Here is a 288,358-nt window from a genome sequence, read left to right on the forward strand (position 1 = left end):
ACAATCAACAGCCTGATCAACTCTATGGGAAGGAGATGTGTCACGCTGCATGAGGCAAATGGTGGTCACACCAGATAATGGCTGGTTTTCTGATCTATGCCCCTACCTTTTTTTTAAAGGTATTTGTGGCCAACAGATGCATATCTGTATTCCCAGTCATGTGAAATCCATAGATTAGGGCCTAAGAATCTATTTCAATTGACTGATTTGCTTATATGAACGGTTACTCAGTAAAATAGTTGAAATTGTTGCATGTTGCATTTACATTTTTGTTCAGGATACATGCACTATATTTTGTGTTCTTGTTGACTCAGATAACATAGTTATTTATGGAAAAGACATACTGTAATAAAAAAAAGACAAGGTACAGTGGGGAAAAAAAGTATTTAGTCAGCCACCAATTGTGCAAGTTCTCCCACTTAAAAAGATGAGAGAGGCCTTCATCATATGTACACGTCAACTATGACAGACAAAATGAGATTTTTTTTCTCCAGAAAATCACATTGTAGGATTTTTAATGAATTTATTTGCAAATTATGGTGGAAAATAAGTATTTGGTCAATAACAAAAGTTTCTCAATACTTTGTTATATACCCTTTGTTGGCAATGATACAGGTCAAACGTTTTCTGTAAGTCTTCACAAGGTTTTCACACACTGTTGCTGGTATTTTGGCCCATTCCTCCTTGCAGATCTCCTCTAGAGCAGTGATGTTATGGGGCTGTCGCTGGGCAACACAGACTTTCAACTCCCTCCAAAGATTTTCTATGGGGTTGAGATCTGGAGACTGGCTAGGCCACTCCAGGACCTTGAAATGCTTCTTACGAAGCCACTCCTTCATTGCCCGGGTGGTGTGTTTGGGATCATTGTCATGCTGAAAGACCCAGCCACGTTTCATCTTCAATGCCCTTGCTGATGGAAGGAGGTTTTCACTCAAAATCTCATGATACATGGCCCCATTCATTCTTTCCTTTACACGGATCAGTCGTCCTGGTCCCTTTGCAGAAAAACAGCCCCAAAGCATGATGTTTCCACCCCCATGCTTCACAGTAGGTATGGTGTTCTTTAGATGCAACTCAGCATTCTTTGTCCTCCAAACACGACGAGTTGAGTTTTTACCAAAAAGTTACATTTTGGTTTCATCTGACCATATGACATTCTCCCAATCCTCTTCTGGATCATCCAAATGCACTCTAGCAAACTTCAGACGGGCCTGGACATGTACTGGCTTAAGCAGGGGGACACGTCTGGCACTGCAGGATTTGAGTCCCTGGCGGCGTAGTGTGTTACTGATGGTAGGCTTTGTTACTTTGGTCCCAGTTCTCTGCAGGTCATTCACTAGGTCCCCCCGTGTGGTTCTGGGATTTTTGCTCACCGTTCTTGTGATCATTTTGACCCCACGGGGTGAGATCTTGCGTGGAGCCCCAGATCGAGGGAGATTATCAGTGGTCTTGTATGTCTTCCATTTCCTAATAATTGCTCCCACAGTTGATTTCTTCAAACCAAGCTGCGTACCTATTGCAGATTCAGTCTTCCCAGCCTGGTGCAGGTCTACAATTTTGTTTCTGGTGTCCTTTGACAGCTCTTTGGTCTTGGCCATAGTGGAGTTTGGAGTGTGACTGTTTGAGGTTGTGGACAGGTGTATTTTATACTGATAACAAGTTCAAACAGGTGCCATTAATACAGGTAACGAGTTGAGGACAGAGGAGCCTCTTAAAGAAGAAGTTACAGGTCTGTGAGAGCCAGAAATCTTGCTTTTTTGTAGGTGACCAAATACTTATTTTCCACCATAATTTACAAATAAATTCATAAAAAATCCTACAATGTGATTTTCTGGATTTTTTTTTCTCAATTTGTCTGTCATAGTTGACGTGTACCTATGATGAAAATTACAGGCCTCTCATCTTTTTAAGTGGGAGAACTTGCACAATTGGTGGCTGACTAAATACTTTTTTTCCCCACTGTATATACAGTTATACACAAAAGAGAATTAAGTAGAAAAGGAAACTCAAATGTTTTTCTTGTCTTTTATTTAATGATTAATATTCACATCACTAGTTAACAATTAATCACAATGAACATCTCTTTCATACCAAATTACATCTCAAATCGAAGGGGAAACAGTGAACACCTTTCTATGACAGATGTCTACAATCCATTGTCTTCTGCATGCTCTTATGGTGTGCACTATGGAGAATAATACACACTACAGGTGTGCTCTAAGAAGAAGCACAGCTATGGGCTTCTTGATGCTTTACAGAAGCACACTACATAACACATGCCAAAAGACAGTTATTGTTAGTCTGGACAACATTCAAGGGCTGTGTGTGTCAGGTGCCGCATGTGGGAGCATGACCTTCAACCTATCCTCACAATGCCTGGTTCCTGATTACAGTTGGGCACTCGGTCAGCTCACCAGTGACACAAAACATTTGGAAGAATAAGCATGACATCGGATTATTCTTCGTTCCTTGTAGATTTCTAACATATAGTGAGTATAGGCCTAAGTGTAAGAGGCATATAAAAGTGTTAGTTTATTCAAGCAAATATCAGTAAATGTTTTCCTCTACAGAGTTGGAGTTAGTAATAGCACACCTAGACCAACCATTGAGATGCTAACCATCGCTGAATACTGAAACTATTCAGTCTGCTGCTGTCCCCATACTAGACTCGACACACACTTCCTACTGTCAAATCAAATTTAGATTTAGGGCTCTATTCAATCAGATGCGCTTTAGCGGACATCCGCATAGCGTCGGAGGTGGAACTGCGTTAGAGCAGTCAAATCCACAAGTGGCTCCCGGCATTATACCTAAGGCGGACATTGCCATTGGCTGCACAGTCACATTATTAACAGAAATCCCATGCAGTTTACAAGTTCAAACACTGGAATGTGATGTAATCTACACCTCGATTAGGATGATGGAAATCCTCATTTCGTTGAAAGATTTTTTATTTGAGCGTAATTATTTATATATATATAGCCTACACATCCCCTCTCTGAACTTCTAATATGAGTGGGGGGGCAGGTGTGGCGTCGTGATAATGATCGCAAGAGCAGCTTCAACGCAGTTCCACCTCCGACACCACCAAAACATCCGCTATGCAGGTGTCTGCTATCGCCGGTTAACGCTTGATCTGATTGAATCTAGGCCTTAGTATGTGTCCTATTGTGATTTTTAAAACAAAACAAAAAGTTCATACATATGATATTCATATCTTGCATCTTTAATACATTTCATTTTAAAAACATTCTTGTACTTCAGCCCTTTCTGAAAAAAGGCAGACTCCAGAAAGAAAACACTCTCTGAAAATGGGTTCATGAATGTGAAAGACATTTCTCAACATCCATAAAGACCCTAATATCAATAACTATTTTTTCCCCCTGTGGTGATAAAAACATGTGGATGTCTATTTACAAACGACTGTGTGAGGTGAAAGGATGGAGTTGCAAGCAGTGGTTAAGCGTTGGAAAGGTGAGTGTTAATAAACGTGACGTCTAACAGGCACAAGGAGAACAGACAGAGTGAGTGACCATCGTCCCAAAGCACGACACCAAAGTCCACTAACATGACCAGTGAGCAAGGTTACCACCAAGGAGACTAAAATACAAATCTGTTCATCCAATCATGCCAACAGTTCAAACATACTGTAGAGCTCAAACATAAAATGTACATACCAATGTGCATTCAAAGTGCTTTCATCAGTGTAAGACTTATTCTTCTGGAAGAATTCAATTCATTCCAGTTGTTTAACTAACCATGGGAATGTTGGGGGGAAAGAATACTTTGTAAATATCATAAGGTGCTTTTTCTTTCATTCTCAATAATTTGATCACTTGCTCTTTGATTATCTCTGCCATTGATGATCACTATTATTTCCTCCACTGCAGTGCACACACTCAAATAAATTCAAATTACGCCTTACCGACATTAAGCAGCATCATATCATTACAGTACATAAAAATAAATCAAAGTAAAAGTGTTTTAGGGTGGGACACAAAGATCACTTTTTGGGAACTGTACACCAGTTACAGTTTCGCCAAAACATTTTTATAACTAACCCAAGATATACCACCGGTGTTGTTTCCAATGGGAGCAAATGAAGCATATTGAGTAGAACAAGCAAAGAGGTGGGCAGAGCCAAGCACGAGCTAGCGAGATCCTATTGGTGCATTCTAGCATGTATTTGCATATTTTCATTAGAGAATTCCTACTGTGTGAAGTTGCGCTTGTGCAATTACTCAATTTGCCGTTGCAATCCTTCTAAACAATGCCATTTTTTAGAAAGGGTCATGTCTAAAAAACGTAGTCTACTCTGTTCTTAACAGATTTTAGTTTGGGAGATTTTGGTGGAGATCGAATGTTTAATCTATGAGACAATTAGCAGAAATTTAATCTAGCTCCACCTTCTCCCACCTCCCGCCACTGGACTTCCTCTCATCACAATATTTGGTGGTGAGAAGTTCTACAGGGATGCTTCAGATTTATATATCCTTTGAGAGATCTGGTTCAGCCTTGAGAATCTACAAGGCACAATTACACATTAATATCTGGGGCCATTATCCTTCTTATTGGAGTAGTGTGTCCCCAAAAGAAGGTGCCATTTTTCTACTCTAAGAGCCAAACTACCAGTATTTTAAAGGCAATGGGGTGCCCTCGACCTTCATTCAGCAACATACCACAAATCTGACAAACTCCACAGACATGCCTAAATGTTGATCACAAAATGAGCCCATCCCAAAGATCGTTCAAGTAATGTTATACAATTCCGCCAACCTCTTTACAAAACCGACAGCAAGTTAATCAGAGTAATTAGCTTCTTTGTTAAGCAATTGTGCCCCATTGTTACACAATAATGTCACTTTTTACAGTGGAACCAATAGCATAAGCAGCCATTCAAACTGATTCATATTTAACAGTGGAGTAGTTGAGAAGACTGAAAATACACAATTGTTACATTGGAGATGTTTGTTCTTCACAAACTTCTCTTGATATTGACTTTTGTGATAAAATTGTGATAATATTGTTAAATCTATCTATCTAAATCTTGCTTTCCTTCAACATGGCTTTCTATTCGTCTTCCCTGTCCCAACGATTTGGCCAACACTACAGAGACTTGATCAGTGGGGGACAACACAAACGGCACTGGAGTATCTTCACTCCCCTGGTGCAATCATAGGCCTTTCCTCACTCTCTTTGCTGCCTCCTGCATACTATTTTGTCCTGTCCCAGGCATCCAGTCTCTGTGCACAGACCCTGAGTGGGTTTGTCTCTCTCTCTCTCTGACTGTACCGTACCGTAGTTCACATGTGCAGGGACGGGTGTGTATGAGGAAGTTGTATTCTCAGCAAAGACCACTCACTGTATTGCTTTCAGAGAGATGCAACAGTAAAAGGAAAAAGGGTATATTATGAAGAAACAACATAACAACACATCAGCTCATTGTTACAATAATTTACGAAAACACAATACAGTTTTTTTAAAGAGATGTTAAATATCCTACTGTTTGTAACAGCCTACTAGTTTCTTATTGTTGAGAGTGCTGTGGGGGAATCACAAGTTTACAAAGGGTTATCTAGACATACTGTATTGGTTAAGAGAGGGGGTGGCATATTAGCCCCTGTTCATTGGGATGACATGACAATCCCACATGCTCACAATAAGGGGTGCTTCACTAATCGCCATAGTATAATGTACTGTATACAACTCAAGTGAAATCTGGGGTCCCTACAGTACAAGGGAGTTATGCTCATCCAGAGAAATAGGTACAGTAAGGAAGGTGTTACGTCTAGGGTAAGGCCTGTCACATAGATAGCATTGGCTCATTGTGATGGTCTCTGACGTAAAATACGTACTAATATACAGTGTGACACTGTAGGTGTTTGTGATTTTGATCGAGGTGGCACTACGTATAAGAACAGTGCTTATAGGCTGGAACAAAAGAAGCAGGCAGTATAATAAGTTTCACTCTGCGCTGACATAACTATAACAGAACACTGAGGGTCTAGATTCTAGAAGGTTCACTCTGAGGTCATACTACTCCCCTTTTATCACAGCAAGTTAAGCCAGGGCAATCCAGAAGAGACCAAATCCCACTGTACAGTAAGAGCTTGCTCTATCTGTTTGAACTCTGGTCTTTATACTTTAATACTGGCTCCTCTGAGACCAGAAGACTAGGACAGATATTCCACAAGGATAGAGAGTAGTGATGAGATACTGTATGGTAAAAGGAGAGGTAAAAGGTAAAAGGAAGGTGCTGAAGTAAGTTGGAATGTGCTAAATAAGTCCTTGTCTTGCTAGCATTCAGTAGTTTTCCCCCTGGCCCATGGCTGGGTGACAAGGGGCTGGGTTGGAGCTGGAGGGTGTGGAGGAGAAAGCTGGCGGACCCCAGAGAAACACTGAGAGAGGTGCTGCGATGAGGGTGAGGGGTGGCTGCCAATCGGGGTGGGCCGGGAGATGATGTCGGCGCCGTGGTTCGTGCGAGCCCGTGCACTCTTGCGAAAGCTCAGCTTGCAAGACTCAATCTGCAGGCAGATAAACAGAGTGGGACACAGGAAGCAGTGGAGAAAAGGGGAGGAGAAAGAGTAGAGGAGGGAGTTAACTGGTTAGACTAATGGCATAAAATAACATACACATTTTTTGAATACAGTATTTGCAGGAGGCAAAAAACTAGCCTACTTCACAACAATCAGTTATCTATCATCTGAGCACTCAGCAGTGACATGAAACCCAATAAGCAACGTGAGACAGGCAACGGAGGTCATCTCAAAGTTAATGCTCTGAGATTGCATGACAGTGAAAGTGAGATTTGAGAAAGACCACAGGGTGTTTGTTGGGGCAAGAGGCACCTACTTGTCTCTGGGATACGTTTGTCCATGCCCAAGCCTATCGGGTCCCGCAGCCCATCACCCGCAAAGGGATTTGGATGAGGCGTGGCCTCCTTATGTCCGTTCTCCTTAGCCATGCTTCCTGCACCTGTGGTTGGAGCTCCACCAGGGGGAGATGTTTTCCCCTCAGCTTTCTCCTGCATCCCTCCAGCCTGGAAACACGTTAGCAGCAGGGTTTTAGACATGAGAATCTGATACACACTGAGGTTAATTTAAACAGTGTGTATAAATTCCTATAAATTCAATGATCTTTTCTTTATAGGTTGTGTTGCTATGAAAGGCTGGGTAATCATTAATGCCATCTAGTGGAAAAACAGGTTAGAGCATGATGACACGGCTTGTTTTAACAGGATGAAATTGCTCTCTGTATGTAGGCAACCATCATGTTCAAATAAAATGTTTCCACCACCACAACCTCAAACAGACCAAATCCTGGTTAGGTAAAAAATGTAAATGGCTATGTGACTACAAGAGAATGGTCCCATGTAGCTCAGTTGGTAGAGCATGGTGCTTGCAACACCAGGGTTGTGGGTTCGATTCCCACGGGGAGCCAGTATGAAAATGTATGCACTAACTGTAAGTCGCTCTGGATAAGAGCGTCTGCTAAATGACAAAAAATGTGACCTTACCTTGTTTTGTCCACCATCTGCCTCAAGGCCAATATTGTCCATTGACCCCACCTTGGGCTTGCCATTGGCCTTAGCCTCAATCTTCAAATCTCCACCCCCTGTAGTGGGAACACCTTAGTTACAAGTGGCGTAAGAAGAGAATTCATTTGGTATAGGATGCTTCCCAAATGGAACCCTATTCCCTATACAGTCCACTCTTTTTTTGAGCAGGGCCAATGACGCTCTGGTCAAAAGTACTGCACTATGTAGGGAATAGGGTGCCATTTAGGATGCAAGCATTATTTCCTAAATCATAAGACGTCTACCTGGCTTGTGCTTGATGTTGTCCTTAGAGCCACACTTGGAGGTCACTTTGCTCAAGTCCACCTTCTTATGCTGAATCTGGACCTGAATGCACCCAAACAAACAACACAAACGTTGAAGTATGAATGGCAAAGATGAAACAACACCCACTCTGAAATTCTCACACAATGCCTTGAATCATTCTCACCCATCAGTATAACACTGATTATGACATTTGGAAAAAGAAAAAGCTGAGTACTCTAGTGTAAAGTGGAGAAGTGGGCATTTTAAGTATCCATTTAAATAGATTTCGTTGTCACTTAATAAGGAAATGTCATACTTGTTGCAATGTAAAAGAGAGTGAAAGAGGCAGATAGAAAGCTAGTATCTCTTAAGCTGGTTAGTTGGGTGAGACAGTTTGCACAAACAGCACAGCACTCGGACCTAACATTATATCTAGGCTGGCCAATGGGGCTGACCATAGAATTAGAATGACGAGAACGTTAGTACTTTACTCTATTACAAATGGGGCTGACTTCCTTTCAGTCCAATCGAGCATGTCAGTGGGATATGGGGAAAGAGTCAGCAGCCATATGGGAGCCCCATGTGTTGTACTTACATTCCCTCCACCAGGGACATGCTTGATATTATCCTTGGAGCCACAGCGGGAGGTGATATGGCTGAAGTCCAGTTTTTTGTGGACTATCATAACCTACAAAGAAGCACAGTAGCAGAGGGAACGGTTCACTATGGTGAGTCTAGAATTAGTGGAGGGTGGTGGAGGAGCAGCCAGGATGAAAAGTGAAAGCAATCTAAAGAGCATACAGTATGTTGTTAACTCATTCTTACACATAGTAAGTAAAGTCAGTCACACAACAGTCAGAATGCTGCAAATTACCTCAAATATCATCCAATTCTAGATGTGGCTGATCAAAGTAGATAACTATAGCAGTGTTTATGAACAAAAAGAATACACACACACGCACATGCACGCTAGCCAGCCATCTCTTCCCTGATATCAAATGCTGATTTCAAAACATCGTCACTCTGCGAAGGAACGGAACTGCTGTTCAAAAACCTTGAATGAAAAGCACTAATCTGTTTTCTCCATTTCCTTTTTGCTTTGTATACTGAGATGCCTGGTGTTTAGATTAGTTTGAGGCTCTGTGACGCAGTTAGCAGCGCAGACAGGCTGAGTCACCCTCTAAAACACAAGGCCACAGCCAAGGTCTGTTATTTCCAACTGCTTGCTCACACTGCCTCCAGCTCATTTCTTACTGAACTCAACTCACAGGTGTTGGATAACCAGAGGCTTCTCTGCTATTTCACTCAGCTGATGAGAAGACAGCAGCAAGTGCTTCCCACAGGACAAAAACTGGTTGCATCAACGTTGTTTCCACGTCATTTCAACCAAAAAATAACATCTGATGACGTTGAATCAACGTGGAGAACTGATTGAATTTGCAAAAAAAGTTTCATATTTGAACCTAAATCCAATGACATGGTGACATTTTTTGTTGATTTCACATTGAAATTCACATTACTTGACATCTCAACCAAATGTAAATCAAAACTAGATGTTGAAATTATGTCTGTGCCCAGTGGGTTGTTTCTGAATTGCTTATCTTACCATTATAATCCTTAATTGAATCATACTAATAGGACTGTAAAATAGGTTTAGGGTAAATTACGTAAAAGTAAACCCAGATTAATAATAATTAATTAATAATAACACCCTGTCGTTCTCCGCTAACATCAAGGCGGTAACCCGATCCTGTAGGTTCATGCTCTACAACATTCGGAGAGTACGACCCTGCCTTACACAGCAAGTGGCACAGGTCCTAATCCAGGCACTTGTCATCTCCCGTCTGGATTACTGCAACTCGCTGTTGGCTGGGCTCCCTACCTGTGCCATTAAACCCCTACAACTCATCCAGAATGCCGCAGCCCGTCTGGTGTTCAACCTTCCCAAGTTCTCTCACGTCACCCCGCTCCTCCACACACTCCACTGGCTTCCAGTTGAAGCTCGCATCTGCTACAAGACCATGGTACTTGCCTACGGAGCTGTGAGGGGAACGGCACCTCCGTACCTTCAGGCTCTGATCAGTCCCTACACCCAAACGAGGGCATTGCGTTCATCCACCACTGGCCTGCTGGCCCCCCTACCTCTGCGGAAGCACAGTTCCCGCTCAGCCCAGTCAAAACTGTTCGTTGCTCTGGCTCCCCAATGGTGGAACAAGCTCCCTCACAACGCCAGGACAGCGGAGTCACTCACCACCTTCCGGAGACACTTGAAACCTCACCTCTTTAAGGAATCCCTGGGATAGGATAAAGTAATCCTTCTACCCCCCCTTACCCCACCCCAAAGAAAGACAAAAAAATACATATTGTAAAGTGGTTATCCCACTGGCTATTAGGTGAATGCACCAATTTGTAAGTCGCTCTGGATAAGAGCGTCTGCTAAATGACGTAAATGTAAATGTAAATGTAAACACAACACACTCTCAAATACTCAAGCTCAGGGCTCTTCTAAATGTACCAGGTGGGAGGACAAGCGCAGGACAATGGTCACTGTGGTGTTATTTCATGAGGAGGTTCATGAGGTTTCTGTGCCAAATAACTGGGATGGGTAGTGCCATGGTTGTGGAGGTCAGGTGGATGATGGCAAGGTCATCTCCTCTCTGTCTGTTTTTCTTTCTGTCTGTCAGTTAAGCTGTGCATTTCAGGGGAGACAGAGACTTGGAGTACACTGTCCACAACCATTCACATTTTATACCGGAAAGCAACAGTCTATCATGAAGAGGAAGAAAAGGTGAGGATGTGCATGACTGTGAGTATGTTAGAGTGGGAGTGTGTGATGTGTCTGTATGTGTTTCTGCATGTACAGATAGGTTCAAATAGTCAGTGGACAAAAAAGCTCCACTTATGTAATTTCCTTCAGTGTGATATCGGAGGAGAGAGAGTGGTTGAGCACATGGGTGAGAATGAGCAAGGGGTGTGTGATGATGCCGATGGTAGGGACTCACTTTGCCCTGGCCGTCTTTGGATTGGGAACCCCCCGCCGAGGAGACCTGAGGGGAGACAACCACCCCTGGGTCAATACCAGGAGACAGGGCTGCCCTGGGCCCTGGGTCAGTACTACCAGTCAGGGCTCAGGAGAATGTGGTGTGGTGGGGTGTATGGATGGATGGAGGGAACTGCTCTGCTTTGAGGCTACACCACTGGTCTGTGTGACTGACAGGTTTCAAACCTAGGTCTCCTGCATGCCAGAATAATTCATTGGCTCGATAAGCCAAAGTCTAGGCATTGGCTCAGGCAAGATTAGTGCAGGTGTGTGCAGGGCTGTTTCTGAAACAATGTGTTGAGAATTTGTTTCTGTGGAGTCTCCCTTTTGCATACATCACTGTGACAGGTAACCTTTTGTGGATGGACACAGTCACAACCTATGCCAGAATGCAAACATACAATTCTAGGTTAGCTATGCCATCAGTAAAGACTGAATATGATGGCTATTTTCCAAGACGATCATCTGTATGAAAGCATTTCTCTTTTCAGAGTGATCTTACGAATACAGGTGACAGTATCAGTCAGCCAAATGAGTGAAGGCAGCTGTCAATTGTAATGTAGAGAGATGAGAGAGAGAAAAGAGAGCGAGATAAGAGAGAAAACCAAAAGCTACAGAGAGGAAAAGAGAGAAACAAAGGGGAGATAACAGAGAGAGAAACAGAAAGGCATAAGTAGACAGACAGATACCCTACATGACAAAAAGTATGTGGACACCTGCTTGTTGAACACCTCATTCCAACATCATGGACATTAATATGGAGTTGGTCCCCCCTTTGCTGCTATAACAGCCTCCACTCTTCTGGGAATGCTTTCCACTACATGTTGGAACATTGCTGCAGGGACATGCTTCCATTCAGCCACAAGAGCATTAGTCAGGTCGGGCACTGATGTTGGGCGATTAGGTCTGGCTCGCAGTCGGCATTCCAATTCATCCCAAAGGTGTTTGATGGTGTTGAGGTCAAGGCTCTGTGCAGGCCAGTCAAGTTCTTCCACATCGATCTCGACAAATCATTTATGTATAGACCTCGCTTTGTGCACAGGGACATTGTCATGCTGAAACATGAAAGGGCCTTCACCAAACTGTTGCCACAAAGTTGGAAGCACAGAATCGTCTAGAATGTCATTGTATGCTGTAGCGTTAAGATTTCCATTCACTGGAACTAAGGGGCCTAGCACGAACCATGAAAAACAACCCCAGACCATTATTCCTCCTCCACCAAATTTTACAGTTGGCACTATGCATTCGGGCAGGTAGTGTTCTCCTGGCATCCGCCAAACCCAGATTAGTCCGTCGGACTGCCAGATGGTGAAGCGTGATTCATTACTCCAGAGAACGCGTTTCCACTTCTCCAGATTCCAATGGCGGCAATATTTACACCACTCCAGCCGACGCTTGGCAATGCGCATGGTGATCTTAGGCTTGTGTGCGCCTGCTCGGCCATGGAAACCCATTTCATGATGAACAGTTCTTGTGCTGATGTTGCTTCCAGAGACAGTTTGGAACTCTGTAGTGAGTGTTGCAACTGAGGACAGACGATTTTTACGCGTTACGCACTTCAGCACTCAGCGGTCCCGTTCTGTGAGCTTGTGTGGCCTACCACTTTGCGGCTGAGCCGTTGTTGCTCCTAGACTTTTCCACTTCACAATAACAGCACTTATAGTTAACCGGGGCAGCTCTAGCAGGGCTGACTTGTTGGAAAGGTGGCCTCCTATGACGGTGCCACGTTAAAAGTCACTGAACTCTTCAGTAAGGCCATTCTACTGCCAATGTTTGTCTATGGAGATTGCATGGCGGTGTGCTCGATTTTACACACCTGTCAGCAACAGGTGTAGCTGAAATAGCAGAATCCACTAATGTGAAGGGGTGTCCACATACTTTTGTATATATAGTGTCGTTTTCTCCACGGTTAGCATGCATTGTGTCCCTATTTAGTTGAGGAAGCCATAAATGTCGGTAATGACTAATGAGATGGTGGTATAAGACCTTTTATATGGTAGCAGTGGAGAGGTGAGGAGGTTTTTGATAATATGGAATTTGTATGATGTGTAATGAGAATTTGCTTGTGACAAAACCCCTGCTTTGAATGGCATTTGACAGCATCGAAGGCATGATAGACCTGTCAATACACAAATGTCTATGACTCATGTTGGTCCTCTTAAATAGACCTATTTCCCAAAGCTTTCATGTACAGTACATCTCTATCCCATGTTACCGCACCTTGCCGCCGGTAGACTGATACTTCATGTTGTCTGTGGAGCCGATCTTGGAGCGCACATTCTTCAGGTCTGGCAGGGGTGCGTTGATGGGCCTGGGAGTCCTAGGAGCTCTGGGTACAGGTGGCTTCCTCTCCATAGCCGTCTGCTTGGGCACCGGGGGTTTGGTGATGCGTCTGCGAGGCTGCTCCCCGTTGGTTGCAGGAGTGCTTGGAGCAGTAGCAGAAGTGTGAGGTACCTTGGGCTTGGCTGGGGCAGTGATAGAAATAGACAAAGGGCATGAGGAACCATTGAACCATACCCTCTAAGGGCTGGAGCTGAGCCCACACACAAACAATAACAACAATGATTCACTAGGAAACAATGGGCTGGAAGATAACTAGTCCCCATGGGAGAGGATAAGGAACAACACTACTGCTACCTACACATAGTAGATACTGTGGTCTCTGGTAGTGGGTTTTCCAAGGCTGTGTCAGCGGCCTCTGATTCAATGGCTAATGAATATCTCAGAGGAGGACATGACAGGCCTGAGGTGTTAGTCAGTGTTTTCAGGAACTGGAGCTACTGTTGAGACTAAGTGTCTGTCTCCCTCTACATCCCTGTCTGTCTCCTAGCATCACTTACGCACTGTGCTTGTCTCTCTCTGTGTAGTCATAATGACACTGTCAGGAGAGATTATAACAGACTACATTTGTCTGTCCTTCCAATTTCAAAGAACACATTCAACTCCAGGGTATTTTAGTTGTATACTGAGATACTTGGGTTAGATTGTGCATGTTGGTTCGTTGTTACCTGGTGTTGTCTTCAGTGTACTAGGCTTCTTCACGTCACCTGGCTTGATATCAGTCTTGGGAACTGTAGGGTATAGAACATAACCAACCTCACCTTACATGATTAAGACTAGTGGACATTGTATTAATTTAGGGATAACCATGGAATTCTGACTTTGGCTTTTTGAATATCACCATCATCAAGAATAAAGCACCTTAAAGCATGTAAGCTTGCACTGTACAGAGTTAGTGCTCACCTGTGTTGCGGCGCAGAGAGGGGGCACTAGCAGAGGGGCGTGGACCTGCAGGTTTAGTAGTGGCGGTAGTAGAGGAACTATTCTTATTGGCCGTGCCGTTGGCCTTTGGCACAGGAGGACGTCTGTCAGAAGTGCCGTTTTCCGGAGTCTGAGTAAGCAAACAGGAAATCAGAGAAGGGTGTGGTGTGGAAGAGAGCGCTGGACAAAGAGAGGGTTGGTTGGGAGAGGCAACTAGAGGTGTAAGGGAGATGGAGAAGGCTGAGGGAAAAGATAGATCGGTGCCTGATAAAACAAAACACACTAAATGGAAATTGATTAAGAAATGAAGGGAGTAAAGATTACAAACAGAAAGGAGATATTGGAAATGCATGCTGGGATCTTCAGGGAGGTGATAGAAAATATTCAGTTGGTAGGACTATATGGTGACGAGACGAGACAAAGGTTATAGTGCAGGGAGTTGGTGGTCCACAAACTGTGAGTGAGAGTCAGGTGGTGGACACTGGACAGTTATATAGCAGAGCCAAACAGAGGGAACGGGGACAAGGTGCCAACCACAAGAGGGAAGGCCAGTGAGCACTGACACGAGTGAGGGAAGTGGGAGTGGGAGGGGACTCACCTTGGACTTGGTGGCTGTAGGGGTTTGACTGGCAGCGGCAGTTGGCCGCTTGGTGCCAGCAGTGGGAGTGGTTGCCTTGGTAACAGGACTTTTTTTATTGGCAGAGCTGGAGGTGGGGGAGGAACGTTTTGGGGGGGCAGCTGCATTCCCAGTGGACAGAGTGGTGGGCCGTGTTTTGGCAGAGTTTGGTTTGGTTGACCCAACAGCTGGCTGTACAACAACGTCACATGATAAAGGAGAAAATAAGAAAACCAAAGCATACAAGAGATGGCAATGACAGCATGGTAAAGCAGCAGAGGCAGCATTCACTATAAACCACAAATCATATAATCAAACCAGGAGCATCAGCAGAGCAAGTTCTAGCAGCAGGCTAGATAACTCTTTTAAATTTGAAATAGCACATAAGCGTGTGCATACAAACACACACTAACACACACACACACACACACACACAACCACACGAGATAGCATTGAAAGTTGCAGAAGCAGCTTGCACTGAAATGAATGGTAACATTGTCCCAGCCTTTCCCTGACCTACCTTGGCCTTACTGTCTGGGCTGGTGAGGTCCTGCTTGCTTCCAATGGTTGTTGGAGACTTTGCAGTACCTTTCCCAGCCTTTTCATTCTTCTCAACTTTAACCATCTTGTCCGTTTTCTCTCCATTTTCTTTCTTCTCCATCTTCTCATCTTTGTTGGTCTTCTCTGGCTTGTCCACTTTTTCATTTTTAACATTTTTCTCTGTCTTATCTATCTTCTCTTCATCTTTGAGGATCTTCTCAGATTTTTTTGTCTTGTCGACATTGTCGACTTTCTTAGATTGATCTTCTTTCTCCATCTTCTCCGTCTTCTCTGTCTTCTTCATCTTCTCTGTCTTCTCTGTCTTCTCAAACATGTTCAAGTTATCCATCTTGGGGAAGAAATCGGCCTTCTCTTGTTTGTCCTTATTTTCTGCTTTCACTGTAGAGAGACAAAAACAGACATACATTAGAAAACCCACAATACCGTATGTCATGAAAAAATACCAGAATTTATCTGAGGATCAAATACAGGTAGAGAAACCTTTCATAGTGCCAGTGTTGCTTTCAGCCATGAGCGAGAGCATATCTGTTTCAAATCATGGGAAACTGTGCTCAGATGGAAGCTGACAACATGATTCATGGCTTTCAAATATCCACAACACTAAATTACCATATGTTCCTTGACATTTGCAACTCCCAGTTACTAAAGACCAGTGTTGTCGTTGAGGAGGGGATGAAGGTCCTGAAACCGTCAATGATCTGACATATCAGTTCACTTTATGTTCCACTGACAAACAGCATTGTGTGTTATTAACCGAACCACAGACTCAGACTGGCTTTAGCTTCAAAATCTAGCTACAACAATGCATCCAAATAATGTAATTTTCACTTTCAAATGTCAGACTTGATTTGCCCTAACGGAAAATTTATCAACGCCTACAAAAATGTCCATTAATTATAATCCACATAATAATTCCCATTTCCTGTTCCTGCAGGACTATTTTCCTACTGTGAGAAGCAGGGTCAAATTAAGAAGTGCATCTGTATATATCACTGCTATTCAAATAGGCAGCTAAATGTAAATCCTCTAAAATCCTTTGATGGATCTTTATCACAACAGAACACTGTGAATATCTGTGATAATATTTTGTACTATACCCCAGAGCATCTCGTTGGTGAGGAAATGAGAGTTAGTAGACTACAGTGACCATGGCATGCTGGTGTGGAGTCTGGGCAGGACCACAGAGTCACAGAGCCCAGGGCCGAGCTGGACAGACAGAACAGCACATTGTTGGCATGGGCTCCTTATGTAACCCAGCTTCAGTGACCTCTACAGAGAGAGTGTTCATCCCAAATGGCACTCTATTCCCTATGTATGGCACGACTTTTGACCAAGTCAAAAGTAGTGCCCTACATAGGGAATAGGGTGCCATTTGGGATACAGCTTGAGAGAGGAAAACCAATGTGCCAAAGGGATGAGGAAATGTAGGACAGATTAAGCTGGTTCAAAAGAAGACCCACTGCCACAATTAATGAATCCGCTTTTCAATGAAAATTCAGACCAATTAGTTGACTAGAGCATCCATTTTTCAAAAGAGAGTGAGCGCAAATGGATTATACATTTTTGACAGATAGATACCATTTGAACTCGTCAAACCGGATCATATCTGTCACAATGATACAGAAACATGAGCCAATCGCAAAATCTATCAAATCAGTAAGACTAAACCAGACTGGCCTTGTTGTTCCAATGGCTAGCTTTAGGTTCTTGGTTCCAGTAACTGTCATACACTCCATCTGACCCCCCTGTATATATAGCCTCCCTACTGTTATTTTATTTTACTTCTGCTCTTTTTTTCTCAACACTTTTTTTGTTGTTGTTTTATAAAAAATAAAAAAAAAGAATTAAAAATAAATGCACTGTTGGTTAAGGGCTGTAAGTAAGCATTTCACTGTAATGTCTACACCTGTTGTATTCGGCGCATGTGGCAAATGATTTGACGCTAGTATAGAGCTGTCTGTTTGTTTTATTTATTTTATTTTATTTCACCTTTATTTCACCAGGTAAGCCAGTTGAGAACAAGTTCTCATTTACAACTGCAACCTGGCCAAGATAAAGCAAAGCAGTGCGATAAAAACAACAACACAGAGTTACATATGGGGTAAAAAACATAAAGTCAAAAAATACAACAGAAAATATATATACAGTGTGTGCAAATGTAGCAAGTTATGGAGGTAAGGCAATAAATAGGCTATAGTGCAAAATAATTACAATTAGTATTAACACTGGAATGCTAGATGTGCAAGAGATTATGTGCAAATAGAGATACTGGGGTGCAAAAGAGCAAAATAAATAACAATATAGGGATGAGGTAGTTGGGTGGGCTAATTTCAGATGGGCTGTGTATAGGTGCAGTGATCGGTAAGGTGCTCTGACAACTGATGCTTAAAGTTAGTGAGGGTGATAAGAGTCTCCAGCTTCAGAGATTTTTGCAATTCGTTCCAGTGGTGGCCAGTGGTGTAAACATACACTATAGACTCTAGTATAGAGCTGTTCAGTATGTCTGGCCAGTGATGTAAACATACATTATAAACTCTAGTATAGAGCTGTTCTGTTTGTCTGGCCAGTAGTGTAAACATACATTATAGACTATAATATAGAGCCGGTCTGTATGCCTGGCCAGTGGTGTAATCACAGTGTCACATAAATTAGAGCATGATTAACACACAGGGACATGATGGAGCTGGTGCTCATATTTCACTGCAGGCGACCAGCCTCACACACCAGACACCCACATGCTTATACAAGCCTACGCATGCACCCGCCCACCCACCCACCCACCCACACACACACACACACACACACACACACACACGAACACACACACACCCACACATTCTATGAAGTGATGATGCATATCTGTCACCAGAATTAGTCATATGTGCAACTGTACAGTTTGTCTTTGAATGACCATGAGTTGGAGAGAAACACACAGGCACGCAAGCAGAGGGATTATTTTCCGATGACCTTCATACATGGGGTAGAAACAACCCTTGTTACAGCAGGATGATGCTGCCAGGCAGCTACACTACATGACCAAAAGTCATGTGGTACTCGTCGAACATCTCATTCCAAAATCATGGGCATTAATATGGAGTTGGTCCCCCCTTTGCTGCTATAACAGCCTCCACTCTTCTGGGAAGGATTTCCACTAGATGTTGGAACATTGCTGCGGGGACTTGCTTCCATTCAGCCACAAGAGCATTAGTCAGGTCGGGCACTGATGTTGGGCGATTAGGCCTGGCTCGCAGTTGGCGTTCCAATTCATCCAAAAGGTGTTCAATGGGGTTGAGGTCAGGGCTCTGTGCAGGCCAGTTAAGTTCTTCCACACCGATCTCGACAAACCATTTCTGTATGGACCTCACTTTGTGCACGGGGACATTGTCATGCTGAAACAGGAAAGGGCCTTCCCCAAACTGTTGCCACAAAGTTGGAAGCACAGAATCATCTAGAATGTCATTGTATGCTGTAGCGTTAAGATTTCCCTTCACTTGAACTAAGGGGCCTAGCCCGAACCATGAAAAACAGCCCCAGACCATTATTCCTCCTCCACCAAACTTTACAGTTGGCGCTATGCATTGGGGCAGGTAGCGTTCTCCTGGCATCCGCCAAATCCAGATTTGTCCGTCGGACTGCCAGATGGGGAAGTGTGATTCATCACTCCTGAGAACGCGTTTCCACTGCTCCAGAGTCCAATGGCAGCGAGCTTTACACCACTCCAGCCAATGCTTGGCATTGCGCATGGTGATCTTAGGCTTGTGTGCGGCTGCTCGGCCATGGAAGTGAGTGTTGCAACCGAGGACAGACGATTTTTACACGCTATGCTCTTCAGCACTCGCCGGTCCCGTTCTGTGAGCTTGTGTGGCCTACCACTTCGCGGCTGTGCCGTTGTTGCTCCTAGACTTTTCCACTTCACAATACCAGCACTTATAGTTAACCAGGGCAGAAATTTGACGAACTGACTTGTTGGAAAGGTGTCAGCCTATGACGGTGCCACGTTGAAAGTCACTGAGCTCTTCAGTAAGGCCATTCTACTGCCAATGTTTGTCTATGGAGATTGCATGGCTGTGTGCTCAATTTTATATACCTGTCAGCAACGGGTGCGGCTGAAATAGCCAAATCCACTAATTTGAAGGGCTGTCCACATACTTTTGTATATATCGTGTATTTCTGTTGCTAATTGAAGGATGCAGACATATATAGTCTTTTCATGATGGTGTCTTTGGGAGATACATAGTGATAGGCTAGCTGTAGGTGAAAGAGAGCTCTAATACAGTGTTCTCTTGTCACAAATAATTTTCCTGATGCATCAGGAAATTCAAATGAGCCTCATGAGTGGCTCAAAATGAGCCGTTCTCTTTCTCTCCAGTCATTGGGATCAGGATTTGCTATCAAAATAATGTTCCCTCTCACTCGCTCAAACGCTAGGTCCTATTACTGCTATATTCAACTGTACAAAAAAATATCAAAAATGCAGTTATACACATCAACAACCGTCGTTTTATATAGCTTAATAGCACATAGTGTAAAAAAAAAAAAAAAAAAATACATATTGTAAAGTGCTTATCCCACTGGCTATAGGGTGAATGCACCAATTTGTAAGTCGCTCTGGATAAGAGCGTCTGCTAAATGACGTAAATGTAAATGTAAATGTAGTGTCTAGTATATCCTAAGGTTACGAATGAACTGTCAGAATTGAGTTCAATCGTGGCCTGGGTGGTCTAGCGGTTAGGGCCACCCAGTGTGCTTATACAGGCCTATCGTGTCGGTGTGGGGTTGATTCTGGCCCATGCCCTTCTGGCACAAATAACTAACCCCTGATTGACTTGATGTATATAGTTAAACATTTCCAGTAGATGATGTCTGTGTCCTGCTTGCAACCAAAGTCTTTCATGACTACATTTGCCCTCATGTACTGAATAAGCTTATGAATGTTGGAGGTTAATCTCCTTGAAATGTCCCTCACTTGGGAATGACTTACTTTGTAAAATGGACTGTGTTTTAAGGACTCATGCACAGATACAGGAAAACAAAACTTAAAAAAAAACATTTATTCAAAATTACAAGTGTTGATGTCTCCACATGTTTCTGGTTTTGGGGTTTGGGTATCTGGTGACTGCAGTTCATCTGTCTAATCCCCTGCAAGGAGAGAGAAAGGAATCAATATTCTGCATTACTTTCATTGATATATTCCTGTTTGATATGCATTTATATAATTATACTGAACAAAAATATAAATACAACATGCAATAATTACAAAGATTTTACTGAGTTACAGTTCATATAAGGAGATCAGCCAATTTAAATAACTAAATTAGGCCCTAATCTATGGATTTCACATGACTGGGCATAGGCCCACCCACTTCGGAGCCAGGCCCACCCACTGGGGAGAAAAGCCCAGCCAATCAAAATTCATTTTTCCCCACAAAAGGGATTTATTACAGACAGGAATACTCCCCAGTTTCATCAGCTGTCCAGTTGACTGGTCTCAGACGATCCCGCAGGTGAAGATGCCGGATGTGTAGGTCCTGGGCTGGCGTGGTTACACGTGGTCTGCGGTTGTGAGGCCGGTTGGACGTACTGCCAAATTCTCTAAAATGACGTTGGAGAAGGCTTATGGTAGAGAAATGAACATTTAATTCTCTGGCAACAGCTCTGGGGGATATTTCTGCAGTCAGCATGCCAATTGCACGCTCCCTCAAAACTGCACATTTTAAAGTGGCCTTTATAATGATCATCCTGTTTAATCAGCTTCTTGATATGCCACAACTGTCAGGTGGATGGATTATCTTGGAAAAGGAGAAATGCTCACTAACAGGGATGTAAACAAATTTGTGCACATAATTTGAGAGAAATACGCTTTTTGTGCATATGGAACATTTCTGGGATCTTTTATTTCAGCTCATGAAATATGGGACCAACACTTAACATGTTGCATTTATATATTTTTTGTTCAGTACACACTACCAGTCAAAAGTTTGGACACACCTACTCATTCAAGGGTTTTTCTTTGCATCAACATTGTGAAATAACACATATGGAATCATGTAGTAACCAAAAAAGTGTTAAACAAATCAAAATATATTTTATATTTGAGATTCTTCAAATAGCCACCCTTTGCCTTGATGACAGCTTTGCACACTCTTGGCATTCTCTCAACCAGCTTCATGAGGTAGTAAGCTGGAATGCATTTCAATTCAAAGGTGTGCCTTCTTAAAAGTTAATTTGTGGAATTTATTTCCTTCTTAATGTGTTTGAGCCAATCAGTTGTGTTGTGACAAGGTGTGTGTGTGTGTGTGTGTGTGTGTGTGGGGGGGGGGGGGGGGGGGGGTATACAGAAGATAGCCCTGTTTGGTAGAAGACCAAGTCCATATTATGGCAATAACAGCTCAAATAAGCAAAGAGAAACAACAGTCCATCATTACTTTAAGACATGAAGGTCAGTGAAAACGAAACATTTCAAGAACTTTTAAAGCTTCTTCAAGTGCAGTCGCAAAATCCATCAAGTGCTATGATGAAACTGGCTCTCATGAGGACCGCCACTGGAATGGAAGACCCAGTGTTACCTCTGCTGCAGAGGATAAGTTCATTAGAGTTACCAGCCTCAGAAATTGCAGCCCAAATAAATGTTTCACAGAGTTCAAGTAACAGTTCAGTTCATCAACTGTTCAGGCCTTCATGGTCAAATTGCTGCAAAGAAACCTTTACTAAAGGACACCAATAAGAAGAAGAGACTTGCTTGGGCCAAGAAACACAAGCAATGGACATTAGACCGGTGGAAATGTGTCCTTTGGTCTGGAGTCCAAATTTGAGATTTTTGGCTCCAACCACGTGGCTTTGTGAGACGCGGTATGGGTGAACGGATGATCTCCGCATGTGTATTTCCCACCGTAAAGCATGGAGGAGGAGGTGTTATGGTGTGGGGGTGCTTTGTTGGTGACACTGTCTGTGATTTATTTAGAATTCAAGAACACACTTAACAAGCATGGTTACCACAGCATTCTGTAATGATACGCCATCCCATCTGGTTTGGGCTTAGTGGGACTATCATTTGATTTTCAACAGGACAATGACCCAACACACCTCCAGACTGTGTAAGGGCTATTTTACCAAGAAGGAGAGTGATGGAGTGCTGCATCAGATGACCTGGCCTCCACAATCCCCTGACCTCAACCCAATTGAGATGGTTTGGGATGAGTCGGACCGCAGAGTGAAGGGAAAGCAGCCAACAATTGCTCAGCATATGTGGGAACTCCTTCAAGACTGTTGGAAAAGCATTCCAGGTGAAGCTTGTTGAGAGAATGCCAAGAGTGTGCAAAGCTGTCATCAAGGCAAAGGGTGGCTATTTGTTTAACACTTTTTTGCTTACTACATGATTCCATTTGTGTTATTTCATTGTTTGGATGTCTTCACTATTATTCTACAATGTAGAAAATAGTAAAAATAAAGAAAAACCCTGGAATGAGTAGGTGTGTCCAAACTTTTGACTGGTACTGTATATTGGCCATGTTATCCTTAATCACATGCCAGTATTTGTTTTGTATCCAATGCATTTAGGCCTTCTAATCTAGTTATATTTCATCATATCACCTTTGAATATTAGTAATCAATTAATATAAAACCATGTTATCTTGAACAATGGTGTAATTTTATAATATGCACTGGTGTGATAGTTGTATGAATTAATCACAATGCAGGCCTACTCATTAGAAAAAAAACATCAGCTCTAATGCAATATTAGCTTCACAGTGAAACACCACTATTCTGGCTATTAATCATTCTTAAACAGTCAGTACATAGCTTATTTAGCTATCTCAAAAAATCATAGGCTGTATGTTATCATGCATGCAAGCTTACCTGTCATGTTCACAATGATGGAGCAGCAGACCAAGCAATATGCGAGAGGAGGACTCTATACCGTAGGATAATTATTGTCGTCGGTGTCAACTTCATTCATTAACAGGTAATGATGAGATTGATTCTGTTGCTTGTTTACTTATTATTCGTGTCATATATTTCCATTTTGGGATAGTTATTCACTGAATTGCTAGCACTAGTTGCTCACGCTGCTACAGTGGCTACAAATGTCTTGCGCTCGGTGGAATGTGAATGCGTTCTCACATGATGCTGCCTTCAAATCTCATCCCAAATGGCAGAAACCTACTGGAGAAGTGCTACCTACTAAGGCAGCTGCCTTTGGATTTGTTAAATAATCACAGTGGGCTACACCAACATTAGTTTCCATGTCAAAATAATTGCCCAGCACTGGGCGTGAACTCATGATGCTCGGAGCTGAAGTGTGCTGCTCAGACCACAACGCCATGGCAGTTCACAATGCTTTATCAAGCCGTGAGAATACTTAATGATACTTGATGGTATGAGGTGAGCTGATTTGCAGAGCCTTCCCCAAACCATAGTCTCCTAGGTATGGTACTGCATTGTATAGTCTACAAACACCGTTTCCAGCTGCCACCTGGCGGCGATTGTAAATATTAAATTTTCATTCAAATCCTCCTGCTGCAGGATTATATTCCTCCTGCGATTAAATGGGTCATATTAAGATCCGACATCTGTATATACTGCAAGCAAAATGGCCTCAGGCTCCAGACTGCCTGCTTGTCTAGTGTTACTGAATCTAAGTGTGTATATGAATAACATAGAGTAGTCATGCAATCTGAAAGCATCCCCAGGAGTCCCCACATGGTACCACCAGAAATTACTACTCTCTGTTTAAATGAATACCCAGACTCAATTTCAAATCAATCACACACCCTTCCCTTCGTGCTAGCCAATCGATGGAGTGCCACTTGATGTTATGTATCACTAAACAACACAGTCATTTGAAGATGGGGGTTTGAGAGGGTAAATGAACCTCAGCATTTCAATAGACATTCATATATTCAGAGGAACTTGACTCTTCAATGACGGTATTCAGGTGCCTTTGACATTTTGTCAAAACAAAAGGCTAGACAAAACAATGGATGTACAAATTTCATTTATATAATTATTTCTGAATTTTAAATTGTGCTGCTATCTTCAAACCAGAAGCAAATCATCCTAGTGTAAATATACCCAAAAACACTATTTAATGCTGTTATATATGTATATATATATATATATATATATATATATATATATATTAAATCCATTCTTCTTTTGGCTCCCTCCATTTTGTCTTTCAGCACTCAATCATGGTCGATGAAACAAACAACTATTCCAGCCTAGACAAATACCACTGCCCACTGATCTATATCATCAGACATCACAAATAAACCTCAACTCCCAAATCTATGTACTTAAATGACTGTAGAACTGTAGATAAATTATCAATGAGAGAAAGGGGAACTAAGTCAATGATGAGCAACATTTTATTTAAAAAATAATGAGAGCAGTTCCAAACACAGAGGAATAGGCCTCAAATCACAGTCACCTACCCTCCATGGAGCTTTTGGTATTGATGCTGTTGAAGGTTTTTCCACTGAGGGGAACCGGCAGTAGGACACTCTCACTCTGGCTCTGTGACATCCCATTACCAGTACCTCTCCTGGGTGGAGGGGAGTTGGGGGCCCTGACAGGGCTCAGTGGGGACAGAGGAGAAAGTGTGGGTGACACGGTCTTTCTCTCCTCCCCCACTGTCAGAGAGCGTTGAACTGCTGAATGTGGACACTTGGACCCCATAACGTTACTTCCAGGTGAGGGCAGGTCGTCCACCAGTCTGCCAGGCTGCCCTGGGTACTGGGAAAAGTCCAAGCTACCTGGCACAGACAGGTGGGAGCAGTCAGACATAGCGCGCCTCATGGCTTTGTGTTGTTGCTCGGTACCTCCTCCTCGAGGTAAAGTAGGCCCCATGTCCTCGTCACTGTCCTCTGAGAATCCTGACACAGTGCAGTCTCCACCCTTAGAGTAGTTGTCGTTGACAACACCAATGACACAGTAGTTGGCTGCAGGTACAGGTGCAGCAGGAACAGTCTGAACAGCAGGCTTGAGGCCTGTTTGGGGCAACCCAGAGAAGGAGGGATTCCATACGCAGTTGTCCACCTTCTGTGTGTTAGGGAATGGTGAGGCATCCTGCTGCATAGCAGGGGACCCTAGTGGGGCTGTGGCTCCATTGGCCCTGTGTTTTTGTCCTGGGGTGGGGAGGAGTTTCCCGGGTGAGGCTGGAGAGGACGAGGAGGAGAGGGGACTTGTGGGGCTCTCCCCGGCGCTGCCCAGACCCAAAGACGGGCCGAGTCCGACACCCATCCTCCCTGGCACCTTGAGGTCAGACGACTCCACCTTGAACCCTGATCCAGATGGTCCATCAAAGAGGCTTGAGAGCTTGTCCTCGTCGGTTAGCCTGGGTGCCCCTGGGCTGCCCCCGAAACCCTGTGGTCCTATCTGGTCCTGCTGCCGGTCCCAGCCCTGAAGGGCCTGCTGAGGAGACGCCATAGAGACAGAGGGCACCTTGCCCAGCTCAGTGTACTCACAGCGCTGTCCACCACCACCACCACCCTGCTGCTGATTGGAGAGAGAAGACATCCTCACCTCTCTCTCTCTCTCTCTGCTGCTTCCTTTTGATGGATATTCTATATTCTTCTAGACAGCAAAATAAATGAATCTTCCCTTGGCGGTAAGGAAGGCTGGTAATGTACTATATCTGTGTTATATGGTGCGTCTGTGAAGCGCAGTCTATGTGTGCGAGTGTAGTAATTGTGTGTTTCTCTCTGTGTCTGTGCTCTGAACTGATCAGATGAGGCTCTGAGGCTGAACTGAATGCTGCTCCCTCTCTCTCCCTCTCCTTCTCTCTCTCCATTTCTCCCTCTCTCTGACATCACAGCCCTAACAGAGCTTTGGTCACATGACTCCACTGAACATATCCCTATTCGCTAGAGCAGATTCTCGACTCATGCCTCCCACCAGTAAGCTCAGTCCCACACACACACCCACACGCACACAAATGAACGTCACGCACACACAAATGTACGTCACTGACACACAAAAACTAATACACACACCCTCCCTTGGTGTCCTATAAACCGCAGCTCTGACTCGTCATTTACAGGCAGCTTGGCATTACAGTAGAAACATAGAAAACAGAGAGAGTAGCTCTGGGGGGTACAGTGCCTCAGTTTCCACTGCCATTCTACTTGAATGAATCTGTCCTCTCTATAACAGCATCCATTACTGCTACACATCTCTCCACGGTTCTGGTGGTATAATGTGCTTTTCGATACTCTTCTGTCATCTCCCATTCCTCCCCCTATCACCCTGCTCCATGCCCACTACTGTACCCACTGCCCCTCTCATCCGCCCTGCCCTCCTGCCCCCATCAGGGGCCCTGGGTGTACATCTCTGGCTCCTGGCTCTGGACCATTTGGCTCTTTTGTTTATTGTGTTTTGTTTGTGCACTTGGTTGCGGACACTGTGTTCCTCCCCTATGCTGTAGCCACATGCTGTGGGCTACTCTGTTAGGAAGGTATTGAATGACTGGCCTCGAAAAGAGTGTGTGATAACTCTCCATTGACATAGCGGTTAGAGCGTTGGGCCAGTAACTGAAAGGTCGCTGATTTGAATACCTTTTACTGACTAGGTAAAAAATCTGGCGATGTGCCCTTGAGCAAGGCACTTAACCCTAATTTGCTCCAGGGTTGCTGTACTACTATGGATGACCTTGTAAAACAACAAATTTCACCTATCCGATGTATGTGACAAAAAAAATAAAAAAAATATCTTTACCCTTTACCCTAAATCTAAATCATCCAGACTTCATCAAACCTCTCTGAACTGAATTCACACCCGCCCACTTTCTTCACACAAACACTGTGTCCAAACGTTCACTCCAACGTCACTGATTCAGTCCTGGACTAGATACTAGAACCCCTCCCTCTTGGCAATTGTCGTGGAAGGCAGGCAGTGATTATTCAATCCCTGATGACACCCCCTTGCCCCCATCCCACCTCCAGCCCCATGAGGACTGGGGCCAAATAAAACCTAATTAAATATAAATGAATGAAGATTAGATAATCCCCCCAAAACAGTCCCCCATTTACTGTAGGAGGGGATAACAAGGGGAATGAGTACAGTACAGTGAGGTTGATGGAGAACAAGACAAATACAGAGAAAATGCTAAACATATTGGAATCAGACAGGACATTGTCAACTTCTGAGATCATGTCCCGCTAGCGTAAGCAATATTATATTTCAATAATATCACATTCGAATTCACACAATCACTGCAAAATAATAATGCCCTTTTTTTTGTTGAGCACATAATTTTACTCATGCACTGACTCAATACTGTTCAGATAAGTATCCACATGCACTGTACTGAAGCCTCACTGGTCAACGTAGTTATTTTTTATTTGTTTAGTGGGTAGATCATCTATAATATTGCAGATACAGTGGCTTGCGAAAGTATTCACCCCCTTTGGCATTTTTCCTATTTTGTTGCCTTACAACCTGGAATTAAAATGGATTTTTTTGGAGGTTTGTATCATTTGATTTACACAACATGCCTACCACTTTGAAGATGCAAAATATTTTGTATTGTGAAACAAACAAGAAAAAATACAATAAAACTGAAAACTTGAGCCTGCATAACTATTCACCACCCCAAAGTCAATACTTTGTAGAGCCACCTTTTGCAGCAATTACAGCTGCAAGTCTCTTGGGGTATGTCTCTATAAGCTTGGCACATCTAGCCACTGGTATTTTTGCCCATTCTTCAAGGCAAAACTGCTCCAGCTCCTTCAAGTCGAATGGGTTCTGCTGGTGTACAGCAATCTTTAAGTCATACCACAGATTCTCAATTGGATTGAGGTCTGGGCTTTGACTAGGCCATTCCAAGACATTTAAATGTTTCCCCTTAAACCACTCAGGTGTTGCTTTAGCAGTATGCTTAGGGTCATTGTTCTGCTGGAAGGTGAACCTCCATCCCAGTCTCAAATCTCTGGAAGACTGAAACAGGTTTCCCTCAAGAATTTCCATGTATTTAGCGCCATCCATCATTCCTTCAATTCTGACCAGTTTCCCAGTCCCTGCCGATGTTCTCGGGGTGATGAGAGGTGTTGGGTTTGCGCCAGACATAGTGTTTTCCTTGATGGCCAAAAAGCTCCATTTTAATTTCATCTGACCAGAGTACCTTCTTCCATATGTTTGGGGAGTCTCCCACATGCCTTTTGGCGAACACCAAACATGTTTGCCTATTTTTTTCTTTAAGCAATGGCTTTTTTTCTGGCCATGCTTCCGTAAAGCCCAGCTCTGTGGAGTGTGCGGCTTAAAGTGGTCCTATGGACAGATACTCCAATCTCCGCTGTGGAGGTTTGCAGCTCCTTCAGGGTTATCTTTGGTGTCTTTGTTGCCTCTCTGATTAATGCCCTCCTTGTCTGGTCCGTGGGTTTTGGTGGGCTTGTTGTGGTGCCATATTCTTTCCATTTTTTTATAATGGATTTAATGGTGCTCCGTGGGATGTTCAAAGTTTCAGATATTTTTTTATGACCCAACCCTGATCTGTACTTCTCCACAACTTTGTCCCAGACCTGTTTGGAGAGCTCCTTGGTCTTCATGGTGCAGCTTGCTTGGTGGTGCCCCTTGCTTAGTGTTGTTGCAGACTCTGGGGCCTTTCAGAACAAGTGTATATATACTGAGATCATGTGACAGATCATGTGACACTTAGATTGCACACAGGTGGACTTTATTTAACTAATTATGTGACTTCTGAAGGTAATTGGTTGCACCAGATCTTATTTAGGGGCTTCATAGCAAAGGGGGTGAATACATATGCACGCACCACTTTTCCGTTATTTATTTTTTAGAATTTTTGGAAACAAGTTATTTTTTTCATTTCACTTAACCAAGATGGACTATTTTGTGTATGTCCATTACATGAAATCCAAATAAATATCCATTTAAATTACAGGTTGTAATGCAACAAAATAGGAAAAACGCCAAGGGGGATAAATACTTTTGCAAGGCACTGTAGATTGTGGCTTCTATCAATGTAATTATCTGCATCATTTCCAATCTCCCATATATTTTTCCAGTTTATACATACTATATAAATTTTACGGACACAGTATATTTTACATCAGTTATCTTGTTTTTTGGTTATTTTTAGTCCCACCCTTCAGCTGGTCAACGTATATAGTTACCAAACAGCAGTGTTTTCTACAGCCCGATACAGACACAGTTAGGGAAAACTCACACAACACAATGCAACAGTCAACAACAGCCACAGTCAGCCAATGACAGCAACAGTTAGCCACATTCCCAAAACAGAGCTTTTCTCTCTGTTCATTACACCATGGTAATGGGACTGCGTCTCATGAATGGACATTGTTATGCAAGACCCATGTCCAACATATTCTGTCTGTTTATGCTTACATCTCTCACAGAAATATTACTCAAGCTTTAAGAACACTCATAATCCATGTTAAACATAATCCACGTTGTTTTCTTCTCCTAATCATACAGACACATACAGAGGTATGTCCAAATAAACATTGCACAAATCATTTCAGTTCAAGGCAAAGTACAATGCTTCACTGCAGGGAACGAAAAATGGTCTTACAGGAAATGGACCCCAATTATAATAGCCACTGATGCCACTATGAAGCCATCTTCTATATGTTCCAGTGTACCACTCTCTATGTGATATGTCTGTGTCCAGTGTGAGCAAATATTGCTTTGTTGAATGTTAGCATACCAGTATAAGAAACAATTATACTGAGCACAATCACCCAACCTGGTTTCAGAGCATTTTGTATTATTCTGTACATAAATCCAAGACAGTCCATTTAGTATGATATATTACGTTTCGTAAGGGTATGTATTAATTTGTGGATGTCCATCACCCAGTTTCGTATGATATGTTACGAATTAAAATGTGTATTATATGTTACGAATTTGCAAAATATACTATATGTTATGAATTTGCAAAACGTATGATATGTTACGAATTCTAGCTAGCTGGCTAGCTGGCTAACTTTAGCTAGGCTAGGGGTTAGGGTCAGGGGTTAGGGTTAAGGTTTGGGTTAAATTTAGGAGCTACGTTAAAGTTTTAAAGTTAGGGTTGAGGTTAAAGGAAGGGTTAGCTAAAAGGGTTAGGGTTAGGTGAAGGGTTAGCTGAAAGGTTTAAGGTTAGGCGAAGGGTTAGCTAACATGCTAAGTAGTTGCAAAGTAGCAAAAAAATAGTAAGTAGTTGAAAAGTTGCTAATGAGCTAAAATGCTATAGTTTTCCGTGATGAGATTCGATCGCGCCACCTTTGGGTTGCTAGACGTTTGCGTTATACACCCGACCAACCACCCTACTTTCGTTTTTGCCTTAAGCAAACATCTGTCTTATGTAACCATACCAAACGTAACATATCATACTAATTTGAGTGTCCCGAATTTACATTTACTATGTTACGTCTAGTCTATGAGACCAGGCTCAATCACCTCAGACTATAACAGCCTTTGGTGTGACAATACTTTTTACAAGGTGAACATTCAAAACCAACAGAAAGTCATTGTTTGAGAAAAGGAAATGAGGAGGGTGGTGGCTGGTGGGCCATGTGCAGTAGCAATCCTCAGCCATCTACAATATGCCATGGATGTTTTGGGAGGGCCTCAGAACTCAGAAAAGGAGGGGAGAGTGATAATATACAGCTTACAGTCCGTGGTCTTGCGGGGGATAGAGCAAAGAGGAAGTCTGTCAGAGAATTCTATTTCTGGCATCCAACCTCCTGACTGTCACACCCCATTTTTTCCCTGGCAGTCTTGAGTAGTTCCATCTCCACGGAAACCACCTCCCATATCCATGGCAACAAGCTCCCAGTCAGAAATAGGCTGCTATGATTACGGTACACGTCGTCTCAGCGACCCAGGGAGTCTGGGAAAAGGGGTTGGAACGTAACGTCTGAGGATGAGAGAGAAAAGGCAAAGGAAGTATGGAGAGATTGAGAGGAGGAGGAAGATTGATGAACACAAATAATGAAGAAGGAAAGAGAAGAAGCAAAGGTAGGGATGTGGAGAGGATGCAAAATTATGGAGAGAAAGGACAATAGAAAAGATGGAGACTCATTTCACTACACTCATCCCCTCCCACGTCTTCATTGGTAGCTTACAATCTATCTTGTGGAATGGCAACAAAATTGGGTTAGATTAAGCCAAATACAGTGTCACATCTAATGAAGCCACAGAGTCATTAATACACACATCTGATGGTGCAGCGGACTGAAGCGGACACACTAATTAAACAAAATCCAATCATTCTGCCGAATTATGCCCCCAAACGAAAATAGGGTAAAAAAAGGGAAACGCTTGAAACATGGAAAAAGACCACAGTGGCTGTGAAGGGTTTATCTTGGCTTTGTAAACATAATGTGTCTGGCTGAGAAATCAGAACAAATACAATTAGATATCTTTCAATTGATTCCCCTAATAGCCAATGATTGCCACCAGAAATTTGAGGAAGCTGTTTTCTAATCAAAATGCTCAGAATGGTGAATAGCCTCATATTTGCAGTACATATAGTATGTTTTGATCATACAAACAACGTTTCAGCTAGTAGCTATCATACCACAGTATGTTACCTCACTGTGGGAGCAACGTAATGTAAAGCAATGTCTAGTGTCTACAACAAGAATGCCGTCCATATGGGCATAGTGACCTGGTAAAGTGGCTGAACCCTTTTTAAGGGAAAAAGCTCATACAAATGTTTAGCATTTTAGATGAATTCTATTGTTTTTCAAGTGCCCTAGTTCTGATCCTCCTATCATTCAATATTTATGTCCAGCTTCAGGCCTATTGTGGATTAGATTAGATGAGTTTATTACAGCGTCAGAGGGAATGTCCATAGGGGAGCAGCAGGAGGGGAATGAAACAATAATAAATAATTTTGCCATGATGCTCCTATACTGCGTGATGGAAGTGATGGAAGCGGGGAGAACAGGCCGTGGCTTGGGTGGCTGAGGTCCTTGATGATCTTCTTTGCCTTCCTATGACTTCTGGTGTTGTAGGTGTCCTGGAGGGCAGGCAGTGTGCACCCAATGGTGCGTTCGGCTGAGCGAACCACCCTCTGTAGAGCCTTGCGGTCAGCGGAGGTGGAGTTGCCGTACCAGGCTGTGATGCAGCCTAACAGTATGCTCTCGATGGTGCTCCTGTAGAACACTATGAGGGCCCTCAGGGACAGGCCAAATTTCTTCAGCCTCCTGAGGTTGAAGCGTCGCTGTCGTGCCTTCTTCACCACAGTGTCTGTGTGGTTTGACCATTTCAGCTCCTCTGATGTGTACGGCGAGGAACTTGAAGTGTTTGACCGTCTCCACGGCGACCCCGTTGATGAGGATGGGGGTGTGCCCATCCTGGTTCCTCCTAAAGTCCACAATCAGCTCCTTTGTTTTGCTGACGTTGAGGGAGAGGTTGTTTATCTGGCACCACGCCGTCAGAGTGCCTACCTCCTCTCTGTAGGCCATCATTGTTGGTTGTCAGGCCTATTATTGGGGCCGGCCCATCAGGAAGTCCAGGACTCAGTTGCATAGGGAGGAGTTCAGTCCCAGGGCCATGAGCTTTGTGGTGAGCTTAGAGGGCACTATGGTATTGAAGAACACGCTGTAGTCAATGAACAGCATCCTCACATATGCATTCATTTTGTCCAGGTGGGTGAGGACAGTGTGCAATGCAGTGTGCAGTATAATCCGTGATCGTTAGAAGCCCCTGCCACATACGCCTCGTGTTCGACCCACTGAATTGCTCCTCCACTTTGTCCCTATACTTGTGTCAAGCATTTCGCTACACCCACAATAACATCTGCTAAATATGTGTATGTGATCAATAACATTTTATTTTATTTGATCAATCTGCATAGATCGTATTTGTACTGTTTAACCATACAATTTTCCCCGGTCACCTTGCCGTGTTTATAAGCAGCCTCTCTCTTCTTCAGTTTCCCTACAAGGCTCGCCGGTTTTTGATTCGGGTAAGTTTTGAAAGACACCATCAGTATCACATCCTCTATGCATTTTTTTTTTAATCCAGTGACTGAGTCAGCGTATTCATTGATGTTATCCCCAGAGGCGCCCCGGAACATATTCCAGTCCACGTGATCAAAACAGGCTTGGAGCATGGATTCTAATTGGTCAGACCAGCGTTGTACAGACCGGACTACCGGAACTTCCCTCTTGAGTCTTTGTTTGTAGGTTGAGAGGAGCAAAATGGAGTCGTGGTCAGATTTGCCGAAAAGAGGACGGGAGAGGACCTTATACCCATGTCGAAAAGGCGTATAGCGGTGGTCAAGAGTGGAATTTCCGCTAGTTGGACAGTCAATGTGTTGATAGTAATTTGGGAGCACGGACCTCAAACTTTTGTTAAAGTCCCCCGTGACAATGAACGCTGCCTCCGGGTACGAGGTCTCCAGTTTGTTCTGGGTCCAATGAAGATCTTTGAGAGCTTTTTTGGTGTCGGCTTGGGGTGGGATGTACACAGCCGTGGCGATAATCCATGAGAACTCTCTCGGAAGGTAAAAAGGGCGACATTTGATGACCAATTATTTCCAAGTCGGGAGAGCAGAAGCTTGCAAGTTTCCCCCATCGCACCACTTGTTACTGGTCATGAAGCAGACACCACCACCTTTCTTCTTGCCAGAGAGAGCTCGCTTCCTGTCCGCTCGATAAACTGTAAAAACCGCTGGTTGTATATAATCCATTTGGATGTCGAAGGAAAACAAAGTACGTTGAAGAATCTGATGTCCTTCTGAAAGGAGATGCTTGCTCTGAGTTTGTCAAGTTTATTCGCAAACGATTGTACTGCCAACATGAGATCTTATTCTCAATCCAAGATCCAAGAACTTGTTTCCACAAGTGAAAAGTGATTACATTGATATTCTCTGGATTGAAGCTTAAAATCAATTCATCAAGAGAGTCTCTTTCTATTCAGGTTATTATTATGACAACTTATCTAGTTTTCATTATAATGAAACGTTATCCAGTGACTAAAAATAACCAGTAATGCTATCTCAAGCAGAATCTTCACAGGTGTGTTCTCTGATTACCGCAGCGCTATCAGTCTGGAAAGGATACCATTGAAGCTGTTTTGCCCGAGGGGCGTTGCACAAAATATATTCTAAAGCGATTGGATCATCTTCAACCAGTCACAGCGCCGCATTTTGCGAAAGTAAAACAAGCACTTGCCTTCTTTCCAGAGAAAGTTATATCGAGCACCAGCCCTGCCCATCTCAATCAGTACTATAGTGGTGATGCTTTGCCAGGCTGGGCTGGCTCTTATGGATGGTCTCTTTGTTTGGCTGGATGGTCTGTGCTCGGCTGACCAGAATAATGACTATGCAGCAGAGCAGAGCAATGTAGCACAGAGTAGAGCAGAGTAGAGCAGGGCAGAGCAGAGCAGAACAGAGTAGGGCAGAGTAGAGCAGAGTAGAGCAGGGCAGAGCAGAACAGATTAGGGCAGAGTAGAGCAGTACCAGTACACAGACCAGCGGTGGCGTGGTGGGATAACCCTGACTGCAGCATCGCACAGCCACCAAGCCTCTGTCTCCCTCTGCCTACTGCACACACACAGATCACCGGCTATAAAAAGACAAGGGCTGCATGCCTTACGTAACTGCAAAAAAGTCCCAGCCATCAATATTGCATTAGGGAGAGGAGGATGGAGAGGGAGGGAGGGAGATAGGGGGGTGGAGGGAGGGTGGGAGGGAGGGAGAGAGGGAGAAGAGAGAGAGAGATAGGGAGAGATGGAGAGAGAGAAAGAGAGGGAGAGGCAGCAAAACAGAGAGTCTGGTAGGGGGAGAGAGGGAGGGATGAAAAACAAAGATGGTGATTGAGGGAGAAGGTTGTGCGATGAGGATACAGAGGCCAGTAGAGGCCAGTCCCTCACTGTACTGTCCCTCCACACACCAACCCGCCTGCCCGGTCATCTGTAAATAACCCATTAACAGACTTCTGAATGGGGATGTATGGGTTGAGTAAGGGAATGTGAGGGGTGCAGACAGACAAGCAGTATACTAACGACTTCCACCATTTGTCAACCAAAAACACCTGTGTTATCAAGGAAGGAGGAACAGTGTCTCTACAACAACCTTACACTGCAGGGTGGCAACTTAGCTAGCAGTCCTTGGAATCTCCAACCGAGAAACCAAAGTAAGAAGGACCAACACAGAACAGTACAGTCTCTGAACTAGGCCAAACTAACTCTCAACTGAATGAGCAAACTAGCCAGAAAACGTGCCAACTTTTTCCTGACATGGACAATATCTCAACAACTGTGAGAGGCAAAGTAAAATAAATCTTGAACATTACAAAAACCTGTGGCAAACATTTGTACCAAATGAGGAAATAAATAAATACTGGATTTCACGTCATATTATTCCACTGAGGTGAAATCTAAATATGCAATAATGGAAATGTGACTCACCTATTTAGCATCATCATCATCAGAGCCATCATCAGGAGATGCAGTACATGTGGGTGAGAGAAAAGACAAAACATAGCTGTCAGTCATTTCAGTTCGCTTAATCATGCAAACATTTACATGACAACTTGCACATCGAGCAATTTTTTATTTTATTTTTTATCTCCAATGAAAAATTGCCTTAAAGTAAAATGTGCGTGTGTTTTAAAAAGGTCAAATTGCATAACTAAGAATTCCAGCCAGGAACATTTTGAGATGTTCAAAATGGTTCTGAAAGTGAATTCACATACACAAGTAGAAAGAGAATGTGAAAGAAAAGCAGTTAGTGACTCCTCAGTCAGCTCATGGCTATTTGAGGAATTAAAAGCATAATTTAGTCAGGGAGAAAGCAGTCTCTTGAAAGAAAGAGAGAGAATCACACTACAAACCAACATCCCTTTGATTAGAGAAGAAAGGTTGAGTCAATGTCAAAGAGTTAGGGTGTATAATTACTCATTGCAATTTAGGATAATGCCATTCAGGGGGGAGAAAGCTAGCTAATTCTATCCCAAGGAGAGTGGAGTCACTCAAGAGTCACACACACAGTAATCTACAGAGCAAGTAGAGTAATTAGTATATGATTACAGTGTTAGAAAGGAGAGAGATAGGAGGTAAAACGAGCTGGGCTGGGCAGCTGACACAATCAGGTAAGTAGACAGACACATAGCAATGAATGTGTTATTATCATGATCATCATCATCATAACAGCACTACAGAGACAGGCCAGACAGTCAGTCAGGATAGAGGGACTCAAGGCCCAGCCATTAGGGACTCAGTCAGACGCAGTCAGATTAAAGAATAGTGGTAATTAGTTAGCATGTTACTAATAGTGCTATTAAACACATAATGGCCGAGCAACAGCAGGCCCAGTCCACAGAGAGAGCCATGCACTATAATGTCATCATTCACCCGCATACTGATAGATAGATATGTCCCCTCTTCAGTGTCACCAACCTTCCAGCAGGGGGGACTCTGGCAGCGGTGGCTCCTGGTGCTCTGTGAGTGGCAGTGCGGTGGGGATAAAGGGCAGGGCTGCAGGGTTGAGGCCTGAGCCCACTGCAGGGCGGGGACTGGGAGTGTCGTGATCAGGCTGGGAGGAGTGGCTAAACAGTGGAGGAGGAGTGCTCTGGAAAGAAGAGGTGGTGGTGTTTGGAGGAGGGCCCTGGGGTGTGGTGGTCTGAGACTGGGCCTGTGGCTGTGAAGCAGGAGTGCTGGCTGGGGGGGTCTGCAGGACAGAGTCTAGGAAAGAGAAGGTCTGTGAGACCTGGGGGCTGAAGCCTGGGGAGCTCTGAGTGCCCAGCTGCCTCTGGTCAGTAATAGATGCGTTGGCCTCAGGACGGCCATGATCAGAGGAGGCTTTGTCAGTAAAGGACAGAGCTGCCTCCTCCTTCTTGGGGGCTAGGACATCTTTAGTGGCTAAGGGAGGGGGCATTTTAAAGTCATCAATACACATGGGTTCATAATGGAGGGGAACAGAGGCAGTGTTTTTAATGGGAGCCTCAGCCTCCCAGTCTACATTGAGCTTGGCTGGAGAAGGTTGCTCAAACATGTTCAAGTTACTAGTGGAAGTGTCTGTAAGGGCAGGGTCCTTGTTGAGGATGTGACTGGGCTTGGGGTTCTCAGTGAGGGGTGGGGCAGTGGAGGTGAGAGAGAGTTTGGTGTCCTCTATAAAACTGCTAAAGGGGTTAGTCTGGGGGTCGGCTATGAGGGAGGAGATGTTCTCTAGGGTTGAACTTAAGGGACCAGAGGCCATCACCATTGCAGACACCGAGGCTGGGGTGGCATGGGGTGTCATGGGCTCCTGGGGTGTTGGCCCCCACTCCTCTGGCAGCTTCATCCTGCTCTTATTCTTCCTGCCCCTAACCCCACCCCTCCCTCGGATCTCACACTCCCAGCTCTCCTCCTTGCTCGGGGAGGACGGGCTCAGAGGGCAGTCCGAGGCTCCGCTCTCTGTCTCGCCTTGCTCCTCCTTCGAGTCCGGAGCCTGCTGCCTGTCCATGAAGTCATACACCTCCTCCCTGGACCTCCTTTTCTTTTTCTTCCTCTTCTGCTGCTTGCTGCTGCTGTTGACCCCCTCGGTCCCACTCTCGTCCCCAAGGCCAGTCTGCTGGCTGTGGGAGCCGTGGGGGCTGAGGGGGTCGGAGTTGGGGCTCTCCTCCACTGAGTCGCTGGGGGAGAGGGTGAGACCCTCTGAGGCTTGTAGCCCAGACTCACCACCTGCCCAGGGGTTTGGGTTTGTCCAAACTTTTTGATGAGCAGAGAGGAGGAAGGAATGTCACTACTCATTGTAAAGAAGACCAACAACCAATTGGCAATCATCTCCCAAACAATCTGGGTATATCTTATCTGCTCATAGAAATTCATACCTACATTTATGAAACTCAACGACTGAGTAGAAAATTATATTTTAAACTACAAATAAAAACTATTCAATAAATCAAATTGTGACTTGAGCTTTGAATTTCTGTAAGTTACTTGAAACGGTGCCTGAGGAAGGCCCATAGCATCATCAAGGACCCCACACACCCCAACCACGAGCTGTTCACTCCCTTACTGTTGGGCAGACAGTATTGTCATGACTGTCCTGTTGTGGTGTAAATGGGCAGATCAGGTTTACAATGGATAAACTTCTACCAGACCCCTCTCACCCGCAGAGGGGAGGAGGGAACTGATGTGGGGTCTTTGACACCTCACGCCCTGTCGGAAGTTTAAGCAGGAGAGGACTCTCTCTTTACCCTCTAGTATTGGTGAAAGGAATGTTCCTTTGTCTAACAGACTTTTCCCGCCTAAATTCTAATGTTCAAATTATGAATACTGAAACAATATTTATAACATATGAACGTGGGGAATGGTCAGAGGAGGTCTATAGAACAATATTGTCAATTGGGTTCCTATTTTGTGATGTCATTAAAAATGGTATGAAGGAAATACTGTAACTTGAAAAGTATACACACTATATATGTCAAGTTTTCATCCTTTACGTTGTTTATGAAATATGAAGACTGATGAAAGTGTTTTTGTTAAGATAGGAATGTGATTTATAGTTTTTGATAATACTTTGCACAAGTAAGTAGCCACGCCCCGAGGGAGATCAGTGAGCGTGTCAGCATGACAGTTACGACCCCTTTAACCAGAGTGTATAAAGGGATGGGTTAAGAATTAACATATCAGACCAGAAAGCATGAAGCGGTCGCTACACACTTGAAATGGTTGGAACTTTGAACCTCAACACGAGGTAAAGAAGATAACCTCACCTCCCAGACTCGAACATTGCCAGGCTGCAGCTGTGCGTGTAAAGTGGTTCAAACTCTGACTATCAACACGAGGTGGAGAGAGGAGAAAACTCCCCTCTCAGACAATCACTTGTACAGCTAAGAAGAAGGACATTGTGACCTCTTGTGGACAATCAGAGCCTTACATTCGAGGAGACACAGCCAAACCCTTTCCAAGAAGGCTTGGTGTCGACAGAGATAAACTGAGAACTAAGGCATTCACACGTAATTACATTCATGATTTCTTACTCCAAACGGGCGGTGGTTCGTGTGCAAAGTATTATGATTACTGTGAGAGTAATTTCCAAATGTATCCAAGTGTTGTGTCTCTCTTTGTCTCTCTCTTTCTCTCTACCCCACCCTCTTTTGTAACAAGCCGTCGTGTTGTTGTTAGTCCGCTGGGACCTTTCTCTCATGTATTAAGTGTGTATGTTTATTCTGTGTTATTATTTAGTTAACTAGTAAATAAATACTTAAACACATTTGTGTAGTACTGAATAATGAGTAAGGCTGGGGTTTTTGCAGATCTAAGAAGTTTACGACTGTTCAGAATGATGATATGATAAGAGGAAATTATTAATAAGTGACTGTTATCGATGTAATAGATATATATACCTTCTAGAGTTTAATTCAGTTGATGGTAACTCTTTAAACAACCTCTTCCGTGGTGCCCCAAATCCTAATGAGTTAATTGTTACATGATTCATTTAATCGAGTAACAATTAAACATAGTTAGTTGGTCCTCTGTAGCTCAATTGGTAGAGCATGGCGCTTGTAACGCCAGGGTAGTGGGTTTGATCCCCGGGACCACCCATACGTAAAAATGTATGCACACATGATTGCTTTGGATAAAAGTGTCTGCTAAATGGCATATTATTATTATTGATTTGATAAATAACAGTCATCAGATTAATGAAAGTCACGTCACGACAGTATCGCAGCATGAGGTCAGATAACAATGAACAGTTTCTATCTACAAGCCATCAGACTGCTGAACACTTGAACTGGACTGACCACCTGCACTGACTCTCCGCACCTTAGCGCGCGCACACACACACACACACACACACACACACACACACACACACACACACACAATTGCTGCTACCACTCTTATTTACTATTGCTAATACTGCACAATTGAAACAGTTGCCCCCAAGCCCACCTTTCTCTAATACATGTGTAAATAATGTACTATAAATTGTACTTTCCTGTATTATACCTATGCTAAAATGTTTATTTTCTACTGAGCCATTTACTTTATGTTCGTATTCTTATATTTTATTATTTCTTATAGTTATTGCATTGTCGAGAAAGAACCTGCAAGTAAGCATCCTAATTAATCTTGAAACTTAAATAATATTGACACAACCGCCACTATCCTTTATTTACGGCCTGGCCAGTAGGCTTATAGAATGTGACTTTTAGGCTTATGGATTACATGTTAGCCTTAAGAGAGACAGTTTTTTTGTTTGCAATGCTCTGAGCTTGCAGCTGATTGGGTGTGATTCTCTCTGGCAGGGCAGGGGGAGAATGGAGATTGGCTGAGACTGAGCAGTGTGGTGTGTACTGTATACTTGACAGCACATCGCATAAGCAGATGAGCATATGAATGAATGTACAAGTAACAGACATGCTGCAGAACAACAACAGAGGCAGGTCACATAGACAAACACAGACAAACAATGAACCCAGAGGAAGGGGTCATGTGACATGGAGAACCTAGTACAAACACACTGAGGAGGAGAATGTTAGTAGTAGACCATATTAATGCAAGAAAATCTAATCATAAAATCATAGTTCATACACACTTTAAAAACATACATACATGAATAAATGAAAGATACTGTACACACAAAAACATACATCGCATGCACTTTTTTAATTTTGTGATAAAGACATTACAGTGGGCAATCCTCTCTCCGTCCATGTTTTTCTGTTAATACTGATGGGTAGTACCACCCCAATACTTGTCATGACAGGGCAGAGAGAAATGAAAAAGAATAATACCCTCCCCTCCCCAATCGTTAATGATAATGGCTTTTTCTAAATTGAGTATCCTTGCTCTCCTCTCTAATTGATTGATGTGCTATTTTCCTCAACGTCCTTTATTGATTATGTTGCCATAAAAAACACCTTTGTGCAGGAGATCCGGTAGCATTATCATCTTTGTTTCATGCAATATTGGTATTTAAAAAGTAAAGAGTACATCATAGTCCAAAGCCTCAGCCTGGCCTCCTGCCTGAAGGCACATTACTCCTAGTCTATGTGGTTGCCTCACTCAGAGAGCAGTATCAAAGGTGAGGAAGGAGCTCATGATAAATCTTTTAAGAAAAATCCTCTATTCCAAATATAACTGAGCGCTTAAATTAGGCCTCAGGGAGATTATCTAAGGAAATATTTTTTATAAAGAGGGTTAGGTATCTGTCACGCCCTGGCTCTGGGGACTCTAGTATGTTGAGCCAGGGTGTGAGTTTTCATTTGTTTATGTTCTAGTTGTTGTATATCTATGTTGGCCAGGGTGGCTCCCAATCAGAGACGGCTGTAGCTCGTTGTCTCTGATTGGGAGTCATACTTAGGTAGCCGTTAGGCATTCATTATTTGTGGTTTCTTGTTCTTATTTGGTTTGTGTTAAACCGTAGACATCACGTTATCGTCTGTTGTTTTGATCGTGTGATCATTCTCTAAATAAATATGTTCACCCTCAACGCTGCGCCTTGGTCCTCCTCCTTAGACGATCGTGACAGAAGAAACCACCAAGATGTGACCAAGCAGCGTGTCCAGGAGCCATCGCCAGGGAGATCCCTAACAGATCTCCTTCGCCTCCTCGACTGGGTCAAGCCGAGTGAGGAAGAGAAGGGCTTGACATTGTGGCAGAAGGGCGAAAGGCTGGCGAGGGACATGGAGACCTGGTCCAGGGGTAGGGGAGACGCCCAGAATTTTTTTAGGGGGGGGCTAACGCCGTGGACGACGGGCCAGCAGGAGACCGCGGCAGAGCGGCCCAGCGGATTGGCAGAGGAGGCCGCCAGGTTACGGGGGCCACTGGTCGAAGAGGGGGTGGAAGATGTAGAGGCACGGCGAGAGGTACTGGCGTGTGTTGCCAGTCCGGTCCGGCCTGTTCCTGATCCCCACGTAGGGCCAGTGGTGTGTGTTCCCAGTACGGTCCGGCCTGTTCCTGCCACTCGCACCAAGTCTACGGTGCGCATCGCCAGCTCGGCCCGGCCCATTCCTGCTCCCCGCACCAAGTCAGTGGTGCGTTTCGTCAGCCCTGTCCGGCCCGTTCCTGCTCTCCGCACCAAGTCTGTGGTGCGCGTCGCCAGCCCAGTCCGGCCCATTCCTGCTCCCCGCACCAAGTCAGTGGTGCGTTTCGTCAGCCCTGTCCGGCCCGTTCCTGCTCTCCGCACCAAGTCTGTGGTGCGCGTCGCCAGCCCAGTCCGGCCCATTCCTGCTCCCCGCACCAAGTCAGTGGTGCGTTTCGTCAGCCCTGTCCGGCCCGTTCCTGCTCCCCGCACCAAGTCAGTGGTGCGCGTCGTCAGCCCGGTCCGGCCCGCTCCTGCTCCCCGCACCAAGTCAGTGGTGCGTTTCGCCGGAGCTAGAGCAATCCGCTCCACCAGTGTTCAGTTCAGCTCCGGTCAGCAGGGCCAGACCGGACCAGGGGTACTTTGGGGGGTTAGAGAAGGAGTGGGGGTCATGTCCGGAGCCGGATCCGCCGCCGAGGCGGAGTGCCCACCCGGTCCCTCCCCTGTTGTATTTGGTTGGCGCGGTCGGAGTCCGCGCCTTTAGGGGGGGGTACTGTCACGCCCTGGCTCTGGGGACTCTAGTATGTTGAGCCAGGGTGTGAGTTTTCATTTGTTTATGTTCTAGTTGTTGTATATCTATGTTGGCCAGGGTGGCTCACAATCAGAGACGGCTGTAGCTCGTTGTCTCTGATTGCGAGTCATACTTAGGTAGCCGTTAGGCATTCATTATTTGTGGTTTCTTGTTCTTATTTGGTTTGTGTTAAACCGTAGACATCACGTTATCGTCTGTTGTTTTGATCGTGTGATCATTCTCTAAATAAATATGTTCACCCTCAACGCTGCGCCTTGGTCCTCCTCCTTAGACGATCGTGACAGTATCTCATCACATAATTATTCTTGCTTCTCAAACAAATTTGATAAAGTCTCATAAAGGTCTGAGGTATTGCATAATAAACCAAAGAAGAGATGGCCGAGGGCTGGAAAGGTCCAGAAGGTTGTACCCTGGTTGTCTGAGAGTGAAACATAATTTAAGCCGGAGCAATACTGGATTTCTGCTCCGATGGCCGCCCCACTAAGAAACAACTAATACCACTAGCTGGCTTTTAACTACAAGCTCTGCATTTAGTTTGAAAAATAAAACAGAGGTAATATACAGTATCTAAAACCTTCCCTTTGGATGAAGATGACTGAAGTCTGGCACTTTGAGGAAAAAGTGACGGCTACAGTTGACCCTGTTCACGGTCAAATTGAAGCTCTATCATCATCCAAACTTATTTGATTTCCTAACATTTGATACCGTGTTTTAACTGGTGACTGGACCTCTGGACATCCCACGCCAGGCCCCCCACCTAGCTGCTCTGTGTGAGACAACCTCTTACCTGCAGAGTTGTCTTGGGACTGGGTGTTGTGGCCTGGGGCAGAGGGGTACGGGTCATTGGGCTTAAAGGGGGCCTGGGACTGCTTGTGGGGCTCAGAGTCAAACAGAGGAGCGGCTTTCTTAGAGTTGCCCATAGGAGGCATGCCTGTCTGGAATGGAGCCATGCCCCCCATACCTCCTGAACCCATGTTCATATTCATCATCCCTGGCTGGGAGAAACCTGGGAGTGGAATTAAGACACCCAGGTTAATACTACATATCATGTTATAACTACTCTATTACACAGGTTATTACTACTCTATTGTGCTATAAGACACAGTAATAAGCACTACATGCTGGTGTTACATAAACACTGTACAGTATTGCTAAGCAGTACCCATGAGAGAGTCTGGTATGTTGCTGTCCTTCATTCCTTTGTTCTGGTTCCCCCACTGATCACCAGGCATCCCCATCATACTAGACACTGGGCCTGGAGATGAAATAGGGGGAGAGAGAGAAAGAGAGAGGGGGGAGTGAGAGAAAGAGAGAGAGAGAGAGAGAGAGAGAGAGAGAGAGAGAGAGAGAGAGAGAGAGAGAGAGAGAGAGAGAGAGAGAGAGAGAGAGAGAGAGAGAGAGAATATCAGGGGATATCAGATGTCAGTTACCAATGACAGATGAGTACACCACAGACACAAATCAATAGCCAGGCTAAAAACCCCAAAGGAGATGGTAATCACATTCACAGTCACATAACTCAGTTAACTCTCAGTCAGCCATGAAATATTAATGTCCAGATGGTCAGAGAAGACAACAACAAGAAGACAACAACAACAGCCTCACTTTAACTAGGTGTCCTGCAACACTGTAATGCCCAGTTTACACTGCTAAGAGTGCCCAGGCTGTGCCAGGGATACTTGGAAAGGAAAGGGAAAGGGGGATACCTAGTCAGTTGTACAACTGAATGCATTCAACTGAAATGTGTCTTCTGTATTTAACCCAACCCCTCTGAATCAAGGGAGCTCTAGGTGCCTAGAAAGCTTAGTAGGCTATGCCACAGAGGGATCTTTAGCATCTTAGGCTATTGATGATGACAGAATCGAAAAACACTAATGGCAGTAAAATATGTTCAGATATAGAAACAGTGGAAACCTGTCCTTCCACAAAATGCCTTTTCACTGCCTTTTTGACTTGTTGAGCATGCATAAAACACTAGAGGAATAGAAAAGGGGAAAAAGGACTCACCTGAAAGGTAGTCAGCATTGAAGGCAGACTGTTGTCCAGTTGGACAGGGACGTTTTTCTCCCATTGGTTCCTGCCACTGCATCCCCGTCCCCATCTGTCCTCCTGGCATCATACTGGAGCCTGCAATGAAGAGAGGCAAAAAACTGAACATCAACATCAGGACTGAAAATCAAATGTCAAACACAGGACCATATGACCATGTCATGTGACCATGTTAGCCTAAAGCACCTAGCTCTGTTGCCCCCTGCCTTAAAGTTAAAGTGACACATTTGAGCAAAGGCGATGGCGCTTTGGGGGCCTTTGCACCCTGTCCGGAAATTAAAGGGGAAAGAAAGTTTCAAAAGTTTCACAGGTATGATATACTATCTTTGGTGGATACAGTATCACAAGTATCCACCAAAGACAGTATAGATAGGAATTCTAGTTCTAATCAGCCTCTCAGTCGGTCCGTCATTTTTCTCGGTGGGGGTACGCCATTTTGCCTGGGACCAGCTCCTGCTAGTGCAAACTGGTGTAGATCGCCTGTCTGGCGTCCTAGAAGAAAACTAAAAACGTCTACTTGGAAGTAGAGTCTACTCTCTATGTTTACATCAAACATTTTCAGTTTCATGACAGTAGTTTAAATTAATGGGAAACGTAATGGTAAGTTTCTCATTCCTCTACAGTTTGACTAGATAACATTACATGCTGCTGTTTACATCCTACATTTTTTGCCAGCTAGCTATGCGGTGGTTACACAAGAGACAGTTGTGAAGTGACAACAAGCATATCATTACTAGGAACAATCGGTATTGACAAAGTAAATGAAAAATACAGCCAGGCCTACATACTGCTAGCCAGCTAACTCAACCAGTCTGCCTAGCCTGCTTCATTAGCTAGCTAACTACCCTTGTATTGCTAAATTGGTGACTGACCAAACGGGCAAAATGACCCTCCTTGTTTCAATGTAGGCTACAGTGCCTTCCATAATAAGTATTTGAACACACCCACATAAAACAATACTATAGTATACTATGATATAAATACTATAGTATTCACTGTAGTGTTTTTGCAGACTTGACTGTAGTATACTGTAGTATTTACAGTTAACTATAGTATAAATACTGTAGTAAAAGAAAACTATAGTATATACTATAGTAATTAATGTAGTGTTTTTTGCTGATTGTAGTATACTGTAGTATTTACTGTAGTGTTTTTGCGGACTGCACTATACTGTAGTGTTTTTGCAGACATTACTGTGTTTGTGTTTTATTCTCTTTTACATAGAAGTGGAAACCTTCCAGAAGTGGAAAATTTTCCATAACTTATTTTCTATAACCTGTAAGGAACACAATATATCGTCTATACCTGGCATGTAGGTTTCTCACATGGGTGGCACAAATTGTGATATGGGGGAGGGGAATGGGCAGGGTATATGCAAATTAAATACTATAGTTTTTACTATAGTAAAATAAAAGGGTTGTGTTTTTGCGGACTGTAGTGTTTTTACGGACATTACTGTAGTATTTACTACAGTGTTGTTTTTGCGGATAATACTGTAGTATTTACTATAGTATTCTACAGTATACTATAACATTCTATAGTAAGTACTACACATGATCGAGGGATAATACAGTGTGTAGTATAGTATTCTACTGTATACTACAGTTTACTATAGAATTCTATAGTAAGTACTGTTGTATTCCATAGTAAACTGTAGTATTTTTTCATGTCGACAGTAAGATCAAAGTTGGGACTCCACCTCCAACACCTGACAAACTCCACCTCCAACACCTGACAAACACATTGAATACAGCCCACATGGTCTAAAGTGTCAGTTGATGTCTGGCCTAGACTAGGCTATACTGTAATGTGTCTCAGGGTGCTGTCCCTAAAAACAGCCCTCTCTAGAACATAGCAGAGGGGTGACAGTGACGAAAGGGGACAATACGGCACCGTGGGTCGTTACTACGGTTACGCAACCGACCAACCAGATGAAAGCATCTGAGGTTCCGGCGGCAACCCATCTGTGACATAAATGATTGACATCCTCAGCTCAAGCTTAAATTCCAGCCTAGGGGAACTCACTGTACTTTCTGGTGTTTAGTCCTGTAGGGCTCTGCTGCTTTACCAGCTACAGTGCCTTGCAAAAGTATTCAGCCCCCTTGGCGTTTTTCATATATTGTTGCATTACAACCTGTAATTTAAATGGATTTTTATTTGGATTTCATGTAATGGACATACACAAAATAGTCCAAATTGGTGAAGTGAAATGAAAAAAATAAATTGTTTCAAAGAATTCTAAAAAATAAATAACGGAAAAGTGGTGTGTGCATATGTATTCACCACCTTTGCTATGAAGCCCCTAAATAAGATCTGGTGCAACCAATTACCTTCAGAAGTCACATAATAAGTTAAATAAAGTCCACCTGTGTGCAATTTAAGTGTACCATGATCTGTCCCATGATCTCAGTATATAAACACCTGTTCTGAAAGGCCCCAGAGTCTGCAACACCACTAAGCAAGCGGCACCATTAAGACCAAGGAGCTCTCCAAAAAGGTCAGGGATAAAGTTGTGGAGAAGTACAGATCAGGGTTGGGTTATAAAAAAATATCAAAAACTTTGAACATCCCACGGAGCACCATTAAATCCATTATTAAAAAATGGAAAGAATATGGCACCACAACAAACCTGCCAAGAGAGGGCCGTCCACCAAAACTCACGGACCAGGCAAGGAAGGCATTAATCAGACAGGACACAAAGACGCCAAAGATAACCCTGAAGGAGCTGCAAAGCTCCACAGCGGAGATTGGAGTATCTGTCCATAGGACCACTTTAAGCCGTACACTCCACAGAGCTGGGCTTTACAGAAGAGTGGCCAGAAAAAAGCCATTGCTTAAAGAAAAAAAATAAGCAAACACATTTGGTGTTCGCCAAAAGGCATGTGGAAGACTCCCCAAACATATGGAAGAAGGTACTCTGGTCAGATGAGACTAAAATGTAGATTTTTGGCCATCAAGGAAAACGCTATGTCTGGCGCAAACCCAACACCTCTCATCACCCCAAGAACACCATCCCCACAGTGAAGCATGGTGGTGGCAGCATCATGCTGTGGGGATGTTTTTCATCGGCAGGGACTGGGAAACTGGTCAGAATTGAAGGAATGATGGATGGCGCTAAATACAGGGACATTCTTGAGGGAAACCTGTTTCATCTTCCAGAGATTTGAGACTGGGACGGAGGTTCACCTTCCAGCAGGACAATGACCCTAAGCATACTGCTAAAGCAACACTCGAGTGGTTTAAGGGGAAACATTTAAATGTCTTGGAATGGCCTTGTCTAAGCCCAGACCTCAATCCAACTGAGAATCTGTGGTATGACTTAAAGATTGCTATACACCAGCAGAACCCATCCAACTTGAAGGAGCTGGAGCAGTTTTGCCAAAATGGCCAAAATCCCAGTGGCTAGATGTGCCAAGCTTATAGAGACATACCCCAAGAGACTTTCAGCTGTAATTGCTCCAAAATGTGGCTCTACAAAGTATTGACTATGGGGGGGTGAATAGTTATGCACGCTCAAGTTTTCTGTTTTTTTGTCTTATTGTTTGTTTCACAATAAAAAATATTTTGCATCTTCAAAGTGGTAGGCATGTTGTGTAAATGAAATGATGCAAACCCCCCAAAAATCCATTTTAATTCCAGGTTGGAAAAATGCCAAGGGGGGTGAATACTTTTGCAAGCCACTGTAGATCCAACCATTCAGCCCCCCCCCCCCCCCCCCCCCCCTAGTGGATAGACCTTATGGTTCAAGAGAAAATAGCCTAATTAATGAAAAAAGCATCTAATCAATAAGGGAATTATTTTCTATTAACTCTGCAACTATTCCAACTATTGACTTTTCTTCATAACTGCCACCAGTTTGACGCCAAAACATTGACAACAAATACTTGACATAGTTAAATAAATAAAAGTGTGTGTAAAAAAAAAAAGAAGATATTTAATTATGAAATCCTTATATTAAACAACAATGGTATTCACTAAGTGGATGGTTTATATTTAGGATAATATTTTACAGCTTTGTCATTCCATTTTTATTTGAAAACCATTTAATTATTTAATATATTTCATATATATGTGATAAGGCCACACAGAGGGTCAGAGATAATTACAGACACCTGTGATAATCTGAAGTACCCAAAGGGTCTTTCGATAGATTACATAAAATCCTTGAAAGATACCAATATTCTGGTAGTTTACTGGTGAACATCGAATGTTTCAAGTAATATACCCTCCCTTTGCAACCCTATCCATTATATCAGTGTGTAGAGTCAGATACTGTGTGATATGTCCTGAAATGAGACATACAAAATTCCAAACAGGGAGAAATACACACAACTAGTCCTAATGTCAAATATTTGCACAACTTTCATGATAAAATAAGCATATTCGAAATAGTCAGGGAATTAAGATGTAAGTCCCAGTACATTGGGTTGCTCAGCAATAGCAGCCTCTGGGGACCATCAAGGTGTTGGTCCTCTTGGTACGTTCCATGCAGCACGTCCGCCTCTCCTCAGAACCCTTTAAGTGGAATTGTGCCAACACATTCCAAAAGCCACACACGCATCCCCACTGCCCCAGCAACCCCCTGGCCGAGCTGGCACGGTGTCTGACCTGACATCAGTCCTGACACGCAGAGCATGGCAGAGACTTCCCTGGCATAGGAGCCCAGAGTTTTCTATGCCCCAGAGGATGGCACGGAACCAATTAAACCTGGGCTAACAATAATACACTGGTCTTAGAATACACCAAAACATCTGATCAGACAACACATACAGTAGACTGCAGTCAGAGTCACAGCTAACTATAAATTGTTTTGCTTTGCATGAGTTGTAGGCAATGATGTATATAAACCCTAGATTGAATGATGCTATGTATTCGGCAATGAGAGGCTTTGAAGCCACCGGTCGGCCATATTGGCACTCCCCAGGAGAAGCAATTCCTCCATAGAAATGAATGGAATTCTACACTATTTCAATTAAATGTTTCAAGACCAAAATTACATGTATTTAAGTATTTTTGTTGTTGTAGTGGTTACAGTAACATAAAAAATATATATATATATATGTATATTTTTATGTTTAGCGCACATAAAAGTATGAAGGTGTCTATTTAAGTAATAATGCCCAAGAAGCCGGTGTCTGGAGGATATATTGGCACGGGTGTCGTTATATATCCTCCAAACACCGGCTTCGAGGGCATTATCACTTTTATACAACGGGTTACCAACATATTCAAATAATGATTGACATATTTTCATTAAAAACGTTATTTTGATTAATTTATTCATACTATGTCATCCTTCCACAAGATATAGTCCCGACACAAATCTAGGGTTGCTACCCAAGCTGGCTGGTCGTTCGTTCTATTGGTTCGGTTGCTAGAGACGCGACCCAGTTGTTCAGTCTTTTTGTTCTGTGTCAATGGACACGACCCAGCCGTTCGTTCTAAATGTTCCATTGCCATACTGGCTGGCAATGTTCTTATGCCTTGCTTGCTAGCTAGCCAACTAGGCTAATTTACAGTCATGTCAAAAAGTGCAGCCCAAATAACAGCAAAGTAGCTGCATTTGCATTAGTTTAAGCTGTTTTCTAGTGACATTTATTTGGATACATCCATAACAATGAGCTAATAAGGCGCGATTTCGCATGGCATAGAAAATGTGCTCACTCGTGAGGACACTGTTGTTCAGAGGAGCTAGCCAACAACACAGCTAACACAATCACTTCAAACTGAAGCTGGAAAGACTGCAAACTAGCTGCACCTTTTTTCAATTGACAGTTCTTTGTATATATCCATAAAAATGATGCCAGCTGATTCATGATTTCGACTAGTTGAGAAACACTGCCTGCCTGTCTGTCTTGTCCCGACTCCCGACACGTTCATTACTATGGGACAGCTGGAGATCGATTTTGAATATTGAATCAATGTTGCAAATGTCGGAGAGACAGACAGAAAGGTTTATGCAAACCTCCGCTGTTGAAAATTAAATGTTAGTCTAAAAGAAATGTGAGATAATGTCTATAAATTGCTTGGCTGGGCTGATGAGACAGTGGATTGCGCAGTCAGATGGAACAGAGTAAATAAGCATTTTGACGTCATAGATTTAGCCGGTGGTAACTTGTGGAATAGACACCAGCTCGAATGCACTTTTAACAAATCAGCATTCAGGATTAGACTCACCCGTTGTATAAAATAGAATAAATGTGGCAAAAACAAATGTAGACATTAATAAATGCATTTCTATAGCTTCCAAAATATTTTTTACACTGGTGGGGGAGTGCCAAGATAGAGGTGTGGTGGCTTCAAAACAGCACTCCCTGTCAGCTCCAACTGTCATTACGGTCCAGGCTATTCTCAAATTGAATTTAAAGAGTGTGTTTGGTGTGTTTGAACTCTCCGGTTTCAGATGTGAACTACAGTGGATGCCCTGAGATCACTGAGGGAGCCAAGCACCACAGGCTACTTGTCTTGAATATGCATATCTCTGAAAGTGGAGGAATTAGGAACCCAAACTGCAGGCAGGGAGATAAAATAAAAACATATTGTGTCACAACCCAGGAGCAATAATAACAATAAAGGAATAAAAATCATAAAAAGCCTACGCGCCGTGCGGCAGTTAGTGTTCAGACTAGACAGACTGCAGAGTCATGCTGGGTGCGATGGCTCCCTCTGTACTCTGCCGGAGGAGTCACAATGACCTTCCTTCCCTCTCACTCCATCAGCACAGCAGCCTGTCTGCTAGCCTGGCACTTACGCAAGGACCCCCCCCCCCCCCCCCCACCACACACACAAAACAGTGGGGCCAAAAGGAGAGGGGGGGTGGGGGGTTAATCTGCAGAATGGAGGTGAAGCAGGGGTTTGATGATTTCTGTGTTTAAACGGTAAATAAATAAGGCTGTGGTTGTGAAGTGTAACATACGTTGTACGTGACTGAAATTTATGAGCATGTTAAATGAATGGGGTTGTGCTGTGTGTGTGTAGGAGGGATGGTTCACGCTCCATGGACTGCTAATGGACCACTGATACAGTATGGTGTATGTAAATACACACAATGTTTTATTGTCACATACACCAGATAGGTGCAGTGAGATGTGTTGTTTTACAGGGTCAGCCATAGTAGTACGGCACCCCTGGAGCAAATTAGGGTTAAGTGCCTTGCTCAAGGGCACATTGGCAGATTTCTGACATTGTCAGCTCGGGTATTTGAACCAAAAAACCTTTCAATTACTGGCCCAATGCTCTGACCACTAGGCTACCTACTGCCCGTTCTGTGACTAATGAGTTAACACCCACACTGAATGCACAAGTAATTAGCTAATACTAGTTGTTATGGTATAGGCCCTATAGGCTGTAGGTAAATAACACATACACTACCAGTCAAAAGGCTGGGGCTGATTTTTGACTGGTACTGTATGTCTTACGCTAATTTCTAAGACCTTGTTCGAGGGCTATTTCTCATTTCTAAGACATTGTTCGAGAGCTATTTTCATTTCTAAGACATTGTTCGAAGGCTATTTCAAATTTCTAAGACATTGTCCGAGGGCTATTTCTCATTTCTAAGAATTTGTTCGAGGGCTATTTCTAAGAGGCCAGAGAGCTGATAAAGTTAATAATCCTCTATCGCCTGACAGGGAATCAGCCCCAGCCTCAGCCAGTCCCTGTGGGGTTTATATGCACTCAGCTTGTCAAACCTCTCCAGTGCCACGCCACCATTTGGCAGGCCCACCCAGCTTCAGCCTCCTCCTCCATGATAGGCGTCTTTCAGCTGCATAAAAATCTGTTCACCGCTTACGGGATTATTAATTTTGCTAAAAGAGAAAACAGCATAATTTCCCAGAAAAAATATTAATACTGTACAGTGAGATTAGCTGTTTCGTATTCTCTCCTGTACATGTATGGGTTTCTCTCATTTTGGGTTGCTATTCAACATGATGAGTGTCAATAATCCTTTATTCTTTACTACAAACAGACAAAGGGAAAATCAAAGTATCCAATTCTATATGACAAACCAATAACTTTGGGATTGAAGGACATTGGGGGATGGGAGAAGTGAGGGAGGGGAAGATTCTATTCTGGGAAGGCTTTTAATGATTGATGAATATAGCAATGCATTTGTGTAGGTCAAGGAGAGTTCAGTGTAAGATACATTTGATAGCACTGCATAATAACAACATGGGTTGAATCCCTTGAATCATGCAACGACAGTAAAAAGGAGCACAGGTGCTGTAAGAGGCTCCACAGCCATATCCAGCAGTATACTTCTGAACACTGCAGACAAGATGGAGTGACAGAGCACTTCCTGACATGATAGGATGATAGACTGATATAATAACTTCTATTACTGTGTGTATTTTCCACTGACATTTTACATACAAAATACGTTTTCCTACTTCAATGTCAAGGTAGTGTGGCTTCAGCTCAGGGAAGAAGGCATGTTGAATTGTCACTCCACAAATCAGACAACCTAAGAATTGTGACTACATCAAACAGAAGCTAAATCAGTTAGAAAAAGTACAGTATTGAACGAACGAATGAATGAAATCAGCACACACACACACACACACACACACACACACGGATCTGCACTGCCAACACTGGTGTTGTGTGTACAAGTATTTTTGATGAGCTCACCAGCACTGTTTCCTCCTTCTGCTATTGATGTTCCAGCATACTGCAGTCACATGCTCTGCACTGAGCCCCTATCATGCAGCACACTGCTGGCACTAGTCAACATGCTGCACTGTACACAGTGTTCTGTATGCCCTCCTGAAATAAACCCCATACTGTAGCGTAGCCTAAGGATGTCAGTTGATCTTAATAAGACATCATTAAATCAAGCATTGTGGTCCTCTGTAGCTCAATTGGTAGAGCATGGCGCTTGTAACGCCAGGGTAGTGGGTTCGATCCCAGGGACCACCCATACGTAAAAATGTATGCGCACATGACTGTAAGTCGCTTTGGATAAAAGCGTCTGCTAAATGGCTATTATTATTATTATTATTATTATTATTATTATTATTATTATTATTATTATATTATATTATTATTATTATAAGCAGCTGTGTGGAAAAGCTGACGTCATCTGTATCAATCAACTACATTTTATCAAAGAAATCAATGTGTCCATTTCAGATTGACATAGAGGTCATAAAGCCTCAGAGGTCAAAGAATACCTCCTCTAATCCATCCCTAATCCTAATCCTTTGTTTTGACTGAATATGCATGTACATGTTGACAGTTTGAGAGCAGGACAACTAACATGCAACCGATGTTGCCAAGATGTCAGAGAGAAGACTGGGTGTTAATGGCCTGGGTGTTAATGGCCTGGGTGTTAATGACCTGGGTGTTAATGACCTGGGTGTTAATGGCCTGGGTGTTAATGACCTGGGTGTTAATGACCTGGGTGTTAATGACCTGGGTGTTAATGACCTGGGTGTTAATGACCTGGGTGTTAATGGCCTGGGTGTTAATGGCCTGGGTGTTAATTGACGTTGCGGTGTCCTGACTTGTACACGGCTGAGTCTGTAATGTTGCTCCAGTCAGGGCTATGCTAATGCTGCCCTGTCTCCAGGCTGACACTTCTGGAAGTGACAGGATGCGAGGGGAGACAAAGAGAGAGAGGGAGTGAGAGAGAGGGAGTGTGGTAGAGATGGACAAAGACTGGGATAGACAGCTAGATGGGAAGAGGGAGAAAGAGAGAGAATGAGAAAGGGAGAGAGGGGGAGACAGAGAGAGGTACAGAGTGAGAGCGTTTTTGGTGCAGTCTGAGGTATAATGAGACCGTGTCTGTGGTTAGAGGGCTGGATCTGAAGGAACTGCCTGGGAGAAAGGATACTATCTGGAGTGGAGGAGACTAATCGCTGTACATATGAGCTTTATCATATTATGTCATATTTGGTGCTTCTACTGTTACTGTGAGAAGCAGCGTTGTCCAATGGTAGAGCTATAATAATAATAATATGCCATTTAGCAGACGCTTTTATCCAAAGCGACTTACAGTCATGCGTGCATACATTTTTGTGTATGGGTGGTCCCGGGGATCGAACCCACTACCCTGGCGTTACAAGCGCCGTGCTCTACCAGCTGAGCTACAGAGGACCTACAAAATAGAATCTTCATTCTCTCACTTTCTCTGTTGTTATTTCTATGCAAATTATCATCATTTTTATAGTGCATTCGGAAAGTATTCAGACCTCTTGACTTTTTCCACATTTTGTTAAGTTAAAGCCTTATTCTAAAATTGATTAATCTACACAAAATAGCCCATGATGACAAAGCAAAAACAGGTTTAGAAATTTTAGCAAATGTATTAAAAACAAAAAACAGAAATATCACATTTACATAAGTATTCAGACCCTTTACTCAGTACAAACTTCCATTTAAGAATGATGGAGGCCACTGTGTTCTTGGGGACCTTCAATGCTGCAGACATTTTTGGTCCCCTTCCCCAGATCTGTGCCTCGACACAATCCTGTCTCGGAGCTCTTCGGACAATTCCTTCGACCTCATGGCTTGGTTTTTTCTCTGACATGCACTGTCAACTGTGGGACCTTATATAGACTGGTGTGTGCCTTTCCAAATCATGTCCAATCAATAGAATTTACCACAGGTGGACTCCAATCAAGTTGTAGAAACAGGTCAAGGATGATCAATGGAAACAGGATGCACCTGAGCTCAATTTTGAGTCTCATAACAAATGGTCTGAATACTTATGTAAATAAGGTATTTCTGTTTTTATTTTTAATACATTTGCAATAATTTCTAAAAACCTGTTTTCGCGTTGTCATTATGGGGTATTGTGTGTAGATTGATGAGGGATTTTATTCATTTAATCCATTTTAGAATAAGGCTGTAAAGTAACAACATTTGCTGCCATTCAGGTATACATCACAATGTTTGCCTTTACTGAGTAAAACAATCAGAAATATCCTCTCACTGGAGTGTCTCTGCTGCCCCAATTCTCTATGGGTTTTCCCAATACTACAAAGTTTGCATCCTGCACCCCAGCTTACCTTTCCCATCCTTCCCGTCCAGCAGAGGGCGGTAGTCAGTCTTTCCTACAGTCTCACCCACTTTGTCATCAAAGGTCTCTTTCTCAAGGGAGGCCATGAAGTCCCGCCTCACCAGGCTGTCCGGTCCTGACTTAGGCGCCCCGTCCGTGAGAGCGTCATGCAAGCTCAGGTCCATTGTCCTGGGAGGGAGAGACCACAGAGGTCACAGGTCATCATCATCATCATACACATCATTATCATCATCAGTACAAGATTTGGTGCTAACCAAATACTGCATTCCTCCACAGCTGTATACTGTTTTTCCGGCCCACCAGTCAAAGCTCATATTGATGGCTGATCTTGGCTAATGGATGCCACCATATGTGCACCCTACTAAATCCAGCAGCAGACAAACCACTGCCTCTTTACCATGGGGGAGGGGGGGGGGGGGGGGGGGGGGGGGTATTTAGGCCAAAAGGTCATCTCCCAGTGGGGGGGGGGTTTGAAGCCGAGGGGATATAACCTAGCTGACAGAGACCGTCCCCCAGCCCACAATAAGAACAGGGTTTGACAAAAGACTGGGTTATTGCTAGCCGAAACTCATGGGTCTACATTGTGTTGTTAAACTAGACACAGTGGCTCTGGGAAGAGACCAGCACAGGGTCCATGTAAAATCAAAAAAAGTCTGGAACCGTAAAAGATGGGAATGACTGAAGTCACCATCATCGGGGCCAGTCTCCTCCTGCAGTCTTGTCTCTCACACATCCTCATTCCCCCACTGCAGCTAGCTGTCCTGTCCTCACCCTACACTAGTACACACCACCACTGCAGAACACATTATCAACTAGGCCTTTTCATGCCAACAGACCATTTGTCGTGCTGTGGTTTTTGCATTGCTCTCATTTCTCACGGGGCACTATCTGCCTGTTAAGTAAAGACCCCCGTAGTGAACAGCGACTGACAGAGTCATCCTCTGCTTTCTCCTCTCACATCTAGTATTACCTCCTTCATGTGCCAGTATTATGAAAGTTTGTGTGTGTTTTATCGTCGGCCACCTGGTCCTACCAATAAACCACCACAATATTTGGCCTTTTCATGGTTTGAGACATATTTTATCTTCATTATGTTACAGTAACAACAATTATGCAATACCAAAAGTGTTGCATTATTGGTGTTGCATTATTGCATAGTTGCAAAGATATTACACAGATATTAGTTGATGCTGACATAAATTGGGTAGTCATATTTCCACTGGTGTTACAGCATATAACGTCATTCATTGATGACCCATTTTTCCCTCGGTCACCACACTGTAGTTAGTGGGTCAATTATAAACGCTTGAGGTGAGTAACAGCATCAAACCACTACATCCTGAGCATGGAAGAGTGTTCCTAGTTTGATATAAAAGGGGTGTTAGTGTGCTGATGAACCTGGAAATATATCTACTACTTATGGGGTTTAGACTTCCTGGATGAGAGTGTTGTAATTGTAATGAAATCAACATGGTAGAGGTGGATGTGTGAGAGCAGACACACACCTGAGACTAATTAGACATGTTCAGTTGTTAACCTGCAGGTGTCATTCCAGAGCGCCCCCCTTTGAGAGAGGTGGTTCTGACCACCAGCTGTGTAATCAAAGCCAGTTACTGGCTTTTTTGGTGCTGCGCATGTCAGAAGACTGCAATAGGCTATCAATAGGCTGTTAGATCTGATAGCCTGAGCAGTGCAATAAAGATGACTTGGAACCCCACCATTGTGTCCCAAAAGGCAGAGAAGCCATTCGGGAGTACTGAACACATACAGTACAGTAACCAATGAATGGAGAGTACTCACTACATCAAACTGTCTATGCAAAGAACCTGAATGGTTTACTGTCTAAACCGTGGAAGTTATTCATTTAATGAAATACCCTGGATTATAATTTCAAATTATTGTAAAAGAGGGTAGCTATTGCTACTTTGTTGCAAAACCTTTGCCTTAAGCGATCCAGCCCTGCTTGCTACAGAGCAGTAGGGGATAGAAGCATCCAAGCTTTAGTAAGAGGGAGGACATTCTCCTCCCTTCACAGTGCACCATTTACTCCTTATAATGAGTTTATCTTTGTGAGAGAGACAGCGAAACTAATACATACGTTGAGGGCTGCTCTACACAAATGGTCTATCAGTGGAACTCTTAACACTCACAGGCACACAGATAGACACACACACACACACACACACACACACCTTCATCCTTTTTTCCTCCATCCCCTCCACTCCTCCACTCATCACACTCTCTTCCTTCACACATGAACAAGAGATCATTGTCTGGACACTACACAAACACACACATCCATGAACACACAGGCACACACACACACACACACACACACACACACACACACACTCAAACAAATATCTCCATGCTGCTATTGTGCACCACCAGCCTGCAGATCCGAGTACGTACAGTGTTTGTTGGCCATGGTTGGAACTGTGCCACACTAAGTACAGTAGGAATATTCAGATTACTACATTGACACACTTTGTAGCAGCCCCTATGAGAGAGAAAATACTGCGTGACACACAGAAAACTCATCAAAATTCACAGTAAAAAAGCGGCAAACAAGCACGCATTCAGGCAGGACCACAGCAGTTAATAAAATAGCTAAATCATAGCTCAGCTTTTGTGTATCCATCCAATGTAGGAAAGACGTTAATGTGATTATTATACAAGGGCATGCAAACATCAGATTAATGTTCCTGGGTCGCTCCACCAATTGAGTACCTTTTGGGTAGTGTAACTTTGAAAAATAAAACTTTTATTTCACCTAATTTTTACATTCTGTAATAAAGAGCAAATTATTATTTTGTATTATTATCTCAAGAGGTTAAATAAAGAAGTCAGTAAGCGCCTACTAAGTGCCAAATAAAGTAACAGGGTTGACAGTAACAGGGTTGACAGTAACAGGGTTGACAGTAACAGGTTAGACAGTAACAGGGTTGACAGTAAAAGGGTGGACAGTAAGAGGGTTGACGATTTCATCTTAAATCAGCCATACATGCCCTTGTGACAGGGAGAATGGAAGCTAGTTGTTTGCAACAGGGAGGGGATTCACAAAACAAATTAAATTGTTCAAACATTTCTAGCCTGTCTATCTATGGGTAACAGAATTGACATTTAATGCTCAATCCGCTCAGTTTTCCACCACAAAACACCAGAAAATTGCCAAAAAGAGTAGAACCAGCTCACCTGCTTTTACACTATGATTTGACTATTGGATTAGATAACTTAGATAACTTTTGAAAAGGAATAGTTTCATCATATTAAAAGTTCAGTTCAGTTCACATAACAGGGTTGACCTTAAAATGAGGGACAGACATAAATGAATCACTAGATGTATTGAATTTTACATGTGGTCTATATTAAAGTTCATTTCATTTAATATAACAGGCTTTTAAAATTCGATATTGGTGCACAATTTCTACCTAAAATATCAAAGGGCCAGTCTTTTCCTAGAACGACCCCCCTCTGTCTGAACTCAATCTCAGCCTCTGTCCAAATCTTAATCTACTCTGCTGTATTTGATTTTATACACCTCTTCCTTTAAAAGTTCTGCTTACCATATCAGTCTTTATTCTCTTCAATCCTTTATGTTCTCTGATCCCCATTCAGTCATTTAGGCTGTCTACTTCTCTTTCTTCTAATGAACCCTGCATTTAGACTGTTTCAGAAGCTCTTTCCCTTCTATACATTTTTTTCATTCAAAGAGAGTTCTCTCTATCTCTAACCTCTCTTTGACGGTAACTCCATTCATCCACCCCCTCATGTTCTTTAAAAATATATATTTGTATTACAGTATTAGAATCATTCCGCCACAATAACAGTAATTCATAATAAAGGAACTATCTTTTCATGCCCACCAACCCACTTCATCACATGCTAAGGTTCTGTACTGCTACATCCCCCAGTCTGACTGCTACATGTAGATCTCCCCAGTTTTGAGTGCAACTTTGAGTACAATTTCCTATTTAATGTAAAGGAGCATAATTCTGCTTTATGCTAAGATTGAGTGTAAAAGCCTGAGAGACCCAGCTGGTACTGCTGCATGGGGCTTAGTGCTAGCTAGAGTCACCCCTAGTCCCCACTTCCACATGCATTATATTATATTCACTCAATCCCTCCCTCCATCTGTCACGCAATCACAGTGACAGCACAGAGTAACACACAGAGTGGGCCTAGGCCCGCAGCTTGGCAGGGAATCCCCGGCTTTATCCTGCCATCCAAAATAAGAGCATCATTCGGGGGGGGGGGGGGGTTTACACAAAATGCCCTCAGTAAGCCTATTTCCCCCTCATATCGCCATATTGTATTTCCCCCATATAACTGCAAAATGCATATTGATCCAATAGTTCTAAATCTCACACAGCAATTTAAGTACTGTACTCACCAACTTTCAGTCACTATATTGACAGATACTGTATGTATCATCTAACCTCTGACTGCCAACACTAGATGACTGACTAACATAACTACACCCACCTACAGACCTTTGATCCGCTGCACTACGTTTGTTCACAGGTGTTTCCAGACTGATTTGAATTGAGGAAGTTATTACAGTAGTATGAGTCACCTGATTACAGTACTATAGGCCACTCAGCATTAATTATGTCTACATCACAGAAGGTTGGTGGCACCTTAATTGGGGGGGACAGGCACGTGGTAATGGCTGGAGCGGTATTAGTGGAATGGTATCAAAAACATCAAACACATGTGTTTGATGCCATTCCATTTGCTCCGTTCCAGACATTATTATGAGCCGTCCTCCCCTCAGCAGTCTCCATTGGTCTACATCTATATTATAAACACTGAAACTGAACCGACCTCAAAAAGCACTAATCACTCAGCACTAAGTGGCGGCCATGATTTATATAGGGGAAAAACTGTAGACTCAGTGGGCCATAATAGTGGACCATAACAGTGGACCATAACAGTGATAAATATAATCAATGACAAAGCACAGAGTAACAGATCAGCACAGGTTCACTAGTCACTATCTCCCTGGTCAAAGGGCCTTTTTAATATGAGTTTCCACCTTTTTTTAACCTTGTGGGTTATTTAATTTGGAAAACAGGTGAGAACCTGTAGTTCAAGCACAATATTCAACATCTCATTCTTTCTATAGTCTATTTTATCAATAAAGCTCAATAGAATAGAATTCAACATGTGACAATATACTGAATGATTTGATCGTATCTGATTATCAGTAGCTAACATCTGAGCTATTTCTAAAGATAGGCCGTGGCGTGCATGAGGTAATTATCATTTTATTCTGCAGGCTCAGAGTTCAAATCTAGTCCATGGTTTTGGTCTGTGTTAAAGAAATGTTTAATGAGAAGTTGGCACCACTCTGAATGCCACTCTGTTCTCTGTATTGAAATAATTTATATCTTGGCCTTTGAACTCTCAAAGCAATATGTAACTTTTTGGGGACCTGACTAAATTCACATAGAAATGTGTGTTATAGATCTGTAATTCTTGTTGAATGCAAGTCTAAGAAGCAGCAGATATGTTCTATGTGCGCTATTTCTATGCTTCCCGTTCCTAAATTTACTTTTACTTTTGGTTTTGTACACCAGCTTCAAACAGCTGTAAATACAATATTTCTGGTTATGGAAAATACATTTTAGCAACCAGGAAATGGCGGAGCGATTTCCGCATTGTGCATCTTTAATCGAGGGGGCTGGCTCCCTGACCCATAGGCAGTTTAATGTCAGTGCATAAACAATAGTCAGCCAGTCAGCCAGTTATGGTTAATCAATCTCTTCTTTTGTGCTGGTTAATCTCAGATGTCCCTTAATGCAGGGTTTCCCAAACTCGGTCCTGGGGCCCCCGCTGGGTGCACGTTTTGGTTTTTGCCCTAGCACTAAACAGCTGATTCAAATAACCAACTCATCATCAAGCTTTGATTATTTTAATCAGCTGTGTAGTGCTAGGGCAAAAACCAAAATGTGCACACAGGGGGGCCCCAGGACCGAGTTTGGGGAACCCTGCCTTAATGTGTTAAAAGTGTTGCCAGGTCTCCTAGAGTTCATAATGAGTCTGTGTTTTTATGTCTCTCTCATGCATGATGGCCACCAGCTGGTTACTGTTGATATAATGCTTTGTTGCCCTGTCTCGTCCTCTCAGGGGAGACACACACAGTCCCTGGAAACAGTCAGTCAGTCACTCAGTCAGAGCACAGTGGTAAGGTCTGTATTTACCCCCAGTTTGTGAACACTCATCTAAATCAACAGGTGTGTGTGTGTGTGTGTTAGAGAGCGAGTGTGTGGGCTTGTGTATCAGAGCTGCACAGGAAGACAGGGGTCTCTGTTCGAACACAGTGAATACAAGGGGCATTTGCTTTTTGAACATAGCAGGACATTTAGGTTGCTATGTTAACTCTCAACAATCGTAAATTCCTTTGTAAGTACTCTGAAACATAGGTTGTGCACCTGAATCTGTGCATTGTCCCTGACCCTGGGGTTACTGACCTGGTCCTTTACGCATAGTGATGGATTTTACTTTCTCATTCACACTCACATGTGGCTCCTCTTGGCAATTACCCTTCCCAGTCTAGCTTTCACGTTAAAAACTCACAATCTTACATAACACTCAGCATGACAAGGTACAGTATCTCAAAATGTATTGCAATGTTACAACTACTCTATTATTTACTGTGACACTAGCAATGAGTAACAAGTGTGTAAACCACCTAACTAAACAAGTCCTCGACATTAGTCATCTAGGAAATATTTCTCCAAAGAACCCATTTTCAAACTGAGCCATAGTGACATCCAATGGGGATGACATCACATTCTACTCCTTTGGATTCTTCTCAAAGGACCTGGCTCCCAGCCCTCCTCATACTGGCAGGGGGCCAGTAAAAACATGTTGGCCAGTGGATCTCATCTGTCATTTTTGCATTCCAGTTCAACATTTATCTACCTCACATTGCCTCTTTTGTTAAGCTCTCTGGTGATGGGAGGCCAAGGCCAATGTGAAAAAGAGGAGGGCTGGTGTTCTCATGGATCACAGTGGACAGCATCTCACATTGGAGATGATGAGGATGGTTTATGACAGGAAAGCTAGACATCACAACAGACCAGCAGATCTTGACCTGACACCAAGACCATGTAGTGGACAAGGAAGCCACACGCCAATGCATCCTGAGTTTCCCCCCACAACAAACATATAGTGTCACTTGGGATTTACCTCACTGTGCTCTTACAATGGGGGATCGTTTTTACTGAAAATAGAAAGTTCCATCCATTTCGTGCGAAGCAAAGCCAACTTCAATGAATATGCCATTTAGCAGACGCTTTTATCCAAAGCAACTTACAGTCATGTGTGCATACATTTCATATCACTTGAGTGCTTTTCCCTGTACCACACATCTCTACTCATATTACCATAGCAATCTGTAAGGAATGACTGACTGGCAGTTCTTTGGGATTTGCCTCTGCATTGCTTTGTGAACCTTGATCGACAGACGGTGCTGTGCTGTCCAAGTCCCTCTGGCTCTGTCTCCCATAATCTGTGGAGGATTGCACTATAATCCCACCATTCCAGAATACTGAGAGAGAGAGAGATTTTCATGTATGGCATGAATTAGGCCAGGGATGCCGCAAGGCCCCCCTTTTGAAGGCCCTCAGATTAATTTACCCCACAAAAATGTGGCTGTGCATCAGCAGTTTTACTCTTGTTATGTCAGTCACTGATAGTCAGTCAATTACCCAATGTCAGCTAAAAAGTTTTAGATCGCAAAATTAGTTTAGCGGCCAGCTATCTAAACTTGTTATCTTGGTCAGCTATCTAAACTTGTTATCTTGGTCAAATTACGGGCCAGGGGGCCCCCATTGATTTTGATAGTCAGTCTCACTGAGATATCATATTAAAAACTACAACCATTTCACTCCATCCTACAGCAAAATGTGTATAATTGCAGGAAATATGCTGTAAAACTGCCAATTTTCCTCTCCACCCCATGGCAAAATGAGTAGAATTGCATGAAATGTCTTATAAAATTTCTAAATCTTCTCTCCGCCCAATGGCAAAGCGTGTACAATTGCAGCAAACTTGCTTTAAAACTGCAACATTTGCTCTACACCCCATGGCAAAATGTGTAGAATTGCACAAAATTAACTCTAAAACGTAAAAAAAGTTATTATTGTCTGTCTATCAAGGCCTACTTATCTACAGTATCTATCTAAGAATTTGTCTTTGTCTGTCAGTCTTGTGTGACAAGACCAGTGTTTTCCACTAGCGCCAGCTGTCCGCTATACAGGCGATTACAGACTCATTTTCATCCGGGTACTTTTTCCACTTCAATTAACTAAGCTACTTTTCAATTTGCCAGTCAGAAAAAAGTATGCCGAGGCCTCTCCCACTAGAATAAACAATATGCATCTTCTAGCGATCTATTGATAGGGCAGGCGCCTGTCAATCACAAAGTGAGCGATGACAGGGAAACACTGCTGGTTGGACAGTCTGCTGACTGTCCCACCTCTCGGTACCTGGGTGTGTGTGTTGTGTGCGCTGTGGTTGCAGTCACATTTTTTTTACATTGAGGGAGAGATCATGAATTTGCAAGTCCCAAATAATGTGGTAACGATGAGTCAAAATCCACTTAGCCTATTGTTTAATGGCACATTCATGGTATGGTAGGATATTAACGATGGCCCGCTGGCAGGGGGGCAGTAAAAACGTGTTGGGCCAGTGGATATCATCTGTCATTTTTGCATTCCAGTTCAACATTTATCTACTGTGTCGCAGTCTCCATTGCAGACTACATGCTATTTGTATTTGAGCAATATGATTGATCGTTCATTCAAGCATCACCACGCTCCTGCTAATCACAATTTATCGTACATGAGTTGATGCCTTCACACAGCACACACGAGCTGTCCAAAGCAAAAAGAAGCACCCAATCAATGTACTCGCTGAGCTTATTTATTTTAGGGAAAGTGATTTACAAAAGTAAACCTTCAATAGTGAACATACTAAGAATATGCTGGCTACTGCTGACAGTATGCAAAAAAAAAGCTACAAAAATACATTTAGCGTTCATCTTGGCTTGCCTACTGTAGCCATGTTCTATCTCTTTTGGAATGTTTGTTAAAGGGGCAGCGTCCTATTTTCAAATCTTCTCAAAATGACATACTTTAGAAACAAAAATGAATGCAATTAGTACAATGCAATTCTAAAGAATAGAGTAATGACTTGCATTGCTAAATTATATTACACACCTATTATAATAACCAAATGTAGCATATTAATAGCTGAATATATTGAGAAAGCATGCCAACCTATAGGCCCTACATGACAGGTTGGTTGTTTAGCAACAATGGGGCAAAACAGACGGGGTTGGCTTAGATATTTGACAACATATAAACTATATTTAGTCTCCAATGTTTATTGAAAACATAAATAAATGTGCACAATGAGCACTTGTTGTCTCTCAAATATTTTAACTTGCTCCATGGCTCAGGCAGAGACATAAGAGGAAGCGAGACACCCCACTCGCTGTTTTTTTCTGGTTCAATGAAAGTCAATGAACTAAGTAGACCCAGCTGCTATTGCATTGGTGTCTATGGGAGACCCACACCATTAAGTAGACCGGAACTGACACATTTTTTCAATGGTAAACAGCCTGAGTGAACTATCTTCATTTATCTATCATCTTTGCTGTAGCCAAAGACGATGTCTTATATTGCTTAGCTCAGTTGTGAAGCTCATCTTTTGCAGGTGTTTCTGATTAATATACAATGCCATGCTGGTGGGTGGTACTATTCAAATAAAACCCAGCCCTGAAACAAAACATAGGCTAAAAATAATTTACACATAATTTAATAGGAAAATATACATCATTGACACGAATTTGCACAAAGCGGGCAGGTTGGTTTTGTCACTTCAAGCCCAAATATATCATCCTTTGACTAAAACTATGAATTATTGAGTTACAGTGCCTTGCAAAAGTATTCATCCACCTTGGCGTTTTTCCTATTTTGTTGCATTACAACCTGTAATTTAAATGGATTTTTATTTGGATTTCATGTAATGGACATACACAAAATAGTCCAAATTGGTGAAGTGAAATGAAAATAATTCAAAAAAATAAATAACGGAAAAGTGGTGTGTGCATATGTATTCACCCCCTTTGCTATGAAGCCCCTAAATAAGATCTGGTGCAACCAATTACATTCAGAAGTCACATAATAAGTTCAATAAAGTCCACCTGTGTGCAATTTAAGTGTCACATGATCTGTCCCATAATCTCAGTATATAAACACCTGTTCTGAAAGGCCCAGAGTCTGAAACACCACTAAGCAAGGGGCACCCCCAAGCAAGCGGCACCATGAAGACCAAGGAGCTCGCCAAACAGGTCAGGGATAGATCAGGGATTGTTATAAAAAAATATCAGAAACTTTGAAAATCCGACGGAGCACCATTAAATCCATTATTAAAAAATGGAAAGAATATGATTTAGATTTTAGTCATTTAGCAGACGCTCTTATCCAGAGCAACTTACAGTTAGTGAGTGCATACATTTTTCATACTGGCCCCCCGTGGGAAACGAACCCACAACCCTGGCATTGCAAGTGCCATGCTCTACCAACTGAGCTACAGGGGACTACAACAATATGGCATCACAACAAACCTGCCAAAACAGGGCCGCCCACCAAAACTCACTGACCAGGCAAGGAGGGCTTTAATCAGAGAGACAACAAAGACACCAAAGATAACCCTGAAGTTGCTGCAAAGCTCCACAGCGGAGATTTGAGTATCTGTCCATAGGACCACTTTAAGCCGTACACTCCACAGAGCTGGGCTTTACAGAAGAGTGGCCAGAAAAAAAGCCATTGCTTAAAGAAAAAAATAAGCTAACATGTTTGGTGTTCGCCAAAAGCCATGTGGGAGACTCCCCAAATATATGGAAGAAGGTACTCTGGTCAGATGAGACTAAAATTGAGCTTTTTGGCCATCAAGGAAAACGCTATGTCTGGCGCAAACCCAACACCTCTCATCACCCCGTGGGGATGCTCCCTAATTTGCATACTGATAGGTTTTTTGGTGATTATCTGCAGATAAATTATGAAAACATTCGATAAAGATGGTGAATCCTCCTCACTGCAGGAACAATAGTAAACTAGAGGAGAGATAGCTTCACTTTGGTATAAAATACCTCCCCTGCCTGGATCAATAAACCTGGGAATAAAAATCCAAATGTTGACCCCAGGAAGAGTAGCTGCTGCCTTGTAAGTCGCTCTGGATAAGAGCATCTGCTAAATGAATCAAATGTAAATGTAATGGGGATCCCTAATAAATACAAATACAAAAAAACACTTGCAAAGCATGCTGGGTATTATTCTAATGAGCTCCGCCTCCAAACAAGACCAAACTTGGTGGATCAGGACCTGACCAAATCTGAACCAATGTTTGGGCCAAATCAAGTCTGGTCTGTGGACATTGAAATCAAGGCAAGTCTGAACCGGCCCAAATCTGAACCAATCATGTTTGGGCCAAATCAAGTTGGGTCCGAAATCAAGGCCAGGGCAGACAGACCAAATTTCAATGTCTTTTCAATGTCCATGGATTTCGGAGTCGGACGGTGCTCACTGGGATGTAGCATTGCATTCTTTATGCATCTATCGGGGTTATCTTAGTGATTTGTAATGTCTAAGCTGCATAATATCACATGTATGTAACGACGATCAATGTTAGCGCTGTTGGCGTGGACCCATATGCGATGCGGTGGACACCTGTCTACAGTCAGCATCCCTTAACTCAACTGCGGCACCATAACAAAGAGAATGTTCTGCATTGGTCGTAGTGGGAGTGAATCAAACACGCCCACTGTGGATATGTAAACAACATCAATTTGGGTACAGAATGTGATACAATATGAACAATAAATAGCGCGCATTGCATTAATAATCAACCAGACTGGGACTGCGTCTATTCTGCATTTTGTGCGCTTCTTGCTCCGTCATAAACGTGTAACCATTCATCAATTATTACTACATCTTTGAGGCATAGAAAAAGCAAAACACACAAATACTGCCACCCAGATAATCGCCTGAGCTGCAGTGTTCCCGTGTATTGTCATTATTCATAATTTTACTTACCCTGTTTTCTCTTTTTTATCCGTTTGTCAATTGTTGTCGTGAATGTCCCTGGTCGAAGTCTGTTCTACCTTCTCCCACAGAGCGCTTCAATGACCGCAGAAAATCAGCCCGCCTACTTCACCATGCTCAGCCTATCACAGTCGAGAAATGCTGCCGTGTTTCGTTTGATTCTCTATTTTTGACGCAGAGATTGTCAGCGCGGCACATAATTCCCACACCGTTTCTGCGTAGATGCCGCCCACATCTGCTGAAGGACAGCTCAGCTGATGTGATTGTGCAAAATGAACTATCGTCCATTTCTCCATTCTTGAGACGAAATTTGGCCAATCATTTACAGTAGACGACAGAACTGTATACTGTATGGGCACGATACGCACTGATTGGCAAAATGGAGGCAGTTCTCAACGCCGGACACACACGCGCAACGGGGGCGTGGCACCTTGCCCTAGTCTCGCTCTCAAATCTATGCAGGGATATTTTACATTCTGTAGTTTCTCTGTTCATCCTCACAATGGAAACACACCCTGACCTGTCTCGCTCATTATTATGAAATCTAATTGGTGTTACAGGCTCATGTGCAACTTTAGCCAACTCCACTCATGGATGAATGGTCTGCTGCTTTATCCTTGGGCATGTTTCCCTGACCTCAATGACACTAATAAAAGCCTGTCTCTCTCAGTTAATAAGGTAAACAAAGACAGACTAACCAGGCATTACATCTAAGACCATGACTGCCGCCATCCTGTCAATCAAATCAAATCAAATTGTATTGGCCACATGCGCCGAATACAACAGGTGTAGACATTACAGTGAAATGCTTACTTACAGCCCTTAACCAACAATGCATTAATTTTTTTATAAAAAAAATAGTAAAATAAAACAACAACAAAAAAGTGTTGAGAAAAAAAGAGCAGAAGTAAAATAAAATAACAGTAGGGAGGCTATATATACAGGGGGGTACCGGTGCAGAGTCAATGTGCGGGGGCACCGGCTAGTTGAGGTAGTTGAGGTAATATGTACATGTGGGTAGAGTTAAAGTGACTATGCATAAATAATTAACAGAGTAGCAGCAGCGTAAAAATATGGGGTGGGGGTAGGGGGGGTGGGTAGTGCAAATAGTTCGGGTAGCCGTGATTAGCTGTTCAGGAGTCTTATGGCTTGGGGGTAGAAGCTGTTGAGAAGTCTTTTGGACCTAGACTTGGCACTCCGGTACCGCTTGCCGTGCGGTAGCAGAGAGAACAGTCTATGACTAGGGTGGCTGGAGTCTTTGACAATTTTGAGGGCCTTCCTCTGACACCGCCTGGTATAGAGGTCCTGGATGGCAGGAAGCTTGGCCCCAGTGATGCACTGGGCCGTACGCACTACCCTCTGTAGTGCCTTGCGGTCGGAGGCCGAGCAGTTGCCATAGCAGGCGGTGATGCAACCAGTCAGGATGCTCTCGATGGTGCAGCTGTAGAATTTTTTGAGGATCTGAGGACCCATGCCAAATCTTTTCAGTCTCCTGAGGGGGAATAGGCTTTGTCGTGCCCTCTTCATGACTGTCTTGGTGTGTTTGGACCATGATAGTTCATTGGTGATGTGGACACCAAGGAACTTGAAGCACTCAACCTGTTCCACTACAGCCCCGTCGATGGAGTCCACAATCATCTCCTTTGTCTTGGTCACGTTGAGGGAGAGGTTGCTATCCTGGCACCACACGGCCAGGTCTCTGACCTCCTCCCTATAGGCTGTCTCATTGTTGTCGGTGATCAGGCCTACCACTGTTGTGTCATCGGCAAACTTAATGATGGCGTTGGAATCGTGGCTGGCCATGCAGTCATGGGTGAACAGGGAGTACAGGAGGGGACTGAGCACGCACCCCTGAGGGGCCCCCGTGTTGAGGATCAGTGTGGCGGATGTGTTGTTACCTACCCTTACCACCTGGGGGCGGCCCGTCAGGAAGTCCAGGATCCAGTTGCAGAGGGAGGTGTTTAGTCCCAGGATCCTTAGCTTAGTGATGAGCTTTGAGGGCACTATGGTGTTGAATGCTGAGCTGTAGTCAATGAATAGCATTCTCACGTAGGTGTTCCTCTTGTCCAGGTGGGAAAGGGCAGTGTGGAGTGCAATAGAGATTGCATCATCTGTGGATCTGTTGCGGCGGTATGCAAATTGGAGTGGGTCTAGGGTTTCTGGGATAATGGTGTTGATGTGAGCCATGACCAGCCTTTCAAAGCACTTCATGGCTACAGACGTCAGTGCTACGGGTCGGTAGTCATTTAGGCAGGTTATCTTAGTGTCCTTGGGCACGGGGACTATGGTGGTCTGCTTGAAACATGTTGGTATTACAGACTCAGTCAGGGACATGTTGAAAATGTCAGTGAAGACACTTGCCAGTTGGTCAGCACATGCTCGGAGTACACGTCCTGGTAATCCGTCTGGCCCTACAGCCTTGTGAATGTTGACCTGCTTAAAAGTCTTACTCACATTGGCTACGGAGAGCGTGATCACATAGTCATCCAGAACAGCTGGTGCTCTCATGCATGCTTCAGTGTTGCTTGCCTCGAAGCGAGCATAGAAGTGGTTTAGCTCGTCTGGAAGTCTTGTGTCACTGGGCAGCTCGCGGCTGTGCTTCCCTTTGTAGTCTGTAATAGTTTTCAAGCAATTCACTTGCTGTGCTGTAATGTAGTGCTTTCTATCAAATTAAGAGATTACGGGTCTCATTTGATTTGGTGAATATATAATCCCTGGCAGATGAACCCAGTGTTGGACCAGTCAAATCTAAAGGGCCTTTCACCTATAGGCAAACTGTTGCTGTTTATTCATAGGCTTATGCCAGTCACCCTCTGACTTTGGTTTTAGGTTTAGGACTATATGATCCATGGACTATGATCTAATATCTCTGTTTTTAAATCGCTTCATCAAATGAGGCTGGTGGTCAGAGATAGAGGACAGGCTCATTGTAATGGCTGGAATGGAATCAAACACATATCTTACCTCTGATTTCGAAAGGGAATCTCAGGACATGATAGTAACCAGACGTTTTATGAGTTACTGTAGATTTGCACAGGCCTGAGATCCAGATCAGTATAGTGCTTTTACTTGAAGTATATACATGTCATGAATTAATATGAAATATCTTTCAACTAAAAATCAGATTATTCATGTTTAGTAAAACGCATATGAACAAACATGTGATAAGACATGTGCATTGGCCTGTTCAATTGACAATGTTTGAATAGTTCCAAGGTATGACCCATATACAAAACAATGCATTTCTTGTTCATCTTTTTATTTAAGAGTAGCATCCAACTGTTAATTATCAAAGATACATCAAACTACACAGTAACTCTATTCAACTGAATCAATAAATACTGTACCCTGGCCCAAACCTGCAACAGATCAGATTTTTACATTATATTCCTACATAACAAGCTACTTTTTCTGCAGTTATCCATTTCCCAGAACCGGACAGTAACACACTATAACAGTCTAGGTAGGCTAATGGTACTATTCAGAATGACAATTAAGCAATAATCCATAATGATATGTTCTTTAAATATATACAAATACATTTCCAAGAAATCATTCAAATCTAAATATTTTATCAAACAAGAGCTACAACCTAGACTAAAATGTTGTACCACATACAGGTCCTGCTCTAAAATGTGTAAATATTGTCATTCTAACAGTGGCATTACACTTGGCGTTGCTGTTACAGTAACTGAGTGTAGTCACTGTAGTAACTGAGTAGGTGTTCTTCTGCAGTCAGAGAGAGAAGGGAGGGGAATTGAGGCCCAGGTGGCACACCTGCATCTTGGAATATTGCTGTGGTCTGACAGATACTTAATTCAGTAGATTAGATCATAATTCTGTGATCCTCTGCTGGCCTCGGATTGGATATTATGTCATTCAGCGCGCACGCCATCTCGTTCAACATCTAGACTAACTCAAGGAGTGAGGATACCACACAATTTACACCATGATAACAGAACATAAATGTTTTACAGTTTGCATATTGCTTGCTAATTCAGTTCAGTAATTTAAGAATTTGATATGGATCCCAGAATTCATTGCCGTTACCCATTGAGCCGGACAGTCGGTAGAGCAACATCAGTAGACTAAAGAAAATTAGCAGCAGCTCTCCCATCACAACTCCACAAGACAGAACAGAAAGTTATGTTAGTCAGCTTACACTCCAGTTAACCCATACATGGTGACAACAAGGACATATACAGTAGAGCCAGATATTGACTAACAAAGACAAAGATGTTTCCATATACACAACACTGCAAATGGTAGTATACATCTGTGAAAAGCGATGCTTTGAGGACTTTTATTACCATAAAATCATTTTATCCATCCCCAGGATACTGTATTTCAGGGGCAGAGAGGGAAGCAGTTTGGATAGGTTTTTGTTTGAGTACCTCTTATGACTCCATTTCCATAAGCAGTGAGACTGTTAGTGTCACACATACACTGTATGTTCCCTAACTCCCAGGGTCAGAGCTGTATCTGTGTGCAGTAGCCCAGGGGCTCTCCAGGTCCAGAGCTGTGCGTTTCCCTGGCAGCGAGAGCCTCCGTCGGCCCTCCGAGGGGTCTGACTGGGCCAATCCTGTCCCTGGCCCGGACTCTGAGAAGTTCCCATGGTTGACCAGGCTTAAGGGCTCAGGATCTGTATGGATGGACAAGCCCATGGCGTGATGATCTGGGTGGATGCTGTTGCCAAGAGGCTGAGTCTCGGGGAGAGTGTCTAGGGCTGGGGTTGGCTCCAGGACTGGGGTAGGCTCCAGAAGACATAGCTCCACTGCACTGTGGAGAGACTCACAGGACTTGGAAAGGCTGTAGTCAAAATCTGTGTTGACCAAGAACTGAGGTAGAGAACAAGAGTGAGAGGTGAGAAGAATCAGATCTACAGTACACAACTACAGAATAACCTCTGAGTGAACATGTAAAACGTCAAAGTGGGATGATTGGTTGATATACAGTAGGCTAGATAAGACAGACTGAGCAGTTGTTTCCTATGGATCCAGACTAGTGGTGACGGTCCTAACTAGCTGATTACCTAAATCCAGAGGGGGTTAGACCAGACCACCCAGTGGGCTTAGTGGACTTCCATCCAACATTCAAATGCTATTGTTATCTTTAATCCAATGCTTTCACACGAAAACAAATTCTCTCAAACAAATGTGCTGCTATCAAACTGATGACATGACCTCAACTGCACTTTGTGACATTACGATCGACAAAGAATGTCAGTAAATCAGTAAATCAACTGTGCTAAATCAATAACCAGGTTAAATCTATACTGAACAAAAATAAAAAACGCAACATGCAACAATTTCAAAGATTTTACTGAGTTACAGTTCATTTAAGGAAATCAGTCAATTGAAATAAATTAGGCCGTAATCTATGGATTTCACATGACTGGGCAATGACGCAGCCATGGGTGCGCCTACTTGGCAGCCAGGCCCACCCACTGGGGAGCCAGGCCCAACCAATTAGAATGAGTTTCCTCACGAAAGGGCATTATTACAGACAGAATACCCCCCATTTGCTTGGATGGTGTGCCCAGTTGCAAAATGTGGTATACATACAGTACCTGTGAGAGGGAGGCCAGGGTCTCTGAGTCTGCAGGTCTCGGGGTGAGGGATGGGGACGGTTCAGGGACGGAGGACACTGTGCTGTAGGCCGGGGGCACCAGCACCATCTGTCTCTGGAGCAGCTGCATGATGGCCCTGATGTCTGTGGACATCCGTGACTCCATCCTGAGGGACCACAGTAGAATAGTCAGACTACAACCATAGCTAAAGTTCCATAGGTCACAACAGTAAATGGTTATTTGGGTAATCTCATTATCCCTCAGTTAAAGGGAGACAGCCTCCCAAAACCAAAGGTTTGGGAAGTCATTGGTTGCATCCCAAATGGAACCCTACATACTGTAGGGCTCTGGTCAAATTACTGCACTATGGCCTCTGGTCAAAAGTAGTGCACTAAATATGGAATAGTGTGCCATTTGGGACACAAGCAAGAATAAAAATCAACCCAAGCGTTCACCCAACATTGACCCAACATTCTCCGACCTGTTGAGCTGTCTCTGCAGCAGGTCCAGCCTGTTCTCCAGCTCGCTGCACTGCCGTCGGCTAATGTTGCTCAGGACGGCGCGGAGAGGGGGAGGAGGAGGGGAGGGGAGGCAGTGGCAGGGCACCTCCTGATACTGCTGCTGCTCGTGGCTCTCCCCCCAGAAACGGAAGATGTTGGAGACGCCTGAGAAAGCCCCTGATCGAGAGGGAGAACAAGGGAGGTTAGACAGACAGCTAGTCCAGCTCATACAGAATCTCTATCAGAAACATTCAGTATACTGTACTGTTACGTTCCCACAAGACAAACTCAGTCGCTCACAACAAAGGGAACTAACAAAGAAAATCACTTTAACCAAAACGAAACAGGTGGGGTTCTGAAAGACACATGGGGGAGTCCACTGAAAGTTGACTAGCAACAACAACTGGAACCTAAGACACCCACCATGAGTGCCCACTAAATGTCACGACTTCCGCCGAGGCTGCCCCCCTCCTGGTTCGGGCAGGCTTCGGCGTTCGTCGTCACTGTAGTACTAGCTACTGCCGCTCCCATTCTCATCACTCCACTTGTCATGTCTTGTCAATCACACACACCTGGTGGTCATTCCCCTAATTAGTATGTGTATAAGTGTTCCCTCTGTTCCCCTTGTCTTTGTGAGTGATTGTTTTGTTGTGAGAGCGTGTAGCTCGGTTGAGCTACATTTCACTGTGTTATTGCCAAGGTGGATGTTTTCCCTTGTACCGTGGGCCAGCACAGGTGAAACGGTGTCCCTCTAACAAGATGACCAATCAGCACACGTGTAATACAGACTGTCTAACGAGGTGACACCAATCGGTGTGCCCCACGTGCTAACGTCCAACCTTGAAATATTAAATTGAAAAACCAAAGCCTGTAACAGCACTGACATGAATAGCAGCATGCTAGGCTATTATTGCGGTGCATCAAATTGAGAAAAAGAACATCACTGAGATCTAACACAAAGACAAAGGTTTAAAAAAGAGTAGTGCTGATGGAGGCATGGTCTACCTGAGAGAGGATTGCAGGTATTGCCAGTCTTCTGGTTCATCTCATCCTCCACAGCACTGCTGATATTGAGGATGGTGGTCTGACTATGGGGGATCCCCACTAGTGAAGTTGGTTGTACAGGGCTGGTTAACACTGACTCCTCATCTTCACTGGAGTAGGAAGGAGAATAGGCTGAGCTCATCAGGCCCTCAGACTCTGTGTTCTGCCCATCTCCCTGGGCTCTGGAGCTCTGGCCTCTGGCCCTGCGGACATGTCTCTGGGATGGATTGGTCTTCCCTGCATCTGTGAGGAGAGGCATAGAATGCAGAAATAGGGTTTGTCCTTCTGACCAGGGCCCATAGGGTAATGCACTATATAGGGAATAGGGTGCACTTTGGGACGCATCTATAGAGTGGATAGAACAGACTTGTCTAATTGAAGCAAGTGTGATTAATGCAAATTGAATGGCTTTACTAAAATCAAACTGAATTACACATCATGATCTAATCTAGCCATGTGCTACCCAGAGTACTTGACTAACAGGGTACCACACCTCTGTCCAAGCTGCGACTGAGGGACAGTTTTTGTCTGCGAATACGACAGCTGACTCCACAATGATCAGAGTCCTCACTGCTTATTGAGCCAGCTACCGTGGCAGCCTGAAAAAATTATTAAAGTGAGAAGAAATAGAATGATTTATTTAGTTAAATAATTTGAATTCTAATAATCAAACTCAAAGATAAGAGACAGTAAATTCCCCTGAATGTGATGTTTTTAGCAAGGCATTAGAGGCAAAATTATGTAACAAAAAGCCCACTCACATCCCGAAGGTTGAACGTGATCTCCAGGTTCCCCCAGAAATAGTCAGAGAACTCAGGATACATGTCCAGCACCTCCAGCATGTCCTCCCTGTGGATCTTATTGAGGTCACAGTAGGTCAGAGCCCTCACATCTGCATTGGACTTCCCTGGACGGGCATACAAGTTAATGGGCTCTCCAAAGATGTCATTCTTACCTGCAGGGGGGAAAGGAGAGATTGTTTACTGGATGCACAGGAGAAGATACATTGATGATACCATATCTATTTAATATATGCTCAAAATGGATACATTATATGCTTCTGATATTGTGGATATTCAGAGACAATGTGTTATTAATCAATATCTAATTTACTTTTTCTGTGTTAATTTAAAGCGATCTACAAGGTTTCTGAGTGGATGTGCTCTCTCATATTCTTGTGACTAACCCATAGCAACCACTAGATGAGGCTGTTAGACTAAACATTGCGGAGGGCTATGGAGGCATCTCTCAAGGAGTGGAGGAGATTAGAGATACTGGGTTAAAAGCCTCTGCAACAATATACAGTACAGGTTAAAAGCCACTGCAAGTCAAGTCAATTAAAATCAAGGAAATCTTTATTGTGCAATATGGAAATGCAGTTCAGATGATATCCTACCCAGGATGGCCACCACCACATCCCCTCTCAGGATCTCTATGGAGCCACGGGAGATGAAGTAGAGGGCTGAGATGACGTCACCGGCATGGACCAGGGTGTCGCCCGGCGGGGCATGGGTGGTCTTAAACCTCATGGCCAGGGCCCGCAGGCAGCCCTTAGTTGAGCCCTTGAAGGCCTTACAGTTCTGCAGCAGGGTGCGGTTGAGGTGCAGGCAGATATCAGCCTGTAAGCACTCTGGGAAGCCCTTCAGCACCTGGACGACATAGAGGAGTGGAGACACATCAGTTGGTTTGTCTTTGTGTCGACCACTGTGTGTTGCCTTTTTCCTACTTAAATGTGTCCATTTCGCCACACTTACATTACCAAAACAAGTAGCTGTGTGTGTATGCGTGTGTGTGTTCGCACAAGTGTGTGTATGACTCACAGCATTCATATCAATGCCGTTAGTGTAAGACCAGGCATGTTGGAAGTACTCCTCCAGCCGCTGCCTCAGTGGGTTGGGGATCTGGTGGAAGCGGATGAACTCTCGAACCCGCAGCATCTGGGTGTGGTAGCGAGCCGTGCCGGAGTACAGCCGCTGGATGATGGCGGACACGTTACCAAAAATGCTGGCATACATGAGAGCTGTAGACACACAGAGAGAATAGAGAGGACTGAGCATATTCCCCCCAAAATAAGCATGTAATATTATAATCCTAGAAAAACATGAAGATTTTGTGCCTGTAATCAAAATGTAGTGTTTTATATTATTAAATAAGATGCAATAAAATTGACATAATCTTCCCTGGGGAAGAATTGCCTTGGACAGTGGGCACAAGATGTGGCTGTCCAATTGGTCCAATACACATAATCCTTACATTGCACATTACCCATCCATGTGTTGTCAAATTTCCAATCATGTGTTAACAGAAGCATAACGTGTGTATTAAGCAAGACTTATTTGTGTATTGCTGGTTTATAATTGGGACTTACAGCCGATGAGCATTACACAAATAGAGAAGATCTTCTCAGAGTTGGTGTTAGGGGAGACGTTCCCAAAGCCCACGCTGGTCAGACTACTGAAGGTAAAGTAGAGTGCTGTGACATATTTGTCCCTGATGGAGGGACCTGACCCTGGTATAGTCTGATTGTAGGGCTTTCCGAGATGGTCCCCCAGAGAGTCCAACCAGCCAATCCGGGCTGCTCCTGCACGCTCCACGTTACCAATTGCGTACCAGATACAGGCCAGCCAATGAGCAATGAGGGCAAAGGTGCACATGAGGAGGAAGAGGACAGCCGCTCCGTACTCAGAGTATCTATCCAGCTTCCGAGCTACGCGCACCAATCGCAGCAGCCGAGCAGTCTTCAACAGGCCAATCAGGGTTGTTGTCTTAAAGGGTACAGGTAAGAAAGTTGTCCAAGACAGGTCATTCACACATGCAGAACACCCAGCCATACAACCAAGTTATTTTGATTATTATCACTATGTGTCAGTTTAGTTAAGAAAGAAGAAAGTAGAAAGAAGATATTGCAGAGACTCTTAAAACAGACGATCGCAGCAGCAGTTGGATAGTTACAACAATGAGACTTTTAGGGCATTAAAAACCACTACACCCAGGTCTCCTCACCTCTTCTCCAGAGCGGTATATGAGCAGGTCAAAGGGGATAGCCGCCACCATGTCTATGAGGAACCACCCTTTGAAGTAGTGCACGGCAATCCGCTGCGACTGGCTGACCACCTCATCGTTGGTGTTGACGTATGTCGTCCTGAAGTTGATGACGATGTCAACGATGAACATGATGTCCACTATGAGGTCCACCACGTTCAGTGGAGAGCAGTAACCACAGGTCTGCATGGCCGCCTCCTCCTGGTCACTGAGGAGAAAGGCCGCTGAGTAGGGGGTGAAGATGGCTGTGTAGATGACCAGGAGCAGGATGACCCAGTCCCACACCGCCTTGAAGGGGCTATAGTGCAGGATGGTCCATTTATGGATGCGGGGGGTCTGGAGCTTGTACTCTGGTAGGACATCTGGGCCTAGTGAGAGGACCTGGAGAAGGAGAGAGAGGAGATGTGTAAAGAAACTGAAGATCGAAAGGTTGATGATGACCAAGGGAGGAACCTGTCCTCTACACAGGGTGTGAACGTCATCATTTGTTTCATTTTGTGCAATTGTACTTTTTTTTTTAAACTTAAGGCACACATGAGATTCATGTTGTATGAATAGGATGGGAGCCCCCATACATAAACAGTAGATGATTGAGAGTAGCCATTAGGCTTCAACACAAACACAAACCACTTGTTCATTATAGTGCTTGAAACGGTAATGGAGCTAATGAAATTTTTTTATGAAAACTAAATTCCACAATTTGGTCATGGTCTGGTAGGATCTAATTTTCATATGGAAAAATTTATGAACTCACTAACTGTAAGTCACTCTAGATAAGAGTGTCTGCTAAATGACTAAAATGTAAAATGTAAATGTAAATATGATTGATTGTGGCCATTTTAGACTAAACTTCCTGAATATGTTTGAGTAGGAATACAGTATGTTGTGTATGTGTGACTGAGCAACCCTCTCTTTTAGAAAGTCAGTTTCGTGTGTAGTATGGTTTATAAAATCACTATTGTTACATATTAAAATCAAGATAAGAGAGTGTCAGCCCTGTGAGGGCCCTAGTCAGTGTGTAACCAGTGACTGGAGACGAGGAGCAGGTGGATCCTGCCTTTAGGCCACTTTATAAAGAGAATATGACAGATGAAGTCTAAGAACTGTACACACATGTTGACAGCTTCTTATAAATATCAAACCTCCTGCTTGCACCAAAATATGGATGGAAAGAAATTACAAAGATATGACCGTTCTGTGTGCCATACAGTGGGGAAAAAAAGTATTTAGTCAGCCACCAACTGTGCATGTTCTCCCACTTAAAAAGATGAGAGAGGCCTGTAATGCAAATTATGGTGGAAAATAAGTATTTGGTCACCTACAAACAAGCAAGATTTCTGGCTCTCACAGACCTGTAACTTCTTCTTTAAGAGGCTCCTCTGTCCTCCACTCGTTACCTGTATTAATGGCACCTGGTTGAACTTGTTATCAGTATAAAAGACACCTGTCCACAACCTCAAACAGTCACACTCCAAACTCCACTATGGCCAAGACCAAAGAGCTGTCAAAGGACACCAGAAACAAAATTGTAGACCTGCACCAGGCTGGGAAGACTGAATCTGCAATAGGTCAGCAGCTTGGTTTGAAGAAATCAACTGTGGGAGCAATTATTAGGAAATGGAAGACATACAAGACCACTGATAATCTCCCTCGATCTGGGGCTCCACGCAAGATCTCACCCCGTGGGGTCAAAATGATCACAAGAACGGTGAGCAAAAATCCCAGAACCACACGGGGGGACCTAGTGAATGACCTGCAGAGAGCTGGGACCAAAGTAACAAAGCCTACCATCAGTAACACACTACGCTGCCAGGGACTCAAATCCTGCAGTGCAAGACGTGTCCCCCTGTGTGGCTTAAGCCAGTACATGTCCAGGCCCATCTGAAGTTTGCTAGAGTGCATTTGGATGATCCAGAAGAGGATTGGGAGAATGTCATATGGTCAGCTGAAACCAAAATAGAACTTTTTGGTAAAAACTCAACTCGTCATGTTTGGAGGACAAAGAATGCTGAGTTGCATCCAAAGAACACCATACCTACTGTGAAGCATGGGGGTGGAAACATCATGCTTTGGGGCTGTTTTTCTGCAAAGGGACCAGGACGACTGATCCGTGTAAAGGAAAGAATGAATGGGGCCATGTATCGTGAGATTTTGAGTGAAAACCTCCTTCCATCAGCAAGGGCATTGAAGATGAAACATGGCTGGGTCTTTCAGCATGACAATGATCCCAAACACACCGCCCGGACAACGAAGGAGTGGCTTCGTAAGAAGCATTTCAAGGTCCTGGAGTGGCCTAGCCAGTCTCCAGATCTCAACCCCATAGAAAATCTTTGGAGGGAGTTGAAAGTCCGTGTTGCCCAGCGACAGCCCCAAAACATCACTGCTCTAGAGGAGATCTGCATGGAGGAATGGGCAAAAATACCAGCAACAGTGTGTGAAAACCTTGTGAAGACTTACAGAAAACGTTTGACCTGTGTCATTGCCAACAAAGGGTATATAACAAAGTATTGAGAAACTTTTGTTATTGACCAAATACTTATTTTTCACCATAATTTGCAAATAAATTCATAAAAAATCCTACAATGTGATTTTCTGGAAAAAAAATTCTAATTTTGTCTGTCATAGTTGACGTGTACCTATGATGAAAATTACAGGCCTCTCTCATCTTTTTAAGTGGGAGAACTTGCACAATTGGTGGCTGACTAAATACTTTTTTTCCCCACTGTACATCCTCTGCTACTCCATGTGTTCTTACTTTCACTGGGGTTTTTTCATGCATTTTCAGCTAAAGCACCTTGAATCACGTGACTGGCATTAGCCCTAAGCCTTGTGGCTCTTGTCTATTTGTGTGATGTCAAAAGCAGGTATAGAACATCACATAGTCCTCGCCTCTCCGCAACACAACATAGTGTACAGTACAGTGCATTCCTGTCTGGGCAAAATGAAACAGTGAGACAGTCAGAAAGTGCTTAATACTTCCAATCAAGCATCTGCTGTTCTGTTGTTCCTCTCACCAAACTCTCCCCGGCCTCTCATCCAATCAAGCATCTGCTGTTCTGTTGTTCCTCTCACCAAACTCTCCCCGGCCTCTCAATCACCCATCAAAACCCAATCAGAACTCACTCAAGTATAGCTGAGTGAGTTCCCTCTCTTGGGAACTGCTGGCCAAAGCTCATGATTCCACTGTCTATTACAGAACTGTAAATCCGTCAAGGACCTAACTGCCAAGTGTATTATTCCCCATGATAGAAAGTGATATCAATCATCTCTTTAAAGTATATTAATCCACTGTAGGACTACAGACTGCCTCACAAAGTGTACACATGCAAAAATACTCTGAAAGCCAGAAACACGCAAACATGATTAACTTACATTATAACTAGATATTTATCCTGCTCATTACTTACCAGTCGGATTGAGAAAGTACAGCACATCCGGAACAGGCAGCAAATAGATAGCTAGCAAATTAATTCCATTTTGGACACAGAACACATTTTGGACACATGAACACAGAACATCACATTTTCCCCACCCACAGTAATGAACATAACAGCAGCACTAAGGCTCTTGCTATCAACATTCCAGTTGAGAAGTAAGACCATTTTTTATTGATGTTTCTATTCCTGTATCTGGGCTATGATTACCATACACAACTTCACACAATTGGCGCTTCAAACGCATCCTTTCATGACTGGGAGTGTGATTTACAGGAACATGGTGAATGTTATTTTTTCTTTTACCCCTTTTTCATGATATCCAATTGGTAGTTACAGTCTTGTCCCATTGCTGCAACTCCCCTACGGACTCAGGAGAGGCAAAGGTCGAGAGCCATGCGACCTCCGAAACACGACCCTGCCTAGCCGCACTGCTTCTTGACACACTGCTCGCTTAACCCGGAGGCCAGCCGCACCAATTTGTCGGAGGAAACACCGTCCAGCTGGCGACCGAAGTCAGCTTGCAGGCGCCCAGCCCGTCAAAAGGAGTTGCTAAAGCGCGATGGCACAAGGAAATCCCAGCCGGCCAAACCCTCCCCTAACCTGGACGACGCTGGGCCAATTGTGCGCCGCCTCATGGGTCTCCCGGTCACAGCCGGCTGTGACACAGCCTGGGATCGAACCTGGGTCTGTAGTGACGCCTCAGACCACTGCGACACTCGGGAGGTCCATTGTGAACTTTTTAGGTCACCAAAGTGATGTCCATTGACACCTATTGACGCCTCTACATGTTAATTATCAGTTGTGAGAAAAAGTGAATTCCACAGGATTTTCATAAAACTCTGATATGTTATTATACAGATATTTGATCAGTTATATTTTCACTCCAGTGTCCCCCTAGCCTAAACCATAGGGCTTACCCTGTCTCCCTCATTTCACAGCCTCTCAACCAGCCACAACCTCCCTCTCTCTAAACTCCTCCCCACCTCTCTGCCCTCTCTGGAGACTGAGAGTCAAGGACTCTTTCCGTCCATGTCCCTCAGCCCAGCACCAAACCTGCATCCCTCCCAAGCCTCCTGGTCCAGTCCTCCTAACAGGACACTGATGTGATCCTCTCTTCCAGAAGTGTCACAGTTAACAAATACCCAGGTTCCTGGTGGCAGGTCTCCCTGAGATGTCTTCTTTAGCTTCACCACCCCCAGCTCTCTTCAGATCTCTGGTTACTCTCCGATGTCTTGGTGTTCATTTGAAATCAGCTCTCCCTCCTTGCATTGTTTGACTATTCTACTTTGTAATAATATAATAATATAATATGCCATTTAGCAGACACTTTTATCCAAAGCGACTTACAGTCATGCGTGCATACATTTTTGTGTATGGGTGGTCCCGGGGATCGAACCCACTACCTTGGCGTTACAAGCGCCGTGCTCTACCAGCTGAGCTACAGAGGACCACCTCCAAGGAGGACAAACGCTCCTGGGATCCTCCAGGAAATTTTGCAACTGGGACATGCACTAAATGCGTTGCAACTGGGACATGCACTAAATGCATTGCAACTGGGACAATTGATTTGTTAGTAGACTACAGGATGCGCAGTAAGTGCACTGATGTGTTTCTTACGTTAGGTCTAGATACGGTCCGATGCAGAATGGCAATGCTATGACCGCTTCTGCCTCTAAAAGAGAACCGTGGAGAGAGAGAGGGAGAAAGAGAGAGAGCGAGGGAGAGAGAGCGAGGGAGAGAGAGCGAGGGAGAGAGAGAGAGAGAGAAGGAGAAAGAAAAAGAGAGAGAGTGTCGGGGGTCACCTTCTAAAAGAAAAGAAAACTGCCCATCCTATCCATACATATTTGGCTGAGGTGAAGATGATATGATACAGAGGACTGGAAAACAGATGCAAGTGACACCATAAGTGTCGTGTGGACAGAAAAGGTGGGATTAATATAAAGGGAATAGAGGAGAAGTAGAGCATGATGTCAGAGCAAATCAAATCAAATCAAATATTTTTGGTCACATACACATATTTAGCAGATGTTATTGCAGGTGTAGCGAAATGCTTGTGTTCCTAGCTCCAACAGTGCCTTAGTATCTAACAATTCACAACAATACACACAAATCTAAAAGTAAAATAATGGAATTAAGAAATATATAAATATTAGGACGAGCAATGTCGGAGTGGCATTGACTAAAATACAGTAGAATAGAATACAGTATATACATATGAAATGAGTAAAGCAGTATGTAAACATTATTAAAGTGACTAGTGTTCCATTATTAAAGTGACCAGTGATTCCATGTCTATGTATATAGGGAAGCAGCCTCTATAGTGCAGGGTTGAGTAACCGGGTGGTAGCCGGCTAGTGATTGCTATTTAACAGTCTGATGGCCTTGAGATAGAAGCTGTTTTTCAGTCCCTCGGTCCCAGCTTTGATGCAGCAGAGGAGCAAATAACAGACTCTTATTAGTGGGTATTTAATGGGGCAGAAACGATTATCCCTCAGCTCATTACATCTGTCCAGGGTTACTGCTAAGTACTCTGCACAGCTGGAACTAATGTGGATACACGTTATACTGTCAGGCAAATGACATGGGACCCAAGTGAGCCTGTTACTAAGGATACTACTACTGCAGTATGACTAACCCCTGGTACTGTGCTACAGCATTGTAGTATTGAAGTATTGTTACTACAGCCTATTATACTATTATTAGCCTGGTCCCAGATCTGTTTGTGCTTTTGTCAACTCCATTGCTGTCATTGTCGTGCCAAAGACAATTCCATAAGCAGTTGGCAAGAGAGCAGAAACAGAGGGCCACCCTGCCTAATTTACCTACAATATACTACTGCAATGACAGTTGTAAACTACGCCTGTCCTTCTTACTGTTGTTGTACTACTAGTACTTATCATGTTGTTGATAGTAATGTTTGTGTTATTCTTCAGTAATTAGTAAGGTATAAAAACAAAGAGAGATGCACACTCCATATGTATAACCTCCTAGTAATTTATTGGGTAAAAAAACACCAACGTTTAGACAAACAGTGCAATTAGTGCAACACCAATGCCAATAGAGAGGGGTGTGTCGTAATTGCTAGGTTGATCAGAATGAATTGAGCGAAACTGTTGAAAGACAATAGCCCCAGCATATTTAATATATTATGCCATTGTTATCATTAGCATTAGCATAACATTAGCATCAACATAAATTGTTTCATTTAATTTCACCTAATTATTTAAATAGTTCCAATTTCATTAAATGTTTTTGTTACATATAATCTTTTGGTTCAACCATAATGCATAATAAGCATCATCAACGGGGGAACATATTGGGTGCATGCTGATAAGCTGTAGAAAGAATACATTCATTTACAAGACCTGTTCACAGAAAATATAATTGGTTATAAGAACGGCCTGAGATCAAAGTCAATATTCAGACCACTAGGGATCAATGTTTTTAAATAGGATATCCAGTAGGCCTCCCTCTGTAGTAGTAGGATCTCAATGTTACCTCCTCTCCTTGGTAGAGTAACATGCTCAATACCTGTGTATTTGAGGGAGGAGATGGGATGGTGAGCTTCAACAAAGTGAGCTGCTACTGGATAGTCAGTGTTCTTACACCTGATTGAGCTGCTGTGTTCAGCTATGCGTTGTTTTAATTCTATTTTCGTTTGTCCTACGTAGGCTTTCCCACATGAACAGGTGATGAGATAGATTACTCCCTTTGTCTTGCATGAGATGATACCCCTAACAGGGAGTTTTCGACCTGTATGTGGGTGTCTGAAGAAGGATGTTTTTGCACTGTGCGCATGAGCCACAGTTGTAGTTCCCATTTGGAATGGGTGTCAAGAGTGTCTGAGTGGGCTCAGGGGGCAGGTCAGATCTCACTAAGCTATCCCCAATATTGCAACCACGCTTATAGACCACCAGTGGGGATTCCTTGAAGATGTCTGATTGCAGAATATGCCAGTGCTTTTTCAGGATTGCTTTCATTTTCTCCGAACACTTGGTGTACTTAGTGCAAAACACTGTTGAGTTGTTTTTCTTCTTTGGTTTAGTTTTTAGCAATTCCTCTCTTGGTTTTGTCCTTGTAGCCTCTCATTTTGAATTGATCTGTCATTTTCTTAGCATTGCTGTCACAATCTGACTGTTGGCCACGAATTCATTTAGTTTGGAATTAATTTAGTTCCTGCTGACTTCCTTCCCAGAGCACAAAGACATAATCTACAGTGAGGGAAAAAAGTATTTGATCCCCTGCTGATTTTGTACGTTTGCCCACTGACAAAGAAATGATCAGTCTATAATTTTAATGGTAGGTTTATTTGAACAGTGGGAGACAGAATAACAACAAAACAATCCAGAAAAACGCATGTCAAAAATTTTATAAATTTATTTGCATTTTAATGAGGGAAATAAGTATTTGACCCCTCTGCAAAACATGACTTAGTACTTGGTGGCAAAACCCTTGTTGGCAATCACAGAGGTCAGACGTTTCTTGTAGTTGGCCACCAGGTTTGCACACCTCTCAGGAGGGATTTTGTCCCACTCCTCTTTGCAGATCTTCTCCAAGTCATTAAGGTTTCAAGGCTGACGTTTAGCAACTCGAACCTTCAGCTCCCTCCACAGATTTTCTATGGGATTAAGGTCTGGAGACTGGCTAGGCCACTCCAGGACCTTAATGTGCTTCTTCTTGAGTCACTCCTTTGTTGCCTTGGCCGTGTGTTTTGGGTCATTGTCATGCTGGAATACCCATCCACGACCCATTTTCAATGCCCTGGCTGAGGGAAGGAGGTTCTCACCCAAGATTTGTAGGTACATGGCCCCGTCCATCGTCCCTTTGATGCGGTGAAGTTGTCCTGTCCCCTTAGCAGAAAAACACCGCCAAAGCATAATGTTTCCACCTCCATGTTTGACGGTGGGGATGGTGTTCTTGGGGTCATAGGCATCATTCCTCCTCCTCCAAACACGGCGAGTTGAGTTGATGCCAAAGAGCTCCATTTTGGTCTCATCTGACCACAACACTTTCACCCAGTTCTCCTCTGAATCACTCAGATGTTCATTGGCAAACTTCAGACGGGCATGTATTTGTGCTTTCTTGAGCAGGGTGACCTTACGGGTGCTGCATGATTTCAGTCCTTCACGGCGTAGTGTGTTACCAATTGTTTTCTTGGTGACTATGGTCCCAGCTGCCTTGAGATCATTGACAAGATCCTCCCGTGTAGTTCTGGGCTGATTCCTCACCGTTCTCATGATCATTGCAACTCCACGAGGTGAGATCTTGCATGGAGCCCCAGGCCGAGGGAGATTGACAGTTATTTTGTGTTTCTTCCATTTGCGAATAATCGCATCAACTGTTGTCACCTTCTCACCAAGCTGCTTGGCGATGGTCTCGTAGCCCATTCCAGCCTTGTGTAGGTCTACAATCTTGTCCCTGACATCCTTGGAGAGCTCTTTGGTCTTGGCCATGGTGGAGAGTTTGGAATCTGATTGATTGATTGCTTCTGTGGACAGGTGTCTTTTATACAGGTAACAAGCTGAGATTAGGAGCACTCCCTTTAAGAGTGTGCTCCTAATCTCAGCTCGTTACTTATATAAAAGACACCTGGGAGCCAGACATTTTTCTGATTGAGAGGGGGCAAATACTTATTTCCCTCATTAAAATGCAAATCAATTTATAACATTTTTGACATGCATTTTTCTGGATTTTTGTTGTTGTTATTCTGTCTCTCACTGTTCAAATAAACCTACCATTAAAATTATGGACTGATCATTTCTTTGTCAGTGGGCAAACGTACAAAATCAGCAGGGGATCAAAAACATTTTTCCCTCACTGTATGTATCTCTTCCATAGGAGGATTTTTGAAAGTAGGGGGTGTGTCTCTGTTTTGTAAATGAGTGCTTCCACAAATTGTCCCACATACAGGTTCACATAGCAAAAGGGGAGCCCATTGCTACACCCCGAATTTGAATGAAAAAGTCTGACTCAAAGATGAAGTAGTTATTGGATAATACCTGTTCAGCGAGTTGCAAGATGCAATCATTGGATGGAGCAAAGGTAGGGTCTCTCTGCTGAAGGAAGCGTTGCTGCACCTTCATCTTTGAGTCAGACTTTTTCCTTCAAATTTGGGGTGTAGCCATGGGCTCCCCTTTTGCCCCCAACTATGTGAACCTGTATGTGGGACAATTTGAGAAAGCACTAATTTACAAAACAGAGACACACCCCCTACTTTCAAAAATCCTCCTATGGAAGAGATTCATACAGTGCCTTGCAACAGTATTCATCCCCCTTGGTGTTTTTCCTATTTTGTTGCATTCCAACCTGTAATTTAAATTGATTTTTATTTGGATTTCATGTAATGGACATTCACAAAATAGTCCAAATTGGTGAAGTGAAATGAAAAAAACAACTTGTTTCAGAAAATTCTAAAAAATAAATAACAGAAAAGTGGTGCGTGCATATGTATTCACCCCCTTTGCTATGAAGCCCCTAAATAAGATCTGGTGCAACCAATTAACTTCAGAAGTCACATAATTAGTTAAATAAAGTCCACCTGTGTGCAATCTAAGTGTCACATGATCTCAGTATATATACACATGTTCTGAAAGGCCCCAGAGTCTGCAATACCACTAAGCAAGGGGCACCAGCAAGCAAGCGGCACCATGAAGACCAAGGAGCTCTCCAAACAGGTCTGGGATAAAGTTGTGGAGAAGTACAGATCAGGGTTCGGTTATAAAAAAATATCAGAAACTTTGAACATCCCACTGAGCACCATTAAATCCATTATTAAAAAATGGAAAGAATATGGCACTACAACAAACCTGCCAAGAGAGGGCTGCCCACCAAAACTCACGGACTAGGGCAAGCAGGGCATTAATCAGAGAGGCAACAAAGACACCAAAGATAACCCTGAAGGAGCTGCAAAGCTCCACAGTGGAGATTGGAGTATCTGTCCATAGGACCACTTCAAGCCGTAAACTCCACAGAGCTGGGCTTTACGGAAGAGTGGCCAGAAAAAAGCCATTGCTTAAAGAAAAAAAGAAGCAAACACGTTTGGTGTTCGCCAAAAGGCGAAGGTACTCTGGTCAGATGAGACTAAAATTGAGCTTTTTGGCCATCAAGGAAATCAAATCAAATCAAATCAAATGTTATTGGTCACATGCGCCGAATACAACAGGTGCAGACATTACAGTGAAATGCTTACTTACAGCCCTTAACCAACAGTGCATTTATTTTTAACAAAAAAAGTAAAAATAAAACAACAACAAAAAAAGTGTTGAGAAAGAAAAGAGCAGAAGTAAAATAAAGTGACAGTAGGGAGGCTATATATACAGGGGGGTACCGTTGCAGAGTCAATGTGCGGGGGCACCGGCTAGTTGAGGTAGTTGAGGTAATATGTACATGTGGGTAGAGTTAAAGTGACTATGCATACATAATTAACAGAGTAGCAGCAGCGTAAAAAGGATGGGGTGGGGGGGCAGTGCAAATAGTCCGGGTAGCCATGATTAGCTGTTCAGGAGTCTTATGGCTTGGGGGTAGAAGCTGTTGAGAAGTCTTTTGGACCTAGACTTGGCACTCCGGTACCGCTTGCCATGTGGTAGCAGAGAGAACAGTCTATGACTAGGGTGGCTGGAGTCTTTGACTATTTTTAGGGCCTTCCACTGACACCACCTGGTATAGAGGTCCTGGATGGCAGGAAGCTTGGCCCCAGTGATGTACTGGGCCGTACGCACTACCCTCTGTAGTGCCTTGCGGTCGGAGGCCAAGCAGTTGCCATACCAGGCGGTGATGCAACCAGTCAGGATGCTCTCGATGGTGCAGCTGTAGAATTTTTTGAGGATCTGAGGACCCATGCCAAATCTTTTCAGTCTCCTGAGGGGGAATAGGCTTTGTCGTGCCCTCTTCACGACTGTCTTGGTGTGTTTGGACCATGATAGTTCGTTGGTGATGTGGACACCAAGGAACTTGAAGCTCTCAACCTGTTCCACTACAGCCCCGTCGATGAGAATGGGGGCGTGCTCAGTCCTCTTTTTTTTCCTGTAGTCCACAATCATCTCCTTTGTCTTGGTCACGTTGAGGGAGAGGTTGTTGTCCTGGCACCACACGGCCAGGTCTCTGACCTCCTCCCTATAGGCTGTCTCATCGTTGTCGGTGATCAGGCCTACCACTGTTGTGTCGTCGGCAAACTTAATGATGGTGTTGGAGTCGTGCCTGGCCATGCAGTCATGGGTGAACAGAGAGTACAGGAGGGGACTGAGCACGCACCCCTGAGGGGCCCCCGTGTAGCTCAGCTGGTAGAGCACGGCGCTTGTAACGCCAAGGTAGTGGGTTCGATCCCCGGGACCACCCATACACAAAAAAATGTATGCACGCACGACTGTAAGTCGCTTTGGATAAAAGCGTCTGCTAAATGGCATATTATATTATTATTATTATTATAGGATCAGTGTGGCAGATGTGTTGTTACCTACCCTTACCACCTGGGGGCGGCCCGTCAGGAAGTCCAGGATCCAGTTGCAGAGGGAGGTGTTTAGTCCCAGGATCCTTAGCTTAGTGATGAGCTTAGAGGGCACTATGGTGTTGAATGCTGAGCTGTAGTCAATGAATAGCATTCTCACGTAGGTGTTCCTCTTGTCCAGGTGGGAAAGGGCAGTGTGGAGTGCAATAGAGATTGCATCATCTGTGGATCTGTTGGGGCGGTATGCAAATTGGAGTGGGTCTAGGGTTTCTGGGATAATGCTGTTGATGTGAGCCATGACCAGCCTTTCAAAGCACTTCATGGCTACAGACGTCAGTGCTACGGGTCGGTAGTCATTTAGGCAGGTTATCTTAGAGTCCTTGGGCACGGGGACTATGGTGGTCTGCTTGAAACATGTTGGTATTACATATTCAGTCAGGGACATGTTGAAAATGTCAGTGAAGACACTTGCCAGTTGGTCAGCACATGCTCGGAGTACACGTCCTGGTAATCCGTCTGGCCCTGCAGCCTTGTGAATGTTGACCTGCTTAAAAGTCTTACTCACATCGGCTACGGAGAGCGTGATCACATAGTCATCCGGAACAGCTGGTGCTCTCATGCATGCTTCAGTGTTGCTTGCCTCGAAACGCTATGTCTGGCTCAAACCCAACACCTCTCATTACCCCGAGAACACCATCCCCACAGTGAAGCACGGTGGTGGCAGCATCATGCTGTGGGGATGTTTTTCATCAGCAGGGACTGGGAAACTGGTCAGAATTGAAGGAATGATGGATGGCGCTAAATACAGGGACATTCTTGAGGGAAACCTGTTTCATCTTCCAGAGATTTGAGACTGGGACGGAGGTTCACCTTCCAGCAGGACAATGACCCTAAGCATACTGTTAAAGCAACACTCGTGTGGTTTAAGGGGAAACATTTAAATGTCTTGGAATGGCCTAGTCAAAGCCCAGACCTCATTGAGAATCTGTGGTATGACTTAAAGATTGCTGTACACCAGCGGAACCCATCAAACTTGAAGGAGCTGGAGAAGTTTTGCCTTGAAGAATGGGCAAAAATATTTTGCGTCTTCAAAGTGGTAGTCATGTTGTGTAAATCAAATGATACAAACCCCCCAAAAATCAATTTTAATTCCAGGTTGTAAGGCAACAAAATAGGAAAAATGCCAAGGGGGGTGAATATTTTCGCAAGCCATTGTAGATGTCTTTTTTTAGGAAGCACTCATTTACAAAACAGAGACACACCCCCTACTTTCAAAAATCCTCCTATGGAAGAGATACATAGATGATGTCTTTGTGCTCTGGAAAGGAAGTCAGCAGGAACTAAATTAATTCCAAACTCTGTTAAACGAGAGCTCTGAATATCTCAAATTCACCATGCAGACTGATGAGAAGAAAATAAATTACCTGGACTTATGGATCCTCAAAGAGAATGATTTATTACATACAGACGTATACACAAAGCCCACAGAGCACAATACCCTGCTACATGCGGATAGTATGCATCCCCTTCCCCTCAAGAATGGTCTACCATATAGCCGCCAGTTATGCAGGGTTAAACAAATTTGTGGCCACCAGTGAGATTTTGACAGCAATGCTAAGAAAATGACAGATAAATTCAAAATGAGAGGCTACAAGGACAAAACTCTCAATGCTGCAATGATGATATCTCAAAAACCAAGAGAGGAATTGCTAAAAACTAAACCAAAGAAGAAAAACAACGCAACAGTGTTTTGCACTAAGTACACCAAGTGTTCGGAGAAAATGAAAACAATCCTGAAAAAGCACTAGCATATTCTGCAACCAGACAAAAAAATTGCACCTCTTCAAGGAACACCCACTGGTGGTCTATAAGAGTGGTCGCATTATTGGGGATAGCTTAGTGAGATCTGACCTGCCCCCTGAGCCCACTCAGACACTCTTGACACCCATTCCAAATGGGAACTACAACTGTGGCTCATGTGCACAGTGCAAAAACATCCTTCTTCAGACACCCACATACAGGTCGAAAACTCCCTGTTAGGGGTATCATCTCATGCAAGACAAAGGGAGTAATCTATCTCATCACCTGTTCATGTGGGAAAGCCTACGTAGGACAAACGAAAATAGAATTAAAACAACGCATAGCTGAACACAGCAGCTCAATCAGGTGTAAGAACACTGACTATCCAGTAGCAGCTCACTTTGTTGAAGCTCACCATCCCATCTCCTCCCTCAAATACACAGGCACTGAGCATGTTACTCTACCAAGGAGAGGAGGTAACATCGAGATCCTACTACTACAGAGGGAGGCCTACTGGATATCCTATTAAAAAACATTGATCCCTAGTGGTCTGAATATTGACTTTGATCTCAGGCCGTTCTTATAACCAATTATATTTTCTGTGAACAGGTCTTGTAAATGAATGTATTCTTTCTACAGCTTATCAGCATACACCCAATATGTTCCCCCGTTGATGATGCTTATTATGCATTATGGTTGAACCAAACGATTATATGTAACAAAAACATTTAATAAAATTGAAAATATTTTAATATATAGGTGAAATTAAATGGAACAATGTTTGTTGATGCTAATGTTATGCTAATGCTAATGATAACAATGGCATAATATATTCAATATGCTGGGGCTATTGTCTTTTAACAGTTTCGCTCAATTCATTCTGATCAACCTAGCAATTACAACACACCCCTCACTATTGTCATTGATTGATGGTTTTTTACTCAATAAATTACTGCTTACAGTATATTCACCGTTAGTCAGCACCTCTACACTAAATAATTTTGTCTGGGTGTGCGCCAGCTCATGCTTTTTATTCTTCAGTAATTACTCATAATTAGACATGTCTTCAGAGCAGAGTTCTCTTAACTTTGTTGAGTCTAGTCAAACACCTGAGTATATGACGAGATAGAACTTTAATAATATGCACATCACACTATTAGAGGAAACCATGTGTAAAGTTGCCTCCAGCAAAGTACAGCAGCCTTAAATGCTGGATGTTTGACTTTATCTTATACCACTGAGTCTCCTCTTCTCATATGTTTTTTTTTTTTTTTTTTTTTTTTTTTTTTTTTCGGGGGGAAGGATCAGCTTAATATTGCAGATAGATTGTATCTTCTATCAATGTAATTGTCTGCATCACTTCCAATCCCCCATATTTTTTTTTATTTTATATATATATATATATTCCCCTTTATTACTTTTCAACCCCACCATCCTTTCCCTACTTGGAGTAAATTAGTGAACAACAACGCCCAGGCCTCTACTTCCGGTCCATACTCACTATCTACACCTTATGGACAGAGTTAATTTTACAATAATTCTATATCTATATATATATATATATATATATACACACACATACACACACACATACATATATATATATATATATATATATATATATATATATATATATATATACATATATACATACATATACATATACACATCTATTTATTTTTTTTCTCCTGAACTTCTTCTACTCTCAACCTCTCCGATCATCTTCATGATGTCCATCCGGTTTGCCTCTAAATGCCATATCTTTCTAACTGTGCTCCTTCCCAAAAGCTCCCAACATACAACCTATATACTTATTATGGACACAGTATGCTTACATTATTAGCTATCTTTGTTATTATTTGTTGTTATTTGTTATTAGTCCCATCCTTCAACTCTATTCAATACCTCCCATCTATCTCTTAACACCATCCATATAGGATTTCTATTTGCCATATATATTTCAACCATACTGTGATGTTTTACAAAAGTTCTGAACCTTTCTATTCTCATTGCTTCTACAGATTGTGAATTAAAAATAAACATTTTTGCTAAAAGTATTATTATATTATTGATTGATTGACTATGACTTTTCAGATCACCCAGTAATGCTATCTGCAAGGTTAGTTCCAGGTAAATATTGCAATCCTTTAGCCATTCCTGGACCTGTGTCCAAAAACAAGCTACAAATGGACAGAACCAAAACAAATGATCTAATGATTCTATCTCTTCACAGCAAAATCTGCAGAGCTGGGAAGATTGTATCCCCCATATAAATAACATTCTATTGGTAGCAAGAATTTTATATAATAATTTAAATTGAAAGATTCTAATTTTTGAATCCGGTGTCGTTTTGCGTGTCAGTTCATAAACACTATGCCATGGGATCGGTACGTCAAAGATCTCTTCCCAACTATTTTGCAATCTATATGGGACTGCTGTCAATCCTTTGGTCCTTAAGTGAAACTGATATACTTTTTTATTTATCACAGTTTTCCTTAACCAATTATGTTCTTTAATGCAAGGCCGACAGACAAGTTCCTTACTTTCTCCCCCTTCAACTTTCCTCTTCCACTTTTGCGGTATGGCTGCAATTATTTGGTTGTAATTTTGGGTAGAGCATACATTTCCATATGTTTTTATTAGCTGCATGTGCGACATAACTCCACCAGTCCTACCGATGATATCATTTACGAAGATTATACCTTTTTTAAACATTCTGTCAATAAATATAGGTTTTTTGTCAATTAGTATATTTGAATTTAACCACAATATTTGTTGCATTATTTGTTCTGTCGTTTCTGGAGGATTAAATTGAAATTGTAACCAACTTTCTATGGCTTGTTTTAGAAATAGTGACATTTGGGAGATTATTTCCTTTTCAAATAACTGAAAGTGAGAGGTTGTAATCTGAATAAAGGGAAAAAGGCCTTTCTTGAACAGTGGGTGAGACAATCTTACTAATTTGCTTGAGAACCAGTTCGGATTTAAGTATAACTTTTGGATGACTGAAGATTTTAGTGATAGGTCTAATGCTTTAATATTTAATAATTTCTGTCCTCCGAATTCATATTCATTATATAAATATGCTCTTTTAATTTTGTCTGGCTTGCCGTTCCAAATAAAATTGAATATTTTTTTCTCATATAATTTAAAAAACTGTTTGCTAGGCGTAGGCAAGACCATAAGCAAATAGGTAAACTGGGATAATACTAAAGAGTTAATCAGGGTGATTTTTCCACAAATTGACAGGTATTTTCCTTTCCATGGTAGTAAGATCTTATCTATTTTTGCTAACTTTCTATTAAAATTTATTGAAGAGAGATCATTTATTTCCTTTGGGATATGTATTCTGAGTATATCCACATCACCATCAGACCATTTTATTGGTAAACTACATGGTAATGTAAAAATTGTATTTTTTAGTGATCCAATACGTAATATAGTACATTTGTCATAATTTGGTTTTAATCCAGAGAGGTTAGAAAATGTATCTAGATCCTCTATGAGGCTGTGGAGGGATTCTAGTTGTGGATCTAAAAGAAAACATGAATCATCTGCGTACAATGACACCTTTGTTTTTAAGCCCTGTATTTCTAATCCTCTGATATTATTATTGGATCTGATTTTAATAGCTAACATCTCGATGGCCACAATAAATAGATATGCCGATAGTGGACAACCTTGTTTCACTCCTCTTGACAGTTTGAAACTTTCTGAGAAATAGCCATTATTTACTATTTTACACCTAGGGTTACTATACATGATTTTGACCCATTTTATAAGAGATTCTCCAAAATTGAAATGCTCCACTTCACAAATGAGTAACAACTGGATATGTTTTCAGTATCTGGTACCTACCCTTAATTGCAATCTGAAAATAAACTTATTCAGTTCAGACTGCATCTTACTATACTTCTCCAGTGCTCTTTCTAGATTTTGATGGATTATTTTTGCTCCCTGTTGATTTCGTCCTAAATTGAAAATAAGTGATTTGGGAGATGGATTCAATCAGCATCTCTACGGAAATGTGTCATTCTGACTGATGGTTCCGAGAATGGAACCACCAGCCAATCGGATTCCTGTCACCAGGCCTTATTAATCACAGCTCAACACCTCATCTCTCGGTCCTGAATCCGCCCTGAGTCCTTGAGCATCTCCAGGCCAGATGAGTCGAACCCTGACTCTCCCCTTGAAGTAGGTCAGAGTCCTTGGAAGCCATCCAATAGCAAGAGGGATGGGGCCTTCATCTGCCTCCAACCTCATCAACACTCTAGATTAGTCCAGCCAGCTGTAACAGTGCATGACCTAATGTGCACCCAAAGTCTGTATACACTGAGTGTATCAAACATTAGGAACACTTTCCTAATATTGAGTTGCACCCTGTTTTGCCCTCAGAACAGCCTCAATTCGTAGGGGCATGGACTACAAGGTGTCGAAGACGTTCCACAGGCATGCTGGCCCATGTTGACTCCAATGCTTCCCACAGTTGTGTCAAGTTGGCTGGATGTCCTTTGGGTGGTGGACCATTCATGATACACACGGGAAACTGTTGAGTTCCTAATGTTTTGTGCACTCAGTGTAGTGCACTACTTTTGACCACAGCCTTATGGGCCCTGGTCAACAGTAGTACACTAAAGGAGTAGGGTGACATTTGGGATGCACCCTAAAACAGATGACCCCCCATTCTACTTCAACATTCTATGTCAGCAAAGACCTGACTTGGGTTCTCATGAACGGCGCTACCCTTGTGAAAATACATTCTCCCATTCTCCTTTACAAAGCGCCATATCATTATGAGTCATAATCTATGACCAGAGGGAGGCAACAGTGGACTGGGTTTATTCAGACTCACAGACCAGTATTGCTTACCACAACAGTAATACAACAAGTCATCTTTAGCCACTCTGGTATTGGGCAGAATTTCTGAGTGACTTCAGATGTGGGAGACAGATATGTTATTCTATTCTGTTCTATACTGTAAATGTTTATCATCTGCACTCTAGGTTTCTGATATGGACCGATGTTGGATACCAGCTGAAACACCAGACAAATACATAGACACTAAAGACTGCTCATTAACGGCAGTACAGATGTAGGATCTTAATTGTAGTGTATTTGAGTTTTAAAAAGACCTCTAAAGTTTTAATTTCCACTTTGAAATTTCTGACTAGATTTTTTAAAATGTATTAACTTCTACAAAAATTTCCATTAATTATAATCCACATAATAATTCACATGTCCTGTTGCTGCAGGATTATTTTCCTGCTGTAGCAAACTGGCTCAAATTAAGATCTTACATCTGTAAGCAAGACAATATAATCACTAAATGATATTATACCCAGTGCTAGGGGATTGACATAACTTTGCAAAGTATCTGACATACAGTAGACGATAAACAGGATATTGTAAATGAGGGAATACTTCCAACATCCAAACCTCTATATGTCCTTTTGTGGTAGAAACTTCTAGCCACAGTAAAAAGCGAGCACCTCTGCTTTACCGCACAGCACAGCACAGCACAGCGGAAGCCCACTTACCCAGCCTGAAATGAATCTTCCCACACAAGGGCCCCTGGGACATAGAATGCCATTTGCCATTTGCCTGATGGAGTACAGTGTTCAAGGACACTGTTTTGCCAAGATGGATGTTGGTGCCTTGACCGAGAAACTCCCTTTCAGTGCACTGTGTGCTACATATACCTAGTTAGATGAGGTCTTTGGTTATCAACACCATAACTCATCTCTGTCTCAAAGTATGGAACTTACTATGATGAACCATTACTATAACTAGTCTCATGAGACCCATTTTTCAATTTTTTGGACAGTAGGCAAAGATATATATTTTTTCACCTTTACGAAACATTGCTGGATTTGTTTTAAATTCACCAAGCTTTGCAGCAAGAGGCTTGTCTTCTTTCTGTTAACACTATAGATAGATTAATGGCATGCAGAAGATAAAACTAAACACTGACTCTCGCAGACTTACGACTCTCAATTCCAGCATGTAATGCTAGGAGTATCTGTTTACAACATCAGATTCCTCCCCATTTCTAAGGGCTGCTCAGGGGTGAAGTTTCCCCTAGGTACAGATCTAGGATCAGCTTCCCCTCCCCCAATTCTAACCTTAATGTAGTGCAGTCAAAAACTAGATTTTCCTGTGTTTTATATATATTATGAGGTTGGAATAATACTGTGAAATTGTGAAAATACTGATAATGCCCTTTTAGTGTAAGAGCTGTTTGAAATTTCTGCCTGTTTTGGTGGGATCACCAGGCGGTAAAATAGTTAATAGACCAAAAAGAAAGAGAGTTCCAAACCACTCTGAGGAAGACGTCAGCTTGACATCGAAACTTCAGTCACCTGTTCGCATCCTGTACAATGGATTCAAGTGAGCTAAAAGAAAACAATCTCTCCTTTTTTTGTTGGGTGCTCCAACTCCTTTCTACCTCAAATTAGTCATTTTGGAAGTTTTCCTTGGAAAGCCCTTCTCAGGAGTTCCAAATCTCTCTGCCAATAACTACTTTTCCCCTCCCCACACCCAGACAGTCCTCGCAAAATTATTGAATAACAATCACAGTTAAATTGGGTACTTAATTGTTACCCAGAAATGATTTGATATTGAGATAAAACCTTTTTTTTATTGGGCACAGGGGAGGGTAATCCGTTGTCATGACTCTCCCTGGGTGAGGATCAAAGGCCTCACAACAGCTTGGCAAATAGCCGACAACAACCAGACCCTCTTTACCCACAGGGGGGCTGTGCTGGTCTTGACACCTTAATACTGCCATAAATTAGAGAGGAGGATCATCTATCTCTGGCATTCTAGTATGGTGAAAGGAATGCCTTTGTTTCAGATACTTTTTGCCGGCCAAAAACTTCAACATCCAACAATGAACATTGGGACAATATATTTCAACATCCAAACGTTGGGAATGATGATAAATTGAATATGGAAAATTAATGTATATTTTGTGATGTCATTAAAAATGGTATAAAGGCGTTATAACGAAAACATTGTGACTTGAAGAGCTTTTACACTGTGTATATCAGGTTTACATCCTTTACCTTGTGTAGAAAATATCAAGGAGGAAGACAATGTTTTCGTGAAGATAGGAATCTGATTGTAGCTTTCTAACAAAATCATAGTGATGATAATACATACATACATATACAGTGGGGAGAACAAGTATTTGATACACTGCCAATTTTGCAGGTTTTCCTACTTACAAAGCATGTAGAGGTCTGTAATTTTTTATCATAGGTACACTTCAACTGTGAGAGACGGAATCTAAAACAAAAATCCAGAAAATCACATTGTATGATTTTTAAGTAATTAATTTGCATTTTCTTGCATGACATAAGTATTTGATCACCTACCAACCAGTAAGAATTCCGGCTCTCACAGACCTGTTAGTTTTTCTTTAAGAAGCCCTCCTGTTCTCCACTCATTACCTGTATTAACTGCACCTGTTTGGACTCGTTACCTGTATAAAAGACACCAGTCCACACACTCAATCAAACAGACTCCAACCTCTCCACAATGGCCAAGACCAGAGAGCTGTGTAAGGACATCAGGGATAAAATTGTAGACCTGCACAAGGCTGGGATGGGCTACAGGACAATAGGCAAGCAGCTTGGTGAGAAGGCAACAACTGTTGGCGCAATTATTAGAAAATGGAAGAAGTTCAAGATGACGGTCAATCACCCTCGGTCTGGGGCTCCATGCAAGATCTCACCTCGTGGGGCATCAATGATCATGAGGAAGGTGAGGGATCAGCCCAGAACTACACAGCAGGACCTGGTCAATGACCTGAAGAGAGCTGGGACCACAGTCTCAAAGAAAACCATTAGTAACACACTACGCCGTCATGGATTAAAATCCTGCAGCGCACGCAAGGTCCCCCTGCTCAAGCCAGCGCATGTCCAGGCCTGTCTGAAGTTTGCCAATGACCATCTGGATGATCCAGAGGAGGAATAGGAGAAGGTAATGTGGTCTGATGAGACAAAAATAGAGCTTTTTGGTCTAAACTCCACTCGCCGTGTTTGGAGGAAGAAGAAGGATGAGTACAACCCCAAGAACACCATCCCAACCGTGAAGCATGGAGGTGGAAACATCATTCTTTGGGGATGGTTTTCTGCAAAGGGGACAGGACGACTGCACCGTATTGAGGGGAAGATGGATGGGGCCATGTATCGCGAGATCTTGGCCAACAACCTCCTTCCCTCAGTAAGAGCATTGAAGATGGGTCGTGGCTGGGTCTTCCAGCATGACAACGACCTGAAACACACAGCCAGGGCAACTAAGGAGTGGCTCCGTAAGAAGCATCTCAAGGTCCTGGAGTGGCCTAGCCAGTCTCCAGACCTGAACCCAATATAAAATCTTTGGAGGGAGCTGAAAGTCCGTATTGCCCAGCGACAGCCCCGAAACCTGAAGGATCTGGAGAAGGTCTGTATGGAGGAGTGGGCCAAATTCCCTGCTGCAGTGTGTGCAAACCTGGTCAAGACCTACAGGAAACGTATGATCTCTGTAATTGCAAACAAAGGTTTCTGTACCAAATATTAAGTTCTGCTTTTCTGATGTATCAAATACTTATGTCATGCAATAAAATGCAAATTAATTACTTCAAAATCATACAATGTGATTTTCTGGATTTTTGTTTTAGATTCCGTCTCTCACAGTTGAAGTGTACCTATGATAAAAATTACAGACATCTACATGCTTTGTAAGTAGGAAAACCTGCAAAATCAGCAGTGTATCAAATACTTGTTCTCCCCACTGTAGGTGGCGATGGGGTGAGGTTGTGTTTCTCTAAGCGGGAGGTAAGCTTGGCTTCGTCTTTATATGGTGTCGAGTAAAGCTTAAACCATGTATTTAGATTGTAGGTAGGTATTGTAGTTAGGTATTGCAGGTAGTGTATCTAGGTAGTTATTGTAGGTAATTATTGTAGGTAAGTATTGTATTCGGCTGAGCCCGAGGGAAGCACGAGGCTAGCTAACCCACTACCTGGACCAATAAAGCTAGCTAGCTAGCGGGTAGCTACTGGTAACTATTAGCAACTGTGGATAGTTGTTTCCAATGATATTTCACGCTTAAGAGTACCTGTAATTATGCCAGCTAGCTACCTACCATTCAGCTGTTTTTCTAACCACATTATCTGAAGTGTTAATGTTAGGTAGTTAGTAGCTACTGTACTCGAAATGTAGCTAGCTTGTTGCTACCTGGATAGCTAACTAAACAATAGCTGGAACGACCTAGCTGTAATGTTTGGAGACGCTTTCTCTCCGTTGGGACAGATGCGAACTGGCTAAATTGATTCAGTAGCTATCTTTACACTTAACTATCTAACAGTAGCTACTACGGGTAAGTTATAACCTACATTTATTTTTATTTAATTTTTACATACTGGTGACCAGAGTCATTCAAAAGGAATTCAAGACATGGGTGACTAGTTAACGTTAGCTTGGCTCTCTGTGTGTGTTTCATACCGTGGGAGGAGGGGTTGGTTCGTTGACAGAGAGCAATGGCTAGCTAATATGCTAACTATTCTAGCTAGCTAACTAACTGGCTGAATAAGTTGACAACATACTCACTCAAACTGTCAAAACTAACCCCAAAACTTTATACAACATAAGACACGGACACGAATGACCTGTTTAGCGTGTTAACACACTATTGGTAGTTTGTTGTAACCGAGTATTGGAGCTAAACCGTGTTATTGGAAGCTAGCATGCTAGTTAGCTATGGCGTCATAGGATACGGTGCCCTGGGCGGTTTTCACGGAAGAATACTGTACCAAGTTAGCTAGCTGAATAAACTAAGTTAGAGTCTATTCCTAGAAAACATTGAACCGCTGTAGTTTACAACAATTATAATTTCTAAAGTGGAAGTTGGGAGAGTTATATTTGAGTGTTTCAGTGAAACGTAAGTGAGGGAGGCCCCGCTCTCTCGCTTCCCCAGATGTTTAGTTCATTTTATTCCGATCTCTTTTGCATTATTGTAGCCTTTTCTGTAGCCTGTCAACTATGTGTCTGTCTATCCTTGTTCTCTCCTCTCTGCACTGGCCATACAAACGCTTCACACCGCGTGGCTGCTGCCACTCTAATCTGGTGGTCCCTGCACGTACGACCCACGTGGAGTTCCAGGTCTCCGGCAGCCTCTGGAACTGCCGTTCTGCAGCCAACAAGGCAGAGTTCATCTCAGCCTATGCTACCCTCCAGTCCCTCGACTTCTTGGCGCTGACGGAAACATGGATTACCACAGAAAACACTGCTACTCCTACTGCTCTTTCCTCATCTGATCATGTGTTCTCGCATACCCGAGAGCATCTGGTCAGCGCGGCGGTGGCACAGGAATCCTCATCTCTCCCAAGTGGACATTCTCTCTTTTCCCCCTGACCCATCTGTCTATCTCCTCATTTGAATTCCGTGCTGTCACAGTCACTAGCCCATTCAAGCTTAACATCCTTATAATCAATCGCCCTCCAGGTTCCCTTGGAGAGTTCATCAATGAGCTTGACGCCTTGATAAGTTCCTTTCCTGAGGATGGCTCACCCCTCACAGTTCTGGGTGATTTAACCTCCCTACGTCTGCCTTTGACTCATTTCTCTCTGCCTCCTTCTTTCCACTCCTTTCCTCTTTTGACCTCACCCTCTCACCGTCCCCCCCTACTCACAAGGCAGGCAATACGCTTGACCTCATCTTTACTAGATGCTGTTCTTCTACTAATCTCACTGCAACTCCCCTCCAAGTCTCCGACCACTACTCTGTATCCTTTTCTCTCTCGCTCTCCTCCAACACTACTCACTCTGCCCCTACTCAGATGGTAATTGATAGATTAATTTGTATTTTAAAAATAATGACTAAAGGATTTCACCCCAAATACAGTATAAATGTGTGAACGGTGTTAGAGTTATAATGTAGTGTCAACCCACTAACAGAGGGGGAGGAGTTAGAAACTGCTGAGAAAGCATTACAGGGTGAAGGGGACTGAGAAGCTGTGTAAAGGTGGGCGGAGCAAAGTGCCTTTGTGTGTCAGGGGGTATAAAGGCTGTGTATGTATTTTTTAGCGCCAGAGCTCTCCATGATTAAAAATACAGATCATTCTTGCTGGTTTTGGACCTTGAATCATTTATGATTAAAACCAGAGCCTTACAACCCCTGGTAATGATTGAAGCTTAGGTTGAATTAGAGATAGAAATTCTCATGACAGTAATGTGCCGTCGCAACCTTCGCTCTCTCTCTCCCGCTACTCTCTCCTTTTCCATCCTGTCATCTCTTCCCTCAGCTAAATCCTTCCCCCTTCCGATCTCCTGATTCTGCCTCCTCAACCCTCCTCTCCTCCCTTTCTGCATCTTTTGACTCTCTATGTCCCCTATCCTACCGGCCGGCTCGGTCCTCCCCTCCTGCTCCGTGGCTTGACGACTCATTGCGAGCTCACAGAACAGGGCTCAGAGCAGCCGAGCAGAAATGGAGGAAAACTAGACTCCCTGCGGATGTCACGCCCTGACTCAGGGGACTCTTATTTGTTGAGTCAGGGTGTGATTTTCTATGTGGTGTATATCTATGTTTATATTCTAGTATGTGTATTTCTATGTTGGCCGGTGTGGTTCCCAATCAGAGGCAGCTGTCGCTCGTTGTCTCTGATTGGGGACCATACTTAGGCAGCCTATGGGCACTATTGAGTTGTGGGATCTTGTTCCGTGTGAGGTTTGTTGTGTGTTACCTTTGGACGTCACGTTTCGTTGGTTTATTGTTTTGTCGTTGTTTATTAAGTTTAAAATAAACATGTATGCATATCACGCTGCGCCTTGGTCTGACCCGTCTATGAACGAACGTGACAGAAGATCCCACCAAACACGGACCAAGCAGCGTGTCCAGGAGCAGACAGCCTGGACGTGGGAGGAGGGATCCTGTGGAGACAGTGGAGGCCCGGTATAGAGAGGAGCAGCGGCAACGCAGAAGGCGCCGGCCGAGGAAGAAGCTTGAGAGACAGCCCCAATAAAAAAAATTTGGGGGGCTAAAAGGGTGGTTGGCGGAGCCTAGTGTTAGAGCAGAGCCAACTCTCCATACTCACACGAGGAAGCGTGTGACTGGGCAGGCTCCGTGTTATGCGGAGCTACGTACTGTGTCGCCAGTGTGCCGGCACAGTCCTGTACGTCCTGTGCTAGCACCACACACGTGCCGTGCAAAGATGGGCATCCAGCCAGGACGGGGTGTGCCGGCTCAACGCTCCTGGTCTCCAGGACGCCTCCTCAGTCCCGCATATCCTGCGCCGGTTCTACGTAATGTATCGCAAGTGCGCGTGCACAGCCCTGTGCGTCCTGTGCTAATGCCTCACACATACTGTGCGGAAGTAGGCATCCAGCCAGGATGGGTTGTGCCAGCTCTCCGCTTCAGACCTCCAGTCCGTCTCCACAGTCCGGTACGGCCCGTTCCTGCTCCTCGCACCAAGCCAGTGGTGCGCGTCGCCAGCCCGGCCCGGCCTGTTCCTGCTCCTCGCACCAAACCAGTGGTGCGTGTTCCCAGCCCGGCCCGGCCTGTTCCTGCTCCTCACACCAAGCCAGTGGTGCGCGTCACCAGCCCGGCCCGGCCTGTTCCTGCTCCTCGCACCAAACCAGTGGTGCGTGTTCCCAGCCCGGCCCGGCCCGTTCCTGCTCCTCGCACCAAGCCAGTGGTGCGCGTCACCAGCCCGGCCCGGCCTGTTCCTGCTCCTCGCACCAAACCAGTGGTGCGTGTTCCCAGCCCGGCCCGGCCTGTTCCTGCTCCTCGCACCAAGCCAGTGGTGCGCGTCGCCAGCCCGACCCGGCCTGTTCCTGCTCCTCGCACCAACCCAGTGGTGCGCGTCGCCAGTCCGGCCCGGCCTGTTCCTGCTCCTCGCACCAAGCCAGTGGTGCATGTTCCTAGTCCGGTTCGGCCCGTGCCTGCTCCTCGCACCAGACCAGTGGTGCGTGTGTCCAGTCCGGCACGGCCCGTGCCTGTTCCACCGGTGCCTGGTCCGGCACCAGTCAGCAGCTCCAGTCCGGAGCCAGAGCAGTCCGCTCCACCGGTGCCTGATCCAGCTCCGGTCAGCTGCTCCAGTCCGGAGCCAGAGAAGTCCGCTCCACCGGTGCCTGATCCAGATCCGGTCAGCGGCTCCACTCCGGAGCCAGAGCAGTCCGCTCCACCGGGGTCCAGTCCAGATCCGGTCAGATGCTCCACTCCGGAGCCAGAGCAGTCCGCTCCACCGGTGCCCAGTCCGGCTCTGGTCAGCGGCTCCACTCCGGAGCCAGAGCAGTCCGCTCCACCGGTGCCAAGTCCAGCTCCGGTTAGCGGCTCCAGTCCGGAGCCTGAGTAGTCCGCTCCACCGGTGCCTGGTCCAGCTCCGGTCAGCGGCTCCAGTCCAGACCCAGACGTCAGCCCCTCTCCAGGTTCGGGGTCTCCCACACCAGGGTCCAGACAGGGCTTGGAGTATAGTGGAAGGAAGGAGAAGCAGCGAGCCGAGGTCCAGACCAGACCAGGGGCGCAACAGGGAGGCGGAGAATAGGTGGTCGTCACGCCCGGAGCCGGATCCGCCTCCGAGGCGGAATGCCCACCCGGCCCCTACCCTGTTAAGTAAAGGTTGTGCGGTCAGAGTCCGCACCTTTGGGGGGGGGGGGGTACTGGCACGCCCTGACTCAGGGGACTCTTATTTGTTGAGTCAGGGTGTGATTTTCTATGTGGTGTATATCTATGTTTATATTCTAGTATGTGTATTTCTATGTTGGCCGGTGTGGTTCCCAATCAGAGGCAGCTGTCGCTCGTTGTCTCTGATTGGGGACCATACTTAGGCAGCCTATGGGCACTATTGAGTTGTGGGATCTTGTTCCGTGTGAGGTTTGTTGTGTGTTACCTTTGGACGTCACGTTTCGTTGGTTTATTGTTTTGTCGTTGTTTATTAAGTTTAAAATAAACATGTATGCATATCACACTGCGCCTTGGTCTGACCCGTCTATGAACGAACGTGACAGCGGACCTGTCAACTTTACACATTTTCTTCCTCTGTTTCTGCTGCTAAAGCCACTTTCTACCACTCTAAATTTCAAGCCTCTGCCTTTAACCCTAGGAAGCTCTTTGCCACCTTCTCCTCCCTGCTGAATCCTCCTCCTCCCTCCTCCCTCTCTGTGGATGACTTCGTCAACCATCCTTGACCACTGGCTATGTCCCTTCTGTCTTCAAGAGAGCGAGAGTTGCACCCCTCCTCAAAAAACCTACACTCGATCCCTCCGATGTCAACAACTACAGACCAGTATCCCTTCTTTCTTTTCTCTCCAAAACTCTTGAGCGTGCCGTCTCTAGCCAACTCTCCTGCTATCTCTCTCAGAATGACCTTCTTGATCCAAACCAGTCAGGTTTCAAGACTGGTCATTCAACTGAGACTGCCCTTCTCTGTGTCACAGAGGCTCTCCGCACTGCTAAAGCTAACTCTATCTCCTCTGCTCTTATCCTTCTAGACCTATCTGCTGCCTTTGATACTGTGAACCATCAGATCCTCCTCTACACCCTCTCCGAGTTGGGCATCTCCGGCGCTGCTCACTCTTGGATTGCGTCCTACCTGACAGGTCGATCCTACCAGGTGGCGTGGCGAGAATCTGTCTCCGCACCACGTGCTCTCACCACTGGTGTCCCACAGGGCTCAGTTCTAGGCCCTCTCCTATTCTCTCTATACACCAAGTCACTTGGCTCTGTCATATCCTCACATGGTCTCTCCTATCATCGCTACGCAGACGACACACAAATAATCCTTTCCCCCTTCTGATAACCAGGTGGCGAATCGCATCTCTGCATGTCTGGCAGATATATCAGTGTGGATGTCGGATCACCACCTCAAGCTGAACCTCGGCAAGACGGAGCTGCTCTTCCTCCCGGGGAAGGACTGCCCGCTCCATGATCTCGCCATCATGGTTGACAACTCCATTGTGGCCTCCTCTCAGAGTGCAAAGAACCTTGGCGTGACCCTGGACAACACCCTGTCGTTCTCCGCTAACATCAAAGCAGTGACCTGATCCTGCAGGTTCATGCTTTACAACATTCGCAGAGTACGACCCTACCTTACAAAGAAAGCAGCACAGGTCCTAATCCAGACACTTGTCATCTCCCATCTGGATTACTGTAACTCGCTGTTGGCTGGGCTCCCTGCCTGTGCCATTAAACCCCTACAACTTATCCAGAATGCTGCAGCCCGTCGGGTGTTCAACCTTCCCAAGTTCTCTCATGTCATCCCGCTCCTCCGCACACTCCACTGGCTTCCAGTTGAGGCTCGCATCTACTACAAGTCCATGGTGCTTGCCTACGGAGCTGTGAGGGGAACGGCACCTTCTTACCTTCAGGCTCTGATCAGACCCTACACCCAAACGAGGGCACTACGTTCATCCACCTCTGGCCTGCTAGCCCCCCTACCTCTATGGAAGCACAGTTGCCGCTCAGCCCAGTCAAAGCTATTTGCTGCTCTGGCACCCCAATGGTGGAACAAGCTCCCCCACGACGCCAGGACAGCGGAGTCACTGACCACCTTCCGGAGACACTTGCAACCCTACCTCTTTCAGGAATACCTGGAATAGTATAAAAGTAATCCTTCTACCCCCCCCCCCCCCCCCCCCCCCCCCCCCAATAAAAAAAAAAAAGTGGTTGTCCCACTGGCTATCATAAATTGAATGCACCAATTTGTAAGTCGCTCTGGATAAGAGCGTCTGCTAAATGACGTAAATGTAAATAATACTTTTGCCTCGTAACTAGCCATGCCCGCGGGAGCTCAGAGAGCGTGTCATTATGACGGAAACGCCCCTCTTTACCAGAGTGCATAAAAGATTGAGATAAGAATTATCAGATCAGACTAGATGGACCTCAAGCTGCAGCTTTTGTCCATATTGGTCCCGAACCTGAAAATCAACATGAGGTGAAGACTACAAAGTTGCCTCCACTAACAATCAATGTTACGGCTGAGTAGCTGTTCTAAGTACTGTATCTAAGAAGGTGAATTTAAGTGGGACCATCCTGTTACTCTCTTCAAGCCATCGTCTACTACACTGCTCTCATCACCCCACAGGGGATCATCGACACGGCTGATTAGCCGTCCACAGAAGACCACTTCCAGAACGAGTGAAAGTAAACAGACAACTGAGAAGAAGGACATTGTGACCTCTTGTGGATAATCTGAGCCTTACATCTAAAAGGCCATACGAAAGAGAAGGCCCAATTGACCCTTTCCCACGAAGGCATGGGTCCAACAGAGATACACGGCGAAGACATTCAACACGTACAGTTGAAGTCGGAAGTTTACATACACTTAGGTTGGAGTCATTAAAACTTGTTTTTCAACCACTCCACACATTTCTTGTTAACAAACTATCGTTTTGGCAAGTCGGTTAGGACATCTAGTTTGTGCATGACACAAGTAATTTTTCCAACAATTGTTTACAGACAGATTATTTCACTTATAATTCACTGTATCACAATTCCAGTGGGTCAGAAGTTTACATACACTAAGTTGACTGTGCCTTTAAACAGCTTGGAAAATTCCAGAAAATGATGTCAAGGCTTTAGAAGCTTCTGATAAGCTAATTGACATCATTTGAGTCAATTGGAGGTGTACCTGTGGATGTATTTCAAGGCCTACCTTCAAACTCAGTGCCTCTTTGCTTGACATCATGGGAAAATCAAAAGCAATCAGCCAAGACCTCAGAAAAAAATGTGCAGACCTCCACAAGTCTGGTTCATTCTTGGGAGCAATTTCCAAACGCCTGAAGGTACCACGTTCATCTGTACATACAATAGTACACAAGTATAAACACCATGGGACCACATAGCCGTCATACCGCTCAGGAAGGAGACGCGTTCTGTCTCCTAGAGATGAATGTACTTTGGTGCAAAAAGTGCAAATCAATCCCAGAACAACAGCATAGGATCTTGTGAAGATGCTGGAGGAAACAGGTACAAAAGTATCTATATCCACAGTAAAACAAGTCCTATATCGACATAACCTGAAAGGCCGCTCAGCAAGGAAGAAGCCCCTGCTCCATAACTGTTTGGCCATAATGACCATCGTTATGTTTGGAGGAAAAAGGAGGTTGCTTGCAAGCCGAAGAACACCATCCCATCCGTGAAGAACGGAGGTGGCAGCATCATGCTGTGGGGGTGCTTTGCTGCAGGAGGTACTGGTGCACTTCACAAAATAGATGGCATCATGAGGAAGGAACATTATGTGGATATATTGAAGCAACATCTCAAGACATCAGTCAGGATGTTAAAGCTTGGTCGCAAATGGGTCTTCCAAATGGACAATGACCCCAAGCATACTTCCAAAGTTGTGGCAAAATGGCTTAAGGACAACAAAGTCAAGATATTGGAGTGGCCATCACAAAGCCCTGACCTCAATCCTATAGAACATTTGTGGGCAGAACTGAAACAACTTTTCCCGTGGTGCCTCAAATTCCTAATGAGTTAATTGTTACATGATTAATTTAATCTAGTAACAATTAAACATAGTAGGTAATTATTCGATAAATAATAGTCATCACAATAATGAAAGTCACGTCACAACGCCGTTTTTTCATTTGCTCTTTTGCAGGTTTGACCATATAATTTCTGCCATTCTAGCGAAGTTTCCTCATCTGCTTGCATGCGCCTTCCCTACAGTGCATTCAGAAAGTATTCAGACCCTTTGACTTTTTCCACATTTTGTTGCGTTACAGCCTTATTCTAAAATTGAAGAACTTATTTTTACCTCATCAATCTACACACAATACCCCATAATGACAAAGCAAAAACAAGTTTTTAGAAATGCTTGCAAATGTATGAAACATAAAAAACCGAAATATCACATTTACATAAGTATTCAGACCCTTTACTCAGTACTTTGTTGAAGCACCTTTGGCAGCGATTACAGCCTTGAGTCTTCTTCGGTATGCCGCTACAAGCTTGGCACACCTGTATTTGGAGGGTTTCTCCCATCCTTCTCTGCAAATCCTCTCAAGCTCTGTCAGGTTGGATGTGGAGCGTTGCTGCACAGCTATTTTCAAGTCTCTCCAGAGATGTTAGATCTGGTTCAATTACGGACTATGGCTGGTCCACACAAGGACATTCAGAGACTTGTCCCGAAGCCACTCCTGTGTTGTCTTGGCTGTAGGGTCGTTGTCCTGTTGGAAGGTGAACCTTCGCTCCAGTCAGAGGTCCTGAGCGCTCTGGAGCAGGTTTTCATCAAGGATCTCTCTGTACTTTGCTCTGTTCAACTTTCCCTCAATCCTGACTAGTCTCCCAGTCGCTGCTGCTGAAAAACATCCCCACAGCATGATGCTGCCACCACCATGCTTCAACGTAGGGATGGTGCCAGGTTTCCTCCAGAAGTGACGCTTGGCATTCAGGCCAAAGAGTTCAATCTTGGTTTCATCAGACTAGAGAATCTTGTTTCTCATGGTCTGAGAGTCTTTAGGTGCCTTTTGGCAAACTCCAAGCGGCCTGTCATACTGTTCTACTGAGGAGTGGCTTCCGTCTGGCCACTCTACCATAAAGGCCTGATTGGGGGAGTGCTGCAGAGATGGTTGTCCTTCTGGAAGGTTCTCCCATCTCCACAGAGGAAATCTGAAGCTCTGTCAGAGTGACCATCGGGTTCTTGGTCACCTCCCTGACCAAGGCCCTTCTCCCCCTGATTGCTCAGTTTGGCCGGGCGGCCAGCTCTAGGAAGAGTCTTGGTGGTTCCAAACTTCTTCCATTTAAGAATGATGGAGGCCACTGTGTTCTTGGGGACCTTCAATGCTGCAGACATTTTTTGGTACCCTTCCCCAGATCTGTGCCTTGACACAATTCTGTCTCGGAACTCTACAGACAATTCCTTCGACCTCAAGGCTTCGTTTTTGCTCTGACATGCACTGTCAACTGTGGAACCTTATATAGACAGGTGTGTACCTTTCCAAATCATGTCCAATCAATTGAATTTACCACAGGTGGACTCCAATCAAGTTGTAATTACATCTCAAGGATGATCAATGGAAACAGGATGCACCTGAGCTCAATTTCGAGTGTCATAGCAAAGGGTCTGAATACTTATGTCAATAAGGTATTTCTGTTTTTATTTTTAATACATTAGCAAACATTTCTAAAAACCTGTTTTCACTTTGTCATTCTGGGGTATTGTGTGTAGATTGATGAGGATTTTTATTTATTTAATCCATTTTAGAATAAGGCTGTAACGTAACAAAAAGGCAAGGGGTCTGCATACTTTCCGAATGCACTATATATCAAGGTGATTTGGTACTTCCCTTATGCACTACACTTTTCCGAGCGCTAACTATACCACAGGCCAATATAGTCTACCAGTCTAACTGTCTATCCTGCCCTCTATCCACCATTCATAGTGACAATAGTGGTAGGTGGATCATTTGTCCAGATCGGCAATAATATATACACATTTTTGTCATTTAGCAGACGCGCTTATCCAGAGCGACTTACAGTTAGTGAGTGCATATTATTTTTTATCATACTGGCCCCCCGTGGGAATCGAACCCACAACCCTGGCGTTGCAAACGCTATGTTCTACCAACTGAGCTACATTCCTGCCGGCCATTCCCTCCCCTACCCTGGACGATGCTTGGCCAATTGTGCGCCGCCCCATGGGTCTCCCGATTGCGGCCGGCTACGACAGAGCCTGGACCCTCAGCCTTCTGGTCCATAGCCCTGTGTGGCATCGACTGTGCCACAAAAGCATGCTGAAGTGGCAAAGTCGATATCCACGTTTATAAACACATTATTTTGAGTTAAATCTATGAGGGTCGAGGGTGTGCACCTTTTTGTACAGTATAAGGGGAGGGTCATGTTAAGATATTTTTTACATTGGGGAGGGGGTCCATTTAAAAAAAATGACAATTCGAGTTGGAGCAACACTGACTGGGGTTAGCATAACAGAAACTTTCACGGAACAAATAAACACAAAATTGCATGAATTACAGTAAAACACACCAAGGAACCACAACCTGTCTGGATTTAATCTAACCTCCACAGACTGAAGCAAACTGAATAGGCTTTATACTGATGTAAGAACAGTGTCTGGAACCATATTCATCTTCTTTCAATACGTCTCAGGTATGACACATACTGTTCAAGCACCCTGTGCAGTTGAGTAAGAGAACCAATGACCCAAACAACTCTAAAAAATAAGGTAATAGGCTATATACGCTATTAAGGTAATACACAGATAATGTAGACAAATGCACATAGCAAAATAACAGTTGTGATACTCCTTCAACAGCAATTAATTAGCCTCTGTTTAACTGAACAATAATCCTTGACAGACCAAATGTTAAAATAAAAAATTCCCTGAAAGTAAGGATTTATTTGGGTGCCCTTCATCTCTCCCAATAGTGTCCGTGGTCCCATGAAATCTAACAGCTAAGGTCTCAGTCCCACTACTCACCTCCTGAGCCACAATGCTGGAGATGCGGACAGCCCTCTTCACCTGCGTGTTCCTGCGCTCGTTACTGACCACTGGCATCCCGTACTGGGATATACTGCCCCTTCCCCTGAGGGACATGATGGCTGTGCCCTCCTCTTCCCTCTATCTCTTTCTCCTCCACGCGACTGCCTCCTATCCTCCCAGACTCATCTCCCCAACCTCACACCCCCGTCCCCTCCCCTGGGAGAGCTCACACTCACAGGCTCTCCCTGTGCTTCTCTGTGCTGTGAATCCACATAGGGCTGTTTAGGATTCTGTCAAACTGAGTTCAAAGAGAGATAAACAAAACTAATTGTCCAGCTATGTTATTCTTCTGTGGGTGAGTCCTGTCACTAATTTCAGTTTAGGTCTTGAAGCAAAATGCTAATGTTGCTTCTCTTAACGATCTGATGGGTCACGGGACAAGAGGTGCACCGGTGTGGTTCCACCTAATGAGCATCGTTGTGACTTCATCTTCATGGTCATTCCCTATTTTTTTTTGTCTCTCACGCCTCCTCATCTCCCTTCTCTGCCTTGTTCAGGATCAGATTATCAGTTATGTAATGCCCAGAGCCAGAGATCTCTCTCTCTATGAGTAGTCTCCACTCTGCTTTTTAGTTGCTTCGCTGTATCTGTGAGGTCCCACTTACCCTTCTCTCCCCCTCTCTCCTTTTCCCTCTCCATTCCCAAACTCTCTTTCTCCTTCCCCTTCCTCTCTTTCTCACCTCTGTAGAAGTGCTGGACCCCTCAGGATCAGCTGTAATTGCAGCTGGCTCTGTCTGATCCTCCTCTCCTCCTCCTCTCCTCATATCCTCCTCTTCACTCCATCCTCAGGCCAGCTGCAGGACATCATTGATTCCCCCAAATAAACACCAACAGGCTTCCATAAACCTTCTCTCCCTCCCCCTCTCCTTCCTTCTCTCCCTTAGTCACGCACAAGCCACATACTGCATGTTAATGCCCTTAAATAAATGCATGTAAACGGTGTTCATCTTTTTAAATTGAAGATATTTTGCATTACCTTATGGTTGAAGCAGCAGCAGCAGGGATAATTATGCCACTGACACCAGGTAATAGCTATCCTTTCACTGCACTGACCCTCCAGCTGCTAACGTGTGTTAAAGCTAAGCTGATGTTTTATGTTAAATCATGTTTTTTATTTTTTATTCCGATACACCACACTGTGGTGTAGATAGTAGAGACCTTCTCAACATGGCAATGACTACAGACTGATTCTCCTCTAGTATCTAAACGGGTACTGTTTGCCACATCTTGGCTAACTTAGGCAAGACCTTGGGACATACATTGTTACTCTAAACCAATCTCATATTTTATTGACGCTGACAAAACATACCACTGAGTCTGAGAAAATATATTCCACTTCAACAACTATGAATAGGAATATAGAGTATCAACACAAAGATAATCAATCAACATAACTTTGCAACATCTTTGCCCTCCAATTCTCATCAATTTTCTAATGCACTTGTGTGAAGAATAGCAGCTTGCCAAAGTATAGAGATGGCAATCAGTCCGTGGGGCATTTATTTCAGCCTAATCTCAACTGGGAAGTATAGTACTGGGATTAAACAATCAATCCAGTTGATAAAGTGAAAGAAGATCTGGTGGGTGTGTAAGGAGAACCCATGCTTCGTTATCTTTCCATCCCATGTATAACCTTCCATAAGCCGGGAGCTCACCTTGCATCTGTGTTACCACCAGTCAATTCAGCCTCACCCAAGGGCACTATCGATGGAAAGAAGCATCTATGGTTTACCAGAGAGTGACTGGGAGCCATGTCATTTATGACATTGCCCAGGGGAGTTAAGCTATTTGAGCAAAACTGATAATAGGCTGTGTTTCTCTAAAAGGCTACACAGTTAGTAGGCGTTAAAAATCAACAGGTTTGAGCTGACCCTCCGCATTCAAAGGCAAAGCTTTTGAGAGAGTGGTATAAATTAATATGCCGGTATTTGAACAGTGTTGTAAGCTCTAATATCACTGAACTTTTACTCATAAGTACTGGATATTTCAACTATTGGTCAACTATTGTGCTGAGTAACCAAATAAAGTACTAGTACTGTCAGGAAATTGAAATGAAATGTCCATGAACAAACCGACTATTGTCTATGAATCACAATAAAAGCCCCAAAAATACATACACATCACATAGCTGACATGCGGCAAGTAGCCTTGCAATTAAGAGTGTTGGGTAAACGAAAGGTCACTGGTTCGAATCCCCAAGTTGACTAGGGGAATAATCTGTTGATGTGCCCTTGAGCAAGGCACTTAACCCTAAATGCTCCTGTATGTTGCTCTGGATGAGAGTGTCTGCTAAATGACTAAAAAGTTATGTTTGTCAGAGCTGTACTTTCACAAACAAAAGATAAGCTATATCTATATGCCAAATGTGTTACAGTAAAATATTAGAGGGTGTTAAGCATCGAATCTTCAGTACACACACAGTACTCCCAATTTTGCATCTGTTTGCTAAAACTGGAACTATTATCTGAGTGATTCACTCAAGTGGATACATGATAAAATTGACCTGGGTTTAAAATGTAGCAAATCTATTGAAAATGAAATACAGAAATATCTCATTTACATACAGTTGAAGTCGGAAGTTTACATTCACTTAGGTTGGCGTCATTAAAACTTAGTTTTTCAACCACTCCACACATTTTTTGTTAACAAACTATAGTTTTGGCAAGTCGGTTACGACATCTACTTTGTGCATGACACAAGTAATTTTTCCAACAATTGTTTACAGACAGATTATTTCACTTATAATTCACTGGGTCAGAAGTTTACATACAAGTTTACATGCAAATCAATCCCAGAACAACAGCAAAGGATCTTGTGAAGATGCTGGAGGAAACAGGTACAAATGTATCTATATCCACAGTAAAACAAGTCCTATATCGACATAACCTGAAAGGCCCCTCAGCAAGGAAGAAGCCACTGCTCCAAAACCGCATAAAAAGCCAGACTACGGTTTGCAACTGCACATGGGGACAAAGATCGTACTTTTTGGAGAAATGTCCTCTGGTCTGATGAAACAAAAATAGAACTGTTTGACCATAATGACCATCGTTATGTTTGGAGGAAAAAGGGGGTTGCTTGCAAGCCGAAGAACACCATCCCAACCGTGAAGCACAGGGGTGGCAGCATCATGCTGTGGGGGTGCTTTGCTGCAGGAGGGACTGGTGCACTTCACAAAATAGATGGCATCATGAGGAAGGAAAATTATGTGGATATTCCAGTTTCAACTGTTCTGCCTGCGGCTACGAAACCCCTACCTGTCCCAGACCTGCTGTTTTCAACTCTAAATGATCGGCTATGAAAAGCCAACTGAGAGACCTGAGCCCTAGGACCATACGTCGGGACTACCGGCCGTGGTGACTCCTTGCTGTCCCCAGTCCGCCTGGCCTTGCTGCTATTCCAGTTTAAACTGTTCTGCCTGCGGTTATGGAACCCCTACCTGTCCCAGACCTGCTGTTTTAAACTCTAATGATCGGCTATGAAAAGCCAACTGAGATTTATTCCTGATTATTATTTGACCATGCTTGTCACTTATGAACATTTTTGAACATCTTGGCATGGTTCTGTTATAATCTCCACCCGGCACAGCCAGAAGAGGACTGGCCACCCCTCATAGCCTGGTTCCTCTCTAGGTTTCTTCCTAGGTTTTGCCTTTCTAGGGAGTTTTTCCTAGCCACCGTGCTTCTACACCTGCATTACTAGCTGTTTGGGGTTTTAGGCTGGGTTTCTGTACAGCACTTCGAGATATTAGCTGATGTAAGAAGGGCTATATAAAATAAAATTGATTGATTGATTGATTGATGTGGATTAGGGGTGGGCGATATGAGCTAAAATTCATATCACGATATTTTCCACTGTCCAGACGATATCGATATGATATCACGATATATGACGTAAAAAAATATGAATCACATTTTAATATCCCTTCTTGGTTAAATTATATTAGTTAAGGAAAAATATGTATTTGAACCTTATATAACCAGAAAGAGTGAGGCATTGGACCGTATGGACCTGAAAAGTTTTTATTTGTATTGTGCAAACATGCATTCCGTAAACATGAGGTAGGTAGGCCTATATATATATATATATATATATAAATTAGATATTAAGTAAAATTAAATAAAAAATAACAGGAGATAAAGAAAATAAGGTAATTACAAATTCAAATACGTGTGTTTGTTTTGGCTACGGTCCGTAGATATGTAAAAAACTAACCGTTTGAAACTAAACCTTTCAAGCCTCAACCATCAATTATCAACAATATCAACAAATCTTCACTAGAACTTTCTTCACAAGTTCCGTGCCAGGAATACCAGCATGTTGACTGTTTCTGGCTTTAGTGCTGCCCTGTGACATGTCACCACATTGCCCCCAGTGCTGAATGCCCTCTCAGAGGGGGCACTTGTGGCAGGGATGCATAAGTATTTCTTTGCCAGACAACTCACACGTGGAAAATTAGATCCGTGAAATCGCCACCACTCCAAAGGATCAGACTCGCTGTCTGCTGCCGTTGCCAGAATGTAGCTATTCAGCTCTTGCTCAATGATCTGCCTCTCTGAACATGAGGCAGGTGCACTGCTGGTCTGCTTAAAGAAGCTCCCAAGGCTCTTCTTGGGCTTCTTGCCTGATTGATGAGCAGTGGAAGCTTCTTTCTCCCTGTCAGTGTGATCCTCTGCAAGAGACGATTTTCCCAGGGCTGTGTTCTCCACCAGGAGGGCTTCGGTCTCTGAGGCAGCTCTCACCTTAAAAAATGAAAATAATTAAACTTTATTTGTATAGCACCTTTCATACATAAAATGCAGCCCAAAGTGCTTTACATTTGAAGCAATAAAACAAGAACAAATGAATAAATACCTTAATGTCCTCCAGTTTCTCAGCGGACATGTACCTGGTCTTGAACCTTGGATCTAGAAAGGTAGCCATGGAGAGCAGCTCATCTGTTGCAGGGTCAGTGTACTTGTTATTCAAGTAATCAAGAACCTTGATCTTGATCTCTTTGGTCAGTTCTGTATCGTCCTTGCTCAGATTTAGAACCTCTGCATTTAACAGATTGATGACAGGCTTCAAATAGGACACGCTCACATACGCTTCTCCTTTCAGGGCATCTGTAAAGTCCTGGAGTGGCTTCAGTGCTGCTGTGACTGATTCCAAGACCTGGATGTCTTGCCAGGTAGGTACAAGGTGCCGTGTCTTTTTGTCCCCTGCCAGGACCTGTGTAATGGCCTTTTCCTGCTCCAGGACTCTTTCCATCATTTTCAGACGAGATCCCCACCTTGTCGGAGATTCTGTGATGAGCTTGTGCAGGGGCAGGCTTAGTTCATTCTGTGCTGTCATCAGGGCCTTCTGCTTTTTCCAGCTGTATGAGAACGTGCTAACCACCTTTTTGCAAACCCCTGTGGCCCGGGAAATCGCACACCCCTGTGGCCCGGGAGCGTTTTGGACACTCCTCTCTGGAAATTGGGAATAAGAAATCAAAATAATAGGGTGAAAAATAATCGAATCACAATACAATAATAATTAATAATAATGCATTTTTATATAGAAATCACAATACAATATAACTTTTAATCTTTGTTTGAGGATTTACGGCATTTACATTCAACTGTTACACATTTTACAAATCTGATGTGCTTAGATTTAGCCTACGGTACATGGCTGATGTGAGCTGTATTTTTTCTTAATAATAAGCATCATACAGGGTAGGCCTAGGCTACAGTCCTGAAACTTACCAATAGCATTGTGCAGCCTGTGTCCGAAACATCCAAGGTTTGCCCACTTGTTCAGCTGCAATGCCTTGATCATGTTCGATCCGCTGTCGGTCGTCATACAAACTTGACGCGACTCTTTTAATCCCCAGGACGACAGTATGTCCCTCAGCCCACCTGCAATTATTTCCCCGGTGTGGTCGTCTGGGAAATAAGACGTCTGTAGGCACTTACTTTTCAGTTTCCAGTCACCGTCTATGTAATGGATTGTGAGGCTTATATAAGGTTCTGTGGTACGACTTGACCATAGATCGGCAGTAGTGGAGAAGAATGGAATGTTATTTATCTCACTGTAAACTCTGTCCCAGCATTCTGTGTAAAGCTGTGGCAGGCATTTTTGGCTAAAATATTTGCGGCTCGGGATCTCATATCTTGGGTCCAGAGTTTGAATCAACTTTCTGAACCCCTCTTTCTCCACAGTTTGAATCGGTACCATGTCCTTCGCTATGTGATTTGTAATCGCAGCTGTGATGTCTATCCATTTTTTGCTCGTCTTCTCATAGCAAGTACCGGCAGCAAATGATGATATAATTGATTGTTGAGTGCGAGTCTGGCTTGTCTTCGGGCGAGCTCCTGGGCTTACTGTCTCACGCATTCTGGTGCATTGTTCATACTCACGGACATGTATGTTTTTTAAGTGATTGAACAGGTTGGTCGTGTTTCCACCTTTTGCTAAGACAACACGACGACACAACTTGCATAGGGTAGTGTTTTGGTCGGGGTCGGAGATTTTAAAGCCAAACCAGTTCCAAACAACAGAGGTGCCCCCTTTCTTCTTAACCAATTTATCCTCCTGCTCTTGAGCAACATCAATTTCTGTGTTTTCGCTCATCCTGGATTGTAAAGTTTTCCCCCAATAGTTAACCTGCCTCCTAACTGCAGCTGCCTGCACACTTCTTTGTTGCTAGCACTACATGCGTGCAACAAGTGCATGCGACGTGCGCTCATAAAAATAGGTCAACATATTAACATACATTCTTTTATTCGTAAGAACCAAGAAAGGTTGGATAAAAAAAAAAAAAAAAAGATGTAGCTACTTAGTACTATCACTCAGTTGAAATTTGGAACAAAAAAATATTGATGCAAAATTCGAATTTATGAATTCTGAATAAATCGCGGTATCCATGATATTGCTAAATCCATATCATGGCGCGGCACAATACCGGTTTTTACTATCAAACCGGTATATCGCCCACTCCTACCCAGTAACTACAAAGATACAGGCGCCCTTCCTAACTCAGTTGCCGAGAGGAAGGAAACCGCTCAGGGATTTCACCATGAGGCCAATGGTGATTTTAAAACAGTTACACAGTTTAATGGCTGTGATAGGATATAACTGAGGAGGGATCAACAACATTGTAGTTACTCCACAATACTAACATAAATTACAGAGTGAAAAGAAGGAAACCTGTACAGAATAACAAATATTCCAAAACATGCATCCTGTTTGCAATAAGGCACTAAAGTAATACTGCAAAAAAAGTGGCAAAGAAATTAACTTTTTGTCCTGAATACAAAGCGAATTCAACACAACACATCACTAAGTACTACTCTTCATATTTTCAAGCATCGTGGTGGCTGCATCATGTTATGGGTATGCTTATCATCGGCAAGGACTAGGGAGTTTTTTAGGATAAAAAGAAACAGAATAGATGTAAGCACAGGCAAAATCCTAGAGGAAGACTTTCCAACAGACACTGGGAGACAAATTCAACTTTCAGCAGGATAATTACCTAAAACACAAGGCCAAATATACACTGGAGTTGCTTACCAAGACGACATTGAATGTTCCTGAGTGGCATAGTTACAGATTTGAATTAAATAGTCTTGGAAATCTATGGCAAGACTTGAAAATGGCTGTCTAGCAATGATCAACAACCAACTTGACAGAGCTTGAAGAATTTTTGTAATAATAATGGGCAAATATTGTACAATCCAGCAGTGCAAAGCTCTTAGAGACTTACCCAGAAAGACTCACAGCTGCAATCGCTGCCAAAGGTGATTCTAACATGTATTGACTCAGGGGGTTGAATACACATCTAATCAAGATACTGTATATTTGGGATTTATTTTCCATAAAGTAAAAAAAGAGTTAGAATTGTTATTCTACTTTTACATTACAGAGTATTTTGTGTAGATCGTTGACAGAAAATAACAGTTAAATCCATTTTCATCCCACTTTGTAACACAACAACATGTGGAAAAAGTCAAGGATTGTGAATCCTTTCTGAAGGCACTGTATCTGAAGGCACTGTATCTAGTCCCCTCATTTCTAAAAGGTAAAACAGATACAGTGGGGTCTAAAATTATTGACAACCATGATAAAGATGAGGGGAAATGACTGTATAAAATAAATAATTCAAATACCGAGCTATATTGTATGCTCCAAAAAAGGTATTAGCCATTTCTTAGTGGATTTTGATGTGTGCTTGGGGTTATTGTCTTGCTGAGTGTCCCGGATTTTTGTTTACTATGTTACGTCTAGTCTATGACACCAGCCTGGTGGCCCTTCTTAAGGTCAATGACATCATTAACTTTACCAAGTACTAGGACATTTTAGCCAAAAACCTGGTTGCCTGGCACAGGAAGCTGAAACTTGTCCGCAAGTGGATCTTCCAGCAAGACAATAACCCCAAGCACACATCGAAATCCACTAAGAAATGGTTAATTGACCACAAAATCTATATTTTGCAATGGCCATCTCAGTCTCTGGACTTTTTTTAAAATACAATATAGCACAGTATTTGTATTATTTATTTTATACAGTCATTTTTGTTCATCTTTATCAAGGGTCCCAATAATTATGGACCCCACTGTATACAGTGGGGAAAAAAAGTATTTAGTCAGCCACCAATTGTGCAAGTTCTCCCACTTAAAAATAAAAAAATAAAAAAATAAAAAAAATATAAAAAGATGAGAGAGGCCTGTAATTTTCATCATAGGTACACGTCAACTATGACAGACAAAATGAGAAAAGAAAATCCAGAAAATCACATTGTAAGATTTTAAATGAATTTATTTGCAAATTATGGTGGAAAATAAGTATTTGGTCAATAACAAAAGTTTCTCAATACTTTGTTATATACCCTTTGTTGGCAATGACACAGGTCAAACGTTTTCTGTAAGTCTTCACAAGGTTTTCACACACTGTTGCTGGTATTTTGGCCCATTCCTCCATGCAGATCTCCTCTAGAGCAGTGATGTTTTGGGGCTGTCGCTGGGCAACACAGACTTTCAACTCCCTCCAAAGATTTTCTATGGGGTTGAGATCTGGAGACTGGCTAGGCCACTCCAGGACCTTGAAATGCTTCTTACGAAGCCACTCCTTCGTTGCCCGGGCGGTGTATTTGGGATCATTGTCATGCTGAAAGACCCAGCCACGTTTCATCTTCAATGCCCTTGCTGATGGAAGGAGGTTTTCACTTAAAATCTCACGATACATGGCCCCATTCATTCTTTCCCTTACATGTATCAGTCGTCCTGGTCCCTTTGCAGAAAAACAGCCCTAAAGCATGATGTTTCCACCCCCATGCTTCACAGTAGGTATGGTGTTCTTTGGATGCAACTCAGCATTCTTTGTCCTCCAAACACGACGAGTTGAGTTTTTACCAAAAAGTTCTATTTTGGTTTCATCTGACCATATGACATTCTCCCCATCCTCTTCTGGATCATCCAAATGCACTCTAGCAAACTTCAGACGGGCCTGGACATGTACTGGCTTAAGCAGGGGGACACGTCTGGCACTGCAGGATTTGAGTCCCTTGCGGCGTAGTGTGTTACTGATGGTAGGCTTTGTTACTTTGGTCCCAGCTCTCTGCAGGTCATTCACTAGGTCCCCCCATGTGGTTCTGGGATTTTTGCTCACCGTTCTTGTAATCATTTTGACCCCACGGGGTGAGATCTTGCGTGGAGCCCCAGATCGAGGGAGATGATCAGTGGTCTTGTATGTCTTCCATTTCCTAATAATTGCTCCCACAGTTGATTTCTTCAAACCAAGCTGCTTACCTATTGCAGATTCAGTCTTCCCAGCCTGGTGCAGGTCTACAATGTTGTTTCTGGTGTCCTTTGTCAGCTCTTTGGTCTTGGCCATAGTGGAGTTTGGAGTGTGACTGTTTGAGGTTGTGGACAGGTGTCTTTTATACTGATAACAAGTTCAAACAGGTGCCATTAATACAGGTAACGAGTGGAGGACAGAGGAGCCTCTTAAAGAAGAAGTTACAGGTCTGTGAGAGCCAGAAATCTTGCTTGTTTGTAGGTGACCAAATACTTATTTTCCACCATAATTTGCAAATCAATTCATTTAAAATCTTACAATGTGATTTTCTGGATTTTTTTTCTCAATTTGTCTGTCATAGTTGACGTGTACCTATGATGAAAATTACAGGCCTCTCTAATCTTTTTAAGTGGGAGAACTTGCACAATTGGTGGCTGACTAAATACTTTTTTTCCCCACTGTATGTGCGTCCTCCATCCATTACCTGTATTCAAATGGGTCTGACCATTAGCCCTAAGCAAAACATTCCAACTTTGGGGGACACTCGAAGAGACGACAAGGTTGTCCTTTATTGTACATGATATAGTATCCAAAAACATCTTTGATAATTTGATAATTGCCTTGAGTTTTCATCAAGTAAAACAAATATTAGCCAATACTGAATTACAATCAGCTCACATTTCCGTGCTGTGTACAGTAAATCTATCCATCCACAGTAACATACCAGAGCTTTGCTGTGCACTGCAGTGTGTAAATAATTATATGCATGCATACTCCTCAGCTGACCCTAGACCTAATTAAGGTTTGCTGTAGTAAACAAGCTCCCAGCACAGCTCAGGCAGTACAGTATTACTTATCTGTATGACCATGGACTGTCTCACTGACTTATAACTCCAGCCAGGCTGTTCTGTTCTGCCTCACTGGGATAATAAGCCCCACTCTGAATATGGATGGGAGAGGAGAACTGGGTAAGCGTATGACACTAACAATTAATTGAGGATGGGTGAGGGCTGGGTTAGTGAATGATGCTAACAATTAATTGAGTATGGCCTGCATAGGTAAGCTAGATCTAGCTCAATGTTGATGTAATGGGAGAACTGTTATCCCATCCATATATGAGACTCTGGGGCTATAGGGAGGGATTCCCTGTGTTTCTGTGTCTATGCAACAGCAGTGTCACCGGCATAGTTTTACAAGCAGTGTTTCACTGCCTTTAATAGATTTACTATATGTTGAGACTAAGCATATTCTACTCCAGTCAACACTGTTCTTGTGTCTTTTATCTAGTATAGTAAAAAAAAAAGTATGATTCATGAGCTTGAGGTAAACGTGAACTACTGTCCTGCTGAAGTCCTGCTAAACATCCCTGAAGACCTGGAGGTTTCCATTTTAGTTTGCTAAGTCCTTTCTAAGTTAATTCAAACATAGAGAAGCTGTACAGTGGCTTGAGAAAGTATTCACCCCCCTTGGCATTTTTCCTATTTTGTTGCCTTACAACCTGGAATTAAAATGGATTTTTTGGGGGGTTTGTATCATTTGATTTATACAACATGCCTACCACTTTGAAGATGCAAAATATTTTTGAGCCTGCATAACTATTCACCCCCCTCCCCCCCCCCCCCCAAAAGTCAATACTTTGTAGAGCCACCTTTTGCAGCAATTACAGCTGCATGTTTCTTGGGGTATGTCTCTATAACCTTGGCACATCTAGCCACTGGGATTTTTGCCCATTCTTCAAGGCAAAACTGCTCCAGCTCCTTCAAGTTGGATGGGTTCTGCTGGTGTACAGCAATCTTTAAGTCATACCACATATTCTCAATTGGATTGAGGTCTGGGCTTTGACTAGGCCATTCCATGACATTTAAATGTTTCCCCTTAAACCACTCAGGTGTTGCTTTATCAGTATGCTTAGGGTCATTGTCCTGCTGGAAGTTGAACCTCCGTCCCAGTCTCAAATCTCTGGAAGACAGGTTTCCCTCAAGAATTTCCCTATATTTAGCACCATCCATCATTCCTTCAATTCTGACCAGTTTCCCAGTCGCTGCCGATGAGAAACATCCCCACACTCTTCAGTAAAGCCCAGATCTGTGGAGTGTACGGCTTAAAGTGGTCCTATGGACAGATATTCCAATCTCCGCTGTGGAGCTTTGCAGCTCCTTCAGGGTTATCTTTGGTGTCTTTGTTTCCTCTCTGATTAATGCCCTCCTTGCCTGGTTCGTGAGTTTTGGTTATTCTTTCAATTTTTTAATAATGGATTTAATGGTGCTCTGTGGGATGTTATTTATTTATAACCCAACCCTGATCTGTACTTCTCCACAACTTTGTCCCAGACCTGTTTGGAGAGCTCCTTGGTCTACATGGTGCTACTTGCTTGGTGGTGCCCCTTGCTTAGTGGTGTTGCAGACTCTGGGGCCTTTCAGAACAGTTCATGTGACACTTAAATTGCACACAGGTGGACTTTATTTAACTAATTATGTGACTTCTGAAGGTAATTGGTTGCACCAGATCTTATTTAGGGGCTTCATAGCAAAGGGGGTGAATACATACGCACGCACCACTTTTCCGTTATTTATTTTTTAGCATTTTTTTAAACAAGTTATTTTTTTTATTTCACTTCACCAATTTTGACTATTTTGTGTATGTCCATTACATGAAATCCAAATAAAAATCCATTAAAATTGCAGGTTGTAATGCAACAAAATAGGAAAAACGCCAAGGGGGATGAATACCTTTGCAAGGTACTGTAGTTGAGACTGAAGTTGGCAGAACAATCAGTGAACTCCAGACAGATAGGTGACTCACAGTGACTCTGATTGGAGCGCTGTGTGATTGGAGGTTGTATTTGTGTGTCCCGGGTGTCCTAACACCTCAGTTACTCATACAGCCTAGAACACTGCTCCCACGCCGAGGACACTGTGTGAAAAATAACGAGCTCCAGACAAAACAATATGGTTTTATAACATTTCCTACAGACTCATCTTAGCACCCAGAACCAAATCAGCTGCTCGGCTGTCACAAGAGACTACCTAAAGACCAACAGAACAAGCTAAAATACATACAGTGCCGTGAAAAAGTATTTGCCCCCTTTCTGATTTTCTCTATTTTTGATACTGAATGTCATCAGATCTTCAACCAAAACTTAATTAGGTAAAGGGAACCTGAGTTTGCAAATAACAACAATTTATTTTATTTTATTTAACTAACAAAGTTATGCAACACCCAATTCCCCTGTGTGAAAAAGTAATTGCCCCCTTACACTCAATAACTGGTTGTAGTTGTTGATCAGTCTCTCACATCATCACTGTGGAAGAATTTTGGCCCACTCTTGCATGCAGAACTGCTTTAACTCGGCGACATTTGTGGGTTTTCAAGTATGATGGCTCGTTTCAAATCCAGCCACAACATCTCAATTGGGATCAGGTCTGGACTTTGACTAGGCCATTCCAAAACTTCAAATATGTTGCTTTTTAACCATTTTCATGTAGACTTGATTGTGTGTTTTGGATCATTGTCTTGCTGCATGACCCAGCTACTCTTCAGCTTCAGCTCACAGATGGATGGTCTGACATTCTCCTGTAGAATTCTCTGATACAGAGCAGAATTCATGGTTCCTTCTATTAAGGCTAGTCGTCCAGGTCCTGAGGCAGAAAAGCATCCCCAAACCATCACACTACCATCACCATGCTTGACTGTTGATATGAGGTTCTTACTGTGGAATGCAGTGTTTGGTTTTCGCCAGACATAACGGGACCCATCTCGTCCATAATGGGACCCATCTCGTAAATGAAATAAGTATGTAATTGTTGTGTTATTTGTTCACTCAGGTTCCCTTTATCTAATATTAGGTTTTGGTTGAAGGTATGATAACATTCAGTATAAAAAATATGTAAAAGCAGAGAAAATTATAAAGGGGGTAAATACTTTTTCACAGCACTGTATGTGATTCGTGCTTTCTACATACACTATTCTACATACACTATAAAAATTACAACAAACAACATCCGGCATTATGAGTAATGCAGGTTCCATGTGTTTTCTTCATAGATCTGGGGCAACTTGAGTCAGTTGAGGGGGAGGTGTAAGAAGCAGGAGAGGTTTTCCATCGGGATCCTCTGTTTAACCCTGAAAGCGCCAAAAGGGGTAGAAATCCTTCTGAAATTTAAGGACATTGTCAAGCAACTAATGACCAACAATAAAAACACAATTTACCATGATTTCTGTGTTAATATGGAGGAATAAAAAATCTCTCTTTTGTATACTAGTGGTGCTGAAAATGCTAAAAGTGTTGACTCAATAGTGCTTTGTGATAAAAGCACCACATTTGGCACAGAGGTAGATGTACAGTGGGGTCTAAAATTATTGACACCCTTGATAAAGATAAGCAATAATGACTGTATGAAATACACTACATGACCAAAAGTATGTGGACACGTGTTCGTCGAACACCTCATTCCAAAACCATGGGCATTAATATGGGGTTGGTCCCCCCTTTGCTGCTATAACAGCCTCCACACTTCTGGGAAGGCTTTCCACTAGATGTTGGAACATTGCTGCGGGGACTTGCATCCATTCAGCCACAAGAGCATTAAGAGGACGGGCACTGATGTTGGGCGATTGGCCTGGCTCGCAGTCGGCATTCTAATTAATCCCAAAGGTGTTCGATGGGGTTGAGGTCAGGGCTCTGTGCAGGCCAGTCATGTTCTTCCACAACGATCTCGACAAACCATTTCTATATGGACCTCGCTTTGTGCACGTGGGCATTGTCATGCTGAAACAGGAAAGGGCCTTCCCCAAACTGTTGCCACAAAGTTGGAAGCACAGAATAGTCTACAACATAATTGTATGCTGTAGCGTTAAGATTTCCCTTCACTGGAACTAAGGGGCCTAGCCCGAACCATGAAAAACAGCCCCAGACCATTATTCCTCCTCCACCAAACTTTACAGTTGGCACTATGCATTCGGGCTAGTAGCAATCTCCTGCCATACGCCAAACCCAGATTTGTCCGTCGGACTGCCAGATGGTGAAGCATGATTCATCACTCCAGATAATGCGTTTCCACTGCTCGGTAGTTAGTGTTGCAACCGAGGACAGGCGATTTTTATGCACTACGCGCTTCAGCATTCGGCGTTCCCATTCTGTGAACTTGTGTGGCCTACCACTTCGCAGCTGAGCTGTTGTTGCTCCAAGACGTTTCCACAATAACAGCACTTATAGTTGACCGGGGCAGAAATTTGACAAACTGATTTGTTGGAAAGGTGGCATCCTATGACGGTGCCATGTTGAAAGTTACTGAGCTCTTCACTAAGGCCATTCTACTGCCACTGTTTGTCTATGGAGATTGCATGGCTGTGTGCTCGATTTTATACTCCTGTCAGCAACGGGTGTGACTGAAATAGCCGAATCCACTAATTTGAAGGGATGTCCATATACTTTTGATTATATAGTGTAAATAATTCAAATACTGAGCTATATTCTATTCAATTTTTTTGTTGAAAATTATATTATTTTATACTAATACAACTGCTCAGAAAAAAAGATTTTGTTTAACAAGGAATATTTTTTTCCTCAAAAAGGTAGGGGTCAAAATTATTGACACCCCTAAAGATTCTTATAAATAAAGTAGTCAAAAGTTTAGTATTTGGTCCCATATTCCTAGCATGCAAGGACTACATCAAGCTTGTGACTCTACAAACTTATTGGATGCATTTGCAGTTCATTTTGGTTCTGTTTTCAGATGATTTTGTGCCCAATAGAAATGAATGGTAAATAATGTATTGTGTCATTTTGGAGACACTTTTATTGTCAATAAGTTTCTAAGCACTTCTACATTAATGTCGATGCTACCATGATTATGGATAATTCTGAAAGAATCGTGAATAATTATGAAAGTTACAGAGGGTCAAAGATCATACCCCCAAGACATGCCAACCTTCCCTGTTATTGGTAATGGTGAGAGGTCAGCGTGACTTGAGTGAATATCCATGGGGCAACCATGGTAACAGTCTGATGTATTAGGCAATACGCCCAGGGCCTTTTCTCAATTGGATTGTCTCACCTCCTGCATCCTCTCTCCTCCGTACTCTCTCGCCTCCTTTTGAAAAAGATAAAGGGTAATCAGGGAGCGGCGGAAAGGAGGGAACATGGCTTGTATGAAATGAGACTCTGCTTCTCTACTCACGTGTCATCAGGCAAATGAAGTTTACAGGTGTGGATCCCCAAATAAATGTGTAAAGTGATCAAAACAAATTAAGTTAGTTGTGCACAACATTTTATAGATAAAACGATAAGTAGCATATTGTTTTTAAATGTGTGCATGCTTTCTCCTCCGACAAAACAAAAGCTGATTCAAAGGGGGTGTGGCAGATTTCAAAACACTTCCGCAAAGTACTCAGGTAGGATATACATGACTATCCTCAATGAAAAGTGGCTATCGAGGAGCGGAGGGCCTTTTCTCATTTGGTCAAGTCTGTCCTCCGCCATCTCTCCTCCGTCCTTTCTCCTCTGTGACCCGGAAAACAATAAGTGGTTGAGTGTCAATACATTAGTAGTCCTCCACTCCTCGATAGCCTCCTGTTGGCGAGGAAGTACAAGCGTATCCTACCTTAGTCCTTCGCAGAAAAGCTTTGAAATCTGCCACACACCCTTTGAATCAGCAACTGTTTTCTCAAAGCATTCAAACATTTTAAAAACGAAATGCTACTTATCCTTTTATCTATAAAATGTCTTGCACAACTAGCTAAGTTATGTTTTTATCACTTTATACATATATTTTAGGATTCCACCCTGTAAATGTCATTTGGGGTGGCAGGTAGCCTGGCGGGTAGGAGTGTTGGGCCAGGAACCGAAAAGTTGCTGGATCGAATCCCTGAGCTGACAAGGTAAAGAAATCAGTCGTTCTGCCCCTGAGCAAGGCAGTTAACCCACTGTTCCCCGATGATGTCGATTAAGGCAGCCCCCCATACCTCTCTGATTCAGAGGTTAAATGCAGAAGACACATTTCAGTTGTACAACTGACTAGGTATCTCCCTTTGCCTGAAGTGCGGTTGGAGAAGGAGAGTCTAATTTCATACAAGTGCATTTTTGTCCACTTTCCCTCTCCTTGCCGCCTCTCCTAGATTACCTTTGACCTTTTTCAAAACGAGGCCAGACAACGGAAGAGAGGGGACGAAGGAGTTGAGCAAACCAATTGAGAAAAGGCCATGGACGCTCTTCAGTTTGCCTACTAACGAATTGACATTTCCTCGACCACTCAACCACTTATCAGCTTCCGGGTCACAGGGGAGAGAGAACGGAGGAGACTTTTTCCCAAATGAGAAAAGGCCCCATGACTAGTGAACCTCCTCATGTCTCCCCCTCCATAGCTGTCCGGTCCATTAGGCAGAATTAATAAAACTCCTCTCAGGTGGCGTGGTGGGCTGCTGGCCTGCTACAGTGTGTTACTGGGCTGCTCCACTGTGTATAATATCGCTTCAGCTCTGTCCAACCGCCTGAAGTGTTTGAACAAGAAACACTAGTGTTGAAAGAAACGGAAATGCTTGCATTTCAAATTGGAGATGCTCTGAGCTGCATCTTCACTCCTAGTCCTAGAATGATGCTGGTAGATAGTGTGTGTGAGAGTTTGCAGGCCTTTTGGTTTAGACCTGAGCACTTTGTGAGGTGATTTAGTTCAGCAAAATCACTTAAATTAGTTGATAAGCTTATTGAGGCACAATACAAAAGCATTCGACTCTATATTTTGCAATATAACCATGCAGTCATTTCCGTCAAGCTCTGTACTCTACAGTGACAAGTTTACCAGCAGCGACTGAATTTAGAGCAAAACTATCTGGATAGTGTTGCCACCCTCAGGACAGATACTGCAATGGCAGACTACATAAGGAGCAAGGTGTCTGTGAAAGCCTCTCAATACTGCAGTTTGTCATGAAATAGTGTCATCCCATCAATACACATCCACTAGTAAGAGAAGAGCAGCGACTAACCTGAGTGACTTTCTTAGTGACCCCGTGTGTGCGGTCCATCAGTTTACAGGGGGCGATGATGTCAATCTCCGCAGACGAGAGGGCCACCAGGGGGTCCGGCCTGTTGTCCAGTGGGTTGAGCTGTGTCGCATGACTTAAGGTCCGGAAGCGGATGAGGTTGGGGTCAGACGTGGAGTCAGATGTAACATTACGCAGACTGGACTTCATTCCGCCTGGGAAGGAATAAATATACACTACCAGTCAAAAGTTTGGACACACCTACTCATTCAAGGGTTTTTCTTTATTTGTACTATTTTTTACATTGTAGAATAATAGTGAAGACGTCAAAACTATAAAATAACACGTATGGAATCATGTAGTAACCAAAAAAGTGTTAAATAAATCAAAATATATTTTATATTTGAGATTCTTCAAATAGCCACCCTTTGCCTTGATGACAGCTTTGCACATTCTTGGCATTCTCTCAACCAGCTTCATGAGGTAGTCACCTGGAATGCATTTCAATTAACAGGTGTGCCTTCTCAAAAGTTAATTTGTGGAATTTCTTTCCTTCTTAATGCATTTGAGCCAATCAGTTGAGTTGTGACAAGGTAGGGGTGGTATACAGAAGAAAGCCCTATTTGGTAAAAGACCAAGTCCATATTATGGCAAGAACAGCTCAAATAAGCAAAGAGAAACGTCAGTCCATCATTACTTCAAGACATGAAGGTCAGTCAATACAGAACATTTCAAGAACTTTGAAAGTTTCTTCAAGTGCAGTCGCAAAAACCATCAAGCGCTATGATGAAACTGGCTCTCATGAGGACCGCCACCGGAATGGAAGACCCAGAGTTACCTCTGCTGCAGAGGATAAGTTCATTAGAGTTACCAGCCTCAGAAATTGCAGCCCAAATAACTGCTTCACAGAGTTCAAGTCACAGACACATCTCAACTCTTCAGAGGGGACTGTGTGAATAAGGCCTTCATGGTCGAATTGCTGCAAAGCAAGCACTACTAAAGGACAGCAATAAGAAGAAGAGACCTGCTTGGGCTAAGAAACACGAGCAATAGACATTAGACCAGCGAAAATGTGTCCTTTGGTCTGGAGTCCAATTGGAGATTTTTGGTTCCAACCGCCGTGTCTTTGTGAGACACGGTGTGGGTGAACGGATGATCTCCGCATGTGTAGTTCCCGCCGTAAAGCATGGAGGAGGAGGTGTTATGGTGTGGAGGTGCTTTGCTGGTGATGCTGTCTGTGATTTATTTAGAATTCAAGGCACACTTAACCAGCATGGCTACCACAGCATTCTGCAGTGATACGCCATCCCATCTGGTTTGGGCTTAGAGGGACTATCATTTGTTTTTCAACAGGACAATGACCCAACACACCTCCAGGCTGTGTAAGGGCTATTTGACCAAGAAGGAGAGTGATGGAGTGCTGCATCAGATGACCTGGCCTCCACAATCCCCCGACCTCAACCCAATTGGGATGGTTTGGGATGAATCGGACCGCAGAGTGAAGGAAAAGCAGCCAACAAGTGCTCAGCATATGTGCGAACTCCTTCAAGACTGTTGGAAAAGCATTCCAGGTGAAGAGAATGCCAAGAGTGTGCAAAGCTGTCATCAAGGCAAAGAGTGGCTATTTGAAGAATCTAAAATATAAAATATGTTTTGATTTGTTTAACACTTTTTTGGTTACTACATGATTCCATATGTGTTATTTCATAGTTTTGATGTCTTCACTATTATTCTACAATGTAGAAAATAGTAAAAAATAAAGAACAATCCTTGAATGTAGCTCAGTTGGTAGAGCATGGTGTTTGCAACGCCAGGATTGTGGTTTCGTTTCCCACGGGGGACCAGTATGAAAAAATAAAAATAATGTATGCACTCACTAACTGTAAGTCGCTTTGGATGAGAGCGTCTGCTAAATGACTAAAATGTTTGTCCAAACTTTTGACTGGTACTGTAGATAGATATTTAATTGCCTGTGACTTAAGAGTTGAATGTACTGATTGCATGATACAGTATAAGGAGATATTGAACAGATGGAACATTAATGTAAGACAAGCATTAATCAATTACATGTTCTTTAATCCTCAGATTTCGTTATGCCACCCCGCCCTAAACCTCCTTTTTGTGTCCCATACATGTCCTCTACCTGCCCCTGTCCTTGTCCTTGCCACCACCCCCATCCTGATCTCTGTCTCCTGCCCATGACCCCTATCCCCTGTCCCCATCTTGCCCTCTACCTGTGCTGCTGGGCCGCGTCTGGAGCTTCCCGTGCCAGCTGGCCCGTCCCCTGCGAGTCTTGATGCCGTCCACAGAGGAGGCGTGCCGCGGGCTGCAGAGGCTCTCATAGGAGCGGCTGGGCATCACGCTGCAGTTGGAGCCACACTCCTCGTCCACCCAGAGGCAGTGCAGCCTGGGGGAGGACTGGGAGAATCCCAGGGCCAGGGACAGGGCTTGAGGGGCATCCGAGGGGTCCCCGGTGGGAGAGACAGGGTCACCTATAAACACATATAAAATAAACGCCATTTAGCAGACACTTTTATCCAAAGCAACTTACAGTTAGTGTATATATTTTTGTAATTGACCCTAGTGAGAATAAAACCCACAACCCTGTTGTTGCTAGCATGATGCTCTTACCAACTGAGCCACACAGGACTACTCACCTCCCAGCAAGGCCCTCTGGTCCTCATTCCAGAGTAGTACCCCAGTGCCCCGCAGCCGCTGGCGCTCTGGCAGGGACAGCAGCTTGTCCAGGGCTACAGACTCATGCCCCAGGGCAGGGAGGTCCCGCTGGTGGCCCAGCTCGGTGTCATCCTCCAGGGATTGTTTACTGCTGCTGAGGGAGCGGAGCAGGGCGGAGGGCAGGCGAAACCTATGCCGACGTGCTGCAGGTCAGAGGGGAAAGGTCAGAGGGAAAAGGGGAAAGGTTTCTGACTACATTACACACTGCACCAACATCATTAGTAAAACAATTACTTCATTACTACACTCTTAGAAAAAAAGGTACCGAATTGTACTTAAAGGGGTACAAACGCATGTGACTGTAGTGGTACCCTGTGTCCATTGTACCATTAGTTATAGGTACATAACTGTACCCAGTTCGTATCTTAAAAGTTTGTTCCTTTTAAGTGGCAAAAATGTACCTCTTCCCTATACCGAGTCCCTCAAGTGTGCACGCCTTTCCGACATCCCACTTCAAACACCAATATTGTGAGTTCTGGGGGTAGCCCTGGCCGAGAATTGAACCTGGGTTCAGTGACTGTCAAGCCAATACCTTAACCATTATGCCAAGAGGTACCTCTTGACTAGGTCTCTCAGTGTTCAGTTAAAGGAAAGATCCACTCAAAAACAATATGTTGGTATTTTTTTCATTAGTCCACTGTTAATACAGTCAAGTTTTCAAGATATTGGACTTTCAAGAAACAACTTTGGGACAGTATCAACAGTGCACTAGTGAAAAATAAATACAAAAATACCTAAATATCTTTTTTGAGTGGATTTTTATTTTAAGGTCGCTACAATATTAATTACAGCTCTTTATTGTCACATGCTCTTATGTAAGCCTTTATAAAGACTGGCAGCCGACAAGCTCAACCTTTAATTAACATAAACAGAGACCACTTAAACTGGTACAACACTTCCACTCACAGGTGGCCAAAAATAACAAACTGAAATCCATGCCCCACTAAGCCACGCCTCCAATTATTGTACAAAAATGTACCATTATACTACAGTACATTATCCACACATGTACCTTAAATGGTACCGAACAGTACCATGTGAGATCATATGTGTACCTCTGAAGGTACATTGTGTATTTCTATATTTTTGTACCTAAGGGAAAAATACTGTACCCTAAAAACTCACTCATTACCTCAATCTCTTCCTGACTTACTAGAAGTAGATTTGTTAAGGTTTTCCACACAGAGGATCTTATTTGCTTACCTAGTGGCAGCCAGGGGATGGGCAGCTTGTTGAGCTCTCTGGTCGGGGAGCTGGGAATAGGTGGATCAGTGGGCAGCTCAAAGTTGAGGATGAACATGATCACCAAGCCATCTTCATTCTTCACTGGCACCACGTCAATTTTGCAGGAGAAACACATACCTGGACACAGAGACATACACATCACCACCAAAGTGAGAAAACACCTGTATTTTAAAGCACATGAATGAATGCATACCAAAGTTCTCCTCTAGAGAGAGACACACAACAGCAGATGAAAGCTGCAGAGATCTGCCAGGGGAGTGGCCAACTGGGCAAAAACTGGTTGAATCAACGTTGTTTCCAAGTCATAAAAAAAAAAAGATCAATGTGATGGCGTTGAATCAACGTGGAAAACTGATTGGATTTGCAAAAAGTCGTCAACTTAAGGGCATTTCGTCTTTTTTTCCTCCAACTATGGTGACAATTTTTTGTTGATTTCACATTGAATTCAACAAAAATGAATTATCTGCAGTTATCATTCAATATTCAGGATAGTACTGTAATAGGCTACATAATAACGTAAACATGTTTTTTGATGTCATTTGCTGAGAGAGGCACTGACTGCTCCTTCTCGTCCACCTGTGTAAGGTGACAATTATACAGAACCAACCCTGGCAGAGAGCTACAGCTATGCCAGGAGCCAAACCAATCTGGCTTCCCCTGGGAGAATGGGAGAAGGAGAGAGGGGAGAGAGAGAAATTGGAAGAGAGAGAGAGGGGGGGGGGCATAGAGGTCACTGACTGACTGTGGAGGGATGGGGAGGAGGTAGTCAGAGAACGGGTTAGGATGAAGGACACATAGGACAGGCCTGACAGGGACAGTAGGAATATACCGCATCATCATCCCCTCCCGGATTAGAGCTCTAACATGGCCCCTTATTCTGCCTAATTCATCTCAATGATATCACACAGCCATCTACTGTACTGCAAAACCATCTGCTACTGAACACTTTGTTCCCGGACGCACCACATCCTAAATCCATACAGATTTATATGCACATTGGTTTAGTCACCTTTTACATGTGGAGCACACCTGAGAACACTTCAATAGCTAGATATAATAACAATGGTGACCCTATCAAAAACTGAGTGAAGGTATACAAAGGACTTTACTGAAATCATTGGCTGGAATTATAAGAGTCCAAGTGGAAAAAGTGACCCAAATGAATTTAAGACTACTGGTAGAAACATTTTAAATAAACATTAGCATAATGTATATAATATTTTCTGTACCTGCAGGGGATCAATAGACTATATCACAAAGAGCCAAGGACAAGGGCAGTTATCAGGGGCAATACGGAAACTGGATCATAGTTCTCATGAATACAATAAGCACCATATAAACCAAAATAAATGATAGATTATAACCCCCTTCCCTCATCTCTCTCCCTCTCAGTCTCCCCCTTCACTTTCTTTTTTCCCCCTCCTTATCTCTCTCTCATCATCACAAACTGTGAATTACTCATTGGAGATTTCTTTCTCTCTTTGTCTTCATGAAATATTTACATATTAGCCTGAGGAGAGAGCTGAACTATTGATCTGTCTGTTCCTCCACTATCTCATCTCTGTCTGCAATAACACAGGCAGGCAGGGGACAGCTGAGCTGTTCAGACCGTTTAAAACTTTGCCAAGACCAGAGATGAGAGATGCCTGACACAATGATGGATATACATGTTAGTCTCAGCCAATAATACTGCTCATCTAGCCTGCATGAATACATATCATGAAGTGATGGAGGAACAATGACAAATCAATGACAGACAGCTCGCACTCCAGCAGTGCCCAGCTCAGATAAGCAGCTGAGATTGAGTCTGTCTGATATATATTGAATATTCACAAAACCAAATAAAATCACAAGTGTGGACACTGGAGTGGATCATTGACTGGGTACTAATGATTGAGGTGTGGATACTGTTCATGAAGATGACCCTTAAAGACCTCTTCCAGTGATATATGAACCTTTCCTGTGGTAAAGCGATAAACCAAGTATAAATACAGTAAAGTACACACACTAAAGGGTAGCAAAAATACATTTTGAGCAAAATAATGTTTTTTAGACAACTGCAAACTTCAAGGAGTAGGGCATTCAAGGAGTTGGTCTGATGGTGCCCGCTGATGTCATCGGCCTCCGGCCTTGCTTGAGGAACAATAGAGGAGGAATAGAGAACAAAATAGGAACCCCTCCCCCCGTGTCATGTCATGAGGCACCTGGACCACCTACTGAGATGCCACTTGTGCCTTTTGTTAAGTAAATCAAGTGTTAAATGAGGTGAAAAGGAGACTGGAGTAGGACTTTAAGGGGTTGCCAGAATATCAGCTGGCTGTGGGCCCTGGTCAAAATAGATAGTGCACTATCTAGGGAATAGGGTGCCATTTGGGATTTAACCTATCTATTAGAGAGGAAATTAGCCTTGCAGATAATTGGACAATTAATGCAAATAAAACACTGATTCTGCTCTCAGAGGAGAATCACCTTATTATCTGTGGAAGGAAGTCATCATTGTTCTCACTGAGGAGAATTAGAGATAGAGACTAGGACCTGGGCCCTAGCGGAAATAAGAAGTCCTCATCAATGTGAAGCCCCTAAAACAACAATTACTTTGTGTGAGGTTCTCTATTGAATACCTAAGAGGAAAGGAAAACAAATCTCTGTATAAAGAATGACTCTATAACAGACTTTAAGACAGATCCACCTTTGGCCCAGCCACAAAATCCCACTGAAACACTGTTTCACTTCAACAATATCAAACATAGTGTGATTTAGGTTGGATTCCGAGGATACCTTTGACCTGCTAAAAATATAGCACCAATGACCACTGAGCCAATCCTTAATTCAGAAATATACAGTTATTTATTAAAAAATCCCACCATCGGAAGTCGGCTTTACGTGTGAACATACATCTATGAAAAGTTAGACATGAGTAATGTACACTCATAATAGCCATTCACAATGCCCTGTAAGTCATCATCACTCTACCTAATAATAACCTTAGGAGTCAGCCAATAATAGATCAGTGAGATTTACAGTGAGTGGGGTCATTCCTCACCCATAGAATATCAATCTGGTTAGTGTGAATGTCTTACATTGAGCCTCCCACAGTACCTAGCTACCTTCACACTTTCATGATCTCTGATGTTATTGATCTGCATTATATCATACTATATATTTTACTACACACAACATCAATTGTGGTCCTCTGTAGCTCAATTGGTAGAGCATGGCGCTTGAAACACCAGGGTAGTGGGTTCGATCCCCGGGACCACCCATACGTAAAAATTTATGCACACATGACTGTAAGTCGCTTTGGATAAAAGCGTCTGCTAAATGGCATATTATTATTATTATCAATTCAGGGCTGGGGATGGCACAATTACCGGATAACCATGTAACCGACAGTTATGGATGAAGACCTTCATGAAAATAAAATAACTGTCATAAATGTTTAAATCAGTGGAGGCTCCTCAGAGGCGGAAGGGGAGAACCATCCTCCTCGGTGAATTTCAGAAAAATTAAAATAGTAAAACATTTAAAAAAGTGATCCTTTTTAGATATAACTATACTTAATATATTCACGTCACCAAATAATTTATAAAAAAAGGTCTACAGTAGCCTCAGAATCACTCTGTACGGTAGCACCATAGTGTAACCGGAGGACAGCTAGCTTCTGTCCTCCTCTGGTACATTGACTTCAATACAAAACTTAGGAGGCTCATGGTTCTCACCCCCTTCCATAGACTTATACAGTAATTATGACAACTTCCGGAGGACGTCCTCCAACCTATCAGAGCTCTTGCAGCATCAACTGACATGTTGTCCACCCAATAAAAGGATCAGAGAATGAATCTAGTACTGAAAGCATAAGCTACAGCTAGCTAGCACTGCAGTATATAAAATGTATTGAGTAGTTGATTAAAAGAGAGAGAAAGACAATAGTTGAACAGTTTTGAATTAATTCATTTATTTCAAAATTGAAGAGAAGCAAAAGTGAGAGAGAGAGAGAGAGAATTCATAGTATATATTTTCTTCACTTTCACTTACTTAGCTAGCGTCGAATGCAGCTAGCTAGTTTAGCCTACTCAAACACCCGGCTCAAACAGAGAGGGATTACATGTTAACTAGCTGGCTATGGCTATCCAACACTGGAAGTCTTACAAGTTAAGGTAAGCTTTTGGTTTTATTTATTTTCAGGTCTCTCAAGAGATGTTAGATCGGGTTCACGTCCGGGCTCTGGCTGGGCCACTCAAGGACATTCAGAGCCTTGTCCTGAAGACAATCCTGCGTTGGCTTGGCTGTGTGCTTAGGGTCGTTGTCCTGTTGGAAGGTGAACCTTTGCCCCAGTCTGAGGTCCTGAGCACTCTGGAGCAGGTTTCATCAAGGATCTCTCTGTACTTTGCTCCGTTCATCTTTCCCTCGATCCTGACTAGTCTCCCAGTCCCTGTCGCTGAAAAACATCCCCACATCATAATGCTGCCACCCCCATGCTTCACTGTAGGGATGGTGCCAGGTTTCCTCCAGACGTGACGCTTGGCATTCAGGCCAAAGAGTTCAATCTTGGTTTCATCAGACCAGAGAATCTTGTTTCTCATGGTCTGAGAGTCCTTTAGGTGCCTTTTGGCAAACTCCAAGCGGGCCGTCATGTGCCTTTTACTGAGGAGTGGCTTCCGTCTGGCCACTCTACCATAAAGGCCTGATTGGTGGAGTGCTGCAGAGATGGTTGTCCTTCTGGAAGGTTCTCCCATCTCCACAGAGGAACTCTGGAGCTTTGTCAGAGTGACCATTGGGTTCTTGGTCACCTCCCTGACCAAGGCCCTTCTCCCCCGATTGCTCAGTTTGGCCCGGCAGGCAGCTCTAGGAAGAGTCTTGGTGGTTCCAAACTTCTTCCATTTAAGAATGATGGAGGCCACTGTGTTCTTGGGGACCTTCAATGCTTCAGAAATGTTTTAGTACCCTTCCCCAGATCTGGGGGGGGGGGGGGGGGGGGGGGGAGAGAGAAGGATTACTTTTATACTATTCCAGGTATTCCTTAAAGAGGTAGGGTTTCAAGTGTCTCCGGAAGGTGGTCAGTGACTCTGCTGTCCTGGCGTCGTGGGGGAGCTTGTTCCACCATTGGGGTGCCAGAGCAGCGAACAGCTTTGACTGGGCTGAGCGGGAACTGTGCTTCCGTAGAGGTAGGGGAGCTAGCAGGCCAGAGGTGGATGAACGTAGTGCCCTCGTTTGGGTGTAGGGTCTGATCAGAGCCTGAAGGTAAGGAGGTGCCGTTCCCCTCACAGCTCTGTAGGCAAGCACCATGGTCTTGTAGTAGATGCAAGCCTCAACTGGAAGCCAGTGGAGTGTGCGGAGGAGCGGGGTGACATGAGAGAACTTGGGAAGGTTGAACACCAGACGGGCTGCAGCGTTCTGGATAAGTTGTAGGGGTTTAATGGCACAGGCAGGGAGCCCAGCCAACAGTGAGTTGCAGTAATCCAGACGGGAGATGACAAGTGCCTGGATTAGGACCTGTGCCGCTTTCTGTATAAGGTAGGGTCGTACTCTGCGAATGTTGTAGAGCATGAACCTGCAGGATCGGGTCACCGCTTTGATGTTAGCGCAGAACGACAGGGTGTTGTCCAGGGTCACGCCAATGTAGAAAATAGTAAAAATAAAGAAAAACCCTTGAATGAGTAGGTGTCTCCAAACTTTTGACTGGTACTGTAGATATGAGAGCGCTAGAGAGAGAGAGATATTGGAACAAACAAGCAAGTGGAATGTATTTTTTGTAATGTCTGTTGAGTTGAATAAACAAATCACAGCACATACTGATGGGTACAATTCCTGCTTTTACTTCCTGTTTTGCTCCTATGGGTACACTCGCAATGGCCGCCAGTCCACCCATTATGCCATTATTGACTTGAATGGGGACATCCGTTCTATTCATTCTATTTCTGTGGCAGCAAATCCATTCAGAAGCGGAGGAAAGTAGAAAATGTGCGTTGTTGTTGCTGTTCGAACGGTTATTACTGAGACCGCGGTCATTTGGCTACAGTCATCCAAAATTCCATGACCATCACAGCCTAACCATATAAACATAGATATTTTCAGCACCTTTTCACCTTGATCTGATAACTACTCCCTATTAGGGATTAACATGGGTAACCGGGATTCCGGGACTGTCCCAGGAACACTGTTCACATTTCCCGGAAAATTTTAATGACAAGACCCGGGAAATTGCACATATTTTCCCCAATGTCGCACTAATGCATTTCCACAAAATACACAACATGCACAGCTACATATTAGCAAAAAAACATTAAGCACATTATCCAAAAAGTTTGTCGCATAGAAGCCTTTAGCCTAGCGTATTTACTTCACACAAAGTCGCCATAAATTCAAAGCACACGCATAATTGACACTGCCGGACTGCACACACAACCCGAATGTAGTTAATAAACCCTACAGGAAACCTCTACAGTATAGCCTATAAAATAACATGTACCTATTTGAGCTGTTATTTTGACTCTTTAGATCAGGGTTCTTCAATTCCGGTCCTGGAGGGCCGAAACACTTCTGTTTTTTATTTCTACCTGGTAGTTAATTGCACTCACCTGGTGTCCCAGGACTGAATTAGCCCCTGATTAGAAGGAGAGGATGAAAAACAGAGGTGTTTCGGCCCTCCAGGACCGGAATTGAAGAACCCTGCTTTAGATAGTCACCCAATCAAACCCAAAATCCTGACTCCTGTCTCACATGAAAATTCCTAACTTTATTCTGTAATCCATAGGTTGCATTGCATTATCAAAGCACATCTCTCGCCTATGCATGTCAAAATACAGCTATAACATCTCCCCCGCTACTCTGCGCTGTCTCCTACTTGTTGCCCATATGAGAGCTTCACTAGAGAACGTGTGATCAACAAACGGTTTGAGAGTAGATATAGATATGTTTAAAACAAAGTTGGTCCCCGTTAAGAATAAGTTACCTTCCCACTGTGCACAGACGTCAGTTCAACGTCTATTCCACGTTGGTTCAATGTAAGTTCATTGAAATGACGTGTAAACAACGTTGATTCAACCAGTGTGTGCCCAGTGGGTTGATATTTAAACTATTTCCCCTCTTAATTTCCCGTTATTCATGAGCTGATCTACAGTATCTGTATAATCATCAACTCGATTTTGCCAAATATATGAGATATTCTGTCATTCTTTGAAGGAGGTTTTCTAGCAAGCTTAGCAACTGTTTATTTTACTTTTGCTTGACTGCCGTTATAAAGTTTGTATGATTCGACAACGCTATACTCATGGTGCACTCTGTGCGTGCTCTGTGTCGAGATAAGCTACTGCTGAAATGTGCTGAATTAATAGAGGAATATGATAACGCTCCGAATGTATTAATGGACTGTCTCGCAATTCACAACAATGTCATAGGCGAGCAAAGATAGTTACTCTATCATTACTAAATATAAGTTTAATTTGCTCTGAAATCTTTACATAAGTGGCGCAGGCAAGCCGACAAGGTGGCACAGCGCCCATCTCGGGAGAGACTAAGGACAGCTGACGCTTAAACCGACTACCAAAAACCTAAAACTGACCCTTACCTTAACCCTAACCAAACCCTTAACCCTTACCCTAATGATAACCTAATTTTTATTGATTCTGAAATGAAATATCGATTTGGGCGTGCCCTTATAGCCTTTTCTGCCCCTCTCACACGTCAGCTCCGCTATACAATTTGTGTTGCTTTGCCATCAGCGTCGCGTCAATGTGATGTTCAAACTGCTACACAGAGTGCATTGTTTTGAGTGTGTAGAGAGCAGAGGGGAAGAGCGTCTTTATTCTATTTTCCCCTACTGTACTGTACCATATTCATCGATTAGGACAATAGCTTTGGTCCAGTTTTTCGCACGTATTCATTCAATTGTTGGCAGTGGTTGTACTAATTACATTACACAAGTTGCTTTAGTTTACATTGTGAACATAATAACAAGCCATTTAGCAGACGCTTTTATCCAAAGCGACTTACAGTAATGCGTGCATACATTTTTGTGCAACGTTTACTGATTTAAAAGGAAGCATTCCCTCCCTGGCTGATGACAATGCAGGACGCCCCCTGGCTGTAGTGTAGCAGGGCAGGGCCGTTATTTGGGGAGAACCCTGGCATAGTGACCATCTTGGTTTTAAACGCTTTCAATCAGCACTTATGATTTTTGCTGTATTTCCCGGGACTCTCGGGATAAATATGAATTATTCCTGGTATTGAAACTTGGTGGATTTTCTGAAAAAGATTAATCCCTACTCCCTATGTGTCTATGCAACTTTATTTAGTTTTACACAAAATGCACTCAAGCGTTAATTCCTAGAAACATCTCCCTCTTTCTTAGCAATTAAAACACCCTCCACGGCGTTCAGCGTGTTTATTATGAAGCTGAATGTCAAAATGTCAAGTGAACCAAATAGAGTAATTAAGGGGAGAGAGGCAATAATGGAGACCCAAGGGGTTAGACTGGAAAGCTGAGCTCATCATCAAACCTAAATCTAAAGAGGTCTCTCTCTCTCTCTCTCTCTCTCTCTCTCTCTCTCTCTCTCTCTCTCTCTCTCTCTCTCTCTCTCTCTCTCTCTCCCTCCCTCCCTCCCTCCCACCCACAGGGTCTTGGAATGGGAGTGAAGTTCTAGAGTCATGTTAGGGACAGGACGGGACAAACTTGACAGTCCACAGGAATGGGCAGTACAGAATATTTATAAACTGAGGGGGGCAGAGGGGTTAAAAATATGTAATGTGTGGAGCATTTCATTTTAAAAAACTGTGTGTAGGCCTAATATAGATTATTATTTCTGCATATTGCACCTTTAATAAACCACAATTTTCCACGACCATGCTAGAGTGGCTAATGCTACTTTCTGATTTTCAGCCAATCAGGTTGCAGCAGTCTTGGTACTGCAGTTTAACAGACGCCCAGCCCAGAAAGACAATATCCATACACGGCCACATAGAGGTCAGATTTGAAAATTCCTAATAAGACATAACCTTTGTGCACAAAACATCCATTCAATTATTCAAATAATTGTCGCAGAGGCTGATGTTTTTTTAATCACTCACAGCCGAAGATATTAACATTTTATATTCATCCAATGTCTGCCATGTCTTTGGATGACGTGATGACGTCGTCGCTACACGGGCTACTCCCGGTGCACACTGAGTGCTAGTGTGCATGTGATGTCGGTCCGTATAAACCGGATGCAACCCGAATATACAGTGGCTTGAGAAAGTACACTGCTCAAAAAAATAAAGGGAACACTTAAACAACACATCCTAGATCTGAATGAATGAAATAATCTTATTAAATACTTTTTTCTTTACATAGTTGAATGTGCTGACAACAAAATCACACAACAATTATCAATGGAAATCAAATTTATCAACCCATAGAGGTCTGGATTTGGAGTCACCCTCAAAATTAAAGTGGAAAACCACACTACAGGCTGATCCAACTTTGATGTAATGTCCTTAAAACAAGTCAAAATGAGGCTCAGTAGTGTGTGTGGCCTCCACGTGCCTGTATGACCTCCCTACAACGCCTGGGCATGCTCCTGATGAGGTGGCGGATGGTCTCCTGAGGGATCTCCTCCCAGACCTGGACTAAAGCATCCGCCAACTCCTGGACAGTCTGTGGTGCAACGTGGCGTTGGTGGATGGAGCGAGACATGATGTCCCAGATGTGCTCAATTGGATTCAGGTCTGGGGAACGGGCGGGCCAGTCCATAGCATCAATTCCTTCCTCTTGCAGGAACTGCTGACACACTCCAGCCACATGAGGTCTAGCATTGTCTTGCATTAGGAGGAACCCAGGGCCAACCGCACCAGCATATGGTCTCACAAGGGGTCTGAGGATCTCATCTCGGTACCTAATGGCAGTCAGGCTACCTCTGGCGAGCACATGGATGGCTGTGCGGCCCCCCAAAGAAATGCCACCCCACACCATGACTGACCCACCGCCAAACCGGTCATGCTGGAGGATGTTGCAGGCAGCAGAACGTTCTCCACGGCGTCTCCAGACTCTGTCATGTCTGTCACGTGCTCAGTGTGAACCTGCTTTCATCTGTGAAGAGCACAGGGAGCCAGTGGCGAATTTGCCAATCTTGGTGTTCTCTGGCAAATGCCAAACGTCCTGCACGGTGTTGGGCTGTAAGCACAACCCCCACCTGTGGACGTCGGGCCCTCATACCACCCTCATGGAGTCTGTTTCTGACCGTTTGAGCAGACACATGCACATTTGTGGCCTGCTGGAGGTCATTTTGCAGGGCTCTGGCAGTGCTCCTCCTGCTCCTCCTTGCACAAAGGCGGAGGTAGCAGTCCTGCTGCTGGGTTGTTGCCCTCCTACGGCCTCCTCCACGTCTCCTGATGTACTGGCCTGTCTCCTGGTAGCGCCTCCATGCTCTGGACACTACGCTGACAGACACAGCAAACCTTCTTGCCACAGCTCGCATTGATGTGCCATCCTGGATGAGCTGCACTACCTGAGCTACTTGTGTGGGTTGTAGACTCCGTCACATGCTACCACTAGAGTGAAAGCACCGCCAGCATTCAAAAGTGACCAAAACATCAGCCAGGAAGCATAGGAACTGAGAAGTGGTCTGTGGTCACCACCTGCAGAACCACTTCTTTATTGGGGGTGTCTTGCTAATTGCCTATAATTTCCACCTGTTGTCTATTCCATTTGCACAACAGCATTTGAAATGTATTGTCAATCAGTGTTGCTTCCTAAGTGGACAGCTTGATTTCACAGAAGTGTGATTGACTTAGAGTTACATTGTGTTGTTTAAGTGTTCCCTTAATTTTTTTGAGCAGTGTATTTACCCCCCTTGGCATTTTTCCTATTTTGTTGCCTTACAACCTGGAATTAAAATGGATTTTGGGGGGGTTGTATCATTTCATTTACACAACATGCCTACCACTTTGAAGATGCAAAATATTTTTTTTGGTGAAACAAACTAGAAAGAAGAAAAAACAAACAGAAAACCTGAGCGTGCATAACTATTCACCCCTCCAAAGTCAATACTTTGTAGAGCCACCTTTTGCAGCAATTACAGCTGCAAGTCTCTTGGGGTATGTCTCTATAAGCTTGGCACATCTAGCCACTGGGATATTTGCCCATTCTTCAAGGCAAAACTGCTCCAGCTCCTTCAAGTTGGATGGGTTCCGCTGGTGTACAGCAATCTTTAAATCATACCACAGATTCTCAATTGGATTGAGGTCTGGGCTTTGACTAGGCCATTCCAAGAAATTTAAATGTTTCCCCTTAAACCACTCAAGTGTTGCTTTAGCAGTATGCTTAGGGTCATTGTCCTGCTGGAAGGTGAACCTCCGTCCGAGTCTCAAATCTCTGGAAGACTGAAATAGGTTTCCCTCAAGAATAGTCCCCTGTAGCTCAGTTGGTAGAGCATGGCGCTTGCACCGCCAGGGTTATGGGTTCGTTTCCCATGGGGGGCCAGTATGAAAATGTATGTACTCACTAACTGTAAGTCGCTCTGGATAAGAGTGTCTGCTAAATGACTAAAATGTAAAGAATTTCCCTGCATTTAGTGCCATCCATCATTCTGACCAGTTGAAAAACATCCCCACAGCATGATGCTGCCACCACCATGCTTCACTGTGGAGATGGTGTTCTCGGGGTGATGAGAGGTGTTGGGTTTGTGCCAGACATAATGTTTTCCTTGATGACCAAAAAGCTCAATTTTAGTCTCATCTGACCAGAGTACCTTCTTCCATATGTTTGGAGAGTCTCCCACATGCCTTTTGGCGAACACCAAACGTTTGCTTATTTTTTTCTTTAAGCAATGGCTTTTTTCTGGCTACTTTTCGGTAAAGCCCAGCTCTGTGGAGTGTACGGCTTAAAGTGGTCCTATGGACAGATACTCCAATCTCTGCTGTGGAGCTTTGCAGCTCCTTCAGGGTTATCTTTTGGTCTCTTTGTTGCCTCTCTGATTAATGCCCTCCTTGCCTGGTCCGTGAGTTTTGGTGGGTGGCCCTCTCTTGGCAGGTTTGTTGTGGTGCCATATTCTTTCAATTTTTTAATAATGGATTTAAATGGTGCTCCGTGGGATGTTCAAAGTTTCAGATATTTTTTTATAACCCAACCCTGATCTGTACTTCTCCACAACTTTGTCCCTGACCTGTTTGGAGAGCTCCTTGGTCTTCACGGTGCTGCTTGCTTGGTGGTGCCCCTTGCTTAGTGGTGTTGCAGACTCTGGGGCCTTTCAGAACAGGTGTATATATACTGAGATCATGTGACAGATCATGTGACACTTAGATTGCACACAGGTGGACTTTATTTAACTAATTATGTGACTTCTGAAGGTAATTGGTTGCACCAGATCTTATTTAGGGGCTTCATAGCAAAGGGGGTGAATACATATGCACGCACCACTTTTCCGTTATTTATTTTTTTGAATTTTTTGAAACAATTTATGATTTATGGTGATTCTACAGGAAAAGAGTGAAATAGCCACAGTAACTAATTTCATGTAATAATTACCAGCTTGCTTTGGCCCCATCCCCCTTTAACAGGATTGAGCATTTATTCTCCACTCCTAAACCAGATTAATGTGCCATAATAATGACCCAAATAGAAATCATTCCTCTCTTCCAAGGCTTCTGCTCTAATGTTAATAATGAGAGGATGGAATCTTTCAGTTCCAGTCCCAAATCTCTGTCTCGTGGATGGAAGGCAGCCAAAAGATATGCCGTGAAATCACGCTGCTCCCAAATTGAAAAGCCAATTCCACACAAACCACAGGAGAGATAGACGACCACAGTGTAATGTTCCAGTGTGTCCTTGTGCTTCATGTGGTGCCTCACACAGAGCGCAACTAGGGAGGGATTACTACCATATCAATGTGCTGTAGCTGGGGGGTTAGTGTAGGCACTGAAACCCTACTACAGTTACACTTCAGTACAGCTAACAGGACACTAAATATTGACTCAACATAGGATGTCAAAGGAAATGATCTATCCTCTCTATTGTAGAGTTCATAATATACTATACACAGCTGTTTTGACTTTGAGCCCAGTTTGAAAGGACAATACATCCGATAATTTACTAGAAGCACAACAATGAGTGTTCACATCCATTTAATTGATTGCTGCTATTTCAAACTGGTAGTAGTAATCTAAATGCAGATTGCTTGCTTTACACACTCATCCCAGTACAGCAAGATGAGATGTCATCATATCCAAAGTTACCTTGAGCCTCAATCACCCTGGAAGTAACTTTACACTCTCATATTTCAAAGCAGATTAAATTGGGCTTGTTCTACGATCCAAAGAGATTTAGGGAGCAGGGAGATGCTAGCTGAGCTTTGTTGTGCTTGAACTGGGCCCGGTAGGCAGCATTCACAAAATCTGGATACATTTTGGCCAAATTCCCCAGTTACTCCTCCACAATGTAATTCACAAGAAAATCAACATTAAGCTTTTGCAACGTTCTTTAAATAAAAAATTATCCAATTAGGACCCCCCCCCCCCCCCAAAAAAAAAAAAAAAAAAGAAAAACGGTACATCTATCATTTACGGAGCATACACTCAGAGGGTTACCTAGGATTAAACTGAGGATGTAGTGAACACCAAGGCTATCTCCATAGCCATGAGGGTATTCCAGCTATATTCTACAGTATTATCTACACCTTTAGCGAGGTCATTACTACAATCAACTCAAGGAAAACTCAGTCACTCGGGAACTCACTAAATGGGCATTGTATTCTGATACTCAACATTATATGGCTCAAAGGTGTAAAATACATCTGTTGCCTGTAACTTTTAAATGCAAACACATTGCAGCGTTACCAGGTTTGACACTGATTTCAGGGGATTACTAATTTCTAAGATTATGTTTACTCATTTATGTTTGTCGTCAGTATATTTGAGTTCCAGGAATGAATTAATACTCTGGTGGGCAATTCACCTCAGTGCTTTAATGACCTCTCATGAGAGATGAACTTTGAGGAATGAGACAAATCAAGGAGGATTTTTTTCTTGTTTACAAAGACTATTTCAATCTAGTGGGATTTTAGGTATATCAGGAGGGTCTCTCACTGTGAATATGATGAGATCATCGAGCCACCTGCCTGCATGAGAGTTAGGCTGGCTATGAACTCCCTGCTCTTAATATATCTAAGGAATGACTGAATCCAATGCATGCTGTGCCACTTATTAAATCTACCTCAGTCTACTTTGATACAGACTGTTATGCAAAAGGAATGTATAATTATGAATGTATTAATCTCTCGTAAAAATGATCAACACCTTCTAACGGTATAAGTCTCCAGCACACAAAAAGTGAAATCTGCCCTTTACATGATACAATACTGTCTCCCGCCCCCTGCTCTGCTCCTCCTAGCCTTGAAACAGACTGTGAGGGCATTGTGTGTTTCAGACTCTTATGCAACCATTCGAAAATCCAGGGGTTACCTTTGGGATTTGAGCGGCATAGTGAGTAATCGTCCTTCAAGCCATCCCCAGCTAGCACATTTGGTTCCTTGGAAGTTTTTGGTTTCCCATTGGTTCTGGGAACAAAGCCATAAGTTTCCTGACCAGTAAAAGTGAACGTTTTTTAAATGTTCTGAGAACAGAAGTGAAAATATTGCCTATTCTGGGAACATTAATTTTTAGGTTGCAGGGAGGTTCTGATAATGTTTTACTATGGTTTCCTGAATGTTTTCATGGGAGGTTTTATTAACGTTCTGAGAATATAAATTATAGATTATTTAACGGTAATTAAATAATTTTCTGAGAACATTCTCTAAATGTTGTGAATGTTTTGAACGAAATGAAAAGGTTATTTGGATAATTTTTAATAACTTCCTTAAAACCTTCACTGAATGTTTCAATAAGACTTTTAATAACACTGCTAGCTTAATTTGGGTTAACTTTTTTGAACTCCAAGCACAGATAGGACAAATGGAAATGAATTTGCTTAAACCAGGTGTACACAATTTTGGCCCCGATTTAGCGGTCCCAGACAGGTTTTTGAGATCGGAGACAAAATCCCCATGTCGTTGCCTAGTCGGGGTGAGCGGCCGTTCCCGACGCTTGTTTAATGTGAGCGGGTCAGAGACCCAATCTGAGGGCTACCGATCCCGTCTTTGAGCAGTCCCAGACGTCCCGATATTTTCAAACGTTTGATTTTATCGGCACAAAATCTGCAATGCTCTTGTACTGTGAGATATGCAACGACAAGATTTGAGAACGGTGATCAGCAACAGCCAATGAGAGCTCTCCAGAGGAGGAGCTAGTGAGATGACGTTGTATTACATCACCCAGAATGTTTACTCTCGAGCAGGAGCGATGACCAATACTAGTATGCGTTTGTACTTGCCATAGTGTCAAATCGTTACAGCTCTGACAAGCAATGTTATTAAATTCAAAATGTATTGGCTAGATTTTCAACTCGGTATGGCAAGCGTGAATGTCTGACAAAGTGTTTATGAGGCTGCTTTGAGCCAAAGCTCGTTCTAGCTATCTAATCACATCACATCCTTGTTGTAGTGAGACAACGTGGTATCGAGAATCACCACGAGCATGTGAAGAATCTTCTAGTGTGTGACCCCCGTCTGTGCCACTACCTTGGCAAGACAAAAAATTACAGGAAAGATGGTCGTTTAATGTGAGAGGCTCAGCAATGTCAGGATTTTAAAAGTCATGTAGTGTCCACCCGGCATTAGGCATGCAAACACATTTATTTTGTCACAGCCGCAGTGAGATTTAAACCTACGATCTTCTGTTCTTTATTCATGGTATTAGTCCACTGCGCCACCAGGATGGAGCTAACATGCCATGTTTTTTAAACTCATACAAAGCTGTTCATTTTAGTCTATTCAAACAGACCCGATTTCAAAGGGAACAAGCACTCATTAAGATCAGGTGTGGCCAATTAGTGGGCATGGCCAACACACCTGAACACACTTAACAAGATGGAGGATAGAGAGAGTTTTGTTGATGCTGAGAACAGAATGTATGTTTTTAAATAACATTCTTAGAAAGTTGTTTAAACATTACTAATGTTTTCTTGTGTTTTTTATGGTAGCCTAACAGTTAAGAGCACTGGTTTGAATTCCCGAGCAGACTAGGTGAAAAATCTGTCAACGTGCCCTTGAGCAAGGCACTTAACCCTAATTGCTCCTGTATGTTGCTCTGGATAAGAGTGTCTGCTAAATGACTAAAATGTACTGTAAATATAAACATTGCTTTAAATAGAAGAACCATGAGTTAACCTGTAGGAAACATTATGCTGAAGTACTGAAATTCTCACAGAATAACTTTTTTCATAATATTCTCAGAACAATTTGAGAACATTACTTTAAATAGAACCATGAGGAAACCTGTAGGAAACACTATGCTGAAGTATTGAAATTCCCACAGAAGAACGTTGTTTCATAACATTCTTTGAACTATTTGAGAACATTCCCAATGTCAAACCAGTTGGAGAACATTCCTAGAACATTACCAAAAATGTAATTAAATGTAACCATGTTTGAACTTCTAGGAAACGTTCTGCTTAAGTAACGAATTACCAAAAAAAAAACGTTATTTTGTCAAGTTCCTTAAATGTGCTGAGAATGTCCCAAAGCCAAGCAACTATCCTGCATCATAGTTAAATGTTGTGGGAAGGTTGTATGCAAAATAACCATCGGACAACCACGCTCCCACCAAGCTCTAAGAAACATATGGTTCATAGAATGTTATGAGCTAGCTGGGTCACGACTCCTTGTCTTTTATTTCTATTGTTATGATTCCGCTATTCCCAACTGCCCTATAAAACTACATTATAGAGACAAGGTTACTCTTTAAAAACAGAATATATTGTAATAACAATTGACACGGAGACAGCACCAGTCTGATCCTACCTTGCAGTGATATTCTCTAGCCTATATGATTGATTGTGTTGGCTGTCTCAGTGACAATCAACACGATACATCAGGGCGGCAGGTAGCTTAGTGGTCTCCACGCGAGTGTTGGGTAAACGAAAGGTCGCTGGTTCTAATCCCCTAGCCGACCAGGTGAAAAATCTGTCGATGTGCCCTTGAGCAAGGCACTTAACCCAAATTGCTCCTGTAAGTCGCTCTGGATAAGAGTGTCTGCTAAATGGCTAAAAATAAATAAATAAAATAAATATATGATGGGCTTATTAATCAATCTGAAGGGATGGAGCACTAAAGTGCTCTGTGTGTGTGTGTTTTTGTTTAACTATCCTTGTGGGTACCAGAAGTCCTCACAAGGATAGTAAAACAAGGAAAATTCAGACACGTGGGGACATTTTGCCAGTCCCCACAAGGAAACATGCTATTTTAGGCTTAGGGGTTAGGTTTAGAGTTACAATTAGGGTTAGAACTAAGGTTAGGGTTTACGGTTAGGTTTAGGTACAGTTTTAACGTTAGGGTTAGGGGTTTGGGGTTAAGGTTAGGCTTACGGATAAGGTTCGAGTTATGGTTAGGTTAAGGTTAGATTTAGGGTTAGGGGAAATAGGATTTTGGATGGGAATCAATTATTTGGTCAACAAGGATAGCAATACAAAACTGTGTGTGTGTGTGTGTGTGTGTGTGTGTGTGTGTGTGTGTGTGTAGAAGGCTGTGTGTGCTGTGTTTCTGAGTGTAGAAAGCATCGTCCATTTAGAGTACAGTGGAGAGGCATGGGAGGCAGGCACTGAAGAGAGCAATCAAGATGTCATAAAAACACTATCTATAGTTCATTGCTTTCCTATCTCTTCTTGTAATTGGCACAGCTGTGTGCTGGAACCTATGACAGAAATAATAGAGTCATATAAACACATGGACCATTTAGACACAGAGAGCTAAACATGGGGGAAATGGAATGTTCATTATGCACATCTCCTTCTCCAGCTACAGTGAGCACCATAATTCATTGGACAGTGACAATTTTTTTGTTATTTTGGTTCTGTACTCTAGCACTTTTGAGTTTGAAAGGATAATCAGGGTGAAGTGCAGACTGTCAGCTTTAATTTGAGGGTATTTTCATACATATTGGATGAACCGTTTAGAAATGATAGAAGCTTTTGTACATGGTCCCCCCAATTTTGGGGCATAAAAAACATTGGACAGTTTAACATAATGTAGAATAAAGTAATCATTGTTAATATTTGGTCGCATATCCTTTGCATGCAATGACTGCTTGAAGTCTGCGATGCATTGACATCACCAGACGCTGGGTATCTTCCCTGGTGATGCTCTGCCAGGCCTGTACTGCAGCCATCTTCAGTTCCTGCTTGTTTCGGGGACTTATTGCCTTCAGTCTCCTCTTCAGCTTGTAAAATGCATGTTGAATTGGATTCAGATCTGGTGATTGACTCAGCCATTCAAGGACTTTCCACTTTTTGGCCATCAAAAACCCCTTTGTTGCTCTAGCAGTATGTTTAGGGTCATTGTCTTGTTGCATGATGAAGTGCCGTCCAATGAGTTTGGAGGCATTTGGTTTTATCTGAGCAGATAAAATATTTCTGTATACTTCAGAATTCACTGTTCTACTTCTGTCTGCAGTCACATCATCGATGAAGACAAGTGAGCCTGTTCCACTGGCAGCCATACAGGCCCAAGCCATAACACCCCCTCCACCATGTTTCAGGGATGAGGTGGTATCCTTTGGATCATGGGCATTTCTTTTTTTTCTCCACACTTTCCTCTTTCCATCACTCTGGTACATGTTAATCTTTGTCTCATCTGTCCACAATACTTTTTTCCAGAACTCTTGGGGCTCTTTTAGGTGCTTTTTAGCAAACTGTAATCTCGCTTTTCTGTTCTTCAGGCTTATCAGTGGTTTGCATCTTGTAGTGTACCCTCTGTAGTCCTGCTGGTGTAGTCTTCTACGTATGGTAGACTTTGACACATCTACACCTGCATCCAGGAGAGTGTTTTTGATCTGTTGGGCTGTTGTCAGGGGTTTTTTCTTCACCATAGAGAGTATTCTCCGGTCATCCACTACAGTGGTCTTCCTCGGTCTACCGGGTCTTTTGACATAATTGACTTCACTGGTTGTTTTTTTCTTGTTAATGATGAACCAAACTGTTGACTTGGGCATGGCCAGGGTTTTTGCAATGTTCCTGATTTATTGATTTTCATTTCTGAGCCTTATGACGGCCAGCTTCATTTGCATCAACACTGCTGTCTTCCTCATGTTGTCACACCCCAACAACAACCTCCAAAGGCAATAGCAAAGTCTATAATCAATACTATTCATCAACAGCTCTCCTGCATTCACTAACGACACAAATGAATACACCTGCCTAACGACACACATCTGTGAAGCCAATTTAACAAATACTTGTAGTACCTTAAAATGGGGGGACCATGTACAAAAGGTGCTGTCATTTCTAAACGGTTCATCCGATATGTATGAAAATACCCTCAAATGAAAGCTGACAGTCTGCACTTCACCCTCATTGTCAACTCAAAAGTGCTAGAGTACAGAACCAAAATAATGGTCACTGTCCAATGAATTATGGTGCTCACTGTATATGGTCCAAAAAACACCATCCATTTCTGTACCATCGTCAAGACAGTGTTGTGTAGTCCTTATGACACAGAGCATTCAAGTAAAGTGTTACTAAACTAGGATTACCCAATACCCAAAGCCTTTATAAGGATCTCATTCTCTCAATAAAAGCCTCTGGCATCATCCAAAATTAAAGATTAAACACTGATGAATGAAATACTTTATAACCTCTATTCCTAAGTGTGTTTTATGTTTAAAAATAAAATGAGAGCCATACTGAAGCACTGGCGGGCTGTGCCGGGTCAGGTCATACCATCTTTGGAGTAGAGGGAGATCTCCACCTTCCTCTCCTCGGAGCCTAGCAGAGCCTTGGCCATCTGGGCCATGGCAGGCCTCTTGGTGTGCGGCCCATACAGAAAGCTGCAGGTGCACGGCTTCTGCATGACCTCAGCGCGCGTGTACCCGCACATGCCACAGAAGGCGTCGTTGCAGAAGATGATGGCGCAGTTCTCCACGCGAGCATTGGCGATGATGAACTTGCGATCTGAGGAAGGAGGGAGTAATAGATCAATATTGTTCTAATCTAAAGAGTCATTGCAATTTGTCATCATATATAATACAGTTTACTACAGTTCAATCTAGTACAGACTTCAGCGAATGAGACAGAATACAATCAGTCATTTTTTAGATACTTTAGGATGATTTGGACATGAGTTGGTGCGAAAATTAAAAGACATTACATCAAAACCTCATCATAGTGAGGAAATTAATAGTGAGATGTGCAATGCCATTTTGTTTAAATATTTGATTTATTTAATTAAAATAAGACACCTAGAAAAAAGTATATTTATAAAATCGATTACTTGGGAAAAACTGCCCTTTTCTAAAATTAACATTTCATTTAAAAAAAATGTTTTAAGTGTCAACTGTAGCCATTCGGAAAGTATTCAGACCCCTTTACTTTTTCCACATTTTGTTATATTACAGCCTTATTCTAAAATGGATTAAATAGTTTTTTCCCCTCATCAACAGTTTTTAGAAATGTTTGCAAATGTATTAAAAATAAAAAACTGAAAACTCACATTTACATAAGTATTCAGACCCTTTACTTAGTACTTTGTTGAAGCACCTTTGGCAGGGATTACAGCATCGAGTCTTCTTGGGTATGACGCTACAAGCTTGGCACACCTGTATTTGGGGAGTTTCTCCCATTCTTCTCTGCAGATCCTCTCAAGCTCTGCACAGCTATTTTCAGGTCTCTCCAGAGATGTTCGATTGGGTTCAAGTCCGGGCTCTGGCTGGGCCACTCAAGGACATTCAGAGACTTGTCCCGAAGCCACTCCTGCGTTGTGTTGGCTGTGTGCTTAGGGTCGTTGTCCTGTTGGAAGGTTAACCTTCGCCCCAGTCAGAGGTCCTGAGCGCTCTGGAGCAGGTTATCATCAAGGATCTCTCTGTACTTTGCGCCATTCATCTTTCCCTCGATCCTGACTAGTCTCCCAGTCCCTGCCGCTGAAAAACTTCCCCACAGCATGATGCTGCCACCACCATGCTTCACTGTAGGGATTGTTCCAGGTTTCCTCCAGACGTGACGCTTGGCATTCAGGCCAAAGAGTTCAATCTTGGTTTCGTCAGACCAGAGAATCTTGTTTCTCATGGTCTGAGAGTCCTTTAGGTGCCTTTTGGCAAACTCCAAGTGGGCCGTCATGTGCCTTTTACTGAGGAGTGGCTTCCATCTGGCCACTCTACCATAAAGGCCTGATTGGCGGAGTGCTGCAGAGATGTTTGTTCTTCTGGAAGGTTCTCCCATCTCCACAGAGGAAATCTGGAGCTTTGTCAGAGTGACCATCAGGTTCTTGGTCACCTCCCTGACCGAGGCCCTTCTCCCCCGATTGTTCAGTTTGGCCAGGCGGCCAGCTCTAGGAAGAGTCTTGATGGTTCCAAACTTCTTCCATTTAAGAATGATGGAGGCCACTGTGTTCTTGGGGACCTTCAATGCTGCAGAAATGTTTTGGTACCCTTCCCCAGATCTGTGCCTCGACACAATCCTGTCTCGGAGCTCTACAGACAATTCCTTCGACCTCACATGGTTTGGTTTTTGCTCTGACATGCACTGTCAACTGTGGGAACTTATATAGACAGGTGTGTGCCTTTCCAAATCATGTCCAATCAATTGAATTTACCACAGGTGGACTCCAATCAAGAGTAGAAACATCTCAAGGATGATCAATGGAAACAGGATGCACCTGAGCTCAATTTCGAGTCTCATAGCAAAGGGTCTGAATACTTATGTAAACAAGGTTTAATTTTTTATAAATTTGCTAACATTTCTAAAAACCTGTTTTCGCTTTGTCATTATGGGGTATTGTGTGTAGATTGATGAGGAAAATGTTTTATTTAATACATTTTAGAGTAGGCTTTAACATAACAAAATGTGGAAAAAGTCAAGGGGTCTGAATACTTTCTGAATGCACTGTATGTCCCTTCATAGTTTGTTTGCCTAAGCATGACCATCCATCATCAACATACCTCATTTGTACCAAACTTTGCTTTTTTGTGTCAGCAATTGGACATTTTTCTTAGGGGGGGCTAGTTACCCCACATTACCCTATGCTTACTGGATCAATTTAAAGCAAGCATTCATACCAGCCTTACTGATTGAACCTTTCGTAAACTACAATACAATTTAAGATAGTTATTCTACTTGACCACACATGCCATATCAGTGATCTACACCAAGGCATGTAACCCTGCAAGATAACTAAGATGGGAGAATCTGTAAGGTGCAAGTCTGTTTCACATTCAACTACTAAACTTGTTGTTTATATAAAAACTATAAACTGTTTAGAGCCTTAGAAAAACAAGTAGATTACATTTTGGTTCAAAATATGTCCCCAGAAGGAAACATTCAGTGATTGACTTCAGTTATTGAAATGTAGCTGCTTTACTCTCTCCCATCCTGCTTAGAAATGCAGCTTGGGTTCTTCTGATCCCGCTATGATATAAACCATAGTTATGCTCTGACAGACACTGCTGCCCTATTTATGTCCACTTGAAATATTGGTCTCCCAGTAAATGTCAAGTAGAAATGTAGCCTTGCCTTTCCATCTGACTTCATCATTAGGCTATGTGTGTACAATTATAATACTAAGAAGGGAAACAGAATTACAATGGCAAATCAGACCCCTGAGATTACACAATCAAATGTGTGGCATACTGTACATGTCTTTAATCTTCACTTATATTATTTGGTTAAATATTTGAAAAGTCATATCAAGGCTAATAATTTTGCATAGACTATACGCTACTTTTTACAGGACAATCATAATACTACATAATAGAAAGTGGTAACATCTCATGAAACCTATGAACTCTAATGAACAGGCAGATTACCTAAAATAATAGCCTAGTATTTTCATTTTAATCGGGACAAATTGCATCTAAATAAGCATTTAGAAAATCGAAAGAGACGGTTTGCATTGAATTCCAAACCACAGCATGGTTCCCCAAAATGACTCAATATTGAAAAAAAGTTCTTACTCTGTCCTTCGAATTTTCGGATGATTGTATCCAGAAAAGTGTTCTGAGGAGCCACGTGTCCCCGCCGAACAGGCATGTTTTGGGCCGTATTTCCCTCGCTTTGGAAAGTTGGACAGCAGACTCTAGTTATTGCACTCTGCGCCGCTGTAGCCTGTGGTCCCTATAGAAATCACAAAGTCGCTGAAGACATGTCACAGCCACCACCAAGTCCTGCGACGTGACGTGTCAACTACTTTTTAAATCACTTTCTAAAGCAGACACTCCGACGACTTTATACATTCCCCAAACAAATAGTCTATTTGGCCGGCTATCTACCGACCTGCTTTGTTTACGGATTATGTATCCATCCTTTACTCCCCCTGCTTGGAAGTAGCACCGCCTCTTCTTCAGTGAAATCTGCAATTCCAAATCACAGGTGCCTCCAGGACTGTTGCTGCGGATGCTTAGAACATCTTTGACATGGCTGCCCTATTATGCTGTTTCACTGTCAGACCGTGGCTACTTGAAATGACGATAGTCTATCAAGTCATGGATGGAGTTGTCAGGTATATAATAATAATAATTTGGGTGAGGGTGAGTTTGGATATGCAAGAAACACATTTTCATTACACACTTGTGTAAGATGCGTCATGCCCATAAAAATGTTTATTTTTGTTCTTTCTCTGTAATACTAGCCACCTAGCAATTGTATGAAGTTGAAGGCTTTAGCTAGCCCAGATAGGTTCCCAATCTCCCAACCTCATAACTAGCTACCAAGAAGCCATTTCAGGCTATCAATAAAGTTAGAGTAGCTAGCTTGTCTAATTATCTTAGCTGGCATGCCTGCTGGCAAGGTTGGTAGATTTGAGAAAAGCAAGCAATAACTAAATGGCCTGAATAATACTCACATTCCTTAAAATCTTTTACACCATTTTTTTTGCAGAGATGCAGAGAAGCATATAAAAAAAAAAAGAACCACCAGTCATGAGGACACAGACAGCTCAAGTGGTATGCTTAGATATGTAGAAAAATATACGATGTTTTATTTTAAACATAGAATTAAGCATAATGATTATGGCTTTAGGTTGCAGGGAAAAGCTGTTTCAGGTGTTTGGAAAAGGCAAAATTCTTCAACTTTCGCCTAGCTCCCCTCCTGACCACCCCCTGTCCAATTTCATGTACTTTGTGCCCCCTAATTTCATGTACTTTGTGCCCCCTATGATTTTTGTCTCTGCCCATTGTCCAAGGTGTGTTTTTGTCTTGTTATTGTTATACAGTCAAACTTAGGTTAACAATTTCAGAAATGCCTTTATTGAACAGGAGATTACTTTTATTTTCTGTGCGTTGAAAATGGATTGTGATGTTGAAAAGGGTACAACTTCTAGATATAGGCCTAGATCCGAAATTTGCAGCAAGGCAATTTTTTTTGGTCTTTTATGAAGTTTGTGTTATTTTAATAATTTTAATGCTTTGTTAATTATTTAAAATGTATGCTATTAAATACCATACCATTTTATAGCGTAATTTACTCACCACCTGGACTATACTCATTCACCTCGGACCGTGTCATGACCGTGTCATCGTTCCAGACTGAATAATGAAGGGTGTGATTGCCATCTAGTGACACAGAAAGCACATTACTAGAGAGTTTGTGGTATGTTACAGTATGACCCTATGATCAGCAGGTGGCAACAGAAGGTTATAAATGGTCAGGTTAGAATGGAAAACATCTTATCGTTTTGTTCTCATACGCAATTGACCTCATCTGTTTATGCTCAACTGTCTGCAGCTTCTACTTTGGCATTTGATTCAGCCATTATGTTCATTACACTTAACAATGGTTATAATGGAAATATGAAACTCTACCTGTGTGCAAGCTTGTCTATCAAACCCGGGTCCGAGAGACAAGCTTAAGCTTGCACCCAGGTTGAAGTTCATATTTCCTTTATTGCCATTGTTACGTCCGCCAGGATGGGTTTTCCGACATCTTGGAATTTTGGAAAAACCCTCCAAAATCTTCATCTCATCAACCGCCTGGTCGATTGATACAACATTTGGTATAATGTACTCGTAGCAAAGATTTTCGCATGCTTCACCTGTTCCTTTCTGACTGTAGCCCTAGTCCCTGACTAAATTGTGAAGGATAAGTTTCTGTCAAAACATTGCCCATTGACAAGCCAATCAAATTTCACCAAAAATATGTTTTTAATTCCAATGCTACTTTGTTCTATCAAATTATCCAACTGGTAGGCCTACAGATGATTGACAACATGACCAATTGGCCTATACTACAGCATTTTCGCAATGGTTTGTCTGTCCTGCTGACATTTGCTTTTCATTTGAAGTGCAGTTGTTTTCGTCAATACTGTATAAGCTTTGACAATAAACTACCTGCATGAACTGCCAAAGGAGCACTTAATGATGCTCACAGTCTTACAAGGCATTTTGACCTCTTATCTTATCTTCCCATGACAAAGTTTATGGCCATACTTCTAGCACATATCCAGAACACAGTGTGATTTACAGACTTGGGGTAAGTTGAGCCAATGGTTGAGCTGATGGCAAGTTGAGCAAATGGTGAATGTGCATAAAGTTGGCAGAATTCATATATGACGTCATTGTTTTAGCACTATCCACTGAATTTTAAACTACAGCACGCAATATGGTTTAATGTGCCAATAAATCAGTACAATCTTATTTTTTTTGTATTATTTTTTGTCTTGAAGCAAAAATTGGGATCATGTATACTCTTCTAATGACCATACAAAAAAAGAGTAACGGAGAGCAATGTACAATACGGCGAACTTAGCAAAACTAGGAATTTGTGTTAAGTGCATTTGGGTCACCATCTTTATGTACCTTCGCTATTGAAGTGTTTTCTTAACAGGCATAATGCAAGGCATTATCGCTGAGGTATGAGGTAACAACAGGGCCTGGCCCGTGTTTTAAAAAATGTACAATGTGTTTCTTAGGTGTTAAGACTGAGGTAAAAGATGCTTACAATGATTAAAAGGCAAAAAGTGATTGTGATTGTGTTGAATTGTGTTTGGGAAATAAAGATAGACATGGTTTTAAAAAGATAGTGGTAATATTTCATTCATGTACAGAAATGTGTAGGCGGCGTAACTTACCCTGTCCACTTTTTTGGGACAAGCTATGTTTTCAAAACTGTAATGTTGACATGAAAGGATTACTGGGAGATGTATTTTTTAATTTCAGTTAAATCGCCCAGGAGTAGATTTGAGATTATGACTATTTTGTTGTGTTTAACGTTATTCATGTGGTTTTTCCAGAATCTTCATTGTCATTAATAGCCTTTGGTCTTTTAAATCCTTCTCTTTTCCAATTGTTCCATATGTTTGCTCTGGGGCACCCTCAGGCTGATGTGATTCACGTGTGTGACTATAGGGCCTTTTGTGTTGATTGCCGCCTTACCCCAGGGGGCCACTCTCTCTCGACTGGCATGGTAAATTACTGAAATGAAATGTAATGGTCAGTTTAGCAATCAACACCTCTGAATTACCCAGCAGGCTTTGCTCTGTGGGAAAGGAAACACCCCTTTGTTTACTTTTGCTAATATGTAGTAGTCTACTGGCCTACAAAGGGGGGTAAAATAGAGGAAAGAAGACGAAATCCTCAGTCACTGTGCCATAGATCTACACTGTACGTTACAAATAAAGGGCTATTTTCAGTAAAGGGAGAGTTGTTCAGGAAGAGGTGCCCGCTGTAACATTAGGAGTCTTGTCTATTGTAGGTGCTATAGCCTAGAGGGGGGAGAGGTTGAGTGTAGTAAGGAAGGAGGACTTTCTCTGAGGGAGGAGTTGTAGAAAACTCCTTATTTGGAGAGAGCCTGGTCACATGGGGCCAGAATCTAAGCAATAGAGGTGTGAGAGACAGAAGTAGAGAGCACTTCGAATTGTGCCTTAAGAAGGTGAGAGAGAGTAGTTGACTTTCTCAGACTAGAGCCAATGCGGTGAGGGGATAAAATGCCCATAAACTTCACTGTGGTTCCTGTAGAGGATGGCGGGGCCGGGAAGTCAACTCTCGAAGGTGTGTTTAGTGAGGAAGATGAGGAAGACATTTCTCCACGACGACCCTACTCAGGTGAGGGCCCACGCTGTTGACGTTGTCATGACAGGCTCAGACAAGCAGAGTAGCTTCAGTAGAACAGCTGAACATGTTGACTTTAACTTAGCTTTGGGACACAACATTCCTCAGGGAGTTCAACCAATACACAGACTCCCAATGTTGTGTCCCAAAGCTAACTGGCCCTTGACTTAAAGAATTCTGATATGATATATTGCTTTGTTTGTTTGTTCATTTTTCTGTGGTCTAAGGAGACCGAATATACTTTTTCCGACAAGATTGAACTTTTGAACTTTTTGTAATTCTGACAAGAAATCAACTCCTGAGATCAAAAACTAGTGAGGGCTTTCTGAGATCTTTCCTCTTGCTCTCTCTCTCTCTCTCTCTCTCTCTCTCTCTCTCTCTCTCTCTCTCTCTCTCTCTCTCTCTCTCTCTCTCTCTCTCTCTCTCTCTCTCTCTCTCTCTCTCTCTCTCTCTCTCTCTCTCTTCCCCCTCTCAATCTTTCACTCACTCAACTCATTCACACATATCTTTCTCCCTCTTAATGTGAAATCAATATGGATAGTAGTCTGTTATCTTTAGAGGTTTCTCAGCCTTACATTCCACAGTGGCAGTCACTGCCAAAATGCCTCTCCTCTGTCAAGTATTAACTTGCTGTAAACCAGTAGAACTCCATTGTTCTCTTCCTGTTGGAAGGGAGAGTGGGTTAGGGTTAGTTTATTGGAATGTCACAGGCTGACTGTCTGCTCTTTACTGCTGTAACTATACTATTTTAGTATTTGCACACAACATCATTCTTGTAAAACCGTAGTAATTTCAGATTCTGAGGTGTTTTTTCACTTGTGTAGCTTTAAAAAACAAATTTATTGAGGAAAGAGTCCTTTTTGATTGTCTCCCAATTGTTGCTGCAGCACACATGTGCTGCTGTCAGCCCTCACTGACTTTGTATGGAAAGGATATCTATTCACGGGGGATTATATAACCCAGATGTTTGTTTGTTGGAGTGTGTGGATGTGTATGTGCTTGCGTGGGTGTCTGCCTGTGTTTTTCCGACCAAACTCTTCCCACATGAAAAATACTGTAGTATTCACTGTAGTGTTTTTGCTGACTTTACTTTAGTATTTACTGTAGTGTTTGGGACATGACTGTAGTATACTGTATTATTTACTGTAGTGTTTTGCGTACATGACTGTAGTATACTGTACTTTTTACTGTTTACTATAGTATAAATACTAGTATTAAAATAGTCAATTACTATAGTATATACTCTAGTTTCTTATGTTTTTGTGGACATAACTGCCATATTTACAATAGTGTTTTTATTTGATAATTTTTGACATAGAAGTGGGGGCTTTCTCCTTGAGGAAACCTACTGGACAAATAGTAAAAGAGCACATTTTCCATAACCTGAACAGATAGTTCAAAGCTTCTGCTCTTTTCTATAACCTGTAGGGAACACGATATATGGTCTATACTTGGCATGTAGGTTTCTCACTCATGGGTGGCACAAATTAGGAGATGGGGGATGGGAATGGGTGGGGAATATGGAAAGTAAATACTGTAGTATTGCTATAGTTAAAAAGCTGTAGTGTTTTTGCGGAAACTACCTGATGCCTAACGTTGTAGAATTTAATATAGTATTCTACAGTATGCTATAACATTATATGGATAGTACTACACATGATTAAGGGATACTACAGTGTGTAGTACAGTATTCTACAGTATACTACAAAATTCTATAGTAAGTACCACACATGATCAAGGGATACTATAGTGTGGAGTATAGTATTCTACAGTATACTACAGTTTACTACATAATTCTATAGAATTCTATAGTAAGTACTATACTATTCTGTAGTAACCTGTAGTATTTTTTAATGTGGGTTATGCCTATTTATTTTAGTCCCATTGAGACCAAGGTCTCTTTTGCAAGGTAGCCCTGCATCTTACAATAACACAACAAATTACACATAGGAAATACACCAGAAAGAATACCCCAAAGAGAATGCAAAAATACAAAACACACTCAAGAAAAGCAATCACATTCATCAACAAAGAGGTCCTCAATCAACACTGAAATGCCCGAAAGGCACCAGTACATCCAATTGTAGGGAACTCTGAAGATTGTTTCATACATGGGATGGGAAGAAACTAAAAGTCTGAAGCAACAGACAGAATTTCCAGAGTTAGCCATCCCTATGATCAGGTAGCTATGGTAACTCCTACTTCTATGGGCTTTATAAATGAATGAAATGCAGTGTTTCGTTTTACGCAACGTCAAAGAGGGCCATCCTACTTTATGATTGAGCAAGCAGTGATTTGTTACTTTCCCTCTGGCCAGTTGAGTTAAGTGAGTTTAGCTTCCAGCTGCCACCACTGCTGCCTGAGTGGGGATATGAGATATTAGAATACAATCTTGGCATCACAAAATGGTAAGGAGGGTTCAGAGAGGTCAGGAGCAGTACAAAAGGTCAGAGGTCAGTGGGGAAGGTAGAACTAGTACATGTGTATTATCATTGTTGTCGTAAAATTCAATGGGGTTTACAGTACTTGGTTTTTGGCAATTGTAGTGCCCATTTGAGTAAAGTCAAACACAAACCTTTTTTAAAACTAAGAACAGGTGCCTTCATTTAGAACTGGCTGCAGATAAACATTCCCAGTGTCACTGAGAGTGGAGCTGTTAACCTTTCTGGCTGCTGTTTGTAAAGGCAGTATGAGTCACACAGGACACACATAAGGGAAGGCAATGGGCTGTGGTCACTTTTGGGCTGTAGTCAGCAGTAGGAAGGCTCCACTCAGTCCCAGATAACCAGCTCTATCTGTGTTACATCATGTGCTCTCCTCTCTGTTCTCACGCCTACAGTACCTGTACTCACACAGTGCTGGCTCCACAAAATACATCCAGTATAAACAACGTTTTCCCAAATGGGCTGCCTCAGGGTCAGGTTTCACAGCATTGTTTGTTTCTTTAACTGACATAGTTGGTCTCTCTCCCTGAAATGCACTAAATACTGTATACTGTCCATAAAGACTTTTTAGTTTTGTCATAAAACTTTACTTCACTAAAGTCATAAAACCTGTGGGCCAATTGCAACCATTGAAAGCCACCAGATTATTGCCAGCTAATCTCTCGTTAAACCATCAATACAATCTAAAATCACTCGCACAGCTGATCTCAATTGCAACCAACATTGGCCAGTAATTTACCACTCCTAACGTGGATGTCGAGGTTATCTTTTAGTCTTGATTGCAGCAAAAACATTTTTACAACTATTTCGCCCTCTGGTGGGTATTATCATCGGAACAACTTAGTCCTACTTTATGAGCAGTCTAAGGGCGATTTATCTATTTGACAATCATTCCATTCAACTGAAATTAAGTATTTCCTCATTTACTGAAGTAATTTACCCAACACATTGTATGATGGAAAACTATTGTTGATGGTGTAGCCTACTCTTATTATTTATTTGTTTTCAAGTTATGTAATCCATTAAATATAACTGTCTTTAAAAGGAAATGGTCTGATATGGTCCTTTCTTATCAAGATCGGGGGTCAGTCCATACTTGAAATGTGTAACTAAATCAACTAAATCATGATTGAGTTATATAATCTATATATTTTTATCAGATGAAAACGTAGTCTATAAAGTTATTTCGAATGGCATATATTATATTATTTTGCCATTTAAAGTGAAACGTTTTAATGAAATATAGGCCTACTACTTCTATAATCTTATACTCAAATAAGTCGTTTTTCATTCATCAGCCTTACGGTTTCCGATGCTCCTAATGGGTTGATATTTAATTGGCGGCGGGAGTAGAGAATCTAGACCAGCTGTCTGGTATCATGATCACTTGACACTGTAACAACGAGAGATCAACTGATCTGCTGGTTTATCCTTGTGGGTTTTTAGTTGCAATCATGCTTAGTTTACCCCGCAGATGCATGTAATCTCCCGTTTTAAGAAATCTAGTGGTAACCTTGCAGGAGCGTGTTAAGTTCTGCCTGTTGGTTGCAATCAAGCCTGTATTTTTAATCCAGTATGTAAATTGCCAAACATATTTCATTCTATGTTTATTTCATTCAGTGAGCCTGAGGCAGTGTGAGTGGCTTGTCTGGACAAGACAGGACAGTTAGCGCTGTAATTTATAATTGTGTTTATCAATGAGGAAGAGTTAGGCCTACTTGCTGTTTAGAAATGTAGGATGCCTGAATTTGAGCCACAGAATCATGGTAGGCTACATGCTAATCATTTTGACTTAACTTTGCTTCCTGTTCCGAAAACTACCTCCATTGACATGCCAATGAAACTTCAGACAATTTCAGACTTCCCTCCCTTGGGACTAGGATGAGATTACCATCTGTTGGGCATTTCTGTTTTTCTGTGTCGGTCTTCCTAGAGAGAAGACACAGGGGCCCCTGTGGTTACAGTCAGGCTAACCACACTGTTTGTTTACAATGTGATCCTCCAATCAATTTCTGTGAGAAATGTTGTATCTGCACTGACTTACTGTACGTTCTTATCCTACATAGAGACAAATATAAGGGCAAGGCATTCAACAGACATGAATGACTGAGGCTGTTGAAATCCTGTTCACAGGACACTGCGGGCAACACACAGTCATCCTGAAGCTCCTTAAAGGTGGCTACAAGCTCCACTCCATCGATAGATGTACATGCATGTGCAAGGGCAGAGTCAGGTTTTTGGGGCAGCGCGCACTTTTGTCCACATTGTCGTTGCGTTCCACCAAGGAAGTCTGTCTTGTGTAGCTTACCAAGCAAGAGGGTCTGAGGCACTCTGACTGTAGCTAGCGATGATATTTGAACTTCCAGATCCAGTGTTATATGCCTTTTTGTTGACAAATACTAGCTAGCTAGCTACATGTCTGGCTAGTCTAGTGTTCTATGCTTTACGACGCTACTTTTTAGCCATAGAAGCAGATGCAAACATATCTCTCTAAGAATTGCAATTGCTAAAGCTTGAACAGCGAGAGCTTGAACAGCGAGTTGAACTGCTCTTACTACTCAGGAGGAGAAGAAAATGAAAACGACTGAGAAAATGGCAAGTTTGTCCACAGAAGAGGGGACGATGGAGAATACATGTCTCTTGTCCAACCTATTTGAAACATTGTCGAGGAAAGACCTTTTCAATACTTTCGGCTGTCTGTTGCCAGATTTGACAGCTTGCTTCAGCGGCATGCCCCTCACATCTCACACGAGAAAAATTCACAGCTTGCCCTTAAGTGCTGCAGAAAGTCTGTGACCCTTCTGTTTTTGGCGAGCGGCAGCACACAGCAAAGTTTCAGATCCGAGCTCCAGCAAACTCAGACAGCGAGTACTACAACTACAAGGGCTTTTTCTCAATAGTCCTGACGGCAGTCTGCGACGCAAAGTACCGCTTCACCATGATCAACATGGTCGCGAGGGAGATGCGGGAATCTTCTCACAAAGCAAGTTCGGCTCCCAACTCATTGTAGGCCAGCTGCCGCTACCAAGGCCAAAGTGCTCGCCGGGGACCCAAACACCGAGCCCATATGTCTTTGTGGTAAACCTGATGCGACCATATCCAGGTAAGATACGCTAAATACATGTGACTATACATATGAAGTGAAAATTATACCAATACAGGCATAATAATATGCCTTACATAAAAGTGATCTGGCATCCCAGTAAGGGGATGAGGGCCTACAGTACGGTATGTCCAAAGCATAGGCTACACAGTTGTTACAGTACACATTTAATAGCTTTCCTGTTCAATACTAATGGAGTACGCTTCTTTTATTCAAAGGTTCTTCAGGCCTTGATGACGCCAAGAAGATCGACAACTACCGCCACTCAAGAGCCAGAAGAATTTCAGATAACTGTTTTGGGATCCTTGCTGGAAGATGGAGGGTCCTGGGACGAGCCCTTGAGGTTGCCTCCGAGAAAGCTGAGACCATTGTGAAGGCCTGCGTGGCCCTCCACAACTACATTTGCACCACAGGCACTACAGACACTGACAACACGGTACATCCACACCATGTTTGTTGACCACTCCACACCCACTGGGGACCTGCGTCCAGGAGAGTGGAGACAGGTGGTACAAGGGGACACCAGCTTCCTGTACCCAAGAAATATGTCGGCAGACAGGGCAACCAGTGTTGCTATAGACGTGCGCAACAACCTCGGACTACTTCCTCACACCAGCTGGTCAAGTGTCTTTCCAGGATGCTGCGATCACGCGTGGCACCCTACAGTAATTGTTGGAGTGTGGTTTGTAAAACACGTGCACATATGTTCTCTTCCTCTTGTTGATGACTGTTTTATATGTCATGTTGTGAGCTACACACTTGGTTTTTCTGTTTGGCTTATTCACACTTTACAAATCACAATAAAGTCTACCATAATGACATTCACTTTATCCTTGTGTTGTTTTAGTTTGTCATATATTTTTTGGAAGCTAGACCCTCAAGACATTGACCTAACCTTGTGTTATGTGTTGTGGCCTTTCAATGAAAGGCTGTCCAGCTGTAGATAATAAGGACAGACCCTCGAGACATGTACCTAATTAACATAATACAAGGTTGTACATGGTCATGTCCAATTGCAACATCTATGCCCACACAGAACTGTTTTTATTTTTTATTTCCCTCAAACACCAAGTTAGGAATAGGCTACCTAATTTCGGAATAGGCCATTAGATCTTCTTGAATAATTGTTTTGTATGCGAATTAGAGCAGATAAGTGTTAACAAATTATTAGCCTTGTATTTTGTTTCAATTAAAGCATATATCATGCCTAGTCGTGCTCTGTTGAGTTTTGGTACATTGTAATTTTTGGGGGACTATTCAGCTTCAGCTAAACATACTAAAATCTCATTAGAAATTAGGTATTTTTGGTGTAACAGTAATGTTATAGGCCTACTATGCTATGGTATTATATTCGCTTCTGTTATGTAAAATGCTAATGAATCATTATGTGATCTTGCGAGACATTGATTCAGCTTTGATCTAACTTTACTAAACGAGCACCATTGTGGGAAGTGATAATCTAGGCGTAGGCAACAGATCTTGATGCGATGTAATTTTAAGGGATAGGCACGCCTTTCGTTGTGCTGAAAGGACAGCGCCAGGATCACACAATGATGTTAAAGAGTTGAACCAACTTGTGGTGCTAAAGGATAGCTGAAGCATAGTTCTGCCTTTCATTCAGTTCAGGAACAAACAATAATAATTTGCGGTAGGCCTATAGCGTATCAAATCAATTGACCAAGTAGTGAACATATATAAATAGTCTACTATGTAGAATTGCAGGAAATTCGTTTTAAACAGGCATAAAATTAAGCTGAGACTCAGATTTTTTTTTACTTTAACCGTAATTCTGTTATCAAACTTAGCATCTGCACTGTGGTTTTTGTTTTCTTTTGTGGAAATTGTTAAAAGTAGTCCTTATGCATAAAGCTCTTGTGAAACGGAGACCTCTTGTGGCAAGGCTCTTCATAGCATGGCGTGTCGGATAGAGCTTTACATTTACATTGAAACATAAGTAGCACCTCATCTAACTGTGTTCTGTGTAATTTGAAATATGGCATCAGATGTGCTGGTCATCACAACGGCAGACCTTTCAATGTCACTGTCAGAGGCCCTTCAGTTCCATGTTATTTTTATGCCAGGCAACAACTCAGCAGTCTATTGACTTTGGTGGGGATTGCACTTTTCACTTCCCAGAGGATTGGGTATACATGGATGGAATATTACTTCCCAGAGGATTGGGTATACATGGATGGAATATTACTTCATGTCCTCTGTTTCAGCTCCTCCATAATTATTTTCCTTTGAGCTGTTAAATGTAAAAAGTACACAAGATTCGAGGATTACATTGCGAACTGTATACTGTGTACACACTTTTTATGCTAAGCTAATAGCTGAGGGGAATAAACGTGTTTGTGTGTATATATGTGTATATGTATAGGGACATGCACTATAAGCTCTTTGAGCTGTGTTTCAGGGCACAGGGTTACAGTAGCTAAAGCTGCACCCTCCCCCTCCCTTCCCCTCTCTACCCCTCTCCCTCCTCTACCTCTCACACCCTCCAGTGAGTGGATGAGGGGTCAGGAGCGCAGGGGCTGATGATGCTCCACTGCCTCCAGACAGGACAGGACAGTAACAGGACAGAGAAGGGATGTCCACAACTCTGGAGCAGCTGAATCCCAGGGCACGACAGACACCTGAACCAAAGCTGCTACAGAAAGCTACCTAGTGCAAAACAGATATACAGACATTCATAGAGAGCTGTGTTACACAGATTCAAGTCAACTCAGTGGATATGGGGCTAGGCAGAGCAGACTGAGGTCTGGAACTACTGAGGTTTACAGTAGCATACTGGAAGAGAGTTGTGGGACCCCAGCTGCACCTCCCTCCTAGCATGGAGCGCGAGGAGGGCTCACGACGATCAGGTGAGCTCATCTGTGTGATAAACCCTGTGAAATAATCAGCCTCGACATATTTGCATATTCATAGTCTGGTCTGTAGTAAGAATTTTGCTTTTTCTTGTTGTGGAAGCTTTGGTTAAGCCATCATCATGTATATGTGTTTGTTGCGTCTGTCCTTGAGTGTTGTAGTTGTTAATCTGTGGTACGTATATCTGTGTTTACATGAGTGCTGGGGTGGACCCAGGGTTAAATATAGGGATTTGATATCTCTCTCTGTCTCTGTGTCTGTGCGTCTTACCTTCAGGCTCAGGTGTGCTGGGCTAGGCAGCTTATGAATCTGCCACTGTGGAGGCTTAATGAGTTATAAATAGCTCTCATTGTCATTTATTATCATAGAGGCTGCAATGCTTCACTTAGTTCCTCATTAGCAAACTACCTGATGAGATTGTGTTGTTGTGTGGACGGATTTTTCAAATAGTGAAAATGTCTGTTAAATCAGCCAAATGTTTAATATTTGAGAAAGCCAGATTTTGTGAACATTGGAGTTAAATTAAGATATTCCTAGTGTCTGAGATTCTTACCTTGAAGTTATTCACTTAAGCCAATTATTCACTTTGGCAAAATGTCTTATTATCGTACAATTTGACAAGTACTTCTACTGTATGTTCTGCGCTGTTCATCTCTGTCAACGGAACAAACATACTGTAAATCAATAGGATTATCTCCCAGAATGAATGCATAAACCTGAACCTGTCCACCTCCCTAGATCTACACAATGTCAGCTCCCCTTTGTCTAAAGTATCGATGTAGCCTGATATAATTGGTTCCTATTCATTCCTTGTGTGTGGAATGAACAGAGCAGACAGCTAGTACATCGTGATGGATGGTTCTACCACTGCCCTCGTCTTCTCTTCGGAAGACTGCCTTGCTTTCCTCAGCCAGGACATTTTACAATAGGCTGGCTGTCAATTGTATTTAGTGTGCTAGTTTTGCTTTGCCAAACTCATGCTGTTAGAAACAGCGACCGTGGTAAGAGACTACCCACTGAAAACAAACAGTTTGAATCAACGTTGTTTCAACGTAATCTGTCAACGTATTGTGACGTAGAATCTACCTGAAAAAATACATTGGATTCGGAAAAAAGTAATCAACGTAAACTGTTGTCCCAACCACAGGATTATGTCATCATTGTAACCAATCTTTAGCATAGACAAACCTTTGAACCTTTGAAACAACGTCAGATATTCACAATTATATCCACTATATATATATATATATATATATATATAAAACAACTTACTGTAGAGTTGATCTATAGCTATTCATTTGGTCTCCCATCCTGTTTTTTTTTTGTAAAAAAAAAAAAAAAGATCTTGTCTCATTGCTTTACACCACTCCAGCCGACGCTTGGCATTGCGCATAGTGATCTTAGGCTTGTGTGCGGCTGCTCAGCCATGGAAACCCATGTCATAAAGCTCCCGACGAACAGTTATTGTGCTGACGTTGCTTCCAGAGGCAGTTTGGAACTCGGTAGTGATTATTGCAATCGAGGACAGGTGCCACGTTGAAAGTCACTTTGCTCTTCCGTAAGGCCATTCTACTGCCAATTTTTGTCTATGGAGATTGCATGGCTGTGTACTCGATTTTATACACCTGTCAGCAACGGGTGGGGCTGAAATAGCCGAATCCATTAATTTGAAGGGTTGTCCACATGCCTACTGTAACTATAAATGTCTTCTTATGCAATCATAGAAACCATGCATGTTGAAGATAGCATGCAAATGTCGCTGGTCTGTGGAGATCTTCACAATTGCTATAATAATATGTGCAGAATCTAAAGGGAGAGTAATCAAGGTGATGATGAGGTCCAGGAGTGCATAACGATGGGGATCAGGTGTGGGAGGACGGCCCCGACGGCAAGGAGCTGGCCGGACAGCGGAGATGGAAATCCCGGATGATGTTGGGGTCCAGGATGTCGGCCGCCGGGACCCAACAGCGCTCCTCAGGACCGTACCCCTCCCAGTCTACCAGGTACTGGAGCCAACCCCCACAACGTCGGGAGTCCAGGAGGGACCTGACGGCATAGGCGGGGGTCCCCTCGATGTCCAGGGGAGGCGGAGGGGTGTCGCAGGGATGGCACCAGCCAGGGGACCAGGAACCACTGGCCTGAGGAGGGAAAAATGAAAAGAGGGTGAGATCCGGTAGTTGTGGGGAGTTGTAATCGATATGTTACCTCGTTGACCCTCCGGAGGACCTTGAAGGGCACCACAAATCGGGGGCTGAGCTTCCAGCAGGGCAGGTGGAGCAGGAGGTTCCTGGTGGAGAGCCAGACGGGATTACCAAGATGGAACACGGACCCTCACTGCGGTGGCAGTCTGCCTGCTCCTCCTGATGGCGGACAGCGCGCTGGAGCCTCACGTGGGCAGCTTTCCAAACTACCACCGCAGGGGCTTCGGTCTGGCTCGGAGATCAGTAACAAAATCTATGGACAGATGGGACCAAGGCCGCTGAGGCACGGGAAAGGGAAGGAGTTTCCCTGCTGGAGGGTTCCAGGGAGATTTTGTTTGGGCACATATGGAGCATGAATTGACATAGCGGGCGACGGCCTGTTCCAAGGTGGGCCACCAGTACTTCATGGAAATGGTTTGAATGGTGCGGGTGATAAATGGATGTCCAGCGGCGAGGGATGTGTGCACCCAGGTCAACAGCCAATCCCTTACCCCCGTGGGGACGTAGATGTGCTCAGGAGGGCAGGTAGCAGGCATGGGTTCCCTCTCCAGAGCCTGGTGGATGTCCACATCTATGTCCCAAAACAAGGGGCCAACGATATGGGAAGAATGATGGGCTGGAGGGCACCTACAGGACTCTCAACCGACGTGGAATCACAATGTATCCTTGTGCCCAGGCGGTGATTTTCATCCTCGACCAGGAGATGGTGGGGTTATGACGTTGGAGCCACGGGAGGCCGAGGATGACTTTGTGTACGGGTGCAGTGATGATGAGGAAGAGAAGGCTTTCCTGGTGCTTGGGTCCCACGGTGAGGGAGAGTGGTGCTGTGATGCGCGTGATTGTGCCGGATCCCAATTGTTGATTATCCAGGGCTTGAACCAGAAAAGGAGAGGAGAGCGGGAATGAGGTGATGTTCAGGGAGGAGGCGAGGGCCTGGTCGATGAAATTCCCTGTGGCACTGGAGTCCACTTGAGCTGAAGAGACAACACCTGAGGGAAAGCCAGCCAGTGAAATGGAAACCAGAAAGGATTTGGCGGAAAAAAATTATGAAGGAATACTCACGACTACCCTGGGAGGGATGATTACGGGGTCGTCCCTCTTCCCCAGTGGACCTCGGGTTGGGTGGCACCAGACACAGCTGGAGCTGGTGCCCCTCCTGGCCGCAATAGGAACACAGCCCCATCTGTCTCCGGTGACGCCACTGCTGCAGAGAGGTGTGTGACCCTATCTCCATGGGTTCAGGCTCTGCCTCAGGAAGGCCAAAGGAGGAGGGTGAGGGGCGAGGGAGGTGCCGGCGCGCCTGAAGAAGGTTGTCCAGACAGATGACCATCGTGATGAGTGCGTCCAAGGAAAGGTTGTCGTCCCGGCACGACAACTCCGTCTGGACCTCCTCATGCAGTCCTCTACGATATAGGGTGCAGAGTGCCGGTTCATTACATCCACTGGAGGCTGCCACGGTCCGGAAGGTGAGGGCGTACTCCGCAGCGGTCTGGGCATCCTGCCGGAGTTGGAATAGTCTCTCACTTCCCTCTCTGCCCTCCGATGGATGGTCAAAGACCGCCCTGAACAGAGCCATGAACCTCTTGTAGGAACCCAGCTCTTCCTCTCTCCCAGACGGCTGTAGTCCTCTCCAATGCCCGCCCGGTCAGTAGGGAAATGACAGAGGCAAACTTGGACCTCTTGGTGGTGGGGGCTCCCATCTGATGGGCAAAATAGAGGGAGCACTGGAGTAGGAAACCACGGCATTTGTATGGAGTCCTGTCATACTTGTCCGGGAGGGACAGTCGGGCATCGCCTCCCTGGGAGGACTGCTGGCTGGGCTGGGGAGCTAGCTCACTGGGACGACTCATGGTAGGAGGCCCTCCGCTAGTTGTAGGTGAATCCTCTCGGGTGGTGTCGAGGCGGTGGAGGACGCGGAGGACCTCATCCATAGCCGCACCTTGTTGCGCCAGCTGATCGTGGTGTTGACGGAGTAGGTGTCCCTGTTCACCGACCGTCTGGTAGATGTCTTACTCTTCTGCTGCTTCCATAATTAGTGAGGCAGTATTCTGTAACGTATAAGCAGGGAGTCAGGAAGCAGGTGCAGAAGGTGTGTGTGCGTAATGATAGTTGCTAGGACCGGTGGTTAGTAGACCGGCGACATCGAGCGCTGGAGCGGGGGAGCGGGAGTAGGCGTGACAGTTGTGCTATTAGATGAAGCACGGTGATAACACATTAAGTCAATAATAATAATAATAATAATATGCCATTTAGCAGACGCTTTTATCCGTTTCCTAAACTCGGTCCTTGGGACCCCAAGGGGTGCACGTTTAGGTTTTTGCCCTAGCACTATACAGCTGATTCAAATAATAATCTAATCATCAAGCTTTGAATCAGCTGTGTAGTGTTAGGGCAAGAACCAAAACGTGCACCCCTTGGGGTTTGGTAAACACTGCATTAAGTTGTATAAATACAAAATATCTGACATTGTATTCCCATTTGAACTTTGCTGTGCTTTCAAATGGTTGAAAGTGCAGTGATAACACATTTGGGAATTCAACTAACTTCTGGCTGTCTTTTTGAGTGGTTGAATAAAGGTTGAAATCTCATTGATCAACATCTCAACCAAATATTACCCAATTTTCCATGTTGAAATTACGTGGTGTGCCTAGTAGATACTGTAGGGCAAGCTAATTATGTCTTGCAAAGAAACCAATGCTTGAGAAATTGTGCATTTTTCATTGAAACCCTCTTCAAATCAAATCAAATCAAATTGTATTTGTCACATACACGTGTTTAGCAGATGTTATTGTGGGTGTAGCGAAATGCTTGTGCTTCTAGCTCCGACAGCGCAGTAATATCTAACAAGTAATATCTAACAATTTCACAACATACAGGTAAAAGTCAGTAAATTAGAATATTTTGAAAAACTTGATTTATTTCAGTAATTGCATTCAAAAGGTGTAACTTGTACATTATATTTATTCATTGCACACAGACTGATGCATTCAAATGTTTATTTCATTTAATTCTGATGATTTGAAGTGGCAACAAATGAAAATCCAAAATTCCGTGTGTCACAAAATTAGAATATTGTGTAAGGGTTACATTTTGAAGACACCTGGTGCCACAAAATAATCAGCTGATTAACTCAAAACACCTGCAAAGGGCTTTAAATGGTCTCTCAGTCCAGTTCTGAAGCCTACACAAACATGGGGAAGACTTCAGATTTGACAGCTGTCCAAAAGGCGACCATCGACACATTGCACAAGGAGGGAAAGACACAAAAGGTTATTGCAGAAGAGGCTGGCTGTTCTCAGAGCTCTGTGTCCAAACACATTAATAGAGAGGCAAAGGGAAGGAAAAACTGTGGTCAGAAAAAGTGTACAAGCGATAGGGATCACCGCGCCCTAGTCAAGATTGTGAAAAAAAACCCATTCAAAAATGTGGGGGAGATTCACAAGGAGTGGACAGCTGCTGGAGTCAGGGCTTCAAGATCCACCACCAAGAGACGCTTGAAAGACATGGGTTTCAACTGCCGCATACCTCGTGTCAAGCCACTGTTGACCAAGAAACAGCGCGAAAAGCGTCTCACCTGGGCTAAGGAAAAAAAGAGCTGGACTGCTGCTGAGTGGTCTAAAGTCATGTTTTCTGACGAAAGCAAATTTTGCATTTCCTTTGGAAATCGAGGTCCCAGAGTCTGGAGGAAGACAGGAGAGGCACAGGATCCACGTTGCCTGAAGTCTAGTGTAAAGTTTCCACCATCAGTGATGGTTTGGGGTGCCATGTCATCTGCTGGTGTCGGTCCACTCTGTTTCCTGAGATCAAGGGTCAACGCAGCCGTCTACCAGCAAGTTTTAGAGCACTTCATGCTTCCTGCTGCTGACCTGCTCTATGGAGATGGAGATTTCAGGTTCCAACAGGACTTGGCGCCTGCACACAGCGCAAAATCTACCCGTGCCTGGTTTACGGACCATGGTATTTCTGTTCTAAATTGGCCAGCCAACTCCCCTGACCTTAGCCCCATAGAAAATCTGTGGGGTATTGTGAAAAGGAAGATGCAGAATGCCAGACCCAACAACGCAGAAGAGTTGAAGGCCACTATCAGAGCAACCTGGGCTCTCATAACACCTGAGCAGTGCCAGAAACTCATCGACTCCATGCCACGCCGCATTAATGCAGTAATTGAGGCAAAAGGAGCTCCAACCAAGTATTGAGTATTGTACATGCTCATATTTTTCATTTTCATACTTTTCAGTTGGCCAACATTTCTAAAAAATCCCTTTTTTGTATTAGCCTTAAGTAATATTCTAATTTTGTGACACACGGAATTTTGGATTTTCATTTGTTGCCACTTCAAATCATCAAAATTAAATGAAATAAACATTTGAATGCATCAGTCTGTGTGCAATGAATAAATATAATGTACAAGTTACACCTTTTGAATGCAATTACTGAAATAAATCAAGTTTTTCAAAATATTCTAATTTACTGACTTTTACCTGTATACCCAATACACACAAATCTAGTAAGGAATGGAATTTAAGAATATATACATATATGGACAAGCAATGACAGAGCGGCATGGACTAAGATACAGTACAATATTATAGAATAGAATACAGTATATACATATGAGATGAGTAGTGCAAGATATGTAAACATTATTAAAGTGACTAGTGTTCCATTTCTTAAAGTGGCCAGTGATTTCAATAGGCAGCAGCAGCCTCTAATGTGCTAGTGATGGCTATTTAACAGTCTGGTGGCCTTGAGATAGAAGCTGTTTTTCATTCTCTCGGTCCCAGCTTTGATGCACCTGTACTGACCTCACCTTCTAGATGATAGCGGGGTGAACAGGCAGTGGCTCGGGTGGTTGATGTCCTTGATGATCTTTTGGCCTTCCTGTGACATCGGGTGCTGTAGGTGCCTTGGACATCTCATTTACAAGGAAGTCTCTGTAATGGATGATATCTTGTGATGATTAATAGCAGCTTGGCGAAACTCCTTTTATGGAACTCTGTCTGCTGTTATAGGCCTGAATACTACACTTCATAATGAGATGATAACATTGAAATGTTCCTTACCACTGCATCTCACCTCTTATTTTACAACAGCTGGAGAGCAATCATGGGAAAATAACATTGTATTACAGTATCGCAAAGATAAAGTTTTGTTCAGGGTAGTTTGTCCTTATTCATCATACTGTACAGGAGCTCTACAGTGTCAATATCATTGACCTGAGTCATTAGCAGCCTCATCCGCTGCACACGATAGCATTGATTGCTCTCGTCACAGTATAACCCCATAGGACATTACTACGGAAATGACAATCAACATGACTTTGTCTGGACAGTAGAGGTTTTCTGTATCGGTTGCAGAGGAAAGTGGTGTTTGTGTTGTTTCCTAAGAAATGTATAACAAAAAATTTACAATATTTTGGCCAAGTGATGAAGATACCATGAAATCAATAGTGATTGGACAGACAAGTACAGTAAAGATGTTTTTCTTATCTTACGCTGTGCCTCCTTTTCTGTTGGCTCCCAGGAGATGTCACTCCCAGAGAGAGCAGCCCTTTCATCAACAACACTGACCATGACCGAGGAAACTACTACGATGGCAAGAACATGGCTCTCTTTGAGGTATACCACATGTCAAGGCGTTTGATATCATAAATCATGTCATGTAATTAATTACCACATAGGTTTTATGCCACTTTAATGTAAAGTGAGAGCTAAGTGCTTACCTGGATTATATTGGAGTATATCATCCAAACGTGTTGCTTTTGTTTGTTGTATATTTGGATGTCTTCAATGCCATGACGTCCCGATTCAATGTCATTGTGTCCTTATTGACAGGAAGAGATTGAGAGCAACCCCATGGTATCCTCCCTCCTCAACAAGCTGGCTAACTACACCAACCTCACCCAGGGGGTCACTGAGCACGAGGAGTATGAAAATGAGGAGGGGGTCACGAAGATTAGAGTCAAGGTATGGACCACATGACCGTTGTGCATTATTGAGAAGTTCTCCTGGTGGGTACTTTGTGGGAGACCTCGCTAAAGAGGTACAGTAGTAGACAGACATTGTATTAACTCTCAATCCACTTGACAAGGACATTGTTGTTCGATCACATGAACATCTATTATTATTGTGCATACCAACCTGAGTTGACTTGGTTAGTGGGGTGGCTATGCAACAGCACCTCTGAGAGCAGAGCGCGTGTGAGAATATAAGGCAGCATTCTTCTGACCAACCAACCAAAGAAATACTCCTACTGTTGCTATTCAGCGTCACAGCACCAACACGAGGCCACAGAAACCAACCATTCCCCTGTCCCCTGACAATTACCCCAGCACCTCTCCCTGCTGGAGATCTGATTGGCTCAGATCTATGGAGACAGAGTGGATAGTGAGGATGCCACTCCAGGTTGTGAACGGTCTTTGAACAAGGGCCACATTGACCCTGATAAAAAGGCGTATAGGAGAACCGACAGCAGTATTGAGAGAGTGCTGTGTTGCGTTATGGGATATATGGTATGTACTGTACTGTATTCATGCAGTGTCTTTGTGTGTGTGTGTGTGTGTGTGGGGAGGGGGGGGGGGGGTAGAGTTCTCTGATCTTGAAAGAGTGGGGTCCGTTGCACCTTTGGAGCATAACAGGGGGTGCTTGTGTCATCAGGCGGTGGATAACACACTGGAGTTGTTCATTTATCCTGTGGTGATCGGGGCATGGATTGTATGGCTGTAATGAAGTCGAACAGATCATTGTAAAGGTAGCCTGTTACTGTACACTGTATAGCATTGTGTTTGGCTGTTATATTTGGGTATTCCTGCTTTCCAAACTGTGCAAGCACACAGAGCAAACATAGTATTATTTCACTGAATAGTTCTGTTGTTAATTTCTCTGGAAAACTGCAAAGGACTTCAAATACTTTACTGTTATGACATATGAGCATGAGTTGGGCATGAGGAAAATAGACTGGGAACTGTGGAAGGATTCTCTACTGATGTTTTGTTACTGATGTTTTGCTCAAAGGACATTGCAATGTATTTGAGCAATACATCTGTCTACTCATTGTCTGAAAAGCCAATGCAAACTTTATCCTTATACCACTCTCTCCCTAGACCCTAGAAATATAATTATTTACGTTTTAAATTCTAAACTATAACACACGTTTATACTGCAAACAATTTATCTGTTGTGTTTACATAACTTTATCAGACAATATTTGTAAAACTTCATTTGCAAACACAGGAGGATGGAACAGGCTAAACCAAAGCAACTAATGTGATGAAAGTTGTTGCAGGAGGATTGGGGTGGTATGGTTTGCATGTCACAGTGTTGAGTATGTGTAGTTTCATGAGAGTAACCCAGCTAAATGATGGGGTTGCCTGAGACTGTGTTTGTAGTCATGTCCCTACAGGGCACAGTTAAGCAGCTGACTTCAGACCATTGACTTCACCATTGTTGTGTTTTTATGCTGCTGAGATGGTTTGATGGTTGCTAATGAACCAATTTTAAAATAAAATAAAATGCAAATAGTGTACGGCTCTGATAATAGTCTGTCGGCTCAAGTCTTTTTGCCAACATTACAATTGTAGACAAAAAATAATCTCAGTATTTATTGTGGCAGATTTTATTTTATTTATTAGTATCCCCACTAGTCGACACCAACAAAAAAAACATTACAGACAAAATACTTTACAATTTACATACATTTAAAAACATGAACATGTAGTGTGCATCTAGCAGTTACTCATACATATCAGTACATACACTATCTCTAAAATATTTTTGGACACCCCTTTAAATAAGTGGATTCGGCTATTTCAGCCACACCCGTTGCTAACAGGTGTATAAAATCAAGGCACACAGCCATGCAATCTCCATAGTTAAACATTGGCATTAGAATGTCCCGTACTGAATAGCTCAGTGACTTTCAACGTGGCACCGTCATAGGATGCCACCTTTCCAACAAGTTAGTTTGTCAAATTTCTGCCCTGCTAGAGCTGCCCCGGTCAACTGTAAGTGCTGTTATTGTGAAGTGGAAACGTCTAGGAGCAACAACGGCTCAGCCGCGAAGTGGTAGGCCACACAAGCTCACAGAACGGGACAGCCGAGTGCTGAACTGTTCGTCGGGAGCTTCATGAAATGGGTTTCCATGGCAGAGTAGCCGCACACAAGCCTACGATCACCGTGCGCTATGCCAAGCGTCAGTTGAAGCTCGCTACCATTGGACTCTGGAGCAGTGAAAACATGTTCTCTGTAGTCATGAACCACACTTCACAATCTGGCAGTCCGACAGACAAATCTGGGTTTGGCGGATGCCAGGAGAACGCTACCTGCCCCAATGCATAGTGCCAACTGTAAAGTTTGGTGGAGGAGGATTCTGTGCTTGCAACGTTGTGGTAACAGTTTGGGGAAGGCCTTTTCCTGTTTCAGCATGACAATGCCCCCGTGCACAAAGCGAGGTCCATACAGAATGGTTTGTCGAGATCGGTGTGGAAGAACTTGACCCCATGGAACACCCTTGGAATGAATTGGAACGCCGACTGCGAGCCAGGCCTAATTGCCCACCATCAGTGCCCGTCCTCATTAATGCTCTTGTGGATGAATGGAAGCAAGTCTCTGCAGCAATGTTCCCACATCTAGTGGAAAGCCTTCCCAGAAGAGTGGAGGCTGTTATAGCAGCAAAGGGGGGACCAACTCCATATTAATGCCCATGACGTTGGAATGAGATGTTCAACGACCAGTTGTCCACATACTTTTGGTCATGTAGTGTACACATAACAAGTAGGTCACATGGGGGAGTGGTGTTGTGCCGTGAGGTGTTGTTTTATTAGTTTTTTGAAACCAGGTTTGCTGTTCGCTTGCGCTATATAAGATGGAATGGAGTTCCAAATCAAATCAAATGCCAAGTCTGTGTGTCAGTACTGTGTGTAGGTTGACTATGCAAATAATTTGGAATTTCCAACACATTCATGTTTCTTATAAAGACAAGAAGTGATGTAGTCAGTCTTTACTCAACTTCTAGCCAAGAGAGACTGGCATACATAGTATTAATTTTAGCCCTCTGATTACAATGAAGAGCAAGACGTGCCACTCCGTTCTGGGCCAGCTGCAGCTTAACTAGGTCTTTCTTTGCAGCACTTGACCATTTGACTGGACAATAATCAAGATAAGATAAAACTAGAGCCTGCAGGACTTGCTTTGTGGAGTGTGGTGTCAAAAAGCAGAGCATCTCTTTATTACGGACAATTGACTTTGTAATCTCAGCAGTATTAAGCTGTATTGTACAGGATTGTACAATATTGTATTGTATGCTGTATTGTGGCTATTACAGTATACCTTACTGTACCATAAGCTGACTCATGGTAATCCTACCTCTCCTCTTCCCTTGCCCTCTACGTTGGCACCTCCAGAGTCCTCAAATGGGCACATTCATCGGCGTGTACCTGCCCTGCATGCAGAACATCCTGGGAGTCATCCTCTTCCTGCGTCTCACCTGGATAGTTGGCACTGCCGGCATCTTGGAGTCTTTCGCCATCGTCGTCATGTGCTGCACCTGTGTGAGTACTATGTAATGATACAAATGGAGGACCAAGGTGGGCTAAACTACTTACATACACACACTCCTCCCTTTTGGGGAGTTCAGGTACTAAACTGTGGTATTCTCTGCCAATCTTAGTTTTCTCCCTGAGGACATTGTAACCATACACCCACCAATATCTAGTCTATTGTATTTTTTCCTCTCTTACAGACCATGCTGACAGCAATATCAATGAGCGCTATTGCAACAAATGGTGTAGTGCCAGGTAATGTCAGTTCAACTTCAGCTTATTTTCCACCTTGAATAAGAAACCTCAACCTCTGTTTTTATGCTTATTTAGCACTGTTGAACTGTCATCATTTAACCATGGTTGATTATTATTACTATTGCATTGGAGCTATAGTCTGCGGCTAACTTATTTTCTAGTCGTTTTATCCGTATCTGTTCTCTTGCCCCATTCAGCCGGAGGCTCCTACTACATGATCTCCAGGTCTTTGGGACCAGAGTTTGGTGGGGCTGTGGGCTTGTGTTTTTACCTGGGAACCACATTCGCTGGCTCCATGTACATCCTGGGTACCATTGAAATCCTTCTGGTAAGGATAAAACAGAATGCCTGGTCATGATATAAGAAATACACAATGTTTAGAGGAGTTTTTCATGACCACATGGACTCTTCCAGGAGCTGGTACCTTGTCACAGCCTATAACAATGGCACAGTGTTTTTCCTGGACATGTCACATGGGCCGGAAAAACTCTTGGCCCAAACAACGTTTCATGAAGCTAGTGTCCCAGCTGACTCCTATTCTTGTCCCAGACATACATCGTGCCGAACGCTGCGGTGTTTGTGGCTGAGAAGAAGGAGGGCGAGGCGGAGGCCATGCTGAATAACATGCGTGTGTACGGGACCTGCTGCCTGGCTCTCATGGCTCTGGTGGTGTTTGTGGGAGTCAAATATGTCAACAAGCTGGCCCTGGTGTTCCTGGCCTGTGTGGTGCTCTCCATCATGGCCATCTACGCCGGAGTCATCAAGACAGTCATAGAACCACCAGACTTCCCGTGAGTTAGATAGTTACTCTATAGGCACAGGAAATGCTTGTGTCTGTGTTTGTCTGGTCAGATTAATGTGCACACTGTATAGGACCATCATCAGTCATCTGATCTTATAGAGCTGAATACTAACGTGATCACACATTGATATCAGTGAGACAGATATTTATAGACTCTTTACAGTGGTTACAGTGGCCAAAAGGAAAATATTCTTAGTTCTTTACACAATAAAATATCCTCATGAATATATGTATATGTTTCCCACAGAATCTGTCTTCTGGGGAACCGTTCCTTGCAGAACCACAACTTTGAGAAGTGTGTGAAGACAGAGGTGATCAAGAACGTGACGTATACCACTAAGCTGTGGGAGCTGTTCTGTGACAGCTCCCACCTCAATGCCACCTGCGATGAGTACTTCACCCTGAACAACGTCACTGAGATCCAGGGCATCCCAGGCCTGCTCAGTGGGGTCATCAAAGGTCAGCGGAGCACCAAGACAAATTCCTAGAAAACAATTGTTGCGTGGCAATAAAGTTATCTGATTCTGTGTCAGAGCCCACTTATTGGCACTACTACTACTTGCTTACTACTTACTCACTTAACAAATGATTATTGAGAGCAGGTGTCCTTAGTGTTTAGTCTACTATAATGTGAGTCTTCTGTGTCCCCTGTCAGACAACATGTGGGGTGACTACGGGCCCAGTGGGATGTTGGTGGAGAAGAAGAGGCAGTCGTCTGTCCCAGCCCAGGATAACTCCAGAGATATCTACATGCCTTACGTCTTCAACGACATCTCCACCTTCTTCACTCTGCTGGTGGGAATCTACTTCCCCTCCGTCACGGGTTGGTAGAGCAGCCATACTGTCACCATAGATATCATTGTGTAGCTACCACCATATGACATCATTGAGTTATTGTTTGTCACCCTCACACTGATTGTAAGGGTGTTACTGTAACTTATCCTTTGGAAGAGTTACTGTAACTTACGCTTTTGTGTTTTTAGTTTTGGTGTTGTTTTCTGCTGCAGACAACATTTAAATATGTTGGTGATTTCCTGAATTTCAGCTTCTGTATGAATCTATGTGTTTTCCATGACAGGAATCATGGCAGGCTCCAACAGATCTGGAGACCTCCGAGATGCCCAGAGGTCTATTCCTTTCGGTACCATCCTGGCCATAGCAACCACTTCTTTCATTTGTATCCTTGGAGAAACCATAGATATGATGACGTGCATGTGTGGAGTGGTGTGCATACATGCATGGAGTGCTGGCATGTGTGTTTTAGTGTGGGAGAGGGTATGTGTTCTGCATTTGTTAACTTTGACAGCACTATTTCTTTCTTAACCCCAACTCCCAGACATGACCTGTGTTGTGCTATTTGGTGCCTGTATCGAGGGTGTCGTTTTGAGAGACAAGTAACTACTATTCCACAGTTATTATTTACAACATGGCAACAGCTGTTATGCCATTATGTACAGTAGCGTTGATGCAGAAGCCATCCCTGCTGTGTATAACTTGTATATCAAAGACCTTTGTGTCATACATACAGTGCCTTCAGAAAGTATTTACACCCCTTTATGTTTTCCACATTTTGTTGTGTTACAGCCTAATTTAAAATTGATTCAATTGAGATGTTTTTGTCACTGATCTACACACGATACTCCATACTGTCAAAGTGGAAAATGTTTTCAATTAATAAAAAATTAAAAGCTGAAATATCTTTAGTCAATAAGTATTCAACACCTTTGTTATGGCAAGCCTAAATAACAGTAAAAATGTGCTTAACAAATTGCATAAGAAGTTGAATGGACCATCTCTGTACCACACACATATAATTATCTGTAATGTCTCTCAATCGAGTAGTGGATTTCAAGCCCAGATTCAACCACAAAGACCAGGGAGGTTTTGTAATGCCAGGAAGGGCACCGATTGGTAGATGTGTAAAAAATGCTGAATATGGCTTTGAGCATGGTGAAGTTATTAATTAGGCTTTGGATGGTGTATCAATATACCTTGTCATCGGCAAGGACTAGGAAGTATTTTAGGATAAAAATAATATCCTAAAACATATCCTAAAACACAAGGCCAAATCTACACTGGAGTTGCTTACCAAGACAACATTAAATGTTCCAGAGTGGCCTAGTTACAATTTTGACTTAAAAATCGGCTTGAAAATCTAAGTCAAGACTTGAAAATTGCTGTCTAGCAATGATCAACAATCAACTTGACAGAGCTTAAATATTTTTTTTAGGAATAATGGGCAAATATTGTACAATCCAGGTGTGCAAAGCTCTTAGAGACTTACTCAAAAAGACTGACAGCTGTAATCGCCGCCATAGGTGCTTCTACAAAGTATTGACTCAGGGGTGTCAATACTTATGTAAATTAGATTTCATTTTCAATCAATTTGTAAAAACATGTTTTCTCTTTGTCATTATGGGTTATTGTGTGTAGAAGGTGAGAACAATCCATTTTGAATTCAAGCTGTAATACAACAAAATGTGGAATAAGTCAATGGGTATGAATACTTTCTGAAGGCACCGTATTGATAGACCCTTGTTGTGCATCTAGAAGGACAGACCACATGTAAACGGACAGCGTTAGAAAGAGAACATTGTGTGCTAATAGAGTAAAATGTCATGACATAAAGGGTGTTAAGCTGATTGGACAGAACAGCTAAAGATTATTACGCTTGCATGGGTTTTTCATTATGTGTATGTGCTCAGATTTATGTCTCTCAATTTGCCTGTCTTTCTTTCGGTCTCGTTCTAAACAATACAGTACCTGTGTTTGTATAACATTCAACTGTGTCTGTTTCTGCTACAGATTTGGGGACTCCGTCAAGAAAAACTTGGTGATTGGAACTCTGGCATGGCCTTCTCCATGGGTGATAGTGATTGGCTCCTTCTTCTCCTGCTGTGGGGCAGGGCTGCAGAGTCTTACTGGCGCCCCTCGTCTGCTGCAGGCCATAGCACGTGACGGGATTGTCCCCTTTCTACAGGTAAGATTTTCCTAGAGACTGTGCCATACCCTTGCTATTGCATCTCAATAACATAACCACTTCAGCTAGTCTCTCTTTCTTCTCTCCCTCCCCTCCTCCAGGTGTTTGGTCATGGTAAAGCCAATGGGGAACCTACCTGGGCCCTCTTGATGACTGCTGGGATCTGTGAGATTGGAATCCTCATTGCATCACTGGATGCTGTTGCCCCCATTCTCTCAATGTGAGTGTGTTCAGTATGTGTGTAGAAGGTGATACTGCAAATCTGAGTCTTTCTCGCTATAGTAATGGGATGGGAGTGTTTTTTCCTGTCAGTTGTGTACAGTATTAGCTCATTGTCCTTTTGTAAGCCTATAAGTCACTTCTATTAATCTTCTCTGTGGGGCTGGGTTTCAGGTTTTTCCTGATGTGCTACCTGTTTGTCAACCTGGCCTGTGCCGTCCAGACACTGCTACGCACTCCCAACTGGAGGCCCAGGTTTAAGTTCTACCATTGGTGAGTTATTATTTTCCATGCCAAAAGTGTCAATTCAGGGATCTTACACCCTGGACCAATATTAAGTTACAGCCCAGCACTAAAACACCTAATTCATCCAATCAACTAATCATGAAGCACTTTGTGAAATAGGTAATGTAGATATTCAGAAGGAGGCAGAAGGTTCTGGTGCAAAGGTGTCCATATTTTTTCATAGTGATAGCCGGCGATTCATATTTACAAGACAAACGGGTGGACAATAAACGTACTACTCACACAAAATAACAAACTGCACTAAGCCTAAACCAGGTTTACCCTGTAGCTTACGTAGTTCTTACACGTTGCGCGTATACCAAACCCAATCTACCTAGAAACCCAAAACAGGGCTTATATCCGCTAAGCCCCTCCCTGGTACATACCCATGTCCAATGACAAGTAACCACATAATTGGTATAGAAATGTAACTGTCTTCCTCATAATTACCCAATTACATACATTCGTTTAAAACAGATGTGACCACTTCCATGTACACTTTAAATTGGGCGCACGTTAAACATGAATCATGAATTCTTACATGAATGGAACCGGCGAATGGCCGCAACCCAATAACATGTAGTGGTGCACAAAGGCTCGCTCGATCCTGTTGCACAATGCACAACTAAAATGACACAGACAAGACATGACACACCTTGCACCAACGCGACGTGGGAAGTATGAACAACGGAAAGCATTAACAGACTGAAACAGAGTCTCTAACTCGTGAGTGTTACGATGATTCTGTGCACCGAATCAACGTTTCACTCTCGTAGGCTAGAGAAAGGTAAATCACCGCATTTATGTTTGGAATCGATTATACGGAAATACCTTTCCATACAAACATTTTCTTACCGAACTGAGCATGAACTATAAACAATAGCTTATTGCTAACAAAGGAGCTAAATAATTATATTGTCATGCGCAGTGTTGAGTATAATGCTTCTAGAAATAAATGGCAAAATGCATAGGGGAAATAGAAAGCGCTATTTGAATATAAAGCCTAATGGTAGTGTGCGCGTTCGTGACAAGTGGGCATAAATCCACATCGTCACACACTTGATTAGTTGAATCAGGTGTGTCAGTGCTGGGCTGGAACAAAAGCCTGCACAGCTCAAAGGTGCCCAATACGAGGATGTAGTAACACTGAGCTAATGCCTATCCAAAAAATAAGCCCATTCAATAAGCTGTTGTCCCTGCAGGACGCTGTCGTTCCTGGGGATGAGTCTGTGTGTCTCCCTCATGTTCATCTCCTCTTGGTACTATGCTCTGGTAGCCATGTCCATCGCTGGATGCATCTATAAGTACATTGAGTACAGAGGGTAAGAGTTTGATTTTCCAATAACAGCTCAATAACGTTATACTACTGTAATGAAATTAGTAATGTCCCCACTCCCCACATAATTAAATAGAACACAGTATTATATCTATGTAGTGTCCCTGCCTTTCTTTAACCCATTTTCTGGACAGTGTGTTGTAATAATACAGTTTGGTTACTGTTTGGTGTATTGGCTTTGGTATCTAAATGTGAGATTTCCTGCTTTTTTAACCCTCTCTCTGGTCTCTTTCCTCTCAGGGCAGAGAAGGAGTGGGGAGATGGGATCAGAGGTCTGTCCCTGAACGCTGCCCGCTACGCTCTAATCCGCCTGGAGGAAGTGCAGCCACACACTAAGAACTGGAGGTGAGAGGCTGAGAGCAGTGTAGGGTGAGGATGACTCCTGGACTGAGGGCCAGAGTCATACTCAGTTATATTATTTTCAACTTAGACACATTGTACATGAACTTGTTAAATATGAAGAACATTTCTTTGATATTTGAGACCATTAATGTGTGCACATGAATGATATCTCCTTCCTTGGTCTAATGTTTCTGTACTTTAGGTTTGCAATATAGAGCTGTCACTCTGAAGACAGATGGATGATGACTGACATTTGATTGTCTTGCTGTCCTGCCTGATGACCAAGTTTAGTTGCTTGTCTTGATGTCTATCTATCTGAACATACACTGACTGTACTGTATCTCTCCCCCCAGGCCTCAGTTACTGGTGCTACTGAAGCTGGATTCAGACCTGGGGGTGAAACACCCTCGTCTGCTGTCCTTTACCACCCAGCTGAAGGCAGGGAAAGGTCTGACCATCGTCAGCTCTGTGTTGGAGGGCACCTACATGACCCTGGGGGCTGAGGCCAAGAGTGCAGAGCAGGTGAGAGACACTCATATCACATGACCAGGGTGGCAGAGAATCAGTGTTCAGACCAGGTGAGGTGTCCAGAACAGCCGCAGTTGGAACAGATTCACCCTTGGCTACTGATTTCTCAGACCCGTGCTCGCTGGAAGCAGGTGTAATTTAGCCACCCACTCAAAGAGTAAAGAGACTCCATCTGCAGTTTATAAAGCCAGGGGAGGATGGAGTTCTCAATTAATTATCCCATAACAGAGAACTCTGCCACCTGCTGGGAGGTCAGATGGGTGCGCTAAAATATTAGAGGCAAGTCGTTAGAGATGAATAATATACTCAGTAAGTTACAACCTTAATTTACAATCAAACTGGTGAAGAGAAATACATTATCTCTGTTCACCTCACTCTCTGTCCTCTTCCTCATCCCAGATTACAGTCTGATGAAAGCTGCCTTTCTGTTTTTGCTCTGTCATGCTACCCTCCAGCCATGGTCAATGAAACATTCTGACTGGTCTAATTCAAGCACAAAGATGTCAATAAAACGCTATGCAAGGCCAAACTCCACTGGCTCTGTAGAGATTCCTGCAGTGAGCTGTATAGATGTTTCCACTTATTAGCCACACATGTTAAAACGTGATTTTGGTCACTCACTCTTGACTTCATGTCCAAGTTTAGAAAGCATTCATAAAGCTTACATAACAACTACGAAAAAGCGATCATTGGGGATTTTCCTTCATACTTTCTGCATACTTTGCGTAGTATACTTGCATCAAAATGTTTCATCTACTATCAGTGTCTTGCAAATGTAAAAAATAGTATTTATGGAAACTATTTATTTCACTCTTTCATCCATTTTCCTCTTTCATCCTCTTTCCTCCTGGTTGTTCCTCTTTGCTTGGTGCAGAATGTCAAGTCGGCCATGCATGCAGAACGTACCAAAGGTTTCTGCCACGTGGTGGTGTCCTCTAACCTGCGGGATGGTTTCTCCCACCTGATTCAGTCGGCAGGGCTGGGGGGCATGAAACACAACACCGTCCTCATGGCCTGGCCTGGGGGCTGGAAACAGGCTGAGGACTCCTACCCCTGGAAGAACTTCATCGGTCAGTAGTACATTTCATACTCTACTATACTCTACCATACTTTACTATAATAGTCTACAGTACATTTTAGTAGTATCATCAAGTATGTCATACTAATGTAGTTTCTCCTGAAGACATTCACATACATTTGAAAAATACCTACAGTTGAAGTCGGAAGTTTACATACACCTTAGCCAAATACATTTAAACTCAGTTTTTCACAATTACTGACATTTAATCCTAGTAAAAATTCCCTGTCTTAGGTCAGTTAGGATCACCACATTATTTTAAGAATGTGAAATGTCAGAATAATAGTAGAGTGATTTCTTTCAGCTTTTATTTCTTTCATCACATTCCCAGTGGGTCAGAAGTTTACATACACTCAATTAGTATTTGGTAGCATTGCCTTTAAATTGTTTAACTTGAGTCAAACTTTTCGGGTAGCCTTCCACAAGCTTCCCACAATAAGTTGAGTCAGGTTTGTAGGCATCCTTGCTCGCACATGCTTTTTCAGTTCTTCCCACACATTTTCTATAGGATTGAGGTCAGGGCTTTGTGATGGCCACTCCAATACCTTGACTTTGTTGTCCTTAAGCCATTTTGCCACAACTTTGGAAGTACACTTGGGGTCATTGTCCATTTGGAAGACCCATTTGCGACCAAGCTTTAACTTCCTGACTGATGTCTTGAGATTCAATATATCCACATAATTTTCCTTCTTCATGATGCCATCTATTTTGTGAAGTGCACCAGTCCCTCCTGCAGCAAAGTACCCCCACAGCACGATGCTGCCACCCCCGTGCTTCACGGTTGGGATGGTGTTCTTCGGCTTGCAAGCAACCACCTTTTTCCTCCAAACATAACGATGGTCATTATGGCAAAACACTTCTATTTTTGTTTAATCAGACCAGAGGACATTTCTCCAAAACGTACGATCTTTGTTCCCACGATCTTTGTTTGCAGTTGCAAACCGTAGTCTGGCTTTTTTATGGCGGTTTTGGAGCAGTGGCTTCATCCTTGCTGAGCGGCCTTTCAGGTTATGTCGATATAGGACTCGTTTTACTGTGGATATAGATACTTTTGTACATGTTTCCATCCAGCATCTTCACAAGGTCCTTTGCTGTTGTTCTGGGATTGATTTGCACTTTTCGCACCAAAGTACGTTTATCTCTAGGAGACTGAACGCGTCTCCTTCCTGAGCGGTATGATGGCTGCGCGGTCCCATGGTGTTTATACTTGCGTACTATTGTTTGTACAGATGAATGTGGTACCTTCAGGCATTTGGAAATTGCTCCCAAGGATGAACTAGACTTGTGGCGGTCTACACATTTTTTTCTGAGGTCTTGGCTGATTTCTTTTGATTTTCCCATGATGTCAAGCAAAGAGGCACTGAGTTTGAAGGTAGGCCTTGAAATACATCCACAGGTACACCTCCAATTGACTCAAATTATGTTAAGTAGCCTATCAGAAGCTTCTAAAGCATGACATCATTTTCTGGAATTTTCCAAGCTGTTTAAAGGCACAGTTAACTTAGTGTATGTACACTTCTGACCCACTGGAATTGTGATACAGTGAATTATAAATGAAATAATCTGTCTGTAAACAATTGTTGGAAAAATTACTTGTGTCATGCACAAAGTTGATGTCCTAACCGACTTGGCAAAACTATAGTTTGTTAACAAGAAATTTGTGGAGTGGTTGAAAACGAGTTTTAATGACTCAAACCTAAGTGTATGTAAACTTCCGACTTCAACTGTATGTTGACGCTCATCTGCCAGTCAAATCTCCCCTTCAAATTGATCTCTGTCTCCGGCGGTTTAAAGGCCTTTTTCCCATCCATCACTTCCCATCCATCACCACAACCGTTAATCACAACGTCTCTCTCATTACATGGCCATAAGTAAGCCTTCAAATGAGTGGATTCAGCTATTTCAGCCACACCCGTTGCTGACAGGTGTATGAAATCGAGCACACAGCCATGCAATCTCCATAGACAAACATTGTCATTAGAATGACCCGTACTGAAGAGCTCAGTGACTTTCAACATGGCATCGTCATAGGATGCCACCTTTCCAACAAGTCAGTTCGTCAAATTTCTGCCCTGCTAGAGCTGCCCCGGTCAACTGTAAGTGCTGTTATTGTGAAGTGGAAACGCCTAGGAGCACCAACTGCTCAGGCACGAAGTGGTAGGCCACACAAGCTCACAGAACGGGACCGCCGAGTGCTGAAGCGCGTTAAAATCGTCTGTCCTCGGTTGCAACACTAACTACTGAGTTCCAAACTGCCTCCGGAAGCAACGTCAGCACAATAACTGTTAGTCGGGAGCTTCATGAAATGGGTTTTCATGGCCGAGCAGCCGCACACAAGCCTAAGATCACCGCCATTGGACTCTGGAGCGGTGGAAACGCATTCTCTGGAGTGATGAATCATGCTTCACCATCTGGCAGTCCGACGGACGAATCTGGGTTTGGCGGATACCAGGAGAACGCTACCTGCCCCAATGCATAGTGTCAACTGTAAAGTTTGGTGGAGGAGGAATAATGGTCTGGGGCTGTTTTAAATGGTTCGGGCTAGATCCCTTAGTTCCACTGAAGGAAAATCTTAACGCTACAGCATACAATGACATTCTAGATGATACTGTGCTTCCAACTTTGTGGCAACAGTTTGGGGAAGGCCCTTTCCTGTTTCAGCATGACAATGCCCCCGTGCACAAAGCGAGGTCCATACAGAAATGGTTTGTCGAGATCGGTGTGGAAGAACTTGACTGGCCTGCACAGAGCCCTGACCTCAACCCAGGCCTAATCGCCCAACATCTGTGCCCGACCTCACTAATGCTCTTGTGGCTAAATGGAAGTAAGTCCCCGCAGCAATGTTCCATCATCTAGTGGAAAGCCTTTCCAGAAGAGTGGAGGCTGTTATAGAAGCAAAGGTGGGACCAACTATATATTAATGCCATTTATTGTACCTTGAGTGAGATTTTGTTTTTTGTTCCGAGAATATCAAGCAAGTGAATGTCTTATGGTAGAGTCAAGTGTTTTTCCTGAGCAAATGACCTGACCCAGAGTCTGTCAAAACTGTGGGACCTAATTATATGGGTTTCTTGTTATGTGGGTTCCTTATCCCACAGAGACGGTGAGAGAGACTACGTCAGCCCATCAGGCCCTGCTGGTTGCTAAGAACATTGACAAGTTCCCCAGCAATCAGGACCGTCTGGAGGAGGGCACTATAGATGTGTGGTGGATTGTCCATGATGGAGGTCTTCTCATGCTGCTGCCTTTCTTACTGCGCCAACACAAGGTACTATGGCAGTGGCACCATATACCCATGGGTACTGTTGCTTTGTGAAAATGAAGTAAAAAAATAAACTAGCATTCTAATGGAGGCCAGGTTTTCAAAGTTAATTGCAGGGGGCCATTAAACAATTTCCACAACTGATATTGGACCTAAAGCACTATAGCATTTAGACCAGTTTCACAGACACACATTGTTTCTTTCCTTCTATCTACAGTGAGGGAAAAAAAAGTATTTGATCCCCTGCTGATTTTGTACGTTTGCCCACTGACAAAGAAATGATCAGTCTATAATTTTAATGGTAGGTTTATTTGAACAGTGAGAGACAGAATAACAACAACAAAATCAAGAAAAACACAAATGTTATAAATTGATTTGCATTTTAATGAGGGAAATAAGTATTTGACCCCCTCTCAATCAGAAAGATTTCTGGCTCCCAGGTGTCTTTTATACAGGTAATGAGCTGAGATTAGGAGCACACTCTTAAAGGGAGTGCTCCTAACCTGTATAAAAGACACCTGTCCACAGAAGCAATCAATCAATCAGATTCCAAACTCTCCACCATGGCCAAGACCAAAGAGCTCTCCAAGGATGTCAGGGACAAGATTGTAGACCTACACAAGGCTGGAATGGGCTACAAGACCATCGCCAAGCAGCTTGGTGAGAAGGTGACAATAGTTGGTGCGATTATTCGCAAATGGAAGAAACACAAAAGTACTGTCAATCTCCTTCGGCCTGGGGCTTCATGCAAGATCTCACCTCGTGGAGTTGCAATGATCATGAGAACGGTGAGGAATCAGCCCAGAACTACACGGGAGGATCTCAAGGCAGATGGGACCATAGTCACCAAGAAAACAATTGGTAACACACTACGCCGTGAAGGACTGAAATCCTGCAGTGCCCGCAAGGTCCCCCTGCTCAAGAAAGCACATATACATGCCTGTCTGAAGTTTGCCAATGAACATCTGCATGTTTCAGAGGAGAACTGGGTAAAAGTGTTGTGGTCAGATGAGACCAAAATCGAGCTCTTTGGCATCAACTCAACTCGCCGTGTTTGGAGGAGGAGGAATGCTGCCTATGACCCCAAGAACACCATCCCCACCGTCAAACATGGAGGTGGAAACATTATGCTTTGGGGGTGTTTTTCTGCTAAGGGGACAGGACAATTTCACCGCATCAAAGGGACGATGGACAGGGCCATGTACCGTCAAATCTTGGGTGAGAACCTCCTTCTCTCAACCAGGGCATTGAAAATGGGTCGTGGATGGGTATTCCAGCATGACAATGACCCAAAACACACGGCCAAGGCAACAAAGGAGTGGCTCAAGAAGAAGCACATTAAGGTCCTGGAGTGGCCTAGCCAGTCTCCAGACCTTAATCCCATCGAAAATCTGTGGAGGGAGCTGAAGGTTCGAGTTGCCAAACGTCAGCCTCAACCCTAATGACTTGGAGAAGATCTGCAAAGAGAAGTGGGACAAAATCCCTCCTGAGATGTGTGCAAACCTGGTGGCCAACTACAAGAAACGTCTGACCTCTGATTGCCAACAAGGGTTTTGCCACCAAGTACTAAGTCATGTTTTGCAGAGGGGTCAAATACTTATTTCCCTCATTAAAATGCAAATCAATTTATAACATTTTTGACATGCGTTTTTCTGGATTTTTGTTGTTGTTATTCTGTCTCTCACTGTTCAAATAAACCTACCATTAAAATTATAGACTGATCATTTCTTTGTCAGTGGGCAAACGTACAAAATCAGCAGGGGATCAAATACTTGTTTCCCTCACTGCTATCTCTCTTTTCCATGTCCTCCTCTGTCCCAGGTGTGGAGGAAGTGTAAGATGCGGATCTTCACCGTGGCTCAGATGGATGACAACAGTATTCAGATGAAGAAGGACCTGCAGATGTTCCTTTATCACCTCCGTCTCAATGCTGTAGTGGAGGTGGTGGAGATGGTAAGCAGCTGTAGTCACACTTACTCAATCATACTTGTTATATTGGATTAATAAGAAACCATTTGTCAGGGTTTTGCCCAAAATATTGTGCCAAATTCTTCATATTGCTTTGTATTTCTGTCCTCAGCACGATAGTGACATCGCAGCATTCACCTATGAGAAGACCCTGGTGATGGAGCAGCGCTCTCAGATGCTGAAACAGATGCAGCTGTCCAGGAATGAGAGGGAGAGAGAGGTAACGTGCTGCTTTACTCTGTCAGGTTCTGTTTAACCCGGTCATTATAACCAGGTGGTTCAGTAGTGGATAAAGCATAATTTATTTTGACAAGCAAACACATAATCACTGCTTTGAATGTTAACTGTAGGTCTATGCACTGTGTTTAAAACAAAGACAAAGATTGCAGTTCACACACGGGACAGACTATATCTGTGGTCCTTCCTGTTACAGTAGTTCTTTACTTCCTTGTTGTGGGGGGCTCGTAATATTGGCTGACTGTTGTGACATTTTGGCCTGTCCTGATTTCCTGCTGCTGTGTTGGATGTTCTGGGCTTGCATTGGGTTGGGCTTCAGATTCAGAGCATCAGAGACGAGTCGCGTAACTCCATCAAGAGGAAGAAGTCATCAGTGGTGGAGACACTACAGGCCCCAAACACACTACAGGTCCCAAGCCTGTCCATATCCAGGGACATGCGAGTGGATGAGGAGGTAGCCAAGCAGCCATGTGATGTCCCATAAACATCCCATAAGCATCTCCCTCTCCCTCGCCACCCTCTAGTCTAGCTCATACCTGTATCTGACATGGACAGAGCCACAGTTATTAAATACCAAAAAAATTGCTGTGATTTGGGAATTTTGGGAAATCTTAAGGAATGACAGAGATGTTCCAGTAGAAGCGTACTCCAATTCTGTATGTGTTTCTGGAAGCAGTGCTGGGAAGCATTGCTCTGAATGAATTTGTCTGTGACAAAATAAGTATTAAATGGAACTGAATTATAGGATCTCTATGGCTGTGGCCCTCTGTGTCATTGTCACCGCATTCCTCGATCAACTTACCTGAGAGTTATCGGCTTTGTAGCAGCTATTAGACTTAGTTCTAAAAAGATTGTTCTAAAAATATCTAAGAATTTTGAGCATTTTAGAGAACTGCCAACCCCAAACCTTTAACTAGAAATGTAGTCCCATTTTTCCTCATCTTTCCCATATGTTTCAACTTCACTACAATTTATTTGCACTATGTTTTTATTATTGTTTGCTGTAGTACACTTCATTTTGTTTCTATGTAATGCATTGTTTTTATGTCACTTTGTTATTTTCATTTTGAAGCATTGAAATGTATTTCATGACTTTTCCATGGAGGAGACAAATGAAGTAATGCAACAATGAGAATATCATCCATAATACATTGTGGATCTATTGTTAGGAGTAACATTATCATTCTTGTCGAATAATGCAAAACTAGGATAATCTCCATTCTACAGTTGTGCCAGCCTCCTGATCCTGTCTGATGGGAGGCACCACTTTGTTTAGCATCCTGCCTTGGTCTGTAGTGACACCAGTGTTATTCCCCAGGCTCAGCTGATCACTAAGCTGGGCACAAACTCCCACGCCAGCCTCAACGACAACGCTACCGCCACGCCCGACCACCGCGTCCACATGACCTGGACCAAAGACAAGCTGATCGCCGAGAGGAACCGTAACCGCGGCGAGCCCAACGTGGGCGTGAAGGACCTGTTCAATATGAAACCGTAGGTATCTCCCCCTAGAGGCTCCAGGCTCACACTGCAGCACGCTGTTAGACCAGAAGTAGCCCTTTCAAACTCCTCAGTCTAACCGAGCCATGCTGTTCTGTACTGGCCTTGTAATGGTAGTGTGAAATCCATAGATGCACCTGTCTACTGCACATATACTGAATCATAGCTACAGTAGCTACTGTTATTTGAAATAGTCTGTCATGTACCATTACTTGAACTAGTCTTTGTTCTTAGGATGTTATATAGTGAATAACCTGTCATCAGTCTGTAATCCATCATTGATGCCCAGTTGTCCCTATTTGTATATGAAAGAATGTGATTAACCTTTATGTTTTGTTTCCTCCCTTCTAGCGAGTGGGAGAGTCTGTAAGTCAAGTTTCCCTTTGTCTCAACTGTGTGATGGTGTGTTTCCCTTTGTCTCAACTGTGACAGTGTGTGCGTGCCTTCGTGTGTGTGTGATCCTTTCCATGTCATGACCTTATAGTTTTTATTGGAGAAGCGAGGGTTGTCTTTCTTCACTTCTCTCCTCCTCGCAGTTGATATGCATGGAAAGGATAACGTTCTCTCTGCATGCATGACCTTGCCTAACTTGCCTAGACTGTTTGCTATAATCATAAGTATATTATATACACTGCTCAAAAAAATAAAGGGAACACTTAAACAACACATCCTAGATCTGAATGAATGAAATAATCTTATTAAATACTTTTTTCATTACATAGTTGAATGTGCTGACAACAAAATCACACTAAAATTATCAATGGAAATCAAATGTATCAACCCATGGAGGTCTGGATTTGGAGTCACCCTCAAAATTAAAGTGGAAAACCACACTACAGGCTGATCCAACTTTGATGTAATGTCCTTAAAACAAGTCAAAATGAGGCTCAGTAGTGTGTGTGGCCTCCACGTGCCCGTATGACCTCCCTACAACGCCTGGGCATGCTCCTGATGAGTTGGCGGATGGTCTCCTGAGGGATCTCCTCCCAGACCTGGACTAAAGCATCCGCCAACTCCTGGACAGTCTGTGGTGCAACTTTTAAACCACTAGTATACTCTGAACTGGACAACTGAGTGTCCACTTAGTCAGTATCATCTTACAGTAATATAGACTGTTGGTGGATGGAGCGAGACATGATGTCCCAGATGTGCTCAATTGGATTCAGGTCTGGGGAACGGGCGGGCCAGTCCATAGCATCAATGCCTTCCTCTTGTAGGAACTGCTGTCACACTCCAGCCACATGAGGTCTAGCATTGTCTTGCATTAGGAGGAACCCAGGGCCAACCGCACCAGCATATGGTCTCACAAGGGGTCTGAGGATCTCATCTCGGTACCTAATGGCAGTCAGGCTACCTCTGGCGAGCACATGGAGGGCTGTGCGGCCCCCCAAAGAAATGCCACCCCACACCATGACTGACCCACCGCCAAACCGGTCATGCTGGAGGATGTTGCAGGCAGCAGAACGTTCTCCACGGCGTCTCCAGACTCTGTCACGTGCTCAGTGTGAACCTGCTTTCATCTGTGAAGAGCACAGGGCGCCAGTGGCGAATTTGCCAATCTTGGTGTTCTCTGGCAAATGCCAAACGTCCTGCACGGTGTTGGGCTGTAAGCACAACCCCCACCTGTGGACGTCGGGCCCTCATACCACCCTCATGGAGTCTGTTTCTGACCGTTTGAGCAGACACATGCACATTTGTGGCCTGCTGGAGGTCATTTTGCAGGGCTCTGGCAGTGCTCCTCCTGCTCCTCCTTGCACAAAGGCGGAGGTAGCGGTCCTGCTGCTGGGTTGTTGCCCTCCTACGGCCTCCTCCACGTCTCCTGATGTACTGGCCTGTCTCCTGGTAGCGCCTCCATGCTCTGGACACTATGCTGACAGACACAGCAAATCTTCTTGCCACAGCTCGCATTGATGTGCCATCCTGGATGAGCTGCACTACCTGAGCCACTTGTGTGGGTTGTAGACTTCGTCTCATGCTACCACTAGAGTGAAAGCACCACCAGCATTCAAAAGTGACCAAAACATCAACCAGGAAGCATGGGAACTGAGAAGTGGTCTGTGGTCACAACCTGCAGAACCACTTCTTTATTGGGGGTGTCTTGCTAATTGCCTATAATTTCCACCTGTTGTCTATTCCATTTGCACAATAGCATGTGAAATGTATTGTCAATCAGTGTTGCTTCCTAAGTGGACAGTTTGATTTCACAGAAGTGTGATTGACTTGGAGTTACATTGTGTTGTTTAAGTGTTCCCTTTATTTTTTTGAGCAGTGTATAACATGTATACCTTGATGTATCAGTTAGTGAGGTGTGATATTGATACTAAAGGCAAATCATCAACGTTCTATCTATACTGTAGCATGTCTATTGAGGCATTCAATATACAATGACTTAGCGTAGCTAATTGGCTTACTGTCCATTCTTGGTAAGCGTGTGATTACATTTGAGTCACTTATCATGACGCCGTTAAGTCACTTATCATGAATGCTTATGACGGGTGTGATGTCATGTTTATAATAGCATCCTGTAGTAGGATATAAGGCATAGTCTAAGGTTGTCTCAAATGGCAACCTATTCCCTATATAGTACACTACTTTTGACAGGGCCCATAGGGCTCTGGCCAAAAGTAATGCACTATAAAAGGAATAGGGTGCCATTTGGGACACAGCCCAAGTAGCAGACATGTAAGAATTGTTATTGTTTAGTTCAACCTGTACTCTCATAGGAACCAGTCTAACGTGCGGAGGATGCACACCGCAGTCAAGTTGAACGAGGTTGTGGTCAACAAGTCCCAAGGAGCTCAGCTGGTGCTGCTGAACATGCCTGGACCGCCCAAAAACAAGGGAGGAGACGAGAATTGTATCCTTTTTTTTTTTACCACTAGTATACTCTGAACTGGACAACTGAGTGTCCACTTAGTCAGTATCATCTTACAGTAATATAGACTGACATGGATGGAAGCTAAACGTTACATTGGACACCATAAAGTAGTTTGGGGCATCTCCAGCTGAATGAAATTCCAGACAATTTTAGGTTATTGCCCCCATTTATTTTTACTTTTGACAATTCAAATGATTGTACCATAGATGCCATTAGTACTCTTCCACATCAATTTCTATATCCAGACTGCAGTTGTTTCTCCTTGACCCCATGGCCTGTAGACATGGAGTTCCTGGAGGTTCTTATGGATGGGCTGGACCGGGTGCTGCTGGTGCGTGGAGGAGGCAGGGAGGTGATCACCATCTATTCTTAGCGCCAGCAGATACAGGGCGGGCATGGTGCAGCCTCAGAGCCTCCGGTGGGGCCATCCAGCCAAGTGGCTGGGCCTCAGCCTCTGCCACAGTGCCAGGAGAGGAGCTGGGCGCCCCCTACAGTATGGGAGGACAGTAGGGGGCTGCCTCCACTCTCAGAGCAGGCTGAGCACACACCACTGCTGACTAGCGGAGGACATCAGAGGGCACTGGATCAACCTCCCTTTTTATTTCTTGTCGTATCCTATTCTGGTTTTCCATGTCAGTCGTTATGAATAGGAATTGTTTCAGTAGAACAAAGTGCATGAGTAATGATTAGAATAGATAGAGACGTCCTCTGATGACATAGCTCAAGGCACTAATGCAGTATGGTCTAGTCCAGTGATTCCCAAACTGGGGCGAGGGGTCAGCAAGGGGGGTGTGCCCCCCCAAAAAAGAAACGGTCCGGCTTTCAACTTACTCTTGAAAGTTGTAATAGTAGAATTGCAATTTCGAAATTGGGTAGTGCATTGGGTAGTTTTCCTCTTGTCATTAGAGAGCTATTTATAACTTGTCAGAAATGTCCAGATCTAGCCAATGTCAGTGTTTTTTTTTGCTAGGTTTTTTTAGCCGATAGATTTTGTTGTAATGTTTGAGTCACTCATATCACATGAATAAACATTAGACATGGCAAAATGTATAGAATTGCAAGAAAAAGCTTTAAACCTGCAAAAAGTAAAAAATAAATAAAAAAAAAACGCCAACGAGGGGTGTGAACCGTTTTTGTCATGAACAGTGCTTTTGCCCATAGAAATAGACGTGGCGTGTGTGCAGGGGGGGGCGCAGGATGTTCCCCAATGCTGGAAGTGGGGCCGGAATTAAAACGTTTGGGAACCCCTGGTCTAGCCTTTAGCTGATATGGGATATAGCTTGTTCAGTTCAGATGGTAGACAGGTGTTTATATCCCAGGTTGGACAGCCTACTACAGTTGTGCCCTTGAGCGAGCCATTTGTCGTGAATTGCCTCAGTATCCAGTTGTGTATATGAGCCATTTGTGCAAAACACCATGAATTATGAAATGATTAAATGTCCTCACAAATTTCACTTATTGAGAATTGTTTGAGCACTATTGTCTGCTAAATGACTAAAATGTACATTTATTTTATATTATAGGAATACAGCATTTTCATCTCAGCTTGATGAAATACACAATGGCATAGGGAGGCCACAATACAAAAATGGAGTTTTGTTATACTAAATTAGATTGGTTGTTTTATTTTACAGGACTATTTAAGGTCATTATTATGTAATTAACATTTTTACCATAGTGTCTATGTAAATACCTGATAAAACAGCTTTAAAATAAAGCCATAGCCAGGATATATGGATATGCTTTACACAATAGTTTTGTATTTTAAATAGTTCTTACCAAAGCAAAGCTCTTGAGATTTTTGTTGTCCATTGTTGTGACCAAACTTAATATACTGTACATTAAGATAATTACCAGGCTTTATTTGATCTAATCATATGACAGGCCTTTATGGTTTGGATTCTGTGTCAGAGATGAGGCAGAACAGAAGTCAAACTGTACAATCTGATCCTCAAATGGCTATGGTTGTGTCCCAAATGGCACCCTATTCCCTATGTAGTACACTATTTTTGACCAGAGTCCTACAGATGTAGGATCTTAATTTGAGCCAGTTTGCTACAGCAGGAAAATAGTCCTACAGCAACAGGAAATGTGAATTATTATGTGGCTTATAATTAATGGACATTTTTGTAGGGGTTGATACATTTTTCGTAAGTCAAAATCAAGCCTGAAATTTCAAAGTGTAAATTACAAACTTTAGAAGCCTTTCTAAACCTTAAATACACTACAAGTTTTACATTTCCTGTCATCAAATTAATATCCTACATCTGTATCTGCCCTGGTCAAAAGTAATGCACTATATATGAAATAGGCAGCCTATCATTTAGGTGTTATATATGGAATGAACGGTACAGTACATTGGGTTATATAATATAATAATAATATATATATAATATGCCATTTAGCAGACGCTTTTATCCAAAGCGACTTACTGAATAGTGTATAACCGAGTGACATAGTGTCCATATCATGTCACATTTTGCTGCACAGCACGACATGTAAGTTGTCTAGTGCAACATTAGACCTACTGCACTGTATGCCCTTATTGTTTCCTTTTTCAATTCACTCAATCAGGTGACTGACTACTGTTTACATATCACAGTGTAATAGGAAACAGTAGAGTACCTTATTTAATTGTCTGTGATGCTATGTACTGTGCTCACCAACTGTGTGGCAGCACAACGTCAGATTCCAACAGTACATGTACATTTCTATAGGAAAGCAGCCATGGTGTGTCGATATTGAGATCATTAATGTTTATTTTATTGATTTATTTAATGTACTGTGACTGTCTGCACTCTGTCAACAGATTTTGGATGTGAATTCATGTGTTTCCCGTGGGATACTGTAAACGTTTATTTTTGTCCCCATTGAGTATTGCAGGTGAACATAGGACTATGGGGTCAACATTGTTCCTACATTGTTGTACTCTCCACCAGTGGTGATGCTGTCTACAGTACCTACCTATATGTTTGTTTGAATGTTTGAAGGTTATAGTGTGTTTTGAGGGAGCCTGTATGTGTCTGCGGTCTGCACCATATGAAATTATGTTATTTGTCACAAAGATTTGGCTGATGTTGTTTTTTCTATGAGTTGGCTGAATATGCACGAGCTATAAGACTATGACCTGCTCTATGACATGGTGTCTAAATCCATCATTTAAGACAGATGGTAGATTAATTCAGATTGTTTTGCACTATTTTGTATTAAACTATAGATTTATTTGACGGTATTGCATATTGCTGTCCTATTATATACTGTAATCCACCTTATAGAAATAGTCAGAGATCAAGTACAAACATGTCAGCTGATTTTCCTCATATGTACTGATACGAGCCCTATAGGTTCAGATGTGCCAAAGATATTTTGAATTAATGAATGACAGAGTTCATGTATTTCAATTTAAAGTTATCAGCATATCATTATAATAGTATAGAGTATCTGATATCTAAAAGTAAACTCTTAAGACTCATAAGTGTTTATTGAAAACTAAAATGAGAAATTTCAGCAAATTTCCCTCTACATCAACAATCGGTAGGTAGCATAATATTCACTGTTTCCTTTCATCTTCTGTAGTTCTTTAGACTTTTTTTTTTCTCCCTTTTGTGTAAATTGTATTGAGAAAATCGACTGTTTGAGAAGACTTGACTGTTGGAGTTTGAGAAAATGAATGAATTTGCTGAAAGTTGTCCTTACCATTTCATAACGTGTGATTCCATAGCTGTCATTGTATCTATAATTGACCATAACTGTTTAGGAATAAACAAGCTATAGCCTACATATTTAAGAGACTGTGTGTATAATGTGAATAATGACTGGGGCCATGTAGAAGTTTTACCAAGTTCTTGTTTTTATGTTTCTGGGTTTTTTGTCCAGCAGAGGGTGTTGCTTGCAATAGAAAAATGTCTCAAAACACTTTAATGGAAAGGTCTTGGTGGCAATCAGAATAATGTGAAAACCTCCCACTGTCAATAACTTGCAAAGGCTTAACACTCGTGACAGTGAGAACTAAACTGGACCAGTCAGTTATCAGTAGCAATTGAAAGGCTTTCATTAAATTGGGACTTGAAAACTGTACTGCACTCAGTTTTTACTCTTATCCAACATCCACTATCATAGCCTACCATAAAAACATAATGACATACATTTGAAAACACTTTCCAACATGTAGCTGTTGAAGCACATCCTATGACATTTCCCATGATGATGTCTTATTTGTTGCTTGGGCGCTTTCCGCTGGCAAGGATTATTATCATGTGGCTGGGAATCAACGCCAAACAACCTCAAACTGTCCCAAAAGCCCAGCACAAACAGCTACTGTGTTAAACCAACTTATGTAAGTCCTTCCAGACTAAAGGGTCACAGACGCAATGCTAACTAATGTTCTAGAAAGAAGTATAATGCCTCTAACAACATGCATTTGTATCCCAAAGCACATGAGCGTTTAATTCAAGTGAGCCATGTTTATTGATATTAATGTTGTTTGTGATTAGTGTTTTCCCAATTAGGACAGTACAGCCACCCGTTACTTGTCAGAGAAGCCCTCACTAAAACTCTCCTACCTCACAGACAGTTCTCAAATACGGGTGTGCTGTGATGCGTGAGCAAACCAGACAAATTAGGAACTGAGGATTGGCCAGGAATTTACAGAACAACGAAGATCTCCATGGTGTTTTCTTTCCCTTTATGGGTTAATTATTATCACAAGATGTTATTACATTATTTTTCACTTACTTGGCCCGACTTATAAATGGCATGATGGGGGTGTTATAATGCTGTACCATATTAGCCAGATTTCCCTGGGACTTCTAGAGCCTTGCACTGGATGTCTTGTTCTCTTTTTAGAGTCTGACTGGGGAAGGGGAAACCTGTTTTTGTTCTCTGTCTGCTTTTAGCATCCTTACAGAAATGATGCTATGAGAACTGAACTGAACAAACTGATTTAGCATTGGGGTTACAGAAGGGTGACATGGTTTGAGATTATACAGTTACATTGGAGAGCTTTATGTCACACTCAAAACAGTTATCAAACTTCTCAGCTTTTGTGTGTACTTTGCCAAGACTTAGTTTCACTGTTATCTTTAAACATTTAATGTAGGAAGCCCCCATCCCAAATCCATGCCCCACCTCACCTCTCCTGGATGTTTGATGGTCTGTGACTAAAGAGAGCAGACTGTGGCCCTTTCAGCTCAGTGTCACCCTGGGTACCCCACAGATATCAACCTGTTCAAAGCCTGACAGAATTATAAAAGAATGGGTCCCATTTCTCACCATTGTACACACCCAGAGCCCAATCCCAGAGCCTAGTCTATAAGAGGTTGCTTCAGAGACATGGGGGTGGAGGAGGCAACCTTCTATGGAAAGTGTTTTTCTCACTCACATTATAGACATTTCCCTACAGGCATTATTGTATGGCTTTATTGTGTGCAGGAGGACAGTTAAGATGGTGTGGAGTAGCCTAGTGGTTAAGAGCATTGGGCCAGTAACTGTAAGTTCGAATCCCTAGACCAACTACAAAATCTGTAAGTGGCCCTTGAGCAAGGCACTTAACCCTAATTGCTCCTGTATGTCGCTCTGGATAAGAGCATTTGCTAAATGATTGAAATGAAAATGGAGTTTAGCTGTTTACCATACAGTAGATCACACCTCATAAATTGATTAAAACTTAAATATGTTTATCACAAACTGTGATACTACCAGAGATTGTAGCAAATACTGGGGGCTAAAGTGTGTATTTGTAGGGAGGCTGTGTGTGCGCAGAATGTCCATGGAACATGTACATTTTGTGGCTTATTTTTCTCCATATTTGAAAGCTTCTTTGAAATCATCTTGTGCTCAATCAGATTTGAACTGATTGAATTGATTAAGATTGGTAATGACAATTGCTGACCCATGGTTTGAAAGATCAGAATTACATGCACTGTCCTGATTTATCCCTCCTCTGCAAGCTGCTAGCTAACCCAGTCACATCCCACAAATAGCATTCCATACAAGTCACATTTCAATTTTTTTCAAGCACTGTGAATACAAAGGCTGTTCTTGGGGAAAATCCACTTTTCAGTACATAAGCCATTACCGCGGTTACCAAAGCAATCAGTCAACAACCTATAACAACCATAGGGACACAGCAGGGGACCTGGCCTCCCATCATGTAAAATAAAGCAAGTCTCACTTCTCATTTCTCACCATGTAGGCCGACTCAGAAACAACGCAGGCATTGGGAAAATATTAATCCACTCTCCACTTTTAAGCCTAAAATGACCAATTCAAACTCACTCTACTGTAATGAGTATGCTAAAACTGTGGAGTTGAATAGGCTTACAACATAAAATGGAAAAGGCTTTATTTATCTACCTCTGAGAAGGTTGATAGTGGTTTCAGATACTGATACTAATGCTTGTGATGGCCACTTCTAAATGCCTACGGTGTGATCCTTCCTTAGCCACAGTTTGTTAACCACAACATACAGGTTTGTCATCATGGGCAGATTGGCGATTAAGAGTACACTGTGAATGGAATCCTTGACCCTGGAGATCAAATGAACAGTGAATGAATGGACAGTGTCCTGCTTGCCCATTGAAACTCCCATTCCTTTACACTGCCTCAAACAGTTAGATTTGGAACCGTGTGAAATTTCCAAGAGGATGCAGGCCTGCGGCATCCTAACCTCCTATAGACTTAAAATCCCCACCCTCTCTACTTCACTAACAGCTACCTCCGCTGCCACGCCCTGGATATGACATCGCACAAGAATGTCACCTGCCCTTCCACAGAGCCTCTTTCACCACCAGCCACATGTGCAAAGTGTGCCCTAGGCAAATCACTTTAAGTCATTTGAAGGACATTAACACTAAAGTTGATTTTACCCTCATTCTAAATTTAGCCAATCTAACTAAACTTGTTGAGCGCCTCTTTGTAACATCTCTATTGGTGTCTAGGACAGCATACCGAATCTCAGATCAAGAATGTGCACATTTTTTTTGTATGAATAAAGAGAGGTCGTTGTTTGCTAGGTTTCGATGGAGAACAAAATTACTTAGGCTTTGATAATGTATCAGCTGCATCTTGCTGAGAGTGGAATTCAACTAAGCCCTGGGATGTAAAGTAATGTTCTCAGTGCTTAGTTATCATCAGAATGCTTGTCGAAGGTGCAAGTGATGTGAAGAATGTACACTCAGTGCAGACTGAGGAATGGGTGTTACTTTAGATTCAGTTGGGGTTACTAGATTCAAACTGGGATAGGTGGGTGCAAAAAGATAAAGAAGCATGCTATGACTGCAATCTTTCTGTCAGATTACTCTATTGGTGATAAATCGGCTGTGATGGGTGATTTGAAAGAGTCAGGCGCAAGAGGGTAAATCACAGAATACAGAGTTTATTCCAGAAAACAGTTACGCAGGATAGCATCAAACAGTCCAGTGCGCAAAACAGGGGCACTGGAACAAATACAGGCACATAGGGAAAATATACCCCGGCAATACAAAATACACGTAGCTCAACCGAGCTACTCTCTCCTCACATAGAATAATCACCCACAAGGACAAGGGGTCAGAGGGAACACTTACACAAGTACTAATGAGGGGATATGAACCAGGTGTGTGTAAATGATAAGACAAAACAAATGGAATGATGATATGAGATGCGGCAGTGGCTAGAAGGCCGGTGACACCGGCCTCGGGGACGGCCAGGAGAACGCGGAGCAGGGCGAGCCGGATGGCGACGGTGGAAATCCCGCAACAGGGAGGGATCTAGGATATCCCTCACCGGGACCCAGCACCGTTCCTCCGGACCGTACCCCTCCCACTCCACGAGGTACTGAAGGACCTCCACCCGACGCCTCGAATCCATGATGGAAAGGACGGAGTACGCCGGGGCCCCCTCGATGTCCAGAGGAGGCGGAGGTACCTCCCGCACCTCAGACTCCTGGAGCGGACCAGCCACCATCGGCCTGAGGAGAGACATGAAATGAGGGGTTAATACGATATCATGGGGAAGTAATAACCTATAAGTAACCTTGTTGATCCTCCTCAAGACTTTGAACGGCCCCACAAACCGCGGGCTCAGCTTCCGGCAGGGCAGGCGGAGGGGCAGATTCCGGGTCGAGAGCCAGACCCAATCACCCGGTATGAAGACCGGGGCCTCACTGCGGTGGCGGTCAGCGTTGGCCTTCTGACAACACACTGCGCGTTGGAGGTGGACGTGAGCAGTATTCCATGTCTCCTCCGCGCACCGAAACCAGTCATCCACCGCAGGAGCCTCGGTCTGGCTCTGGTGCCACGGTGCCAGAACCGGTTGATAACCTAAAACACATTGGAATGGCATTAGGTTAGTGAAGGAGTGACGGAGAGAGTTCTGGGCATATTCGGCCCATGGCAAGAACCGACCACTCCCCTGGCTTGTCCTGGCAGTAGGACCTGCCCATTACTCTCGGGGAGGAAACCAGAGGTCAAGCTGACCCGAGACCCCCAGACGTTCCATGAACACCTTCCAGACCTTGGTCAGACACTATGTCCTCTGGTACCCCGTAGTGCCGGAGGACGTGTGTAAACAGGGCCTCCGCAGTCTGCAGGGCCGTGAGGAGACCGGGCAGAGGAAGGAGGCGGCATGCCTTGGAAAAGCAGTCCACAACGACCAGGATGGTGGTGTTACCTTGAGAGAGGGGCAGATAAGTCAGGAAATCAATACTTAGGTGAGACCATGGCCGTTGTGGAACTGGTAAAGGCTGTAACTTACCCGCTGGGAGGTGCCTAGGTGCCTTACTCTGGGCGAACCCCGAGCAGGAGGAGACATACATACACCCTCACGTCCTTAGCCAAGGTAGGCCACCAGGAATTTCCGATCAGGCAGCGCACTGTACGCCCGATACCTGGGTGACCAGAGGAGGGGGACGTGTGTGCCCAGTAGATCAGACGGTCACGGACAAGAGCAGGCACGTACTGCAGCCCAGCTGGACACTGAGATGGAGATGGCTCTGTGCGTAACGCCTGCTCTATATCCGCGTCCATCGCCCATACTACCGACCACCGTAACTGTACTCCAGGTTACGGTGGTCCGTCCAGATGAGGAAAGGGTGTTTCGCCCCTTCGAGCCAATGCCTCCACACGGTCAGGGCTCGGACAACAGCCAACTGCTCCCAATCACCAACGTTGTAGTTCTGCTCTGCCGGGCTGAGCTTCTTGGAGAAGAAGGCACAGGGGCGGAGCTTGGGTAGGACAGTGCCTATCCCTACCTCGGACGCATCCACCTTCACTACGAACAGTAGTGATGGATCAGGGTGGGCCAGTACCAGGGCTGAGGTGAACAGACCCCTCAGGTTACTGAAGGCCCTGTCAGCCTCAGCAGATCAGTGGAGCCAGGATGGCCCACCCTTCAACAGAGATGTAATGGGAGCTGCGACCTTGCCAAAGCCCCGGATAAACCTCCGATAGTAGTTGGCAAAGCCAATAAAGCGCTGCACCTCCTTAACCGTGGTTGGAGTCTGCCAATTATGCACGGCTGAAATGCGATCTCCCTCCATCTCCACACCTGAGTTGGTAATGCGGTATCCAAGGGAGGAGACGGACTGCTGGAAAAACAGACACTTTTCTGTCTTGGCATGAAGGTCATTTTCCAACAGTCGGGCCAACACTTTGCGAACCACGGACACGTAGTGGAATACACCAGAATGTCATTGATGTAGACCACTACACCACGACCAAGCATGTCCCGAAACACCTCGTTCACAAAGGACTGGAAGACGGATGGAACATTCATCAAACCGTAGGGCATCACCAGGTATTCATAATGCCCTGTGGTTGTGCTGAATGCTGTCTTCCACTCATCCCCCTCTCGGACACGTACCAGGTTGTACGCACTCCGGAGATCTAATTTGGTGAAGAAGCGCACCCCATGCATTGACTCGATCACCGAAGGAATGAGGGGGAGAGGATAACTAAATCGTATCGTCTCCTTGTTCAGTGATCGATAATCAATGCAAGGGCGCAGACCGCCATCTTTCTTCTTCACAAAAAATAAACTTGAGGAGGCGGGCGAAGTGGAGGGACGTATAACCCCCTGGTGCAGGGACTCAGTGATGTATGTCTCCATAGCCTCCTTTTCAGCCTGTGACAGGGGATACACATGACTCCTGGGAGGCACAGCGTCTACCCAGAGATTTATCGCGCAATCCCACGCCCGATGAGCTGGTAACTTGGTCGCTTGCATTTTGGAAAACGTGTGCGCCAAATCGAGGTATTCGTGGGGAATGCGGACGGTGGAGGTACTGTCTGGACTTTCCACCGTGGTTGCACCAACGGAAACACAGTGACACCTACCCTGACACTCTTGCGACCACCCCGTGAGAACCCTCTGCGGCCATGAAAAGGTGGGGTTGTGCAGTGCTAACCAAGGAATACCTAATACAACAGGGAAAGCAGGAGACTCAATAATAATACAAAAGTGACTTGCTTGTGATGAGTCTCGTGGGTAACCATAGTGACTGGTGCTGTAACTTCACTAACAAACCCGGACCCTAATGGTCGACTGTCAAGTGCTCTGATGGGGAGTGGAATGGATAGGGGAACTAATGAAATGCCTAGACTGTGCGAAAATGACCTGTCCATAAAGTTCCCAGCTGCGCCTGAATCTACTAGCGCCTTTCACTGGGGAACTTCACTGTAATCAGGAAAGTGGATGCGTAGGGTACAGTGCGCAGCAGAAGGCTCTGAACGAGTGTGGGTGTTCGATACCTGGGGTGACGCAAGAGTGCCCTGCCTGCCGCCTCCTGACCCAAAAGAACGCTGATGACACTGGTGCTGTCGTCCTCCGCTCTCTCGGATCGCCGCTCCATCAGTTCGTGATCCGAGTCGAGCAGGGTTGGAACGGGCAGACCCCCTCCAGCACGTCCTCTGAAGGCTCCTCCTTCATTCGAGACCGCGTTTGCCCACTCCAGGGCTTTCCCCGAGAGGCAGGAGACGAGGGCGGACACCTTCTCCCGCTCCGATGGGGCCGGGCTGATGCTGGAAAAATAGAGCTCCAGTTGGAGGAGGAATCCCTGGCAGAGAGCAGCTGTCCCGTCGAACTCCCGTGGTCGGGATATATGGATCCCTCTGGGTGCTGGGGTGTGGGTGGCTGGATCCGGTCGCCCAGCTGGTCTCGACAGATCGGGTCCTCTCCTCTCCAGGCGTTGGACGACCTGGAGAATCCAATCCATTGCTTCTCCCAAGCTGGCTAGCATCATCAAATGCTCCTGGACACGTGCCACGACTCCAGGCATGCGCTTCTCTCCCGCTGACTCCATAGCGGGTGGGTGCTTCTGTGATGGGTGATTTGAAGGAGTCAGGCGCAGGAGAGTAAATCACAGAATACAGAGTTTATTCCGGATAACAGAGTTACGCAGGATAGCGTCAAACAGTCCAGTGTGCAAAACAGGCGCACTGGAGCAAATATAAGCACATGGGGAAAATATACCCCGGCAATACAAAATACACGTAGCTCAACCGAGCTACTCTCTCCTCACATAGAACAATCACCCACAAGGACAAGGGGTCAGAGGGAACACTTATACAAGTACTAATGAGGGGATATGAACCAGGTGTGTGTAAATGACAAGACAAAACAAATGGAATGATGATATGAGATGCGGCAGTGGCTAGAAGGCCGGTGACGACGAACACCGAAGCCTGCCCGAACAAGGAGAGGAGGCAGCTTCGGAGGAAGTCTTGACATCGGCGGAACATTAATGACCAACTATTCATTCACAATCTGCCAAGGGAGTAATGGGTTAACGCTATAGGTCAGGGATTGTGACTTGTGAGAGACAGCCAATAGCTGACCAATGGCAATAACAGGGGAACTAGAGCCACTGCTGTATCATTAGCTAGCTGTGTCTTGTCTCAACTTGAGGCCCTTGCCGCTACACTTAACCCCAGGGGTCGGAGGTCGGCTGACACCAGACCTTGTTGACAACAAATTATTTATGTTGAGTGGCTTCATTTAGAAAAGGCTCTGTGACCTGGCTTGTTAAAGGTTAAAGCATGGTACAGAACAGCCAAAGGATCATTATATTGCAAGGGGGGGGGGGATAAAGAGGTTGAGGAGACAGGTGCTGCTGCTAAAAACAAATACCTCATGCAGGTGTCACGACTCACAAGCCTTAAAGCCTAATGAGAGGAAACCCCCCCAAAATGGAAATGGGTGGTATTTGTGGTTCCAAAAATAAGTAGGCGTAACTTTTACGCCAGTGGCCCAGGTCACTGCTAAACTCTGAGTAATATCTGTAGTTAAATCTAGGCCTTGAATGAAATACTAGAAATCAGATGTGTTATACATTTTTAAACATATTGTAAGAATTACATGGCACCGAATTATATGATGGTACAATGCCGTCTCTATATTGGAATAAATGCTCTTTGTAAGTTTCAGCAGAACATCTTCATTGACATAACAACAAATCAGTTATCTAAGATCGATAAGATCTAAGATCTAACCCTGTATGGTATTGTCCTTGGGAGATTAGAAGAGCATGTAAACTCCAATCATCATGACTGCATTCTCCACAGTTTAAAGGTAGAGTAGGGAACCTTTACCACAAAACCATTATCATTCCAACACCTACTAACTGTAGGTTATTAACATCCCAACCCAACTATTTTCACTGAAACCAGCCTTTTCTGTGTTCTTGGTGAGAGAAAGGTTGTTACAGGCAGATAGCTGTGAATGCAGCTTTGGGCCAGTATGATTCTTACAATGTTTGCTTGTCACTTACCCACTGGGCTAACCAATTCTTAATTAAAACCTAGTTGCTTGTATTCTGTTATAGTGCAATGGTTTGCCATAACACGGCTCACTTTCTTTGTCAGTGTGACTATGCCACTAGTTCCTTTATTACAGAATGAAATGGTTTGGGTTTGGGTATGTAATGTTTGTGGTTTGGGTGTGTAATGGTTGTGGTTTGGGTGTGTAATGGTTTTGGTTTGGGTATGTAATGGTTTTGGTTTGGGTGTGTAATGGTTTTGGTTTGGGTATGTAATGGTTTTGTTTTGGGTATGTAATTGTTTTGCTTTGGGTATGTCATGGTTTTGGTTTGGGTATGTAATTGTTTTGGTTTGGGTATGGAATGGTTTGGGTTTGGGTATGTAATGATTTTGGTTTGGGTATGTAATGGTTTTGGTTTGGGTATGTCATGGTTTTGGTTTGGGTACGTAATGGTTTTGGTTTGGGTATGTAAAGGTTTTGTCAGGATGTGTTTTGTGAGGCAGAGGAATGTGTGGCTTACTGATTAGAGAACTTCAGCTAAAATTACAATTAGGCAAATTGTCTGAGTGAATTGTTTTCAAGTCAGTCATTATGTTAGATTGACCAATGACCATCCAACATTGATGTTAACTTCTCCATTATCATTTTTAGAGATCACATCCAATTTCAAACTCTGATAGAGTTCTGGAGGAATCTGGTGCAGTTGCATATCAACTGATTTCAGCTCATAATACCGTACTGGGTCAGGAATTTGTGGGGATGCCTGGCATGGTCAACATGCCAACAAGGTACACCTTGCTAACGCTACCCTTGTCTCCAGCAGGTCCAGTTCATGGAGTCTGATGTAGATTAGCATCTAGACAGGGTGCTGAGAGTAACATGATACAGGGTCTATGGAAAGGCCTAAGCAATCCTCAGTGGTTGATGACAGCTAAACATCAAACAGACTTGCAATGTCTTCACCTATGACCTTATTACTAAATGTCTCTGTCAGGGTGCCACTACCTGTTGTTAGGTATCGGCCATGAAAGGATGTTTACCATTCGCTTTGCAATATTTGACATATTTGACAAAGATTTGTGATGAAATGATTTCCATAGCTGAGCAACTTCAAGTCACATGAATCAGAACAATTTCCTTAACATATTATTTGAAATGTATTCAACTTTCCCCCAACTTGTCTCATTGAGTCAGAACAAAGTTTGGGCCAACTCAAAAATGTGAATTTATTGCAACACTTGAAATGAAAAACTTGTGGAATTGGTTACAATCTTTTTGATTTGGCCACCTAGATTTTTTTTAACAGTATATAGAGTAGCTATCCCCAGCCAGCTTGATATACGGATTACAAAATAGTTTTCATGCCATTATATTCAGTAGGTCTAACGCGATAAAAAAAAATAATGGTGCTGCTGGAAAAGTGTATGGCAGTTCAGCTAGTCGCCATAAAAATGGCGGGTTAAGAAGTTTAAGGCAGCGGTTCAGTGAGGGATTTTAAGGAGTCAGATTTCCGTGTCCATGGGCCAGTGACTCACCGAAGAACTGAGAATGTCTTTGTTCGATTGGTAGACTTACTCCAGGCTGTCGGAGAGAGAGGAGAGAGAGAGAGAGAGAGAGAGAGAGAGAGAGAGAGAGAGAGAGAGAGAGAGAGAGAGAGAGAGCGAGAGAGCGGGAGAGTGCACTCACTGGCAGGAGAGGCAAAGATCCGCAGGAGACAGAGCGCGTGAGAGAGCAGATTCCAATTCTAAGCACGTTAAGGACAATTTTGAATTATTGGATTTTGCTAATCTATCCCAAAATGATTATTCGGTGAGGGTGTTTATTTTAATGTTTTGTGCTTAATTTTTAAGATTAAAAAAGATTCAGTCTAACTCACCTAACATAATTTTCTTACCTCTAGCCTGTCCAGGTGGTCTCTGGTTATTCATCTCCTGCTCTATCACTTTTCTACTGCGGTTCAGATCATTGAAGGTAAGACGTTTTGAAATGTAAATTTTCATAATTAATGTAGGCCTATTTGATGTATTTTTTTCGGTGATAGGCTATTTGGAAGTGCTGTATGTGATTCTCAAAGCCTAGGCTATCGACCTGCTGCGTGTGGATTTTTAATGTCTTGACTCTGACTACTCTTGGAATGAACATTGGCTAATTGAAAGACAAAGTATCTTATTTTCAAATAGCCTTTTTTATGTAATAATAGTTGCAAACAGTATGTCAAATTGATCAAGGCTACATGATCACTTTACGAGGAAGTTGATTTAAAGCTTGAATCCTTAGTTGCTAAATCGATTTTTGGACTTATAAATTAATGTTATTTTCTATATGCATTGATTCTTGAAGAATATAACTTATAAATGCCTCATGAGCTTAGTTCAACTGTTGTACCCCATCAGAACCCATTATATAAGCTTGTTTGTGAACATAGCCTCAAAACATGGTTAAAACTATCATTTGAATATCATGGATGGTCAGTCCCTGCATCCATAGCTCTGTCTATGAATTTGAGAGTGGTTACATTTCTCCAGGCCATCCTTCAGCTTTTTAACAAAACAGAGGCCAGGCAACCGCTTTGTTATTGTTTGTGCAGTCAAAATTCTGTTTTTCCTGTGTTTTATATCATATTGTACAACAGCTAATGAAACTAACACTGTAAAAGTGTTTTAAAAATGTAATCAGTGTTATTTCCTGATACAGTGCCTTCAGAAAGTATTCACACCCCTTAACTTTTTCCAAATTTTGTTGTGTTACAGCCTAAATAAAAAATTGATTCAATTTTTTTACTGGCCTACACACAATACCCCATAATGTCAAAGTGGAATATATTTTTCCAAATTAAATATGTGCTTAACAAGTCACATAATAAGTTACATGGTCTCTGTGAGCAATAATAATGTTTAACATGATTTTTTAATGAATACCTAATCTCTTTACCCCACACATCCAATTATCTGTAAGGTCCCTCAGTCAAGCACTGAATTTCAAACACAGATTCAACCACAAAGACCAGGGAGGTTTTCCAATGGCTCGCAGAGAAGGGCACTTATTGGTAGATGAGTAAAAATAAATCTGACATTGAATATCCCTTTGAGCATGGTGAAGTTATTAATTACACTTTGGATGGTGTATCAATACACCCAGACACTAAGGATGGATCAATAACATTATAGTTACTCCACAACACTTACCTAATTGACAGAGTGAAAATAAGGACGCCTGCTCAGAATACAAAAATTCCAAAACATGCATCCTGTTTGCAACAAGGCACTAAAGTAATACTGCAAAAAATGTGGCAAAGTAATTGACTTTTTGTACTGAATACAAAGTGTTATGTTTGGGGAAAATCCATTACAACACATTACTGAGTACCACTCTCCATATTTTCAAGCATAGTGGTGGGTGCCTCATGTTATGGGTATGCTTGTAATCGCTAAGGACTGGGGAGTTTTTCAAGATAAAAAATCAGTGGAATGGAGCTTAGCACAGGCAAAATCCTAGAGGAAAACCTGGTTCAGTCTGCTTTCCACCAGACACTGGGAGAGGAATTCACCTTTCAGCAGGACAATAACCTAAAACACAAGGCCAAATATACACTGGAGTTTCTTACCAAGAAGACAGTGAATGTTCCTGAGTGGCAGAGTTACAGTTTTGACTTAAATCTACCTGAAAATCTATGGCAAGACCTGAAAATGGTTGTCTAGCAATGATCAACAACCAATTTGACAGAGCTTGAAGAATTTTGAAAAGAATAATGGGCAAATGTTGCACAATCCAGGTGTGGAAAGCTCTTTAGAGACTTACCCAGAGACTCACAGCTGTAATTGCTGATAAAGGTGCTTCTAAAAAGTATTGACTCAGGGGTGTGAATACTTATGTAAATTGGATATTTCTGTATTTCATTTTCAATAAATGTGCAAACATTTCTACAAATATGTTTTCACTTTGTCATTATGGGGTATTGAGTCCAATTTAATCAATTTTGAATTCAGGCTGTAACACAACAAAATGTGGAATAAGTCAAGGGGTATGAATACTTTCTGAAGGCACTGTACTTGCTGGTTAAAAATACAATCTACACAGGACCTTATAATCAGCAGGTTTACATGGGCGGGAGTTTGGGGTTTGCATGGTGACATCAACATGCTGTAAATTGGTTAATAGACCAATAACAAAGAGAGTACCAAATCTCTCTGCCAATAACAGCTATTTTTTAGTTTTCCCCTCCCCGCTCAGACCACTCCCAGACAGTCCTAGCAAAATTCTTGCTTGAGAAATATTATTTTGCTAAAAACCTACTTTTACCCATTTTAATGGAAATATATTACAGTAAGGTACTTAATTGTTACTCAGAGATTATTTGATATTGATATAAAAACAGATGCATTTGGCCTTTAAGGACTCTGGCTTTAAGGTGTGAGATGTAGGCCTATGTAATTTTATTTTAGTGTACATTACGTTGGACCACCCATTCTGCAGATGCTTTTCAAATGAACTGTCAGCTGAATCTTTTACCTCCACACTCAAAGTTGAATGCAACTGGTTTGGATGAATAGCTGAAGGCATTTTTTATTCCAGCACATAGATTCTCATGTGCAATACATTTGCAGTTGATAAACACTCAAAGCTAGTCTGAGTTATATGATGTCCTTATGTGGACATGCATGTTTTGCATATGTATTCAAAATAATATGTGAGTCACATACAGTACAATACATGTAAAGGAACACTTTTTAGAGTGTATAGATATCTCCCCCCCCCCCCTAATTTAGCATGTCTCTAATTTATTGAATTTGCTTGAATAGGTCCTCATATACCCTGCTATAGGATGTGGTTCTATTGTTTGTTTGATGGGACCTGCTTTCCTCCCCATCCTCATGTGTACACAGTGGACCTGGAAGCAGTGGTCTGGTTAAACACAGCACCTGGCTGTGAACTGGTGTGGTCACTTCTTATGTAAATTAGGACTTTTCCCTCTTGTCCACATGCTTGTAGTGCTGACCAAGCCTGTGTGAAAAAGTGACTTTGAAGTGAGAGAGGAGGAAAACACTCCCATCCCATTCTCTCTATGGGTTTTAGACAGGGACGTGAGAGGGAGGGATGATATTGGGGTGTTTCTCCCACCCTGTGTGACAGGGTTTAATACGGCCTCTGTGTTTACAGAGCTGCACCTTCACTGGGTTTAAGCCCAACCAAGAAAGCCAAAACATCCTCTCTGGCTACAGACTAATGTTGATTGAGTTGGTGAGCAGATATGATCCATCTATGATTCAGCTTGTCATCTCAAGCAAGTGCACTATTGTGGCACCTTACGAAGTATGGTTCACTAGGACATTGTTATTACCATAGAGATAGAACTGTGCTGTTATCTAAGGTTGTTACATTGTCATTAACCTGACTCTGTACAGTACCATCTGTTGAACACAGATGTATGTTAATCTCTGAAGGGCTATTCAGAAATACATATTTCCTTTTCAATCTGCTGTCTAATGGAGTGGCTCTGGAGAATATCATGTTAACTACTCCTCTAATCAAATTAGAATAGAAAATACCAAAAGCCTGTATAATAACATAAATCTGTTTCGCAATGTGCAGTTTTGAGATGTCTGCGTTAAAACATGGGAATGTGTGTATGTGTAGGAATGTCGTAATTCTAAATATAATCATCACTCTATTGCTAAAACGTCTGGTAATTAAGATATACAGGGATTATGTCGTCTTCTCACAAAATCCACTGCTAACTGAGGTTTCGTTTTTTATGACTGAGGACTTCATCATTTTACAGTCAAGTCTATTTCACATAAGTTTTTTTTTTTATTGGGGCCGAATATTACTGCCTTTTACATTTGATTTTAGTTTGGTTCAGTTCCTCACAAAGGAACTCATTGTCACGCCCTGGCTCTGGGGACTCTTAAATGTTGAGCCAGGGTGTGGATTTTCTATGTTTAGTTTTCTATGTTTTTGTTCTAGATCGTGTTGATCTATGTTGGTGTCGTATCGGGTGAATGCTGGCAATTATTGCTGTCAACAAAGAGTCCGCTTAGGCTGCACCATGATTAGAGGCTTTTATTAATATCACAAGGTTACAGCATAAGTTACAGACCCGCGGTGTCTGGAGAAGCCCCGTCCCAAATTAATCTGAATGCTTCTCACTTCTCCTTTGTCTAGCTCCTACTTATAAACAATGGCAAAAATGGGTTGCTCCCTTTTTCGTCCAATCACCTATCCCCCCTGTCTCCAACACACTTCCTGTCTGTTGTATGTGGCGTTACACTAAAACATTCCCTCTTGATACTAAAATCAACGTCCTCTCTGGTTTGGTGGAGAATGCGGGCAATTATTACTGTCAACAAAGAGTCCGCTTAGGCTGCACCATGATTAGAGGCTTTTATTAATATCACAAGGTTACAGCATAAGTTACAGACCCGCGGTGTCTGGAGAAGCCCCGTCCCAAATTAATCTGAATGCTTCTCACTTCTCCTTTGTCTAGCTCCTACTTATAAACAATGGCAAAAATGGGTTGCTCCCTTTTTCGTCCAATCACCTATCCCCCCTGTCTCCAACACACTTCCTGTCTGTTGTATGTGGCGTTACACTAAAACATTCCCTCTTGATACTAAAATCAACGTCCTCTCTGGTTCCACTTAAAACATTAACAACGTCATAATCTTCATATACGATATTGGCCAGGGTGGTTCCCAATCAGAGGCAGCTGTATCTCGTTGTCTCTGATTGGGGACAATACTTAGGCAGCCTGTTGGCACCAGTTAGTTTGTGGGATCTTGATCCGTAAAGGTTTGGTGTGTGTAACCTCAGGACTTCACGTATCGTTTCGTTTTGTTGTTTTGTTCGTGTGTTGTGTACGAAATAAAGATGTACGCTTATCACGCTGCGCCCTGGTCCGTATCTTCCTGTAACGACCGTGACAGAAGATCCCACCCAAAGAGGACCAAGCAGCGTGTCCAGGAACAGACAGCCTGGACTTGGGAGGAGATCCTGGACGGGAAGGGATCCTGGACTTGGGAAGAGATTCAGGCCGGAATGGATAGCCATCCTTGGGAGGAGACTGTGGAGGCGCGCTACAGAGAGGAGCAGCGGCAACGCAGAGGGTACCGGCCGAGGAGGAAGCCCGAGAGACAGCCCCAATAAAAAAAGTTGGGGGGGCTAAAAGGGTGGTTGGCGGAGCCTAGAGTTAGAGCAGAGCCAACTCCCCGTACTCAGGCTAGGAAGCGTGAGACTGGGCAGGCTCCGTGTTATGCGGAGCCACGTACTGTGTCGCGAGTGTTCCGGCACAGTCCTGTACGTCCGGTGCTAGCACCACGCACGTGTCGTGCTAAGGTGGGCATGCAGCCAGGACGGGGTGTGCCGGCTCAACGCTCATGGCCTCCAGTACGCCTCCTCGGTCCCGTATATCCTGCGCCAGTGCCACGTGATGTAGCGCCAGTACGAGTGCACAGCCCTGTACGTCCTGTGCTGATGCCTCACACATATTGTGTGGAAATAGGCATTCAGCCAGGACGGGTTGTGTCAGCTCTCCGCTCCAGACCTCCAGTCCGCCTCCACAGTCCGGCCCGGCCCGTTCCGGCTCCCCGCACCAAGCCAGTGGTGCGTGTTCCCAGTCCGGCCTGTTCCTGCTCCCCGCACCAAGCCAGTGGTGCGCGTCGTCAGCCCGGTCCGGCCTGTTCCTGCCCCTCGCACCAAGCCAGTGGTGCGCGTCGCCAGCCCGGTCCGGCCTGTTCCTGCTCCCCGCACCAAGCCAGTGGTGCGCGTCGCCAGCCCGGTCCGGCCTGTTCCTGCTCCCCGCACCAAGCCAGTGGTGCGCGTCGTCAGCCCGGTCCGGCCCGTTCCTGCTCCCCGCACCAAGCCAGTGGTGCGCGTCGTCAGCCCGGTCCGGCCCGTTCCTGCTCCCCGCACCAAGGCAGTGGTGTGTGTGTCCAGTCCGGCACGGCCCGTGCTTGTTCCACCGGTGCCTGGTCCGGCACCGGTCAGCTGCTCCACTCCGGAGTCAGAGCAATCCGCTCCACCGGGGTCCGGTCCAACTCCAGTCAGCTGATCCACTCCGGAGCCAGAGCAATCCGCTCCACCGGTGTCCAGTCCAGCTCCGGCCAGCGAATCCAGTCCGGAGCCGGTAAGGTTTGGTCCACCGTCGTCGGGTCCAGCTCCAGTCAGCAGGGCCAGACCAGACCAGGGGCGCAACGGGGAGGTGGAGAAAAGGTGGTGGTCACGCCCGGAGCCGGATCCGCCTCCGAGGCGGAATGCCCACCCGGCCCCTACCCTCTTGTGTTTGTGTGGCGCGGTCGCAGTCCGCGCCTTTGGGGGGGGGGGTACTGTCACGCCCTGGCTCTGGGGACTCTTAAATGTTGAGCCAGGGTGTGGATTTTCTATGTTTAGTTTTCTATGTTTTTGTTCTAGATTGTGTTGATCTATGTTGGCCAGGGTGGTTCCCAATCAGAGGCAGCTGTATCTCGTTGTCTCTGATTGGGGTCCATACTTAGGCAGCCTGTTGGCACCAGTTAGTTTGTGGGATCTTGATCCGTAAAGGTTTGGTGTGTGTAACCTCAGGACTTCACGTATCATTTCGTTTTGTTGTTTTGTTCGTGTGTTGTGTACGAAATAAAGATGTACGCTTATCACGCTGCGCCTTGGTCCGTATCTTCCTGTAACGACCGTGACACTCATGTTTGGTCAATAAAGTACTGTGAGGTGATCCCCATTGGGAGTTTTCTTTCGAAGCCCAGTTAATATGTTGAACAATTCACAATATTAACCTTACTCAAAGTTTTATGGGCTAAGAAATTCCCTCCACCTTTTGGAAAGGGTCCAGTAAGCTCCATTTACAGCATATTGCCATGAAGAGCAGAATGAAGACCAACTGTAAAAGGTGTCACTGAACTATAATGTAACGGTTAGCTTTAGTTTTGAAGAGAAAAGCCACTCAATGGAAAGTTGTTTTACTTTTTGGGACGTTGACGTGAATACAATATTTTCCATGTGCACAAAATGTGTGCTGATGTTGTTTTGTAGATGTGAGGTTTCCTTGGTTACATCTGTTGAAAACGCTAGTAAGTACCTCCCTCATCTAAAGATTATGTCAGAACGCTGCGTGTGGATGTGGTGCAGGGAATCAAGCGCAGGAACAAGGGTGTTCGTCAACAGACTTTAGTATATCCAAACAGGAATGAGTCGCCAACCCAACCGGGTGGCACGAACAAATTACGCACAAACAACAGTGCGAAAACAAGAAAAAAGCGCACGCAGTGCGAACTCTCAAATACAACGATATGAGAGAGGAAACTCCTCAATGGCAACAGCTGACAATAATAATCACACATAACACCTGACCCAACACACGATAACTAAATAGAAAACAAAATCAAACACTAACAAGGGACAGGTGTACAACCAGACAAAACCAAACAAACATGAAACATCGAACGGTGGTAGCTAGTACTCCGGGGACGACGACCGCCGAAGCCTGCCCGAACAAGGAGAAGGAGCAGCCTCGGCCGAAACCGTGACAGTACCCCCCCCTTGACGCGCGGCTCCAGCCGTGCGCCAATCCCGGCCTCGGGGACGACCAGGACGACGCGGAGCAGGGCGCGTAGGATGACCCCGATGGAACTCGGTCAGCAGGGACAGGTCTAATATGTCCCTCCTCGGCACCCAGCACCGCTCCTCCGGGCCGTACCCCTCCCACTCCACGAGATATTGGAGACCCCCCATCCGGCGTCTCGAATCAAGGATGGACCTCACAGTGTACGCCGGAGCCCCCTCGATGTCCAACGGGGGCGGAGGAATCTCCTCTATCTCATAATCCTGGAGTGGACCAGCTACCACCGGCCTGAGGAGAGACACATGAAACGAGGGGTTAATATTCCTGTACTCAATAGGCAGTTCTAACCTGTAACACACCTCGTTCAACCTCCTCAGGACTTTAAATGGCCCCACAAACCGCCGACCCAGCTTCCGGCAGGGCAGGCGGAGGGGCAGGTTTCTGGTCGAGAGCCAGACTCGATCTCCAGGTGCGTACACAGGCCCCTCACTGCGGTGGAGATCGGCGCTCGTCTTATGCCGACGGATGGCCCGCTGCAGATGAACGTGGGCAGCGTTCCACGTCTCCTCCGAGCGCCGCACCCACTCATCCACCGCAGGGGCCTCGATCTGGCTCTCGTGCCAAGGTGCCAGAACCGGCTGGTACCCTAACACACACTGGAAAGGGGTTAGTTGGGTGGAGGAGTGGCGGAGAGAGTTCTGCGCCATCTCGGCCCACGGAACGTATCTCGCCCACTCCTCCGGCCGGTCCTGGCAATAAGACCTCAGAAACCTCCCCACATCCTGGTTGACACGTTCAACCTGCCCATTACTCTCCGGGTGGTAACCCGAGGTAAGGCTCACCGAAACCCCCAATCGTTCCATAAACGCTCTCCACACTCTGGAGGTGAACTGGGGGCCTCGATCAGACACTATATCCTCGGGTACCCCGTAATGCCGGAAGACATGGGTAAACAGAGCCTCAGCGGTCTGTAGGGCAGTAGGTAGACCCGGCATGGGTAGGAGACGACAGGCCTTCGAGAACCGATCCACAACGACCAGGATGGTAGTATTCCCCTGTGAGAGGGGAAGGTCTGTAACAAAATCCACCGAGAGGTGGGACCAGGGTCGTTGTGGAACGGGCAGGGGTTGTAGCTTACCCCTGGGCAAATGTCTGGGCGCCTTACACTGGGCACACACCGAACAGGAGGAGACATAAATCCTCACATCCCTGGCTAACGTTGGCCACCAGTACTTAGTGCTAAGGCAGTGAACTGTCCGGCCGATACCTGGATGTCCAGAGGAGGGGGACGTATGAGCCCAATAAATGAGGCGATCGCGTACCTCGAGCGGAACGTACGTCCGACCCACAGGACACTGGGGAGGACTTGGGTCGGTGCGTAACGCCCGCTCGATCTCGGCATCGACCTCCCATACCACCGGTGCAACCAGACAAGACTTCGGTAGTATGGGAGTGGGCTCAACGGACCTCTCCTCCGTGTCATATCGCCGAGACAGGGCATCTGCCTTCCCGTTCTGGGACCCAGGGATGTAAGTGATTTTAAACACAAACCGGGCTAGAAACATAGTCCAGCGGGCCTGGCGAGGATTCAGTCTCCTAGCTGCCCGGATGTATTCCAGGTTACGGTGGTCAGTTAGAATGAGGAAAGGGTGTTGAGCCCCCTCAAGCCAATGCCTCCACACCTTTAGGGCCTGTACCACGGCTAACAGCTCCCTGTCCCCTACGTCATAATTCCGCTCCGCCGGACTGAGCTTCTTAGAATAAAAGGCACAGGGGCGGAGTTTAGGTGGTGTGCCAGACCGTTGTGAGAGAACGGCCCCAATACCAGCCTCGGACGCGTCTACCTCTACCTGGAAAGGTAAAGCGGGATCCGGATGCGCCAACACCGGCGCTGAGGTAAACAGGTCCTTCAGTCTCCCAAAAGCCCTGTCCGCCTCAGCTGACCACTGCAAGCGCACCGGACCCCCTTCAACAGAGACGTAATGGGAGCTGCCACCTGTCCAAAACCCCGAATAAACCTCCGGTAATAATTCGCAAAGCCCAAGAACTGTTGCACCTCTTTCACAGTGGTTGGGGTTTGCCAATTACGCACAGCTGACACCCGGTCAACCTCCATCTTCACCCCTGACGCAGACAACTGATAACCCAAAAAGGAGACCGACTTCTGAAAGAACAGACATTTCTCTGCCTTGACATATAGGTCATGCTCCAACAGCCTCCTCAACACTCGGCGCACCAGGGCTACATGCTCAGCTCGGGTAGAACTGTACACCAGAATATCGTCTATGTACACGACTACTCCCTGCCCCTGCATGTCCCGGAAAATCTCATCTACAAAGGATTGGAAGACTGAGGGAGCATTCATTAACCCATATGGCATGACGAGATACTCGTAATGACCGGAGGTCGTGCTAAATGCTGTCTTCCATTCATCGCCCTCTCTAATGCGCACCAAGTTATATGCGCTCCTAAGATCCAATTTTGTGAAGAACTGAGCACCGTGTAATGACTCCGTCATAGTCGCAATCAGAGGAAGTGGATAGCTGTACTTCACTGTAATCTGATTGAGACCGCGGTAATCAATACACGGGCGCAGACCTCCATCTTTTTTCTTCACAAAAAAGAAGCTTGAGGAAGCGGGTGAAGTGGAGGCCCGTATGTATCCCTGTCTCAGAGACTCGGCGATGTAAGTTTCCATTGCCTTCCTCTCCTCTTGGGACAAGGGATACACATGGCTCCGCGGGAGGGCTGCTCCTGACTGGAGGTCTATCGCACAATCCCCCTGTCTATGAGGCGGCAGCTGCGCCGCCCGAGTCTTACTGAACACCAGTTTCAAATCCTCATACTCAGGGGGAATCTGCAGTGCTGGCATTAGATTCGGACTCTCCACCGAGGTCGCCCCTATGGAAACACCCAGACACAGCCCCACACACTGAGCAGACCACCCTGTAAGAGCTTTCTCTCGCCACGAAATAGTAGGGTCATGGGTAATTAACCAGGGAAGCCCCAGCACCACCGGATACGCAGGAGAGTCAATCAGATAGAGCTGAATCGTCTCCTCATGACCCCCCTGCGTCACCATCTTAAGAGGCGCTGTGACCTCCCCAATCAACCCAGATCCTAACGGACGGCTATCTAGGGCATGTACAGGGAAAGGCTTATCAACGGGACGGAGGGGAATCCCTAACTTTACACAGAACTGGCGATCTACAAAATTCCCAGCTGCGCCTGAATCTACCAGCGCCTTATGCTGGGAACGAGGTGCAACCTGTGGGAAACAAACAGGCAAGGTTAGGTGAACGACAGAAAGCTCTGGGTAAGTAGGGCGCCTACTCACCTGGGAGGACTCCCCAATGCCTGGCCTGACCTCACCTCCACCAGGGGACCTTCCCCAACACCTAGCCGCGGTGTGCCCTCCATGGCCACAGTTGGTGCAGGGAACGGCCCCCCTCGGGTTCCTACTCCTCCGTTCCCTAGCGCCAGCACCTCCGAGCTCCATAGGGCTCGGCTCGGAGGTGCTGGAAGGTGGAATGGGCAACCCCCACCCGGGACGTCCACGGGTAGCGAGCAGGGTGTCCAGCCGAATGGCCATGTCGACCAGTTGGTCAAACGACAACGTGGTATCCCTGCACGCCAACTCTCTCTGGACGTCCTCCCGGAGGCTGCAGCGGAAGTGGTCTATGAGGGCCCGCTCATTCCACCCTGCATCTGCCGCTAGAGTCCGGAACTCCAATGCAAAAGCCTGTGCGCTCCTCATCCCCTGTCGGAGGTAGAACAGACGCTCCCCCGCCGCCTTCCCCTCCGGTGGTTGGTCAAACACGGCACGGAAGCGGCGGGAGAACTCCGCATAGGTAACAGTAGCGGCGTCTATTCTCCTCCATTCGGCGTTGGCCCACTCCAACGCCTTGCCGGTGAGACAGGAGATGAGGGCGGAGACGCTCTCGTGTCCCGAGGGAGCCGGGTGTACGGTGGCGAGGTAGAGCTCCACTTGCAGCAAGAACCCTTGACACCCGGCAGCGGAGCCGTCGTACGCCCTCGGGAGGGAGAGCCGAATCCCGCTGGGTTCCGGAAGGGGGACAGGAGGACTGACCGATGGGGATGGTCCGGTAGGTGGGGGCGTGGGTACCCCGCTGGTCTCCCATCGGTGGAGAGTGTTCATCACCTGATCCAGGGCGTGACCGATCTGGTTGATCCTGTCCTCCTGCCCACGAAGACGGTCTTCCATAATGTCCGTTGACGCGGCTGCTCCTGCTGATTCCATAGTGGGATGTGTGATTCTGTCAGAACGCTGCGTGTGGATGTGGTGCAGGGAATCAAGCGCAGGAACAAGGGTGTTCGTCAACAGACTTTAGTATATCCAAACAGGAATGAGTCGCCAACCCAACCGGGTGGCACGAACAAATTACGCACAAACAACAGTGCGAAAACAAGAAAAAAGCGCACGCAGTGCGAACTCTCAAATACAACAATATGAGAGAGGAAACTCCTCAATGGCAACAGCTGACAATAATAATCACACATAACACCTGACCCAACACACGATAACTAAATAGGAAACAAAATCAAACACTAACAAGGGACAGGTGTACAACCAGACAAAACCAAACAAACATGAAACATCGAACGGTGGTAGCTAGTACTCCGGGGACGACGACCGCCGAAGCCTGCCCGAACAAGGAGAAGGAGCAGCCTCGGCCGAAACCGTGACAGATTATCCACATTTGGATGTGAAGACAATCTTGTGTCTGTCTTACAAACCTGTAAGTGACATGAGTTTATAAGAGGTCTTATAGTAGAACCTTATCTGATTACAATCATAGAGCAAGCATAGAGGGACATGTGTTTTTAGACAAACAACACATGAAGCTTTGAATTCACTAGAATTTATTAAAATCATGTCCAATGACGAGGAGGTCAAATAAAGGGGAACGTACAATACAGTATTCCTGGAGGCTCCATGGGGGGCACTCAGCACTCTCTCTCTCTGTCTGCCGCTGTTCTATCCTGTAAAGTTGTGGAAACACACCCAGTGAAAGGGAAGCCCAGGCCATTATGCAGCTGTTATGGGGACGACCTGACACAGATTTATAGAGAGATTACACAGTAGGCATGGAGAATGAACGACTACCTCCTGTCAACACCTCAGATTTAGGTTGCATCCCAAATGGCACCCTATTCCCTTTATAGTGCACTACTTTTGACTAGGAGAGAGTCATGCCTGCTGTGTGGTGTCTTCTCTCTCATCCGTGAACTCTTGCTCTGTTAGGTCTGTTTGTGCTGCACAGATCACCGATTGTTAGATTCTAGCAGCATCTCACCACCTCATCAAAGGGTCGAAGTGCTGTCCCATGATAACCATTGAATGAACTAAACCAGGTGACACATTTAACATCCCAGGTGTGTTCAAACTCTACACTGTTTTCATTGTTTGGTAGAGGTTAACCTAACGTAGCAGGTGTAAAAGAAAAAAAAATGTCAGGGGAGGTTCTCTTCTGCACTGTTCAACCAATCCAAGAGGAGGAGTTAAGATGGAGTGTCAGCTTGTTAACGTCTAAAAGCGGAAGTCGTGTCACAGGCTCTCTTTCCATTTCCCTGAAAACTGGAACATCCGGTTGTTGGGGACCCGGCAGTGGCTAGGTAGAGGTTAACATGAGCTCAAAAATAACTTGTGAGATCATAAATGCTGCTGGCATATGGGTGAATTTACAAAAATGACTCCAGTCTTCTCCTGTGAGACCATAGTTAGAGGAGAGTGTGACAGTGGGGCTACAAATCATTGAGGTACCAGTAGACACTAGACAGTGATGATCACAGTGACAGTTCATGGTTTGAGGGCACATTACTAAGTTATCTCACCTGTACATTTGACCTCTTTCACTCCCTACCCAGGGAGATGTATGCTGGTGCTGAATCACTGCTCAGTCACTGTAACAAAATCTGTCTCAGTCTGAACAATAATCAATAGAGGTTTGTTTTACTGGGCTGTTTTCCTGTGTGGCCATAATGTTGTCAAACCATCTTTCATCTCCATTCTGTCCAGCCACATAAAACATTCTGTTATGACGCGATGTCACCAGTGCTGTATGATTTCTGATTGGTTGAGTGAGCCAGTGAAATGGCTAGATGTTCTTTATAGAGCAGACTGAAAGACAAAACCAGACTCAGAGGCATTGTGTTCTCCTTACCTGCCAGAGTACGTGTGTGTGTGTGTGTGTGTGTGTGTGTGTGTGTGTGTGTGTGTGTGTGTGCATGCATGTGTGTACTTCTTGTTTTTGGAAAGGGCTTGCTTGTCTGAACCCTGCTACCCTGCTAACTTTTCTGTCCTGTTGTGTTGTGAAGAGACCCTTGGCAGACCCAGATAGACGGCCCAGGCCCTCCTCTGTCTGACCCAAATAAGCATGAGTAGCAGACCACACAATGCATCTCAACAGGTCTGTCTGCCCAGCCATTACTACTAATTGTGGGAACAGTGTTGTAGCAGAAACATCCGTACTGAACTGTACTGGACTCCCAGATGTTATTAGGAATCTAGTGACTCTTTATCAGACACTTTATCAGCGACCTTTCCTTTCTTAGTGGATTTGGACATTAGGCCACTTTAAGCACTTAATGATCAAGGACAGTGTTATTTTGGCATGCCATCATACAATATAGTAAATGTATGTTCTTAAACAATTTATTGCATTAATAGTACAGTTGTTCTTTAGCTGACCTGACCTCCCACTCACCTTTACTCCAGGTTAGAAGGTATTCATTTAGAATTAGGTAAATAAACTAATCTGATGCTCATTACCCAGTAAGACAGGTGATGTTTCAGAAAACGTTCCTGTTAATTACACTGATCTTTAAATGTGTGCTGACCCTGAGCTCTGTTTGTTATTGCTTCCAATGAGGACACTAAATCAAATGTGGCTGTGCTGACCCTCGTAGGACTACTGTACTGTAGACCTGTGTTCAGGTCAGCTCAGCTTCTCTATACAGCCTCTGATAGCCCAAATGTAAATAGTTACACAAGACCCAAGCACAGGAAGAGATGAGGGAACTATTCTCAACTGAAACACGACATAGAGGTGTTTAAGAGGTGAGTAGGACTGGGGGGCATTTAAATGCAATCACTTAGATTGTAAACAGGAAAGGATAGATTATATGTCATGTCATGCTCGGTAGACCAAAAAGGGACACTATTTACAGTTGAAAGTGGCATGAAACATTTTATAATTTCAGTACTAACAGTACTCTGTGAACATCCTGAAACCAAGGAAATGTCAGCCACCAACCCCCTAGTGAGAATGGGATCTGAGGGTTCACACTTGTGCTCAAGAGATTAAAAGTTTCAAGATTTTTCAGGCTAAGAACTTGTGTTTAGATAGTAGCTTAGAGCTGGGCAAACAGGAGGACTGGCCACAGAAGTGTCTCCTAGCCAACCTCCACAAATGTCCATAGACAAGAAACCTCTTGATATTCATATAATACAATGTGTTGATTGGAGATTCAGTAGAATTCTCCCATTCAAACTCATGTAAAAAAATTTTTTTTTTTGCTTTTGAGCTAGGTCAAACAATTACACAATTGACAATGGGAGTAAACCTACCATGGCCACCACCAACCAAATGAGCTCATAAAGGACAGATCAACCATGAGTGACCATTTGTCTATCTGACTTACCACACTGGCCTATTCAGCTCTCTCAATTATCTGGGGCAGGCATTACCCAATGGAAAAACCACATCAATGAGCACATGGCCCTCCTCTGTCTCCTACTACACCCAGCCTTGTCTTCAGGGGATGGTGGGCTTGGGGTGAGGGTGGGGGTTAGGGTAAGGTCGGGGGACACTTGAAACAATGGAAACTGAGTCTACTGTATTTCAATGGGCCAGATGTCAAGATTGACCAAGGCTTAGCCCCACATGCCAGGCTTAGTATTGTCAAAGGACACACAGCTGTTGAAAGAGATTTTGACTTTAAAGAGTTAATTGAAGTTAATACTAAAAGGTTACCTCCCGAGTGGCACAGTGGTCTAAGGCACACAGCTGTTGAACGAGAGAGATCCTGGTTTGAATCCAGGCTCTGTCGTAGCCGGCCGCGAACAGGAGACCCATGGGGCGGCGCACAATTGGTCCAGGGTAGGGGAGGGAATGGCCGGCAGGGATGTACCTCAGTTGGTAGAGCATGGCGTTTGCAACGCCAGGGTTGTGGGTTCGATTCCCACGGGGGGCCAGTATAAAAAAATAAGGTATGCACTCACTAACTGTAAGTCGCTCTGGATAAGAGCGTCTGCTAAATGACTCAAATGTAAATGTTTTATGCCTTGTATTATTCGATCTGTGGACATTAGTGTACAAATACTACAACTGATTGATTCCTGAGTTTGCTGTACATGTGTTATGTGCTCTGATAACGTCCAAAATAACTTGCATTTAACAAAGGTTTATATTATTGACCTTACTGTAATGCATTTAATAGAAGTCATTCCACTCAATCAGCCAGTGCCATACCCTGTATATCTTCTTTACTCAATTACCAATGGCTGCAGGCAACTGCTGTCCTCCATCCCTACCTGGCTGTCAAAGCACACAGCCACACGCTTTAGGCCCCTGTCTGTATGTGAGGAGAGGAGAATGTCTGAGGTTGGGTAATTCTCCTCTCATGACTTCCTTTAAGGCTAATAGATTTGGCTGGACGACCTGCCCTGAACATCACAACCACTTTGGTCAAAAGAGACCCTCTCTGTACTTACTCTGTTGAGAGCTGTGTCGCTTTATCCACTAAGTTTACTCAGGGTTATCTAGAGCCCAAGCCAAACTCTGGATTTATGGCATAGAGGCAAATATACAAATACAAGGCGCCTTTGGGATATTTTAATTTGCTGCTGAGCCACATTACTGCTCTTCACAGTTGTGACAGTCTGTAATCCGAAATGCAAAGTACTTTTCTATATAAGTTAGCCACTGTCAACTGAAGACCTGTAAGTAAGCAGTTCGATCAGCGAACAAAATCACTCAAGGACATTGCTTGTCAATCAGCACTTCACTTTGTAATGCCGTCTCAAACAAGTACTTGTCAGACCCCCTCAACATCAGGTTTATGCTAATGCTACACTCAATCTGCACTCTGTAGTTTACACAAAATAGGAGGGTCACCACCCAGGCTTAGGTGATGAAGGCTATTTTGGACATACAGTTTTGTATCTCAATGGCATAGGTTGAGGTCTCACAAGGGTCAGATATTGCTGTGCCTAAATAATCCTTTGTTGGCTTTTTGGCTTTTCATTCTTTCTCTGAGGACATTCTAGAACAGGCATTCTTATTGTGAGGTCAGCTTTCTGGCCACCCCCAGGTTAGGTAACAACACACCCACTCATAGGCTCTATCTTCTCTCACTTTTTGGGCTTTTCCCACCATACTTAGTCTGTCTCCTGTGACCCCTCCTCTCTTCCCAGCCCAGGTTAACTGTGATTGATCCCTGAGTGACAATAGAGGAGCTCTCTAGTTCTAAAATAATTGATTGAAGAGAATGCATTCACTCTCTTCTCCCCCCCCACAGCCTTTAGCTGTGTGTTGGTGAGATAGGAGGTGATTTCAGCTCTAGCATTCTTTACATTCTCTGGATTTCACCTGCCCTGAGGGAGGCAGTCGCATCACAATAAGGATGGGCAGGACTGGCTTTAGTCCTACCTAATCACAAACAAAGCCTATGTCAAAACCCCTTAGGGCTGGTTTATACACATGGGACAGCAGGTAGCCTAGTGCTTAAGAGCGTTGGGCCAGTAACTAAAAGGTCACTGATTCGAATCCCCGAGCCGACTAGGTGAAAAATCTGTCGATGTGCCCTTGAGCAAGGCAGTTAACCCTGTAAGTGACTACTTCCACTTTTAACCCAATCCCACATACATAGGTTTTGGCGAGGTGACGGAAACTGCCACACTGGGAGCTGTTGTAGGGGTTAAGCACCTTGCTCAAGGGCAGGCATTGGCATCTAGGATTTGGTATCAGCTCACTTGCCACCAGATTTGTCCCGTTGGAAGGATTCGAACTGACAACTCTCCAGTTTCTGGCTCACCGCTCTAACCGCTCTAACCGCTAGGCTACCTGCCACTTACCTTTCTGTACCAACTGTAATGTATGTAATGTTATTCATACATAGAGGGTCATACTGTGAATGTAAATCGTTGTCTTTCTCTCTGTGTATTAATTCCCTGCAAATACATTTATGTAGTCCCCTGTAGCTCAGTTGGTAGAGCATGGCGCTTGTAACGCCAGGGTTGTGGGTTGGTTTCCCACGGGGGGCCAGTATGAAAATGTATGCACTCACTAACTGTAAGTCGCTCTGGATAAGAGCGTCTGCTAAATGACTAAAATGTAAATTTATCATCACATTTGGGTCTGTAATCTGATGTCACTTTTCCCCCCAGTAAAACATTCTCAACTATAATGTTGTTGCAGATTATTACAAGTCAGAAAGGACTTCTACTTGGTCCCTAGAAGTACATATAAATACATCCAAACATTTCCTGCTCTAAACATGCCCTAGAAAGCCTGACCTGAAAATACGTCATAAGTGTGGGGGGGGGGGGGGGGGGTTTAAAAGTGAAATGTTCTATTATTACCTGTCCCAGAGTGGAGATAGTAGTAATGCCCTCTTATTTGAATGTCATGTGGCAGTTTTATGCTGTTGAGATTTTATGTAGTTTTTTTAAAGACATTGGCAGCCCTCAGCTGAAATTTAGGCTTAGCTAAATGTATACAGTGCATTCGGAAAGTATTCAGACCCCTTGACTTTTCCCACATTTTGTTACTTTACAGCCTTATTCTAAAATGCATTAAATAGTTTTTCCCCTCATCAATCTACACACAATACCCCATAATGACAAAGCAAAAACAGGTTTTTAGAGTTTATTTTATTTTAAATATTACATTTACATAAGTATTCAAACCCTTTACTCAGTACTTTGTTGAAGCGCCTTTGGCAGCGATTACAGCCTCAAGTCTTCTTGGGTATGACACTACAAGCGTGGCACTGTATTTGGGGAGTTTCTCCCATTCTTCTCTGCAGATCCTCTCATGTTCTGTCAGGTTGGATGGGGAGTGTCGTTGCACAGCTATTTTCAGGTCTTCAGAGATGTTCGATCAGGTTCATGTCCGGGCCACTCAAGGACATTCAGAGACTTCTCCTGAAATCGCTCCTGCGTTGTCTTGGCTGTGTGCTTAGGGTCGTTGTCCTGCTGGAAGGTGAACCTTCGCCCCAGTCTGAGGTCCTGAGCACTCTGGAGCAGGTTTTCATTAAGGATCTCTCTGTACTTTGCTCCGTTCAGCTTTCCCTCGATCCTGACTAGTCTCCCAGTCCCTGCCGCTGAAAAACATCCCCACAGCATGATGCTGCCACCACCATGCTTCACCGTAGGGATGGTGCCAGGTTTCCTCAGAGTCCTTAAGGTGCTTTTGGCAAACTCCAAGTGGGCTGTCATGTGCCTTTTACTGAGGAGTGGCTTCCTCAGGATTTCAAATAAGTTATTTCTGTTTTTTATTTTTAATAAATGTGCAAAAAATTATAAAAACCTGTTTTCGCTTTCTCATTATGGGGTATTGTGTGTAGATTGATGAGGGGGAAAAATGATTAAATCCATTTTAGAATAAGGCTGTAACGTAACAAAATGTGGGAAAAAGTCAAGGGGTCTGAATACTTTCCGAATGCACTGTAAACAACTGGTGAGAATAGTTACAGGAGAAAGGATCTCCTGAATACCTAACATCTGCTGGCATACTAAAAATGGATTATTTAGCAAGGGAAATAATATTCAAAGAAGAATAGAACATCGAAATGTTTGTCTTACTTGGCTACAAGAAACCAGACTGAACTAGAGGCATGTGGGCCCATGTGTCTGACTAAATCACCCCAATAAAACCAGATTGCTTTTGAACTGCTGCCCATAATAATGATACAACATTCGAGGGGCAGACTCTTGATGAGAGAGCTTCCCAGTGATGGTGATTTAATGTGGCAAAGCTCTGTTTTTGTTCACCCGTGAAGCCTAATTTGCTTTGCTAATTGATTAGTGAGACCTGGCCTCTGTCAGGTTGGCTGTCAGGTTGGCTCTTTTCTTTAGTGAGACCTGACCCCTGGTGACATCACATTGGTCAATCTAAGGTGACAGAGACTGCTGTGGTTGGCTGTGGGATGTATCCCAAATTGCACCCTCTTCCTTGTGTAGTGCATACTGTTGACCAGGGCTTTAGTTAAAAGTAGTGTGCTATAGAGGGAATAGGGTGCCATGTGGGACACACACTGTGTATACAAGGCTGTTTTCGTAAGGGAATGAAGTTATGTCTGTGATTCTAGATATGACCACATGGTGGAGCTAGAGGACCACTGTGTGTCTATGAATGGGTCCGGGGTGTAAGTTGTATTAGATCACAACTTCACAGCGTAAACACTGAATTTACGACTGTGCTGTAAACTATAGAGGTATAGTCCCAGTCGGTGTTAATGTAATAAGAAGGAATTCCCCTCGACCACGCCCATAAATTGGTGGAAACCAACATTCTTTCCTATTGACCCCCATTGTAAAAGAGGCAACATCGTCGTTGAGTTTTAGTCATACAGAAATAACAAAACATGTCGAAAAGCTGCTGTGTTGTTCAATGTACATGTAGACAGGTAAAAAAATCCCGGCCTACGGTTCGCAATGCTCCCACGTATAGAAATAGAGCCTGCGAGAAGAGCCCTGTGGCTTCAGGCTATTCGGGCATGAGGGAAGCCCTACAATATTACGATTCTCTAAGTAGTGAGAACGTTAGGGAGCAGGCAATGTTGAAAAGTAATCTTTAGACATGTTGTACTTTTCTTAAATGTAGTTTTGTAATTTACTAAAACATGCAGTAAACAGGAAAATTGCGTTAAAAAAATGTGACGTTTTTGCTTTGAGCCAATGGGGTAACCTAGGTAACCACAGGTTGTTTTCCCCACAGGGGGCAGGGTCGGACGTTCTATCTAATACCGACTGGGTCTATGGTGAATGCATTTACACCTGTTACAAATTAAAGTTACCAAAAAGCTTAATTCTTATATTAAACACATAGAGACATTTTCTGCTTCACTTTCAGCGTAGTAAAATTGACAGGAATTTATCACAGATTTGAATGGGTATTCAAACCCATTTTTTATAGTTAGGCTTTATATGTGCTCAATATTTATAGCACCAGTCCTCATTGTTCATTGCAAAGGGCATTTAAATCACTTTGGGCCAAAGCTCTTCTATACATGTGACGAAGTGGTAGGTGTTACTGGATACAGTGTACTACATTGTCAAAGGTATTGTGTGCTGTTTCCCTTTGGAAAATTACAGTCTCATCTCTGTGAGAATAGATTCACAACATGCTCCAGCTGATGGCTTGCGACAATAAACCAATTAATGGATGTTGTGGGGACATTGAACTGAGATTGAGGTTAGTGGTTACGTTCCCTGGCCTCCTAGCCCCCTGCCCCCCTGGCCTCTAGTCCCCCTGGGTAAGACTGGGATTAGAGAGGGGTGTAACTTGGATCCCTAGAACCCCCTTACAGGGAGGGGGCAGGCTAACTGGGGCTCCCTTCCTTCCTCCCTGCTTTTCTCCAAATTACACTAAATCCATCATCTGGTCCATTTAGCAAACATCCAGTCCCAACTTTCCTAGTAAATCTCATTAGGACCACTGTAGCACCAGTGTCCTGTCTCTTTAGTATGGAGTCCATCCATACCACCACTGTGGATTGCTGTGATATGTTGCACATCTAAAATAATGCACAGTCAATTCCAAGTGCTGGTCGTAATATCCGAACACGCACATCACAGTAACAGTTAGTGTTCAATGGATGATTGTGTATTGGTAATCTTACTGTGCATTTTAATCGGTACTGTTACTGTTAATGATGCAGTATCTGAACAGTGTGTTCCTCTGTTACTTATAAATGATTGGTCCGGAGTGGGCTCATCCTCTCCGTGTACGTGTGTGTGTTTGTTTGTGCGTGTGTGTGTGCTGCTGGCAGGGCTGTCAGGACCTGTCCCTAGGCCCCATCCTCATCCCCTCAACACACAACACCAGGGCCATGAGCACTGAGTAGCGGAAGAGTCTTTCTGCCCGGCCCCTCTGATCACTGAGCTGTGCAGGCTTGGCAGAAACCCATCTCCTCTCCTCCATGCCATGTTTCTCCTCCCCTCCTTTGTCACAGTCCAGCTTTTCACTCTCCCATGTTTAATCAGTGCCCGCCCATGGGCCCTCAAAGTCAGACAGCCACTGATTGGCAGATTCCTGACCCTGTCCTAATGTACTATTTGCTGTATCTCTACACATGTACTTCTATTGAGTTTATTAATGGACATGAATGCAACTGACTGAGTATAGGTAATATGTTAAACGCCAAATGTTGTAGAAACCGTTAATGTTACATTTAATTGTGTGTTCCTTTGTGGTGCCTTTTTTACAGAATTATTTTGAGATCTTGTAGTCCTGATTTCTGTCCCTGGGGGAATAAAAAATGTGTGCAGTGCTCACCATGTCCTTATAGGCAGGAAATATCTCATCCAGGACCCTAGCCAATGTCGCAGTGCCCATTATTGAACATTCTTCCAACTGACCACAATTTGTTATTCAAGCAAAGACCAATGATAATATATAATATAATGCCATTTAGCAGACGCTTTTATCCAAAGCGACTTACAGTCATGCGTGCATAATTTTTTTTTTGTGTATGGGTGGTCCCGGGGATCGAACCCACTACCTTGGCGTTACAAGCGCCGTGCTCTACCAGCTGAGCTACAGAGGACCACCCATACACAAAAAAAATATGATAGTTCCTGCATGTTCAGTAAACTGTAGTAGAGTTGGTGATAGTGGTATACGGAGGGGGATAGCATTACTCAAGAGGGCTGTGGCTTACGGCTGGGCCTTACATCCTCTTAACACACCCACTGTGATGCAAGCCAGACGTAGTGTAGAGATGCTGCCGCGGCTTCTGCTGTGCCGCCTGTGAAATATCTAAGCCTGCGTGGTGCTGAGGGGGTCTGGAGCAGTGGTCACTGCTAGACACTGAGCAGAGCAGAGGGAGAGGAGGACCAGGAGGGGGGAGAGAGAGAGAGAGAGAGAGAGAGAGAGAGAGAGAGAGAGAGAGAGAGAGAGAGAGAGAGAGAGAAACAAAGAGAGAGGGAGGGAGGGATAGGGGCTCACACACACACACATACACACACATACACACAGAGAGAGAGAGAGAGCGAGAGAGAGAGCGAGAGCATAAAGTGAGAGAGATAACATAGATAGAAGCAGGGAAGAGAGGGGAGCATGAGAGCTGAACTGTTCTGCTGAGAACATACATCTTGTTGAAGTTTTGAGTCAGTAGTTGGAGCATCAGGACAGGATGGCTGTCCTGCGTCTTTACAGTCTGCTGCTGCTGTTCATGGCTCCTGTTCATGGCCAGTGGTGGAGTGTGTTCTTGGAGAAAGCACAGGAGACGACCACACAGCCTCCCACCACCATCCCCACCACCACCCAGGTATTGTGGACCACAGAAGGGACAGAGGTGAGCCAGGTGGGGACTCAGACGGAGGTCTTCACCACTGCACCTGTTCAGAATACACCGCTACAGAGCACACAGGAGCCTGCTGCTGCTGGAACCACAGAGATCAAGGCTAAGAAAAGATCTCTGAAAATGTGGAAGAGTCGTGGTGAGTTAGTCTGTACTGTGCAGGAGTGGAGAAACCCCTGGAGTGTGCTGGGTGATGTAGTTGTTTCAGTTTTATTTCCGTGGGGGGATTCTGTCCAAAAAAGTTGTCTTTATGTTGTGGTTAAAATAACAATCAGTTCTGCATTTAGTTGTTTGCACTTTCAATGAAAGATAACCAATGCTGTGTGAGTTCTCAGTAACGATTTAGCATACAGTGAGGGAAAAAAGTATTTGATCCCCTGCTGACTTTGTACGTTTGCCCACTGACAAAGAAATGATCAGTCTATAATTTTAATGTTAGGTTTATTTGAACAGTGAGAGACAGAATAACAACAAAAAAATCCAGAAAAACGCATGTCAAAAATGTTATAAATTGATTTGCATTTTAATGAGGGAAATAAGTATTTGACCCCTCTGCAAAACATGACCTAGTACTTGGTGGCAAAATCCTTGCTGGCAATCACAGAGGTCAGACGTTTCTTGTAGTTGGCCACCAGGTTTGCACACATCTCAGGAGGGATTTTGTCCCACTCCTCTTTGCAGATCTTCTCCAAGTCATTAAGGTTTCGAGGCTGACGTTTGGCAACTCGAAACTTCAGCTCCCTCCACATATTTTCTATGGGATTAAGGTCTGGAGACTGGCTAGGCCACTCCAGGACCTTAATGTGCTTCTTCTTGAGCCACTCCTTTGTTGCCTTGGCCGTGTGTTTTGGGTCAATGTCATGCTGTAATACCCATCCACGACCCATTTTCAATGCCCTGGCTGAGGGAAGGAGGTTCTCACCCAAGATTTGACGGTACATGGCTCCGTCCATCATCCCTTTGATGCGGTGAAGTTGTCCTGTCCCCTTAGCAGAAAAACACCCCCAAAGCATAATATGTTTCCACCTCCATGTTTGACGGTGGGGATGGTGTTCTTGGGGTCATAGGCAGCATTCCTCGTCCTCCAAACACGGCGAGTTGAGTTGATGCCAAAGAGCTCCATTTTGGTCTCATCTGACCACAACACTTTCACCCAGTTCTCATCTGAATCATTCATATGTTCATTGGCAAACTTCAGACGTATATGTGCTTTCTTGAGCAGGGGGACCTTGCGGGCGCTGCAGGATTTCAGTCCTTCACGGCGTAGTGTGTTACCAATTGTTTTCTTGGTGACTATGGTCCCAGCTGCCTTGAGATCATTGACAAGATCCTCCCGTGTAGTTCTGGGCTGATTCCTCACGGTTCTCATGATCATTGCAACTCCACGAGGTGAGATCTTACATGGAGCCCCAGGCCGAGGGAGATTGACAGTTCTTTTATGTTTCTTCCATTTGCGAATAATCGCACCAACTGTTGTCACCTTCTCACCAAGCTGCTTGGCGATGGTCTTGTAGCCCATTCCAGCCTTGTGTAGGTCTACAATCTTGTCCCTGACATCCTTGGAGAGCTCTTTGGTCTTGGCCATGGTGGAGAGTTTGGAATCTGATTGATTGATTGCTTCTGTGGACAGGTGTCTTTTATACAGGTAACAAGCTGAGATTAAGAGCACTCCTTTTAAGAGTGTGCTCCTAATTTCAGCTCATTACCTGTATAAAAGACACCTGGGAGCCAGAAATCTTTCTGATTGAGAGGGGGTCAAATACTTATTTCCCTCATTAAAATGCAAATGAATTTATAACATTTTTTACATGCGTTTTTCTGGATCTTTTTGTTGTTATTCTGTCTCTCACTGTCTCAGCAGGGGATCAAATACTTTTCCCCCTCACTGTAATGCTCTGTAAACTCTTTCCTAAAGGAATCTGAAGACCCTGACATGTGGCAGCTGTGGAGCTGTGGACTCATGGTCGTTCATTATTTTTGTTAAAATGGTCTCAAGCTGATACTTGTAGTGGGATCATGACAGGGATTAGTTAGCGTGTTCCCCCACAGCCTGGCAAAGCTTACTGAGTGTGGCTACGCTTTTTAAACTTGTCTAATTGAGGCTGTGAGTTGTCAAGGGGAGCAGGCTTGTGGTTTCCTGCTAGCCCCTTGGTTTCCAATGTTAATCCCTATCACATGATATAATAATAATAGGATTAGGGCCAGGAGCCTTCCTGGAACCTGGGGAAATTGGGGTCTGAGCGTGAGCATTGTTTCAGAGCCTCCCGCTGTGCTGGGCTGGGTTGTGGGTTCAGAGAAAGGGGGAATCAGGGACGGATGGGTGAGGGATGGGAGGGAGGACTGAGATCAAGAGGCTGGAGATGAGAGGAGAGATACAACATGTTCATCATTGAGATGGATGGTGCAGCAGTTATAGGGAAATCAATTACCAACATACTATATGTCTGATGTCTTAACTGACTAGAAGAATTGGGCGCTAAATAATCATCCAGTAGACTCCAAGAAAATCATGAGTCAAAGAGGGCACAGTTGTGTCCACACTCTGCAAGCTCCCAGATGTCTGCTCATTCAGTATGACAACCTACTTAAATACCTTTACACAGGTTCACACCATTCACCTGTATGTTATTAGCATTACTGTGTTGATATGCTAAAACAGGCAGGGTCCTCATTGAGGACATCGGATTTGCATGTTTAGATATATGTTAGACATGAACTTCTAATGGATCTCTCTCTCTCTGATCCCACTTATTGATTGGCTTGTCTGTGGCAGTCTGGGTTGTGTGAGTCAGTGTTTGTGTGAGGCTGCATGTTGTGGGAGGGATGTTCAAACACTACGACCCTCCTCCCTAATTGTCATGTATTTTTCCACATCGCTAATTTGATGAATTACAGACCCAATCAGAGACCCTGTCTAGCCTAGGAGTGGAGATCAGAGGCCAACTGATGTGTAGAGGAGGGTTAATACTTGACAAGACTGAGGTAAAACTAACGGCCAAGAGGTTACCTCAGTGGAATGTTGGGGTGAGAGTGGTCGCCACGGGAGATGAGCTCCATGTGGGGGAGAATGGAGAGAATGTGATCGATCTTTCTCCGCTAAGCACTCTCCCTACGCCACGATGATAGGCCCCCCAACACCAATGAAAGGCTTTTCACCTTGGAGTTATTTTGGGGGGGATTAGGGTCTGAAGAGGGGAAGGGGAAGAAGAGGGAGAGCAATGATCCATAGGTGAACGTCTAACTCATTAGGGGTTCGTAAGTGTCATCAGTTACCGCAGGATGAGATATCCTGTACAGCTGTGCTTACGCTGTTTGTGTTCACATGCAAACAATGATGTAATAGTGATTGTGATGATAGTCACGGTCAGGTGATAGCACATAAGTATATCCGCTAATTGATTTGTTACATTGGAGGATATCCATAAATGTTCAGTGGTGAAATGACATATCTTCATGACGTATGGTGACATATCTTGATGAGAGCATTGGATGTTATCTTTGTACAGTTATGCAATGCTGAACCCTTTACAGTGCCTTGCAAAAGTATTCATCCCCCTTGGCATTTTTCCTATTTTGTTGCATTACAACCTAATTTAAATGGATTTTTATTTGGATTTTATTTGGATTTCATGACATTGAAAATAGTCCAAATTGGTGAAGTGAAATGAAAAAAACTAATGGACCAGGCAAGGAGGGCATTAATCAGAGAGGCAACAAAGAGACCAAAGATAACCCTGAAGGAGCTGCAAAGCTCCACAGCGGAGATTGGAGTATCTGTCCATAGGACCACTTTAAGCCGTACAATCCACAGAGCTGGGCTTTACGGAAGAGTGGCCAGAAAAAAGCCATTGCTTAAAGAAAGAACACCATCGGCAGGGACTAGGAAACTGGTCAGAATGGAAGGAATGATGGATGGTGCTAAATACAGGGAAATTCTTGAGGGAACCTATTTCAGTCTTCCAGAGATTTGAGACTGGGACAGAGGTTCACCTTTCAGCAGGACAATGACCCTAAGCATACTGCTAAAGCAACACCTGAGTGATTTAAGGGGAAACATTTAAATGTCTTGGAATGGCCTAGTCAAAGCCCAGACCTCAACCCAATTGAGAATCTGTGGTACACCAGCGGAACCCATCCAACTTGAAGGAGCTGGAGCAGTTTTGCCTTAAAGAATGGGCAAAAATCCCAGTAGCTAGATGTGCCAAGCTTATAGAGACATACCCCAAGAGACTTGCAGCTGTAATTGCTGCAAAAGGTGGCTCTACAAAGTATTGACTTTGGGGGGGGAGGGGGGGGGGGGGGGGGGGTGAATAGTTATGCACGCTCAAGTTTTCAGTTTTTTTGTCTTATTTCTTGTTTGTTTCACAATAAAAAATATACAAATCCATTTTAATTCCAGGTTGTAAGGCGACAAAATAGTAAAAATGCGAAGTGGGGTGAATACTTTCTTAAGCCACTGTATCCACAGAGTTTTCTATACAGCTTTCGGCTCATACATGTGATTCTGCACATTTTGTTTAGATCTCATGAATCTGTTGTTTCCTTACAGAGCGTGGCTCTACAGGCCACCTAGACCTGACCGAGTTGATCGGAGTGCCGCTCCCTCCCTCTGTCTCCTTCATCACCGGCTATGAGGGCTTCCCGGCCTACAGCTTCGGGCCTGACGCCAACATCGGACGTCTCACCAAGACCTTCATGCCCGACCCTTTCTTCAGGGACTTTGCCATCATCGTCACCATCAGGCCCAGCAGCAAACAGGGAGGGGTGCTGTTCGCCATCACTGATGCGCAGCAGAAGGTGGTGCAGCTGGGGTTGGCACTGACGCCCGTGGAGGACGAGACCCAGAGGATTCAGCTGTACTACACCGAGGGGGGGCAGGGGTCTTCACACAGCCAGCAGGTGGCGTCCTTCAAGTTGCCTGATATGACGAATAAGTGGACGCGCTTCACTCTGTCGGTGCTAGACCAGGAGGTGCGCCTCTATATGGACTGTGATGACTTCCACGCAGGGACCCTCCACAGGAGCAGAAGCCAGCTCAGCTTTGAACCCAGCTCGGGCATCTTTGTGGGCAACGCTGGAGGAACTGGCCTGGAGAGGTTTGTGGTAAGTAATGTCTACCACTTATGTAGGTCCTCTATAGCTCAGCTGGTAGAGCACGGCGCTTGTAACGCCAAGGTAGTGGGTTCAATCCCCGGGACCACCCATACACACAAAAAATATGCACGCATGACTGTAAGTAGCTTTGGATAAAAGCGTCTGCTAAATGGCATATTATTATTATATTATCTTCTGTTTCATTTGACAATGTTGCAGTGTGTGTGTGTGTGTGTGTGTGTGTGTGTGTGTGTGTGTGTGTAATCACATTCCTTGCACTGTGTAGTGTGAGTCCTACTGTATGTTTTCCTAGTCTGTGTTAGCATGAACATTACTCCAATAACATGATAAAAAACTCAAAGGTCATCTGTGTTGAATTCTTAACAACTGTACTAAAAGCTCCACAGCTGGGACTTCTTCCAACTGGCTGTGCACCATTTGTCTAGCATACAATATCGTATTTTAACAAGAATGTTTAGCTATATAATGTATAGTGATTAGTGTATGAATGTGCTCAAGTCATGGATTATAGTCACTTGATCACAGTTTTTCAGAATCAGCTCATATAAGATTGTATAGCTCAGCTCCAAACATCCTGGTATTTGACAGCCATCGATAGGACACAGACCTGATTCAAGGCTAACGGGAGGTCTTGGCGGTCTCTCGGAGAGGAAGGGAGAGATATCAGTAAGCCTTGTTTAATAAACAGAACCACCTCTCTGCATGGTCAGCTCAGCTCAAGGCCTCACGTTTATGTATCCTGTGGTCTCTGTTCCAGTCTTCTCTTCTCTGAGAGGAGAGACTCTAAGGTTCACTGACTGAAGAAGTAAGAGGGAGATAGTAGTTTGGTCTAGCCAAAACGGTGTCTTCCCCTTCTACCCCACATTGACTGTCTTCCAGTGAAGTTACAGAGAGTGAGACCATTGAGGTATTTCATATAGATTATCTATGGAGAGAACTGTTCAGCTGTTTCAATATAATCAATTAAAATATTAATATCAATCATTTTGTTGGTTATCATTTAAGTCCAATAAGAGCAAAACTTCCCCTAAAGCCTGGCCACTTCAATATGGTCAAACAAACACTGATGATAATGAAGTGAATGTGTATGGGACTTTATTCTCCATGCCTCCAAATGAACCGTCCTGCAATGTTCTTTATTAGCATGCTGCTGCGCCTTAAGAGTTGTGGTGGTAGTGATGTGTGTTTGGGAAAGTGGTTTCCATGGTGACGGCAGCAAAGTGGGCAGCTTTTCCTTTTGTTGTTGTGAGGCAATTTGGTGCCGGCCAGGGGCCTGAGAGCGCCAGGAGTGGTAAAGACAGTGTCAGTCAGTCAGTCAGAGCACAGGGGCCAGAGAGGGAGGGAGGAGAGGGGGAAATATGGGGGGAGAGAGAGGAAGAGGAGAGGAGGCAGAGAGGGGGAGAGAGGGAGGGAGGAGGGGGGGTGAGAGGAGGGGGAAGAAGGGGGAGGGAGGTGGAATAGGAGAGAAGCAGGGAGGTGGAGAGAGGAGGGAGATGGGAGATCGGTAGAGGGGTGAGTGAAGGGGGGAGAATAAGGGGGGAAGAGATCCAACAGAACACAGTGGACTGTCATGCTGGGAGATACAATACTGCTGGGCCAAACACCGTGCCAAGAGATGGCTCTCGCCCTTCAAAACCAGCCTGGACAAAGCTCTGGGTTTTGTTCTGATGCAGCCTTGATTCGTTTCACTCTCTCCCTCTATCTGTCTTTTTATCTTTGGACTTGTGTTCTGTCTGTGTTTCTCCTTTAGTCTGATTTTATGATTTCACGGTAAATGTGTTTCAGTCAGTAGTTTGCTGTGTTCTGTACTCTGTATTTTACATTCCACTGATCCCAGATCAGAATCTGCTACTGTACTTGATGTTAATCCAGTCATCCTGTTGGCTTCTAGTTCAGGGGCCTTAGCCAATGTTTTTGTTGCCACACTCTTTCATGATCAGTGGCATTCTCTATAATGTCCTCCAATGATGTCATCGTGTTGCACATTACACGCTTTAGGTTTATCACGCGGAAGGTGGAAGGGATGCTTGTGACAATGAAAGTTAATGAGTGTGCCGAGGCCCGTCCCTATCAAATACTGCTCACAGATTAGAAGGTGTTTAACCATGTGATGCCTGTAGAAAGGGCCTCTTGCCTCTAAAAGTCAGCATTTTCTACCTGTTAAGGAAAGCCTTCAGAATAAACGTTCCTGCTGTGTGACTCTTTTTGCTTCTCTCTCTCTCTCTCTCTCTCTCTCTCTCTCTCTCTCTCTCTCTCTCTCTCTCTCTCTCTCTCTCTCTCTCTCTCTCTCTCTCTCTCTCTCTCTCTCTCTCTCTCTCTCTCTCTCTCTCTCAATTTAGCCAATGAAATTAGCTATATCAGCACAATAACTCCATATTATACATCACCAAAGCATTATCACATATCTCTCTTTCTCTCCCTCTGTACAGGGCTCTATCCAGCAGCTGGTGATCAAGCCAGACCCCAGGGCTGCAGAGGAGCAGTGTGAAGAGGATGATCCCTATGTAAGTGTCTACACCACAGCCTGTTCCATAGATATGTATTAATCCATAGCCTTGAGCTCCTGACATTCTAAAGGCCCTGCCAGCACAGATTCTTGAATACGTGTTGAGCGTCTGGGTCGCAAGACTTATTTATGCATGACTTGACTCTGCATAGAGCATACTGGTGGCTCCCTCTAGTGTTTAAAATATGAAATACTGTTTACTGGTTGATCGCTTCACTGGCTCTCACACATCACTCACCATGTAACAACATTTGAATGTACAAAGCTGCAAATTATGGAATGAAGAGTTAGTTCTCTCTAGTGGTTAGTGAGAGAAATGCTACTTCTAGGTCACTGGTGTCAATCTCTTCTTTGAATAGAGATGTGTGGTAATGTCTCCTGTATTCCAGGCTTCTGGGGATGGGAGTGGGGATGACACGTTGGATGACCGTGAAACAGAGGACGAGTTGATGAAGAACATGGAACGAAAAAAGGAAACAGCACAGGTGAGTAAAAGTGGAAGGTGTTAGCATGGGGTGTAAGAGATGAATGTGTTCAGTGAAAGAGAATGTCAACGGACGCTGGGTGAGCATTGGTGAGAGAAAAAACTTCTGCACAACTAAGATTGACTTGGACACAAAGCACATTGTTGTCTGAGCAACACTCTCTGACAGACTTAATTGGAAGTCTCTTACATAAGCCTTTGACATGTAGCGAAACATATTTTCTGTTTCATCAGTTTGTCAGTCAGACATTTGTACTGGTACAAAACACAAGTATGTAAAAGTGAACACTGGGGGATATATTCCATTAGGGAGATTCAGTACCTCTATCTCTCTACGCAGAGATACGTCTCTACACTGGCCTTTGATGTGTCTGTTATGGCTATGGGTAGCAGTGGTTCTTTATCAGGAAAGTGTGGCCAACCCCCACATCCTTGTCAAGAGGAAGCAAACACAGATACAGTGCTGCACTCGTGTACCCAGTGAACACCCCTTTTTTGTTGTCTGTTTCTCTTCCATTGTGGGATTGCCCCAGATTCTGGCTGTGTGTATGCTACATTCACTTTCATCCTCCTATCACTAGCCTTGTAACACACTGTACTTCCCCTTAACAACCCACAATCTGCCCTGACCCCAATTACTACAAATAAACATATAACATAAGTTGTCTGTTCTTATTTGAAGTTTGTTTTAATTAGCTAGATATTTTCTGTGTTACTCCTCAATATTTCAAATAAATTGGACATTGCTTTACTAGTTTACTTACTCTTCGTTCCTGCTTCCCTCCCTCCAACCCCCCACCCCCCTCTCTCTCTTTTTACAATTTTTTTGCATTCACTCTCTTTATCTATCTCTCTTCCTCCCTACATTTTTCCCCCTCCAGCCAAAGGACATGCTAAGCGGGCTGGTGCGAGCCCTGCCCACAGAGTCTCCGGAGGTGGAGCTGGATGAGTACTCAGGTCACCTGACCCCCACAGACAAGGCCCATCAGGAGATGCTGCTCAAAGGTGGAGAAGGCAGGTTCACCATACTCTTATCTTAACCAATCATATCATGGCATTACAAGGCACTTTCAAATAACTTGATAGGCGAGCTTGATTTAACTCACCCGGTGACTATGTAAATTGTTATTAGATTTTCCCTTTTTATTGATCAATCTTATCTGTCTCTCATTGGCTAATCTTGTTGTTTGAATACATCATATATCCCTCAATGGTTAGCATTATTGAAGCCTCATTGGTTAATCCTATTGGTGTCTATTTTTCCTCTCTCAGGATCCCACCAGACAGAGGAGCCAGGGGAGAGGTCAGGGGATGTAAGTAATAGCTCAGATGACTTATACGTAACATGCCTCAAAACCTGCTTTAAATGCTTAAGTTATTCAGCTTAAGTTATTCAGTATTACGTTATTCAGTATCTAATACATCTTACACAATGTTCTTCTGCTGATCCTCAGGGCAACCCTCTTAGCCACAGACAGAAAGGAGAGCAAGGAGAGCCTGGGCCTATGGGTCCTGCTGGCCCCCGTGGCCCCCCTGGCCCTTCCACTCCCTCTGAGGATAGGTCTGGACACAGCCAGCCAGGACCCAGGGGCCCTCAGGGGCCTTCAGGGCCAACAGGGGCCCCTGGAGTGCCAGGGAAGGACGGACAGCCAGTGAGCTTTACTTCATTATAATCTCCCATTACTCTGTGATAGTAGTACATGTTTGATTATGTTTTATATTACCTTCACTTCACTTGACAAGACTGAACAGATAGGATAAATAAAGGAGTGTTCTCATTTTTCAGGGAAGCAAGGGTGAAGATGGAGACCCAGTGAGTAAATCTGGTCTTGTGTCAAATGTATACTGTTTTGTTATGTTATTATAGAAAATACTGTATGTCTTTAAATATGACCTAATCTATGTTAATCCCCACAGGGACAAAGAGGACCCCAGGGATTCCCAGGTTTGGCAGGAGAGGTTGGAGTCAAAGGAGATAAGGTACAAAAATAAAAAGAAAGATATTGAATGTGTGTGAGATAGGCAGTTAGTCTTACCCTGTATTCTCTTCTGTACAGGGGGACCCAGGAGCAGGCTTACCGGGGCCTCCAGGCCCCCCCGGACCTCCCGGACCTCTCAAATCACACAGTGTACCGGTGGGTGTCAGTGTAACATCCTGGAAACATCGGATTGAACTGGGGATCAAATGGGGATTTGTGTTTAATTGCCTGTTTTCCTTTGAATTGCAGTATGGAGAGGATGCACTCGGCTCTGGCTTTGGGGACCTTGACGATACAGAATTGATCCGAGTAAGAACATTCTTCTAATCTGTCATTCTGCTGTCAGTCTATCTGTTATGTTTTTTTCTCTAATAAAATGTCTCTAGGAGGAGTATTTTAGCCTCGTATTACCAGCCTGATCTCGCAAGCTTTCATAAAAATGTTTTGCTACACGGAATCATATATTTGCGTAAGCTTGCGAGATCAGACTGGTAGTACGAGGCTAAGAGTATTCACCACTTGATGTTAAACATGTGGTGGTGGTGTTTCATCTGATCACCTAGAGTTGAGACAACTCCACTAGAATGACGTGATGAATTTACAGTGAGGAGTCCTCTCTCTCCTAGGGTCCCCCTGGTCCTCCCGGCCCTCCAGGTCAACCTGGCCCCCCTGGTCCCACCAGTTACTTCAACGCCTCCGAGGGCTTATTCCCTGGACAGCCAGGTCCTCCGGGCCCACCTGGCAGAGACGGCCTTGTTGGGAAACCTGGACCTCCAGTGAGTTCTCTCTCTATCCCACATTATCTTTATTAAGATCCATTATGGATGTTTCCACCTGTTACCAACTGTTATTGATGTTCCCACTTTTGTTTTGTATTGGAAATGTTATTTTATACTCTATATGTGTATGCATGCATTGTAGCTGACAGTGGTTTCCTCTCTACTCTCTGTTATTGACCTGGCTGTCACTGGCCTTTATTGTTTCAGGTGATTGAGGATTGGTTTAGTGGTTCTGGCTCGGGCTCTGCGTTTGGCTCTGAGTTTGGCTCAGGGTTGTTCGGCTCTGGGCTTGGTTCTGGCGAGGTATTGCCCTGGTTCCTTCACTGAACCAGTAGGCTTGAAAAGGCAGACTGTTCTCTCCAACCATGTTTTCTAACAGCCTGGCTCATTGAACTTACTGTACGTGAGGTGTGTGTGTTTGTGTGTGTGTTTGCACGTGTGTGTGTGTGTGTGTGCTTATTGCCCATTGTTCTTCTGCTTTGAGTTGTTTACCCATCTATGAAACCATCAGGGGTCTATGCTTGTCCCCATCCTCTCATTAAATGGGAAGTAACCCAGGTTTGACATCCTCTCATTAAATGGGAAACAACCCAGGTTTGACTTCAACTGCCTTGATGGACATTAAGCTTGAGCTATGTGCTTCATACATCAAACATGGTCCAGCTACATTGGAGAGAACTTTCCTTTTAATATAAGTCTGTTGCGTGTGTGCTTTCACTAACTGCATTTATGGAGCTTGCCCTTTATGTTTTACAGTTGATGAGCCATGTTGTTCCTTCAGGAATGGCAAAAGGGAAAATGGTGGCACCGGCTGGCTAAGATTTATTAAAATGTTTGTTGAAACTATTTAGACAGAGGAATATAATATTTTATGATGGAAAGTAACTAATTATGTGGAATTAAAGTTTAAAAAACAATCTCATCATGAGTAATTATGATGAGAAACCTTTTAAATGACTTGGAAGTTCTCTTTGCAATGGTATATATGGTAGCTACTATGACACTAAGGAAAGCAAGACAGTCTTGGTCATGGTTAACTAGTCACTTGTGTGACCTGTATGTGTAGGAGATTCAGAGAGCGACGGTTGTGACATCACATCTCTCTGCTGTTGATTTCAGGGTCAACCTGGTCTGAATGGGGATGGTGGGCCGACAGGGCCTAAAGGTCTGAAGGTAAGATGACAGTAACTTAGGAGGCTATTGTTTGTACTTTACAAGGGAAATTAGCTGGCTAGATCCCCTATTACCATTTCCATTGCAAATGTTTACTCTAACCTATCTGTCTTCCTCACATAGGGTGAACAAGGACTAGCTGGACTAAACGGACCAATGGTATTTCTAACCATCTGACAACAGTTATCAATTATAAAATGCTTTAATCAAACAATGAGACCTATGTTTCTAACCATGCTGCTGACATGCAGAAACATCTACTTTAGGCTTTGTCATTTTAAGTCAAAACTATACTTTGTTCTTCATAGTCAGTTAAATGGGTTTATTCTTCCTCGCAGGGTGAATCAGGTGACCCAGGGTTGGTAGGAGCTACAGGACCGAGGGGACCAGAGGGGAAGAGGGGCGACCCTGGACCTCGTGGGCTGCCTGGTCCCCCCGGACCCCCAGGAGGAGGATTCTTTGTCGAGGTATTGTTTTGTTGATTTTACTGTTGAGTCAGTTTCCCATCATACTGTTGTCTTGTTTTGTCTCTATTGATTCTGAATGCAACAATGTTGTGTGTTGGTGCTTGCAGGACGTGGAGGGGTCTGGGAAGAATGACATGGTCCTTGGCGCAGGACTCAAAGGCCCTCAGGTGATTGAGAGTGGTATATGTGTGTATCTCCTGTAGTTTTGAAGTACTTTTATATTGTATTTCTCCTTGAGTTTCAATGAGAATAACTGTTGTTATCTACTCTCTTCTGTAGGGAACTCCTGGTCTCCCTGGCCCTGCAGGACCAAAGGTAGGATTACAAACAAGGAAAATAACTAGCCTGTGGAAAAAACTAGGTTCACATGGAAATCTGATCAGTTGTATATCCTGTCTGTTTTCTACAGGGTGAAGATGGGAAGGATGGGGCTCCTGGGTTGTCAGTGAAGGTTGGTTGCATCTCTCTTACACCACCTTCTACAATATTATTAGTGGACATTGGTGGTTGTGTCTTCACCTTTGTTCTGTCTCTTTTCAGGGTGAGCCTGGTGCTTATGGACCTGAGGGACTCCAAGGGCTAGCTGGGTTACCAGGCGTGAGGGTCAGTATTGAACCAGAAAGCATTGCATCTCTCATCTGCAGTAACCATGAATTTAAAGTTTGTAGCTAGCTAAACCTCAACTACTACCTGGCTACTATGTTTCACTGTGTTGTGTGTGCTTGTCTCTGCAGGGATTGAAAGGAGACAAAGGCGATCCAGGACCAAAGGTATGTTAGACAGCAGAACGACTCCAAACTAACCCTGATGTGGGCTTTTCTTCTACCATCTTCTACTGTTCATCATATAATACTTGTGGTTGTATCAAAGCCTGTTACAACCAAAGATGGTCTATAATGTTGTATCATTCAAATGGCTTGTAGAGTTCATGGGGGTTCTTTGTCCTAACTGTCCTGTGTTCTGTGTCTTCCAGGGGGAGTGTGGTCCTGATGGACACAGTTTACCTGGTCCTCCTGGTCCTCCCGGCCCTCCAGGACCAATCATCAATCTGCAGGATGTACGTCCACTCCACACACCTCTCATCTCCTGTCTGAGTACTGTTTCACAAATAACACACACACATTGAACAGGAATAGAGCTATTGTGGTTTATTAAGGGTTATTACCTTCATCAGTATTCATATATTCATAGTTTGTACAGTATGTAAAGTGTATAGCTAGTTTAGCTACAGTAGATTTGCTACTGTAATCAATATGTCATATGTTTATCCTCAGCTCCTCGTGAACAATACAGAGGGCATGTTTAACATCACTGAGATCCGTGGGCCGCCTGGCCCAATGGTGAGTAGCACAATGTTCATTTGGTGTATTTCTGAAACTAGCCCATTACATTTAAATGGTAATATCCATTATGCTTTACATTAATTGGTCTGGATGCTGGAGCATGGCACATATCAATATGCCTCAGGGCAGTTTGCATTTATTGCTATTTCATGCATGAGCAATTATTCATTCACATCTGTCATGTGTGAAGCTAGAATGGCCTGTTTTCAATTGCAATGCGTGTTTACTAAGATACTCGTAGGCTCAGCTAAGGGTCAACCTAACCAACCATTAACGCAACCATAATGCATACTTGATCCATAATACAGGTTACGTATACAATGCATATGCTTCACCTACTTACATAATGTATACACTTACACTCAACCATGATGTTATCAGGTTTAAAAGCTTGTTCTTACATTACAGCCTTGGAAATGTTTGTACTGTATTCTGTGAGATGGATGTTATCATGCTAGTAAATGCTGCAAAGACACTGCATGCTACTTTATTATTGCATGTGATTGACAGCTATGCTAACCCAGTCCTGCTACCTGCCTGTGTGTGTTTTGCTGCATGTCACAGGGCCCTGAAGGCGAGCCTGGCAGAGCAGGATTCCCTGTAAGAGCAACTCCATACTTAATATGTAATTACTGGGTTGTTCCACGAAAAGAGTGCCCTTTGTTTGATATTTTAAGTAAAAATTGTGCACTAATATTGCATTTTAAAAAGTCTGTGCCGTTTAATATAGACCACATGGAGAATTCAATAAATCAGATTTCTGATATGAATAAAGGCTTGCTAAAGTGCCAATATTCAACATTTTGACATGTCCCTCCATCAACACTGTGTCACTTCTAGGAAGATGTTAACCCACTTAATCCCAAAATGTCTCCAAGTTTCACCATTGTAAAGCCCTAGTTATTTTGTTGCTTTGACAAAGTCATTTCTGAAGATTATTATTTATTTGAAGTGATTAGTGATTCATTTACAGTATGTCTGTCCCTCATTTTAAGGTCAAAGCTGTTACGTGAACTGAACTCGTAATATGGTGAAACTATTCCTTAAAAAAAAAATAACAATAAAAAAGAAACATTGAACATCTAATATTCAAATCATAGCGTAAAAGCAGGTGAGCTAGTTCTACCCTTTTTGGCAATTTTCTGGTGTTTTGTGGTGGAGAACTGAGCGGGTCGAGCATAACAAGTCAACCCTGTTACCCATAGATAGACAGACTAGAAATGTTTTAACAATTGCATTTTTTGGGTGAAGCTTGCATTCAATTGCCACTCCCTGTTGCACACAACAGAATTTATGGCTGATTTAAGAAGAAATCGTCACTCCTGTTACGGTCAACCATGTTACGGTCAACACTTACTTTATTCGGCACTTAATAGGCACTTAATATAGTATAATTTTGTATTAACCTCTTAAGATGGGAAAACATGTTTTTTATGAAGTTAGACTTGTTCTTTATGACAGAATGTTAAAATTAGGTGAAATAAAACATGTTTTTTTCTAACCAAGTTACACTTCTCAAAAGGCACCGAATTGGTGGAACGACCCAACCCCATGTATAACATGCAGGATGCGTTTTATATTTATGTACTACTGTAAATACCATGCTGATTTAATTTAGTCTTTGCTGACATGGGAAGGAATTGGGTAGGTTCCTTATCATAATGAGAAGAGTCTGTAGTTCTGAATAAAACATATATTTTGACTCACCTACTATAAGTAAATATGCTCTAATACGCTTATCTTCTCTGTCCATAATTATTATTGTGGTCTTTGCCCAGGGCCCAAGAGGACCAAAGGGTGACATTGGGCTTCCTGGTCTTCATGGTTCACCAGGAATGAAGGTAAGGATCAGAGGAGGCTCTGTTAATGTTTACTGCCCCTCCATGCCAGATAATTACTACTTTATGGATCTTACATCAGATCCAGATAGGACTTTAACAACCTAACCAAGACCTGATGATCATGTCTATGTCTACTATGTCTTTCTTCCTCATAGGGTGCGAAAGGGGAAGCTGGTGTCACTATCGCTGCCGACGGGACTGTGTTGACAAGTGTCAGGGGCCCACAGGGGCCAAAGGGAATCAAGGTGACTCCTCTCTCTACCTCTAGGGTCAATCGTCACTGTATGGTAGTGGTTTTCTGATGATTCAGTGCTCTGACCATGTCTATGTGCTTTTCAAAGGGTGAGCGTGGCTTCCCTGGAGCTTATGGTGTCATGGTAAGTAAATGTTGCCTTGTAAAAGCATAAAATAATGCTCTATAAAACGTACACTTGTATTTGCTATACATATCGTTATCTATAACAACTGTAAACATCTAAACATCTAAAGACCTCCCGAGTGGCGCAGTGGTCTAAGGCACTGCATCGCAGTGCTAGCTGTGCCACTAGATTGCCTGGTTTGAATCCAGGCTCTGTCGTAGCCGGCCGTGACCGGGAGACCCATGGGGCGGCGCACAATTGGCCCAGCGTCGTCCAGGGTAGGGGAGGGAATGGCCGGCAGGGATGTAGCTCAGTTGGTAGAGCATGACATTTGCAACGCCAGGGTTGTGGGTTCGATTCCCACGGGGGGGCAGTATGAAAAAATTATGTATGCACTAACTGTAAGTCGCTCTGGATAAGAGCGTCTGCAAAATGACTAAAATGTAAATGTATCTACTGTCTAGTGGGTGAAAGTGAAATGATAGAAAACCATGTTCTTTCTCAGGGACCAATTGGACCAACTGGACAAAAGGGAGAATACGGGTTCCCTGGTCGACCGGTCAGTGCTTTTTCTCAACCCTCTGCTGTTTTATTTTGGTTGAGTAAAAGATGAGTCACTGTATTTTTCCCTGTCTAAGTGTTGGCCTTCTTACCTCCACAGGGGAGACCTGGAATGGCAGGGAAGAAGGGAGACCAGGGAGATGCCATTGGTCAACCAGTAAGAATTGCCATCTTGAAAGATGATTTTATGCGATTACAGTACAATCAACTAACTAACTGACAGAAAAGTGAGGTGTCATTGACTGTGATTGATTGATCTGTGTGATTGTGTTTGTAGGGACTTCCTGGCCCTCCTGGCCCTCCCGGTCCCCCAGGACCAGTAACAGGACTCAACGGAGTAAGTACAGTATGCCTGTATAAGTGCACATTGATGTCATTGCTGTATTAGTACACATTGATGTCATTGCTGTTTCTCTACTATAATTAGTATGCGCTGTGGAGGGGATTGGTCCTTTGATTTAATAGCAACGTTCATATAATAGCAATAAGACCCACTGGAGACAAACAAAACAGAACAAAATGAATGGTAGTTTGTCTCCAGTGATGATCTAATGTCAACACATGAAGAACTCGCTTTCATTGGATATCCAGATGTCGTCAATGATGTCATCATCAATGCTAGTCTGATGTCATAATTTTCCTCTGAATCTTAAAGACAGTTTTTCCGGTCCGTCCCAGACCGTTCTGCAAAACACCAGTAAGTTTGTGTTTGAGCCCTTTTAAGGCTCTTTGAGTGTGGCGGCGCATGTAAGTCCGTGGGCTCTTACCCCTAACAGGCAGCCCCTCCCTCCCCTCCCCTCCCCTCCTGTCTGCAGCCGTGCTGTGTCTCCCTCAGTGTTTCCTGGGTTTGTGGTGGTCCTCACGACAGCATAAAGCTGGCTCCTGCTCCTCCGCAGGTCATAAGGTCATATGTGACATCATACAGTCACAACCACACTGTCTAGTCACATTGACTTCAATACATCAATTTCAGAATCTATGAATTCAAACTCTTTAGAATCTTCAGCCTGCTTTATGCTGACGGTGTAAAAATCCAGGGGAAATCTAGAGCTTTTTTCCCCTTGAGTGTTCCTGTTCCTTTAACTCTGAGCCCTGGTGTGGCGTGGTGGAAGGTCTCTACCCCCGGCATGTTGCTGTTGCATGTGGTTTTATCTGTTGTTTTTTTAGCTTTACAGCGCTAAAATGTTAAGGCTAACTCCTGTGATTCAAGGTGACCAACCAAAATAAGAACATTAAACTGAGTTTCTTACTACCTCTCGCCATCCCTGTCCTCATTCTATGTTTAACTGGTGTGTGCAAGGCTGTCAGCGATGTTTTAAAACCCAAATTAATTACAAATCTCTCTCCAATAACGAAAAGTCTCTTTTAATTTTCAGACGTTTTTGAATGGCCATCTTGACTGAAACAAAACAACTATACCTGTTGTGTGTGTATAGGATGTAAAGCTGTTTTATTGTTGATTATTTGGTGGTTTTGGTGGTGGATCTGGTTGTGGGTATAATTTCATATTTTAACCATGTAGTTTGTGACATCCTTCCACAATAACTTTGAGCCGCAATAACAGCACAATAACCATACCATTTTGACTTGTAGGTTAATGGCAGCAAAGGATCGTCACAAGGTAAGTCATCAGATATTCCATTGTACGCAAGACATACATTATACTCTTGTGATAATGAATCTGATCATACAGTTGAAGTCGGAAGTTTACATACACTTAGGTTGGAGTCATTAAAACTTGTTTTTCAACCACTCCACAAATTTCTTGTTAACAAACTATAGTTTTGGCAAGTCGGTTAGGACATCTACTTTGTGCATGACACAAGTAATTTTTCCAACAATTGTTTACAGACAGATTATTTCACTTATAATTCACTGTATCACAATTCCAGTGGGTCAGAAGTTTACGTACACTAAGTTGACTGTGCCTTTAAACAGCTTGGAAAATTCCAGAAAATGTTGTCATGGCTTTAGAAGCTTCTGATAGGCTAATTGACATCATTTGAGTCAATTGGAGGTGTACCTGTGGATGTATTTCAAGGCCTACCTTCAAACTCAGTGCCTCTTTGCTTGACATCATGGGAAAATCAAAAGAAATCATCCAAGACCTCAGAAATAAAATTGTAGACCTCCACAAGTCTGGTTCAAACTTGGGAGCAATTTCCAAACGCCTGAACGTACCACGTTCATCTGTACAAACAATAGTATGCAAGTATAAACACCATGGGACCACGCAGCCATCATACCGCACAGGAAGAAGACGCGTTAGGTCTCCTAGAGATGAACGTACTTTGGTGTGCGAAAAGTGCAAATCAATCCCAGAACAACAGCAAAGGACCTTGTGAAGATGCTGGGGGAAACAGGTACAAAAGTACCTATATCCACAGTAAAACGAGTCCTATATTGACATAACCTGAAATGCCGCTCAGCAAGGAAGAAGTCACTGCTCCAAAGCCGCCATTAAAAAGGCAGACTACGGTTTGCAACTGCACATGGGGACAAAGATCGTACTTTTTGGAGAAATGTCCTCTGGTCTGATGAAACAAAAATAGAACTGTTTGGCCATAATGACCATTGTTATGTTTGGAGGAAAAAGGGGTAGGCTTGCAAGCCGAAGAACACCATCCCAACCGTGAAGCACGGGGGCGGCAGCATCATGCTGTGGGGGTGCTTTGCTGCAGGAGGGACTGGTGCACTTCACAAAATAGATGGTATCATGAGGAAGGAAAATGACGTGGATATATTGAAGCAACATTTCAAGAAATCAGTCAGGAAGTTAAAGCTTGGTCGCAGATGGGTCTTCCAAATGGACAATGACCCCAAGCATACTTCCAAAGTTGTGGCAAAATGGCTTAAGGACAACAAAGTCAAGGTATTGGAGTGGCCATCACAATGCCCTGACCTCAATCCTATAGAAACGTTGTGGGCAGAACTGAAAAAGCGTGTGCAAGCAAGGAGGCCTACAAACCTGACTCAGTTACACCAGCTCTGTCAGGAGGAATGGGCCAAAATTCACCCAACTTATTGTGGGAAGCTTGTGGAAGGCTACCCGACACGTTTGACCCAATTTAAACAATTTAAAGGCAATGCTACCAAATACTAATTGAGTGTATGTAAACTTCTGAGCAACTGGGAATGTGATGAAAGAAATAAAAGCTGAAATAAATCATTCTCTCTACTATTATTCTGACATTTCACATTCTTAAAATAAAGTGGTGATCCGAACTGACCTAAAACAGGGAATTTTTACTAGGATTAAATGTCAGGAATTGTGAAAAACTGAGTTTAAATGTATTTGGCTAAGGTGTATGTAAACTTCCGACTTCAACTGTACATGGTGATCATCATAACAGTTTGATCACTAGTCTATGGAGAAATATTTTCAACATCTACATACAGATGAGCTCAGTTGTCTCATACACCTGTACTGTATTTCTATAAAGGTGGCAGGAGAGGAAACGGAGGTGCTAAAGGGGAAAAGGGAGAGGTTGGACTGCCTGGAACGCCTGGAGAACCAGGTATGTATGTGCAGCCAGGGGTGCAGTTTCTCCTCCATTTAACTTGTTTATTGGCAATTATTGCACTTGATTAGAACAGAAACTGTATGCATGAGCGTCCTCAGACGTGTTTGCAACCGACATACAAGATGACAGTTCAATAAGATGTGTCTTCTCCCTCATCAGATGATGTTCTACCAGAAGGCTTTGTAGTGAGTATTTTACCTTAACTTCTTTAAGGAACATTTACCGGTTCAAAATTCAAATACTGTATAAGTAGTGGAAATGTATGTTATGTTAAACTGTTATGCATGTCATAATATATGAATAGTCTGATTCAACCAAACTGTTTGTTCCTCAGGGAGAAAAAGGAGACGTGGGCTATAAAGGAATGAAAGGAGACAAGGGTGAACCTGGGTTGCCTGGCCCTCCAGGTCTTCCTGGGAGATCAGGCCTTGTGGTGAGTAATTACAGGCTCAAAATACTCAACAAAGTACAATATACATTTTACAAACTATAGTCAATGTAAATAGCAAAATACACTAATTTGCATACATGATAAAGCTATTAATTAGACATTTCTGTACATTTGACAGTGTCTCTGACCATTTTGTATATGCTTATGTAGGGGCCAAAAGGTGAGTCCATCGTTGGCACCCTTGGTCATCCTGGAGCTCCTGGTGAACCAGGGGTTCCTGGCATTGGACGACCAGGCTCTCGGGGGCCCCCTGGCCCTGCCGGACCCCCTGGACCACCCCCTGTCTATGGCTCAGGTAACTGTGCACTGTGTGCTCGCTAAAATACAACGTCTTAAACTTGGCCTTGCTGTCGAGTTCCATGTGTATGTATTTGAAAGGCACAAATGTATGTTTGGTAGACCTATAGTACACTGCTATACCTTTGTATTACTGTTCTATTTTTCAGCTGTCAGTATTCCTGGCCCACCTGGGCCTCCCGGTCCTCCTGGCATTACTGGCTATGAAAACCCGGTAAGACAACCAGTAGGGTACTTCCTTATATACTCACCAAGTCAGCATAGGTAAACACACAGGGAAATGTGTGTTTGTGTGTACCTACTTGTGTGTGGGTTTGCGTGTGCACTAGTTCTCACATTGTCACCATGGATTGGCTTGAGTAGCGATGTCCAGATGATTCAGTGTGAACTTCCTCTCTTCTCGCCCCAGGTGACCACATACAGGAACACCAACACTCTGATGAGGGAGAGCCACCGTGCTGCAGAGGGCTCCATGGCCTACGTCTCAGACAAGGGAGAACTCTACATTAGAACTAGAGATGGCTGGCGCAAGGTTCAGGTACTGCATGCCTTTACAGTCCCACAATCCCACAGTGATGTCTCCAATTAATTAAAGCCTTTGATATGGCTAAATTCAAAGCAAATTGTGATGTTGCCTGTGCTTATTCAGTGAGGTGTGTCCTGTCTCCCCAGCTTGGTGAGCTGATCCTCGTCCCAGCAGAGAGCCCATCCTCTGCAGTGTCCCAGGCCCTGAGCAGACCAGGAGATCGCAGCAGACCCCACAGGCCACACAGCCAGGTACTTTGGCTACAGTAACACACAACCCGCTGTGGTTACATTGAACACTACATCCGATCTCTCTTCACAGTCTATTATGAATGTTTAAATTCTGATTTCATTATTCACAGTGTCAATCTGCGCTTGTGTCTGTTTTTTTAGGAACTAGTTGGAACTAGCTACATGCCCAACTATAATGTCCTACCTCATACAGTACACTCAGTACCAGGGGTAAGGTGGAATTTAAACCTCTCAGTTGCACATAGTCACCATGGACTTGCTTGAGGTGTGTTGTCTATGTTTACGTCCATTGACTTTTGCCCCCCTCAGCTGCACCTGGTGGCCCTGAATGCTCCGTTCTCTGGGGATATGCGTGGCATCCGGGGGGCAGACTTCCAGTGCTACCAGCAGGCCCGAGCCATAGGTCTCACTGCCACCTACAGAGCCTTCCTGTCCTCACACCTCCAGGACCTGGCCACTATCGTCAAGAAGGGAGACCGCTACAACATGCCCGTCATCAACCTCAAGGTACAGTTGTTGTCTCTTATGACAACTAAAACATAAACAATGGACTGATAGGTCCTTAGTTTTTTGGTTATGATGCGGTTGTTGAAAATAAAGCAAAGCCAGTTCAGAAAGGGAACCCAAAATTAGATGCTAGTAACAATCACGCTTACCTTATTTGGCGGTCTATTTCATCTGACTGGTTCTGCTCACACATCCTGCTGCTGCTTGCTGCTAGGATGTGTTTGTTTATTTTGCTCCCACCACCCCAGCCTCCACCTGTTAGGTTCTGTTTTCCTGCTAGGGGATTGGTACTGTATAGCCATCCGCGCTCCCTGCTTGTAGGTCATTTGATATATTGACGCTTTGCTTGGACAGTGAGCTACCCTGAAGGAGCAGAGCCTATATTACCAAGACTTGTATTATTCATTCTTTAATAAATAGTTAAACATATTTCTACGTGGTGTTTCCTTTCTGAACTACAGGAAGTCTGTGACTGTAAATGTAGCTTTAACCATATATTTTACACAGGGAGAGGTGATCTATAGCAGCTGGATGAACATCTTCTCTGGGAACGGAGGCATGTTTGACCCATCCATCCCCATCTACTCCTTTGAAGGACGGAACGTCATGACGGACACTACTTGGTGAGTGACCAGCTTTGGCTGACCCCTTAAAAGACATACAGAGAACAATCACAGATTGGGATATTTAGGTGAACATCGATGAAAGTCACTCTGGATAGGAGTGTCTGTAAATGTAAAATGTCAAAGGTCTGTGTTTAACTCTCTGTGTGTGTTTTCTGTGAACACAGGCCTCAGAAGCTGGTGTGGCATGGCTCCAGTACGGTGGGCATCCGTGTGACCACTAACTACTGCGAGGCGTGGCGAGCGGGTGACATGGCGGTGACGGGCCAGGCCTCGCTCCTCCAGACAGGCAGACTTCTGGGCCAACACACCCGCAGCTGCTCTAACCATTTCATAGTGCTGTGTATTGAGAACAGCTACATTGACCACAGGAGGTCTAATTAACCTCAACACACATACATCTAGTATATACTCTCACTCACTCACACACTAACGAGTCTCCTATTAACAAAGAGCAGCTATGTGCTGGACCACATGAGGCACTGTCACACACCACAGCACTCAGCTATCTACAACAAACAGATAGAGCAGCTTCATACTGACCACAGATTAAACTACCCCTCTTCATTCACCTCTCATTATTAACCTCCCATCAACACAGCATCACTGCATTGCACTGGTCACTAATGTATGTTTACTGTTTCTTTAAGAAAGGTGTAAATATAATGTAAATTGCTTCCTGTCAAAAGCACTGCATCACTCCAATTCACTGTGTTTCAATTGACTGAAGAAGGAATGCCAAAGAACTGGTGATCAGCAACCAACCGACTAACCCACATTGTTTCTGCTGGAGTAGCCTTTAACCCACAGTTTAGTTTTGTTGGTTTGCTCATTCGAGTCTTATTCTTAAGTGCTTAGTAGAGTAGTTTGCATAGAGACAGCAACCATTCTAACCTTTTGTGGTTTACTGTATTAGACCCCAAAACAATATGATGAAATTAGGACGACTGGTCTTTTCTGTTTTCCGTGATGAAAATGAATAATGAAATACCAGGATGTTGCTCCCTCAGGCCTTGAAGTCATTTAGATGCACTGTGAGTTGATTTGAATAGTTTGCGGTTTCCATATCCATGAAGGCTTTTTGTCTGTGAAAATTGTTAAGGGTTTTTATGTTGCAAGCGACTTTGTCTTAGTATTTAAGTTGAATTCTATGTATCATATTTGTATTTATACTGTAACAGCACATAATCTTAAATGTGGCAGCACATAGGTTCACTTTGAAAATTAAATTAAATTGGACGTGTATATATACAGTACCAGTCAAAAGTTTGGACACACCTACTCATTCAAGGGTTTTTCTTTATTTTTACTATTTTCTACATTGTAGAATAATAGTGAAGACATCGAAACTATGAAATAACACATATGGAATCATGTAGTAACCAAAAAAAGTGTTAAACAATATATATATATATGTGAGATTCTTCAAATAGCCACCCTTTGCCTTGATGACAGCTTTGCACACTCTTGGCATTCTCTCAACCAGCTTCACCTGGAATGCTTTTCCAACAGTCTTGAAGGAGTTCCCACATATGCTGAGCACTTGTTGGCTGCTTTTCCTTCACTCTGCGGTCCGACTCATCCTAAACCATCTCAATTGGGTTGAGGTCGGGGGATTGTGGAGGCCAGGTCATCTGATGCAGCACTCCATCACTCTCCTTCTTGGTAAAATAGCCCTTACACAGCCTGGAGGTGTGTTGGGTCATTGTCCTGTTGAAAAACAAATGATAGTCCCACTAAGCCCAAACCAGATGGGATGGCGTATCGCTGCAGAATGCTGTGGTATACATGCTGGTTAAGTGTGCCTTGAATTCTAAATAATTCACCAGCAAAGCACCCCCACACCATAACACCTCCTCGTCCATGCTTTACGGTGGGAAATACACATGCTGGGATCATCCGTTCACCCACACCGCGTCTCACAAAGACACGGCGGAAGTAACCAAAAATCTCAAATTTGGACTCCAAACCAAAGGACAAATTTCCACGGGTCAAATGTCCATTGCTCATGTTTCTTGGCCCAAGCAAGTTTCTTATTATTATTGGTGTCCTTTAGTAGTGGTTTCTTTGCAGCAATTTGACCATGAAGGCCTGATTCACACAGTCTCCTCTGAACAGTTGATGTTGAGATGTGTCTGTTACTTGAACTCTGTGAAGCATTTATTTGGGCTGCAATTTCTGAGGCTGGTAATAATAATAATATAATATGCCATTTAGCAGACGCTTTTATCCAAAGCAACTTACAGTCATGTGTGCATTCTTTTTTACATATGGGTGGTCCCGGGGAATCGAACCCACTACCCTGGCGTTACAAGCGCCATGCTCTACCAATTGAGCTACAGAGGACCATGGTAACTCTAATGAACTTATCCTCTGCAGCAGAGGTAACTCTGGGTCTTCCATTCCTGTGGCGGTCCTCAGGAGAGCCAGTTTCGTCATAGCGCTTGATGGTTTTTGCGACTGCAAAGTTCTTGCAATTTTCCGTATTGACTGACCTTCATGTCTTAAAGTAATGATGGACTGTCGTTTATTTTTGCTTATTTGAGCTGTTCTTGCAATAATATAGACTTGGTATTTTACCAAATAGGGCTATCTTCTGTATACCCCCCCATACCTTGTCACAACATAACTGATTGGCTCAAACACATGAAGAAGGAAAGAAATTCCACAAATAAACTTTTAACAAGGCACACATGTTAATTGAAATGCATCCCTCATGAAGCTGGTTGAGAGAATGTCAAGAGTGTGCAAAGCTGTCATCAAGGCAAAGGGTGTCTACTTTGAAGAATCTCAAATATAAAATAGATTTTGATTTGTTTAACACTTTTTTGGTTACTACATGATTCCATATGTGTTATTTCATAGTTTTGATGTCTTCACTATTATTCTATAAAGTAAAAAATAGTAAAAATAAAGAAAAACACTTGAATGAGTAGGTGTGTCCAAACTTTTGACTGGTACTGTACAGTGAGGGAAAAAGTATTTGATCCCCTGCTGATTTTGTACGTTTGCCCACTGACAAAGAAATGATCAGTCTATAATTTTAATGGTAGGTTTATTTGAACAGTGAGAGACAGAATAACAACAACAAAATCCAGAAAAACGCATGTCAAAAATGTTATAAATTGATTTGCATTTTAATGAGGGAAATAAGTATTTGACCCCTCTGCAAAACATGACTTAGTACTTGGTGGCAAAACCCTTGTTGGCAATCACAGAGGTCAGACGTTTCTTGTAGTTGGCCACCAGGTTTGCACACATCTCAGGAGGGATTTTGTCCCACTCCTCTTTGCAGATCTTCTCCAAGTCATTAAGGTTTCGAGGCTGACGTTTGGCAACTCGAACCTTCAGCTCCCTCCACAGATTTCCTATGGGATTAAGGTCTGGAGACTGGCTAGGCTACTCCAGGACCTTAATGTGCTTCTTCTTGAGCCACTCCTTTGTTGCCTTGGCCGTGTGTTTTGGGTCATTGTCATGCTGGAATACCCATCCACGACCCATTTTCAATGCCCTGGCTGAGGGAAGGAGGTTCTCACCCAAGATTTGACGGTACATGGCCCCGTCCATCGTCCCTTTGATGCGGTGAAGTTGTCCTGTCCCCTTAGCAGAAAAACACCCCCAAAGCATAATGTTTCCACCCTTTATGTTTGATGGTGGGGATGGTGTTCTTGGGGTCATAGGCAGCATTCCTCCTCCTCCAAACACGGCGAGTTGAGTTGATGCCAAAGACCTCGATTTTGGTCTCATCTGACCACAACACTTTCACCCAGTTCTCCTCTGAATCATTCAGATGTTCATTGGCAAACTTCAGACGGGCCTGTATATGTGCTTTCTTGAGCAGGGGAACCTTGCGGGCGCTGCAGTATTTCAGTCCTTCACGGCGTAGTGTGTTACATATTGTTTTCTTGGTGACTATGGTCCCAGCTGCCTTGAGATCCTTGACAAGATCCTCCCGTGTAGTTCTGGGCTGATTCCTCACCATTCTCATGATCATTGCAACTCCACGAGGTGAGATCTTGCATGGAGCCCCAGGCCGAGGGAGATTGACAGTCCTTTTGTGTTTCTTCCATTTGCGAATAATCGCACCAACTGTTGTCACCTTCTCACCAAGCTGCTTGGCGATGGTCTTGTAGCCCATTCCAGCCTTGTGTAGGTCTACAATCTTGTCCCTGACATCCTTGGAGAGTTCTTTGGTCTTGGCCATGGTGGAGAGTTTAGAATCTGATTGATTGATTGCTTCTGTGGACAGGTGTCTTTTATACAGGTAACAAACTGAGATTAGGAGCACTCCCTTTAAGAGTGTGCTCCTAATCTCAGCTCGTTACCTGTATAAAAGACACCTGGGAGCCAGAAATCTTTCTGATTGAGAGAGGGTCAAATACTTATTTCCCTCATTAAAATGCAAATCAATTTATAAAATTTTTGACATGCGTTTATCTAGATTTTTGTTGTTGTTATTCTGTCTCTCACTGTTCAAATAAACCTACCATTAAAATTATAGACTGATCATTTCTTTGTCAGTGGGCAAACGTACAACATCAGCAGGGGATCAAATACTTTTTTCACTCACTGTATGTATATATATATATATATATATATATATATATATATATATATATATATATATACAGTGGGGAGAACAAGTATTTGATACACTGCCGATTTTGCAGGTTTTCTACTTACAAAGCATGTAGAGGTCTGTAATTTTTATCATAGGTACACTTCAACTTTTTTTTTATGAAGAATCCATCATTCTTTGGGGATGCTTTTCTGCAAAGGGGACAGGACGACTCCACCGTATTGAGGGGAGGATGGATGGGGCCAGATTGAACAACAGTATGTATATATATATATATATATACATACTGTTGTTCAATCTGCTTGCGCTATCTACCATGAAATAGTTGTTTTTGTACGGTACTCCACTAATTGACTTACTGTAGATGTACTTTCAACAAATCTATGATTGAGAACTAGATATTTGAATGGCTGTTACAGTGATTCAGATAAATACTATGTTTGTACTCATTGACTGATGCTCAGTGAATAAATGTTTTGTTTGTTTTTTTAAGACTTGACTATTAATTTAATGTGGAGTTCTGAAAATATGGGTCAATAACGCATTTACGCCAAATGTGCACTAGGTGGTAGCACACCATCTCACTTTACCAATAGTTCTGTTGAAAGTGAGCCTGGGACGTGAATCTCATAACAAATAAAACACCTCAGCATAATAATTTGATATGAGCGCTGATACAGCTTCATAAATCTGGATGGGGACATTTGAGAAATATTTCTGGTTTGTGGCTCAAAGGGTTATCAAATCGGTCTCACTGGACGACTGACTAGGTGTTTCTTACATGTGCAATGATCAAATAAAATTTAATACAGTACCTCCTCAGTGCAAGTTGAAGACTGTGTTTCTGTTTTGTATTATTCATTGACCACAGTCATTTTATTATATAGATTTTTATTCTTATTTGTAAACAGTGTTTTCTCTGAATGTTTCATTGTTCCCTGAATCTAAAACCTTGATGGTTGCGTTACACACAGCGCTGCTTTGTACATTATTGTCCTCTAGACCAGTGGTCACCAACCTTTTTTGAGTCGAGATCACTTTCTGAGTCAAAATGCAAGCCAAGATCTACCGTTTTTCTTTTTTTTTTTTACATGAATTAAAAAAGTAAGCCTATGCAACATTAACCAATTAAAAACAGTACTGTCCACTAGAGATCCTGGTTCGAATCCAGGCTCTGACATAGCCGGCCGTGACCGGGAGACCAATGGGGCGGCGCGCAATTGGCCCAGCGTCGTCCAGGGTAGGGGAGGGAATGGCCGGCAGGGATGTAGCTCAGTTGATAGAGCAAGGCGTTTGCAACGCCAGGGTTGTGGGTTTGATTCCCACAGGGGGTATGAAAAAAATTAATAAAATAAAATGTATGCATTAACTGTAAGTCGCTCTGGATAAGAGCGTCTGCTAAATGACTAAAATGTAAATGTAAATCTAGTAATGAGGTTTGTGCAGTAGGCTATAGACCCAAAACATTATCACTGCATATTGGCTTTGCTTGAATTGCCATGCCAATGCATTGTTGTTCTTCTCAGACTATTTTCTAAAATTATATTTCAACGTTTGAGGTAGGCTATAGATCAGTTGTTGTATTACTTGTGAGGTACAGCTGAGTGATTCGCTTTATTTTTATTTTACTGGGCTGTTGGAGCCTGCATCTGATGGTCAGTCTCAGTGTCCCTCCGCTCTCCCTTTCCTCTGCTGACCAAAAAGGGACACCGTCTTCAGCTACCTCATGAACAAATTAATGTTGTTACTCCTATGACCAGAGAAAGCGAAATATTCCTCAATATTAAAAAAGACCCAAGCCGCTAATAATAACAACGCAAGCCTATCGATACACTTTCCTACTTATTCATTGCAGCTGCAATGCTGGTTGTAGCGCAAATGCTAGTGGAAGTAGGGAGAACGCCCATTTTATGACTTATAAAAGTGTTGAATAGAAAGTTGACGGTGCTGAGTAAAAACTTAAACATGAACTCACTTATAAAAACAGCAGCTCTTTTCTGTATTCGTTGACAGTCTCTTTCTAGTCATGGTTTGAAACGTTTTGAAATCTCACAGTATCAACTTTGCTGTAGCTTTCTTTTATGCCTGCTTCGTTACTGCTGACACGGTAATCTAAGCCATTCGATTGGCCAGTGGTAGACCTATAGTGTACTTGATTTGCTCCCCCGGGCTGCTGGGAAGGCAGTTTGTTGCCAACTCCTCAGTAAGGAAAGTAGCTATTGGCTGTCCTAAAAGTCGCTAAATGACATCATCACCTAATTTGTATAATTGGCCATGTGCATGTAATTGTGTTGGACGCTGTAGGAGAGAGGAATAACATTGTGGGAGAGACAAAAAGTGAGTAAAAAACACCCTAAATATGTTTAGAACTACAAATTAACTTTCTTCTGTCGATTCTTCTTTTTTTTTATGTCACAATTCCAACCCTCATCCTTTATCCGGGCTTGGGACAGGCAAAAGTGACCCAAAAGAGACACTCTGGCGGAGTTACTTATTTTTTAATTTTTTTTTTGTTTCGTTTTCTTAAGTTTGATTTGGTTTTTAACCTTATGGTCCACTTAGGAGCCTACAACAAATCACAGTAAAACATGAAAATTTTTAACCATAACATTTAAAACATTTTAACAATCTAAATGGACCAAAAAGAGACAATAGAAAAAACTGTCAATGGCAATGTGAGAAAATGATGGTAACTAGTCTGGGTCTAATTCAGGTTAATTGTTTGTTTTTATCAGACCCCCCTCCACACACACACAGGCTGTGCTGGCTCACAGAAAGAGTGGGTCATCGTCATTTTGGTCAAGGCTCTCTATGGCAGGTTCAGCAACTGAGGGAGCTGACTTAAATGAGTAAGCAGCTGATGTGCCAAAAAGCTGCAAAACATTATCAGGCAGCTAGTGCTCATAGCAAGCCTCACCAGACAGCTTCAGTCCATATCGAATGTACAGGATGGAGTTAAGGGTCTGCAAGGACATCCGATTTCTAAGTTTGCTTTTTACCACACTCATCTGGCTGAATACTCTCACAACTTCAGCATTCGAGTGTGGCAAGGACAACACAGACACAGCAGCCATGGCATGTTCTTGAAACGGGTTGATATCAGCTGCATCCCTGAACTTCAGAACTCACTCCAGAAGCCCAGTGTGTTTTTTGTCTCATTCCATTTACTAAGATATATGGCACGCCATTGCTGGACAATCTTGTCTATCTCTGCAGGGGATAGGCTATTTTTTATATTTCTCCAGGGCTCTTATTGTGCTTTAGAGTTTCCTCCACATTGAAAACTGACATGTACTGCAATGCTTCGATGTTGTCCGGCAGTCTCACCCTCAACTCATTAGTGAGGGAGATGGTGAAGGCTACACACCGCTTTCGGACATTGTTTTCATCCTCAGGCGCAAGGTGGAGCTCAGCTGCCTTTGACTCAAAAAGGTAACCAAGGTACGGTTTGGGACTGATGTATCCATCCATTGGCCCTTTGAGTACATCAACATTTGCCAGTGGATTCAGCACCCTGCTGCTCACAGACTTGATCAGGCTAACTAAGCTGTCAAGTAGCTTAAGAGGATCTACTTGCTCTCCCTCAAAAGCCTTGATGGCCAACTGTACCTCACCCAGCACTGCCTTCTACAAAGTCAGATACAATATGTTTTGAGGATCACTGTACATGGAGTATAAAACCTCAGCCATGTAGCAGTGTTCACTGGACTTGGTGACTACGAAATGCAGCCTCAGATCCTCCCACTGGTCCAAAATGTGTGAAACAGCGGGTTCAATGGAGAGCCAACGTGTGACACACACCTTGGTTATCTGTAAAGGTTTCTTCCCACAGTTGATGGTCTCATATATGGACTTGTAGGCCTCCGTGCGCTTTGGAGACACTGAAAACCAGTTATAAGTCTCTAGTACTAAGTACTCCACACTACGGGGGATGGGGTCATTGGAAGCATGACTTAAAGCAAGCTGCAGAGAGTGGCACACACAGCGAATAAGAACCAGATATTTGAGGCCATACTCCTCCTTCAGCACTTTATGGACCCCATTGTTTATCCCCGTCATAACAGAGGCATTGTCAGTCCATATCCCCAGGAGTTTCTCTTTTTTAAGACAACACTTCGAGGAAAGCCACAACAGCACGGGCTATAGATTTGGCATCTCCTCCCTCCAACTCAACAAGCCCCAGAAATGTTGATACAATTGTCTGCTTGGTGTCACTAAAGTACCTTATCACAACCCCCAGGTACTTAGAAACACTTACATCCGTGGACTCATCGAGGAGGAGGCTGAAATGCTGGTCACCCACATCTGCGACCAACCTTTTCAGCAATAGCTAATGCCATGGTGGCCTCAGCCTTTTTTGCAGAGTCAATTGTTTTAACCATAAATGGCAGCTTGTTTTGGGTGGAACTGTTATAAGGCTTTGCCTTTTGAGTATGTTTTTGAGTTGTCATGTGTTTTTTTACATCACTAAGTTTGGCGTAGAAATCAGCCTTACAATACAGGCAGTATGCCCGTGTATCATCTCCAATAAACGGCTTCAACCAGCCTTTGAATTCAGGGTTGGATTCCCACTCCTTTCTGTATTTTTGAGTGTACAGTTTTGACTGTCATGATGAGCTAGCCAGCTAGATGTTTAGCTTATGTCACAGAGAGGCACACACACAGTGGACGAGGTGAGTAAGTGACTGAGGCTGTGTGAGTCAAATGCAGTGCTTTATTTTTGTGCAGTGATTTATTTTAGACAAAGAACATTTTACATTTACATCCTGCCCTGAATGTAAGTGTGGGGATCTGGATGTGATACCTAGCTTAAATGCATTAATGATTAAGCATAAAATGTTTGTACTGTACTGACATAAATTGTTTCACCTAACAAGCTGTGATTAATTTGAGGAGCTGTTTTAGGGAGTAGGGGGAGATAAGAACTTGTGTCTCACAATACCCGAACACTGCCTCTTTGTGATCTGTGAACCGTCCAAGGACGTGTACTGCAAAAGTGCTGACTTTCTGGATAAGTTGCAAAACAACTAGACACCTGGCAACAAGGGAGCGCCAAGAGGCTGGGACCAGCCTGAGCGCCAGCGATAGGTTGGGCAAGTCTAAACCACGCTCAACCTCTACTCTGATTGGCCAGCAGGGAACGGGAACTATCTCTGTCAGAGTATTTTAAGAAGAACTCATAACAATGGCTTAGTTCTCTGAGTGCCCTGCGTGGTATTTCAGTGGACCCGTATATACGAACATCATATTTACCATTGAAGTGGTTTGCATTAATTAAAATACTAGTCTATTTAGAAGACGTTGTCGTATCGAGTAAATGCTGGCAATTATTGCTGATAAACAAAGGAGTCTGCTCATACTGAACTTGGATCATAAGGTTTATTCATATCACAAGCTTTCAGCATGAGTTACAGGAGTCAAGATCCCCCGGAGAGCAGTGTCCTCGAATTGTGATGGCTGCTCTAACCCCCTGTGCCTCCAGCATATACTTATAAACAATGTAAAAATATGGGTTGCTCCCTCTGCGGTCCAATCACCTGTCTCCCTTCGGGCGTCACCCTACAAACGGCTACTTTTGAACTAAGATAAACATCCCCTCTGGTTCCATTAAGAAAGTCATACTCTTTAATACACTACATTTCCCCCCTTCGAGACTAACTAAAAGTCTAGAAAACAAACAGAATAGGATTATGACTAGTAACAATTTATCTTATTGAGTATTTTTAACCTTAAACCAAAAAACATTATTCTCTAGAGTGTATATACCTTTCTATGAAATATGAATAACTGTTTATGAAGTGTGAATACATTACTATGAAATATGAACAAATCTTTATGGAGTGTGAGTACATTACTATGAAATATGAACAAATCTTTATGGAGTGTGAATACATTACTATGAAATATGAACAAATCGTTATGGAGTGTGAGAGCGAAAAACTGTCTGGCAGCCATCTTTCCAGATATCCATCCATCAATCAAGACAGTAAAATTCTCTCACGGTTCCTCTGCCCCAGGCAACCACCTAGGTACTCCAGATAAACTCATAAATCCTTATCAATGCATTTGAAACTATGATGCAATTAAATACACATGTAAGCCCCTGCAAACAAAATACTATCCAAAAAATGTCCACACCAAGAGGCTGGTCAACCCATCGGACCCTATAGTGGACCTCTCCCTGACTAGACTCCCTGTCCCTAAGCATTCACGAAATAAACAAAAACATCTAAGATCCCCACATGTATCCAATAACATCAAATATCATTCTACAAAAATTAATACCTAAGAATATGACACAAATTATGTATTACACATGCAAATATGTCTATATTTCATTGCAGACACTGGAATGTAGTCCACTACATTTCATCTCCTCCGTAGTCTCGTCTCCCAATGCATTGTTGATGATGGAATCGGAATCTTTCCACACCTTCTTTGTTCCATCTCCTCCAGTCATTGTCCTTTCATATTGTCCCTTCATATTGTCCTTGTTTGAGTATTTCTATCTCCACATATTCCCCCAAATGCTTCTGGAAGAAAAGAAAAGACCAAACAGTATCTTTTGCAAAACAACACTTTCAAATTAAACATCAATATCAACTAAGAATATAAAAATTATATATAAATGATGTATGAATCAATATAAATGATAGAATAATGAAATAGGATAATTATTCATTCATACACTTCCCCCCTTTGATTCATAACATCATACTAAAATCACACTAATATCGAGATTTTTTTTTGTTGAAAAATGATCAAAAAATCAAAAAGGATATTTATCCATTAATACTCCATCCAGACCCCCTTGTCCATCTTCATCCAGATCAGGAACAGTCAACAACGGCATCTGAGTGTTGTCTCCAGGCATCACTACTCCAACCTAGCTCAATATCATAGCTTTCTCAAAGGTCAGTAATAAATTACAAACATCACACACAGTGCTATCAAAGCTGCCATTAAAATCTAATCCATCACTGCTCCTACTGGGCCTAACTGATCCTGCAACCAAGACTTCGCTGACCATCCAGCTCCTTCAGATCTACCAAACGCATCCCTTATATTCTTCAACGCATAGTGATACTATCTGAACTATCTGGAATCAAAGTATAGCTAATATTATCAATATGATCTGCCAAAGATGTTACACCATACCATGGAAAAAGTCCCCCCTTCTCTCTTAGAATTATCCTCCAATTCAACGTTGACATGTAACAACATCCTGTCCATCCATAGGGTAAGAATATATATGCTTCATCACCACAAACCCTCCAAATATCTCTAAAATTCCCAATAGTCACATTGCCAGGCAAAAGCTAATCTTTTAACCATCAAAGTCCTGCTCTTCTTACTAACTGGAACATAAAAAGTAACATATTTCTCATTACTACCCTTAAGGTCATGCTTACCCAAAGTTATAATATAATCATCACAATCTGATATTCCCATAAACATACCCCTTACATCATATGTTTTATTAGAACAAAAACAACTTTTAGCCCTCAATGGTTTCACCTCCAATGCTTCAGGGTTCGCTGTTAACTGATTTTCCTTCCCATCTAACAAATGCACACAAGTTAATTCACTTAACCCAATAACACTTAAACCTAGGCTTAAACAAATGTTTTGACAACGACATTATTTTATCTGTTACTGATTGTTGCTGATACAACAGTCATGACAAAGCATAAGATTGACACATACTTGATAGAGGTCGAGCGACCGTCTACAAAATGTTTGGTGCTGGAATTCTCAACAGACATGGACCCTCAAGATTCCTCCCTGATCTTACAGAATGAGCTAGCTGCTGGAACCAAAGATTCCTACCTGCCCATCCATTTTTAATTTTCACAACAGAAGAATCAAACCCATCCATTTAGTTTCTCTCTTCCCTAATGAGCGGTACTGATCAGATACCTCTCCTTGTCTGTCATTAAAATCAAAGACCTCATCCTGTACCTCCATGATAGTATCCTTCACTATTTCAGATGAATCTATATTGTTCTCTACCACTATCTGCTCTCCTATTTTAACCCTATTCGTACTATCATTGACAGCACTCTCCACCCGTAACATAAACCCCTGAGTCCTTCTTGCTACCCCCTTTAATTTCAGAAAAGCTGTTGTCGGTGTCGGTGTCATACTTCCTACATTTGTTATTGCCGTCGCATCATTAATCCCTTCCAAAGTTACCATTAAAGTAGTTGATTTAGTTGATGTATTAACACCCTTAACTACTTCTAGTGGGAAAGTTCCCGATATCTTCTGTGTATTATCTACTGTTGGAGTGGCTACTATAATATACTCCTCCTGAACTCCTTCGGTGACTGTGGAATCTTCAACAGATTTCACATCTTCCATTTTAAGCGTCACTTTATGAATTACATAGCCTTTTAACCAATAATTCTTAACCGGAACAAATTTTAATGCTTGCACTAGATAAGTACACATATATTCTCCCTGATCTTTCTCTGTAACATTACGCAAAATAAATGAACAATCACTCATAACCCTCTTCCACTTCATATCGTTGTACAAACTATACTTCCTTTGACTAGGTGCAACAGCTTCTACTTCTGGTCCTGATAACAATACTTCTTCTCCATAATTATCTCTCCATGTGGGAGGAACGTCCCCTCTCCACTCCATCTCTCACATCTACAATGAAGATGAGCTGGATCACTCATCCTAACCCTAATAACAGTCTTTTCCTCTAAAATTGGTGCTGGAGCTATTGGTTCCCTTATAATCAAATGCGATATATTTATGGCTTTAATAACTATCAATGTTGAAAGAGTTAAATTGCTTCTCACTGTTGTTTTAATAGACTGAAGTGTTGATGTCCTTATTGTTACTTCATCTAGTTTCCCCAAAGCTTTGAACTCTTTGCTTGTACTTCCATCTATCACCACTAGTGTCAAATGACGTAAATGTAACTTACATTCACTCTCTCTTCCTACTCTAAACCCTCACTTTCAAACTTTTGATTATAAAAAATACACCTACAATTACCTTGATCTTCCTGCTGGGAATTGTAAATATAGATACTCAATCACCCTCAATCTTCTCTTATCATTCAGCAACGCATACTTTCTCAATGCATCTGCTCCTAACAGATCCAAACTCCTACCATATCTATCTTCCCACTAAACTCTAAAATGTCCTTCACCACTGTTCTCTCTCTCTTACTACTAACTTTGAAACGTAGCTTACTGTCTTAGAGTTCCTTCAACCCTAGTTCTCCTAACTTTTTTTTTAATCTAATCTTTTCTCCTAACCTTTAAAAACCTTTTTCCACTGAGTTATTCACAAAATCCCTTTACCACCAATTTTTAGAATATGTGATTGGGAAGTCCCCACCTGCTTCTGACTCCTTTACACACAGACTTGGCAAACGACTAAACATCTTTTAGCCTAGCCTGAAATCTCTTGGTGTAGGAATGTAACCCAGAATAACAGTCACCCCTTTTAACTTTATTTTCCCAGACAGATTGTCTAATATGCAGTCTAATAGATTATCATCCTTCCTATGATATTATCTTTTTAAGCAAATATGATTCCCAAAAACCCTACTTTTTAAAATCTTCTACCAGACAGCCGTCTAGTGTACATCTTATTGTACAGTTCAATTTACACAATGCATCTCTTTCCAACAATGCAATAGGTATATGTTCTAATATTAGTATGTCTATTTTCATTTCTCCTTGATTTTTATAGCAGAGCTCAATTGGTTCCTTAAGAGTAATTAGCTGTTTTACTACCTCAAATCCCTATCCTAATTAGTTAATTTTACATAGTGAGATGTTTAACCTCTTTAGGCTGAACACAGATAAAAGCTTTTCCACTATTCACCTCTCCTAGTCCTTTGTTTTCACTTCAATTGTTAGATATTTTCTCTTCTTCTCTAATCGGTGCTATCGGCTGACACCCCCCTTCGTATCTTCTAGGCTCTAGAATCCTTGCTCCGGACCCCTGTAGGGGTTCACCTGGAGAACAGGTGATTTTGACTGGCCCCTGTATCTTCCTCTGAAATTCCCTCTGATGTTCTCTCCTGACTTATTGCACTCACAGGTAAAGTGACCAATCTGTCCACAATTATAACACTCTTCTGAAAGTTGCTGGAAGTGTAGCTGAAATCTTCCTCCTCCTTCTAAGCCTTCTCGTCCTCTTCCTCTCCAATTCTGTGTCTGTCCCGAAACTGGCTGTGGATATGAAACACCTGGTACCGCCCTTGGTGGCTGGTACAATTGCGGTTGGCCTTGTTCAGTTGAAGCTGTAGCAGTGATTGTTGATATGGTTCACTCTGATTCTTCATAACCAAAGCTTCTCTTCTCCACCAGTTGTATGATTGAGTTCTCTGAGAGTTTCTTGATCCTGTTCTTTCTTGCTGTTGACATATCAGGATTCTTCAAAAGCTTATATTCTAAGTTCTGTCCTCGAAATATCATCTTCCATCATCTTCTTACTATTGGCCTTTCCTTGACCTCAATGTATTCTTCTCCTCCAATTCTTGGGATTCTTTTCTCCGCAGTTTCTCCTTCTGTATCTTCTCTTCTTGAGTTGTTCATCCAGTTGTGTTACTTCTTCTAAACTATTCGCTTTATCCAGGCATGATAAGCATCGGTCTATATCTCCTTCTATTTCTTCTGTGCCAATCATTGTTGAATAAAATCCTCTTGAACATAAAGCACCTTTAATCTCTAAGTCTTCATCTTCCCGAACCTCATTCTTCTCTTAGTTTCCAGACATCTGGGTTTTTTCTTACTTCTGGAGTTTTGGATTCATCTTTCTGGTCGTTTCTGCTTGTCCTCTATCTATTATTCGTTCATCTTCATCTCTGATGCAATAATCACCCTGCTGGATGATCACTGGAAGCTGAGGATAAACATCCCTAAGCTCTACTTCCTTCTCGTAAGGTGGGTGTCTTTTTGCTGAATGCGTATGTGAGAAAGATGTACTAACTTCTGCCATTAGTTTTTCTGTCGCCTTTTCTTCCTTTAGCATTTTCCTCTATACCTTTGTTTATCTTATCGCTGGAATCTTTTATCAGTTTTTGTTTGAGAATGAAGGGCAACTTTTATTTCATTTGCCGGATAACCTAGCAATACTTTAGTTAAAGGATTACTATTTTCAACTATATCAACCGGTGTAATGACTTTCATAGCCTTGCTGTCCTTTCTCCCCATTGTAACTACTCTTTTATATTCCTTTATTGTGACTTATTTTATTTTAGACTATATAGCCTATGGCTTCCCCCCTCTAATTATTAATATAAACCAAACAACCCAAAAAAATATATATATTTTTTTTTATTTTTTTATTTTTTTTAATCAATCAACCAAAATATGAATATCAAAAAATTCAATTAAATTTTATTCAAAAAATACTTTTAATTAAACAAATAAAAAATCAATTAAAAATCAATTAAAAATTATGAATAATTAAAAAGAAAATATTTCTATATCCTATCTTACCAATTTATCAATTAGTGGCTATCTTACCACAACCCATCAGGAAAGTAAATGTAAGTTAGTCAACTTCAAAGCAATCCCAAAAACAAAGCCTTCTAACCTTACAACACTACAATTCCCATAAACCCCCTTGCTCTATAAGCACCTAATTATCTTAATTTTACAGAATAATGTCAGTACTCGATTTCCAACCCAACTGCAATCAAACCCAAGTGATGCCAGAGACTCTAAAATGCAAATTTTATTGAAATGATCAGTCTGTTGCCAAGCCTCTGTGAAATTGTCATAACATCAAATATCCTGTAGGGGAAGATTTTGCAAACATACCAGTACCAAAACCTTTTTGACTCGATCCTCCCCCTGTCACGTGATGTCACGTCAGCACCTCTCTTTCTTTCTCTCTCTCTCTCCTCTCGTCTCGTCCTATCGTTCCTCTCATATGACAAAAGAGCATAGAAACAGAAAAAGACTTTAGCAGTCATGCAATCACTGAGTTATCCACATTCAATATTCCCCCACTCATATTCGCTCTAAGACTTAACTCAGGACTAAATAGCTCAATAACATTTTTATTTATTTTAATCCGTCATTTAATTTAATTTATTATAATCCATCAACATATATCTAATTTATAAATTCACTACATCTCAACAAATAGTTTCATTTTCAAACAACAGCCGCTTTAAACTAGAAGATTCGTGTTAAAATCTCTCCTCTTTGTTCCCTCGTCTGTGTCTCTGTTTCAAAATGAGAACACGCCGCCTACCAGGCATGCGGGAAAACTGAATCGGGTTCACCTACCGCCAACAGTGCAAGACACATTTTTAAAAAGTAGGAACGCAAGGCTTATCGTTGGGTTTTTTACACCAACCGATCGACCGGTTGGTGTCCACTGCTTTAGACAAAGCTGGAGTTCTGTGAGAGCCTTTATCTCTCTTTATGAAGGACAGGATGCACTTTTGAATTGATATTATTTTTCAATTAAAATTCCTTTTCAATTAAAATATATTAAATGTAAATATATATTTTTATATATACAGAAAGAGTTAATCAAATCAAATCAAATGTCATTTGTCACATGCGCCGAATACAACAGGTGTAGACCTTACAGTGAAATGCTTACTTACAAGCCCTTAACCAACAATGCAGTTTTAAGAAAGAATACCAAAAAAACATCACAAAAAAGTAACAAATAACTAAAGAGCAGCAGTAAAAATAACAATAGCGAGGCTATATACAGGGGGTACAGAGTCAATGTGCGGGGGCACCGGTTAGTCGAGGTAATTGGGGTAAAATGTACATGTAGGTAGAGTTATTAAAGTGACTATGCATAGTGTTAAGTTGCGTCAATTCAAATCTGGTATCAGGAACAAAAGAGGTCAATACACGTCTTCTAAATAGACTAGTATTTTAATTAATGCAAACACTTCAATGGTAAATATGATGTTCGTATATACGGGTCCACTGAAATACCACGCAGGGCATTCAGAGAACTAATCCATTGTTACAGGTTCTTCTTCAAATACTCTGACAGAGATATTTCCCACTCCCTGCTGGCCAATCAGAGTAGAGACTGAGCGTGGTTTAGACTTACTCAGCCTATCCGTTGGTGCACCGGCTGGTCCCAGCCCCTTGGCGCATCCCTGTTGCCAGGCATAAGTTTTTATCATAACAACCTGTAGAGTCAGCACTTTTTGCAGTACCCATGTCCTTGGACGGTTCACAGATCACAAAGAAGCAGTGTAGTCTAGTATTTTGAGACACAAGTTCTTATCTCATCCTACCCCCTAACGTTCCTCACATGAATCACAGCCTGTTATGTGAAACAATTTATATCAGTATAGTACAAACCTATGCTTATCATTAATGCATTCCTTCTAAGCTATTCATCACATACAGATCCAATTATGAGAAAATAGAACCCCACAATCCCCCTTTTCACACCCACTGGGTGTGAACCCAAAATAAGAAAACCCAAAATAAGAAATTTCAGGGAAATTTGGATTCCACCTTTTGACACCCACTAGGGTGTCACTCATTAAAATACAATACAAACAAAAAGAATCACACTTTTATTAATAGACAATAATGATAATAAAAAATAAAAACCCTCAGTCATTCCACCTACACCGAACTTGCAAACGGTTGGCTACAAGTCACCCAGGAACTTCAAACCTTCACATAAGGAAAGACAAACATTCACAATGGTTAACTTGATTAATAAAGCATAAAACACAGGATTAATAGAACACAAAACATAAGATTATTAAAACATAAAACACAAACAGCTTTCTCACCAACCCTCAGACACAGGGAATAAGACAACATCCACAAAGAACAAGTATACCCATAGAAGCTATAACTTCACCCAGAATAGTTACAACAATAGTTTTCCATTTACCAAATATGTTATCAAACCAACCGTTTAGGGAACTATCAATACCAGAGTTCTCAGCCAGTTCGTTCGCCAACGTGGTGAGTCCCTGAAGCGCTTTGGTCACGGACCCGTCCGGTGCTATATTGTTTGAGGATGAAAGTACAGCACATATTTCCAAACAGAACACAAACTCTGCCCCGCTCAGCCAAAAGTATATCTAAAGCTATTCTATTCTGCCATGCCATTAAGCTAGTTGCCGCTGTCTGCTCAGCTAATCCCTTTATTGCATCACGAGTGTGGTTTATAAATCTTTGCTGGTTATAGTAAATATAATTCATCCAATCTACGTTTTTATTAATTGTTGACCACCAGAAAATACTTGATTCAAACCCAGCTGCGATCTGATTCCTAGCTTTGAATTGTTCTGGAACCCCTCGAGGTACTGATCCCGGGAGGAGGTCCTACTTTCTACGTGACAACTCACCAGTCTCTGACACGTTTGATTGTTTGCGTATGTAGGTGAGTTCACAATCAGTTATCACCACACAACCATCAGATGTCAGCACGGGCCTGGTTTTGGTTCCTAAAATCCTCTGGCTGCAACAAAGAGGAGAGATTAGTCATGGTCTCTTTAGTTGTGACATTCTCTGTGTGGGAGCAGGGGCTAAGATGCCCTACCCTGTATCCTTCTTACTAGTCCTAGAAAAACAATAAGAATCCCCTGAGACTTCAAACGGAGGCAACCTAGGTCGGGATGACTTTGTTATCGGGGGATACAGATAGTGCAAGTTACTACAAGACTCCTTCACCACATTCCCAGGTGACTTGAACAATTTAATAATGGAGGATAAACCTGACAGAGAGTCAAAGCCTGTCAAGGGGAACGGAGTAGTTGTTAACCTTGGTTTGGCTGTCCCACAGGCATAACAGTCCTCTTTAGACATAGTTCTTGCCGTATACTAAATCCATTCCAACCACAGGTCAAGATTTCTACACCCCGTCTCCACCTGTCCCACTTCCTTCAGGTCTATAGTTTGCACTATTTTCACCACAGCCCCGGTCTCACTACCTCCCTCAGAGAGGTTTACTCTATAGGGTGCCCCAGTTGAAGAGGATATCTCACTTGTCAGGTCTGTAACCTGTTTTAGTGTAATTCAGACTTTCAGACAGTACCTACCCTTATATGGGTCGCACTGCCATTTTCTGGTAATTCCCTACTTTCACAATACTACACCTGTCCCTAAACTGTGTATGGAGATTGACATATCCCCCCCCCCCCGCTTGGTATGAGCAACTACATAGTCCCAGGATGTACATGGTGACATAGATATAGTGATGTCCTTCCCTAAAGTCCCTAGTACTTCCCCTTTCCCTACGTCTAGCTGTCTCCTATGCCTTCGTAGACTGTGCTCAGGTATTATTTTATCAACTTGTGTTAGGTTAACTACTACTTCTGGCTGATCAGGAGGGTTTGAGTGTGTTAGGAATATGGCCCCCACAATCAGACAGCTACCTACCGTCGGGAGACCTGTGAATCCCCACCCTCGCCCTGAGAACATGTCAGACGCCAGAGGCCAACCCATTGCTTTACCTTCTATCGAACTCACACAGGGATGATCAGACAGGGTAAGGGAATCTTCGTTAAGGAGCCAACCCCCGAGCCCTAGTGGTGATCGGTTCTTTCTCCTAACTCTGTGTTTGTTCGTCAGGTGTAACTGGGTTTACCTTTTTGCAGTGTGTGACATGCACCCAGGTGGATCTAATAGGACTTGGTAGGGCCCTTCCCAACAGGCCTGCTTCCAGTTTTTCTTCTTTTAGGGACTGGATGCTCACCAGTCTCCTTTAGTTCACCTGTGGGGCACAAAACCTCTGACATACGGGTGTGGTTAATTAACTGTCTTCACACATACATGTTCAGCTCTCAATTTCTAATCTTTATTTGTTTAGTTTTTTTTAAGTATTTTGTCCTCTCCTTCGTATATATTTATTATTTAATCATACCACTCCCCTTTTGACACATGATTTGCCCATGTGTCAATATTACCACCTTCCTTAAACAATCACTTTGGTAATATTGGTAATTCATTATCCAATTGCCATCCCTCCACTCTCTCTTCTGTTATTTAATGGTTCAAATCATATATATTATTACCAAATTATAATCTTCTTCACACTTTTTCATAAATGTTAGTTATCCCAAGTGTTCATTAAGTCCTCATGACATTCATTCTCATAAGAAATCATATATACCCCAAACTCAGCCAAAACCTAAAAACTCCATAAAATTCACTGTGTGTGCTCCTCTAAGACCTATCACCCTTGACCTGCTGAAAACCCCCCAAAATTGAAACAACAAGGCTTTATAAACATCATACTAGGTGTGTTGTTTTTTGTTTGAAAAACCCAATTTGAAAAATAACAACCACAAATAGCCAGGCCTCACTTAATTTGGTAGCTCACTTTTATGACCTAAATACTGCCTAACTTCACTACTGCTAGCCCCGGGCAACATTCCAATGAGATGAGCTAATCTCATTCTCCTGCTTATAATCTAAAGATGGTAGTACACACAAAACATGATACAGATATCCCCAGTCTTAACCCATCAATAATTGTTTGTATCAATCTAATTCCTCATAACTAATCCATAAAACCACTCAAAATTCCCCGAGTATACAATTATTATTTAATTGATTACCCTAACTCTGCTACATGTGATCTCATCTCAAATGATCCATTATCAATTATTTTTTCAACCCCCTAGGAAAATCTGTCTCCCCTTCTATTGTTCCTGTCCCCCCTGTAAATGTCATATTTCAGTTTTTAGCCAATACAATCACGGTTACATCAAATGTTCCCTCAGTTAATGGTATTTCCTCCCTAATATAACTTCCCTAAATGAGATTTAATCACCTGCCTTTCCTCTACTGTCCTTCTATCATTACTGGATCAATGATAATAACTGTAATAACTATCAATAATAATTGTAATAACTATTTCACATTAAATGGTGCCTTTTTTCTGATAATGTTATAATTGTAGCCTATTCCATCACTTCTAGTTTAAAATATAAGTTTGTTTATGTAACAAATCCATAACCCACCACAGGCTGGCGCTATTCCCCCAGCACAACAGCCAATGCCACTTGCATCCCCGTAACCAAAATAAATTATCGTTCTAAAATGTACCAACTATTTATATTTTCCCACTAACCCATGTCAGTTCTCTATTCAATTTCTTTAACTGTTCTCTCTGATTAGGCCCTAATTAATAAAACAAATACTTGCTATTGTTGATAAGCATACATTTAATGATGTTCCTAACATTTGAACTCTCTCTCACCCCTCCCCTTGCTCCTTCGGGGAAAGCGCATGGGGACCTTATAACACATTTTCATAGACCTTTCTAGAATACTTCTACTTAAGCTATCTAATTCAACCTTTCACATTTCTCAATCCACATTGTAATCTAGGTATGTAGCCCCAATGCGAAAGCTTTACTCACTGTCCCTACCTGTTTTCGAACCAGGAACACTCTACATACATCGCCAGTCACTCCACACCATCTGCGATGCTTTCAAAGCACGCCAAACAACAACAACTTCCATGTCGCACAACCAGCCACGTCATCATGCCACGTCATCACTCCCCGTCTAGCCAGCCCTCTCATCTCAAACACCCTAGTAAGACAAATAAAACACACTCTCTAACAGCGTTCTGCATTTACCTCTATCATCGGGTTTAAAAACTAACGTAACAACATTAACCATCCTCTATTGCTGTAGTAAAGTCTTGTTTGGTTCAGTTTATTTATTACGGAGTGTCCATAATACTATAATAATACATAATCGAATTCCCCTCATACATACAGATTTCCCCTTATGCCATTGAAATGCCAAATAAACCATAATAGTTCAATGGAGCCCCCTATTGGCTCTCCACTATTGATACATTACTTCCATAACCACATTAGTTATGGTCCGATTACCCATTAAACCTTATCACATGATCAAACAACGGCACAACCTTAAACTCATATGGGGCGGCAGGCAGCTTAGTGACCAATAGCGCCGCGCCAACAACCGAGAGGTTGCCGGTTCCAATCCCCGAGCCGACCAGGCAAAAAATCTGCCGATGTGCCCTCGAGCAAGGTACTCAACCCCAATCGCTCCTGCAAGTCGCTCTGGACAAGAGCGTCTGCCAAATTACCAAAAATGCAAATGTAAATATTCTCTACTTTCTCACCCATGACGTACGTCTACGTTCGGGTGAGCAAGCCCATACGTATATATCGTTATAAATTTATAGGTACCTCTCAAACAATCGCCCCGTGGTGTTCCCAGCCAACTCCCAGTCTATCATGGCTCCAAAAGCCACACTTTCGCTGTCTCCAGCCCCTCCCCTCGCAACTCTCTCTTCACTCTCCAGCGGGAGTAGGCTTTTGAGGAGCTATTTCTCGTTTTAGTGTTTCCAATATTCTGTCGTTATTTAAAGTACTTTAATCTATTTATTTAAATCAAATGATTCCCACCTAATTAGTTAAAGTTGGTGCATATTTATATTTCAACGATAAACCAAATTATTTCAGTCTAATTGTTTAACCAGTATTTTGCAGGGTCAAACATCAAACGTTAAATCAAATAATAAACCAAAAAGCCTCAACCCAAGCACCTAAAACCAGTATTATGCTATGTCTAACACCAAACGCCACAGTTCAATCATATCAGCTCAAACGTTTCAGTTCAGTCACACAATTCATCACTTTAGCTTTATGTTCCTAATTGTTATTAACGGGTTATATGGTTTAAGCAACCACAAACCCAACAGTTATCCCCAAATTATACAGTTTGGACAGCCACAGACGTATTTGTTTCCCAATTAGTTTTCTATCAAGGTATACAGGTTTATCATTCACACTCTCATGCATACGACAACACTCGCACTGTCTAACTTTTTATAGTACCTCCTATGGGTGTCTTTTGTTAACGTTTGCACAATTTAAACTTTATTTCCTAATTGTAATTCTCATTATTTACTGTTTTAAAATATTATTTGTATTCACAGCCAAAAATGGTACACAGTTAAACGTAGTATACAGTTATCACACAGCAAAAATAGTACACAGTTATCGCACTCACTCACAATACACAGTCATAATCCTATCACACAGTCAAATATGTCACACAGTCATAAATGACACACTTACACTCCACACACAATCTATTTGGGCACACAGCCTCTTCTATTTGGGCACACAGCCTCCTCTACTATCTTCAAAATACTCTGCTGAACCTAGCCGTACCCTCGAAGTTACGGACCTTTCCAGTCGCTAGTATTTATCTAAAATTTCCCGAACCTAGCCGTACCCTCGTAGTTACGGACCTTGCCGGTGTAATTCTTCGAACCTAGCCGTATCCATGTAGTTACGGACCTTGCCGATAGCAATTACTAAATCAATTATTCCCTGTATCTTCGAACCTAGCCATATTCTCGCAGTTACGGACCTTTCCGATAGATGTCAGTATTGTCTCCGAACCTAGCCATACTCCGCAGTTACGGACCTTGCCGGTAGCACAAATACTCTCTGGTACCATGGTTTAACATCACATTCACCAAAGGTTTGCATGTCACAATATTGTGCTTATCTACTCATAATAGTTTCATAATTTAGTTCACTTACATCAGACAGGTGTTTCACAAAATTAATTTGGATAAAGCCAATATGCAGAACTTTAGTTATATAACAATAGGTGTCTGCTTACCTTTTTTTAGTAGTCCGGACTCTTTGTGAAACACACCGTCCAATGACAGAGCTGTCCAAATGGGCCGGACGATATCCAGCGAAGTCCCTTTACCAGATCATGTCGGGGTCACCAATTGTTAAGTTGCGTCAATTCAAATCTGGTATCAGGAACAAAAGAGGTCAATACACGTCTTCTAAATAGACTAGTATTTTAATTAATGCAAACACTTCAATGTTAAATATGATGTTCGTATATACGGGTCCACTGAAATACCACACAGGGCATTCAGAGAACTAATCCATTGTTACAGGTTCTTCTTCAAATACTCTGACAGAGATATTTCCCACTCCCTGCTGGCCAATCAGAGTAGAGACTGAGCGTGGTTTAGACTTACTCAGCCTATCCATTGGTGCACCGGCTGGTCCCAGTCCCTTGGCGCATCCCTGTTGCCAGGCATAAGTTTTTATCATAACAACCTGTAGAGTCAGCACTTTTTGCAGTACCCATGTCCTTGGACGGTTCACAGATCACAAAGAAGCAGTGTAGTCTAGTATTTTGAGACACAAGTTCTTATCTCATCCTACCCCCTAACGTTCCTCACATGAATTATGTGAAACAATTTATATCAGTATAGTACAAACCTATGCTTATCATTAATGCATTCCTTCTAAGCTATTCATCACATACAGATCCAATTATGAGAAAATAGAACCCCACAATAGATAATAAACAGAGAGTAGCAGCAGCGTAAAAGAGGGGTCGGGGGGCAATGCAAATAGTCTGGCTAGCCATTTGATTAGATATTCAGGAGTCTTATGGTTTGGGGGTAGAAGCTGTTTAGAAGCCTCTTGGACCTAGACTTGGCGCTCCGGTACCGCTTGCCGTGCGGTAGCAGAGAGAACAGTCTATGACTAGGGTGGCTGCAGTCTTTGACCATTTTTAGGGCCTTCCTCTGACACAGCCTGGTATAGAGGTCCTGGATGGCAGGAAGCTTGGCCCCAGTGATGTACTTGGCCGTACGCACTACCCTCTGTAGTGCCTTGCGGTCGGAGGCTGAGCAGTTGCCATACCAGGCAGTGATTCAACCAGTCAGGATGCTCTCGATGGTGCAGCAATATAAAAAACTTACAGTAACATCACAGAGTTTCTAAACCCAGAGGGTCAGTCCTATCCGGGATCCTTGGGACATCCATACCCTAAACCCTAACCTTAACCCCTACCCTAACCTAACCCTAATCTTAACCCTTACCTTAACCATTTTAAATTTCAATGGCGTAGGGACATCCCATGGATTTGTGATAGTATGGACCAAACGCAGATGCGCAACATCGCAAGACTTCCAGGAACACTTGCGAAACAGGGGTTTGAGAAGTCAATGAGAGAAGTGAAAAATTCCTCCATAGGTTGTTCATTTTCTGGAAATCGAAAGGCACAACCTAGATTCCAGCCATTGTTTTAAGTAGTGGAACATGTTATTACTCCAACCTCGTGAAAGTGGCAAACTGACACGTTTTCATTTTAATCAAAAACAACTTTATATCGAAGGAGTGCCTTTGTTTTGACGGCATGCACATGCGCAGTTCGGCGCGAGACGACCGTTAGACCCGGATACGTGTTTCTCAAGTTGGATCTTTCATCTCTCATAAAATCAATAGTATCCATAGTAATCATCTCCGGTTCAAGAAGTACATTGACTTGGAGTCAGGGGAAACTTACCTTATTTCACCTGTGACAGAGGAGGCCAGTTTCTCATGCGACAGTGTGTGTTTTCTCCATCATTACAGGCATCTCTTTCAGTGTAAATGGGATGTTCACCTGCTGTCCCTGCAGGTAGATCCAGTCCTGTGTTCATGACCATCTGCCCTCACCGTGCTCTGTCATTACAGAAATAGTGTGTGTGTGGAGCCTGCGATTAATACTCCCACTTGTCGCCTTCCGTAGTGTTACTCTGCACCCCGCCACCCCAGACCTTTCCAAGGCACTGACAAACTACAACAAACAACAGGGGTCAATGTGCTCTCCCTGTACACCAGGGGTACTCAACTCTTACCCTACGAGGACCGGAGCTTGCTGGTTTTCTGTTCTACCTGATAATTCATTGCACACACCTGGTGTCCCAGATCTAAATCCCTGATTAGAGGAGAGCAATGAAAACATGCAGTGGAACTGGCTTCGAGGTCCAGAGTTGAGTTTGAGGGCGACATAATGGAGAAACTCCCAAAGCAGTGGTATCAAACTCATTCCATGGAGGGCCTACCCACTGGGCACATACTGGTTGAATCAACGTTGTTTCCACGTCATTTCAATGAAATTACGTTGAACCAACGTAGAATAGATGTTGAATTGAAGTCTGTGCCCAGTGGGTAGTGTCTGCTGGTTTTTGGGTTTCCTTTTAATTAAGACCTAGACAACCAAGTGATAGGAGCTCCAGTCAGTGACCTTAAGTCATCAATTAAGTACAATGGAGGAGCGAAAACCCACAGACACTTGGCCCTCCATGGAATGAGTTTGACACTTGCTCTAAAGGCTCAGTTTACTCAGCAGTCAAACAAACAGGAAACCGTGTTGCTCAACTCAAAAGGGCAGCATTCCACATTGATCCCCCTGTTTTGGGGGCAGGAGGGCCTGGGGTGAATTTGGTGCAGTGCGTCCAATCCACTACAACACACAGGCTGTATGCTGGACAGCAAGGACAAGGCCTGTTGACAAATAGACCAGAGAGAATGTCCTGTCATCAATCTCTTCTGCCACTGGCAGGTTCAGATAGCTAGCTATCTCTCTTTGTTTGTGGACCCATACACCCAGTGGTAGGAGAAGGTGGGACAAATCATAATTCAAATCAAATCAAATCAAATTGTATTGGTCACATGCGCCGAATACAACAGGTGCAGACATTACAGTGAAATGCTTACTTACAGCCCTTAACCAACAGTGCATTTATTTTAAACAAAAAAGTAAGAATAAAACAACAACAAAAAAGTGTTGAGAAAAAAAGAGCAGAAGTAAAAATAAAGTGACAGTAGGGAGGCTATATATACAATAGAATAAAGTGACAGTAGGGAGGCTATATATACAGGGGGGTACCGTTGCATAGTCAATGTGCGGGGGCACCGGCTAGTTGAGGTAGTTGAGGTAATATGTACATGTGGGTAGAGTTAAAGTGACTATGCATAAATACTTAACAGAGTAGCAGCAGCGTAAAAAGTATGGGGTGGGGGGGCAGTGCAAATAGTCCGGGTAGCCATGATTAGCTGTTCAGGAGTCTTATGGCTTGGGGGTAGAAGCTGTTGAGAAGTCTTTTGGACCTAGACTTGGCACTCCGGTACCGCTTGCCGTGCGGTAGCAGAGAGAACAGTCTATGACTAGGGTGACTGGAGTCTTTGACAATTTTGAGGGCCTTCCTCTGACACCGCCTGGTATAGAGGTCCTGGATGGCAGGGAGCTTTGCCCCTGTGATGTACTGGGCCGTACGCACTACCCTCTGTAGTGCCTTGCGGTCAGAGGCCAAGCAGTTGCCATACCAGGCGGTGATGCAACCAGTCAGGATGCTCTCGATGGTGCAGCTGTATAATTTTTTGAGGATCTGAGGACCCATGCCAAATCTTTTTAGTCTCCTGAGGGGGAATAGGCTTTGTCGTGCCCTCTTCACGACTGTCTTGGTGTGTTTGGACCATGATAGTTCGTTGGTGATGTGGACACCAAGGAACTTGAAGCTCTCAACCTGTTCCACTACAGCCCCGTCGATGAGAATGGGGGCGTGCTCAGTCCTCTTTTTTTTCCTGTAGTCCACAATCATCTCCTTTGTCTTGGTCACGTTGAGGGAGAGGTTGTTGTCCTGGCACCACACGGCCAGATCTCTGACCTCCTCCCTATAGGCTGTCTCATCGTTGTCGGTGATCAGGCCTACCACTGTTGTGTCGTCGGCAAACTTAAAGACTTCAATTCAATGTTGAAGTCTTGATATTGATTATATTGTAGCTATCCTCACTATATGAGCTACGTTACAATTCCCAGCAAGTGGGTTAACCCTATTGGCGCCATGCGTAGGGTGTTTGCATTTCACGCCACCAACCCGGGTTCGCTTCCCTGCCCTGCCGTTTGCTACACTGGTGTCAGAAGTAGAATGGCCATCGGAACGCATGACCTGTCGTGTGAGGAATCTGAGTAGTCGAAGCACAGGGACATGCCTTTCTGTTCAGAGGGGGCAGTGTAGCGATCCTGCTATATGAGCCACATTACAATTCCCACCAAGTGGGTTAACCCTATTGGTGCAATGCGTAGGGTTTGTGCATTTCACGCCAGCGACCTGGGTTTGCTTCCCTGCCACGCCGTTCGCTACAATATGTATGCCGTAGGTGTAGCAAATGGGGATGTGTGAAACGTACTCCTCAGCCTGAATTGTCCCCACTGGTGGCACTGACTGGTAAGACGGTTCAGGAGGGTGGTCATGTGTGCTAGCAAGGCAGAGGTCCTGGGTTTGAGCCTCGTGTGAGCTGAATCAAGAAGAAGTGGTACTTGCTAAGCAAGCAGCGTTATGTCCTTTAAATAGGCTACATTAGCCCAAGAACGTAGCCTACTGTTACTCCTTGATGTCCAAGGACTGGCTCTG

The 288,358-nt window shown here is 43.4% G+C and overlaps 4 protein-coding genes across 5 annotated transcripts; 2 read left to right on the forward strand and 2 right to left on the reverse strand.

Moving 5' to 3' along the window:
• Positions 1-6,296: 6,296 nt before the first annotated feature.
• On the reverse strand, positions 6,297-56,054 carry LOC311098898 (uncharacterized protein; the record flags this gene model as incomplete). The annotated part of the gene is made up of 16 exons (XM_084139446.1): positions 6,297-6,601; positions 6,853-7,039; positions 7,517-7,629; positions 7,822-7,903; positions 8,418-8,510; positions 10,825-10,869; positions 13,083-13,327; positions 13,871-13,933; positions 14,106-14,253; positions 14,722-14,931; positions 15,260-15,678; positions 36,673-37,962; positions 43,609-43,827; positions 43,984-44,076; positions 44,829-44,948; positions 55,880-56,054. 16 exons carry the CDS (start codon positions 56,052-56,054, stop codon positions 6,297-6,299), a joined length of 3,807 nt encoding a protein of 1,268 aa, XP_083995572.1.
• Positions 56,055-72,466: 16,412 nt separating this feature from the next.
• Positions 72,467-157,119, reverse strand: LOC311150716 (voltage-gated inwardly rectifying potassium channel KCNH2-like; the record flags this gene model as incomplete). The annotated part of the gene is made up of 16 exons (XM_084188235.1): positions 72,467-72,847; positions 73,579-73,744; positions 74,060-74,255; positions 75,084-75,365; positions 75,616-75,721; positions 75,884-76,077; positions 76,519-76,771; positions 76,943-77,142; positions 77,491-77,887; positions 78,126-78,545; positions 130,062-130,273; positions 132,293-132,550; positions 132,716-132,937; positions 133,998-134,156; positions 153,820-154,050; positions 157,044-157,119. 16 exons carry the CDS (start codon positions 157,117-157,119, stop codon positions 72,467-72,469), a joined length of 3,753 nt encoding a protein of 1,250 aa, XP_084044361.1.
• A 3,807-nt stretch (positions 157,120-160,926) lies between these two features.
• LOC311098745 (solute carrier family 12 member 7-like) lies at positions 160,927-200,524 on the forward strand. 2 transcript variants are annotated; one of them, XM_084139293.1, is made up of 25 exons: positions 160,927-161,126; positions 177,272-177,366; positions 177,583-177,714; positions 181,149-181,295; positions 181,487-181,541; positions 181,739-181,869; positions 182,091-182,332; positions 182,591-182,802; positions 182,999-183,166; positions 183,422-183,520; positions 183,680-183,737; positions 185,149-185,323; positions 185,425-185,543; positions 185,717-185,815; positions 187,030-187,149; positions 187,404-187,508; positions 187,859-188,027; positions 188,908-189,103; positions 192,210-192,379; positions 194,195-194,326; positions 194,454-194,561; positions 195,897-196,072; positions 196,430-196,444; positions 198,802-198,935; positions 199,238-200,524. In XM_084139293.1, the coding sequence occupies exons 1-25, from the start codon at positions 161,009-161,011 to the stop codon at positions 199,327-199,329; spliced, it is 3,267 nt and encodes a 1,088-aa protein (XP_083995419.1). In that variant the 5' UTR covers positions 160,927-161,008; the 3' UTR covers positions 199,330-200,524. The 2 variants fall into 2 exon arrangements, 1 of the variants encoding a protein (XP_083995419.1); XR_014609662.1 differs by lacking the exon at positions 196,430-196,444 and having other exon boundaries at positions 195,897-196,076.
• Positions 200,525-236,622: 36,098 nt separating this feature from the next.
• LOC311098744 (collagen alpha-1(XV) chain-like) lies at positions 236,623-259,960 on the forward strand (the record flags this gene model as incomplete). Its single annotated transcript, XM_084139292.1, has 43 exons — positions 236,623-236,929; positions 241,340-241,893; positions 244,335-244,409; positions 244,801-244,896; positions 245,777-245,909; positions 246,168-246,208; positions 246,350-246,547; positions 246,682-246,708; positions 246,813-246,875; positions 246,953-247,030; positions 247,124-247,183; positions 247,501-247,650; positions 247,861-247,956; positions 248,773-248,826; positions 248,950-248,985; positions 249,165-249,293; positions 249,401-249,460; positions 249,573-249,608; positions 249,703-249,744; positions 249,834-249,896; positions 250,028-250,063; positions 250,267-250,350; positions 250,568-250,633; positions 251,201-251,236; positions 252,415-252,477; positions 252,633-252,722; positions 252,819-252,854; positions 253,342-253,395; positions 253,498-253,554; positions 253,675-253,734; positions 254,053-254,094; positions 254,991-255,018; positions 256,841-256,915; positions 257,081-257,106; positions 257,256-257,354; positions 257,523-257,667; positions 257,819-257,883; positions 258,079-258,207; positions 258,342-258,446; positions 258,588-258,656; positions 258,756-258,953; positions 259,461-259,576; positions 259,744-259,960. The coding sequence occupies 43 exons, from the start codon at positions 236,623-236,625 to the stop codon at positions 259,958-259,960; spliced, it is 4,194 nt and encodes a 1,397-aa protein (XP_083995418.1).
• Positions 259,961-288,358: the final 28,398 nt, after the last annotated feature.

This window comes from Coregonus lavaretus (genome assembly GCF_964263955.1).
Source record: "Coregonus lavaretus genome assembly, chromosome: 23".
Taxonomy (NCBI): domain Eukaryota; kingdom Metazoa; phylum Chordata; class Actinopteri; order Salmoniformes; family Salmonidae; genus Coregonus; species Coregonus lavaretus.

Excerpts from the sequence above, each read along its gene's own strand:
- LOC311098745 (XM_084139293.1), top strand. The coding sequence starts at position 161,009 with ATGCCCATAAACTTCACTGTGGTTCCTGTAGAGGATGGCGGGGCCGGG. Across the intron at positions 183,167-183,421 it reads CTACTTCCCCTCCGTCACGG|GAATCATGGCAGGCTCCAAC; the intron begins GTTGGTAGAGCA and ends TTTCCATGACAG. Across the intron at positions 198,936-199,237 it reads CAAGGGAGGAGACGAGAATT|ACATGGAGTTCCTGGAGGTT; the intron begins GTATCCTTTTTT and ends CATGGCCTGTAG.